Consider the following 288,358-nt stretch of genomic DNA (forward strand, 5'->3'; position numbering starts at 1 on the left):
GAAAATGACAGTGTGGACAGTAATGTGTATTACTAGTAAATATACAGCATGTATTATATAGGGCATTTCATGTCAGGTCTCTTCTTTTATGGTGACTCTTCATCTGTCTCTTATATAGTGCCTTTCATATCTCTTTTTCTTATTAGATAGTGCCTTATAAATCGATTGTATAGTTCTTTTCAAATCTATCTTGTTTATAGTGTCTTGTATCATTAACTCTACTTTTTGATGACTTATCTATTTTATATACTGTCACTCCGGTTTATCTATGTATTATATAGTGTCTTTCATATTCATTTTTTGGTCTACTGGATAATGCCTTTTAAATCTATTATAGTTCTTTTCAAATCTATTTGTTGTATATAGCGTCTTTCATATATCGTTTCTATACTTTTATGGTGACTCTTCTTATGGGTGTCAAACTCCAAGCCTGGCGGGCCACAGTGGCTACAGGTTTTCATTCTCACCCTTTTCCTAATCAGTGACCACTTTGCACTGCTAATTCACTTTTTCTCATTTTAATAACCCCGTTAGTACGATTCAGTCCTTCATTAAATCGTAGCAAAACAGAAATGAGCTGTGAAACGAGCCGACAGATGACCAGCTAAACTGGGCCTTCAAACTCCAACCAGTCTCTTAATGAGAAGCTGATTCTTGCTGTTAATTAAACCCGTTATTTAATTCCATGGCTTGTTGCTGCTCTCATTCTGCCACAGCAGACGTTTCTAAAACTGTTGATTTTCTGTTGTGTTTTTTTTTTTTTTTTCCGTCAAAATGTTTTGGTGACCTGAGAGATCCGCCTTACTGAGAACATCACCTTTCTTTATATTCAGATATTGTGTGATGGGCACAGGCGAGCTGGTCATGTGGCAGCTTGTTTTGTGTCTCATTATTGTTTGGCTGCTAATTAAGGAAAAACAAACAACTAAAGGGCCGGAGTCAAGTTAATTAGAAGAAGAAATTAGCAGCAAAAACGGGTCACTAATGAAGAAGATGGTAAGAATGAAAACCTGCAGCCACTGCGGCCCTCTGGAACTGGAGTTCGACACCCCTGATCTGTTCCCCTCTATTATATAGAGTCATTTTTATATACTGTAACTATGTTTGTATAAGAGTGTCTTATAAGTCTATTGTATAGTTCTTTTCAAATCGGTCTGTTGTATATAGTGTCTTTCACAATTTCTCTATACTTTTTATGGTGACTTTTCATCTATTTCTCTTAGATATGAAAGGCACTACATATTAAACAGGAAAGACTGTTTTTGTCTATTTGGTATAGTGCCTTATAAATAGTTTTTTTTTTTTTTTTCTTTTCCTCAAATGTATCTGTCTAAGGTGCTTTTCATGTTGTATTATAGTAGCTTTCCACTCTGTTATACTGAGATATATCTGTCTGTTGTACCTGTATAGCACCTTTCATGTAAATCTCGTGGCACATATTCACGAGTCATCCTGATGAGGTTCACTGCTATTCTCCATGCATGTATTGTTGTATTAATGCATTTTCTAAATCCTGTATTTTTCTGTCCTCTCCCACAGCTAATTACTGAACTCCGATCCACGGCTGTTACCCCCGGGTTAAATGCACAGACAACTCCGCCGAGGTGATGAATGCCCACTCCTTGAGATGTGCTAATGAAGACCGGGTGCGGTGTTCTTACCGCTCGCTCTCTCTCTCACACACACACACACTGCACAGAGAAGGCATTCCTCGGCGAAGGTGGAACATGTGTAGCTGGAGGGCGCGTGTTCTCATCCGCCGGCCGCGCTGTTCAGACCTGCCTGAAGACACAGCTTTCTGAGGTGCGTGCGTCACGCTGGCATGACTCGTGTCTGAGCGGCGGTTGACGGGCCGCGTGTTTGGGGGACGCCTGGACGTATCTCCCCGAGTCCCCGTTGCTCTTTAACCGGCGGTGCTCGCACCTCAGCCCACACGGCTTGGAGGGTCCCACACTAAACGCTGCGCTCAGAATGAGTGCTTCCAAACGCGCTTGTTCAGTTTTTGTTATTTATTCGTTTTTTTAAAAGAACCTGCGAAATCTCAGAGATAAGAGAGAGAGAAAAAAAAAGATGTCAACGTGATTCATTGCGGGTGTTGGATTCCCCGTCAAGAAACAGATGTTTAATAAAAAGAGCGCCGCGCTCGAAGTGCTGGAGTGCGTTAGCTGCGCTGCCTCGGCTGATTCTACGATGGCGACAGTGCGGCGGCAATGAATTCTGGTGTGGATGAAAACCTTAAAGAAACGTAGTAGTTAAAGCCATGGAGAGCTCACCGAGCAGGAGACAGAGTAAATACGGGGGGCGGGGTGGGGGTGTCCTGTTTTGGTAACAAAACAAACATACTGTACATACAGTAGGTATCAGAAACATCATGAGCCCTTATGCCCCCGGCCAGCGCCCATACGTTAAGATGGCCCTGTGGGTGCCCGGATGTCGTGTCTTCGGACTTTGTCTGTTCTCCCCGTCCGTATGTCTGAAGGGGTTTTCCTCCCCACATCGCCAAGATTTACACCAACTGGCGACACTAATGTGGCCCTGTGAGGTGTGTGTGTGTGTCTGTCTGTACGTCACTGTGGTCTCTGCCATCCCACCCAGCGTAGTTCCTGCCTTTCTCCAAATGTAGCAGAGATGGGCTGCACCCTCCATGTCCCTGAACTCCATTAAGTGACTTTGAGAATGTTGTCGTCATTTGTTTTTCACTAATTAAACACTTCATATTTGACTTTGGTGGCAAATTTATAATAATGCTTTCTAAAAACCCATCAGCACTGGTACCAATTTAGATTCGGTGTCCCTAATGAAGAAGGGGAGAGCATGCAAACTACCCTGGCAAAATGAGCTTTACGCTACCACTGTGCTAATCACCAGTTTTTACAACTGATTCATTTTACATTCTGAAGCTCCATTTGAGAAATCTAAAGTTTATGACGAAACAAATCCACAAAGACAAAGCTGGGAACTGTACCCTGGCATCGTGTGGCCATAATGCCAACCATTGGTATGATATGTCTTTTTATTTTCAACCCTGCTTAATCTGGTATTTGGCAATAAAGTCCATTACAACAACAATGGACTCGAGGATGGAGTCAGCCCTGAAGAGGAGACCATTTCATGCCCCTATCCACCGTTGCCAAAATGGTGCCCCTCGAAGCGGGCGATAGTGAGAGAAAGGTCTTGGGGAGGGGGCCACATCTGGGACATTTAGCAAGGATGACAAAACATACAGTGGACTGACAAAGTATTCAGACTCTCGGCACGCTTTACTGTGTTGTGGATTTCATTTGAAATTTGGGCGTTTGTGATTTTTGCCCACCAGTCTACAACTACACTCCGTAACTCTTCATGACAAAGTGAGTATGTGCTTTTGGAAAGGTTTAAAGATTTATTCAAAATAAAAACTTGAATTTCTCTTTCCCCTAACTACTCGGCCCCTGTGCGGTGTCCCTCCCTCCAAATTGTGCTCAGGTGCCTCCCGTTTGCTTTCTTTCTCCTAGAGATGTTTCTAGGACTTCATTAGAGTGCACCTGTGGCAAACTGAATGGCTTGGGCATCATTTAGAAAGGCGCACGTGTAGCAGTGTATGGATTCACACCGCCTGTCGGGGCAAAAACCAAATTGTGAAGTCCAGGAAGCTCTCTGAGCAACATGATCACAATCTGGTGAGCAAAGAGCAGGGCAAGGAGATCAAAGTAGTTGTAAAAGCTAGGAGTGTTCCTACCAGCCCAGTGGCCTCAGGAATTGTGAAATGGAAGAAGCACAGGACCATCCGGACTCTTCCTAGCATTGGTCATCTGGTTAAACTGAGTAAGTGGGCAAGGAAGACCCCGATCAGGGAGGTGGCCCACAAACCAATGACCACTCGAACAGAGCTTCAGAATCCCTCTGCTGGGATGGGAACCGGTGGAAAGATGGCCATCGCAGCAGAAGTCCCATCAGTCAGGAGTTTAAGGCAGACTGGCTGGACAGAAACCACTTGTGAACTAAAAGGCGGGCAAAGGACTTTGAGGGTAGAAAAAAAAAAGATGGTCGAGATGAGACAAAAAATTGGAACTCTTTGGACAGAACTCCAAGCATCATGTCGGGTGAAGGTGAGGCACTGCCTGATACCATCCCCACAATGAAACATGGTGGTGTCAGCAGCATCATCACACTATGGGGACAAGGAGACTGGCCAGAACTGAGAAGGATGAATTCAGCCAAATACAGAAAGGCCCTTGAATAAAACGTGTAGGCCACTTCAGACAGGGAGGGCAGCTCAGCAGGACAACAACCCGACGCATACAGCCAAGGTAATAGTGGAGTGGCTTTGGGACAAGGCTCTCGGTGTCCTTGTGTAGCCCAATCAAAGCCACAGAAAACACACGGTGAGAGACCTGAAGAGGGCGCTTCCCAAGAAACCTAATGGAGCTGGAGAGGATCTGCCAGGAAGAATGGGATTAACTGCCCCATTCCAGGTGTGCAAAGCTTGTAGAGACTTAGCCAAGTATACTGCTCAAAAGAATTAAAGGAACACTTTTTAATGAGAATATAGCATAAAGTCAATGAAACTTATGGGATATTAATCTGGTCAGTTAAGTAGCAGAGGGGGTTGTTAATCAGTTTCAGCTGCTGTGGTGTTAATGAAATTAACAACAGATGCACTAGAGGGGCAACAATGAGATGACCCCAAAACAGGAATGGTTTAACAGGTGGAGGCCACTGACATTTTGCCCTCCTCATCTTTTCTGACTGTTTCTTCATTAGTTTCACATTTGGCTACAGTCAGTGTCACTACTGGTAGCATGAGGTGATACCTGGACCCTACAGAGCTGGCACAGGTAGTCCAACTTCTCCAGGATGGCACATCAATACGTGTCATTGCCAGAAGGTTTGCTGTGTCTCCTAAGACAGTCTCAAGGGCATGGAGGAGATTCTAGGAGACAAGCAGTTACTCTAGGAGAGCTGGAGAGGGCCATAGGAGGTCCATAACCCATCAGCAGGACCAGTATCTGCTCCTTTGGGCAAGGAGGAACAGGATGAGCACTGCCAGAGCCCTACAAAATGACCTCCAACAGGCCACTGGTGTGAATGTCTCTGACCAAACAACCAGAAAGACTTCATGAGGGTGACCCAAGGGCCCCATGTCCTCTAATGGGCCCTGAGCTCACTGCCCAGCAGCATGCAGCTCGATTGGCATTCGCCATAGAATACCAGAATTGGCAGATGCACCACTGGTGCCCTGTGCTTTTACAGATGAGAGCAGGTTCACCCTGAGCACGTGACAGAAGTGAAAGGGTCTGGAGAAGCCATGGAGAACATTATGCTGCCTGTAACATCATTCAGCATGAGCAGTTTGGTGGTGGGTTAATGATTGTCTGGGGAGGCATATCCATGGAGGGTCACACAGACCGCTACAGGCTTGACAAAGGCACCTTGGCTGCCATTAGGTATCAGGATGAAATCCTTGGACCCATTGTCAGACCCTATGCTGGTACAGTGGCTCCTGGTGCACGACAATTCCTGGCCTCATGTGGTGAGAGTATGCAGGCAGTTCCTGGAGGATGAAGGAATTGATACCATTGACTGGCCACCACACTTTCCTGACCTAAATCCAATAGAACACCTCTGGGACATTATGTTTTGGTCCATCCAGTGCCACCAGGTTGCACCTCAGACTGTCCAGGAGCTCAGTGATGCCCTGGTCCAGATCTGTCATCTCATTAAAAGCATGCACCGATGTTGTCAGGCATGTATACAAGAACACAGGGGCCATACAAAGTGCTGCGTACAATTTTGAGTTGCTGCAATTCAATTTGGGCAAAATGGACTAGCCTGCCACATCATTTTTTCACTCTGATTTTTGGGCGTCTTTGAATTCAGGGCTCTGTAGGTTGATCATTTTCATTTCCATCAAACGATGTGGCATCCTTTCGTTCCTAACACGTTACCCAGTCTATATCAGTATAGATATCCAGGAGGATTTCTTTTTCCCATTGAGATCTGATGTGTTTTCAAAGTGTTCCTTTAATTTTTATGAGCAGTTTTGAATCAATACTGGAATTTCTGCAAAAGTGGCTTTTACAAATGTACTGAATTAAAGGTCTGAACTCCGGTATCAAGGAGAGACTTCAGGTTATGATTCGTAATAAGTTTGAAAAGCTTTCTGAAAAAATGTGTGCACTTTGTCATTATCCATTGATGGGCAAGAGTGGGAAATGTATCCATTTAAAATGAAGTTTACAACGCAGATGAGGTGTGCAGAGAGTGAAGGAGTCCTGAAGGGTTTCTAAGTCCACTTCTCGGGCTTTATGTAGCTTACCCGCAAACGCGCTGCTGCTGCTGCTCGAGAGAGGTAAGGACACATTGGATGTGCTCAGTTCATCTAAGAGACATATTTGGGGACATGGGAGGAAAAGCTGGCACTTATAGATATTTATTTATTAAAATTTTCTTCATCTATATCTATCTATCTATATCTCTATCTCTATATATATATATCTCTATCTCTATATATATATATATATATATCTCTATCTCTATATATATATATATATATCTATCTCTATATATATATATATATATATATATATATATATATATATAGGCCTATGAAATAGGGAGAACGTGAACCTCCAGCAGGGGTCTAAAACAGCCGCGCAAGCCACTGCGCCACCATGCGGCCGCCTAGTCGTCATGCGCTTCAGTGCAGTTCGCCTCCTGCACTCATCGTTGCGTGGTGAGTGATGTTGGGGTCTTGAGTGGAGGTACCCCGTGCTGGAGAGACGCCCCTTCCGGAGGTCTACTCTCTCGACCATAAACCGAGGCCAAAATGCCTTTGTCGGGCTCGTCTTGTCGCTCGAGACATTTGGACGGGAATTCGTTTACGCCAAGCGAAACATAATTGGCAGTTCCTTCTCACTTAAGGGCACATTTGAGAAATTAAATAACTGTGTTTACTTGGCCGGTGAGGACGAGCAGGGTGGGGCCGCCTTCCTTCATCTCAAATTATGGTGCCGGAGCTGCACTGTCCACGGCCTGGCAGGCTTCAGAAAGTCACGGAAAAAAATGTGCGGGGTCGGCGTTCACTCGAGGGATTAAAAAACAAGAAATCCACTCATTTCTTCAACCCGCTTAAGCCTGTGAAGGCCCACGGGCAGACGGTAGCGACTCTAAGAACACAAATCAACAGCAAAAAACGACTGAAGTGCATGAAGTTAAAACTCCGCAAAAGGAAAAAAAAAAAATGTGTGCAGGAGAACTGGGATCACACCAGCGGACACAGCTGTGAGCACAAATCACCAATTCATCCTCACACCTCTTTCGGACAAAATTAAAGAACTTTGACTAATAGACACACCCTACTGTAAAAAAAAAAAAAAAGATTCTCCTTTTTTTATGCGGGGAGCGCTGAACACACAGCTGCTGCAACAAAACAAATCACTACCAACAGCAAAATTCAAATGAAACCTTCGGCTTTTGCATTGATACGTGAGCGCATATACCAGGCGACATCAGTTAATGGTGGCTATCAAACTCGACACACAACTTCAGCAGAACATTGCCATTACCAAAATTGAAATAAAGTTTAAATGCCAAAGGATTGTCATTAAAAGTCGAGTTTTAGATGCGTCGCCGCAGAGCATCCTGGCAAGCAAAGCCTTTCGTCGCTACTGAAACGTGACAAAAATAAACAACATGAAACTTGTGTATGAATTATTAAAAGTGCCGTGAAATATTATTGCTGTTTACTTCTTTCATATTTCTAAAAGGCGAACCGCCCCGCAACCCCTTTTCCCCGCCCCTCTCATAAGTGACATCCAATAAGCGTGTAGCACTGATGCGGTATTAAGCGTGTAGATAATACAGATTAATGGCCAGGGTTCTGGAATGGGATGTCCGACAAGCTCATATAGGTGTGATGGTTAGGTGTCCATTAGCTTCTGGCCAAATGGATAGAAATTCATTTGTCATCAGTGAGAAAATTGATCATTTTACATAGTGCATTTATTATGTAGAATTGCATTTATGTATTTTTTTTTTACTAATACAGTGCCTTTCTCGCTATTCCTTTTGAATGCTGTACGTTCTAAAGTGACTTTTACATTTGTTTGTTTTATGGAGTGTCCTACAAATCTAGATCGTAATATTTTACACGTTTCGGCTTGATCTTGTGCCTTTCCTACAGTGCAGCTGTTGTACTTTTAATAAACTGCGGCCACCAGTGTAGCCTAATGGATGGACTGGCTCTGTGAACACTGACACGGGGCTTGGGGGGGGATCACTAAGGTAACACTGCGAGTCGGTGGTGGGACATCTTGATACACAGATTCGTTACAGGCTGCGGTGGATTGGCGCCCTGCCCTGCCTTGCACCCTGTGTTGGCTGGGATTGGCTCCAGTTCGGATTCAACGGGTTGGAAAATGGATGGATTCGTTAAAGGTAAAAGAAAGTTTATATTATTGTATGTTTTATATATATAAAGTGACGGATGAGAAATGAAATGGACTGTAGACAGTAAAATGTACAAGGGAAAGAACGTGACACACGGAGAGACTAAAATTAACTGTACAATACCTCCACAGAAGAGAGAGAGAGAGATGAAAGCAGAGCTACTCAATCGGGTTGGGGGGAATGGGCAAACTCCGGTCGCCGAACTCTAATGCGACTGAGCCAAGTGGGCGCGCTCCCCGTAAAGTCCTCGTGGTGTATACAAAAGGACGAGCGACCCGGACACTGGTGGGGGACAAACAGGTCATCAAGGTCTAATAATGACGATTATCTACTTTGAACAAGGAGGGTCGACGTAAGTTGTCCCCGCTCACTGATCCAAATGGGCTTCGATTGGCACCAAGTCATCGTATTGTGAAAAGAATAATACTTAAAATTGAAATGTTACATTGTATTTATAGATTAATCATTATAGACAAATGACTTAACATCAGGGGCGGCACGGTTGTCAATTCACCTATCCATGCTAATACTGTGGAAATATGGATGGCATCGTACTGTGCGTGGAAAAGCACCGTATAAAATTTGAAAGGCCCGGGTCTTTAATCTGTGGCTGCCTGACTCGGAGCTGGATCGTGCGGGTTTGTGAACGTTATGTCATGAACGGGGTGGCCCAGACGTCCTGCATTTCAGACCAAAACTAAACTTCGTCATGTTGTTTTAGACGTGCCTCATTCAGTTACGCTGACTTTTTACACATCCGTACTGTTGCATGCAGCTTCTTGTTGGATGTACAGTACATAGTTCTACATCTAATAACCAAGTACAGTACATAGTTCTACATCTAATAACCAATCACATCAGCTTGCTTCTAAAGCGGACACCGAACTTGACCAATCAGATGATTCATGTGTGACGCTCACGCCTCTGTCAACGCACGCGCTGGTGAGAAGACGCTTCACTTCTGCGAAGTGCGGTTGGAGGCGGGGACTCCTGAAGGAGGGACCGAGGGACAGAACGAGCAGTCCAACCTGGTCGCTTGAAAATCCAGATTCTGGGGCTTGTAGTGCAGCTGCGCGCCATCTTTCCCACTGCTCCTGATGGTGAAGAGTGTGCGGAGAATTTGATGACGCAATCACAGGCGTGAATCGATCAGTGTCAAGCCACCTCTCCGCACGCCCACCCTAGTTCCTTAATTAGTTCTGAGATCATCTGGTCAAGTTGGAAAGGTGCTGCTTACGAAAGGCGCTATACAAGGATGTGGATTCGGTCTCCTAACTTTGAGATTTTGAACGAGTCATCATACTGCCATTGTACTCAATACCTTTAAAGCAAGATGGATGGTGTTCATTGCGGAGAGGCGCTATATTTAAAAAAAAAAAAAATGTGGAATCAAACTCCACCACTTTAGGACCCCGTAACCAAGGAAGATGCAACTGGAAATTAAAAAAAAAAAAAAAGAATTTACTTATAAATTGTGCCGTGGTTTTGACAGTATAAAAGTCACAATATACAAGGCTTAATTTCCGGCACTCCGGCTATCCATCTGCCATGTCGCGCATGTTGGGGATATGGAAGTAATTCCAGTGCACGTGGAAGGCGTGTTGTATATCGAATAACATGGGTGACGGTTGAGTCCCTGCTGTGCGTGTCACTTCACTTCTCACAATATGTCATAGAAATACATTAGCCCGTCTTTATAATGTGGAGGAGCTGCCGCGTGAAAGGTGCGCTCTAAACACGGCAAATGAGGGACTGTAAGCGTGTCAGTTCACCACTCCGGTTTTGTATTTTAGAACAAAAAGATATTTTGTACCTGGGGAAATGTTTCACTCTGGCAAGGCGCGATATGAAATTATTGGCAGGCTGTGAACTCCAACCCCCAAGGTAGTGGGTTCAAATCCCGCTACTGCCACCACTGTGTGACCCCCGAGTCAAGTCACTTCACCTGTCTGCCAATACAAAAGAAGAAACGGAACCACATCTGTCGCAAGTGTTGTTAAGTCGGCTTGGACAAAGGCGGCAGCCATGTAACAATCTTTATATGTAATACGCTACCGTGGCCGTCCGTTTGTCTGTCCAGAATTTTAAAAATCACATGTAGCTTTCAAACCGTTCGACCTAAAATTTGGTACGCATATACTACGTGACGTCTACTATCCGCTTTCGGGGTGGTGATGGACTTCCAAGGTTATTCCTCTTTTTATTTTATTTTATCGTAGAATCAACTCTCGGCAGAGGCCAGCAGAGCGGCGCATGCGTACGGGCGCTGTTCTCATTTCCTACCACCTTCGCCATCTCTTCCCCGACGTCTTTGTATCTTAAATCATTCTTGAGGCAGATTGAACACTTAAGTGAAAAATTAAGGAAAAAAGTACAAAATATTTGCAACACAAACACTGACTTAGTTTTAACGTGAAAAGATGCCGAGAAGAAGCGGGCCGCTAGTTTGGATAAAAGAAGAGCTGCTCAAGAAGCAGCAAGCGCATGAAAATCTGAGCAAACGAATGCTAAACGAACAAAGAAAGAGTCTGCAAACTGTGAATGCTCAAGTCAAGTGTATGGACTGCACGATCGTTACCGGTACAATTAATAATAAGTAAACGAACAGGCTGCCGATTTCTCACAGTCCTCGACTCGCTTCACTCGCACTGCGACTGTACCTGTAAAACTTTGACGGCTGAAAGGCGCTATATGAATAGTAAGCGTGCAGGTTCGCTGGCTATCGCGAGCTCCCTTTGTGACGGGTCACACTGTAGAAATACAAAAATAAAAAGTTTAAACTCTTCAAGTGAAGTGACTTATGATGATGTTGGCCATATAAAGTAACAAATCTGGACGTCTAATCCCGACTGTTGACCAAATGGCTCAGTGTAAGGGGAGGCCAGCTCACCTGTCGGTGGCCACTCTGGGATATGGGGATTAATGCAGCGTAGCTGTTAAAAGGTGAGCACTGTGTAAAAGACGCTAAATAAAATGAAAAGGCTGCGAACCCGTAATGACCCTCGACTCACTTGGCCAGTCTGCGTTTGAATCACCAGTGAAAAATGGGAACAAGTGGCTTAGAAACACGTCCACGCAAGAAAGGCGCTATAAAACGAGACGCGAATGTCTGCTCCTCAGGACCGCCTCCGTGTGCGACCCTTCATGAGACACTTGGCCCACCGAGGCTCATATGCTAGAAATGTGCAGCTCATTGTGCTGGTCCAGTGAAGTGATTTCACTTTCACAATTTCAAAGGCGCTATATAACAGTATATCAGTACCAACCCGGTGACCTTTAACGAGGTGGGGATAGGAAAGTCATCTTAAAATGCTCCAGTGAAGCATATTTAACATAACAGATATGGACGTTTCGTCATCGGTCCCAACTCTCTCGTTCTCTCCGATCCTGGGCGAGCCAACATTCACAGGATTATAAATATGAAAGTCATTTAACGGTTTCAAGTGACGGGCTTTGGTCATCCATTGCACAACAGAAAGGCGCTATATAACGTAAGAAATGTGGAGATTTCTTCCTCAGCAATAGTTCAGTGTTACCCCACCCATTGTTGCTGCTCACATTGGGGAAATATGAAAACAAAGTGCAGCTATAAGGGGACTTGTGATCATATGGAGTATGGAAAGGCGCTATAAAACGGTAAAATGGCGGGGCCTGATGCCTTTACCTGACTCTGAACCCTTGGTTGGCAGATTAAGAGATGTGGACAAACAAAGTGGAGACCTGGAGTTTCAGTTCGGAGGGTCGTCTCCCTCCCCCCAGTAGTGGTCTGCACCTTCATGTCAGTCATCCCCCCCCGTATCAGCCAGCCGCTTTTTAAAAGAGGGGCTTTCTGACAAGTGGAGCACAGGGCAGTTTTATCGCATGGGCACGCTGGGCAGATGCCCGAGAGTCCCATGCTAATCGATGTATGTTGTGGCTTTGAATGGTTGTGTTTGGGGGGGTTTAAGGGGGCTTCAATGCTCTTGGGGGAGCAGCGCACACGAAGGACGTCCAGACTGACCACACGAGGATGAGCAGCCCTCTCCACTCTTTCTTCTCTCGTATTTTATGAGCACTTTTTATCTGGATGACAAGTTTTAAAAGTGTGTTGCCACACCCGCCCCCAGAACAATGGGCCACTGTTAGGATGAGTGCGGCTATTGTGGCTCAGGGGGCAGCGTGCAGGAATTCAGCGCTTTCGGCAGGACTCGGGCGCTGCTGAGCTTCTCTCCGCTCCCACCGACCTCTCGTCTCGTTTTTGGTTTCGATGGCTGCCCGGGTCTACGAGTTTCCTTCCCCAGCCCAGACGTTACCAGGCTCGTGTGGAGGGAACACAACAAACAGGCAGACACGAACGGCGTGAACATCAGCCCTTCCTTTAAAACGCGTTCACTTGTCACAAAATGTCAGCCAGTTCAAGGCGGGAGAGAGTCGCGATCCAAGGGCCGCTTTAACCGACAGGAGGCGGCTGTGGGGTGCGCGGCAGGAAGTGACGTGGGGCGGACACACCCACCTTGGACACTTTAGAATCTTGCGCTCGCGTGGACTTCCTCTTGATCAAATGGAGTACAACAATAAAAGGTGACAAATGCCAATAGCAGGGGTTGGTACGGTGGGCCAGTTCTCAGTGCTGCACAACTCGCACAAAATGGACTTGCAAGATGAGGGCTGGAGGGAAGTCACACATTCTACTGGCGCGCTGCCTTTTTACCCAACTTCTAATGAACTCATTTCTGAAAATCCGTTTTCAATTCAAAACCCACATAAGAGTTAAAAGAGGCAGTGAGGGCTTCCAGAGCAGAGGAGCGGAAAAATGTCTAAAAACTAAAAAATCTACGCGGCTGGCGTCACGCGTTTAAAAAAAAAAAAAAAAGATCACAAAGAGGGCGTTTGCTCTGATTGGCCTCGCAGGTCCAGCATCCCAGCGCTGGTCCTCCGTTTAAATGTCCGAGTGCATTCATCACCCAGTATCTTCCTAACGCGTTTTATTCAGGGAGAAGGAGCTGAGCCATCTCTCTCTCTCTCACACACACACACACACACAGGTGAGGCAAATCAAACCCTGTGGGCCTGGGCCATCTCCTGCCTAGTGCCCAGTGCTGCTGGGGTAGGCCCCACAACCCTAAAATGAATTAAGCAAATTATATTAGCAGTAACAGGAATGGTGGATGAGAAGTGAAGAAGAAGAAGAGTGCAAGCAGGGCAGAGAAGAGCGTCAGGAGTGATTTGTGACAGACGGGTATCAGCAAGAGTGAAAGGGAAGGTCTACAGGACGGTACTGAGACCAGCTATTGTATACAGTATGGGCAGGAGACGGTGGCACAGGAGACAGAGCTGGAGGTGGCAGAGTTAAAAATGTTAAGATTTGCATCGGGTGTGATGAGGACGGACAGGATTAGAAATGAGGACATTAGAGGGTCAGCTCAGGTGGGACAGTTGAGAGACAAAGTCAGAGAGGAGAGATGGCGTTGGTTTGGACACGTGCATTGGAGAGATGCTAAGGATAGAGCAGCCAGGCAAGAGGAAGGCCCAAGGATGTGGTGCAAGAGGACATGCAGGAGGTGATGGGGGTGACAGAGGAAAATGACGAGGACAGGAAGATATGGAAGAAGATGATCTGCTGTGGTGACCCCTAATGGGAGCATCTGAAAGAAATAGAAATTGGCAGCCTTGTTATTAAGCCCAAGTTACCTGAGGCTCTGAGGTGTTACCCTGTAATAACACCTGCCTGCCCACCATACGTACTTCTTTGGGGGCTTTGAGTGGGTTCTGTTTGGGAGAGAAAAAGTAAACAAAAACACAAACAAAAAACCCTGCAATTTGAAGCCAAGGAAATTTAGTAAGCAGTGAAAACCGCGACCCGGGATAGCGACTGATGCTTCAGTTTTTAAATTACACAGCGCAGTTGTGGCTTTGTTTTTGATTTTATGGACTTCACATTCTGTAGACTTATTTATAAATTAGATGTAATTTAAAAAGGGACACACTCACTGAAAAATGTCACCCGCTTCCTTCATGGTTTGAGCTCTTGGTCATAAAGAACGTGTAAGTGAAGATGACGACGACGACGAGCCGGAGCTCCACGCAGGGTCAGCCACCCAGAAGTTAGCGTTACTGGCGTTTCAGTTTTCATGATCAGCAGACCACAACTCCTACACGACTCCAGCCGAGCTCTTTATTAAAACTTTTATTGCCCACTAAAGATCACCAAATGGACAGGAGCACTAAAGGCTTTGAATGATCATCCCATCCTGCACTTCATTTCTAATAAATCAAGTCCACCTTAGGAGTTCAGGAGTTTCAAAGTGTAAAAATAAGCAAAGCACGTTTGGCGTTTCCTGTAAGGAAAACCAAGCGAGGGTCTGTGTGGGCCGAGTTCAGCTCTACAGTGGTGGGCAAAAGTCTGGAGGACGACCCAAGTGTTGGTTTGCTGCTTCAGTGTTTTTAGATCTTTGTGTCTGTCAGATGTTTCTCTGGTCCACTGAAGTAGAATGACGAGCAGCTCAGAAGTTTCAAATCCTTTCATTGACAGCGACATGACGTTTTTGTGCAGAGTCCATAGTTGCAGTGTTGGTCCTTCTTTCTTTTTCATGACCTCTGCAATTCACCCTGGGCGAAATCCTGACTGATGGCAGCTGCCCATTCTTGCAGAATCAGAATTGGTGGGTTTTTGGTTATTGAGGACGGACCACAAGTTCTCAATGAGATTAAAGGTCTGGGGAGTTTCCTGGCCATGGACCCCAACATTTCAATGTTTTGGTCCCCGAGTCACTCAGCTGTCACTTTGGCCTTATGGCCCGGTGCTCCATCACGTTGGACACCAGACTGTTGTTGCTCTCAGAGGATGTTTTGGTCCCATGGCTGTGTTCTGAGCCCAGCGCTGCCTTGGCTGACATGAATGGTCTCAGGACGCTTTAATGTTGGCGTGGCACAGAACTGATGGCAGCGCCGCTCACCTTTACTTTCTCAGGATGCCCCAAACATCAGAAAGGAGATTCATCAGACAATGACTTGACCCCAGCCGTCCAATCCCAGAATATCAGTCTGTCCCTGATGTTTCTTCTCGGCTTCTCTGCTGCCCTTCTTGACAGCCACCACCAGGCCATCCTCCAAAAGTCTTTGCCTCACTCACACCTGCCTGCTGCCATTCCCGGTGGTGCCCGCAACTGGATTAACTTTAGGAGACGTGCCTGGCACTTGCTGGACTGTCATGGCTGACCTGAAGCCTTCTTCATAACAACTGAACCCTCCTCCCCTCCTTGAAGTTCTCGATGACCTGATAAATGGCCGACTCGGGTGCAGTGCAGTCTTACTAGCAGTGATATCCTGGCGGGTGAAGTCCTTTCTGTGCACTGCACGCGTTTCCTTGGAGGTAATGGTGGTAACCACAGAGGAAGAACAAGGACTTGAAGCACCAGCCTCCATCTAAAGCGCCCAGCCCAGTCTGCTATTCTAACTCCATCAGCGTGACCGAGGGACCTCCAGCCTTCTCCTCATCCCACCCGTGCGAATGTGAGGGTCACTGAAATGGCGTCCGCGGCTCCTTCTGTGGCAGGGCTGACATGCAGTTGGGGTGTTTTTGGGGATGAAGTTCATTTTCACTTTGCGATTCACCCGATCGTTCTCTTCAGAACATTCTGAAGCCGATGCCAATTGGCATCACGAAAACGGAGGCAGCAAACTTTGTGAAAATTCATATTTTTGTGTCCTTCTCAAAACCTTTTGGCCACGGCTGTAGAACCTTTCCTAATCTATTTCAGGGTTGTGGGGGTCCATCACAGGGACCACTCACACACACACACACAATGATGATTTGCAGGCCGCCTATTAGCACAACCTAAATTAAATAAAACCCCTTCTGCGATTCCTTGTGCGCTTGAGCCGTAGTGACGGTCATCAAATGGGACTTGCAGAGATGTTCAGTGGTGACAAATGTCAGGGGATAACAGAAGTACGAGGGCCGCTGTGGATATCAGGTGGACGAGGCCCTCTGATAATCGGCTCCCCCTGTAATGTCCCAAACCAAGGAGCCTCTCCACAGGCTACACAACCCGACATCCCCTTAATGCTGTAAGAAGAGAGCTGGCGGACTGAGCCCAGTGTGACAAACACTTTAATTTTGTTGTAAGAATAACGCATCTGCAATATTTTCGATACAAAACGTTGAGCTTGAAAACGCTTACCTTTAAAATAGCAATCTACTTCACCTCCCAAAGTCCTAAAGGGACGGTGTGGTGCGATGGCCTCCACTGACCTGCTGCGCTGTTCCTGCGTTGTATAAATTAAATTAAACGATGTCACCGATAACGGGCATGTCATGTCCTAAGGTCAAAAATCTGTTTCTGATCGTCAGCTACAAACACCAAATAAAGTCTCTGTAGGCCAGCCACAAAAGTTCGATGTCACCCTTGTCACTGCTTCGCCTTCTTCACTATTGTCCCAACAGCTGATATGACGGTTGTCTTGGTGCCGCTGGCAGTCGTCGTCACAGAAACAACACCAGGCAGTGTGGCGGTGGTGGTGAGGATGGTTGGCTGAGGGACTGTGACTGGCACGGCCGAGTCCCACTTGCTTTTCCGCTTCTGTGCGTCTGGAGGCACAAAAACTTAAAATTAGTGAAGTACAAGAAATACAACAAACTCAGGTGGGGGGGGGTTTGGATGTTCATTAAAAACTGGCATTTGAGGGGCAATCAAATAACTGAGGCGCGGTTAGGGTTAGGGTTAGAAACAACATGCTGTCTGCTACAGACGTCTCTGCTCATAAATTCACGGAGGGCAACCCCGTCCTCTCGGCTCATTGCCAGATCGAGACGGCAGCAGTGGGCATGGCACTCGGGGCCTGGGCGGCTGTGGGCAGACCTTCTTAACCAGCTGATATAAAGAACTCCTTTAAGGAGAAGGGCTTCTCACTTTGGGGGCATCGCTTACACTGCAGCATTCACTTTTTCTCAGTCTGTCACCCCATCGCCCGATTTAACCAACAGCCGAGAAGGGGGGCATCACCCTCAGTTAATTCCTGAGCAGAGACCCACACATCTGCAAAAAAATAAAAAACTACAACGCAAAGCGTGTTTTTTGGAAGCTGGATTATAGAATTTTGTGTTTCTGTGTCTAAATGGGGTGAGAATTGAGTTGATGGGGGGTCTGAGTGTCTGGGCTGGTGAGGGTCCTGATAAAAACCAAAGAGCCAGGCCTTTAATGACCTGTTGGGCACATCAGCAATGTGTCCGTCTGCGTTGCGAGTGTCGACCGCGTCGAGAGGCTCACTTACACATTCTGGTGACTCTCCCTATGAAGTCAGTAGACGGACTGGGAGAACATGGGTGGTCATGAGGTCGCTGGAAAGGAGCGTGTGGTGCCCCCGATATCTGCAAGAGAGTCCTGGGGCTCCCTGTTTGAGAGACATGGACGCCATCAGTGACCGGAGATGAGGACTGGACTCCTTCATGTGTGTCTGTGTGGGTCCTGCTGGTCTGACTTTGTGTTGCTCATGGAGTCCCGAATGAGGCACATGACCTGCACTGCGAGGAGCGTCAGTTACAGCACTATGACCAGGGTGACAGGACCAGGCCAAGGGGTCTGCTACGTTGAACACCTGGCTGCGGCAGATAGAGGGTCATTTCTGGACCGCGTGCGTGTCTGCCTGGGGGTGGGGGTTGCCAACCAGGATCCTGGGCTGTTTTGTCGTGTGGTGGGTGCGGCAACGTGCTGTACCAGTGCATGCCCCCCAACCAGACCTGACCTGTGTCTTAACAATTAAAATGGAGTCGTGCTAAAGAGTTACAGTTAAAATAAGAATTCACACTCCTGTGACTGAATTGTAAAAAAAATGACCAACAATACGTCCTTAAAACACAACATGACAAGTGCGGATACGTTTACTGCGCACCACAACCTCAGTCGGCACCCTCAAGGTACAATCACACACACACACACACCCGGCTCGCCTGCTCTCACAGCCATCGGCTCAACGTGTACCTGCCACTGTAGTGCTGGCCGTGTTGGTCGTGGTGGTCGCCGTACTGGTGGTCGTCCCCTTTTTAGTACCCGTGACAAACTCGATCTACGAGGAAACAAGAGAGATGAATTCGGGTCACTTTCAGTCAATAAACTGCAAACAATCTGAACATAAAGGACCGAACTAAGACATGCTTGCTGTTAAACAATTTTAGAAACAAGACAGTGTGTTAGTTTTTGTCTTATAGTTTTCAGCAATTTAGAAGAATCCCCCTCATATATTAAAAAAAACAAAATGAGACCAGATAGACAAGTAGAATGTCACTTCAGGATAGAAAACACCTCTGGTCAGCGTCACTAAAATGGTAGATGATTCAAACTTGTATCATCTTTTAATAGCCGTTTTAAGTGTAGTTTATTTGATCTTATTTATGGTCACAATAAAAGGTGGTGATATGGACTGCCACAGTGACTGCCAACCACGAAACGTCGAGGTTTGGGCGTAAGGTACCACAGTAAACCGATATGGAAAAGTACAGAAAAAAAACCCTACATTTTAAATCAGTATGGTGCCAGAAGAAAACATCAGCTTCCCTGTCAATCCTCTGCCACCCCAACTCTCGCTACTGCAGTTCTGGAAAAATGCGAGTTTCATAAACGTCGTGAAACTAGCGGTCCCCCTCGGCTCCGCCCACATAGTAGTGAAACAGGACAGCAAGGAGGCTCCCGCCTGGCGAAATGTTACTTAGTGCAATGAGAGAAGTCGCAAAATCAACTGGAATGTTCAAGCAAATTATATATATATATATATAAAAAAAGAAGAGGGGAGAGAGAGAGAGAGAGATACTTTATTAATCCCAAGGGGAAATTCCCATACTCCAGCAGCAGCATACTGATAAAGAACAATATCAAATTATAGAGCGATAACAACGGAAGTACAACAGACGATAACTTTGTATGATGTTAACGTTTACCCCCCCGAGTCGCATAGTGTGGGGTCTCCTCAGTCTGTCAGTGGAGCAGGACGGTGACAGCAGTCTGTCAGTGAAGCTGCTCCGCTGTCTGGAGATGATCCTGTTCAGTGGATTCTCCATAATTGACAGGGGCCTACTCAGCGCCCGTCGCTGTGCCAAAGATGTCAAACTGTTCAGCTCCGTGCCTACAATAGAGCTTCCTCACCAGTTGGTCCAGGCGTGAGGCGTCCTTCTTCCTTATGCTGCCTCCCCAGCTCACCACCGTGTAGAAGAGGGCGCTCGCCATAACCGTCTGGTAGAACATCTGTGGCATCTTATTGCAGATGTTGAAGGACTTAGGTCTTCTAAGAAGTATAGTCGGCTCTGTCCTTTCACACACACACACAGGCTTTTACGCTCAGTCGAACAGATTTCGGCATCATTCAGTAAGACATACAGCTGATTTGATTAAACTAAACTACGTACCTTTGGGTTTATATGTGACATTCATTCCAAAATTATAAAACCAAAGAGGGAGAAGCAACAGCTGCTACTGGAAAATGATCTGAAATCTCCAAATGTTACAAATGTGGATGAAGAGCACCAAGCCAAAACCGTTCACACCGTTGCTCCCACACAGATTTGATACAAGGGACCAAGAAATCAGTTACAAAATGAAAAAGTTAGGTTGATGTACTGCAATTCCACCGGCATTGAACACGCAGCTTCCAAGGCGCAGTCAGCATTAATAATCCTACACCACATCTGCACGTTTGGGTCAGAATTGGTGTCTCTTGAAATGTATTCCCTCTGTGCACACGTATCTAAGACCCCCCCTTCCAAAATGATCGGGGATGTGACCGCTGTGTTAGTACGTTTATGATTTAATCCACCAAAAGGCTTTCATTTAATTCCGCTTTAAATCTAAAAGACAAAAAAAATATTGTAGAATGTTTTGGGGAAAGCGTACCACACATCCACCTCCAAAGTTACACCCAGAAAATAAGGTTAGCTTAATATTTTAATTTTTAGACAGACATCTATCTGCTTTAAGTGAGAAGTCACCTTGAGTGGCAAAGTGCCAACTGTCAACGGTGAAGTCCAAGTAATCGGTGTCATGAGGTCAGAGCAAGCAGCAGGTCTGGTTAGGCCAAAGGTTTCTGACAGACCACCAAATGAAGTCCGCATCGCCCCACACACACACATTGTGTATTTATTCTTTGCATTACTTACATTTCCTACTATTAGTTTTGATGCAAATTAATATTTTTAAGTGAAATCTTAAAGCAGGGCGGCACAGTGGGTAGCGCTGCTGCCTCGCAGTTAGGAGACCCGGGTTTGCGTAGGGTTCCTTCAGCAGTCCAAAGATACGCAGGTTAGGTGCATTGGCGATTCTAAATTGTCCCTGGTGTGTGTGTGTGGGCTAGTGCCCTGCCTGGGGTTTGTTTCCTGCCTTGTGCCCTGTGTTGGCTGGGATTGGCTCCAGCAGACCCCTCCCGTGACCCTGTAGTTGGGGATATAGCGGGTAGGATAATGAATGGATGGATCTTAGAGCAGTGCCTCTATCCGATTGTTACTAGTGAGCCGAGTAGCTAGACTGCCCATTCCTGGTCGAGCAGCAGTCCATTAAGGGCACAAGATGGATGCTCTTTTGAAGCCCTGTATTGGTTTAACTGGGCTGAAGTAGAGACCACCCCAAAACATGCCGTTGCGGACCCTAGGGATGAGTATGCAGGGTACAATGCAGACAGTGAGACTTAACGTCTGGTTTTGCCAGCTCTTCGTATCTCCCATTAAGAAAAAGAAGCAAGAGAGTTTAACTGGTAGCTTTTGTGTTAGGCGCATGTCACAGGTCACCTGATAACGCGATAAATGACAATAAAACACTTTAGCTCAGGACCCAGAATAACCAGCTCCAAGTTAGTACTGGATGAGATTTACCATAAAGGTCATTCTGAGAAGTAGCAATAATCTTGAACTGTCGTCTGTTTGACCACTTTGTCTATTAGAGTGTCTGTAGGACATGTGCTGGCCTGCCAACCTACACCTGGGCATTAAGCCGACTTGGGCACCTGTGTCTGGATGGTTCATGAATAGAACAACAAAGCTGTAGAGGATGACGACGACACGACAGCCGATGACCGCTGCGTAAAGACAGGACCACGCGGAGACCCAGAATGACGTGGTCATCAAGGGCCAAAACCGGCAACGTGACCCCAGCAAAAGCGGTCGGAATTTTCTTAAACACAAAGCGAAGGTGGCAGCGCAGACTGAAGTGGTTAGAAAAGAGGAAAACATTTAAAAATGAGAAAGATAAAAATGACTAGTGACAAGTAAAGCAGATTCACAAATGAACCTCAAGCTCAAACTTGGCCACCACAGCCTCGTGAAGTTACCAGCAGAAGCGTTATCGCCATCTGATGGTGCACTGGTGGCACGGCTTTGGGTGTGGTGTGGTGCGAGGCAGAACACCACTGTTGAGATTTGATATTTTTGTCACAGACTGAAAAAAAAAAACCAAAAGACTGTAAATGGAGGAATGAGGGAGTGGCCAGGGTGGGTGAAGTATGTGGTTAGCGACCAGCATCGCACTCGCAGTTCTGCCCACAAGAAGCCAGTGCTGCCAAGAAGCAGTGCCAGCAGTCAGGCTGGCATCAAACCGCCCCTTGTTTTATGACTACCACTGTGCACTAACAAGTGGTGTTGTCACGGCAGGCTGTGATTTGGCATTCGCTGTGATCAGGATGCAGTGTGGCACACTCTCACGGATGCCCTCTGAAGCGACTAACGGGCCTACGGTGTTCAAAGACAAAAACGGGGCTGCACTTTACGTGAACACCGCTATATTGGAGTAAAAGAAGATTAAAAAATCACTGGTGACAGTTTAGAATCTCAATTCTAAACCAAACAAAACCTTGGCGTGTCTTTTGAAAGGATTGCTTTTAAATTTTTCTTTAACTCGCCACCAGGAAGTTAATGAGTGGCTACACGCTTGCCACTCGCCTCTTCACCACCTTACCGATTTACTAAGTTCATACGCAGCACTAAAAAACTACCACTGAACTCCGGTATTTCACACGCCCTATAAATAAATTAGAAAGGCCGATAAGACTAGTGACTTATTTGTGTAAATGAGATTTTTAAATACGTATGCCTTGCTGCTATTAATACTTCATGCCTTTTAAGTAAAACTGCAGTAACTTCCTCAGATTTCAAACCTACTCAACACACCGTAAAATAAAATTACTACCAGCAATCTACAAATCCAGAATGGCAAAGACAAAGAATGAGAAATAGAGCAGGAAACGTTTCGCACTGCGGTGGACTCGCACCACGAGATCTGCACTGCCGGTGGTCTGTCGCGAGGATGGAGTTGGGAGCATTGGGTCACCTTGGCACCCTAACACGACAAAACAGCATTTTAAAAACATCCATCCATTATCCAACCCACTATATCCTAACTACAGGGTCACGAGGGGTCTGCTGGAACCAATCCCAGCCAATACTGGGCACAAGGCAGGAAACAAACCCCGGGCAGGGCGCCAGCCCACTGCAGGGCGCGCACACACCAGGGACAATTTAGGATCGCCAATGCACCTAACCTGCATGTCTTTGGACTGTGGGAGGAAACCCACGCAGACACGGGGAGAACATGCAAACTCCACGCAAGGAGGACCCGAGAAGCGAACCCCAGGTCACCTTAATGCGAGGCTGTGCCACCCATAAAGGGGAAAAACAAAAATCAGCATTGCACCTACAAGCCTTAAGAAAATGGCCAACATGGGTACTGAAGAGAATGTCTGATCTCTTACAGGTGAGATGTTACTTCCTCCTTGGACATTTCTGCCCACTACACCTCCTCCATTGCCACTGGGTCAGCTCCAGGGTCATCAGATGGGGACCACCGTTCACCGATGTTCTGTTCCCTACTCTGGTGCAACTCCTGGTGGTGGGGCAGGGGGTGTCAATCCTCCATTTCAAGCGCGTCAAGGCTCCCTGGGATGCTGCCATGATTTGAAAACGTCCTTACTACCATTAAGAGCCCGTGTCACTGGTGTCTGCAGCAAGATTAATAATGGGTGGCACAAGCACTCTTCTCTGGGCTCTCTAAACATATTCTAGTCTGCATATTAAATTAGCACATCATCAGATAAAGCCTTCTGTCTGGCCTTAAAACGGAGGAGGCACACATGTGAAGATGCTACCCGTGGCCTAAAAGGCAGCTTTGGACAGAAGAGTTCCAGTTTAGTCAAGAAGCTGAAACGTGGAGAATTCAGTTGGGCACAACCTCTTACAGGGAATTACCAACTCAAAAAGGTGGGCACTGAAAGACTTGGAACACTCGGGCCTTTCAAGGCTGCTTACAGTCAAACGCTGTGACCACCTCAAAAGAAAACGAACTGATGCCACCAAAAGTAACGGGGCTGGTTGACATCAAAGAGAATGAGGGGCTGAGCGACATCATCAGCGAGACTACAAGCGGGAAGCGAGGAACTTCACTTCCACAACCTGAAGTCAGCTGGGCAAAAAAAAAAAAAATATCACAAGATGGACTTCTGGAAATAAAAGGGAGAAAGTGAGACACACACACGGACTTTAAAGTAACCGCTGCCACTCTCCATTGTTAATCCACATGTGGGTTACAACTAAAATAGTGAAGCCACACGCAGACACAGGAGTGTCTCCAATATTTAGGGTTACAGAGGACAAAATAGTGGACGGCCTTTTACATTTTTTTTTATCTCTGCACTATAGAGAACGTCCTTTCTGGGTTGGTCGAGTAGACGTATTGAGACGTGACGCAACGTAAAGACAGCTGCCTTGGATGTTCCTAATTCACTTAGAATACAATTTACTTTTGTCAAGCCCAAAATCAAAATTGGAATCCGTTATATCATCACAGAAGGACTTGGACAGCAGACGGACTTGGGCAGACTTCTGGCAGATGAAATTTAATGTCAGTAAATGTAAAGAATTACACATAGAAGTAAAAATGTGAGGTCTGAATACACAATGGGCGGGCGGAAAATCGAGAGTATTGCCTTATGAGAAGGATTTAGGAGGCAAGTGGACTCTAAGCAATCGACTTCCTGACAGTGTTCAGAAGCCATTAAGGCGGCTAACAGGTTATATAGCGCCTTGATATGTGGAGTACAAGTCACAGGAGGTTCTGCTCAAGCTTTATAACACACTGGTGAGGCCTCATCTGGAGTCCTGGGTGCAGTTTGGGTCTCCAGAAAGACAGAGCAGCACAAGAGAAGGTCAGAGAAGAGCGGCGAGGCTGATTCAGGGCTACAGGGGATGAGTTATGAGGAAAGATTAAAGAGCTGAGCCTTTACAGTTCAAGAAAAAGAAGATAAAGAGGAGACGTGAGTGAAGTGTTTAAGATTATGAAGGGAATCAGTCCAGTGGATTGAGACTGTTATTTTAAAAGGAGTTCATCACGAACACGGGGACACAGATGGAAACTTGTGAAGGGTAAATTTCACACAAACATTAGGAAGATTTTCCACAAAGAACGATAGACACTTGGAATAAGCAACCAAGTAGTGTGGTAGACAGTAAGACTTTAGGGACTTTCAGAACTCGATGAATTTTTAGAAAAATTTCGTGGATAGGACTGGTGAGCTTTGGTGGACTGAATGGCCCGTTCTTGTCCAGAGTGTTCTGATGTTCTAATCACACAAGGAGCGTCGCAATGGGCTTTGACAGCCCACATTCGCCTATAAGACGAAAAGGAAAATCTCCCAAAAAAAAAAAAAAATTTATCGAGGAAACCTCAGGAAAGGCATTTCAAAAGAGAGAGACCCCTTTCCAGGTAGGTTTGGTGGGCAGTGGGTGTCATAACAACAACACAATCCACAGAACAGAACGTCAAGTCATCCTTAATAGTGCAAATGAAATATTTCAAGTACAGAGCAGAATTCAACTTTGGGGGTTTGGTGGAATTTCACAAAAGAGCGAGTCCAGTCCGGGTCAGAATCGCTCGGCATGTTACTTGAATTTGTTTCAGTGTGGAAAATTCATTGGCAGGTCACACGTTCAGCGTCCACCTAAGTTTCTGATGTAACGACATCATTAGCAGTCTTCAAAGCAACCTTGCTTATTATTTTTTCTATTGTTCAGAAAACCTAAAACTACAGAAAAGGAACAAAGTTTTATGTAAATATTTTGCAAAAAGCTTTTGATGTGCGACAACTGAATAAAAAAAACAAAAAAAAAAGAAGAAGATGGTGAGCTGCAAGGATAGGAAAGCAAGGCCTGAAAACGTTCCGACACTAATGCTAGTTCGGGTAAAGCTTAAAAGCGTTTTTATAAATAAATTTGTGCCTATTCGTTTGAAAAATTGAACAAGTTGATTAAAATGGTAACCAAAAAAAGATAAACGTTCAGATTAAGAGAAGAGCTGCAAAAATGTAAAATGAAAACAGATGGCTAGGAGCCTAACCGTTACCAGCCAGACGGCTCACTTGTAATGAAGCCAACAGGCATGTATCAAACAGACTTTCACGCATTTCTGCTTGGTCTTGTCCAAACCCTGTTCCAAAAAAGTTGTGCACGGAGCGAGCCAAATATTCTTGCGCACGCAATTTTGTGTATGTGTTACTGCGGATGAATGCACGGTAATGCGCAATGGAACTAGACGAACTGAAAGACATTTTAAAAGGTGAAGAATGTGGCGTAAAGCACACACCCTACTTACTCTAAAGGCCGCCACATAGACGTACACAACATCTGACTCCTCGCAGCACGAGGCTCTTCAAACCGAGATTGTCGTCTTCAGCCACAGAACGTCATTCTGGCCTAAGAGTGTGCAGCTGTCAAGGAAGAAAACCAAACCCGAGACTATACAAGCATAATTAGATGGGTGATTTTTGTTCTCCCTCTTCTCCAGTGAAGACGTGGAGGTGGTGAGGAAATTGAAGTACCTCAGAGTACAGAGGGCATCCGTACACAACGAGGGTCAGACTGAATAGGAAGAGATGTCATTTGGTACATACCAGTCTGTCGTGCACTCCAGTGTGTTTTTCTATAAGTTAGTGTGGAGTGGAGAGGAATGAAGATCAGTAGGACCACCATGACAGAATACATGTGCGTGAATGAGAGGGAAGTCAGTGGAATGGTGAGGATGCAAAGAGTAGAGTTGGCGAAGGTGGATGAGTTTAAATACTTGGGATCAACAGTACAGAGTAACGGGGATTGTGGAAGAGAAGTGAAGAAGAAAGTGCAGGCAGGGTGGAGAAGAGTGTCAGGAGTGATTTGTGATAGACGGGTATCAGCAAGAGTGACAGGGAAGGTCTACAGGACGGTACTGAGACCAGCTATACTATATGGGCAGGAGACGGTGGCACAGGAGACAGAGCTGGAGGTGGCAGAGTTAAAGATGTTAAGATTTGCAGTGGGTGTGACAAGGATGGACAGGATTAGAAATGAGGACATTGGAGGGTCAGCTGAGGTGGGACAGTTGGGAGACAAAGTCAGAGAAGCGAGATTGTGTTGGTTTGGACATATGCAGAGGAGAGATGCTGGGTATATTGGGGAAAGGGATAGAGCTGGCAGGCAAGAGGAGAAGAGGAAGGATTAAGAGAAGGTTTATGGATGTGGTGAGAGAGGACATGCAGGTGATGGGTGTGACAGAACAAGAAGATGAGGACAGGAAGAGATGGAAGAGGATGATCCGCTGCGGCAACCCCTAACGGGAGCAGCCACAAGAAGAAGTGTGCTGGGTAAATGTCATTAGTGCAGGCGATGCCAACAGACTAAACAAACTCATCAATCTCAGGAGTTGGGTTTCACTTATTAAATGAAGTGGTAGAACAGATGGTACGGTCACTCAGGAAGCCGTTTACTATCCTGGACAATGACGGACACCCCCCTGTGTGAGGTGCTGGCTAAACAGAGGGGCACATGCAGGAACAAACTGAAACAGCTGCATTGCACCAAGGAACGCCACGCAACATCATTTCTACCCTCCGACATCAGGGGTAGTAATGTGTTACCCCTCAGCTGAGGTATTGTTCCTTGTATGCTGAATTGTACCGAACTGAACTATCAGATATCTTACAGTAAAAGACAGTGACGCTGTGTGTGATATGCTGTGCCAATGACCAACATCCTGCACTGTGAAAATACAACTGTGTGCACTTCTAATCACTTTACACTTCGAGATCATTCTTGTTGTATGGATATTTATGCCCCTTTTTTTGGTCTGCAGCTGTGACCCTGCAATTTCCTTTGCGATTAATGAAGTCTGTATCTCAAAGGGTCTTAAACTACGGGTCATATTAATTTGGGATGCACAGAGTTATGAATTCAAATAGTACTCGCTGGAAGAGGGTTAGTCTGAGGAGTGTCTTGCAATGGGTCACCGCGGGCACGTGAAGCAAACGCCATTGTTCGGCTGTGATCACCACAATCGGGATGACAATTGGTGCTGCTTCTTCAATGGGGACCAGGGATGGGTCTCAAAGTCACAAAAAAAGGCAAAAACTGGGTTGCGAAAAAAAAAAATAAAAAAAATTAAGAACCACTCATCTCTCCTATTGGTCAACTTCACTGCCATTTGCTGTAATAAGACTGCAGACTGAAAAAATTTCATATGACATAAAACAAACGTATGACAAAAAATATGATATTTCTATCATTTATAATGTCTAATTGCTGGGAAAAAGAAAAGTTAGCAAATGCTTAAAAAAAAAAAAGATTAATAAGATTAAAATGTTGACTATTAATACCAAGATTAAAAAAATTGGGAAAAAAAAAATGTTTTCTTATTTGAAATACTGATAAGTATTTCTTATATCACCAGATTTCAAGATTACCGTATACACTCACGTACAAGTTGGGTCTTAAAACCTAAAAAAAAAAAAATATCGATCATAAAATCAGACCCCAAACTAATACGCCCGTTCAAAAAATGCGACACTTCAATTTTTTTTACATCTTCTTGCCTCCTTCAATCTCTCTTCAGTTTCTCAGACCCATCAAATTTTGTTGCAGCAGCGCAGTTACCAATTATTTCTTTTGCTACTTCCAATGACGTTTAATGTAAAACCAGCTTCATATTTTCTTCTGACCGAACATTCCATCGTAGACAAGGGATGCTCTTACCATAAAGGAGTATGAAAAACAATACAAACGTCACTTCGGAATTGTTCAGGTGTTACCGTGTGGTCACGAGCACACGCTGATACAGCGCATTGCCGCACCCCGTGTTTTCTCTCTCACGTTAACATATCATAATCTCTTGAACCGATAGTGTGAGTTTTCCACATTTGACTTATACGACCGACATAACATACTAGAGATTATAGGATAAAATTAAGTCCCGACTTATCCGCGATACAGATTCTTTAAATCTGACAAATTGCTCTTTACTATACTAAAGAAATAAAGCAGACCTTTAACTTTAATGTCTTATACTCATTTAAAATTTCATCATAATCAAAATAAATTTTAGGTTAAAAAGGTCCATAATTAACCTCCTCAAACTTTACACATACATACTTTAATAATCTCAGTAAGTACGGCGTATTTTTCATAACACCAACCAGGTAAGTGGCATCAAAAGGAAGAGATTCTTTTTTTACCAGATCACCATACCAGTATGCAGTAAAAAGAAAAATGAAAAAGTAAAAAACGGACACAGCAGACTTCATAATGGCCGTCGAGTACTCTGAAAGCCTCTTAAGATATAAATGTACGTTTTACGTGATCAGAGGAATTGTAAGAAAGAGTAAGGGCAGCAATCTCTTGTAATCTCTCTCTCTGTCGATTTAATAGACATTTTCTACGTTCACACAGGTTGGTTGGTTGGCTGGCTGCCCCCCCTTCAAACGGGACACTGCACTAGACATTTTTATGACCCGATATCCTTCCTGATGCCAGCCTACTTTAGTCGCCCGTTACGACACACAGGAGAGATGGTGCCCTTATATTCTAAACCCTGGTAACGGGGTGCAGCATTTTATTTTGATATATTTTTTTTTAAATTATAAATACAAGTTATACATAGAAAATGTTTCATTTTAATACCGAAGGACACTCACCTTTGTTCTCTCCTTTTTTGCTTTTTCCAATTTGTCCATTTCTATTTTTTGAGCTTTAGCTACGTATGCAAAAACAGAATAAAAAGTTATATAGAAGAATTGGAAAACAAGCAAACACTTTATTAAAACACACATACACACAGGCCTGACCTAGAGCTTCATAGTAGGAATCCTCGGACCACCCGTGGGGATCAAACATGTCCTTGAAAGAAAGAGAAAATAAAATAATTAAATTAGTTCTACTTTTGTTCTCTACTGGTCCATTACTGCTGTTTTTGACACCCATAACCTCTACCTGCTCCCAAAGCCACTCAACACCTACAGTGAGTGAAGGATTGTCCTTAACGGTCCGCTCTGCCTGCCTGGCGTCCTCCTTTAGAGAATTTTCCCATCAGGCCCCTCACCCCCCCTTTTTTTTTTTGACATGTACCATACACCTGACCTCTGTGACATCCCACATGCCAATAACCGTGTCACGGTCCACATCAAACTTCTACCGCCCTCTGTATCCATTTACATCATCTTAGGTCCTGTGCTTTGCTCCTCACAATTTACTGCAAAAACGTTTCTCAGAACAAACAAGAATACAAAGAGTGCCACAGACAACTTGAAAAGGAAGCAAAACCAGTTAAAAACGAACTGGCAGGCGCTCCTGAAATGGAGGAGGTAGGTTTGAGAATGTTATGGTTTTACATATTTTCTAAAATATCTCAAGTATGTTTGTCAGCACAGTATGTGTTTTTGTTGTGCTCCTTTCGTAGAATTCTCAATCAGTCTTACAGGTCCAATAATTTTGTTGCTGCTGTCACATCAATGATCGCAGTAAAGTCAAATTTATTTACTGAAAAATATGAATCCTGAGGTGGGCTGGCACCCTGCCCGGGGTTTCTTCCTGCCTTCCACCCTGTGCGGCCTGGGATTGGCTCCAGCAGACCACCATGACCCTGTGTTAGGATATAGTGGGTTGGATAATGACTGACTATATGAATCAAATGCAGGATCACCCATGGTGGCCCACAAACCCTCTTCAAGTCATGCCCTAAATCACGGGTGTCAAACTCCAGGCCTGGATTGCCCGCAGTGGGTGCAGGTTTTCTCTCTCACCCTTTTCCTAATCAGTGTCCAGTTTTCACTGCTAATTAACTTCTTTTCCCTCTATTTTAATAGCCCTGTTTTTAAGGATTAAATCGATTCTTTTCTTCATTAAATGACAGCCAAACAGAAATGATCAGCTAAATTGGGGCTTCAAACTCCAACCAGTTCCTTAATGAGAAGCTGATTCTTGCTGTTAATTAAACGCGTTACTCAATTCCATGGCTTGTTGCTGCTCTCTTTTTGCCACAGCAGACATTTCCAAAACTGTTGATATTCTGTTTTTTTTCTAAGAACTTTTAAAATGTTTTGGTGACCTGAGGGATCAACCTTACTGAGACCTTCATCTTTATTTTCAGATTTTGTTTGAGGAGTACAGGTGAGCTGGTCATGTCCTGCTTGTTTTATGTCTCATTGCTGTCCGGCTGCTAATTAAGGAAAAAAACAACTAAGGGGCCCGAGTCCAGCTAATTAAAGTGAAGGCTAAAGAAGTTAATTAGCATCAAAAACTGGTCACTAATTAAGAAGATGGTTAGAATGAAAACCTGCAGCCACTGCGGCCCTCCAGGACTGGAGATCGACACCCCTGCCCTAAATGAATCAAATACAGTACAAGCGATGGTTCAATTTTTATTTGGCCCACAAAACCTCTTCAAGTCATGCCCTAAATTGAAACACATGCCAAAACTAACTAGAAATAAGACCCAACAATATATTACCACCAAGAAAAACAAATGTATTCTTAAAAAAAGGACCACTACTAAAATAAATGCAAACTTTATTTCAAAATCATTTGGCGACTGTTCCAATTCCCAGAACTAACAAGGCTGAGCAGTTGGTTTTCAGTTTGCTTGATGGCACAGATCATCACAGTAGTGTACCATTATGTTTAGATGTGGACCTAATGCTAAACTATGGCATCATAAAAGTGGGTTCGTTCAAAGCACATGTCATAAAGTGATTAGGATCTTTATAATCTTTAAAAAAAAACTGCAGTTTTGAAAAGTCTTTGTGCCGTTCAGCGCACATGTGCCAGTCAATTACGTGGGCTTCTGTGTGTTCCAGGTAAGTGCACATTCTCAACATGTGATCTTTTAAAAAATTTAGGGTACAAGTTTCACATGGACTGGCACCCTTGTGCCAGGTTTGTTCCTGCCTTGTGCTCTATGCTTGCTGTGGTTGGCTCCAGCTCCCCCCCACGACCCAGCTCAGGAGAAAACAGGTTTAGAAACGGGACGGATGGATGTTACACATGAAAGGCTCAGATACGAGAGGTGAAAAAAGAAAGGAGCGTTCTGCTAACTGAATGCATTCCTAAAATGTCTGCTGTACTTCTGGGTAAAGCAGGAAACAAAGCCAGGGTGATGTTTTGAGGTGCCTTTAAAAAAAACTCACTTTTTTATTTTGCTCCCAAAAGGTTTAAGGGCAACATCCCTGCTTTATTTAACTAGAACAAGAGAAATGTCCATCATTAATCATTTGGGATTAAGAAGGCTTCTGTGAAGGTTTCGCACAGCTGAAGAAAAATGAAAAGACCTGGATTAAGTGTTGCATCCCACACACAAGTTTTTGTTTCTGTGGTAAAAAGAAAAAAGCTCAAAAATCACTAAGGTTTAAAAATCTTCTTCTCCTAATTCGGCTGCTCCTGTCAGGCGTCGCCACAGCGGATCATCTTCTTCCATCTCTTCCTGTCCTTGTCATCTTGCTCGGTTACCCCCACCACCTGGCATGTCCCCTCTCACCACATCTACAAACCTTCTCTTAGGCCTTCCCTCTTCTCCTCTTGCCTGGCAGCTCTATCCTTAGCACCCTTCTCCCAATATTTATATATATAAAAAAAAAAAAATCACTAAGCTTTAAAATAAAAGGACCAAACACAAAAAAGTGAAAAAAGTTAAAACCGTCAGCTTCTACACCTACAGTACCACAGCTGACTTCGCTACTCCATTTTTGAAATGTCCTCATTCAAAGGACTACCCTATTTAACAGCTAAAAGTGGTCCATCTATAATGAATAATTAAAAAAGGAAATGAACGACTTCAATGTGCACGCTATAGCCTGTAATAAATAGAAGCCAACCAATTATTAAGAATTAAGAAGTGCAGGACCAGCTATGTATCCTTCAGACAGTTAATACTAAAGCATTCAGCAAACGAGCCACAAGTTACAATTTACCTTTGGATAGTTTGTTCCAAGTTCGTCAATCCCACAAAACTGGATAAGTTTCTCATAGATACTAAAAAAAAAGAATGCAAAAAGTCTGAAGAAAGGTATAATGTTACACAAATATCTTAACTAATCCCAGTAGGTCTCTCTATTATAAAAAAAAAAACAAAAATCTTGGACAAGACGTGATCATTGGAAGAGAGACAGAGAGACACTTTCACGTCCCGCGAGACGGTCAGGCCACGTCATACTTACAGCCTTTGAAGGCAAGTCCTGTGGTACACATGCATAGCAGGTTAGAGATCATGGAAGTAGGAAAATTCGAAAGGCTCAAAGAAATGAGAGTAAAGATCGCATTAGCGCAAACAAACGGAAAATATTACTCCGTGAAATAACAGTGAAGAGAGATCGCATAGTGTTTGAGGATAGGTGCTGTACAGACTTTTAAACGTTCGAAGCGCCATGTAAGATGGAGATCACACAGCACGGCAACAGCAGATCAAGCAAAGAGGTTAAAAAAAAGGGTTTGGAGGAGCGGCCACGTCTCCTTTTTTTTTGTTCTTTATTTCGCCTTATACATATTCTCGCATTAGGGATTTGTTAGTTTTCGCATACCCCTTGGGGTCAGAGCGCAGGGTCAGCCATTGTACAGCACAGCACCCCTGAAACAATTGCAGGTTAAGGGTCTTGTGTAAGGGCCTAGCAGAGTAGGATCTCTTCTGGCAGTGACGGGGATTCGAACCGGCAACCTTCAGGATACCAGCGCAGATCCTTAGCCTCAGAGTCACCACTCCGGGGGCGTTCTGTCCCCCTCTTCACAACAGCCCCTACCGCTGGCGGGGTTGGCAAGTGAAGCGAGTATGAGGAATGGAATGGAAGATAGATAGATAGATAGATAGAGAGATAGAGAGATAAAAACGCTCAATGATCTCCTTTTTTCCATAAGAGTAAGACGAGCGATGGCAATACTCTTAGTAAAACACCATAAATACGACTCACGTGAAAGAAATTGAACATTTCATCAGACTGGATATTGTCGCACCAGATACAAAAGCCATTAAAATTTTCTAATAGTATAAACTGAAGTTAAACACATTTGTTTATTTAACGAGTCTCAGAAAATGTACATAACTCCGAAAAAAGAAACAAAAATCAACACACATCAACAAATGAAACAGGGAACATACCTGGGATTACGGAATTCCTTTTTCTTCTGAATGTGGCTGTTGGTGTCAAAGTCGCCATGTAACTTTCTATCATACAGCTTCTGCATCTTCTCCTATAAAGGATACGTCCCATACAGACACAGAAATGATTACGTAAAACTGACATCTAATCCTCAGCATAGAAAAATAACTGCTTCTCAGACCATGATGCTTTATTTTAGTAGGCTACCCCTTACATAAAACCTCTTTGGCATGATCGCCTTCAAACACATTTACAGACTCTATTAGACATTAAAGAGAAAGAAAAAAGGGACAATTAGCTTTTACTGGGGAAACAAAAAGGGATTCGCAACAACTAATCCTCATGTGAGACGTGCAGCACCGCCACCCAAGCTCAGGTTTCACTTTCAGGCTACAATGGACGTTTTCCCCAACAGCACTGGCTGTAAAGCCCTTAATTCTGATCTATAATTGTTGAGTGTGTTCTCTCTGCTAAGTAAAAGGGCGCATTGAGGACGACAGCGGAGTGTTTAATAGTAGCCATTGAGAGCAAAGCCTTTATTGATCAAAAGAAAAGGATTAGTTCAAACTGGTTTCCTGACCTCCAGGACCACATCACAAACCGAAGCACATGATGACTGATGTTATCCAAAGCCTTACTCTTTAATTCAGCACTCACTGAACACAGCGGCGCATAATTTTGCTCTGCATTTGCAGTGAGTGATAGTGAGAGCTAAAATACTAGTTTCAGGTTCAAAGGGTGCACAACATTGAAATCCCTCCCCATCATAATGTGCAAGACTTCAAAAGACATGAGACACAGCATGCAATTGGAAGAAATAAAGACTTGCTGTTAACGTGAAACAGTAAACCGAAACGTTTACTTAAATTTAATTTCTCACACGTGTGTGTTCAACTTTGGACCTGGAGGTCTTCCATTGGTAATTAAGTACTGATGTTCAATAATCAGCCTTTAGGTTTTAAAAAAATAAATAAATAAATAAAATCAGCTGACTAATTTGTGACGGTTAAAAGAACAGAGAGGACAATATTCTTCATGATCTTCAAAAGCTTGACTTGTGTAACTAGAATAATGCACACCACCAAAACAGCGTTCTGGTAAGAACGGGCTAACATCCCAATAGCTCTCATCTGGTTTACATTTTATAAAATGAATTACATGGGTAAACTTGCAAGGTTAAGAACTACTTCTTCAGTGCCCATTGCAATATACATTTTGGCTTAGATGTTAACATAAGAAATTTGACATGAGAGACCACTAATCAGTACCATCAAGCCCGTTTGTTCAGCTAATAGCTAAGCTGTCTTTCTTAAAGGTTGTCAAGCCTTCTTCTTCAACTCCATGTCTTGGTAGTTCAGAGTCCCACAACTCTCTGCGTTTCAGTCTTAAATGCTCTTCCTTTTAATTTCCACTGACATCCTCGAGTGTGTGAGTCGCCCTTAAGCTGAACGTCTCCCCTTTATCAATGCCTTTTGAGGATTTTAAACTGTCTGGATTGGGTCTGCTCTGCTCGAGACTGAAGCGGTGTTAAGTTTTTGGAGTCTGTCAGGTTCACGTGTTCAGCGTACACTTTGGCAAGTCATGTATCACTAACTGCCAGTGCAGATCAAGACCTGCTGTAAAAAGGAGCAAGGAATGAATGACTAGTGGACGAGTTACCTGCAAATGGTTTGAGCAGCGACCTGTAGGCTCAGGTGGTATTCGTATTTCGTCTGGAGACATATTCCGCACCCTTTCTGAAAACTGAGCTACAAAACAATTGCAAAGAAAAGGGAGTTAAAACACGGCAGCAGAAACATGCAAGACGGTTACACTTGTATACAGAAAGGCACCTTAAGGGTACTGTTGATAAGAATGGAGTAGCAAGAGATGAAAGGTTTAGTTAATAACGAAAATGAAATTTATCATTTACATACATTTGCATAATGGCAGTAAGTATTACATCACAAAAATGATATGAAATCCACACCTATGTGTGTCTTTTCTAATGCTGTCATTTCTAGGTCAGGGTTGAGGCCAATCAGAACTGGACAAGGGCTGGTCCACCTCATTAGAACAATTAACCTAACTGGCATAATTTTAGGATGTGGGAGAGAAACCAGAGAATAGTCTGTGCAGGTACTGGGAGGACATGTCAGCTCAACACAAGCGGTGCCTGGGCCTCCACTCAAACGCGGGCCGCTGGATCTGCAAGGCAGCAGTGGTAACAGAACATTCTGAAATATGCAGACAGCAACCGGGCATGCAATCCCCTAACCACTGTGCCAACATACTAGCTGATACGCCAACAGTTTTAAATTTCAAATCAGTCACTCACAGACACAGAAGACAGACAGAAACATTTAAGTGACTTCATAATTCAGATTTATATTTTTAACGACGACTCCAGAGATAGAGAGATTTTGGTATAGTAGGCAGGATTGATTAGATAGATAGAGATAGACAGACAGAGATAGAGGGTAGCGCACACAACCTGATTGTATGGGTGGTTACCTACCAGGTAACGCTTGTGGTTGGTCTGCAAGTCCGCAACCATCCGCCACGGTGCCCTCTTTATTACGAGAACCAGATCATAGAATGGTTGAATAGTTTACTGTCAAATAATGGAAAGAGTACGCGACACGTGTTTCGCCCGAATTCTGGGCTCATCAGGCGTACACACTCACTGCAACCCCTCTCGAGGATCGAACCTCGGATCCTATTAAGATGATCAGCATGGACGGCACTGGGGTGCGGTTGTAGTGCTGCCGCCTCTCAGGGAGGAGACCAGGGCTCACACCCCAGCATGGACTTTGCATGTTCTCCCAGTGACCTCATGGGTTTCCTCCTGCAGTTCGGTGAATTTTCATTTCTAAATTGGCCCGGTTGTAGATGGTATCTCGCTATGAAAAAACAACTTTAAACTGAAGTGATCAAGAGCTGTTTAAGAATCAGCCCAAAACAGTCAGCTTTCGAAGCGCAAATGTGCAAGAGCTTACGTAACATTGTTCTCCTGCTGAGGCCAAAGCACGTCTAAATCTTCAAACCCAACTCACAGTAATGAAGCAAGTCCCACAAAAAAAGCTAGAATTGATTACGGAAAATAAGAAGTAACCATTTTGTAAGTTTGAAATTTTAAGAAATAAAATAATTAGAAAAAAATGAAAAACTTCATTCCCTTAAAGCAGCAACTACTGCGAGCAGAGCCTTGAAAAAATGGAATGAGAGAGGGCGTTAAACTGGACCATCTACTCCGCACTCTGTAGAATGGCAGTTAAAGAAACAGAACTGTGCATCAGTTGCCACACACATGTGTCTTTGTACCGCCCACCTCACTCATCTTGGGTAAACTAATCCCACCCCGGGACGAGAGGGGGCACTGTCACTAACACTATCTCCTCTTTCTGGACCCTCAGCCAGGAGATGCCACCTAGACAGGGCTTCTGGTGCGAGGACTCTAAATCCAAAGTGCTCACAGAAGGTGGCATCTCATTCTGGACCAACACTCAATATAATCAGAGCTGCGAACCAGACCTGAAGGTTCTAACACTCTAATTTGTGTTACGTTCATCATACCATCGTGTGCGATTTCTGCTGAAATGTTACTTTGATATTTTGCCCGGCTGGTGCTCCGATGTTTGAGATCAGTTGTCATACCTCGGCCAACCACACAGCGTACAAATGCACGGAATGGAGAGTTCTCATTCATCCATAATTGAGTTAACAAATGTTACTGGTAATACATGCTACACAATTTCCAAACAACATTTGAAATATCTTCTACTGGGCTAACCACAAGGGACTGTTATAAAGATACAGCTTATACTGAAGTGATTATGAACTTGGTGAAACAAAAATGAAATAGGTGATGGGTGACTTCTGAAAGAAAAAAAAAAAAACAAAAAAAAAACGTAGGCAACAGATGGCAAAGCCTCAAAACTGAGGAAAACAAAATTGAACACTGAGCAGCACATCAGGCCTTCTACCGTTAAGTGCAGACCCAGAGTGCCCAGTAGCAGAGATACAGTGAATAATGCACAAATGAGAATCTCTCCATCTACATCCATCAAATCCAACGTCTGTCTGTCAGCTTTTCATTACTTAACTGATTGAGATCTGTTTTTTTTTGTATAATTTGCTTGAACATTCCACTTGATCTCACTGCGGCAAGTATCATCGTTCGCTTGCGGAACCAATTTATTTGCGCTAATCTGAGAAAGACACAGCGGGCCGAGGGGACGGAAGCGGGGCCTCTGGCCGTGTACCTTACCTCCACTTAGCCAGCGAATGAGAGAACTACTTAATGGATTTAGATCCGTTTTCTTTTTTCTTCCTATAATTTTCTTGAACATTCTGGTTAATTTTGTGACTTCTCTCATCGCGCTAAGAATCAGAGTTCGCCTGCAGGAGTGACAGATTTGTGCTAATCCGAGAGAGAGGCAGCGGGCCGAGGGGAGGGGGAAGAGTGACGTCAGGAGTGGGGAGCTGGGTGGCACTGCTTTGTTACTATCTATTGCTTGTTTCTCAAATTAGTTTTGATTTTTATTTTTCTTTTCTAACATACAGCACCAGTAACAATCGTAGAGTGAATACACCCGACGTATAGTTTTTAGACACTTTCTCTGTGCGTTTAGCATTCGTTTGCTCAGAGATTAATGCGCTTGCTACTTTCTGAGCAGCTCTTCTTTTCTCCGCTCTAGCGACCCGCTTCTTCACTTCTGTCGTCAGCATCTTTTCGCGTTAAAACTGATTAAATCAGTGTTTGTGTTGCAATTACTTAGTAGGTTTGCTTTAATTTTTCACTTAAGTTGGCAGTTAAATCATTCTTGAGGCAGATTGAAGACTTAAGATATGAAGAAGTAAAGGAAGTGACGGCGAAGGTGGTAGGGAAGAGAACGGCGCCCGTACACATGCACCGCCCTGCTGGCTGCTACAGAGAGTTGATTCTACAATAAAATAAAAAGAGGAATAACCTTGGAGATCAATCATCCCCTCGAAAGCGGATAGTAGATGTCACATAGTATTTTCTTCTTCTTTCGGGTGCACTCATTAGTGTTCACCACAGCGGATCATCTTCTTCCATATCGTCCTGTCCTCGTCATCTTGCTCTGTCACACCCGTCACCTGCATGTCCTCTCCGACCACATCCATAAACCTCCTCTTAGGCCTTCCTCTTGCCTGGCAGCTCTATACATAGCATCCTTCTCCCAATATACCCAGCATCTCTCATCCACACAGGTCCAAACCAAAGCAATCTCGCCTCTCTGACTTTGTCTCCCAACCGTCCAACTTGAGCTGACCCTCAAATGTCCTCATTTCTAATCCTGTCCGTCCTCGTCACACTCATCGCAAATCTTAACATCTTTAACTCTGCCACCTCTGGCTCTGTCTCCTTTGTTTTGGTCAGTGCCACCGTCTCCAACCTTAAATCCTTAAACTCCAGAATCTCGAATGTGGAGCGTTTAGGCGGGCAGCGTGGTGTAGCGGTTAAGAATTTGGACTTGCAGGATCAAATCCCACAGCTGACACCCTGTGACCAACAGCAAGTCACTTTATTAGCCTGTGCTTCTACTGGAAAAACACAAAACGTGGGACCAACTGTATCTCAAATGTTGTAATTCACCTCAGGTAAAGGCATCAGACAAGAAATGAGAACTTAAGGAGGCTTACTCAGCGAGGAGGAGTTTTGTGAACATTCAATATTAGACTCCATGATATTTGGGAAGAATGAAGTGGATAGGAATGGTGAGCTTTGTTGGGCTGAATGGCCTTTTCTCACCCAGATTGTCCCAATGTCCTTTATATCTTTACCTGAGCTGACCCTCTAATGTCCTCGTTTCTAATTCTGTCCATCCTCGTCACCCCCAATGCAAATCTTGGCATCTTTAACTCTGCCACCTCCAGCTCCGTCTCATGTTTACCAAATTTCAGGTCAATGGGTCAAACGGTTTGCGAGCTACAGGTGATTTAAAATCCTGGACAGACAAACAGACAGCCAGCCACTATAAGATTTATACTGAAGCCAAACAGTTACTACAGAGATTTTATTTTAGACTGCCGTAAACAAAGAGCTCTCCACCATTCATCGCCCATCGTCTCATTTTCCAGGTGTAGCCTTCAAGGATAAAGCAAGGTGAAAGTAAAAAAAATTAAAAAATGAATGCTTATTTTTAACAATTAAAATACCTAGTTGTCTGTTGCAGCAATCCTTTAAAATCCTGTTATTTGTCTTACATGTGTGCAATAGCATTGGACAGAGGAGAGAGACGAGTTCCAAACAGAAAACTAATGAAAACAGTGATTGAGTAAAGAATGTGAAGGATTCCACACTGGCACCCGCACTGTTTCAACAGCTGCTTTTAACTTCAAACAGAACATACTGGGAAGGTGAACTCACAACATCAGAAAAGGACTTGAAGAACTTTCAAGATGTACGCAAAGGGAAAGCGGACAGCCCAATGTCTCCTTACTTTACTGATTATGAAGGTTCATGCCACTAAATGGCACGCTCACCAGCAGCCCGATCTTTACAGATGGTTCCTGACTGTGTGCTTTTGTGAATTACTTTTTGATGGTCTGGTCGATTGAAGGCGGGGAACATAAAGTAAAACCTGACTGATCAGTAATTGGACTGCACTCAGACTCCCTTCCTCACGTGTGCCGTCGACATTGTGGGTGAGAACTGAAGAAGGGTGCCATGGTTTTGACCGTCATGGCAGTGAACTGGGAACCAAGAGAACACCTTCAAATGTGACCAGGCGCACTTGGATTGTTCAAAACGTTACACACAACTCCAGAAAACCTTTAAACTTTATACAATTAGTGTTACCTTTAAAGGCACAATAGGGGATCTTGAAAACCCAGCGTCCTGTACACGCCTTATCAGTGAAACACAAGGCAGCATAAAGATCTGAACGACCCATCATATTTTTTGGGCAAAATTTGATTTCTCTCCCCGTAGTTTGACTCGGTGACCAATCCCTGTGCCACATTGTAGATCTCCACTGAATGCTGTGACATTTTGCATACAAGTTGATAAATATTTAGTATGTCTTTGTAATATTAGTGTTACATTAGTGAGAAGTATTCATGTGTACAACCACACCCCCCCACCCCGACTAAGTCAGGAAAGTGAATTTTACAACAGTTTTGGGTGGATGAAGTGCCTCAAACCAGTTTGGCAAGCGTTTCTTTGCTAAAGTCTCTCTCAACCCCTGAAGGAAAGCCAGGCTGCCCAAGTGTCAAGCTTTACCTTAACACCTGGTTTGGAGGGCAGGTGTGAAGGTGTTCTACCCCTCCTTTGGTCTGAGGTATGGCTGTTTGGAACTGGCTTGTATCAAAAGCCTTCAAGTACCATGACATCCTATTGGCTCTAGGGGTTGGACAGAACATCTATAAATTTGCTCACTCCCTCACCAAACTGATGCATGAACTGAAAAGGACAACACAATGGAGAGCACAGCTTGGCAGACATATTGAAGCAGGCATCCGACCTGTTCTCAAGACCACAAATGATGACTTAACTAGAGACATTTTAAGTAGCTAACAAGTCTGTGTGCCGCCTCAAACTACACATCACCATTTATCAGGTTGTATGGTTGCCAATATTCCAATGTACTTTGCATATTGTTATTTATGAATATTACCAATAACACATTGTTTAAATTGTAACTTAACTCCTGCTTGTCTTTTACTACACCTAATTGCCTGAGGTTATAGATGTAGAAGGCAAGGTGGGGAGAAGTTATATACTATAATACCTTATAAACCATGGTAAGTCAGAGTGGTGGCTCTGAGGCCAAGGATCTGCGCTGGTATCCCAAAGGTTGCCAGTTCGAATCCCTGTCACTGCCAAAAGAGATCCTTGAGCAAGACCCTTAACCTGTAATTGCTCCAGTGGTGCTGTACAATTGCTGACCCTGCGCTCTCACCCCAAGGGGTATGCGAAAACCTAACAAATTCCTAATACAAGAAATTGTATAATGTGAAATAAAGAACAAAAACAAAAAAAAGAAAGTCTGTGGGATTTGTGGCTTTCTGACAAAGGCTACATAATACAAAAGGGGAAAGTAGAGCAATATTTCTCTACCAAGACAAAACAGCCTCTTAAACCAGTGACAGACCCTCACACCAGTTTGACTTGCCATAGGCACTCCAGGGCTACACCCAGTATCATATATGAAGGCATGATTTACAAATAGCGCTGCCCAGTTCAACTGAACTAGACCGGACTGCACACAGTGGCCTTGAAATTGCACAGTTAAGCACACTTGAATTGTAAAATATCCCTCCTTCAAAGTCAACCTGATAACAAGAGGTCAGTCATTAAGTCAGAGGGTCCCACGTTTTGTTGTTTTTCACTCAAAGCCAATCCTTGCTTGACATTTCACTCTGTTGCTTGTTAACGCTCTGGCTGGGCCACGTCGAATCACTCTAACAAACAGGTTTACCTTTTCTGAAGGCGACGCCCAACTATTTTCTGGACCAAAGCAGCTTACAGTCAATGCCCACCCATAACTGGTATAAATGAAATGAGGAGAACTGATAAGCTGCTGGTTTTACGTTTGTCTTCCACTGTTAATTGAGAGCTGGATAAGAAAACAAAATTAAAAACAGTAACTGTTCCAAGACTTTAAAAAGCCATTTAGAATATTGAAGCCTTAAACAGTTGTACAGGATATGCACGAGGGAAGTGTGATCGTGGTGAGGTCTGCGGTAGGAGTGATGGAGGTGGGATTACATCAGGGATCGGCTCTGAGCCCTTTCTTATTTGCAATGGTGATGGACAGGTTGACAAACGAGATTAGATAGGAGTCCCCGTGGACTGTGACGTTTGCTGATGACATTGTGATCTGAAACGATAGTAGGGTCTCCTCAATCTGCTCCCTAGAGAGGTGGAGATATGAGAGGAGAGGAATGAAGGTCAGTAGGAAGAAGACAGAATACATGTGTGTAAATGAGAGGGAGGTCAGTGGAATAGTGAGGATGAGGGAGTAGAGTTGGTGAAGGTGGAGGAGTTTAAATACTTGGGATCAACAGTACAGAGTAATGGGGATTGTGGAAGAGAGGTGAAGAAGAGAGTGCAGGCAGAGTGGAGAAGAGTGTCAGGAGTGATTTGTGACAGACGGGTATCAGCAAGAGTGACAGGGAAGGTCTACAGGACGGTAGTGAGACCAGCTGTGTTATATGGGCTGGAGATGGTGGCACAGGAGACAGAGCTGGAGATGGCAGAGTTAAAGATGCTAAGATTTGCATTGGGTGTGACGAGGATGGGCAGGATTAGAAATGAGGACATTAGAGGGGCGAGATTGCGTTGGTTTGCACATGTGCAGAGGAGAGAGGCGGAGTCTATTGGGAGAAGGGTACTAAGGATAGAGCTGCCAGGGAAGAGGAAGGACTAAGAGAAGGTTTATGGATGTGGTGAGTGAGGATATGCAGGTGATGGGTGTTAAAGAACAAGATGACGAGGACAGAAGGATATGGAAGACGATGATCCACTGTGGCAACCCCTAACAGGAGCAGCCGAAAGAAGAAGAAACAAAACTCCTTAAAATGTTCTTTTACCTTAGTACCAATAAATCGGATTCAAAATAAACTGACTGGGACAAAAATCAGAACCAAGACTGTGAAATAATAAAAACATTTTTGTTTCAAAGTGATAACTACAGATGTGCCAATATTTTGATTAGGCGTTAATACTGCGAACACAAAACCAAACACAATGAAACGGCACATAATGTTCACTTTATTGCAGCCCAACAGCTGCTTGAGGAAACACTGCAATCGCCTTCAGTGTTGGATGGCGTCTCGCCAAGCGGCTCCTCCCGGTAGGTAAGCACACCCGAACTCTGCTCAGTAAGCACAGCCTTCAGCCATGAAGACAAGCCGATGAGACTTGCCGTGCCCAATCTGATAGGACTCGCCTCCGCTTAGACTGTTCATCGGCTTGGCACCAAAACCCCACTCTAATTTCCTCCTGGGCACACATAACACTGCTATTATTCAGAAGTGCTCTGCACAGGCATGCTGGGTCTTTAAACTCACATTATCATTCACTTCCTGCCGTGTTTCCAAGCATAATAAACAATATTTTTTTTTTTTTTTTAAACTTGCACTTAGGCGTTATTTTTCTGTGTTTCTAGATGTTATAAGTCAAACAGCTAATAAGAGGTATTTCTCAATCCGCTCCAGATATCAGTGCCTACGTCAAAATGAAGAGATGATTTGGGGGTGAAGTCTTAACAGGAATAAACTGTGCACTGGGGGGGCAGAAGACAAACATCCCTTCAATGTATCATTTGTCACGGTATCCAGAAAAACTACAGCCTCTACGCAATGTGGCAGATGGCCGGGATGCCCCTTTGACATGGGATGCACACTACGTTCCCTAGAATGCATGGTGGCAGCCCTCCTGGGTTACATTTGGGCCACGGGCGTGGGACTTCAGGGCTCAGACCGGTTAGGCTCCGTGGCCACCACCCGGAGGAGCAGCATGGCCTAACAAGCCCTCGTGTGGGCAATAAGAGGAGCCTGCAGCCATTACTCAGGGTGCCAGAGATTTTATTATACGTGACTCTGCTGTCTGTCTGTGTCGGGTCGGTGCCAACCAAGTGCTTTTGCCATAGCGTAAAAAGAGGATTTTCACAACTTTCACTTTGAATTAGCACACGCTTTTATTCATGTAACTTGCAACTAACATTTGTGTTAACATAAAGGCAAGAAAACTATGAAAGCTCCCACACAAAAGTACAGAGCTTTAGGTTTTCATAAAGCAGTTAGCAGGTGAAGCCAATTATATGTACCACATGACCCATACGTGTTCTGTTGATACCCAACCCAAGGGAAAGACAAAGTGCCCGAGTCCGACTGGAAGTTTAACACCAGGAAACACCATCATTACAGATGTCCGGCTTCCGATGTTACACTAATGAGTGCTTTTATTGGCTCATTTTAAAATCCAAAAAGCCTGTAATGTAAAAGACTAGCAAAGACATTTTACTCGATTGAGAATTTTGGGTTCTCATGGCTATCACATTTCTTTTCTCACCCCAATAATCTAAACAAGCGTAATGATCAAGCAAGTTTCCTGCCATTGTCAAGGTATGTTACATTAACTTTCCACTTCCATGATTAAGGCTCAGCTGCTGCCGATTTAAAGAAATCTACATTGAAGAGATACGTTTTCGCGTATGCCAACCTGTGGTGCGGTCTTCGGTACCGCTGCCTTACAGAACCCCACACCCTGTCATCGCCAAGGTGGAGTTTACAGGTTTCCTCCTGGCACCCCCAAGGTCATGACAGTTAGGTTCACTGGCATTGCAAACTGGCACACTGCCAAGTGCAAGTTAGCCCGACCATGGAGTGGTGGCCGAGCCAGGCCCGTTTCCTCCCCGAAACCCTGAATTGAATTAAGTGTGCCCCAGACGTGTTTTTTTGTTTGGCGATCCTAAATTGTTCCTAGTGTGTGTGCGTGCCCTGCGGTGGGCTGGCTCCCTGCCCGGGGATTGTTTCCTGCCTTGCGCCCTGTGTTTTCTGGGATTGTTTCCAGCAGATCCCAGTGACCCTGTAGTTAGGATATAGCGGGTTGGATAATGGATGGATGGATGGATGGATGAATGAATACCCCCTTTTTTGGTTGGACAACGCCAATAGTATTCACAAAGTTCATTTGGGTTTATGAAGGAAATGACATTTACTCATTAAGCAAAATACCTGGGGAAAAAAAAAAAAAGATAAAGAACACAGAATGCTAATAGGATGTCCCAAGTATTTATTTTCCTCCAAAACAGGGAAAATGTAAATCGAATGCAGCCTCAAAATTGTTAGTAAAACTGAAAAGGGGGAGGCGTTGGGCATTTTAAAAACAAGCACCCACGGTACCCCTCCAAGAACACTCGTTTACTCCTTCGGCCAATGAGGTGGCATTCAAGCCAACCAGCACAGCAGGTTTGGCATTTAAAGTGGCTGAAAATACGGCAGTCTGAACAATACTGTTCAACAGGAACAATGCATTCGACTAAGTTATGTTTTACATAGATAAAATGAACAAAAAGTCAATTATGAAACGGAGCTGCTTTTACTAACAACAAAAAAAAAAAAAAAGGAAAATTTCCTGTTATTAGCATTTTTCTAAAGAATGAGATTTGAATTTTTCCATTTTAAAATTCTCTGAACACCTAAGTTTTCCTCAGTTAAGACAAGAAACTAAACAATATGGTAGATTTCCATTTTTGGCCCATTTCTTACATTTTTCAGATACAGGATCTAAGGGCGCAGGAGCTTAAATCCTTCATAAACTGCACAGACCATCACAGGGCATATATACACACACACACACACACACACACTGCAGCCCCTTAAAACTGCCATCCTGACTGTATTTGTTTGGACTGAAATGAAATCGAAATCTTAAAAGGAAAGTGGAGGAAACAGAGAAGAACATGGAAACTCCACAAAGACAGCACTAAAGTAGGTCATCTGTAAGGAATCGGCACTACTCATCACTCTCACTTGAGTCGATCGGTTTATTCTCTGGTATGGCATTTTCTGCCAGAATCTGGCATAAACCAGAAGAACTTGAGCTCTTTAGTTGTTTACATTTTTGTTTTCTAAATCTTACTAATGCATTGGGATTCTTACTTTTGCCGGTTCTCACTGTCACAATGACAAAAGCAAAATAAACCGCCACAGTAGATCAATACGACATATAGCAATGTACAAAAACCTGATGTCTAGCACATGACAGTCCCTTCGTAAAGCTGTCATTTTAGCAGAAACATATTGCAGACCAATGTGCACATACAACTTAAAAATCATAATCTGTTTACAGTACAACCTACTGGACTCATTTTGCTCAAAACCAATAGGCTTCTAGAATTTTAAAAGTACACCGTACATACTCATGTGTAAGTCAAAAAAGCGATCATAAAAACCAGACCCCAACTTATACGCCTGTTCAAAAATGCAATACTTAATTTTTTTTTTCATTTTTTAACATCTTCTTGCCTCCTCCAATCTCATATCAGTTTCTCAGACGCATCAAATTTTGTTGCAGCAGCGCAGTTACCAATTTCTTTCCCCACTTCAACGATGTTTAATTTATAACCAGCTTCATATTTTCTTCTGATCGAACGCTCCATCGTAGATAAGGGATGCTCTTATGATAAAGGTGAATAAGGGCATGAGATACAAAAAACACAAATCAGTGCAAAACGTTGCTTCAGAATAGTTTGGGTATTATTGTGTGGTCAAGCAGACAATACATAGAAAACAAAAAGGCGGTGTGCTCCGTGGTTACTCTCTCAGGTGGGTGTTAGCATATCATAATCCCTTGTACCAATAGCGCGAGTTTTCCACATTCGACTTATACGACCGACATTATGAAATACCAGAAATCATACGGCAAAATCCAGCCCCGACTTATCCGTGCTAGAACTTATCTGCGAGTACTTACGGTAAATCTAACTGAGCGATTACTTTTGAGTTACTGTCTCCATAACCACTCACTCATCCATCAATATGACAGTGGTCCCATCGGGTTCTGGGTTACTTAAAACGTATAAATCCACTGAAACCCTAAAATTCAAAACCGAGATGGGACTCTGTATAGAAAAAACTATTGTGACAAACAAGTATAGTATATAAAAGAGAGGAACAAAACGCAGTTTGTACAGTACAGAAATGTTTGGCAGTCCTGGTATTAAAGCGTATGTTGTCCAAATATTCATGGGAAGAACCAATTTAGGTTTAAAAGTCCTCTCTAAACCGGCCAATCGCAGATTTTTGATATTTCTGTGCTAGCTGACCAACCACAGGCTCTCTTATTGAGTTTATCATCAAGATGTTACAGAATATTCAGAATGCACCGGACCACATTACCCCTCAACTCGTTTACACTGGCTTTGAATAATATGAAAAGCTCTGCTAATGACTTCATAAAACGGCACCTCCCAACACTCCAGAATAACCAACACCGTGACAGACTGCTGATGGCTTACACGGTTTTAAAACTGCCTTAAAACAATCACGGGCAGGACTTTTCAGATTTGTGGTTCCCCGTTTCTGGAATTCTCTTTCTATATGTTAGAGTCTGACTGTCAATACACCCATCGTGAAGGGCCATTTGTTTGTTTTTTTTCCCCCAATACTTCCATTTTTTTCATTTACAAACATCATCTGTAATTTTGTATACGCCATATTATATTAAAAAGCACATGGAGAAAGAAACACTACCTAAATAGATTGTGGCCCTTAACTCTTTTTAATAATACAACTGTACTTTATTTGAAGAATGGCTTTTGGCACTTATGAAACATTTATCAGGTATGCATGCAATGTGTCTGAATAAACTCCATTTATAAATTACATTTGAGGTTTTAACTTTATGGTACTGATTAGCAATATATTTCATAACACCTTTCTGAAGATTAAGTGAAGAAAAATGAATTTACAAGCAATAAGTACAGAATTTGGCGAAGACGTAGTCCACTTACCAACCAGCTCGTTTGTATCTCTCCTCTCTCCATCATAGATCTCCTGAAAGAAAAAAAGGAAAAATACAAGAAGTCAGGTGAGGGTTCATTTTGCAATGTTTATGAAGTGTTTCTCTTTCTCACTTGTACAAATGTCTTTTGTTAGAATGTTGCGTGTCCAAATAAAGATAAAAATCTGCAGTAAGCAGTTCTAAATGCCTATCAGTGGGTAGAGCATTTATACTGGTATCATAAAGATTTCCTTTTATAAGTAAAATAATTTGTTCAGTCAATCCCACCAAGGGTCGATTAATCTATATGGAATTTGAAGCTGTTGTAGTGTGGACTTCAACACACAACAAAATACCGCGCAACATACTATGAAAACAGTAAAGTGAGAATATTCTTCACACCACTGTGAGATCAAAGAGAAAACCAACCAGTTACACTTTTCACAATTTCAACTAGTGAAAAAAGGAAACGGCCATTTATTCTATACTAGCTGTTCCCCACAGTTCTATCTGAGTAGTAGTTAAACAAGAAACTTGAAAAATCAAAAATGAAGAATTTATATTGATAGCTTTTGTAACCGAGGTCCTCTTGATATACAATATTTTTGGTTTTGTTATCAGGGACGAGAATGTCGCCGTGATCCGTTTGCCAAAAACGTAAAAAAGCTGCCATGGTATATCTGGCGAAGTGGAAGGCAGATACTTGCCAACGTCAAACATTGGCACTGCTCTGATGGGAGAGCATCTTGTGCGTGGGGAGAAAAACCAAGTGACCGTGATCTCTCTTCCAATGACCAGGTACCCTCTAAAACGCTCATTCTCATATATTAGCACGCCTCAGGTTTTGGGTGGTGGGCTTGGGTTGGGTAAGCGAGTGAAGCGAGGACAGCTGCTGTACAGGCTTTGAAATGATCAACGCACAGTGCGAGAAACAGAACACGCAGCACGGCAGGAGGAGCAGTAAGCAAGCAGGTGATCTGTCCGCATCTCCAAACCGTGCGTTCAGCCACCCCCTTCTCAACGTAAGCGACAGAGATGCAAAGTGGCCGACGTGTGGAGCGCCCTGGGGTGGGATTGCGAAGCAAGCAGTGTGTGTGTGTATAATATACATATATAATAAATATATATTAAAAAAAAAAAAACAACCACACACCACACTATAGTATGAGAGTGGAAGCTCGGCTCTACTCAACAGTGTAAACCAGAGAAGCAAAGTCCAACAGATTCTTAATGGTTCCACTAAAATGGACCAAAAAAACCCCAGATACCGGATGTTAAATGGGATTTGACCAGTCCTTCCCTACATGTGTTTTGTCAGCGTGAAGGCAGCTCAACTTTACAATGTATCTCATGAGAAGTGCGAAGGAAATACAGGATCCTGAGTCAAGGATCAGTGAAGGAAAAAAGTGATCCTCTCATTCTTGGTAATCCTGTTCAAAATGAGCATAAGGGGTGCAATCTCATAAATCTAGCAAGGGTCATATTCCTATATTGATATTTTCATGATGAGTATCAAGATAGCATGAAGATGCAAAGCAGTGGAGTCCAAGGACTGGACCGCTCTTATTAAAAGACAATGCTGCCTTCTGAGCTTCTTCTGCATATCTCTATAGAGTGCTCCGAGGCAGCTGCTCTCCATTATCCATTTATCGGTATAAAATGTGTCTGTCTGCCCCACTAACTACTGGGGGTTAGAATCTCGTTCTTGGTCTTGATTGAAAGCTTATGACCTGATCAAATTATTTGACTTGCCAAAGTTTAGGAAGTAGCAAACTGACACTTGTAGGTTCCTTACAGCTAAGTGACAGGTAAATTAAGTGGGGAGAGACCAGTGGAGTCTACTGAGTGTGAAGCAAAATGCTGATGAAGTGACAAAGAACACTATGATAGGAAGAAGGGCAAGACACAAGATACAGAATGCAAAAACAGTAAAGATGGAGAAGTGCATGAGGCCAGAGGGTCTGCGTGTTACACTAGTGTGATAAAAAGCTCAACAATCTGCAATGACCTCAGAACAGACCCACTGCTTTCCCAGACTGAAAGGAGTCATGAGGAGGAGTGTACACATATACTGAGAAAGCCTAATGACATCTTCAATGGAAGTTACACCAGGTACATCCCACTGAGAGGTGATAAAAGAGCAGTCCAAGGTCACTGTGGGAGGACTGCATTTCAAAGATTGCCTCAGGCTCCCTTGGAATGCCCCAGGAGTCACTGGGCACTTTTGTTTAGAATAATAGATTAGGATGAGATCTAAAAGGCCCAACAAAACAATAACCTCCACAAACAGAAGCACACCGGAACTGACTGAACACAAAACCTCATAAATTAAAGCAAACTCTTATCTTCTCTAAATAAGCTGGGCATAGCCATGTGGGCGGCACAAACACAATCAGTTGAATCAGTCAGACTCTTAAATGTACTGTAGACGTTACAATGCAATTCAGACAATGAAACTGAACCATTTTAATGCAACCATTAAAAGATACAAAAAAAAAAAAGACCTTCCAGTATTATAAAAAACTGTATATTCTCCCAGACACCAGTCGGATTCAAGGGGATGTGCATTAAGGACTGGTGGCCATATCCTGAAATAAACTGGTTAAGAAAATGAATGAATGCATTTAAGATGCCAATGGAGAAGCAGGTCAAATAAAGCATTGTAAGAGTCTGCAACAAACTCCCAGCACCATTATAACTTATTATCATTATTACCATCATTATTCCCAGTAAAGGCTAATGCTGGATATGAAATAAGCTAACAAAATGAGCAAAACCTAAATATCTCACATTTTTAAGGTCTTGTATCATGAACCGCTTATTTCTTACACATATTTGTCAATGGGAACAAACCTGAGAAGACAATCGGATTGTATCCTTCTATATAAAAGCCCGTGAGTGCTACGAGGCGCGGAGTTTCACACACGCCCTGTCCATTTTGCAATGCATGATGGGATTTGTAGTTTCATTTTTCCAGGTAAAAGATGATTTTCTACTCCAGACTGTGCGATATCTTCTTCTTCTTTCTTACTATATAAAAGCGGTCGGGATTGTTCTTCCGTCCCGTGAGTGGAAATCGTAGCGGTATTCTACTTATCACAGACTTACTACTTGCGGTACGAAGCGACATGATGTGAGCAGAGTTCTGGTGCTGTCATCGTTCCCTTGCTTTTGTGCGCGATGCGCTGGAAAAATAGACAAAATTATGTCTCTGGAAATAATTAATGTTGATGGAGTACAAATGCCTCACCATGTAGTAAATATCAGGGGGGTTCAAAAGGGCGACCTCAATATAGAAAAAAAGTTGAAATTTCATCACAAAAATAACAGAAACTAAGAGTATTAAAGTAATACCGCTCAAATGCAATATAACCAAATTAATGAGTTTGTATAAAATATCAAATTAATCTACATATTGAATTGCCTTAAGAAGTGGTCAACTTAAAAGTCGGTCACCTTAAAAGGCGGGTCAGCCTAGTTGATTTATAATTTGTGCCATAGATGGCAAACAAAGCAAAGATTGGCACACATAAGTAAGCAGTACACATAACCACAGATGACCTAAACTACTGAATTCGTCCTTCCAATCGCTGAAAAGGATAGTGCAGAACAGACTGTAGCAACTGTAGGCAAATAACGCACATCTCTATCTATATACATACATACATACATACACACACTAGGGGGCCTCGCTCGCCCACCCCCAGGTTTGATTAACCGGATATACAATTTAAAAAGATTGTTATTTTTATTTCACTCATTTTTTATTTATTGATATTTGCCAGTAATAAAGCTATAATAAAATCTCTCTCTCAAATTCCGTTACAACAAATATCTTTACAACGAAATTTTCATTACAATGAAGTAGTTTTACAGTCTCGACAGTTTCCCCATATGACGTGAGTCTATAGAAATCTCATTATTACAAAGTACATTCAGCTGATACTTTCATTACAACAAAGTGTCTAAAAGACCTTGAAATGCCTGAATGAATCATCCGCAGAGCAGTTAGTTCTGTGGCCGCAGCTCAGTTGTGCACAACGATCCCCAAACAGAAACACTGTTCTTTATTTTTTTTGTTGCCGTGTTTGTTTTCGGTGGTTTTCAGTGATACCTTTTGCTTGTTGCTCATCAACATTTGAAAAAAATCCATTGGAATTTAACTCATTGACACCCTGCGATTGAAATAGCAGACACAAAAAAACGATAACTCATATTAGGGGGAAAAAAAAAAAAAAAACCTTTACATTTTTGCAGCTCTTGATTGCGGCAAAAAGAAAAAAAAAAAAAAAGGACGTTGCCAGTGAATTCGGAATTTCACCAGACGCTGTCAACTGTCTTGAAAAACAGAGCAAAAAAAAAAAAAGAAGAAAATCTCGGGTTGCAAATGTATGCGAACTTCTGCATTTGAAGACGTTGAAAAAGCCGTTTTTTTGGGGGTTCAGTGTTGCTCGTTCAAGAAACATTCCTATTAATGTGGCACTCATTCAAAAAAATGCGAGGTTTCTTAACTTTCTTGTGACCTCCCCCAACTAGACAGCAGGCCGAAGAGCGTCCTGAAGTGCGATCACCGCATCTGTGGAAGACTGTCTGTTACTGGGGCAACATCAGGTTTACAGTGCTGGGGCGGCTCTTCACCAAAGCAAACAGAAAAGATCTCGATGGGTGATGCAGGGCACAGTATTACTTGGCCACTAGCCTGGCCATGACCCTGCCTGACTGCTGTGTCTAAATATAGTAGAGTGGAAGATCCCGCTACAATAAATAACCATGCTGTTCCTGTTTCAAGCTGAATAAAGCTGGTTTTCCTAAAGTACTGAAACAAAGCCTCATGTTTTGTGGTGCAAGACAGGAACTTATAGTGCGCCCGCAATCTTTTAGGATTTGCTTCTGTGGCACCTGACTGCAGTGTTGTGAGCCTGCGGTTTCCCTGCCCTGGCAACGGACAAACAATCTTACACAGACACAGCAATCGCACTTCAGGATGCACTTCAGCGTCACGTGGGGTGGTGGTTGGATCCAAATCCAAAATGTCTGTTTTTCAGGACAGAACTACTTAACGGATTAGATCGGGTTTGTTTCTATAAATTTGCTTGAACATTCTGGTTATCGTTGCGACTTCTCTCATCGTGCTAAGCATCATAGTTCGGTTGTGGCACCGATTTATTTGCACAAATCTGAGAGAGGGACTGTGGGCCAAGGGGAGGGGGAAGCGGGACCTCTGGAGTAGGGAGCAGGATGGGGTCCTCCTCACTCACACGCCAGCCTCCATTCAAGTCACTCTACCTCTCGCCACCTTTTGGAGGGCACCTTGCCTCCGCTTAGCTAGCGATACCCATTTGTTCAAAAAACATCATCATCTACAGATTGTTAAGGAGTAACGCTTGTGGTTTGTGAGAGAGAAAGATCAGAGCGAGAGGGTAGCTGCTCATTGTCAGAGATATCATGACCACGTACACTTCTGCCCACGCGATGGACGCTCTCCTGTCAGAACACTGCCAACGTTCGACGTCGGAGCATACCTGCCTTCCGCTTTCCCAGATAACATGCCAACGTTTTACATTTTTGCCAAAGAGATCACTGCTACATTCTTGCCCCTGATAGTAAAACCAAAAATATTGTATAATCAAGGCCCTCGAATACAAAAGCTATCAAATTATAAATTCTTCTCAATACAAATTATTTTGTTTATTGATTTTTAAAGTTTCTCCTTTTTCACTGCTATGCGGGTGGAGCCGCAAGGGACAGCTAGTAAAGTATATACGTAAAACTACACTCCTGCAGCTTTCTACTGGAATTTATCAAATTATATTCACACTGGGAAGTCTGCACGGAGTCGAGAGTCTAAATGTGACGAGTACCGATTATCAACAATATCAGGAACTTGGGCTTGTGGATGCATATGGAACTCACTACAAATTCTCATATTCGGCACACAAAGGTCAATTCTGAATAAATATGAAAACAGCTACTATGCAGAATCTGTATCCACATTAATTTAGAAAAAGCGGACATGGAATGGGTAAGGAAAAAAAAATGCCTAACACTTAAATGGGAGTTTACATTTATTTCTAAGTTGCAATTATCGAAAATTGCCAGGACCACCGGTGATCACTGCAATGCTGCATCTCACCGAGGGCTGCTTGCAAACAGAAAGATTTACGATCCGTTGGAACAGCAGCCAGAAGTTGAAAACAAATTGCAGGAAAAGTGGCAGGACGTGGAAATCCTAAAGCTGCCATAACCAAGGGGTGCACCGGCAAGATTAGGATGGCAGTGCACAATAATAAAAGTTGAAAACACAGTCCCACCCAAAAATAGAGGAAAAGCGCATTCAAATGGTGTGGCCCACTGATCTCAAATAAACAAACTCAGTGGAATAATAGATTTATAATGAAAAGCACTTACCTACAAAGCAAATAACTACCAATTCACTTTCACTCTCTTATAAATGGATAGTAGTAAACATTCAGTTTTAAAGATGGTAAAACATAAAATAAATAAATAATACATCCAAAAAGGATTTTTTTGTTCAATGCTGCTTAACCCGTATGCTTTGCAGTGAACTCAGGATTCTGTGAAGAGCAGAGATGACAAAGTTTCTGATAAAATGCCACAATGGGTGCCCCCTGCTTTTATAAAACACTGAACAGCAGCAAACAACATTAAAATGTTCAGGAAAAATATGTCAGGTTACTTGCATAGCAAAACCGACCTGTCAATTATCCAGTCGTCTACTCACAACATCCAAAACACTTTTTTTTTTTGGTAAAATACTGTTAATCAAATACAGTACTAGAAAATCCTAGTGTTGCACAAAACTGAAGCGTGCTCAAACATCTAACAGGGGTTCCAAGTTCAGAAATACTAATTAACCTAACGCACACATTTTGGGAAGGTAAATGGAAAACTCTTGGGAAGTGTAGCAGCCACAGTGGTGTGAGGCCTTCAAATTGGCCAGAAAAGCAGGCCGGAATCTCCACCAGTCTGCCTAGAGGGGGTAAACACAAATATCCACCAAAACTGTCTAAAGAAAAGTTAAAAAAAGTTAAAAAAATAAAAAGATATGCCTAAATATCCCAATATCAAAAATGCACAGCTGAAAAAAGGGATAAACTGTAACCCCTCAGGCCTTTTAGTTGTTAGTACGGGTATACCGCGCAACCCTAATAACTCACAAGCATGAACAGCAAACCTTAACCGCAGGTTTATGCCCTGGAAAAGGAAAGCAGACTACCCCAACGCAGTGAACAATTGGGCAATTTAGAAACTCTAGACGGAAAACATCCTACCTAGAATTTCGACATCAGAAGTGCTGTCAGGGGACGCTCTCCTCCCTCAAAAAAAAGGAAACAGACATGTACAAGATAATAGTTGTGTTCATTACTTTCTTGTATACGAATTATAGGGAAAGTATTGTAATCGTCCGAAGATTCGACGTCGAGATTTTGAGGAGTCTCGATGTTTTAGGCCTCCCTGACTTTCATGTATAGGGAAAGTATTGGAATCCTCAAAAAAATTCAATTTCGAGATTTTAACGAATGTCAACGTTTTAGACCTCAGAGTCCAAAAACAGAATTTTTAGAATTAGATGCGTGTGTGTGTGTGTATATAATATATTATTGTGATTTATTTATATAATATTTTATATAAATAAATCACAATAACATCAGTACGCTTTCACTTAAGACAACCAAATTTTAAATACAAGTATTTGGTACAAAACAGATTTCTAGCAACTTTTAGGCTATTTCCACTAACCAGAAGTGGTACTTTACCTTTCATTCATGCAGCTGCACAGTCCAATTTGTTCAACTTTACTTTTATAAATAATTGTTCAACATATTATTACATTTGATTTGTTGTTGATGGTTCTTTAATGTACGTATGTAAAAATCTAATCATTGTCTTGCGGTTTACTCCTCAGACATCCATCCCCATATCCGAGTATACAAGGGGAGACCACTCACGATTTTTTTACATTTGCAACTGTCAATACTTGGACTGTGCCCGTTAAAAAAAACTTAACATTACTTTAACTGGGAACTCCCTATAGAAATTATAAATCTAAAAGTTGACAAATAAGTATCTTTGTGACTTGTCTGCAAGCGTGATGATGATTATCCCAGAAAGCAGCCAAGTCAACATTCCACTGGTCTCACCCTTGGCTGCACACATCTTATGAGTAAGTAGCACTGTTAGCAAATTCATGATGACAAATTCTTCACAGTTTAGCTTCTTTGGTTTGCTATACTATTGTTGGCCTATCCCAGTCTTGAATCACTGTGTACTTCACAAACAATTACCCTTATTGTCTTCCGGTATGCATATCATGGGAGCTGGCATTACTACCACCCATCTGCACGTCAGGGTATACTCACGTCTTTGTGCTATTATTGCGCCACTAAAATTATGAGCTCAACAATTAAAGCGCTTAGGCAGGATGAAACATTTATATGGACTAAGAAATTTGACACCTTAATACATTGTTAAATATACTAAGCCTTTTTCAAAGAAAGAAAAAAAAAAAAAGTAGTGCAACACAAAATTGGTAAAAATTCTGAACAATACAGCAAGTCAGAAACTTAGGTCTGGTTTCCTGCCCCTGTGTCAAGTGTCTATAAATTGAATTACTCGGCTGAAAATAACCCAAGTAGGAACATGGCTACTTTTTTGCTCCACATATTTGCTCAGGACAGTCCTCTGAGAGCGCTTTGAAAATTCCTTCCGCTTTGAAATTGACCTTTTCGCCATGACCTCTTGAGAATGAATCATCCTTTAGATCTCCATTTCCCCACCAAACATTCTTGAAGTGTAAGGTTATTTATTGTAGCTCTGATTTATTTCTGTGTGACCGCTTTTAAAAGGGTCTGGGCATCTTGGCATTAGGTATGTAGGATGGGTCTCCCCTCAACATTCTCGTATACTCAGATATGGGGATGGATATCTGAGGAGTAAACCGCAAGACAATGATTCTATTTTTATATTATGTACATTAGAGAACCATCAACAACAAATCATATCAAATTAATATAATGAACAACTGGGTGGCACAGTGGCACAGTGGTAGCACTGCTGCCTTGCAGCAAGGAGACCTGGGGTTCGTTTCTCAGGTCCTCCCTGCGTGGAGTTTGCATGTTCTCCCCGTGTCTGCGTGGGTTTCTTCCCACAGTCCAAAGACATGCAGGTTAGGTGCATTGGCGATCCTAAATTGTCCCTAGTGTGGGCTTGGTGTGTGTGTCCTGTGGTGGACTGGCACCCTGCCTGGGGTTTGTTTCCTGCCTTGCGCCCTGTGTTGGCTGGAATTGACTCCAGCAGACCCCCTGTTACCCTGTGTTAGGATATAGCGGGTAGGATAATGGATGGATATTGAACAACTATTATAATAGTTGAATAAAATCAGACACTGCAGCTGCATGAATAAAAAAATTTGCCATGATACTTTTATTTTGACGAACACTTCAGGTAAATTACCACTTTCTGTATGCGGAAGTGGGTCAAAAGTTGCAAGAGACTTTAGTAATAATTTAATTTTAAAAATGGAGTTTTCTGACTCAGGGAAGATTAAAACATCGAGATTCATCAAAATCTTGAAATCAAATTTTTGGACGATTCTAATGCTTTCCCTATACGAGAAAGTGTGTACACATATTTATGTATGTACACACAGTATATATAAGGCCAGTACTAAAAGTGCCGGAGAGCTGGCCGAATCTTGGCTATCAAATGAGTACGCCATCAACAGACATTTGGGCATAAGTCAAAACTTTACAACCTATACCAACTCCCCGCAATTAATTTTTTTCTATATATTGCCTTTGATTCTTGAAAGTCTCAGCATTATCCTCTGATGAAGGCCCCTGACAGGGGCTGAAAACTCAGGAATAAAAACTACTTCATGATACGCGATTCATTTTCTCCCTTTGTGGATGTCCAGCTGCTTATCTATATCTATATATATTTTATATATCTATCTATCTCTATCATTTTTATATTCTTCACAACTGCCCATTACTTTATTCTGTTTTACAACACATTAGATTAACAAGAAACAAATGCCATTAAAGAGCTTCAAATGTCCTGTTCTAATTAGATGAGGGGTGTCCAACTCTGGTCCTGGTGGCGCCATATTCTAATCATCTTCTTAATCAATGAGCCATTTTTGTTGCCGATTCACTTGTGTTGCGTTCGTTATGATTGACTTGACTCTGACCCCTTAGTTGTTTCTTTTTCCTTAATGGAGCAACCAAACGATAATGAGAAACGAAGCAAAACAAGACCAGCTAACCTGAAGATAAAGAAAGGTGAAGGTCTCAAACATGTTGGTCTGCTCAGGACAACAAAACATCTGGACGGTGGTCTTGGAAAAGAACAGAAAAGCAACAGTTCTGCTGTGGCAGAGCGAGAGCGGCAACAAGTCCCGATATTCAATAACAGCTTTAATTAACTATAAGAATTGGCTTCTCACTAAGAAACTGGTTGGAGTTTGACATTCTAATTTAGTTGGTCAGCTGTTGGCTCGTTTCACGGCTCATTTCTGTTTGGCTGTCTTAATGAAGGAATCCATTCAGAGGACTGAATTCTTAAAAACAGGGCTATTAAAATGAAGGGAAATGAGTTAATTAGTAGTGAAAACTGCTCGCCGATTAGGAAAAAGGGTTAGTATGAAAACCTGCAGCCACTGCAGTCCACCAGGACTGGAGTTGGACACACCTGAATTAGATATTTGCAAGGATTTCAATATAAACTCAGCAAAAAAAGAAACGTTCCTTTTTCAGGACTGTGTATTTCAACAATAATGCTTTAAAAATCCAAATAACTTTACAGATCTTCATTGTAAAGGGTTTAAACAATGTTTTCCATGCATGTTCAATTAACCATAATCAATGAATTAACATGCACCTGTGGAATGGTCGTTAAGACCTTAACAGCTTACAGAAAGTAGGCATTTAAGGTCACAGTTCTAAAAACGCAGGACACTAAAGAGACTTGTCTACCGACTGTGAAAGATGCCCAGGGTCCCTGCTCATCTGCATGAACGTGCATTAGGCATGCTGCAGGGAGGCATGAGGACTGCTGATGTGGCTAGGGCAATAAATTGCCATGTCCGCACTGTGAGACGCCTAAGACAGCGCTACAGGGAGACAGGAAGGACAGCTGATCATCCTCGCAGTGGAAGACCACGTGTAACACCACCTGCACAGGATCGGTACATCCGAATATCACACCTGCGTGACAGGTACAGGATGGCCACAACAACTGCCCGAGTCACACCAGGAACACACAATCCCTCCATCAGTGCTCAGACTGTCCGCAATAGGCTGAGAGAGGCTGGACTGAGGGCTTGTAGGCCTGTTGTAAGGCAGGTCTTTACCAGACATCACCAACAACAACGCCGCCTATGGGCACAAACCCACCTTCGCTGGACCAGACAGGAGTGGCAAAAAGTGCTCTTCACTGATGAGTCACGGTTTTGTCTCACCAGGGGTGATGGACGGATTCGTGTTTATCGTCAAAGGAATTGAGCACGTCTGGGACCTGTTGGATCGCAGGGTGAGCGCTAGGGCCATTCCCCCCAGAAATGTCCAGGAATTTGCAGGTGCCTTGATGGAAGAGTGGGGTAACATCTCACAGCAAGAACTGACAAATCTGGTCCAGTCCATGAGGAGGAGATGCACTGCAGTACTTCAAGCAGCTGGTGGCCACACCACATACTGACTGGTACTTTTGATTTTGAGCCTCCCTTCTTTCAGGGACACATTGTGAAACATTTTTAGTTTATGTCTTATGGTGTTGACTCTTTTAGTGTTCATACAAATATTTACACATTAAGTTTACTGAAAGTAAAAACAGTTGAAAGTCAGAGGACGTTTCTTTTTTTGCCGAGTTTATTTTTAAGTGGTTTAGACTGCAATACTTTTCCATTTCACAAGATGGCAGCAAAAAACCACAATAAGACAAACCCAAAACCAATAACATCACAACACATTAATGCCATTTAAGTTTTAATCTGCAGCCTTTACCGTTTTACTATAACACTGTGGAATTCGATTTGGAAACTTAAATAAAAAACAATATTAATAGAAACATACAATAAAAATGATTATCCACATTCCCTAACAGCTGAGAAACAACCAAATTAAACAAAGCCCACCTGGACAAATTCACCAGATTATTACAACAGAGTCTTTATGCTCACACATCTGACTGCACGTGAGTTAGTAGAATTACGAAATCTATTAGCCCAGGTTTGGATTGACCCACCCAAGTTGTTTGGAAGAGGAAAGAAGTGAAGAGAGAAAAGATCTGAATCCTTTTACATTTTATAGTCTATAAAAGCAAAGAAAATCCACAGTGAGAAGGTAACAGCCAGTGATTTTAGAAACACTTCACACACGGCATGAGACCACAGCCACACAGTCCATACTGCGCTTCAGGCTTCATGATGCAATACCCCCATGACTTGAAATGTTCATAAAAGAACTGTCCTCATGATTTAGTGGTACTTGTTATAAGACAGTCGTCAATCAAAAAACTGAATAATAAATTTAAATAAAACACAAGTTATAAGGCATTTTGATTATTAACATTAAATATTTTCAGTGTAGTAATATAATACAAGCTGCACATTGATTAGTACATGCAACTGAGAATTTCAGTCTACTCTTCAGATGTTTCAATAATAACACAATAAAACCTAATGAAGTTTAAAACTATCTAAATTTAAATTTATCTTTTTGTATTCCGTTATACTCAATGGCTGTCCGTATGGACAGTGAACGACAGTTCTGCTAAAGTGCAGTCAGTCTGGCGTGTTACACCTTAGTTCTCATTTCCCAATCACATTTGTCAATCCTCTGCTTTTGAGAAAAGAATTTCATTTGTCTTTGTGTTTCAATTCATTAATGAGGTAATATGACACAAATACAAAGCCACACTTCGTATATACAGTATTCTACAAAAGATAAGGATCTGAAGACAGAAATAAGAAACATTTATGTATGACGTAACATACAGGCGTGTTCAGAGACCACCATTTTGAAAGTTGGAGCATTTTGAAATATTCTGGTGACACCATGAAAGAATGATCACAGGACAACAATTTATATATATTCTTATAATTTGATACTATCCATATGTATGGTGTGCACAACAACACCTCGAATCAATACAAGTTAGTACCACACAATGGGACTCTGCCTTTGTAGTTTGAACATAACGTGGCAAACATGGACGCAGTATTGCATGATTGGCTAAGAATGTTTGAATGCTTCAGTGACGCCACTGGACGGCCGAGTATAGTAAGTCGGTGTTGGTTCGAGCAGATAACAGTAAGTTCGGTTGGTTTTTGGAACGTTGGTTTGGTGGATAGTACTTTCCAGGACTAACATCGTCGACGGACTTAAACCATTTGACAGTTCCGGAACCGTAGAACGTATCGCCATTTGCTTGGTTACGTCGAAATCTATTTTTGGACAGTTCGGTTTTGGCATCTGTCCGTCCTGACATCTATTGGCAAACTGAGTAATGACGGCTGGGTATTAACAACAGTCACTGTTTAAATTTTAGCCGATCTCAGATCAAAAATGACCACGCCAACATAATTATTACTCCGACTCTGATTAGAGTCGTAAAATATGGTTTGTTTTGAAAATTTGTTTGCCGGAAAAAAAATGAAATGAGGTGCGCCGAAGAGCCGAGTTGACATCTCGCAGCCCCGTTTAAACGGGAAGCTCTTCATTGCATTGGCCGAAAAGGTCTATTTTAAGCACAAATCAGTGCCATGACAACAAAATCATTTCAAGGACTTAACAAAACAAATAATTCTTTGCAGAGAAAGTATGAATTTCACAAAAGTAGAATTTGTAGCCCAATTCGATCGGGCTCCCAGTAGCTAGTATATGCGTTTCTAGAAGCCCGGGCCTTTTACAGCATGGGCTTACACAGCTAGTAGAAAATTAATTACAGGTGTCACTGGGTTATAAAATGCATTTAACAGCTTTTCACAATATCACGTCGTTGAAAACATAACCCAGATAGGCTTGGGGGAATTCATCTTAAGTAATAATAATTCTTTGCATTTATGTAGCACTTTTCTCACTACTCAAAGCGCTCTGCAATTGCAGGTTATGGGCCGCCTTGCTCAAGGGCCCAACAGAGCAGAGTCCCTTTTGGCATTTACGGGATTCGAACCTGCAACCTTCCGATTGCCAGTGCAGATCCCTAGCCTCAGAGCCACCACTCCGCCTCAAGTGATTTGATTCGAGTTCGATTTGATTGGATTGATGTGCTGTTAGTTGTTGGTTATGAAAAGACTGTAGCTAACTGAAGTTCAAAACTCTTTAACATGACATTTTCAAAAGAAATACCCAATACAGATTAAAAATTTTTGTTGAAGTTTTAAGGTAATATTGTTGGTTGAATCTAATCATGATGGATGGCAGGTCGTTGTGGTGCTCTGCCAATAAATTAGAGAAAGAAATATTGAATCATTCTAATGTGAAAAAATGGTTGTTTATAGTGCAATAGAAATCCTACGTACACATTTATTCACTGCACACATACCACGTGACCAAAACAAAAAGAGCTAGGACACCTGTTCCCTGTATCATTCAGTTCCACATCAGTTACGCTGCCTGCATGCCTTACGTTTACGGTCACCAGCCTCATGTAGCTTACTCATTATGATTTCACGGAGCAGGAGAAGTGAGCTGCTGGGAAAGAGAAACATGCAAGTACAAGGCACCCCAGCCTGACTGACTCTGCCATCATTTTCCTAGTTTGCCATCATCAGCGAATAGCAGGCATGAAAATCTACAAAATGTACAAACTGAAGTGACCACTCCAAAGGTAAACTTTATAAACCGTTCACTAATCCGTAATTAGTTACCCATAATGTTTGGGTTTTACCGGAGTTTGAAAAAGTCACCAAGACTTGATAATGGGGGGATTCTGAAATTTCAAAAACATGTTCTCTATTGTCTATGCTGTAGTGTGCGGAGCTGGTAACATCACTTCAATTTTCAAGGCCCACCCAATTAACAAACCAATTAAAAAGGCAGCCTCAGTTATGGGATGCACTTTCGAGCCACAGGAGATAGTAGTGAAGGAGAGAATGAAAACGAAGTGCTGTTATGAGCAACGCCGCACATCCTCTGTGACTCACCAGCACCAAGGACTTTCAGACAAAGAATTACTCAGCAGAAGCCAGTCAAGAAACATGACTGGAACTCCTTTATACCCAAGGTGCTATGTCTTTATAGGGCCTCAACAGTGGCAACAACTTCTCTTTTTAATTTTTTGCCCAGTCACACTTTTTTTAGCAATTCTTTTGTGTATGTTATAATATTTATGTATTCACTTACCGTATATACTCACGTATAAGTCAGGTCTTGAAACCCGAATAAAACGATTATAAAAATTAGACCCCAACTTATACGTCCATTCAAAAATGCAACAATTTTTTTTTTTTTTTTTTTAAACATTTTCTTGCCTCCTCCAATCTCACATCAGTTTCTCAGACATATCAAGTTTTGTTGCAACAGCACAGTTACCAATTTCTTTCACCACTTCGACGACGTTTAATTTAAAACCAGCTTCATATTTTTGTCTGATCAAACGCTCCATCATAGATAAGGGATGCTTTTACGATAAAGGTGTATGAGGGTGTGAGATACAATAAAAAACACAATACAGTGCAAACGTTGCTTCGGAATAGTTTGGGTACTACAGCGCATTGCCGCACCCACACAGAAAAAAAAAGGCCATGTGCTCCATGGTTACTCTCTCAGGTGGGCTTCAGCATATCGTAATCTCTTGGACCAATAGCGTGAGCTTTCCACATTCGACTTATATGACCGACATTATAAAATACCAGAAATTATACGATAAAATCAAGTCCCAACTTATCTGCAAGTATATACAGTATTTATTCACCATCTGTAAAAGGTCCAATTTACCCTTAGGACATAATAGAGGTTTATCTATGAGATATCTCAACAAAAACTGAAGCATCCAACTGTCCTGGCAAAGTTTCTTAAAGAATTGACGTGGCAGACTTAAGCAAAATCAGTCCACTCCAAGCCAAGCTGCAGACAGGCAGCAGGCATTTTTCCACACTACAGTGAACCCTCATTTATCCCGGTTAATCCGTTCCAGACTCTACCGTGATAAATGAATTTTCGCGAAGTAGGATTCTTTATTTATAAATCGAATATTTTCGCAGTTAGAGTATAGAAAACCTGTTTACGACCTTCTAAACACGTTTAACATTATTAGAGCCCTCTAGACATGAAATAACACCCTTTAGTCACCATTACACTCGTATTACCCAATATATTAGACAAAATAAGAGAAAATAAGACATATTAGATGTTACAAATATCATATTACTAGGCGCACTCGCCTTTTAAGGCGACCGACTTTTATCCTCAATTTTTGTGCGCTCCATGTGTACATCAGGCATGTAAGTGTAGGGAATAAGAACATCAAAGTGCCCATTCATAACATCTCCCGAAAACCTAAGTTTTTTTTTTAACCCCTCAAGTGCCTGTCCAAAGTCATACAACGTCAGCCCGAATCTGTACCGCTAAAGACAGAGTTTCATGCACTAAATAAGCTATAGATGAGAATAAGCAAGCACCATCTCCCCTGATATTTACTACGCGGTGAGGCATTTGTACTCCATCAACATTAATTATTTCCAGAGACATAATTTTGTCTATTTTTCCAGTGCATCACGCACAAAAGCAAGGGAACGATGACAGCACCAGAACTCTGCTCACATCGCGTCGCTTCGTACCTCAAGCCGCAAGTAGTAAGTCTGTAATAAGCGGAATACCGCTACGCTTTGCACTCACGGGACGGAAGGACAATCCCGAACGCATTTATATAGTAGATTATTGTACTGTACATTTAATTGCACACAACCACTAACCTATGAAGGCACGACCTCAGTAGGAGAGTCTTCAGGTGGTGCAGTATCTTCAGCAGGTGCGTTGTTGTCTTCAGTGAAGAAGTACTAGGAGTAGGCAGTGGGTGTCTGGGTGCGCGGCTGAAGAACATCTTGATAGGCAGTGGCTGGCGCTGTCTTTTCATATGCGTGAGGAGGCTTTTGTAGGGTATTGCCATCTTTAATCATATCCAAGAGTTTCACCTTCTCCTGGATAGTAAGCATCTTCCTCCGGAGTTTAGTTTTAATTGTCAGAAGGCTTAGAAAAAGCAGCACGTTTAGGAGCCATCGTAGGGCTTAGATAAAAGTTCTCAGAAAGCGCATGCGTAGTGACTTAAGCGTGTATGAGAAAAAAAAAATCGCGATAGAGTGAAGCCGCGAAAGTCGAAGCGTGATATAGTGAGGGATCACTGTATACGCAAACATAACCGCACACTCAGGTTTTTAGGTACGACGTGTAAACTAAAAAAAGTAAACAGAATCTGAATACAAATACCAAACACATATTTCTAATCCTATGAAATTTTTGGTATGATGGATTAATAGGGATTTTTTTTTTTTTTTTACCCCTTACCAATTGCTTCATAAAACTACAAATCAATGAATTTTTACTACCCACAGAGATGTGTCAAACACTGTGACTGCTTGGCAAATTACAATACCTTTCCATCGCCGGCTTCATTGACTTCAGTTTCTGACTCCTCCTCTTCCTGCAAAGAGAAGACGCAACATGATTACACTGAAACATGCAAGAAATGGAAGGTGACAGGGAAATGGAAATTGAAACAAAATCATTCTCACTTTATCTTTTTTTTTTTAATACTGAAAACTATTATTCAACAACACTAACACCAGTTCGATAGAAACATTCCTGCTTCAAAACCACAAAGAACAAATTATAGTCATAATATATTTAACAGTCCCATTACCTATGTACGAGGTGTGGCAGAAAAGTAATGAGACAGATTTTTTTTTTTTTTTATTTACCAAAGTTTTTACTTTTTTCAAAAATCAATGTTATCCCCTTCAAAGTAGTTCCCTTGGGCAGCTACACACCGATGGAGACGTTGTTCCCACTGTTGGTAGCAGCGCTGGAAGTCTTCAACCGGTATGGTCTTCAGCATGTCCGTTACACTCTTTTGGATGTTTTCTAAAGTCCCAAAATGCCGTCCTTTGAGGACATTTTTCAGTTTAGGAAAAAGGAAAAAGTCACACGGACTGAGGTCAGGTGAATAAGGGGGCTGGGGAACCACAGGAATGCCTTTTGAGGTCAAAAATTCTGTTATGGAGAGGGCAGTTTTTCGGCACCATTTTGGCACAGACCTTTCGCATGTGCAAATGTTCAGTCAAAATTTGAACAGTAAATGTGTTCAAATTTAATTGTTCACTAAACATTCTTAATGTTAAACGGTCTGATCTCACAAGCGTGTTCACACGTTCGATGTTTTCATTGGTTTTCGAAGTTGAAGTCCTCCCTGAACGGTGTTCATCTTCAGCGTGTTTTCTGCCTTCCAAAAATGATTTGTGCCAGCAAAAAACTTGAGCTCGGGATAAAGAATGTTCCCCATAGGCCTGTTTTAACTTTTCAAACGTCACACTTGCCGTTTAATGGCACAACGTTGCTCCAAATTCCGCTGTTCCATTTTACGTGATGCACAACCAAAAACACAACTTCGCTAATAGCAGTCACAAAAATCACGGAGTTAACGGAAGGAGTTGAAACTCGCACTGAGCTATGGGAGGGTACTGATACACGTGCTCTATCAAGGACAACAGCGCAGCGTCGCCAGTCTCATTACTTTTCTGCCACACCTCGTACAATATTAAGATAAATGACAACTTTTTGAAAGCATTTCCTTTTCTGCGTCAGCTTTTTCCTGAACTGAAATCTTACTCCGACACACGTAATCAGACCCTTTGCTATGACACTTGACAGCTGGCTCAGGTACACCCCATTCTATTGTCCATCACTGAATGTTCCTACACCTCGTTTTTGGTTGGAGTCCACCTGTTGATCAATTCAATGGACTGCACTTGAGTAGAAAAGGTGCCCACCGGTCTATAGGAGGTCCCAGAGCTCAGAGCACAAACCAAGCAATGAGGTCAAAGGAACTGCTTGCACAGATCAATTCCTCAAGACGCCACTAGGTTGCTCTGCAGTCTCCGATGAATGGGCACCAAGCTACAGCTCTTTAAAACTCCGATATTCTTTTTGGGACACCTGGTATTATAGACTTATTTTATATAAGTAATTTGGGTGTAAACCAACCAGAGTAAATGTAGGAACTGATTGACACTGTATGTAAATTCAACAGTTTATAAAACGGACCTCTATTCGTTGTTTCTCTGATCATTGTGTCCAGGCTTTAATGGACTGCTTTTGACGAATGCTCCCTCCAAGGCATTTTTGCCGAGGAGTAATTAAGAAGATAACAATGAACAGCTTTTCTCCTGCCCGATTACGGATTTCTCCAGTTCTTCCTTTAGTAAGATGTTAAATATCTACCACGCAGCATAATACCATGGGGTTGATTTTCACCAGCTGGCACTAGAAGACTAGCAGGGTCGATGGAAAGCTGAACGGAGCAAAGTACAGAGATACCCTTCATGACAACCTGGACCTTAGACTGGGCCAAAGGTTCACCTTTCAACAGCACAATGACCCGAAGCATAAACACAACACAGAAGTGACTCAAGGACAACTCTGTGAATGCCCTGGAGGTGAACATTTTTGAAGTGACCTGAAAATTGCTGCCCACTGATGGTCTGACAGAACACGAGAGGGTCTGCAGAGAAGAATGGCAGAAAAATCTACAAATCCAGGTGTGACAAGCTTATTGCGTCACACCCTAGAAGACTGGAGACAATAACCCCGCAGCTAAACGTGCTTCATCCAAGTACCGAGTCAAGGGTCTGAATACTTGTATCCGAGTGACATTTAGTTTAATTAAATTTGCCAAAAAAGGTAATTTTTTTTTCTTTGTCATTCTCATGTACCGAGTGTTTCTTCATGAGGGAAAACATTTATATAAATGAGTTTAAGCAGAAGACTGCAACGATAAAATGTGTAAAAAGGCTATGGAATCTGAACACTTTCTGAAGGCACTGTGAAGACACCTGAGAAGTAAAGAGGTTTAAGTGGGATGAACTGAACCAAAGGGTTTATCTTTAACCAAAATAATACCTCATTACGTGTAAAAGAGCAACACATTTTTCCTCATAGGGATAGGCTTTCAACGTTGATTTCTTTCAAATAAAACAAGTTACCAAAGCAGGACTCCAGTTTTGTCAAAATATCAACTCATGGTGTGCTACTAGTAATTCCCCCTTCGTTATATTTAACTGAATAATGTATTAAATATTTCAGGTTTGCTACAGAAAATGAATCACATACATGACTGTAATCCTTTATCGGGCATTTAGCCTAAAAGATGGCAAAACTGTTAATAGTTTTTAATATGTAGACATGTAGAGGATTAAAAAAAAAGGCCTCACCGAGTTCCTGGAGCTGTCACCACTGTTCAGATCCAAGGAGGCCTTATCGTCTTCTTCAACACGGCTAATGTCATCTTCTCCGTATCCAGCTGACACAAGGCCACCGCGTTCATCTGGGTTAGACAATAAAGAAAGAGTTGAGTGTCAAAATGTAAAAATGAGTATTTACCAAAACATGAGAATTGTTTCTAGAGAGAGAGAAGAAACAATACATGTATTCAAACTGTATCCCGCAAGAGACACTTGAACTTGCTCCCAGCTCTTAAAACAATGACAAGCAAAACACACAGCTCGCAGCAGATGATCTGACCACTTCTCCTTGCGTGCGTTCAGCCACCCTAAGCCAATTAACAACGCAAGCAGCAGAGACACGAAGTGGCAAAAAGGATAGCAGTTGTACAGGCTTTAAAATGATCGATGCTACACCCCTTCACAATGCGAGCAGCGTTATACGTCCTGCGAGAAAGGGATTTAACCACGCCTGGAGCCGAAAATAAAGGACAAGTATTGTTTTACAATGTCACGCGAGACAAGGCAGTAACCCATCACTTAAAACAAGTCCACGGACATCTAACCCAGCAGTTGTTGGATTGCTTTTGGCAGACAAGCATCATGTGCTCCCAGCTCTTAAAACGACAACATGCAACAAGCAGAACAGGCAGCTCGCCAGGAGCAGAAAGACAGCAGATGATCAGACGGCATCTCCTTAGCGTGCGTACAGCCAGCCTCCCTTCACAACACGAGCAGCATTATACATCCTGAGAGAAAGATGTAACCACGGCCGGGGCCGGAAATAAAGGACAAGTATGGTTTATACAAAAGTTTTTAAAAGTAAAAGTGAAAATAATGCATATGTAACAACTCCCATGAAAATAACAATAATCTTTAAATTGTATATCCGGTAAACCAAACACGGGGGTGGGCGAGTGAAGCCCCCTAGTGAATCAAACACTGCAGCTGCATGAATTAAAAAAATAAATAAATAAATAAAATTGAGTGTGTTCAGGTAAAGTACCACTTCCGGTTGATGGATTTGGCCCAAACAGATCTACAATTTTTGTGTAACAACCACATGCCAAATTTCATCCATCTATCTCATTGCGATTTTGAGCTATCCTTCTATGTAAAAGCAATCGGGATTGTCCTTCCGTCCCGCGAGTGCTACGCAGGCGCGGAGTTTCACACGCCCCGCCCGTTTTGCAATGCACGATGGGATTTGTAGTTTCATTTTGCCAGGTAAAAGATGATTTTCTACTCCAGACTGTGTGATATCTTCTTCTTCTCTCTTACTATATAAAAGCGGTCGGGATTGTCCTTCCATCCTGTGAGTGGAAAGTGTAGCGGTATTCCGCTTATCACAGACTTACTACTTGCAGCTTGCGGTACGAAGCGACATGATGTGAGCAGAGTTCTGGTGCTCCCATTGTTCCCTTGCTTTTGTGCGCGATGCGCTGGAAAAATAGACAAAATTATGTCTCTGGAAATAATTAATGTTGATGGAGTACAAATGCCTCACCATGTAGTAAATATCAGGGGGTTCAAAAGGGCGACCTCAATATAGAAAAAAGTTTAAATTTCATCACAAAATAACAGAAAGTACGAGTATTAAAGTAATACCGCTCAAATGCAATATAACCAAATTAATGAGTTTGTATAAAATATCAAATTAATCTACATATTGAATTGCCTTAAGAAGTGGTCAACTTAAAAGTCGGTCGCCTTAAAAGGCGGGTCAGCCTAGTGTTTACACAAAAGCTGTATTTTCGGACTCGGGGAGGTCTAAAACGTCAAGATTCATCAAAACCTCGAGGTTGGATTTTTTTCATGATTACTATACTTTGCATACAAGAAAGTAAAAACCATGCAGCTAGCAGCACTTCTGCAGAATAGAAACGCCTGGTTTATAAGAGATATCAGAGGAGAATGGCTACAGTAACTCACAGGACAACTCTGTGCGACTGTGTTAAACAGAAACGCATCTCAGGATGCACAACACGTCGAACATCGTGGCGCCAGAAGACCAAGACGAGTTGTAATTCTATCAGCCGAGAAGAGGAAGCGGAGGCTGCGGTCATCACAGGCTCACCCAAACTGCAAGGATGAAGGCTGGAAAAATGCAACCTAGTCGGATGAATGTCGATTTCTGCTGAGCAACACAGATGGCAGCGCCAACAGCATGAATCCATACACCTAAGCTGCCTGGTGTCAACAGTCCAAGCTGCTGCTGTTGACGTAATGCTGCAAGGAATGTTTTCTTGGAAAACTTTGGGCCCATTAATATTTATTTTAGTAGTGTTGCTGACCCCACAATTGTAATGGCTACTTCCAGCATGATAACACTTAACTCCTTGTCATGTTTCTGAAGCCAGTTTGCTTTGTGACAGGGCGAGTTTTTTTTTAAAATATGTAGTGGCCTTTCCAGTCTCCGGATTGGGAGTCCAACAGAACACCTCTGGGGGTGTGGAAGAACTGGGCATGAATGTGCAGTGGACAAATCTTCAGAAATTACATGACGACACCATGGACCAGGGGCCTCATGTATAAACGGTGCGTACGCACAGAAATGTTGCGTAAGAACTTTTCCACATTCAAATCGCGATGTATAAAACCTACACTTGGCGTAAAGCCACGCACTTTTCCACGGTACCTCATGTCTTGTCGTACGCAAGTTCTCCGCTCGGTTTTGCAAACTGGCGGCACCCAGCGTCAAAGCAGTGCTACTGTTCTTGTGTGATTACTCATTATTTTCATGACGCGGCTTTATAAATACACAGAAACTAACCGCATATTGTTTATTAGTGTAACGCATCTGATTGTAATTAACTTGTAACAATATAATGGTCCAGGGAACAGCCATAGTATTCCAAATGCCTTAACTGCTTTAGTGTTGTTACTCTCACTTCTTCTTCTTCTTCTTCTTTCAGCTCCTCCCGTTAGGAGTTGCCACAGCGGATCATCTTTTTCCATATTTCTCTCACTGCACCACTCGGAGTATTTATATCACTGTATCTGAGTGTGAATCACAGCAGCAGCTGATCGGAAGAGAATTATCGGTATACGGCATTAAGCATACGCTGTCTCAGCCACTGCAAAACGTTTCAAAGCCTTTCCTGTACGGACCTCGCGGTTCAGAAACAGTTTAATCCCAAGAACTTTAAATGCACTCAATCAATTGCTCCTTGTAGAACTGTCTGTACTTATAAGTACAATCACCCCACTGTAAACTTGCACTACAGTTATAATATCACACAACCTGAGCCACTTTATAAAGCGCGTATTTACATATGATGACGATATCATTTTTAAGGTGAAATGCAGCAAAATATGTTTGTTAAATTATACAGATAAAACTTTAACTTCATTTAAATAATCTATATTCTTCACTGGGAGTGTCTTTAAAGAATAGAATAATTAAACATGTACTACGAAGATATTTCAATGTTCTTTAAACGTTTTGAAGAATCAGCGCTAAGCTTACAGATGGCTTAACGTCTATTACAGAGCTGATTGTGTGGCGATCGGTTACTTGGGGAAAGAAAAGCACTGACTGCAGTGACGGCTACGCCAATATATATTGAATATAAAACAGAAAGAGAAAATAACAACACAGCTAAAAACGCAGCGACAAATTTCGGCAAAAGTTAAATGCTTGTGTCATGAGCACGAGGCGGCTAGTGTCTGAAACATACGTGGCCATCCACCGTGCATAAGATACTTTACTGACATTGGCGGGCGAAGGAGCCACCGATTCTTCCTCTGCCCAGTGCCACCACAAGCTTAGAGCCGCCCTGAGTACTGCTGCAATAAATTATTTCATCGAAGTGAAACATGTTTAATAACGTGCTTTAGCTCCTATCATCATGAAAATGACATCACGTATACATCTCAGTATTTTAGTTATTCAGAGAGCTGTAATATCACAAATGTAATGGACTCTGTGTCCAGTCGGAGGAAGAGAGCCGGTTTAAGAAGCAGGTAGTGATTCACACACAGAGAGCACATAGAAGATCAAATACAAAACAAAGCATTTAACGCGCTACTTTAATTACGACGTGATTTGAGAAACTGGTTAATTAAACGATTTTAAGATGAAGTTTATGATGTTCTACTTTAATGACAAAATAAACTACGTGATTAAAGTGGAAATGTCGAGATTGAAGTGGACATTTCGTGCTTTTTCCCCACCGTGTGCCTTTTTTCTCTGTACCCTAATAAGCTTTCATATGACACTCAGACGGTGGGCTACAACTCGGCTTTTCACGGCGACTTTGATATCTGACAACTTCTTTATTTTCAGCACTGTGTGACTTTGTGAACGTAAGCTTTCAAGTTTCTCCAACGCGCTATGTCACTCGATCAACTTCCTTTTGTTGATTATACCACGGCTTATTTGAACAAATAGTATGTTTTTCCTTTGCCTCCACTTGGTATTCGCTGAAATTCTTATGTTTTCCCCCCATGCTTTTCCCATTGTCTTTTCACAGAAGGCTGCGCTTAAGGGCGATTTATATTGATTTGCATATTCAAATAGGCGTAATTCTGGGAGGATTTGGGCGTTACATAATAATGGCGTGCCGGCGTTACTTTTCATGCTGATCGGGATTTATGTAGCGGAAGAACGTGGAAGTTGGAGTACGCACAGATTCCTGCATCTGGATTTTTCTGTGCGTAAGCACATTTCGGCTTTTGTGCTTACGCCATGTTATAGTGTGAGTTCTACACACGGCGTTATACATGAGGCCCCAGATGTTCAAAGGAAAGTTTCCAACATCAAATGCAATCCAAGTCACAAAGCTGTTTTGAAAGCACCCAGTATTAAAGTTGTCTGAATAATTTGCTCATTGACTGTAGGGGGGACAGCTTTGGAGCTACCAATTGACCCAAACATCATATTTTTTTTAGATGTGGGTGGAAATCCCACACAGACCACCTGGTATACCTGAAAAAATCCAAATCATATTACATGATATCATCTCCTGCTGAATTGTGCTCTGCACTTGTAATACAGTATTTCTATTGCACTATTATATTGTATTGAGGATTACTTGTCTTCTGTTCTGTTTATGGTGTTGTATTTACCCCCTTTTTTTTTGGACACCCACACTATCTGGAAAGGGCCTTTGAACTGCCTTTCTCGAGGTTTCTATCTTTTTTTGTTGGAGTTTTTCCTTGTCTTCTTAAGAGAGTCAAGGCTGGATGGCTGTCAAAAGGCAGGGCCTGTTAAAGCCCATTGTGGCACTTCTTTTGGGCAGTATAAAAATAAATTGCATTGTATCTTATATATAAACGTCTATGCATGGAAGTGTGGGTGTCTGTCTGTCCAGCCGGCCCGGAAGCAAGAGGTGGAGTCAGGGTAAGGGCCTTCACCGAGGATAGACAAGCGAGGCCAGCACATCGGCAAAACGAAACCTCCGAAGAGTCACTTGCTTAGCCGCGAATACAGAATCGAGGCGAGCACGACTGCAAAACGAAACCTCCTAGGAGAGAGATGCCCAGAGTAATTCCTTTTAATGATCCGACATCTCCTCCCTGCGTGGAGTTTGCATGTTCTCCCCGTGTCTGCGTGGGTTTCCTCCCACAGTCCAAAGACATGCAGGTTAGGTGGATTGGTGATTCTAAATTGTCCCTAGAGTGTGCTTGGGGTGTGTGTGTCCTGTGGTGGGTTGGAACCCTGTCCGGGGTTTGTTTCCTGCCTTGCACCCTGTGTTGGCTGGGATTGGCTCCAGCAGACACAGTGACCCTGTAGTTAGGATATAGCAGGTTGAATAATGGATGGATGGACCGACCTGACATCTCTACATTTCAGTATTTCTTCTGAAGATTTCAATAGTTTCTAGGACCCTGGGCTTTTTACTGCACGGGTTTACACAGCTAGTGCTACAATAAGTGTAGTATTTGAACCTAAGATGATAAGACATGTGATGGCTGCGCCACTTGCTAGAATAGAAAATTTGGGTTTAGCGTATTCTTTAGGTGCTCCAGGTTTTCCTTAATGCCTTTGCCATGTTGATTTGCTTCATGTTTTCACCATAAACAAACATCGTTCTTTGCTGACAAACTGGCCATGTCCAATGGGATGGACTTGTGGATTTTGGTTTACAACAGACCTTACGAAAACAACCTGAAAACACTGGTTAGGGCAGAAAACATTTGAAATGAAAACGCCCCTTTCACATTTCTCCATGCTGATGCGCACTAAGCCTAATAAAACAGGTAATAAAACAACTCAGCAACACTGTACTGCAAAACCAGCCAACGGTCTATGCTTTCCAAATGAAACAAAAAAATAATCGGGGTCACTGAAGGCTTGGGGCTGCTCCAAGGGTGAAAGTCTTGATGCAGACCATAAATACCCAGGCCTCTTAAACAAGTGACCAAAAACATAACTCAAAATGTGACCTATGCGAATTCCAATAAGAATCTGAGAAATTAGCCCAGAAAAGAAATCCACTTCGGCTGTCGTATTTAAAAATATATGCGCTCCTACTCCTCAAAACCCTCTCTCTGGGTGTGTTTACGAGCTGCCATACTAGTCTATACAATTTAATTCAGGGTTGAATCCCGAGCTGCTCCGTCTTTTTTTCCCACAATGTTCCTCCGGAGTTGCCGACTCGCTTATCTAAGAGATCCAATTGGAGCCCAGGTAGGTCACGTGTCTTGCTCAGGGTCGCACGGTGGTGTCAGTAGGGGGGGGATTTGAACCCACCACCTCGGGGTTTGCGGTCTAAAGTTTTTTATCAATACACCGCACAGCCACATTGGTTCTCTCTTTTGCGATGGAGTCTCACATTTTGTGCTGCACACTTCATTCCACGTCCCCCCAAATCCGCCAATGTGATGTACACGGTCTGCGTTTATTCTAAATTTGTATACGACTTTCGGTTGTAATTGGTTTTAGGCTATAAAGCACTTCGTATTAACATTACAAAAAACAACAATGGTTAGCACTAAAACTGACATTATATGCAACCTTATTTATGAATGTACTATTCATGCACAAACGGTAAGCAAACTGATGTAATTTAATTCATTTAACAGCTCGAATAATGCATTTACATTTAAAGCTTTACTAACGTGCCTTTCAGACTCGGCAAACAATTGAACGTTTGAGCATTTAATAGAAGATAAGACAATGTCGTGAATTAGAAATCACTACCATCAGCGTTACCTCTCTCAACATTTTCGGCGTCAGAATCCTGTTCTGAATCGTCTCCGTAGGCCGCCAACGATGAGAGAGTTGTGCTCTTCTTCGTACTCGCCATCGCTGCCTCGTGCGTCATCACCCTGCGACTTTCGAATTTCATCAATCTTTATTGTAAAGCCGGCCTCATTCCGCCTGTGCTGAAAAATATAAAACAAAACATTTATATTTAAAATACAGCATGTCTATAAAAATATTTAAATAGGTAAAGACTCCTAACAAAAAAACTCGGTGTAAATGTATGCAAAAAAAAAATAAAGAAAGAAAAATAACGCTTATGTCCAGGCATGTCTGACATCAACGGCGCGCCATACTGGCTCATATATAAGACGTCATCCACAGTTACAGCTAAGACTACAACTCCCAGGAGTCAACTCGCGCTGACAAGCGGCCCTTAATTTATAACATAATGTAGTGACAAACATTATCATTGAGTCATTAAGAATTATTTATGAATGTTAAAAAAATGTTTTTTTATTCAGAGCCTCGAAATAGCATAAAATGACACTCCACACACCTATAGTAACAATCCCCATATTTTAGACATTTTGTGAAAATTGGTCATTTTGACCCTTATAGGTCAGTTGATGTAGCCTGCACAACTTCTATCTGATCACTTTCGTTGTAGATACTTATAGGGTGTAATTTCCTGCACAAAATATGGTCCAAACCTGGCCTGCAAATAAAGGTTTTTGGGTCTAGAAGGACAAAAATAGGTGAGAAGCCCAAATATCTTGACATCTTGTTGACTAGCCATGAAGACGTGTCGAACACTGTATAAGATGTCGGGGGTTTTCTCATACCGATGAGTCAGGAGGTGCTGGACAAAATAAATAAATAATTAAATAAAACCCAGAAGTGATTTAATAATACCTGCGTTGGGTTGGCACCCTGCCCAGGATTGATTCCTGCCTTGTGCCCTGTGTTGGCTGGGATTGGCTCCAGCAGACCCCCGTGACTCTGTGTTCAGATTCAGCAGGTTGGAAAATTGATGGATAGATGGATTTAATAATGCCCCCTTCCCAGTACAAAGACATGACAGTGGGGGTGACTGGTGTGACTAAACTAATTTTAGTGGGTGTGTGTCTGGATGTTCCCCTGCGATGGATTGCTGCCCTGCCCAGATGATCATTCCTGTCTTGCACCACATGCTTGTTGGGTTACAATCCAGCCCCCCAACCAACCCCCCAATCAGGATTAAGCAGGCTTGGAAAATGGTGTGGTACATAACACAAAATAGGACGCAACCATATCCATAAGATATCTATTGGATTATCATTTCCATTCCAGACTAACATTTTTAAAACATACTGGAATGTAGATATCTTGAAGTATAAACTCTAAAATATATTGCATTGAATATCTAGCATTTACATCATATTCAAAAATATATTGTACTAATTTTCCAAGATGTTTCTTATAGTATACTAGCTGTGTGGACCCGTGCTTTAAAAAGCCAGGGCTCCTAGAAACCATGGATTCTGGCACTTCAATCCATCAATCAGTCACATTGGTTGTGCATCACTGGCTAAGCTAAGGTCCTTTTTCCTCTGCGGTTTCGTTCTGCCGACGTGCTCACCTCGCATGTGTATCAGCAGCTAAGCGAGTTTGTCTTTTGTCGGAGGTTTCACTTTGGTGACAGAGTCGATTTCTGATCTTCATGCTGTAGACTCGCACTTCCAGGCCGGACAGACAGACAGACACACTTCCACGTGTAGACGTTTATATATAGCATTTGAAAATGTATTCATTTTGGAAAATATATTGCAATATACTATACAATTTTCATAATTCACATTTTAGTATACTGAATGATACTGTGAAATATTTATCCTTTAAATATTTTAGAACAAGGGCAGCATGGTGGTGCAGTGGGTAGTGCTGCTGCCTCGCAGTTATGAGGTCCGGGTTCACTTCCTGGGTCCTCCCTGCGTGGAGTTTGCATGTTCTCCCGTGTCTGCGTGGGTTTCCTCCCACAGTCAAAGACAAGCAGGTTATGTGCATTGGTGATCCTAAATTGTCCGTGTGTGTGTGCACCCTGCAGCAGGCTGGCACCCTGCCCGGGGTTTGTTTCCTGCCTTGTGCCCTGTGTTGGCTGGGATTGGCTCCATCAGACCTCTATGACCCTGTAGTTAGGATATAGCAGGTTGGATAATGGATGGATGGATATTTTATAACATTTGAAAATATGTTCATTTAGGTCAGGGGTATTCCGCTCCGTTCCTGGAGGACCACCGTGGCTGCAGGTTTTCATTCTAACCCTTTTCTCAATGAGTGACCTGTTTGTGCTGCTAATTAACATCTTGTGAATGCATTTTAATTGACTTCTCCTTAATAATAATTATTTGCATTTATATAGTGCTTTTCTCACTACTCAAAGCACTTAGTAATTGCAGGTTAAGGGCCTTGCTCAAGGGCCCAACAGAACATTTATGGGATTTGAACCAGCAACCTTCCGATTGCCAGTGCAGATCCCTGGCCTCAGAGCCACCACTCTGCCTCTTCTCTTTTAAGATTTGTTCCTCTAAATTTCTTCATCATGCGAAGTGAAGGAGCCAACAGAAGACCACCTGTCAGGGCCTCAATCTCCAACCAGTTGCTTAATGAGACATTGATTCTTGTTGTTAATTAAACTCGTTCTTTAATTCCATGGCTAGTTGCTGCTCTCATTGTGCAATAGCATACATTTCCGACATTGTTGTTTTTCTCTTTTCTAAGAACTCTCTTAAAATGTTTTGTGGACCTGAGCAGATCAACATTCCTGAGCCCTTCATCTTTCTTTATTTTCAGATATTGTATTATAGACACCAGTGGTTTTGGCTCATTTTGTATCTCATTATTGTTTGGCTGCTAATTTAGGGGGAAAAAAAAAACAATTTAGGCAGGGGTCCTCAATCCCAGTCCTGGAGGGCGGCAGTGGCTGCAGGTTTTTGTTCTAACCCAGTTGCTTAATAAGGAAGCAATTCTTGACAATAATTTAATTCCATGGCTTGTGTGTGCTTTAACTCTGCTACGTCAGCTCATTCTCATATCCTTGATTTTCTTCCCCTTTCTAAGGATTGCATCCAGTTGATTTGAAGGCTAAAATGGAGGAGTAATTCTCAGTCCTTCACTTTTTTCTCTTCACTTTCCTTCCAAGTATTTAATTAAACCCAATAGTGCCTGATAAATACACATAGGTTTTAAATGGCAGCAAGCGAAATGGAGAACTGCTGGTTTATTTTGTCATTTGTATGTTATTGCTAATTAGGAGCAATTAAAAAGCAAGAATAAAGCGATTCAAGACTAAAATAAGCAATAAGGATTCAAAAGTATTAAGGGCTTCTTATTAAGCAATTGGGTTGGAGCAAAAACCTGCAGTTACTGCGGCCCTCCAGGACCGTCATTGAGGACCCCTAAATTAAAGGGCCCGAGTCTTCAAGAGAAAGTCAAATAAAATGATTCCAAAAGAAGTTAATTTGGACCAAAAACAGGTCATTAATTAAGAAAAGGGTTAGAATGAAAGCCTGCAGCCACGGTGGTCGTTCAGGACCAAAATTGTCAACCCTCGATTTAGAATCTTTCGTTGGCCATTTCAGTTTTAAACAGCTGCATTAAGGTTTAAATTTTTGTCCATTTTCTTAACCAGCTATTAATTCATAATGAGGTGCAAAGGACAAAGGAGCCAGCAATTCTCCAACTACAGTAGTATGTGCATCATGAGGTTGTGAAATGAATGAGGGACAAGCGAAGGATCACGAGGTGTTGTGGACCACAAAACAGATTTGATTTTTTTTTTTAAACTTATATACTGTATTTTATTAATCCCCACACGGAAATTGCCTTTTGGTAGGACCTTTGGAGATCATATGGGAGATGCCTTCAGAAAATGTAAAAATGTGAAAAAGGTTTGTCTTGGAGGAATGAAAGCACAGACAAGCCATAGAATTAAATACCAATTTTCTAATTGCGAAACTGATTGGAATGAAAACCTGCAGCCGCTGCGAACGTCCAGCACTGGAGCTGAGCATCCCGATATACCGTAGATGGTAATATTTTATATGTTCACTATTTCGTTTTTGTAAATTTATTAACTTGTAATGACCTATCTCATCTGATCAAACATACTTAAATGAAATTGTAACAAATGAACATAAAGAAGCAAAACGTTCCACTCCTTTTCGATGAGTTAACGACCAAAATGCCGCAGAGACAAACGACCCCGAGTTACTTAATTAAAATGAGAAATGATCAGTTTTTTTTGTTGTTTTTTTTTTACTCTTTCTCTCCTTACCTTAAAAATCAACTCAAATGCGTTTATAAGCATTGAAAATTCCCTGCCAATGTTGCAAAAGTGAGACCTCGTCTGAATTTGGCTAACGTCGGCGCTCCGCACTACTCAACACTGACAGCGAGTCGCGCGTCCGGCAGGCGGCTAGTTAAAGAGCCGCGCGTCTTGACGTCATCACAGTGCGACGCGTTGGAGGTTGTCGTGAAAAGTTGTGTGAGGTGACAGATGTGTGGCAGAAATTGAAGCTCTAGTTCTATTTTGCATATTTTTGGACTTGATGGCTTTATGTTTTCCCACAAAGTGTGAAATGTGTTTGCATAACTTTATTTTTATAGCTCATTTAAGTACTTTTGAGAGCGCTCTGGGGGAGGAGTGGATACGTAGTTTTTAGAGACTTTTGTGCAGGGCGCTGACAAACTGCTTGGGCCGGCGGTGTCAGAATGTCTTCCAAGTCCACCGCTGTCTCCGAGCCGCCGTGTCGTCTGCGGCGAGCCCTGAAGAGAGTGTTCGGCTTCGAGTCCTTTCGTAGCCCCGTGCAGGAGGAGGCTGTCAGAGCGGTACTTAGAGGTGAGCCGAGAGACCTGAGTGAGCTGCTGAAGCTCCTCGTTTTGTTTTAATTCTGAACGGAGGACACCAGCCATACAGCTGCCAACGGGAGTTCGCGGTCGGGGGTGTCTGGGGGGTTTGTTGTTTCGGGGTTTGACATGCCTCTGTAAAAATAGTCAATTGTGTTGTGGAGGATCATAAAACTCTGGCATGTGTAATGTACGTAGTTTATTTTATTGGTATAAACGCTGTATATTTATTGGTGAAGTGGCAAGAAAATATGAGGCCTGCTGAGTGAGTGGAGGCTGTCAGTCCTGTGATGATTCGCTGTTCCCTTCAAACTCTTCGTCTGCATTCTTAGGGTGTGTGGGCTTCCCTTGTTTGAATTGCAGGCTTCTTTCTATTTCGGCTTGAATTTTCTCCTTGGCTTGACTCTGGTGTTTAGACTTTACCATGTAACCAATAAGCTGAAGACCGTGAATAGAGTTTACTTCAGGAACATTACGTAAACTGCAGAAATAGTGCCTCGCTGGGACTGCCAAGTCAGAATTCCGCCTCTCTCAGTTGTATAGTGCCTTTCATATCTATCTATCTATATAATCCTGCCAACTATGCTAAAATATCTATCTATCTAATCCTACCTACTATACCACATTTTCTTTCTTTCTATCTATCTAATCCTGCCTACCATACCACATTTTCTTTCTTTCTATCTAATCCTGCCTACTATACCACATTTTCTTTCTTTCTATCTATCTAATCCTGCCTACCATACCACATTTTCTTTCTTTCTATCTATCTATTCCTACCTACTATACCACATTTTCTTTCTATCTATCTATCTAATCCTGCCTACTATACCACATTTTCTTTCTTTCTATCTATATAATCCTGCCTACTATACCACATTCTTTATATTTATCTAGATAGATATTTAAATAGCTTCTGTAAAAAGGCAAACTTCCAACTGGGGACAAATAAAAGTCTGTCTATTAAAAGAATCGGTGTCCTACATTTCCAAATATCCATTTGTCTAGCTGGGCACAAGGCTTGAGTTAGCTTTGCAAGTGTTGCCAGTCCTTCTCCGTGTGCAGCTGTTCACGTGTGATTTCGAGCTGACACTTCTGTACCCCATTTATCTTCAGAGTGTGGCAGGAAGATGCCTATGTTTACAGAGACTCCCCAGTTTTCCATTTCATTCTTTGGTAGTTTGGCAGTGGCCCGTTGTACCATTTCTTTGCTTTGAGCAGTACTTGGCTTCTGTCTTTTTACTTTCCTGTATACGAAGTATAGGGAAAGTATTGTAATCATCCGAAAATTTGATGTTGAGCTTTTGATGAATCTTGACGTTTTAGACCTCCCTGAGACTGAAAATGCCATTTTAGGGATTATGTCTGTGTGCCTGTAAACACAATAACTTGAGTTCGGCTTCACTTCAACTTCAGGTCAAGCAAATTTTGCATACAAGTATTAGGTATAAAAAAAAGAATTTTTATCAACTTTTGGGCTAGTTTCGCTAACTGAAAGTTGTACTTTACCTGAACACACCTTTTTTTTTTTTTTTGCAGCTGCAGAGTCCGGTTTATTCAACTTTACTTTTAAAATAATTGTTCAATATATTATTAATTTGATTTGATTTGTTGTTGATGGTTCTTTAATGCACACAATGTAAAAAAATCTAATTATTGTCATGTGGTTTACTCCTCAAATATCCATCTACATATCTGAGTATACGAGAAAGTCGAGGGGAGAGCACTCACGATTTTTCTTTTTATTTTTTCATTTTTTTACTTTGTTTTTCTTATCATGATGCAACTCTTCTTTTTTTATTTTTTTTTAACTGTCTTAACATTTGCAAATTTAAAGTATTTCTATGCCCAACTGTCAAGCCATCGGTTACCCGTAACATCATGCGATATGACGCAGTAGATCCTTGAGCATAGGAAAGACGCTATATAAATAAAATGTATTGTTATCTGCACTGTTGTGTTTAACCTAAAAATGCACTTATTTTTTTTTTTTTCTTCCAAAACTTTAAATGTTTATTTTTGTGGTTGGCTTTGTGAAATGTCTGAGGGGAGCTCTCTAAATCTGGAGGCCCCCTTGTGGGGGTATCCACTACTGCATTGGTTAAGAATAAACTGAATAAATAATATACTGAACGTAATAGAGTAGGTGAGGGTTAATCCATTTGCACTTGCATGACACAAATATTTAGATTTCTTCTAATGTCGTCAAGTGGGAAGTTGCTTGATTCAGTCAGCACGATGGAAGAGCACATTAATACATTTTAAGACATGCAACAAAATAGAAATTATTAGCATATTTATACACCTAAAATATGCAGAATTCTAGAATAGTAAATTCTCAAAATAATTGAATTTAGTAATTATTAATTTACTTATTTTAAATAATTGACTAATAATTTTAAAACTGTAGCCACTGATGATCTGCTTCAGCGTTTTTAACATGTTGGCAGCAAGTATCATCATTTGACCTTCTCGTGGCTCTCCTCTTTAGAGATTTAGAATATGATATTCTATATAAGTGCTCTACTTTTCTACTAATTTTATTTTGGCTGAATTTCCGAGCACTAGCAAAGCTTGGCAAAATTTAATGGACTCATTCTTTATTACTTACTTTCCAGGAAAGCAGGATGTCTTTGTTTGCATGCCAACTGGCGCGGGGAAATCTCTCTGCTATCAACTGCCAGCCGTCATGGCCAAGGGGATCACGATTGTTATCTCTCCGCTTATTGCACTAATTCAGGTAATTTTTTTTTTGCTTTGCTTTAGATACAGTATCTCTGATTGCCATGCCTGCCAACGCAGTTCCTTTGTGTATCTCCCCAATTACTGTGTATGTGGTTACATATGCTTACAAATGCAAAAATTAAACTGCAAAATTCATTGAATTCCCCCAATTCACCAGGCTGTTGTGCTTCTGTTTAAACTTGCATTAAAGGAATTTGCACACTTGGTACTGAAAAACTGTTCAGTGTCATCCTCCAACCCGCTATATCCTAACGCAGGGTCACCGGGGTCTGCTGAAACCAATCTCAGCCAACACAGGGCACAAGGCAGGAACAACAACATTTATTTCTATAGCACATTTTATACAAATAATGTAACTCAAAGTGCTTTACATGATAAAGAAAAAGAAAAAAGACAAAGTAAGAATTAAAATCAGAGAACAGTAATTAACATAGAAAATAAGTAAGGTCTGATGGCCAGGGAGGACAGAAAAAACTCCAGACGGCTGGAGAAAAAATAAAATCTGCAGGGGTTCCAGGCCATGAGACCATCCAGCCCCCTCTAGGCATTCTACCTAACATAAATGATCAGTCCTCAGAACAAAGCGTGAGCAGGGCACAAACACACACATTAGGGCCAAAATAGTGTCACCAATTCACCTAACTTCATGTCTTTGGACTGTAGGAAACCCACGCGGACATGGGGAGAACATGCAAACCCAGGTCTCCTTCCCTTTTTTTTTTTTTTTTATGCATTTTATTGATTTTATTAAAATCAAATAACATTCCATACAAATAAGTCCAGTTTACAAAACTAGGTTAAAAACAAATCAACCCTCACCCATGAGAAAGAGAACTAGGCCAGCAAAGTAAAACTTTTTAAACTTGTAGCAATAAGTAAATAGATAAACTAATAAATTAATAAAAAATAAATCTATTATAAAATAAAATCTTGGAGACAAGATGTGATTTTCTCGGAGACACTTTAAAGTCCCGTGAGACAAAAGGGTAGCTGCTGTACAGGCTTTTAAATGATCAAAGTGTCGCACGAACAGCAGCTGATTGAGCAAAGAGGAGGTAAAAAAAACTCTTTGTTTTCCCATTGTATCACTATTTAAGAGGGGGCTTGGAGGAGCAACCGCATCTCCTTGGGGTGCGTTTAGCCCCAACTCTTCACAACACTAGCAGCAGAGACGCGAGATGGCTGGCTTATAGCGCACCCCGGGGAGGGGGAATAACTCATTCACTACAGCTTTATTACTGGCAAATATCTAGCAATAAAATACAGTGGTGTGAAAAACTATTTGCCCCCTTCCTGATTTCTTATTCTTTTGCATGTTTGTCACACAGAATATTTCTGATCATCAAACACATTTAGCCATTAGTCAAATATAACACAAGTAAACACAAAATGCAGTTTTTAAATGATGGTTTTTATTATTTAGGGACAAAGAAAATCCAAACCTACATGGCCCTGTGTGAAAAAGTAATTGCCCCCTGAACCTAATAACTGGTTGGGCCACCCTTAGCAGCAATAACTGCAATCAAGCGTTTGCGATTACTTGCAATGAGTCTTTTACAGCGCTCTGGAGGAATTGTGGCCCACTCATCTTTGCAGAATTGTTGTAATTCAGCTTTATTTGAGGGTTTTCTAGCATGAACCGCCTTTTTAAGGTCATGCCATAGCATCTCAATTGGATTCCGGTCAGGACTTTGACTAGGCCACTCCAAAGTCTTTATTTTGTTTTTCTTCAGCCATTCAGAGGTGGATTTGCTGGTGTGTTTTGGGTCATTGTCCTGTTGCAGCACCCAAGATCGCTTCAGCTTGAGTTGACGAACAGATGGACGGACATTCTCCTTCAGGATTTTTTGGTAGACAGTAGAATTCATGGTTCCATCTATCACAGCAAGCCTTCCAGGTCCTGAAGCAGCAAAACTTCCCCAGACCATCACACTACCACCACCATATTTTACTGTTGGTATGATGTTCTTTTTCTGAAATGCTGTGTTCCTTTTACGCCAGATGTAACGGCACATTTGCCTTCCAAAAAGTTCAACTTTTGTCTCATCAGTCCACAAGGTATTTTCCCAAAAGTCTTGGCAATCATTGAGATGTTTCTTAGCAAAATTGAGACGAGCCCTAATGTTCTTTTTGCTTAACAGTGGTTTGTGTCTTGGAAATCTGCCATGCAGGCCATTTTTGCACAGTCTCTTTCTTATAGTGGAGTCGTGAACACTGACCTTAAATGAGGCAAGTGAGGCCAGCAGTTCTTTAGACGTTGTCCTGTTGTCTTTTGTGACCTCTCGGATGAGTCGTCTCTGCGCTCTTGGGGTAATTTTGGTCGGCCGGCCACTCCTGGGAAGGTTCACCGCTGTTCCATGTTTTTGCCATTTGTGGATAATGGCTCTCACTGTGGTTCGCTGGAGTCCCAAAGCTTTAGAAATGGCTTTATAACCTTTACCAGACTGATAGATCTCAATTACTTCTGTTCTCATTTGTTCCTGAATTTCTTTGGATCTTGGCATGATGTCTAGCTTTTGAGGTGCTTTTGGTCTACTTCTCTGTGTCAGGCAGCTCCTATTGAAGTGATGTCTTGATTGAAAAGGTGTGGCAGTAATCAGGAAATTGAACTCAGGTGTGATACACCACAGTTAGGTGATTTTTTAACAAGGGGGCAATTACTTTTTCACACAGGGCCATGTAGGTTTGGATTTTTTCTCCCTAAATAATAAAACCATCATTTAAAAACTGCATTTTGTGTTTACTTGTGTTATATTTGACTAATGGTTAAATGTGTTTGATGATCAGAAACATTTTGTGTGACAAACATGCAAAAGAAGAAGAAATCAGGAAGGGGGCAAATAGTTTTTCACACCACTGTATATACCTCCTCTCGACCTACTAGACAACTGAGTCAAGTTCTCATGTTTCTCCTCCATCCCCCCCAGTCACCACATTCTGATTCAATACACTTTGACTACTTCTATTCCTAACTATAGGAAAATTTTATATATATATATATATATATACACAGTACAGGCCAAAAGTTTGGACACACCTCCTCATTCAATGTGTTTTCTTTATTTTCATGGTAGATTCTCCATGAAGGCACCAAAACTCTGAATGAACACGTGGAGTTATGTACTTAACAAAAAAAGGTGAAATAACTGAAAACATGTTTTATATTCTAGTTTCTTCAAAATAGCCACCCTTTGCTGTGATTACTGCTTTGCACACTCTTGGCATTCTCTTGATGAGCTTCAACAGGTAGTCACCTGAAATGGTTATTTTGGAAAAAAAAATATATATATATAATATATACACACACACTTTTTAAAAAGCACACTTTAAATTGAGTGAAAAAGTGTGTACTAAAAAGTAAATGAATCTCTCTCATACATCACTTGTAAAACCAGTAAAAGGTGGGCGCTTTTGCTAAGATTTTAAGAAGTGTTTTTTGAATGTTGATTGATGAAAAGCGCCCACGCTTTTATTTTACAAGTGATGTATGAGAGACTTATTTTTTAGTACACTTTTTTAACTTAATATAAGCATAGTTTTAAAAAAGAAATTAATGGTTTTTAAAAAGAAAACTACTATTTTCAACTTTTTAGTCTTGGGTTTGCTTTAGTATAATTTTTGTAATCCAATATTTTAACAATTCCTTTAATATTTCTATCTGTTACCAGCCCCATCTATTGGTGAAATCTTGAACTATTCTCATATGAAAATTTCATTTCTTAATTAACATGGATTAATTGATCAGTTAGTGAAACTGATTATTGATTCATGTATTGTCATCGGAAGTAAATGTGCAAAATTTGAAGTCATTTGGACAATAGAAAGTGGGTTAAATATCGATTACAAGATTTGTACCAAAAAACAAACCGGCGAAGTTAATATAAACGGTGGTAATAATAAAATAAAAAAAATGGATGAAATGAAAACAACAATCTCTTTAAATTGTATATCCAGTTAACCAAACCCGAGGGTGAGCAAGCAAAGCCGCCTAGTAGAATGAAAAAGAAAAAAAGGGGAGAGAATCCTTTTTTCCATTAAGATGCTTATTCTAAAATGTCATTGATCAGATCCTGCCAAGTTTTGAAAAAGTTTTGTACAGATCCTCTAAGTGAGAATTTTTGATTTTTTTTTTCCAGTTTCAAAAAGTATTTAACATCGGTTATGCCCTGACTTAAAATTAGAGAGTTAGGATTCTTCCAGTTGAGCAAGTCTCCGTGTCAATAGTGTAGTAAAGGCCATTACAGTTTGTTTGTCCTTCTCCACTTTGGGAAAACCAGTTTTTAAATTGATGTGAATTTCTCAAACATGCTTATCCAGTTCATAAAGTTCATGTTCAGTTTGGGGTGGGCAGCATCGGGCACAAGCTGTCCATTTTCGGACCCACTTGCACATATATACAAGGTCAACTTAGACTCACTAATTAGCCTGACGGTTGTGTCTTTGAGAGGTGACGAAGTGCGTGAATCAAACCCGTGCAGTCGGGGGCGGGGGGAATATAAAGTCCACCCAGACAGCAAATGGACCCAGGATTCATAACTTGGAGCACCGTGTCCATGAGGATTCAGTAGTAACCTCTGTGCCACCCTCGCTTAGAGTCTATTACTACTTTTTTGTAGCAACATGCAGATGTAGTTAGCAATATTGTCACCTCACAGGACAAAGACTTCACATTTATGTTTTGGCCGTCGCGTTTGTCTGATCTCTCTGTATTCATGTAGTTTCATCCATCCATTATCTAATCCACTTTATCCTAATTACAGGGTCATGGGGGTCTGCTGGTGCCAATCCCATACAACACATGCGTAAGGCAGGAACAAACCCCGGGCAGGACGCCAGCCCACCGCAGGGCACACACTAGGGACAATTTAGGATCGCCAATGCACCTAACCTGCATGTGTTTGGACTGTGGGAGGAAACCGGAGCATGAAGTTTCCTTCCACATTTATTCTAAAAACATTTTGACATGTTGGTTGGTGACTGTAAATGTCTGCTCTGTGAGTGCAAGTAAGTGTGCCATGGGTCAGAATTGCGTTTTGTCCAGAGTTGGAACCTGACTTCTTGCAGTGGAACCCAGCTGCCTTCAATTTTCAATTTGGGGGGGCGACATGTTCGAGAAATGGTTGAATTGACAGATTTTTTTTTCTTTTTTCCTTCTAAATATTGCAGAATAGGATCTTATGTCTTTATTTTATTTTCTGCAGGATCAAGTGGACCATCTTTTAGCACTAAAAGTAAATGCCTGCTCTTTGAATTCCAAACTGACCGCTCAGGAAAGAGGGAAGATCCTAACGCACCTGGAATCTGAGAGTCCTCCCATTAAGCTGCTCTACATCACCCCTGAAATGGCTGCATCGGACTCCTTTCAGCCTTGCCTGTCCTCACTCCTGTCCCGTGGACTTCTGTCTTACCTTGTCGTCGACGAGGCTCACTGCGTCTCCCAGTGGGGACACGATTTCCGGCCAGATTACCTGAAACTGGGCGGTCTGCGGGACCGTTTGCCAGGTGCGCCGTGTATAGCGCTGACGGCCACGGCCTCTAAAAAGGTTCAGGATGACATCGCCGCGGCCCTGCATCTGCAGAAGCCCCTGGCTATTTTCAAGACCCCTTGTTTCCGGAAGAATCTCTTCTACGATGTTGTATACTGTGACCTGACATGTGACTTGTTTGCCAACCTGAAAGAGTTCTGCGTCCAGTCTTTGGGAGTCAAGAATACAGAAGGGGTAGCTATTTTCAGCCTAGTTTTAAGGAGAAATAAAAATGTACAGTATGTATAAATATAATAATACAGCTGGTTTGCTTATCTACATAAAATAGAATCATTATTTCTATAAACTTGTGTGTGTTTTAAAAATAAATGATCATTGACCAGTTTGACTGTGCATTGTTTTGATCAAATCATACCTTTTGTGTTGTGCAGAAGTACCCTGGATGTGGAATTATTTACTGTCGCACCAGAGATGGCTGTGATGAGCTGGCATCTCAACTTTCTCAGAGAGGAGTTTTGTCCAAGGCCTACCATGCAGGTACCATTCATCCATTCTTGCATCCTTTTAAAGTGGTTCAGAGCCATCAATGGCAATGGGCACCATGGTTATGTCCAACTCTGGTCCTGGTAGGGAGCAGTGGCTGCAGATTTTCATTCTAACCCTTTTCCTAATCGGCCATCAGTTTTCGCTGCTAATTAACTCCTGTTCCCTTCATTTTAATAGCCCTGTTTTTAAGGATTCGGTCCTCCTGAGTTTGATTTGTTTCTTCATTAAATGGCAGCCAAACAGAAATGAGCCAGCAGATGAACGTCAAACTCCAACCAGTTTCTTAATGAGAAGCCAATTCTTGCTGTTAATTAAAACCCGATATTGAATATCACGTCTTGTTGCCGCTCTCGTTCTGTCACAACAGACTGTTGATTTTTCTGTTTTTTCTAAGACCACTGTCAAGATGTTTTGTTGACCTGAGCAGACCGACATGACCGAGACCTTCACCTTTCTTTATTTTCAGGTTAGCTGGTCTTGTATTGTATCTCATTATTGTTTGGGTGCTCATTAAGGAAAAAGAAACAACTAAGGGGTCTGAGTCACGTCAATTCAAACTAAGGGGAAACGAGTTATCGGGCAGCGAAAACGGCTCACTAATTAATGGTTAGACTGAAAATCTGCAGCCACTGCGGCCTACCTGGAACCCTGTTATAATGAAACAAAGTCTGGTAGATATTTAACTTATTTACTGTACATGAATGATAAGTTCAACGTGTAACGTGGAAGCTAAGACCCTTGACCTAAAACCACCATAATGGCAGTTCAGGTCATACTGTATTTACTACTTGCTGTGCTACACTGAGCAAGTCACTTCACTTTTTCTCTTGTCGCGCACGACTTTACGTACATCAAGTTGCTACTTCATCAGTAAAATATTGGCTATGTGAAATAAAATAAATAAATCGTCTTGTTAAAGAAATGTGTGTTCTCCTTACACAGTTGTGCTGTAGTGGGGTTCAAACGAGAGCACAAATGTTAAATCTGTAGAGTAAAGCCTACTGGAGGGATTTTACAATTAATAGGCCTCCTAGAATCTTAAAGTAATAATAACAATAAGGGCGCCAAATTTGCAATTGTAATTTGGATTGAGTAATTTGTTTTTTGCGTTGTCTGGAGTACAAGTGGACATGACATGTTTCACCGAAAGTAGAAAAACTGCATTCAGGGATGCTTAAAATGTCTGTTTCAGTTTTGATTCGGTCACAGTGTCTTCCCTAGGTGTGTGTGCGTATACAACTTCTGTCTGTTTGTCCGCTTTTCACGAGAGAACTACTTGATGGATTTAGATCAGATATTTTTTTTTTTTTTTTTTTGGTATCTTGCTTGAACATTCTGATTTGATTTTTGCGACTTCTCTTATTGTAGTTTGCTTGCGGTGCCGATTTATTTGTGCGAATCCGAGAGAGACGCAGCAGGCCAAGGCTGTGGGGGCGGGGCCCTCCTCACTCACGCATTAGCTTCGGGGCGTATCTTGCATCCTCTTAGCTAGTGAACGAGAGAACTAAACGAATTTAGATCTTTTTTTTTTTTTTTCTTCTTCTTCTATAATCTCTTCTCTATATATATATATATATATATATATATATATATATATATTTCTCTTCTGGTTCGTCCTGCTTCCTCCTATATTAAGTACCATCGCCCTCTACTGGAGAGTCCCTGCAGTTTCACAGATTGAGTTCATTTTCAAATCGGCGCTCATACACATTACGCAGCAGTGCTCACTAATGGCCTTTTACGGTTACTGCATTGGTAGAACTAATAACCAGTTTCTGCTGGCTTTATTACAAATCCTATCTCTTATATAGATTTCTCTTCTGGTTCATCCTGCTTTCTCTTCAAAACCAGTCCCCGCCACACGCAGCCCACATGGCATTTCTCGATTGCTATTCCTCTTCTTCCAAACCCTTCCCCCAAGCTGCCTGTGGCCTCCCATACACCCCCACGCCGCTTTTCTCAATTCCTATTCCTCCTTCAGACTACCGCGATCCCCGCTCCTCTCTCATGGCCCCACTGGTGTCATGTTGCCACCCTATATCTAGCCTGACCGCGTGACCTTTCACTTCGGCAATGTGTGCGCCTGGGAGTCTTTTCCGTGGCCTGCTACAGGAAGGTACTCTCTCGACCATTGGCATTGGTTTCGCTCCTTGCTGTTTTCGTTATACTGCGACGGTTGTTTCCTAAGCCTTTGTTATAAAATGAAAGACAGTATCTTCTCTGTCGATGGGTTTTTGTACAACGTCATCTGTATTCCGGGATCCGGCAAGTGCCTGTTCCTATCAGTGGCTTATTTCTTGACACAAATCGTCTCCAGCAAAACACCTGTTCACAACTGCGTCTTTCAAGAAGTATTTCTTTCTTCTTGATTTTCTGAATTCCTTTCTCGCCGTGTTCCGTTCCTATTCTTACACCGCCGTATGCTACGGTGGGCGTCGTCTAGTTTACTTGAACATTTCAGTTGATTTCTCTCATTGCGCTAAGAATCATAGTTCGCTTGCAAGAGTGATTTATTCGCGCTAATCCGAGACCGAGGCTGCGGGCCGAGGGTAGGGGGGTAGTGTGACATCAGCTGTAGGGAGCCATGCAGGGCCTTCCTCGCTCACATGCCAACCTCTGTTCAAGTCGCTCTGTCTCTCGCCACATTTTGGAGCGGACCTTGCCTCCGCTTAGCTAGCGATACCTGTTTGTTTTATTGACTTTTAAGATTTGATTTGTTTTTTTTACACTGTAGTTTCATATACTGTTTAAGAGATTTGTCCTTGGGTGTTTAGAAAGTTGCCTACAAATAAATAAAATGTATTATTGTTGTTATTTCCTTGCCTGTAAATGTGAGTCGTTTACATGTCTTTCCGGCCTTAACTTATTTCCACATGTGCCAATTAATACAACATTATACCATTTAAACAATTTCAGGTTTAAAAGCTCCAAACAGAACAGAGATACAGAATGAATGGATGGAAGGGAAGGTTCCTGTCATTGTCGCCACCATCAGCTTTGGAATGGGAGTGGACAAATCAAATGTCAGGTCAGTGTGTGAGTTAAACTTGGCCTGTTCGGAGCGAACACTAGTGTAAATGGTCTGAAGGCCTGCAGTTTATTTCACCAGCAGTAACGGGTCCATCTCTGGAAAATGAATTGCTTGTTTAGTTTTCTTCTTTTACACTTTACTCATCGATTTGAAGTAATGTTGTGAATTTCACCTGCTGATGATGATGTCAAGTTACCATCATTGCCACACTCCAGCCACACAAAATTATGACCTATCGTGCAAGAAACAGAATAAATATTACAAGAAAAGTGCACAGCGAAACATTTCTACTATTCCAATTGCAACAATTGCATGTACTGAAAACTCTATATGTACAGCTGTGGACACTAATCATACATTTCCTACTATATTTATATTGTACTGGTATTAACATTTTTCTGTTGTACAATAACATGTTTTGGTGGGGGGGGGGTTAATTTGAATGTTTTTTGTGGGGTAAGCATAACGTTAAGGAGATTAATTGTTAAAGCACCTCTTCCTGATTCAGGTAATAAGAGCACGGTTAGCCATTTTGATTTCAAGGTTAGGTGGGCAGATATTTGGCAACCAGGTGTTGGTTTAGCAGAGTCTACTGTCAGTCTTTCCTAGGAAATTTTGAAATAAAATGTAACATGAACAAGCAATTCAGCCCAACAAAGCACGCCAGTCCTATCCAATTTGTAGTTTGTGATACGGGCACAATTTAACTTTTCAGTTTAAATTATGTCCACAGTATCTTTGTAGATTATGAAAATAGATTTGGAAGTGCAGTGTGTGTGTGAGAGAGAAAGAGAAGTTACAGTATAAGCCTTTTTTAATGTAAGCTTCTCACTTTTATATGTTGATAGATTTGTAGCCCACTGGAATTTGGCTAAGTCACTGGCCGGGTACTATCAGGAAACGGGCCGTGCTGGAAGAGATGGCGCCCCCTCTAACTGCAGACTTTACTATTCCCGGACAGACCGGGAACAAGTCAGGTTCTTACTGCAGAAAGAAGTTTCAAAGAAACAGGTATGTCAGAATATATTGTAGCATTCAGAGTTTGAAATCAACAAGAAATCTTAATGGTTCTGATAGAAATGTACACCTTTTTTATCATCTTACCTTTCGATTGATTTAGCCACAACATTACTAGTGCTGCAAATTACTGTTACTGTTAAAAAATTCAGTACTTTTCTATTATCGTGACACAAATAACATTACTGTCACGGTTTTAAAAATTCAGTACTTTTCTATTATTGTGACACAAATAACATTACTGGTGCTGCAAATTACTGTTGCTGTTAAAAAAATTTGGTACTTTTCTATTATTGTGATTCAAAAACATTACTAGAGCTGCAAATTACTGTTACTGTTAAAAAATGTGTTACTTTTCCGTTATCGTGACACAAATCAGTGGGGCCACCGTTTTCTGTCTTTAATGCGATTTAAAACTTCGATATTTAAAATGGATTTAAAATTCGATAATAGGATTTGTTTCACGATAATCGAAAAGTACGCTGTCACTAAACACTGTCTTCGGTCAGTGTCCGCTAGTAGTTTACAGCCAGATGGCGCTCAAGGTACCCCAAAACCCAGATAAAGTACAAAGTCTCTTGAAAGTAAAGTCACTAATGTTTATTGCAAAAAAAAATGATAAGCCATTATTAGTGGGAGAGATAAAGGACAAAATCCACATCAACAAAAATTAAAAAAAAATATATATACTAGGGGGCTCTGCTCGCTTTACTCGCCAACCCCTGGGTTTGGTTAACCAGATATACAATTTAAAGAGTTTATTTTCATTTCTTGATATTGCCAGTAATAAAGCTGTAGTAAATGAGATATCCCCAAACCCCACGGGGAGTTGCTAGTGGTGTGCTGCATGATCTGCATGTCACGTTGTGCGACAATCATTTAAAGGCCTAGTAGAGCAGCTGTCCGTTTTGTCTTATGGGACGTTAGTTTCTCCGAGAATTTGTTTGTAAGTAGGGCGTTTTGTGCAAATAGTCTGTCGTGGGACTTCAGAGTGTCTCTCCAAAAAGATCATGTCTTGTCTCCCTCCCAAGATTTTTTTTTTTTTTATAATAGATTTATATAACAATCCAGCAGGACAAAAATAATCATTTCCAACAAACGGGACAAATTCAATAAATTACTGAAAAATTTGTGTAGAGTGCTTATAGGCAAAGGCTCATAAAATGTTCATAGTCCAAAGCTGCCAATAAAATAAAACTGTAGAAAGGTAAAGGTCGAGTAACTGTTCCAATGGCTCTGTAGCAGCCAAAACCTATCTCTCTCCAAGTGCTAACATTCTCCACAAAATCTAAGAGACTAGCTGGCCTAAAAAGGTTGGAAAAATACCTTTAAGACAACCTTGAGCATATGGGGGGGGAATGAACCTTTGTAATACACAGAACAGCGACACCTATCCTCACCACGCACCCCTTACTAATGACACTGAGCCTTTTAAGTATTTCCTACTCAGTTGCTTAAAGGCAGTGGGCTTCTACCATTAAGATAGAGGGGGAGGAACACGGCCTTATCCATATTTTATTCCTACTGGTATATACCATCTTACATACATCTCCCACATCGCCAGGGATTACATCTAAATTCTTAAACGACTTTAAGACATAATATGCATGAACGAACGAAGTAAAACTATTGCTATACCCGTATTGCGAATGCTTTCCCCCTTTCCTGTTTCGTGCTTCCCGAATGTTGAGAAATCGGCTGCTTGCCGGCTTTTATCAGCATAAAGGGAGTACGCAGCCACGCACGTGTAGAATGAAAACTGCCTGTCAACTGACCACTAATGCGGCTAGTCCGCTTAAAAAGAGGACTCCACCAAGCCGGTAAGTGAAGGCATTATCTAACGTAAACAAATCTGATATTTAATCGGAATGATGTGCCAACATTAAGTATTTTAGGGGTGATCTTCACTGTATGAACCTTTCAGCACTGCACCTGTCAACTCTTTACCATACTTTATTTTGTTAAATATCAGCTGCTGCTGGTTCTTCCGGCTCCCCTCACCGACAAAAGACTCGGTGACGGTTCTACTACCATCACATACACTGTTTTGCATCTTTAATACGATTTAAAAGTCCATTTAATATTGATTTAAAATTCGATAATGTTATTTGCGTTTTCACGACTAAAGGGTACTTTTCTATTATCGTGACACAAATTAAGGTGCCATGTGCCTGCAGCCTTAGAATTTTGGAGACAAAGTTTAATATTAGGGTTCGGTTCCGGAGGGTTAATTTATTAAGATTAGTGGCCCAGGTTACTGTTGCTGTCCGGTTTGTGAGGTTAAGTTTAGGACTTAGGTAGGGATCGATTGTCTGATTTTAAATCTTGCGTCACGATAATAGAAAAGTACCAAACATTCTGTTTTTATTTTTATTTATTAGTTACATATGACTTCAAAGCCCAATGTTTATAAGTGTCCTAATGATGATAAACTCTCTTGGCTCATCCTTTAGTTAATTGTGTTGAAATACTAATTGGATTTGCAAAAGAAAAGTTAAAATGGGCCAAAGTACCCAGACATTGGACAGTGGACTTCTGGGCAATTCCAGACTTTTTGGCTACTTCTGTACATAATTTAAATACCTATATATTTTTTACTGATTTGCCTATTAGTCATGGCCCCCAGTCCTTATAGTTAAACGTGTCTTATTGTGTCAATGCTTACTTTTTTGTTATTCTCCGTAGAATACAAAATGGCCAATCGAAGAAGTATTTATTGTATGAAGAATTTTTATTATTACTTGATTATTTCTCTGAGGAAAAGGAATACCATTAAAATCCTGTGAGATTCTGATGCATTGGCAGCACAGTGATATCCCTTTGCGTTACCTCTACAGGCAAAACACGGCACCGTTAAGGACGTCGATAAAGGAACCATTGCTGGCTTTGAGGCTTTGGTGTCATTCTGTGAGAAGGAAGGGTATGTACCTGTAGTTCATTCTTTTGATATCCTGAAGTCGTTTTTAGGTATTGTTGCTAACAATTTGTTCTGAGATGTTCATGTCCTTATTCTTGTAATACACTGCAGATATTTAGGAAGGGAGCTCACTTGTGTATCGCAGTCTGTTACCTTCTTATGGCCGTTGTACCCCTGGATGGGGTATCTGAGCTGAATTTGTGTATTTCCTCAGTGTTTGGATTGTGAGTAGAAGCTGGAGTTTACAAAGGAAACCAACAACATTTATTTATATAGCACATTTTCATACAAATGGTGTAGCTCAACGTGCTTTATAGCAGGGGTCGCCAAGTCCGGTCGTGGAGGACCAACGTGGCTGCAGGTTTTCATTCTAACCCTTTCATTTGTAAATGCGTGCCCTGTTTGTGCTGCTGAGTAACTTCTTGTGAATTCATTTTAATTGAATTGCTTTTTTAAGATTTGTTCCCCTGAATTTCTCCATCGTTCCTCTGAATTGCTTCATTTCTTTCCTTAAATGGCACCCAAACAGAAATGAAATGTGAAGTGAGGGAGCCAACAGAAGACCACTTAAGTCAGGGCCTAAACCAATTTCACTCCAACCAGGCACCGATTCTTGTCGTTAATTAAACCTGTTCTTTAATTCTGTGGCTTGTTGCTGTTCTTGTGGTGTATTAGCAGACATTTCCGAAATTGTTGATTTTATTTTCTCTTCTCTAAGAGTTCTGGTTATGTTTTTTGGACCTGAGCAGGTCAACGTTCTTTCTTTATTTTCAGATATTGTGTGATGGACACCAGTTGTTTTGGCTCATTTTGTATCATTATTGTTTGGCTGCTAATTAAGGAAAAAGAGACAATCAAGGGGTCTGAGTCTTCAAGAGCAAATCAGTTAAGTTTAGCTCAACAGAAGTAAATTAGCAGCAAAAACGGGTCACTCATTAAGAAAAGGGTTAGAATGAAAACCTGCAGCCACTGTGGTCCTCCAGGACTGGAGTTGGCGACCCCTGCTTTACAGGATGAAGAAAGAGAGGAAAAAAAAGACAAAATATATAAGAAATAAAATTAGGCAATACTAATTAACATAGAATAAAAGTAAGGTCCGATGGCCAGAGAGGACAGAGGAAAAAAAAAAAAAACAGATGGCTGGAGAAAAAAAGTAAAATCTGCAGGAGTTCCGAGGCCACGAGACCACCCAGCCTCCTCTAGGCATTCTACCTAACGTAAATGACCTCAGTCAGTCCTCATTGTATTCAGGGTTCACATGAAGAACTTGATGATGACGGTCATGTGGACTTCTGGCATTTTAATCCAACAGTCGAAAGGTTGTGTCCTAGAGACAAGTGACAGTCTTGCAGTGACAACCGGAGAAAATGAATGCAAACTCAAGTAGAGTAAGCAACATTATACAACCTTCAACAGTATAGGCAAGAACGTGATGTTCAGCAGTTGTCAGTCTTGAGCGTCTGTTGTGTAGCCTTACGATTGGAGGGTAAGAACTGTCCTTGGATTTATTGGTGTGATTGAGTGCTGATGACCTGGTACCGTTTTCTGGAAAAGAGGGAATGGCGAGAGGTTAAGCAAAATGACCTCTTTATGGTGTACGAACAATATGGAGCAACGGCACTTAACAGATGGCCACAGAGTAATGTAAGTGTGCTGCACCTAGTAGCGAAATTCGCAACGAAGTCTAAATTGCGCTCCAGGTACAGATTCTTGTAATTTTTGGGTACCCCCCTCGTATATTTTCCACAGGACAGACAATTTCTTAGTGTCCTCTAGTCCAAGATGACAAGATATTCTGATGGACTAGTAATTTTAGTCGGTCAGTCATTTTCCAACCCGCCATATCCTAACACAGGGTCACAGTTGGGTCTGCTGGAGCCAATCCCAGCCAGCACAGGGCGCAAGGCAGGAACAAAACCCAGGCATGGCACCAGCCCACCGCAGGTCACACTCACACCAAGCACACAGGGACAATTTGGGATCGCCAACACACCTAACCTACATGTCTTTGGACTATGGGAGGAAACCCGTGCAGACAAGGGGAGAACATGCAAACTCCACGCAGGGAGGACCCGGGAAGCAAACCCCAGGTCTCCTTACTGAGAGGCAGCAGCGCTACCACTGTGCCACCGTGCCACCCACTAGTAATTTTAACACTTCTGATATTCCAATAGAATACTAAGAATTTTGAATACTGACAAGATTCTGTGAAAATCCCAGCACTGTTACTAGTGTAGACCCTTTATGGGACCTTCCTTTTGAGGGACAGATCAAGTGGATAGATGGCACAATGAAAGCTGTGGAGCAGTGAGGGAAGTTTAGGATTACACATGCCGGTGTACTAAACTGTGAGACATGACTTTGATGGAAAATCTGCTTCAGCAGCTGCTTGTAACACTTCAGCTGTTGGTAGCCATCAGATCTCAGTCTTTCTTTTTACCCCTTAACTGCTCATCTTCCATGAATCTGTTCTTTTAAACTTGAGTCTCCTCTCTCTCTCTCTCTCTCTCTCTCTCTCTCTCTCTGTCTCTCTCTCTCTCTCTCTCTCTCTCTCTCTCTCTCTCTCTCTCTCTCTCTCTCTCTCTCTCCCTCTCTCTCTCTCTCTCTCTCTCTCTCTCTCTCTCTCTCTCTCTCTCTCTGTCTCTCTGTCTTAGATACAATCTATACTAATAACAGGCAAAGCCCTCACTCACTGACTCATCACTAATTCTCCAACTTCCCGTGTGGGTGGAAGGCTGAAATTTGGCAGGTTCATTCCTTACAGCTTCCTTACAAAAGTTGGGCAGGTTTTATATCGAAATTCTACGCGTAATGGTCATAACTGGAAGCAGTTTTCTCCATTTACTGTAATGGAGATGAGCTTCAACGCCGGGGCGGAGTTTCGTGTGACATCATCACGCCTCCCACGTAATCACGCAGTACATAGAAAACCAGGAAGACCTTAAGAAAAGCGCTGAAGAAAACATGCATTATATAATTGAGAAGGCAGCGAAACAATAAGAAGCGGCGAGTGACATATACAACCATATTCATGAGTTCTGCTACTTGAAACAAAGCACGATGTAAACCTACACTTTAAATTAAGTTCATAGACAGGCTTCCGCTGGCGTTTGTAATTTAGTGCCTGCCCATATAAGGCCGTCCGTCAGCGGCAATCCAATAGCAAACTCCACTAAATATTCACGGGTTAAGGACTGTGCTTATGCAGAGGAAGATGAGATGGTCAGGGTGGTGTTTGACACAAACTCAGCGAAACTGCGAGAGAAAGTTTTAAGTGCCAGGACTAAGGTAACATTAAATACAGCCATGGACATAGCACGAGATGGCACCAGCACAGCTGGGAAACTTCGATGCATGTACACCGCGGCTCACGTGAACTGGCGCAGTGCACAGATAAAAGCAACAGTTCCAAAGAGCTGAACAAAACCGAATTACACAATTGAAAAGGCAGCAAAAATATGAAGCGTCTGATACATACAAGCATATTCATAAATCCAAAACAAAGCACACGTTGGAAAAAGTCAATGTCCGCTAAAGGAAGACAGTGTAAAAAACCGTGCATGCAGTGTGTCAGGTCTCAGATAAAGAAGAAGACGAGCTGTTTATTGATGCAGTAAGAAACGAATCGATGAATGAAACCTGTCATCTTTACAGCGATTGACAAACACGGAATGTAACTTGAACACAACACATCCTACAAATACGAACCTGATTGAAAGAAATAATGATAATCAAATCCTTGATGACAGCAACACTCAGTAACACTCACAAAACAAATACTGTATATTGACAGTCATGTTACGTTATTTTTAAAATGTTCCCTTTTCTTTTCTAGCTTTTTAACACACTACTTCTCGCTGCGATACGCGGGTATATATATATATGTATATATATATACCCCGATCTACATACTCGAATAATGGATACTTTATTAGCCATCAATGATTGTTTTGGTAAAGCCATACTCAGTGTATTCATTAGATGAGCGGTAAAAAGTAAGAGCGAGGGAGGATGACTTATTGAGGCATGCAGGCTGTAGTGCGTCAACTCTATCTGAATTGCGCGATCACATTTGAAAAATATATCTTTTCAAGTTCTATTTAGTCCATATGTGTCAAACTCAAGGGCAGCGGGCCACATCCGCCCGGCGTGTAATTATATCCGCCCCGAGATCATTTTATATACTGTATTATTGTTATTAAAGCCGGGTATATGAAGCGCTGGTAACACAATAAACTACAGATCCCATAATGCAGCGCTTCAGCTGCCTTGCCAACACTTACCGAGTTAATCAAGTTATTGCGAAGCTAGCTCACACGATGCTGAAGAGAAAAGTTGATTCTGAAAATAGAGCCTTTAAAAACCGATGGGAGGCTGAGTATATGTTTACTGAACCCGTGTGTCTCATTTGTGGAGCTAATGTGGCTGTAATTACAGAATTTAATCTAAGGCGGCACTATGAGACAAAACATCAGGTTAACCTGAATGCAATGCAGAAGATACAGAAAGCAGCATAATTAAATAAGAATCTGACACTTCAGCGGACGTTTTAACCCGTGCACAATCACAAAGTGATTTCAAGTGAAGCTGCTTTTATGGGAGACACAAATGCACCAGTGCACTTGCCCCACTTTCCCTGTTGCCAAGTAATGTTAAACCAAGTCGTCACTACGGTGTTCCCAAATCGCACTTTGCTGATAAACTGAGCGCACTGAGTTTGCACGGCGCTTTGGTGACTTTGAAGAACAAAAAGTCCGTCTACATGCGGCTCGAACCTTGTGCATGTTTGGTAGCACATATCTGTGTGAGAAGCTCTTCTCAGTGATAAAGACTAACAAAACAGCACACAGGAGTCGCCTCACTGATGAGCACCTGCAATCCATCCTGAGAATCTCCACAACACAGAACCTCACACCAAACAGAAACGAACCTGTGGCCAAAAAAGATGCCAGGCGTCCAGCTCTAAAATGACATATGAGCAAAGACAACTGAATGATTTGATTTGTTATTGCTGAAAGGAACACATTTTATTTATATTTCTAGGTTTTGTTATGCAGCATGTTCATATTTGAATTTGTATAATTTTGACAGGATATATTTTTATGGAGAGCAAAATCTTTTGGGATATTTAAAATCTAAGTTTATTTTTATATAAAATTACATAAGAGTAAAGAAATTTGAATGTTTGTTCTTTTAACGTTTACTTTATTTCTAACTTGTATAATTTAGACAGGATATATTTTTATGGAGAGCAAAATATTATAAGTTGTTTAAGGTTTGAGTTGATTTATTCACGAATAATATTCCTGTCTGTTTTACCATTCCTACCAAAGATATTTCTGTCGACTAAATAAAAATTCCTTCTATTTAAAATTTAAATAGAACTTGAACAAATCGATAGTTCATAATATCCACGCAGACTTGCACGTAAGAGCGGGAGTTATCCGTTTTAACAAGCAGCGTATTGCACTGATACTGAAATAGCTGTGTGTGTATATATGTAGATATGTATGTATATGTATATATATGTTTATATATGTGTGTGTGTATGTATATATATATATGTATTTGTGTGTATATATGTGTGTGTATGTGTGTATGTATTTATGTGTGTGTGTATATGTATGTGTATATATGTAGATATATATATGTATATATATATGTGTATATGTATAGATATGTATATATATATATGTATGTGTGTGTGTGTAAATATATATATATGACAACAACACTCATCACTCACAACAGTGACAAAACAATTACATTGACAATCATGTTACGTTATTTTCAAAATGTTTCCTTTTCTTTTCATTGCTTCTTTAACACACTACTTCTCCGCGGCTGGTATTTTGCTAATAATTAATAGACCTATCCTGGCTAAGCCTAATTAACCATTTCGGCCCTGGATTTTCTGTTTGTATGGGAAAAAATATTTTGTGAGATATTCTAACTTTGGGGTGTCTAGGAAGCTCAAAAATGAAAAAAAAAAAAACAAACAACAAAAAGATCACTATTATTATACAACTAGGCTGACCCGCCTTGTAAGGCGACCAACTTTTAAGTTGACCACTTCTTAAGGCATTTCAATATGTACATCAATTTGATATTTTATACAAACTCATTAATTTGGTTATATTGCATTTGAGCGGTATTACTTTAATACTGTAGTTTGTTATTTTTGTGATGAAATTTAAACTTTTTTCTATATTGAGGTCACCCTTTTGAACCCCTGATATTTACTACGCGGTGAGGCATTTGTACTCCATCAACATTAATTATTTCCAGAGACATAATTTTGTCTATTTTTCCAGCGCATCGCGCACAAAAGCAAGGGAACGATGGGAGCACCAGAACTCTGCTCACATCACGCCGCTGCCGCAAGCTGCAAGTAGTAAGTCTATGATAAGCGGAATACGCTATGCTCTCCACTCACGGGACGGAAGGACAATCCCGATCGCTTTTATATAGTAAGAAAGAAGAAGAAGATATCACACAGTCTGGAGTAGAAAATCATCTTTTACCTGAAAAACGAAACTACAAATCCCACGTGCATTGCAAAATGGAGGCGCGTGTGTGAAACTCCCGCCCATGTAGCACTCACGGGACAGACGGACAATCCCGACTGCTTTTTATATAGTAAGATAGCTACTAAATACTTTAATACTACTCTATCCAGCAGGGGGCACTAGCTCCCTGGTTGGAATAAGTTCTTTGTAATTGTTATGTCTTATGTAGGCAAATCATGCCATCCCAAACAAGGCAAAGAGAAGATCCAATGTCATGCTGTCTCTATCTTATCCTGTGCTTGGCCTAGCAGCTCTAAATGCTGAGCCCCTTTGTACTAAATCTGGCTCAGCTGTGCATGTAGAAATAAAAGAAAAACAGATTTAAAATATTTGTCTAGAGCACAGCGACATTAAACTTTTATATTCTGATTACAACTACTTGTTTCACTTCGTGTTTTGCCAGTCTCTCCAGTCTGAGTTAATAGCACACCCAGTTCCAACGGCGCAAACGTACCTGAGCTTTACAAAAACAGCTGCATATATACAGTGGTGTGAAAAACTATTTGCCCCCTTCCTGATTTCTTATTCTTTTGCATGTTTGTCACACAAAATGTTTCTGATCATCAGACACATTTAGCCATTAGTCAAATATAACACAAGTAAACACAAAATGCAGTTTTTAAATGATGGTTTTATTATTTAGGGAGAAAAAAAATCCAAATCTACATGGCCCTGTGTGAAAAAGTAATTGCCCCCTTGTTAAAAAATAACCCAACTGTGGTGTATCACACCTGAGTTCAATTTCCGTAGCCAGAGAAGTGGACCAAAAGCACCTCAAAAGCTAGACATCATGCCAAGATCCAAAGAAATTCAGGAACAAATGAGAACAGAAGTAATTGAGATCTATCAGTCTGGTAAAGGTTATAAAGCCATTTCTAAAGCTTTGGGACTCCAGCGAATCACAGTGAGAGCCATTATCCACATATGGCAAAAACATGGAACAGTGGTGAACCTTCCCAGGAGTGGCCGGCCGACCAAAATTACCCCAAGAGCGCAGAGACGACTCATCTGAGAGGTCACAAAAGACCCCAGGACAACGTCTAAAGAACTGCAGGCCTCACTTGCCTCAATTAAGGTCAGTGTTCTCGACTCCACCATAAGAAAGAGACTGGGCAAAAACGGCCTGCATGGCAGATTTCCAAGACGCAAACCACTGTTAAGCAAAAAGAACATGAGGGCTCGTCTCAATTTTGCTAAGAAACATCTCAATGATTGCCAAGACTTTTGGGAAAATACCTTGTGGACTGATGAGACAAAAGTTGAACTTTTGGAAGGCAAATGTCCCGTTACATCTGGCGTAAAAGGAACACAGCATTTCAGAAAAAGAACATCATACCAACTGTAAAATGTGGTGGTGGTAGTGTGATGGTCTTGGGTTGTTTTGCTGCTTCAGGACCTGGAAGGCTTGCTGTGATAGATGGAACCATGAATTCTACTGTCTACCAAAAAATCCTGAAGGAGAATGTCCGGCCATCTGTTCGTCAACTCAAGCTGAAGCGATCTTGGGTGCTGCAACAGGACAATGACCCAAAACACACCAGCAAATCCACCTCTGAATGGCTGAAGAAAAACAAAATGAAGACTTTGGAGTGGCCTAGTCAAAGTCCTGACCTGAATCCAATTGAGATGCTATGGCATGACCTTAAAAAGGCGGTTCATGCTAGAAAACCCTCAAATAAAGCTGAATTACAACAATTCTGCAAAGATGAGTGGGCCAAAATTCCTCCAGAGTGCTGTAAAAGACTCATCTGCTAAGGGTGGCCCAACCAGTTATTAGGTTCAGGGGACAATTACTTTTCACACAGGGCCATGTAGGTTTGGATTTTTTTCTCCCTAAATAATAAAACCATCATTTAAAAACTGCATTTTGTGTTTACTTGTGTTATATTTGACTAATGGTTAAATGTGTTTGATGATCAGAAACATTTTGTGTGACAAACATGCAAAAGAATAAGAAATCAGGAAGGGGGCAAATAGTTTTTCACACCACTGTATATGTACTAGTAGTAGGATGTCGGGGCCGAAAGGGTTCACTTTAAGCCTTTTCGATATTTTTTTTTTTTACACATCTAAGATGTCTTACCTAAAGGTTTTCCAATGCTGTTTCTGTCTTGGTGTCTATATAAGCACAGAGAACTCCAGTTTCTGTATTACCTGAAGAAGAGGCCTGAGTTGCCTTGAAAGCTTGCATATTGTAATCTTTTTAGTTTTGCTTAACTTCTCACTACATCCACAATGGCTAACATGGTACAACACCCTAGTACTGTAGCTGTGTAACCTAATTTTTATGATCTTCACTTTCTTTCCCTTTATAATTGCACCCTAACATTTCTTTGAGGAGCAGTTGTTGAGTCAGTATAAATGTATACCGTGAGTAGTTATCAGAGCTGTCCCCATGGTGGGGATGGATCTTTACTTCAGCTTGGCCTTCTGCTTCACCTAAAGAGTATTTCTTCTCAGTTAGATGCTGGGCCATCTTATCCAAATATATTTACCGTAAGTGTTGTTCTTGAATTTTTTTTTTTTTAATTTCGATGTAAGAATAGTAGTCGTCCGTCTCCATATGGAAGTTGCAGCCAAGTTTTGTTTGGTCTCCAGTGGGGCAGCAAACAGGGATGGCAACTTTTATGAGATAAGAAAAAAAGAGTGGTTCTGTGAGCATTCAAAAAAAAAAAAGGGTCTCTGGAGCATACTTTTTGTATGTTTAATGAAAAAACATAATTTATAGCATACATGAAACATTTTATAATATCATAAGTAAAGCTTACAATACACCTTGCACCTTGAAATAAGGACAATGTCTTTTGGATTAAGGACAAAAGGCAGTATAATAGACATCACAATATTGCTACACAATTTACAGTCATATTCTACTTACTAATATTTAATAAGAAATATATCTATTACTTTATTAACATTTATTTCCATTTATATGTCATTGTCTTGACATCCAGTTAGAGTAAACCTGGTTTCCACACAATGCTCTTTCTCCTTCTTGCCATCGTACGCGATGTCCTGAATATCCGCAGTCGCTAAACTTCATGCAGCTTGTGAAAGTGAGGTTGATTGTAAAGACCTACCACCCACAAGCTGTAAGCTGCAGAACTCATGTATTTCTGCATTGTGTTAAGTCCTTTTTATTTTTTGGCAGATTTTCTTCATGTCCAAAATAAGACCAACTCGTCTTAATACCGATCATTTCAAAATGAGGCCGGCATTGGACCAGGCCTGTTTACTGAGCACGAGCAGTCATTTGCTGAAGTGTTCTTAGTGACTTCAGGGATGGTGGAGTGGCTTAACCTTGGTCGTCATCCTCCTCTGGGAATTCGAGCAGCAGCAATATGTACAGGCCAAGATGAAAAGCACAAGGACTGTCGCTGTTTATCAAAAGAAGAGCAGAAAAAAATTGAATGGAGGGGCCATATTTAGCATCACAAAGTTGAATTGTACAATTTGAAAAGCCACTCGCTCAGTCTGTCTTTATTCTCGGTGAGTGATTTTACACAGCATATAACGTTCAGCAACACATCATAATGACGCTTTGTAAAATTGTGCACTCTGAATGGGAGAGTGTGTTTTAAAAAATCTCATTTCTTAAGCAGGAATAAAACCACATCCTGAGTCCTTGGCAGATGTAGTGTTAGGGCTCGTTTATACTTCACGCTCAGAACGCGAACGCATCATGGCTGCCACGCATTCATTTGACGTGTTCTCTGAGCAGGTCCTCAGAAATGAACGCGACGTGTGCATGAGTTGCAGTACCGGCAAGAAATGGGGGGTGGGGGAGTGGGTTTCTGGGGCAGTGTGATAAGTCGGAATGTGACGTCCGAGTCTCTGTTTACTATCTATAGGTGACGGAAAGCCACTATGCGGATCCTACGGGATCGATGTGTGCGCTTCGATGTTTGATGGATGGTTCGATGTGGTGAAGCAAATTAACAACATACAGATGCATTCCTGGTGCTTTTATATTCAGGCGTCGCATATTGCCAATCATGGTGACGTAATGCGATACATTTTAATGGTCTCACATGCCATCTTTTGTGCCGTCTTTTTTTTTTTTTTTTTTTGAAATTTCACAACCGCAACATAATGTACAGCACTGTATTTGAGCCACAGAGAAAAAAAAATTAAGGACATGGTGAACTCGTGTATTTTGTGATTGAAGTGGAAATTTCCACTTTAACCTTGTAGCTTACTTTATCATTTAAGCAGACCGTCATAAACGTCATCCCAGTTTTTAATCACTATGAGCTTCTTGGACTCTGTTCTTTATTTTGCCTTATACAATTTCTCATATTAGGAATTTGTTAGTTTTTGCCTACCCCTTGGGGGTCAGAGCGCAGGGTCAGCCATTGTGCAGTACCCCTGAAGGCCTTGCTCAAGGGCCCAGCAGAGTAGGATCTCTTTTGGCAGTGACGGGGATTCGAACTGGCAACCTTCGGGATACCAGCGCAGATCCTTAGCCTCAGAGCCACCACTCCGCACCTTCCTGACCTGACAGCAGCGTCAAGCAGCAATAGATCACCACACCGAACACATTAAATGTATGATATTCCAACTCTCAGCAAATTTAGAATCTTTAGATTTATACTTGATATCACTTTCATGGTGACATGCACTACAGTATGTATGTTACATTTTACAGATAAATCGTTCATTTCGTTTAAATAATGAACACTGTTAATAATAACACACATGACGGGGGTGACACTGTGGCGGAGCGTTAGCACTGCTGTCTCGCAGGGAGTCACGTTGCTGGTATTCCCTGCCTGGAGTTTGCATGTTTTCCTGCTGGGTTTCCACAGTGGGCTCCAGTTTCCTTCCAAAGAGATGCAGATTTGGTGACACTAAAATGACGCCAGTGTATGCGAGTGCTTGTATTCACCTTGCGATGAGCTGATGCTCCGTCTAAGGATTGTTTCTGCCTCGTGCCCAAAGCTAGCTGGAATGGGCTTATCCCTGGATTGATGGATTTTTATCATTAAACATCCTTTTCAGGGATAATGCAGCAAGGTGTCATTGGAATTTAATGGCTGTTCTAGGCAATTCACAACACAGATTAGCCGAACCTGGGTCTCGCCGTGATGATATCTCGCACTGCCACCTGGTGGATTCCTCCAGATTTACGTAAAGTACATGCGCGAATATAAACGGTAAAACCCTTGCATAGCAGGAGCGTCCGCTGCAGCACGTGTCTCGTCGCGTGAAGTATAAACCCAGCCTGAAAGTTGGCCTGCTGTCTCCGATTTGTTTGTATGGCCTGGCTACAATGGCTACGCCGTCATGTTTAGCAGCTCAGAAACACTTTGGTTTTGGGCAGTGATTAGCTCTGTAATGACTTGGGTTTAGCCTTCACATATATAATATACTGTTAAGTTAAAATGTTAACCTCGGAAGTCTTGAATTTTGAGTGGTCCCACCCTGAGACCTGTCTTCTCTGTAAGATAGTTTTACATCTCTTTAAAATTTTTTTGTACATTTCCGTCACATTATATCGCTAGGAGTTGTATACAGCAGCAGCCTGAGCTGCAATGTGTTGAGCCTTTGATATAGTCAACCTGATATGGGACATGCAGTGTACATGCATACCCTAAGAGAGAAGAGGAAGGCAGGAATAGTTCAATCAATTAGATTTTTACTCAGTCACACATGGCTTCTACGTTGCAAGGCAGAAGAGCAAAGTTTAATTTTTCGATTGGCTTTTTATAATTTCTTCTCCCCCCTACCCCCTTACCCTTTTTTATCAAAAAAACAATTTTATTTTATTATGCTAATGGGCCATCTGTTCGTTTTTTTTTTTTTTTTACTTGTCAGATAGACCCTAAAGAAGGAAAGGTCATCTCTCCTGTGTCAAATAGATGCCTTCCTAAAGAAACTGGAAATTGTCCTCGGTCAGCTGTCTTATGACAGACGCCTGTATGAATAACCTGCCGTTAGTCAGCTATTAACGCCAAGAAGCTTGCAAGCAGTTAATTTTTCTTTCACAAGACTTAGCATGAGGTTTGGCGATACCTGTAACACGTCACCCTGCTGTTGCGTCATGTTTATAATAGCTTGGTGACAAGTCACGTTTGTAATGGATCTGATGTTGTCAGACCTTAGGTGACATCACTTCTGCCTCTGCTCAAGTATTGCCATGGGTTGAGGTTTTCTTCCAACAAGTTCAGTATTTTTGTAAAGCGAAGGTACGTGCCCCTCTTATAATGTCTCACTTTTAGATCTCAAGCCAGTAAATCCCTTTTTATTTTCTCTGTAGGATTAGTTTTTGTTTTTTTTTTTTTTTTTATAATCCTGAAGTTTTCTTCAGCAACATTACTTACATGGCCGCTATGCAGTGAAACAGGCTTACCAATGAAAGTGAGGAGAATTAGAAAGGCTGCTATCTCCAAGGGATCACTTTGGGGCAGACTCTGAAGCTTCTGTAGTACTTGTTGTCCCATCTTCTTAAATCCTTCTTCCCAAGACATCTTTAGCAAAAAAAAAAAAAACTGCAAGAATGAAAGAAAGGGATTCGTCATAAATGTGTTCGTCACTATAAATATTAGCTTGCCTGCGAGTTGAGTCTTTTTGTTACCACACGCACTGTGGAAGGGTGGCATTTCTGAACCCCCCAGTGTCCGAGAGCCCTTTTCTTCATTAGAGACCATCTCTTGTCTGAGAGAATTTGTGTTGGGTATTTTAGCTTCTGTCGTTTTCTGTTGAGATTATTAGTATTTTATTATTTACTTTCTTGATTGTTTCTCTTCTATTACTTTCATGTAATTCCTGCTCATAGTTACTGTGAACACGAGAAAGGCGCTATATGAATAATATTTATTGCTGTATCTAATAATCCTTAGTACGGGGTGCCCGACTCCGATCCTAGAGAGAGCCACAGCGTCTACAGGTTTTCATTCTGACCCTTTTCTTAATTAGTGTCCAGTTTTTGCTGCCGATTAACTTCATGGAGTGATTTGCTCTTTAAGACTCCGGCCTTTTCAATCAGGCCTGAGCAGTGCCTGTCCTGGAGGGCCTCTGTGGCTCTAGGTTTTTGCTCCAACTCCGTTGCTTCATGAGACATTAATTATTGGTGATTAAACACTTATTGTAGTTGTCCTGCTTGGTAAGATTTTGAACCCTTAATTGCTTATTTTAATCTTAAACTGCTGCATTCACTGTTTTTAATTGTGTTTTTTTAGTAATACGATGCAGATGACAAAGGAACCAGCGATTCTCCATGTAGCTTGTTTGCCTTTACACTGCCCCACATCTTGTTAGTTGAGACTGTTACTTGTTGAACTGTGCTCCCCCTTCATCTTGTCATTTATTAACACACCTGTCATTCACGTCCCACACTCGCAGTGGTACTATAAAAGTCTATGAAACTCGCGTAGGTCCCATAATAAACATTTGAATACACTACACCCCACGTGTCTCACGTAGGCACCCCTTTATCTCCTGTTTCAGTCACGTCCAAAACATATCCTTAGGGTATATAAACTCCTGTGTCTGGTTAGTTGTGGTACACAGCAATTTGAACCTCTGTCTACGCGCTTCTCTTTGTCTTGATCCAACCGTGGAAATCACTCGCCTTTTTACAGCGAAGTACGTCCAGTAAAAGCCTTCAAGATAGCTCGCTCACCCCTTGTCGTTTTTTATGTGGATGTGCCGAGTTGTTTAAGCTCTCTGCGGCTGCATTGCACAAGACCGCGCAGAGTGAGGCAGAAAAGTAAAAAGGCGAATCCACGTCGAGGGACAGACTGCAAGAGAATCGTTAAGACGGCTTAGTTAAGGAACGTTCTGGCCACGCGGATCAAAGAAGGATCCTACGGTGTGTATTTATCATGACCTGTTTGGTCTGTAAGGATTAGGGAGGTTTTGAGTAAATGCTTACTGTTTGGAGTTTAGAACATTTGGACTTTGGTGCAAAGATAACCATCTGCAATTTAACATCAGCCAAAGAGAGGAACTGGTTATTGACTTTTACTGTACCTAAGAGCCTCCATGCTTGGTCATAATTCAGGGAGTAGATGTGGAGGTTGTGCACTGCTACAGGTACTTGAGGGTCCGCATAAGTAACCAGGTGGAAGGGTCTCGTAACACAAAAGATCAATGAAAGAAAGAGCGAAGTATTTTTTCCTTCGAGGCCTGTGTTCCTTTAACATGGATTGTGACATCCTTTACACGTTCTATAACTCTGTGATCGCCATTGTGTGGTGTGCTGGACTGGTACAGTCACTTCATGAGAGGCCCATGAAATCAACAAGCTGATTTTAAAAATGCAGGCTCAGTTATGGGATGCATTCTGGACTCAGTGAAGGTAGCAGTGGAGTACTGAAAGAAGTCCAAACTGGGGGCCCTTATGAACAATGCTGCACATCCGCTCTCTGGCCACACTAGCACTCTCTTAGCCAACAAAATATTCAACAGAAGTGTGTCAAGAAATACTTCTTGGGTACCTCCATATCTACAGATAGCAATAAACTTTTACAGTGCCTCGCTGCGACTGCTCCTTTATCATTGGCCAAGTCAGACTCTGTTTTTTTTTTTTTTTGCTTTCATTTTTTATTATTATTATTATTACCATGCTTCTTTTAACTTCACCTGTTTGTCTCGGACAAATCTTGTAATCCATATTTAACCCACTTCCTATTGTCCAAGCAACTTGAAATTTTGCACACTTACTCACTTTAGATGATGATACATGAATCAGTAATCCGTTTCACTAATTGATCAATTAATCCATGTTAATTAAGAAATGAACCTTTCATATGAAGATGGAGCTAGTAACGGAGAGAAATATTAAAGGAAATGTTAAAATATTGATTACAAAATTATATTAAAACAAACCCAAGACTAAAAAGTTGAAAATAAATACTTTTTAAAAACCATGCTTCTATTAAGTTAAAGTGTTTTAAAAAGTAAAAAACAAGTCTCTCATACATCACTCATAAAATAAAAGCATGGGTGCTTTTCATCAATCAACATTCAAACAACACTTCTTAAAATCTTAGCAAAAGCACCCACCTTTTATTTTACGAGTGATGTATGAGAGGCTTGTTTTTTATTTTAGTACACTTTTTAACATAATATAAGCGTGGATTTTTAATATATATTATTGTGTGTGGCTTTGTCGAGGGTTGTTGTTTAGTTTGTTGTAATTTCTTCAGCTTCTCTAAAAAGCTGAAATTCTCCCCTTGGGATAAAAAAAGAATAATTTACTCCATTCTTTTACATACACTATTTATACCAACGTTTGTTTTATTATCCCCAGTTAATACACTTGAATGGGAGTGTTGTTCATAATATGTCCGATCAATCAATAAGTTGGCCACATGCAGACTACAGTGGTAATTTCTGACCATAAGGGTAACTGGTGGATACACTAGTTAAACCCAGGGTGATCAACCTCGGTGGTACTGGAGGGCCACAGAGTTTTGTGCCAACCCAGTTGCTTAATTAGAAAACGATCCTTGCCTATAACATCCATCCATCCATTATCTAACTTGCTATATCCCAACTACAGGGCCACAGGGGTCCGCCGGAGCCAATCCCAGCCAACACAGGGCGCAAGGCAGGAAACAAACCCTGGGCAGGGCGCCAGCCCACCGCAGGGCACACACTAGGGACAATTTAAGATCGCCAGTCCACCTAACCTGCATGTCTTTGGACGGTGGGCGGAAAACCATGCAGACACGGGGAGAACATGCAAACTCCCACGCAGGGAGGACCCGGGAAGCAAACCTGGGTGTCCCAACTGCGAGGCAGCAGCTCTACCCACTGCGCCACCGTGCCGCCTGCCTATAACATTTTTTTTTTTTTTAATATCATGGCTTGTTAATTTGTAACTCTGTAATGTCCAATCATTCTAAAAACACAGATTCCTCCCCAACAATGATATTCAAATGATCTTAAGCTGAAAATGGATGACTACATGTCCTTCAGAGTTTCTTATGTTTAAATTTGAGGTAAAACATTCTATAGCTCATCTTTTGTACTGTTTTCAATTATAATTGGGTAAAGGAGCATTTATTAATTACTGCTTTCTGCTTTTATTTGTACTTTTACATACTATATTAACATTATTGGAAATGGGATTGTAGATAAGTATTGTGGAGTTTTAAAATATTCATATCACACTTTATTAGCTATCTGACAGGAAACCTGTGTATACGATAATATAACTAAAGTGTCCTATGGTCGCAACAATTTGTTCTGGTCAAGAGTCTTACAGTAGCACAGTAAGCTTGTTCTGTCCATTTGATGTTTAGCCCAGCAACAAAACTGAAGAGAAAACCAAGAAGTGATAACAAATATTGCCGAGAACTTAAGCATGCAACCTAAAGTCCCTGGCGAGCTCTCAAAGACAGTAAAGTTTTAGTTAAGACAGGAATGTGGGGATTCGAGTACAGCTTTCAAACTGTTCACAAAGAAAAATGGCATAATAGTTTAGAATCCAAGTTTAACGACGAGGTGTCGGGCTGACGATGATTCAGCGAGAAGTACGTTCGCTTTGTGTGTTTCTAGATGGAGGAATTTTGTTGACATCCAGGCACTGAGGTCATCAAGGCAGTCGGTTCACCTTTCTGTGACAGATGCACGTGCAGGAGATATTTTCAGCTAGAGTTGGGTGTCATGAGATCATACTGGCATCAAATATCCCACTGGCATGTGTTTAAAAAAAAAAAAAAATTGAACAAAGTAGTGAATCTTGACAGGCTCGTCACAGGAGTGCATATTTTAGACACGTTCTTGCAGTATGTAAGCGGAGTGCTGGCTCTGAGGCTAAGGATCTGTGCCAGCAATTGGAAGTTTGCTGGTTTGAATCTCATAAGTGCCAGAAGTGATTCCACTCTGTTGGACCCTTGAGTAAGACCCTTAATCTGCAATTGCTCCGTCCTGGGTATGACGTTAACCTGCATCATCCAAACTAGTGTGGTGCTGAGGTATCACCCATAGCATGGCTACACTCGGATCCTAATCTGGCATCCTGACGTGGTTCATCGTGTGGTGGGTGCAGCAATGCGTTGTATCAGTGCCCCTCTCTTTCTGTCCTTGTGTTTCTCTCTTAGTGTCTTATGTCATAATTTATTATTCTTGAAATAAATGCTGTAAACCTTTTGGCCAGCACGCTGCACTTCCGACACACAAAGACCCTTTTACGGACTGAATGGTCTCCTCTTGTTTGCTTGTTTGTCAAATTTCTTCTGTTTCTTAGGCTTTAACATCAAAAAGTGTCTTTCTTCCTGTTTGTTAATCTTTCACATCTGCTTTTTTTTTTTTCACCCACTCCTGGAAGTTTGTGTCAAGCTAGTCTGCATACTTGTTGTTCTAGGCCAGAGGTGGGCAATGTCGGTCCTGGAGAGCCGCAGTGGCTGCATGTTTTCATTCCAACCCAGTTGCTTAATTAGAAACCAATCCTTGCCAATCTCAGACCTTATTTCATTTTATAGCTTGTTTAGTCTGCATAATGTAAGGTTCTTATATCCTAGATTTTTTTTTTTTTCCCTTCCAAGGATATTATCCAAACGATTTGAAGCCTAAAATGGACAATTTTCAGTCTGTCACATTTCCTATTATGTGTTTTATTAAATCAAACCATGCCTGATGAACACACACAGCTGTAAATGGATAAAAGCTAGATGGAGAACTGCTGGCTGCTTTGTCATTTACATCTTACTGCCAATAAGGAGCCATTAAAAAGGGGGAATGCAGCTGTTTAAGATTGAAATAAGCAATTAAGGGTGGGGAACCTTACCAAGTGAGACCACTAAAATGAAGCATCAAAATGTCACTTGAGCAATAAGCGCTTCATCGGCAATGATTGACTTCGCATTAAGAAATAACAACCTGCAGCCACTGCGGCCCTCCAGGACCGACGCTGCCCACCCTGTGCTAGGCCATAAAATGATTTTTGTATGTTATGCCAACATGTGAACTTTGAGTGCTAGAATCTTTTTGGATGTTAGCTGTTCCTAATCCATTTTAACCTCTCTCCACTTTTGTTGTCATATTTCTTAAAAGATGAATTTTTTTTTTTTTTAAACCAGTAACGACGCACTGCACGACTTGACTCATCATACCTTCGTGACTTGACTCATCATACCTTCGTGGTGTAATAGAAAGGACCTCTGGGAATCTTTTCTGCTACTTTATAACGTTTTCTCCTGATGTCCCATCCTGCACTCCGGCCACAAACCATGGAAAAAAATAGCACAAACCTTCGCTTACTTGTTATTTTTTTAAGCATAATACTTATTGTATTAAATGGTTACCAGTAATTGCGCACTGCACGATAACGTGCAGTGAATACACTTGACTTGAATATTCCTAGTTTTCAGGCTCTCTTTCTGTACGTTTAGCATTCGTTTGCTCAGATGTTGATGTGCTTGTTGCTTCCTGAACAGCTCTTTTCTCCACTCTAGCGGCCCGCTTCTCTTTTTTTCGTCAGGCATCTTTTCGCATTAAAACTGATTAAGTCAGTGTTTGTGTTGCAAGTACGCAGTACGTTTTCCTTAATTTTTCACTTAAGTTGGCACTTATCTGCCTCAAGAATGATTTAAGATGTGAAGAGGTAGGGGAAGTGACGGCGAAGGTGGTAGGGAATGAGAACGGCGTCCGTACGTATGCGCTGTATGGCCGCCCTGCTGCGTGCTGCCAAGAGTTGATTCTACAATAAAATAAAAAGAGTAATAAAAATCACCACCCCAAAAGCGGATAGTAGACATCACGTAGTATATGTGTACCAAATTTCAGGTCAATAGTTGAAACAGTTTGCAAGCCACAGGTGATTCAGCGACCTGCTTCTTCTCTTCTTTCGTCGGGCATCTTTTCGCGTTAAAACTGATTAAGTCAGTGTTTGTGTTGCAATTACGTAGTACGTTTTTTTTCTTCATTTTTCACTTAAGTTGGCACTTATCTGCCTCAAGAATGATTTAAGATATGAAGAGGTAGGGGAAGTGACGGCGAAGGTGGTAAGGAATGAGAATGGCGCCCATACCCATGCGCCACACAGCCACCCTGCTGGCCACTGCCGAGAGTTGATTCTACAATAAAATATAAATAGAAACAAGAATAACTTTGGAGGTCAGTCACCACTCCGAAAGTGGACAGTAGACGTCACGTAGTGTATGTGTACCACAGTACAGGTCGATAGGTCAAATGGTTTGCGAGCTACAGGTGATTTTAAAATTCTGGACAGACAAACGAACAACCACAGTAGCGTATTACATATAAAGATTAAGTTTGCACAAATTTTTTAAATCCTGTTTTCATTTTGTCATTCTGAGGTTTTAAGCGTTGCTTGTTGTGTCTGTTTGGATGAATTTAAATGATTTTAGCAGAAGGCTGCAACATAACAAAATCAGAAAAAAGTGAAGGCGTCCCAATACTTTCTGAATCCACTGTAAATGTCGTTAATGAAGCGTTTAAAACCTTTTGTGTTGTGCTCTTGGGAAAGCGAGCAAAAATTTGAATTGGAGTTGTGGTGCGGAGGTGCTGTAACTCGCAGTAAACTGTGGCTGGACATTCCTTTCTGTGGGCAGGGCTGCTGCTCTCAATGTCTTCTGAGAAAACACAAACGTGTGATATAAAGTGGAAACAGAAATAACCGAGGGCTGTAATGCTGCAGTGCAAGGCTGACCAAACCGAGTGAATACCCAATAATGCTTGAGAGAAGCAGCCAAATACAAATCAGTAAGGCTGTTAAAGAAACTTTTAGAAAACCCAATGCAGTTTGAGAGGTGAAAAAATCTCCAGATGTTTGTCTCCAGTTTACTAGGAGTTTGCGGTTAGTGTGCAGCCATTCTCTTAACCCTTTAACGCACAAAAGACTCGCGAGATTAGAAAATGGACGATATTTGGCATGGCACATGAGTTAGGCTGAAGAAGGAAGAATCTATTTTTTTGTTTTTTAAATTTTCATCTCTAAATATTTTTTTTATTATAAACTTTCAAAAAATAGTTTTTGGAATCACAATTTATGCTTTATAGCTTTATTCGGCGCAATGGACTTTTTGTCGTTGGAAAACTGGCAATGTGAAAATGAATTATTCAGTTCTAAAAGTATTGCAGATATCATCCTGTATTTTATTTTATTAATGTTTTTTTACAAATTTTTCATATTTTTGCATTTTTATGTGTTGCGGGTGGCGAGACCTTCAGGGGATGCCTGAAATTTATTCTTTTTGTTTGAGGATACATTTTCTATTTATTAGATCACAAAAAAATATTTTCATGGATTTATTTTCTTCCTTTGTATCAGATACATTTATGTAATGAATTTACAAATATGTCTACAGTAAAACACCACACAGAATATAGTTCACTTTCATTTCATGAAAAAATGATAAAAGACAATTGGTAAAACAGCAAAGAAAAAGAAATATGTATGCAGTTTAGCAAAATTAGATGGAAAAAAATTTGAAAAACTATCCTATATATATATATATATATATATATATATATATATATATATATATATATATATATATATATATATATATATATATATATATATATATATATATATATATATATAAAATAGTTAAAAAGGGATAAAATTTCATTTAAGTGCATATTTCTGCTTGAAGAGCACCTAAGAAGAAATAAAATAGAAGTCGGAAATTATTTTCCCAACGTGTGTTCAGGGGAGAGGGGGGTGGGAAATTATCTTACTGTCCTATAAGGGGTTAAGTGTGGTACATCCATTATCCAACCCACTATATCCTAACTACAGCGTCACAGGGGTCTGCTGAGGCCAATCCCAGCCAACACAGGGCGCAAGGCAGGAAACAAACCCCAAGCAGGGTGCCAGCCCACCGCTGGGCGCACACACACACCAGGCACACACTAGGGACAACTTAGAATCGCCAATGCACCTGACCTGCATGTCTTTGGACTGTGGGAGGAAACCCACGCAGACACGGGGAGAACATGCAAACTCCACGCAGGGAGGACCCGGGAAGCAAACCCAGGTCTCCTAACTGCGAGGCAACAGCACTACCCACTGCGCCACCGTGCCGCCCCAAGTGTGATACAGAATTGGAAATTATTCTGTAATTGGGTACAAATGCGCCTGTTACCCCCTAGAATTTACATTGGTATTTATGTTCATGACTCCCTTTGTGGAGTTCTTGATCGTTAATGTAGGTAAAAACGTCTTGATCACAGAGGACTTCAAATTGGCGTAGTGCAGATGTGCTGTCTGCTAAAAAGCAACAAATTATTGAGGAAAAATGAAGTACTAAGTTTTTATGTACATTTTTGTCTTTTTCATTTCAGTATTGTAATAGCAGGTGGATGCATCACGCTCTGATGTAACATTAGATTACATTCATCCATCCATCCATTTTCTAACCCGCTGAATCCGAATACAGGGTCACGGGGGGTCTGCCGATTAGATTACATATATACTTTATTAATCACTATGGGAAAATTCAAATGGATACTGCAGCAAGAACAAAAACATTTAAGTCAGCTTTTGTGTATTTTAAAAATCAATTTGAGACAACAGAATCTTTCTATATAATACACTACCGTGGCTGTCCGTTTTGTCTGTCCAGGATTTTAAATCATCTGTAGCTCTCAAACCGTTTCAACTATTCACCTGAAATTTGGTACACACATTATATGACGTCTACTATCAGCTTTCGGGGTGATGATTTTTATTACTCTTTTTTTTTCCCATTTTTATTTTATTGTAGAATCGACTCTTGGCAGTGGCCAGGAGGGCAGCTGTGTGGCGCATGCGTTTTGGTGCCGTTTCCACTCCCTACCACCTTCATCGTCGCTTCCCCTTCCTCTTCATATCTTAAATCATTCTTGTGGTTGATTAAAGACTTGAGTGCCAACTTAGGTGAAAAAATTGAGGAAAACATACAGAGTAATTGCAACACAAACACTGACTTAATCAGTTTTAACATGAAAATATGCCGACGACAGAAGAGAAGAAGCGGGCCGCTAGGGTGGAGAAAAGAAGAGCTGCTCAGGAAGCAGCAAGCACATCAACCTCTAAGCAAACGAATGCTAAATATACAGAGAAACAGTCTGAAAACTAGGAATGCTCAAGTCCAGTGTATAACGTGCAGTGCGCCATTACTGGTAACCATTTTAATACAATAAGTATTATGCATAAAAAATAACAAGCGAAGGTTTTTGCTATTTTTTCTATGGTTTGTGGCCGGAGTGCAGGATGGGACATCAGGAGAAAGTGTTAAAGTAGCAGAAAAGATTCCCAGAGGTGCTTCCTATTACACCACGAAGGTATGATGAGCCTCTGGCAAAAAGTACTCCCAAGAAAGCTCTCCCTGCAGTTGTGCTTGTGCAGTTTTAGCACGTTTACAACTAGCAATCCCGTCATCCAGTGTGAGTAGTCGCTTGCCCGGCATTACATCGTTTTGACCAAAATGGCCTCGATTGAAGTTTGAAGCAGTGAAGTTAAAATGGCAGTTAATTCTTGGAATGAGAAAACAAAGAAAATGTAGACTTGTACCAAAATGTTAAAGTATATAAGGTCAGGAATTCGGTTTGTGACGTTTTATATTGTATTGCCTCCTTTTGATGTTTTCCTTTTAAAATCTGAACTCCTTGATTATACAACAGAAAGCATTTTTGAGTCTGCTGCCATAAACAGTACTTACAGAGAGTTATATGTTTGGTAAAGTCATTTCAGATTCACCTAATAGATTTGTGTCATTTATGCAACAAATCTGCAAAACTTTCACAAGGAAGGCCTTTAAGGTGCAGACAACCGAGAAAACGATCCCAAACTTGGCTTCTTCAGGTAAGGGGTTAGCAGATAGATTTGACCTGGGGTGCCACACAAACCAGTACGAGATTGTCTATAGCAATCCCAGTGGCCTAGAGGTGTGATAACTGTCATTTAATTCGACCAAAGCTCTGCAGAATGAAGCCATTTTGTGCTACTGGTGTTCCTCTGTGAATTCCTCTCTGTTCCTGTATGTTGCTACTTTGCATTTCATGGTCTTTGGAGTGTCTATCGATGTATAAAACTGCTGTCTACAATTACAAGTTTTTAAAGTGGTAGGCCCCGCCAGCCCACAGCTCTTCTATTTTGGGCACTTGGACTGGGTGTGCCCGCCACTCTGGCGTGTGTCCTCAGATTAGTACTTTTAAATTAGATGCTTCATATGACAACTGTTGAAATCTGTTGGTTTTGAACTTAATTAGAGGTGTGCGTGTTTTACTGCATGTGTGGATTTGTATAATCTGACGGTCTCCTGTTTAACTGTAGGAAGCATTTGTTTGACTCTTCATCTCCTCGTTTAATTTATAGTGGATTGTTTTTTCCAGTATAATTTAATACCTGTCCATCTCCTCATCTATCCATGTATTCACATTTTGAAAATGTATCCCTTTTTTTTTCCCAAAGGGTTGCTGAATGTTTAGCACACATTTTAGTAATCTCCCCAAAAGCCCCATTATTGGCTAGAGATTCGCAAGATGTCCGGCTTCTCTAGTTCTGTATTCAGAATGTTCCTGTGTAGATTGTACTTTGCGTTTGGAATTGGCAATGTGTTGATTAGCATGTGCAACTGAGAATTCCTCTGTACATGTGACCAGGGCTGCGGAGTCGGGGAGTTGGAGATAATTTTGGGTATCTGGAGTCGGCAAAAATGTACCGACTCCGACTCCTAATAAATTTAAATTGTAATGGAAATTATTCCAGTTCAAGTTCAAATGTCACATTTCACAAACAACAGTCATAATTAAGTACTTCTCTGATGTAAGAGTAAAGCGGAGTGCATAGTTGTGTTCCTGCTAGTGTGACGTTCAGCTGAGCTGTAATACAACCTGACATTCACATCTGGATTATGGTACATTACAAAAAGTGTTTTAATTTTATTTCAGATATAATGTGTTTAACAAGTTCACGTGAGTGTAAACAAGTGTAATGGTGTAGGTGGAGGTGTGTGCTGTGACCTCCTGATGTGTGTTCAGGGGTTCTTGTCTTTAAACTGGCCAATATGGTAGAGAGTCGGCTTCCTAGCAAATGACGTGTACGTTGCCTTCCTCCAAACAACATGGAAAATACATTGGCATATTAAACACCGAGGAGTCGGAAGTACCGGAAACTAAAGAGTTGGAGTCGAAGGATTAATCTACCGACTTCACAGCCCTACATGTGACAGTACTGACCCCCGTAAAGCTGTATTAGAAATATAACTAAGGTGCAAGTTGCTTTTTAAAAGCTTTGTTCTCCAGGCAGTTTGTTTTTGCTCGGCATTGGCAGATGATTTTGTCTTTTGATGTGTGTGGTATCCCCTTTCCAGCAAACTAGCCTGTTTTAATCGGGGAATATTCTAGATTTACTCAGGCTGGCCTGCTACTTCCAAACTCTATTTCACCAGCCTCTCTGTTTTGAGCATCCATAAATGCTTATTCTCCAAAACGTCAATTGTGTCTTCTGTGGCCTCTCTCTGACAATTTTCACAACTCTGATAGCTGAACTCATTCAGGGATTGGCAACCTTTCAGTGGTGTTATGCCGAATCTATGTTACAATGTTATTCCGCATGCCAACATCCATCCATCCATCCATCCATTATCCAACCCGCTATATCCTAACTACAGGGTCACGGGGGGTCTGCTGGAGCCACTCCCAGCCAACACAGGGTGCAAGGCAGGAAACAAACCCCAGGCAGGGTGGCATGCTGACATAATTCTACCAATTTTATTATATATACACATGGTAGTATAAAATTTGGTCCGGTTATAATGGGCTTCAAAAGTATGTTATTATACTAGCCAACCCGCCGCATAATCAGGCCGTTTTTTTAAGCACAGGGAGAAAATTAACATTTGAAAAATGGGTAATGTAATAAATCTGCAAGAAAAAGCAATATTGTAACAATGCACAGAACGAACGCACAAAGGGTAGGGACGCAACCAGTAGGAGCGTATGATTCGCACTTAGTGGGAATTCCACGGTTTGCAGCCCGAATGGGGTCCAACGGCTTACCCACATCTCTCTGCGCCAGGTAGACACACGCTCAATCTCAGGCATAATTATTTACTGAATGGTAAACACTTCTGGAAAGACACGGTTGTCTAAAACGGGTTGGTGTGAGAATACAACAGTAAGTGAATGAAAAGATGGAACTCTGGAGAGAGCAAAATACAACACAACAGTGAACCTGCGGCATATCAAACGCTGCATAATTATTTATTGATGGTTGAACACTTCTGGAAAGACACAGTTGTCTAAAAAGGGAGGGTTTGAGGATACAACAGAAAGTGAATGAAAAGATGGAACTCTGGAGAGAGCAACATATAATTGTCCGTGAGTGAAGAAGGCGCATGTTTGTCGCGGATGCGAATTGCTGTATGTAGAGTGTAAAACAGTTTGCTGTGGTGCACGCGGTCGTGCGTCGTAACCGAAAACTTGGTTTTTAAAGACTGCTTACTTCATTGTGTTTTAACCTCAGTTGTAAAGGATTGTTTTAAGGATCCCATGGGATACCCCTCACAAACCGTTTTACACGCTGCATATGGCGAATCGCCTCCGCGAGAAACATGCCTCTATGAACAGTCAGCATGGGTCGGAGGTACATGACATTAACCTGACCTGCACTGCATGTGGCCTCTACGACAGATGAATATAAATGACGCCGTTCTTTCTGTGTCGTCGTGTCCGAGTTGGTGGGCGTGGCTCTGCGAGTTGGCGTCGTATCCAATGATCGTGGAGTTGGTGGGTGTGGCTCCTCCCTGCGTGCGCCATAGGTGTCTTACTTGTCGGCGGCTTAGTGAATCCACGCCCCTTCCGGTGTGCCTTCTATGGGTGTCTTGCCCTTCCATGGGTGTCTTGCCTTAGTGAATAATATATATAGATACTTTTGAAGTCCATTATAACCAGATCTTATATTATTGGTCATTCAATATTTTAAAATGCATCGGATCATACGTGAAAAGAATGTGTTTTGGGTTTTTTTTTTTTTATAACTTCATTCGGTGGCTTTATTTTTGATTCCTGTTATTTTACTAAATAACTGACTTAAAGCCAGAAACAGCCCTTTTTATAGCTTCATTTTTCTCATCGGAGTTTTTAAACGTGAACTGATAATGTCTTTGTACACTTGACGTACGACACACGACACTTTCATAGCATAACGCACAAATTTTAACGTACCACGGCCTGCACAGAACACATGGTTTCCATTTACATGTGAGTCGCATACGCAAAACGTAAATGAGGGTGCGAACATGTGCGCTGTAATTAAAATCTATTTTTTAAAATTTTTTACTATATTTCAATTCAGTCAGAGTGCCATTGAAAATCGTTCTGTGTGCCGTAGGTTGCCGACCCCTGGGATAACTGAGTGGTCTCCCCTCAACTTTCTCGTATACTCAGATATGGGGATGGATATTTGAGGAGTAAACCGCAGGACAATGATTATATTTTTATATTATGTACATTAAAGAACCATCAACAACAAATCAAATGAATAATATATTGAACAATTGTTATAAAAGTAAGGTTGAATAAATCAGACTCTGCAGCTGCATGAATAAAGTTAACGGAAATGGCCCAAAAGTTGATAGAAATCTTCGTTTTTTTGTATCCAATACTTGTGTGCAAAATTTGGTTGAGCGAACTGAAGTTATCTTGTTTATATACACACACACACACTGAAAATGGTATTTTCAGACTCGGTCAGGTCTAATTTACCCAAATTTAGTTTACCCCCCACACTATACGACTCTTCAATTCCACCCGGTGGGGTAAACGTTAACATTATTCAAAGTTATTGTCTGTTATACCTGCATTTGTATTACTCTTTAATATTGTTTTCTATCAGTATGCTGCTGCTGGAGTATGTGAATTTCCCTTTGGGATGAATAAAGTATCTATCTATCTATCTAATACATTGAGAGTTATGAAAATCTCGAATTGGAATTTTTTGGAAATTCCAGTACTTTCCCTGTACTTTGTATATGAGAAAGTCAGGGAGTTCTAAAACGTTGAGATTCATCAAAATCTCGACATCGAATCTTTGAACGATTTGCAATACTTTCCCTATACTTCGTATACGAGAAAATAAAAAGAAAACTGGCATAATTTTCAATGTAGCTATCTAACAAAAAAAACGTGACAAGACCACTTTAGTCCACCAGAGGTCACTCCAATACATGGTGTAAAAGTTGAACGAACACAATTCTTTATGTTGCTGCCAAAAACCCTTCGCTGATTAGCTTGGGGTGCCTGCATGGTGCATCCGGCCGAGTATCGTCTCCACACTCCAGAGACGCACTGAGCTGCTCTGGCAAGAGTGTTTGCATGGGGTGTGCATTGATTTTTGTGTCCACATTCTAGTATTTATATTGGGTAAAAAATTAGCTTGTTACACAGATGGATTACGAAATACTCTGCATGCTTAGATTAACTTGTGCTCATCGAGCTTCCCTCCTGATAAACATTACACAACAAGACAGTGCTGGAAAGGGACCGTCAAGAAATAATGTGAGCTGATGCAGCGTAGACATTTTGATTAAGAAAAAAAAAACTATTCTGCAAACCTTAAAAAATCTGCCAATCCTGATAGTGTTTTGTTGTTTTTTTTTTAAAGGTGCCATCACCATGCTGCTACTTTGTTTTCTCATTTAAAGATCCTTATCCTTTAAAAGTTACAGTGACCAGCTTCAGTTTTATCTACCAGCTTGAAACTGTTGTGCAGAAGCATTTGCTGTCTTGCGAGATCGCAGTCATAAGAGAGTTCAACATACAGCTATCTCTGCTACGTTCTGCTTTGAAGTGACACCACACAGAGCACTGCTCTAAATGTCGTCTGTTTCTCGCTCTCTACCTTCGTGACAATTCACAAGAGAAGATGTTCTTGTCAAATTTAGGTTTTTGCCATCTTACCTGGCTGGGTGACAGGGGGCTTTGTTGTCCCTGCTCGCTTTCCTTCTTTCTTCCAAAGTCACATTTGCTCCCCTTCTCTAGCCCCCTTCTTCTGTCGGCCAGCTGCTCCCTTCTTTGGCTGCTTTTGCTTCTGGTCGCTGTGGAGACTCTAAAGTTTCCTTGTAAAGAAAAGGGGGAGGGAGAACTGGTCTGCTGCCAGATGACTGAGAAAACGGCTTCATTCTCCTAAGTGGCCTATCACGGCCGTGCGTCTCCACCGCTAGTAAGCTATTTATCAGCTTTTGTGTGTAAAATGCTTTGAATCTACTGAGGGAAAATAAAAAAAATAAAAATAAAAAAAAACAAAACACAACTTTCCTCTTTCATTTCCCGTCTGTTAGAATTTCAGCACTTCTGTCAAGCTTTGCAAAGAATTTTTATACATTGGAGAAGTGAGTTTTAAAATAAGTTGACAGCTTAAGCAGCAGACATTGAAGCAGCCAATTAAGATACCGTCTTGAAGCAGTTTGAGGTTTTCAGCTACGGATGTTTGTTTTTTTTTTTTGTTTTTAATTCCTAATGTAATCCCACCACCCCCCCCCCCATCCCATATAATCAGTTATTTCATAAGATAGGTTTATGATAAAGACCGCAGAGAGTCAAAATAGTTAATACTCTGGCCTGCTGCTGCAAGAACCCGCAGTCACTTCCCGACCTGATCGCTGTTGGCCCCATTTTGTGCTACACTATGTATGCGAACGTTCAACCACTTCTTTACAAATCCCAAAGACATACGTGTTGGATGAATCAGCTACTATACGTTAGTTTGGTATCAATGCACGTGGGTGTGTGCGGACATGAGCGTTCCTGCTTTGAGCCCTCCTGCTCCCCAGGACACCACAATGGAAAATTGTAATGGATATGTGAGACTATCCATCCATCCATTATCCAACCCGCTATACCCTAACTACAGGGTCACTTGGATATGCTGGAGCCAAACCCTATCCAACACAGGGCGCAAGGCAGGAAACAAACCTTGGGCAGGACACACACACACACACACACACACACACACTAGGGACAATTTAGAATCGTCAATGCACCTAACCTGCATGTCTTTGGACTGTGGGAGGAAACCCACGCAGACACGGGGAGAACATGCAAACTTCATGCAGGGAGGACCCGGGAAGTGAACCCAGGTCTCCTAACTGCGAGGCAGCAGCGCTACCACTGCACCACCGTGATATGTGAGACCATCCATCCATTATCCAACCCACTATATCCTAATACAGGGTCACATAGGGTCTGCTGGGACTAATCCCAGCCAACACAGGGTGCAAGGCAGGAATAAACCCCAGGACGGGCGCCAGCTCACCGCAGTATGTGAGACTAGTGGTTGTCAATAAAGGCTGTGTCACAAACTTGACCACAAGCCATAGCAAGGTTTGGGGCAGCCACCCGTATATTTGGTATCCTGGCTGCAAAATTGTAAAAATGTTACACAGCACTGATGTGCAGAAAACCGAGTCCAAAACAGAACTGAGGGAATAGGGAAAAGGGGGAGGCTTTTAAAGGGGAAGACAGGAAGTGAGGTCAAAGGGGTCGGGCTCATAAGGGTCTTCAGCAATAGGCTCGAGCCCGGACGTGACATCGCCGGAGCCAACAAGGTGGTCTTCCATAGGCTCGGACCCGGAAGTGACGTCAAGAGGGCCAGGTGGAATCTCCTGTGAATGGTCTGCAGGAAAGGGAGAAAAAGAGTCCGTGCACTCTGCCACATCCCGGTCTGATTTGGAATTGCCCCTACTCAAGCCCATTAGCTGCCTCCCATGCGCACGTGTGTGACCGCTGATAAACATTACTTTAAAATATTTCAGTTTAATATCTCAAATAGCCCATTGTAAGCACATTTCTTGTGTGCGTGTGTTTTGCTTTCACTTCAGTCGAAACCTACTTGCAAGCATTTTTGTTAAGTAACATTCTATAGTTGACACCTTCATGTGAGAAGATGGCAAGCATTATCTCGTTATTCTGTATTCCGTTTCCTTTTATTACATAACTCGGTGTGTTTTTTTCTACACTGTGGTGTGCTGGGCCAGTAACATCACTTCAAGAGAGACCACCGAATCAACAAGGCTAGCTTAGCTATGGGTTGCACTGTTGCCCCACTGGTAATAGTAGAGGAGATAATGAAGACAAAGCTGATGGCCATTATAATAACAATAATTAATAATACTCTTTATATAGTAACCCTATGAACAGTTCTGTACATCCCCTCTCTGACACACTAGCATGAGGACTTTTCACCAACGAGGTATTCAGCAGAACTTTGTCAAGAAATACAACTGAATCTCCTTTATATCAGTGACAGTATGTCTTTATAATGCTTCACTGGGACTGCTTGCTTATCATTCGCCAAGTCCAAAGTTTCCTTCTTTTTGTAATTTTTGTATTTGATGGAGTGTGGCAGTTGTTCGTTATATTTCTATATTTCTTGAGTCTGTGAAAGATGAATTACCCCTAAGGACAATTTTTATATTTCTTAACAGTACTTATTTCTATCTGTCTATCACGCTGTCTCTCAAACAGGTGATTTGTTGAATACAAATAACTATAGGACAGTGATGGAAAAGAAATATTTAGGAAAAGCCTGAGCCTCCCATCTTAAGAACAGGTATATTAGTGAGTAGTCAGCATGGTATCAAATGGGGAAAGCCATATTTAGCAGGTCTTTTAATGCTTGAAACCTAGGAGTTGGCAACAAAAGGATACAATTAGGGAAAATATCTATATTTATATATACTAGGGGGCTTCGCCCATGCTCACTATGCTTGCCAACCCCCCGGCCTGTGCTACGCACCCACCACTTCGCGTCTGTGGATTTCACTTTTTGTTCTACTTTGACTTCTACTCTTTGTCTTTCATTTCCGACTCTGCTTGGAGCTGAGAGCGCAGGGATTGTGTCTGACAATAGCATTCACATGAATGAGAAGTGAGTGGACCATGGGCGCACCAGCCACTTCACGTCTCTGCCGCTCGCGTATGTGGATTTCACTTTCACCAAATAACAAATCTTTTAATTCTCGCGGATACGCCTCTTCATTGGGAAGAAACACTACTGTTGCCATCAGGGAAAAAGAATTAGACAATCTACAGGTCCCCTAATTTAAAGTTTAAAGCCGAACAAAATCTACATACTTCTGTCATATCGCCCATGTCCATGTGTTCAATCTCTTTTCACTGTTCCGTTATTACACCAAGTAATAATTTCCATTTGTTAGAGCTAATGCGATCTTTACTATCAGTTTATTGAGACTTTTGAATTTTAGTACTGTCACAATCTCTAACCTGCTCTGCATGTGTATCGCACCAACGTTTTTGAACCTCTTTACGACGTTCTGCTTTGTCTTCTACTCTTTGTCTTTTATTTCCGACCCCGGTTGAAGCTGAGAGCGCAGGAACTGTCTCCGACAATAGCATTCACACAAATGAGAAGTGAGTGGACCGTGGGCGTGGCTGTCAATGTCTGAGAGGAGGGCGGGACTTGTCAAAATTTCTTGGCAAAATGTCTTGTCTCGCGGGATCTGAAATAATCTCCGAGAAAGTCTTGTCCCAGGATTTCCTTTTATAATAGAGATATAACTAACTGAAATACCCACCCGGTGTTGCCCGAGAAGAAAATAAAGTGTTTTTTTTTTGTTTGTTTTTTTTTTTTAATTGTTTGAGAAAAATATAATTAAAAACAAACACAACTTTAAACAATACAATAAAGACTCACTTATGTGCTTGTCTTACGGTCTTGTATGTATGTTATCATTCAGTTGACGCTCGGAACTAGCCAACTCTATTTAATTTCGAAACCAACAGGCGGGCGGTGGCGCTCAGACATAAAGAATGCCGACAGTCCCCTCCTGTTCACCCTCTGGTGGTCGTTCTGAGTGTCAACTTGATTTCAATGGGGTTGACGTCTTGGAGACTGAGATGGCCATGGAAGGAGCTTGATTTTGTATTTGCTGAGCCATTTTTGTGTAGATTTTGCCCTGTGTTTAGGGTCATCATCCTGCTGGAAGACCCAATGACGACCCATCTTCAGCTTTCTGATAGAGGCCACCAGATTTTGATTTAAAGTGTCCTGGTATTTCAAGGAGTTCATGATGCCATACACCCTAACAGGGTTCCCGGGGCCATTGGAAGAGAAACAGCCCCACAGCACCACATATCCTCCACCATCATTTACAGTGGGCATGAGGTGCTTTTCTGCAGGGTGTAGTGTGAAGATGCCCACAAAATTAGCTAAAATGTAGGAAGCAGAGGGTTATGGTAAGAAAAACCTTAAATAGAATTAGCGGATGTTAAATATGGTGACCCTTAGATGTCAGTGCTAGGTAGAATGGCAGATAATTGAAAATCAGTTGAATCATCGCAGAGGGACTTGGCAGAATATGGCTTGGCAAGATTTATGGCAGATGAAATTTAATGTAAGTAAATGAAGGAAGTAAAAATGTTAGATTTCAATACACTGTGGTTGAGCAATAACTTGGAAATAAATCTTATTAGACGGACCTGGGAGTTGGAGTGGGCCCATCACTTTCTATATCCAGAAAGTGTACAGAATAATTTAGAAGGTTAACAGAATGTGCAAATCAAAGCAAGTTTTACTTAACCTTTATAACAACACACTAATCAAGCCTCCTAGTGGTGCCAGAGCCTGTCCTGTCAGAATCGACTCTGGTCAGAGCACCACTCCATCAGATCTCTTGCCTTCGCGAAAAGAGCAGAGCACTGAGGTAAACCAGGGAGCTAAATTAAAACTTAATGTCCATAACCTACAGCGTCTCGCCTCTTTGTTGCTGCAACTGTGCACCTTGGAAACCTATTAATTATTCAATTAGGTGTCGGGAAGGAATGGGCCAGCATTGTTAAAAGAACCTGTGCGTGTTGTACCTGTGATTCCTATTCATTACCTCTGTTCACAATGGCTTACTTATTTTTCTGTGACGGTAACCCTGTGGAGTCCCAAGTGAAGTGGGCATCAGATATTAAAAGTTCTTCATGCTTGGAAATCCATGGTGGGTCATTATCAATGATGGTCAACTTTGATGTTGGGCAGTAGGTAGTGCAGAAACACACAGAGAGGCATCCCACCTAAAGGTGTCCCCAATGAAACAGACAACCAGTGCAGGTTTTGTTTAATATGTAGTAGATTAATATCTGTGTGCATTAGTGTTGCTTGGTATACATGTACTGGTACCCCAATACCTAATTTTTAAATGGATACTATCCCAGCATTATGGTAATCTTGGAACTAGAAGTAAATACTTGTGTAGCAAGCTGAAAACTCAGAGGGCAGCCTTGCCCTCCTTTTAGAATGGCTGCTGAAAATGGGGCTTTGCAGTCCTATGGGGAATAATAAATTAAAAATCGGTCATGTCCGAGTAGTATTTGCTGTTTGACTGGCACTGTAGATCGAGGACTATCTACCTACCTTTTTATTTTTCCCCAAGAGGAAATGCTGCTTTTTACAGAAGAACTATTCTAACAAACCATAACCACCCCCTCAAACATACTGTGCATGAAGAATTACAAAAAAGAAGAGAGCTTCTGAGTTGGTTAATAAGAGAGCAGTCACCCTGAGAATTTATCAAAGTGTATTGTCGTAGATGTACAGGAGCCCCAGTTAGTGTAGTGACCAGAATAGCACAAAGTACTCCAGATGTGGTCTCACGAGTGTATCATGTAGTCTGAGCCCACCCCTACAAAATAAATAGGACAAAATCAAATAGGCCAGTCACAGTTTGGTCTGGGGATGTCAAGCTATATGAATGGTGGCGGCCACAGGAGCTCGCTGTGACAGCTACCAACTCGCCACATTTAAATGAAGTAAATGAAGGCTACAACTGAAAAGTCATGCAGTGTGATGGAGGTGAACCCCAGGGTTTTGAAACTCACGTGGCTTATAATAAGTCAACAAAGAATGGAAGGTTCCAGGAACTTTTGAACCACAACAATATATTTCTTGTACAGCCAAAAATCACACAAGGAATGCCTCAATGGGCTTTAACTGGCCCTATTTTTTTGACAGACCCCCAGCTTTCACCCTCTAAGAAGACAAGAAAAAACTCTGGGATGTGGGAACAGAAGAACATCCTAGAATAGAATGGAAAATTGTAAATCTGGCGGACTGTCCCACTGCAGGTTAATCGAAATGACCTAATGGGTTTAGGCGTGCAATTGGCAAATTCTGGTCGAGGAAGGTCTGGCCTAAAAGACTTCAGGAAAAGCTGAGGCTGCACGTCCCGGTGCCACCTTTACTCATTGACATCAGAGGGATGGGTGGGTGGTCGAGGAGAGGATAACTGTAGAGGTGAGAGGCAGCTTATCACGTCTGACAGACAGGGACATCTGTAGCTAAAGTTAGACCAGCTTGGCCCAAACGAGTGGTGTGTTTATTTTAAATTTGTAACCGCTCCACTGTTTTCACGACTTGCGTGGGTGTGGGCATCCACTCCCCATTCGCTTCAAAAGAAAGACAACTGACCCCTCGCTTTAAGCGGTTTGTGTCATTTATGTGGCTGTCAGGATCTGCTGTAAAACCTGCAATATGATTTTTGTCTCTGGATTACCATCGAGTGTCCGTTAAGTGTGTTGTACAGCAGAGGATTTCTTGGTGTTTTGCCGACAGCAAGAGTGGCCTCTGTGGAGGCTTTCTGTTGTGATAACCCTCAATCTGGGACATTATCCTGTGCGGAGAGAGCGTTTTGAAACGACTGCACTAGTAGGAAAATGGAAACTTCCTGTACCAGGCTCGCTGCTAAGGGTGAAGCCTTTTTGTGGTTTAAAATAAATAAATAAATAAAAAAAAAGGAAACCAGCAAATGTTAGCCTAATTTTAAGATAACATGTAAAAGTAAATCTAACAGAAAATTCAGTACTTTGTGACCTGAATTTGTGATCCAATACTGGCTGTTTTTCTTGAACATAAACAACCAAGAGTGGCTGACATTTTTAATGTTGTTGATTTTTTTCTGTAGCATTTTTTTTTTTTTTATCTGTTACGGGAGCAGCCGAAAGAAGAAGATCCGTTACTAGCTGAAATACCCGGCGTTGCCCGGGAGGAAAATAATGTGTGTTTTTTTTTGTTTTTTTTTTCTTTCCAATTATTATTTGAGAAAAATATAACTTCCAAAAATAAATTAACAAATAATGAAGACTCACTAATGTGCTTGTCTTGCGATCTTGTAGGTATGTATGTATGTTTATCATCCAGTTGACGCTCTGAACCAGCCGACTCTATTTAATTTCAAAAGCAACAGGCAGGCGGTGGGACTCGAACATAAGGAATGCTGCCAGTCACCTCCAGTTCGCCCTCTGGTGATCATTTTGAGTGTCAACTGGATGATAAAGTGCATTCAAGACCGCAAGATCACAATGACCAGAAGGGGGTGGATTAGGGCTGATCTCACCCAACAGTATTTTTAGTCGACCAATGAGAAACGTGTATCAAGTTTCATGAAATTCGCTCTGGCTGTTTGGAAGTGTTGCTGGAACATACATATATATATATATATACACTCACACACATTGACTTTTATCCATCCATCCATTATCTAACCCCGCTATATCCTAACTACAGGGTCATGGGGGGTCTGCTGGAGCCAATTGCAGCCAACACAGGGCGCAAGGCAGGAAACAAATGCTGGGCACGACGGCAGCCCACCGCAGGGCACACACACCAGGGACAATTTAGAATCGCCAATGCACCTAACCTGCATGTCTTTGGACTGTGGGAAGAAACCCACGCAGACACAGGGAGAACATTACATTGACTTTTATATACCGTATATTCTCACGTTTAAGTTCTCCCGCAGGTAAGTCGGGGCTTGATTTTTTTACTGTATAATTTATGGTATTTTATAATGTCGGTCGTGTAAGTCGAATGAGTAAAACTTACGCTATTGGTCCAGAAGATTATGACATGATAGTGCCCACCTGAGAGAGGAAACATGGAGCACACGCCCTTTTCTTTCTATGTATTGTGCCTACGTGACCATACGGTAATACCCGAACTATTCCGAAGCGACATTTGCACTGTTTTGTGTTTTTTTTTTTTTTTCTCACACTCTCCTACTGCTTTATCGTAAGAGCATCCATTATCTAAAATGGAGCGTTTAATCAGAAGAAAATATGAAGCTGGCTTTAAAAGAAAAGTCGTTGAAGTGGCGAAAGAAATTGGTAACTGAGCTGCTGCAAAAAAATTTGATGTGTCTGAGAAACTGATGTGAGATTGGAGGAGGCAAAAAGAAAAATAATTATCGTATTTTTGTATGAACATATAAGTCGGGGTCTGATTTTTATGATCAATTTTTTTCGGGTTTCAAGACCTGACTTGTACGCGAGGTATATATGGTATATAGATTATGTATTTGCACCCTCCTCTTTGCTTATGTGTGATTTATTTTCATGTTCTCTTATGTTCTTTTTATCTGGGGAAACCGCTTCAAGCTAAAAACACACAGCCAGTTAGGTTGACCCCAGACAGAGTTAATGCCGCCACTTTACCATCTGCCAAGAAGATGTGGCTCTGGGTACCATGTGCATACCACTTTCTAAGTGGAGTTAAATGCTTTAAAGCATTCCTTTAAGAAGTTCCTGACTGGAACAAGACTTTTTTTTTTTTTAAATAGGTGTGTGTTCATATATAATATGAAATGCCCCTATTGCAATCTTCTTGTTTGTCAGTCCACATGAAACAGCCTGGCTCACAGTGGACTGATTTATTTATTTATTTTTTTTATTTTTGTTCAAATTTGGCACACTTGTTCTTTAAGGACATTTGTCCGGACAACTCAATTTCTGTTGAGATATCTCAAATACTGTGCGGCATACGCATTTCAAAGTCTCCCGTTTCAGAACACTGCAAGAGAGAAAAGAATGGGAAGTCAGCCTCATGCTAAAATTGAATACATTACAACATGGTTTGAATAGAGACAAGAGTTTTATTTTATGGCCAGGTATGAGGATTGTTTGCATCTCTCAGACTGACACAGACAACCTGACTACAGATCCACATTATATTGAAAATCTCATTAGAAACTTGCAAAGACTTTGTTGGACAGTTGTCTTATCCAAAGATCTTGACCATACATTGTTCTCCATCCATCATCCACCGCTTATCCGAGGTCGGGTCGCGGGGGCAGCAGCCTAAGCAGGGAAGCCCAGACCTCTCTCTTCCCAGCCACCTCCTCCAGCTCCTCTGGGAGGACCCCAAAGCGTTCCCAGGCCAGGCGGGAGATCTGATCCCTCCAGCATGTCCTGGGTCTGCCCCGTGGCCTTCTCCCAGTGGGACATGCCCGGAACACCCCCAGGGAGGAGTCGAGGGGGCATCCTGACCAGATGCCCGAACCACCTCAACTGACTCCTCTTAATGCAGAGGAGCAGCGACTCTACTCCGAGTCTCTCCTGGATAACTGAACTCCTCACCCTGTCTGTAAGGGAAGGTCCAGCCACCCTGCGGAGAAAACTCATTTCGGCCACTTGTATCCGCGATCTTGCTCTTTTCGGTCACAACCCAAAGCTCATGGCCATAGGTGAGGGTAGGAACGTAGATTGACTGGTAAATTGACAGCCTTGCCTTTTGGCTTGGCTCTCTCTTTTCCATGATGGTACGTCGCAGAGCCCGCATTACATTACCGATTCGTCTGTCAACCTCCCACTCCATTCTTCCCTCACTCATGAACAAGACCCCAAGATACTTGAACTCCTCCACTCGAGGCAGGAATGTGTTCCCAACCCGGAGAGAGCATTCCACAGTTTTCCGGCTCAGAACCATGGCCTCGGGTTTAGAGGTGCTGACTCTCATCCCCGGCTGCGGACCGCTCCAGTGAGAGCTGGAGGTCACTGTCCGATGAAGGCAACTAAACCACGTCAACCGCAAATAGCAGAGACGAGATTCTGAGGTCACCAAACCAGACCCCCTCCGCTCCTTGGCTGCGACTAGAAATTCTGTCCATAAAACTTATGAACGGAATCAGTGACAAAGGGCAGCCCTGGCGGAGTCCAACCTCAACAGGAAACGAGTCCGACTTATTACCGGCATTGCGGACCAAGCTCCTGCTTCTCCTCTCTTGCTAAATCAATCTTGGCCTGAAGAGGTCTATTAATTTTTTACATTTAAGATGTCTCACTAAAAGATTTACCAATGTTGTTTCTTGTCCTAGTGTGTATATAAACACAGGGATCTCCAATTTCTGTATTACATCTTGACTGAAGAAGTAAAGAAGGGGCCTGAGTTGCCCTTGCATATTGTCATCTTTTTAGTTAGATAAAAAGAGCAGTTACAGTCAGAGTGAGGCATAGGGGTATAAATGAGCCCCAGCAGTGTTTGACGACACACTTTGTTGGCTGAACGCTGTCCGTGTGTCACAGAGAGGACGTGCAGCATTGTTTGTAATGGCACTCGTGGGGAAAGGTGCTGTATAAATAAAATGTAGTATTATTATTATCCATCCATCCTTTATCCAACCCACTATATCCTAACTACAGGGTCACGGGCGTCTGTTGGAGCCAATCCCAGTGAACACAGGGCACAAGGCAGGAAGCAAACACTGGGCAGGGCTCCAGCCCACCGCAGATGATGATTATTATTATTATCACTACTCGGTTTTGTTTCATTCTGTCCTTCACTGCTACCTCCAGCGGGTCCAAAGGGTGTCCCTTAACTGCGCCTGGGGCAGTTTAACTGACATTTAAGCTAACCATCACAACTTTAGGGTATGGGAAAGAGAAAGCCATGGGAAGAACATGCAGGTCGTACACCGACATTGTCCAGCTTCAATCTCGGAAGTAAGGCAGCTGTGCTAAGCATGGAGCTGTTGACCTGCACAAGCAGTGGCTTGGCTTTATCAAGAATGAGCTTGCATGCTGGCCAGTGGTAGTCCTGTGGTTAGAGTGAAACCGTGTCTAAAAAACCTTCTGCTGTGATTATCCAGTTCACAAAGGGTTGTTGTTTGCTGCCAATGATCAGGTTGATGAAAAATGAAAGTCCTGCCACATCCTTCTCTTCCGGTTTTATGTATACAGTCCCACAAGCCCCTCCACATCCATGCAGATCTGTTTAAAAGTACAAACCCCATATTTATAAACCAGGTTCATGTATACTGTAGCATAGCTATGTATAAGTTGTCACATACGTGTGAATGGGGGACAGCCAAAGGGGCTCGATAGGGCACAAAAGAACGGAAGATAGCGGGTTGAAATAGAGAGCTGATGTCTTTCTTTCCTTCTCATCAATAGAAAGCTGGAAGATCAAAAACCTCCTGAAACAATGTTCACGTCTCCACCGCCTGGGCACTCGCGACAGAAGACTTCTCTTCCGTCTCCACCGAATTAGCTCACTTCCGGTCTCGCCATGGTTATTTCAGTTCCTTCCCCCTTTCTGACGTCATCCCCGGCTTCCACAATCAACGTCACCTCCGTTTAGCTCATTTCCTCCCCACCAATTGTACTTCCAGAAAACCCTCCATAAAAGTGTCAAGAAACCATTCTGTAACTGTCAGATGTTCATTTCGGTATACTTTCTCTGCTTTGAAACACTGGAACCTTCATCCAGTATGCAGGGAGGCTCGCCAACCCTTGATCTGCTGTCTCTGTGCTCTTATTTTATTACATTAATGTTATTCAGTGCCTTAAATCTGTTTGTCTAGCAATGAAAACGAGGAGCAAAAGTTGTTTCAGGAGTTTAGCACCCTCTTCCAAGTTTTAGTAGTGAAAGCTGGAAAACAAAGTTGCTTGGTAAAAATAGCGCTAGGGTTGGTGTTCTTTTTCAAGACATATTTACAGTGGGTATAGAAAAGAACCCCCTTCGAAATATTCCCATTTTTTTGTTTTACAGCCTTAAATGTAAACACACAAACCAATGTTTTTTCCAGCGTTACTTACTCAATGCAATCTCTAACATCCAAGTGAAAGATATCACAGCTACAGTTCAGAAGAATTTAAAAAAATAAAAAACAAGAAATACTGAGATGAATAAAGGATCCCCCCAAACCAATCGGGTGTCAGTGCCCACCATCTCCATTGCGGTTACTGGCTTCCTTCCACCTGTGCTCAACTGTAATCCATGTGATTAGTGAAGCTGTTCCTGGTCCATTCATTCCCTTGCTTAGTAGTACAACTGACAGCAAACAGCTGACTATGGAGGCAAGTCACTTTCAAAAGATCTCCGGAATAGAGTTGTGGACAGACAGAAGGCAGGAGATGGAGACACAAACATCTCAATGGCTTTATCAGTCCCAAGCAGCTCTGTAAAGTCCATCATAAAGAAGTGTTTAGTACTACTAGGACCCTCCCTGGATCCGGCCGTTCCTCCAAACTGGATGGAAGAGCAAAGAGGAAACTGGTAAGAGAGGCTACCAAGAGCCAATGGCCACTTTGAAGGAGTTACAGGATTTTATGGCAAAGAGTGGTCATTGTGTGCATGTGACAAGAATTTCACAAGCGCTCCATGATTATGGCTTGTTCGGGAGGGTCACAAGAAAAAAGCCACTTCTCAAGAAAGGCCCCATTAAGGCTCATTTTGAGCTTTTCCCAGAATGCACCTTGAAGATTCTGATGCCAAGTGGAAAAAGTTCTTATGGTCAGATGAGACCAAAATCAAACTATTTGGCCTCAATGCCAAACGCTACACCAATGCAGCTCACCGCCCACGACACACCATACCTACAGTAAAGCATGGAGGGGGCAGCATCCTGTTGTGGGGGGCCTGGGCCTCTCGTTAGGGTAGAAGGAAAAATGGATGGGGCAACATACCATCAAATTCTGGAGGAAAACCTGCTACCCTCTGCCAGAAAGTTGAAGATGTTGTCGTGTTCACCTTTCAACATAACGACCCAAAGCACACAGCAAAATTGACCACACAGTGGCTGATGGAGAAAAAAGTGAATGTCCTGGTGTGGCCAGTCAGAGCCCAGACCTAAATCTGTGGAAAGATCTGAAGATAGCAGAGCACCAACACTCACCATCCAATTTGACCAAACAATTAAACTGTAAAGAGTGGGGCGGCAAATATTACACAATCTAGGTGTGCAAAGCTGATAGAGAAGAATCCCAACAGACTCAAGGTTGTCATAAAAAAAAAAAATGGGGGTCAACAAAAAGACAGGTCTTGTGTTTTTTTTAAATTCTTCTCAACTGTAGCTGTGATATCTTAAACTTGGATGTTATCGGTTGCATTGAGTAAGTAAAGCTGGGAAGAAATGTTTTGTGTGTGTTTTTATTAAAGGTTGTAAAGCAGAAAGAAATGGGAATTTTCAAAGGGGGGGGATTCTTTTCTATACCTACTGTATTTATGTGCAACAGCTTTGCTAAAGCCCCGCTGACAATAAATGTGTTTCACTTTGTGAGTAATGAGACCTCATGGCTTAAGGCACTGGCCTGTTAACCACCACATGCCATTTGAGTCTTCAGTGTTAACTTACTTTGCAGTTCTGAGCAGGTCATTAAATCTGAAATATTGTCCTGTATGTAAATCGTAGTACTGTAATGAGCGTATAAAACAACATGGAATGGGGCTCAGTATTCATATTGACTGGTTATCCCTTTTTCTCTCTCAATTTTGGAATTGTCTGTTTGTTCTTAGGTGCCGCCATGCTGCCATCGCTCAGTATTTTGGAGACGAGAAACCCCTCTGTGGAAAATCCTGTGATTACTGCAAGACTCCAGCTGCAGTGAGGCAACACATAGAGAATGTCAAACAGCTAGAAGCATCTTGGGGGAAGACCTGCATAAGACCAGCTGCCAAGGCGTCCGGGCCGTTTGGCTTTCATGGGGACCTATACGAAGGGGCGCGGTATGGCTACGGCTTTGAAAGGTGCGCCGTTTCATTTCGTGAGTTTTACATGAAGTGAAAATGATTAACCTTGGAACGTTTGCGAAGTGTTTGTCTTTTTTTTTTGCATTGAACCTAATTCTTTTTAAAGTGTTGGGTGCCAGTCAGCCTCACTATGCTTGGTCTTTGGGTTGATGTCATTGCAGTATTTTTTTTTTTTGCTTGTTCTGCCATGATTTATCTTAACCTGCATATATTTAGTTTATTTACTACAGACAAAAATCGAAGCTTCTTTCAACGTGTGTGTTGTCTGCTTAGATTGGTCGAGCATCACTTTTTCTGACAGATGAGGTTTTGCTTCACCGTGACATCAAAAGAGTTTAAAGTGCAAATCTCTCTCAATTTAATTCTTCGAGTTACTCTTCACAATTCGTCTCCGTTCTAACTTTGTGTCAATATTATATTACTCTGCTGTGCTTGTGGTTTCATACATACAGTCATATGAAAAAGTTTGGGAACCCCTCTTAATTCTTTGGATTTTTGTTTCTCATTGGCTGAGCTTTCAAAGTAGCAACTTCCTTTTAATATATGACATGCCCTATAGAAAGAGTAGGATTTCAGCAGTGACATTAAGTTTATTGGATTAACAAAAAATATGCAATATGCATCATAACAAAATTAGACAGGTGTATACATTTGGGCACCCCAACAGAGATATGACATCAGTACTTAGTTGAGCCTCCTTTTGCTCCTTTGAGCCTCTCGACGCTGTCCTCCTATAGCCTTTGATGAGAGTCTGGATTCTGGATGGAGGTATTTCTGACCATTCCTCATACAAAATCTCTCCAGTTCAGTTCAATTTGATGACTGCCCAGCATGGACAGCCTGCTTCAAATCATCCCATAGATTTTCGATGATGTTCAAGTCGGAGGACTGTGACGGCCATTCCAGAACATTGTACTTCTCCCTCTGCATGAATGCCTTTGTAGATTTCCAGCTGTGTTTTGGGTCATTGTCTTGTGGGAATATCCAACCCCTGCTTAAGTAACTTCAACTTTGTGACTGATGCTTGAACATTATCCTGAAGAATTTGTTGATATTGGGTTGAATTCATCCGACCCTCGACTTTAACAAGGGCCCCAGTCCCTGAACTGGCCACACAGCCCCACAGCATGATGGAACCTCCACCAAATTTGACAGTAGGTAGCAGGTGTTTTTCTTGGAATGCGGTGTTCTTCTTCCGCCATGCAAAGCGCTTTTTGTTATGACCAGATAACTCCATTTTTGTCTCATCAGTCCAAAGCACTTTGTTCCAAAATGAATCTGGCTTGTCTAAATGAGCATTGGCAAACAACAAGTGACTCTGTTTGTGGCGTGAGTGCAGAAAGGGCTTCTTTCTCCTCACCCTGCCATACAGATGTGCTGAATTGTAGAACGATGTACAGATACACCATCTGCAGTGAGATGTTCTTGGAGGTGATCTGTGGGTTGTCTGTAACCATTCTCACAATCCTGCTCATATGCCGCTCTTGTATTTTTCTTGGCCTACCAGACCTGCTGTGTTGGTTTAACAGCAACTGTGCCTGTGGCCTTCCATTTCCTGATTCCATTCCTTACAGTTGAAACTGACAGTTTACACCTCTAAGAGAGCTTTGTGTAGCCTTCCCATAAACAATGAGACTCGATAATCTTTGTTTTCAGATCTTTGGAGAGTTGCTTTGAGGATCCCATGTTGTCTGTCACTCTTCAGAGGAGAGTCAAAGGGAAGGAAGCACAACTTGCAGTTGACCACCTTAAATACCTTTTACCACTCATGATTGGACACTCCTGTCTATGAAGTTCAAGGCTTAATGAGCTCATCCAACCAAGTTATCAGCATTGACCAGTGACATGCAGTCAAATCAGCACAATGACAAGGGGACCCACATTTCTGCACAGCCAGTTTTTTACATTTGTTTTAATTTCATACAACTGACTACTGCTTCACTAACAATCTTTGTTGGGAAAACACTGCAGTGCTCAGTTGTTCCTAGCAAATGAAAGACATACCACTGTTATCTTTTTTTTGTTGAAAGGAGAGTCAATTATGCAGGCTGAGAGGGGTTCCCAAACTTTTTCATATGACTGTATTGCTAGTTTGGTTTCCAGGTTCTGACCCAAATGGAAGTATGTGGACAAGCAAAGTGAACACCAACTGCAGACACGGAAACCTTTACATGCCAGCTGAAAATTTGCATTACAGCTAGTGAAGGATGAGGTGCAAGTTCATACACAGCCAGGGCAGAACAGAAACTTGAAATAAGAATTTATAAAAAAAAAAAAAAAAAGTACAGAATGAGAACAGCGATAACACAATCTACATCAAACAGAAACGGAAAGGGAAGTCTGAAAATAAGAATTTGGAAACAGAAGAGGAGGTTTTAAAAATGGAGCAGATTGCCACAAAAGAATATGTCCAAGTTGTGTAGAAGTGGAGCATTGCCTTTTGTGCTGGGTGGGTTATATCAGAAGAAGGGCAGAGTTTCCATAGAAACCCAAGTCTGTGCAGTGCACCAAGGGTAAGGGGGGGTGGCTTACCATCAGAACTGGGAGGAGTTTGCATTTTTTGAGAATGTAACGGGCTACAAAAGTATTAGGAACATTTCTTTGTGCGTGGAAGGAGCAAATCTTTGTAAAATGACAAACTGTAATGTTATGGAACCTTACAGGTAGATTTGAATGTGTGTAGCTTTCTTTATTTATGAAGTCGGAATCATTTTTCTTGCCACATGACACAGTTAATATGATGACAGATTAAAGGTCTAAGCCTGCATGTTTAACTTCCCCTAAAAACAGAATTATTGCAGCAGTCTTACATTTATGCTAACTGTAATTGTTAAGATTCAAGTGCAAGAACTTAAATGAGAGGTGTGAGTTACCACAAGGCTATAATAAACAGCACTTTACAAGGCCATTCTTACCGTATTTTCTGAAACAAGAAATTGATATTAACATGAAAAGTTTATCAAGATTAGATTGTTCCATGCATAGTTTTGTTAATTGATTTGTTTTATTTCCTCTTTCGGTTGACATGAGATTGTCTGGCATAACAGGTGAAATGTTCAGCGAAATGTTTTCTTGGCAATGCATCAGTGTCTTTGTTTTTCGAGCAAAACTTGCACTTAACTACAGTTTAGTACTTTTGGCAGAAGGTTTGCTCATTACGCAGTTTTAGGAAATGCATGCTATTGATGGTCGCCATATCTCAGTGTGGAGTGGCACAACAAGTCCATTTTAATATGAAACTAGTAAAAAAAAAAAATGGATTTGTTAATATTGTAAATGATTTATCTGACTGATTTTATTAGTTTTATTATGTGACCTTTTAATTCGGTGATTTCAAAACTGGACGTATTAAGTACTTAGTATTTATACTATATAATAAAACACTGTGTGTGTCCAGAAATCTGATTGGTCAGTTTGCCTTTGGTGGTGTGATGAAAGAGGAAGAGCAAGTGGATGAGGGAGAGTAAAAGCACACGTTGAAAGAGTCGTCTTCAAAGATGGAAAGACTGAAATCAGACTGTAGGCGAGAAAGGAGCCTTGAAAATGATGATTGAAGCAGGCTTTACAAGAACACACTCGACAGAGGAGACGGTCAATAAAGAGAGGTTCAGATACACAGAAATATGGAGAAAAGACACTTAAAGTACAAGTAGGGCGAAAGATAGCAAATATTTTTAAACGATTCTGTCCCTCGTCTTTGACAGGTCTATTCTCTAATAGACTTGTAATACACGAGCATATAAACAGTAACCTCCATACAATAGTAACACTTAGAATTGTATTACATACAGTTAAATATTTTCATTTGTCATTTCATAAGACTGTAATTCAGTTATTGAAAAACAGAAACGATTGATTAGAGGTGTCACCGGGTTTGATGTCTTCCTCTCTTTTATTTATAGATGTGATGAGGATTCAGAAGCTGATAAGGATGACTCTGATCATCGAAAGAAAGAATGGAGCAGTTTTTACCAAAAACAAATGGGTTTGCGACGGGTATGTAGCTTTTTATAGCATGCGTTTCTATAAATTTGCATCTGTTTACTGCAGTGAAAGGCAACCTTTTTCGAGTTGCGGCGCACGAAGTCCAAAACGTTTCTTTCGCGGCACACCTGAGGGACTGCCCACAAATAAAGTTGTGACGACACAATCTCTGGACAATCGCTAATAAAAACAGTTAATTTTTACAAGTTTGAAAGACATTTTATTAATAAAGGAATCAAAGGATAAATCTTTAAATTCAAGTAATGTGAATTTTGAGATTGTTTTTCAGCACATATGAGATTGATGCGAGGATCAATTTTCGAAAGACAGACGCGCATTTCCTTGTCGATCATTTAAAGTCTCTCGCGTTTCTTACACTTCATTTCCGTAAGTGTTCTGTTATCTGTTTTTCCAACATAAAATATTTTTTTTTAATCAACCAAAAGTTCAAAAACACTAGCAATTTTAAATATTTTACAAAAGTTTTCGCGGCGCCCCTAGAAAATTCAACAGCGCACCGTTTGCACAACAATGATTTACTGTATATAGAAGTTTCCAAAATGTGTCACTCATCAGTCGTACAGTTTTTATTTTTTTTTGTCATACATCTGTTGTGTGAAGTGTCCTGTCTATCTATCTGTACATTTTTTTTAGTTTGTTGCAGATATCCATTCGTGTTTCAGTACGTTAAATGGCCATCTAGCACTGCTGTATGTGCATTTGATATGTGGGCCTGCCAGTCCGTTTTGGAGAAGTGGTGAACAAGTGGTGGCTCTCCTGTGTGGCCATTTATCAAATGAAATGCCTTAGAAGATTAATGTTTTGAACTATATGATGTAAATACTAACAATATCAAATGTGTTTACTTTGTACAGGCTAATGATGCTGCAAAGAAATCTCTAATTTAAATGATCTACTCAGTTGTATACTTTTGTAAATGTAATAGTAGTAATGATGCTTCTAAGATGCTTTGTAATAGCATATACATGAATAGTAGTATATAAAACAATGAACAGTTCCCTCCTGATGATTAATCTGAAAGACACTATGAATACATTTTTTCAGGGAATTCCCTCCTGTGAAATTAAACATTTTATGCTATTGCATGTTCACTTATGAATATCGTGCGCCATGGTTGTGACCATTCCGAGCATTTGTGTCTGACATGCTAAATTTTGGAGGATGATGTTACCTAAAGTAATGACTGTGTAGAAGACTGAGCTGCTGTCTTGCTGTTGTACATAAACAATCATCCCTTTCTTTCTCTCTTTTCCTTCAAAAACAGTAGAATGAATCCATTGAGCAGTATGGCCGTGAGTCAATGTCCAGCTTTTTCCATGCCCTCAGGAAGTGTGAATGTGTGTGTATGTGTGCAGACCCCGCCTGAATGCTTATCTGTTTCACTGTCTGCCAAAGAATCTGTGCCAGCCAAACGTGCTTCCCTCAGATCTGCCTTTCCGCAGTCTTTGCAATACATTTCAGTTTCCAGGCCTTATTCTTTAATCCATAGGTGCTTTTACCCAAAAATATAAAATCATTTAACATATACAAGACATTTGAGTGTGTACAAACCAAGTTAACAAGTGATAGCATCAGAAAGTTAGGGGTGCATTTAGTCCTCAGTCCTAGATCGGGGTAGGCTGCAGGTTTTTGTTCCAACCCAGTTTCTTAATGAGATCTCAGTTATTGCTGATGAAGCCCTTATTGCTAAAGTGACAGTTTTGAGGTTTCATTTTAGTGGTCTCGCTTGGTATGGTTCGCCACTCTTAATTGCTTATTTCAATCTTCAACAGCTGAATTCGCTGTTTTAATAGATAGATAGATACTTTATTAATCTCAAGGGGAACTTCACATAATCCAGCAGCAGCATACTGATACAAAAAACAATATTAAATTAAAGAGTAATAAAAATGCAGGTAAAAACAGACAGTAACTTTGAATAATTTTATTGTTTACCCCCATGTGTGTAGAATTGAAGAGTCACATAGTGTGGGGTCTCCTCAGTCTGTCACTGAAGCTGCTCCTCTGTCTGGAGATGATCCTGTTCAGTGGATTCTCAATGATTGGCAGGAGCCTGCTCAGTGCCCGGATGTCAAACTGTCCAGCTTCTTTCCTAAATAGAGCCTGCCTTCCTCACCAGTTTGTCCAGGCATGAGGCGTCCTTCTTCTTTATGCTGCCTCCCAATCAAGACTGCCTGATAGAACATCAGCAGCATCTTATTGTAGTGCAGATGTTGAAGGACGCCAGTCTTCTAATGAAGTAGTGCTGGGCGATATGGAAAAATCATATATCACGATATGGATTATTTTATATCACAATAACGATATATATCACGATATACCACCCACAGTTTCCAGTTATTCTCTGAAAAGTTTGACAAAAATATCATTGCATACTTTTTTTTGCAACTTTATTTTGAAGTGACATTTAACTGAACTGTCACAAAACCACAAGATGGAGCAAAAGTTCATTTTATTCTTGATTATCACTTATATAAAGGGTAGAGTATGCATTGCATAGCGACAAGACATTATCATTCATTTGTCATAGCCTATTTAATGCAATATTTTCTTTAGTAATTGATAAAATTAGGTTAGAAACGATAGAAGAGAAATAGGACGATAGACACTTTTCTATCGTCCCCACGATATATATCGTCATATCGCCCAGCACCATAATGAAGTATAGTCGGCTCTCTCCTCTCTTGCACAGAGCATCAGTATTGGCAGTCCAGTCCAGTTTATCATCCAGCTGCATTCCCAGGTATTTATAGGTCTGTACCCTCTGCACACAGTCGCCTAAGATGATCACGGGGCGCTTTATTAACAATAAAATGTAAATGACAAAACAGCCAGCAGTTCTCCGTTTAGCTTGTTTCCATTTACATCTGTGTGTGTTCATCATACGCAGTTTGATTTAATAAAACACTTGACAGACTGAAAATTATCCTTTTTAGGGTTCAAATAATTTGGATGATATCCTACAATAGAAGACCTTACATTGCAGAGCAACAAGCCATAAAATTAAATAAGGTCTGAGATTGACAAGGATTGGTTTCTAATTAAGCAACTGGGTTGGAATGAAAACCTGTAGCCACTGTGGCTCTTCAGGTCCGACATTGTCCACCCCGGTCTAGATAACTGAGTAGCAGCATAACACAAGTTCACTTTGTAGGCGGTTGGCAGGGTCCAACTGCAGGCACACATGAGGGTGCAGGGGGTTAGAAAACCTGAGTCCCCCTAAGATGTCAGTTTGTGAGGCCGCGCGTCTTCAAGAATATCCGGAGACTGAAAGCAGTTCGGGTGATCTGCCCTTTTCCACTGCCTGTGAGCAAGAAACGCCTGACGTTTGTAGCTCACCTGGTGAGATTAGACGGAGTTGGAAAGCTTTTGTCTGTAAGGCTGGCACGGGGATTAGCTGTTGACACTGGGATTTGTGTTGGACCTCCTTTATCCCACGTGCTGCGTCTTCCTTCTGGATTTAGACATTCTGTTTGAGATGGTTGAACAGCTCAACTTGATTGCTGTCTTCCATTGCTTGTACAATCGGGCTGTTTTATGCTGCAGTATTGTAATATCTTGGTTGCTTTTGCATTTCAGTTCACGTCAAAGTGGTTAAATAAAGGGAAATGGTTGTTGAAGATGAAGAAGGGGTGGCTGTGGTGCTATACTTCTTCTGTGGTGTGCATCTGCGAGAGAAGCTTGTGAGTTCTCGCAGACCTGCTGTGTTTCCCCAGCTGCTTTTGTTCACATTTCATTTTCATCACTGGTTGATAGATAGATAGATAGATACTTTATTAATCCCAATGGGAAATTCACAACTCTGTATTCTGTATTTCAGAAGCAGAAAAGGCAGGTAAAGGAGGTTTTTGTAATTCACTTTGCCACCAGAACTTTCTAGTATTTTAAGAAACGTTCATCTGAAGCAGTCTGTGGGCTGCTCAAACCTAAGAGTTCTGGGTTCCATCAGACAGACTGGAGCAGAAGTTGGAGACTTGAGGAGAGAGCTGGTGCGTTTTTCATTTTAGGAAGCTCTCCCAAGAAGCAAAAAGTACTGTACGCCCTTAATGGCGTCTAGTCGTTATTTGGAGTATTTATAATCCACCATCTTTGACACGGTGTACGTCATCCTAGATCAGGCACTGTCTCAGTGTTTAATGTTTTTTTTTAATACAGTTGTGGCCAAAAGTGTTGGTTTTCACCAAGTTTGCTACTTCACTGTTTTTAGATCTTTTTGTCAGATGTTTCTCTGGTAGACTGATGTAGAATTACAAGCATTTCATAACTTTCAAAGGCGTTTATTGACAGTTCTATTAAGTTTATGTGCAGAGTCCATATTTGCAGTGTGTTGGCCCTTCTTTCTTTCTCAAGACCTCTGCAATTTGCCCTGGAAGGCTGTATGTCAATCAACTTCTGGGCCAAATCCTGACTGATGGCAGCCCTATTCTTGCCCAATCAATGCTTGGGGGTTTGTCAGAATTGGTGACTTTTTGGTTGTCCACCCACCCCTTGAGGATTGACCACAAGTTCTCAATGGGTTTAAAAGGTCTGGGGAGTTTCCTGACCATGGACCTCCAATTTTGATGTTTTGATCCCCGAGCCACTTTGTTCTCACTTTGACCTTATGGCCCGGTGCTCCATCATGTTGGTCACCAAACTGTTCTTGGATGGTTGGGAGAAGTTGTTCTCGCAGGATGTTTTGGTCCCATTCTTTATTCATGGCCGTGTTCTTAGGCAGAATTGTGAGCGAGCCCACTGCCTTGGCTGACATGAATGGTCTCAGGATGCTTTACTGTTGGCGTGACACAGGACTTTTTTTTTTTCTGGATGCCCCAAACAATCGGAAAGGGGACTCATCTGGGAAAATGACTTTTCCCACAGCAGTCCAATCCCTGTACCTTTTGCAGAATATCAGTCTGTCCCTGATGGCTTTTTCTTGGCATCTTTGCTGCCCTTCTTGACAGCCACCAGGCCATCCTGCAAACTTCTTCACCTCACTCACACCTGCATGCTGCCATTCCTGAGCAAGCTCTGCACTGGCGGTGCCTGCAGCCGAATCAACTTTAGGATTCTGGCGCTTGCTGGACTTGCTTGGGCACCCTGAAGCCTTCTTCACCTCTCTATTCTAACTCAGTCAGCATGGCAGGGTGATCTCCAGCCTTCTCCTCATCTCACCCGTGTTAATGAGATGATCACTGAAATGACGTCACAAGAACCTTCTGTGGCAGGGCTGACATGCAGTGGAAATGGTTTTTTGGGTTAAAGTTAATTTTCATGGCACAGAGGGACTTTGCAATTTAATTGCAGTTCATCTGATCCCTCTTCAGAACATTCTGGAGGAGATGTGATTTGCCATCATAAAAACAGAGGCAGCAGACTTTGTGAAAATTCATATTTGTGTCCTTCTCAAAACTTTTGACCATGACTGTAGAAACTTTAGAAATGAGAGCATTGCTCAACAAGTAGGTGACATCTGGCGAACATCTGCTGTACTGAATCATCAAACTGAAGTCACGCGATTTGCTTGTAAAAGTGTTTGGGGATGTTTTGCATTTGCTGGATCCAATGTTTAAGTCGGATTCTGTAGTTTAGTTGCTAAATTCACTTTGTGTTGCTTCTTTTCTTTCAGGATAAGGAAAAACCAAGAGAGGAGTTTGTTCCTCCAGGTCAGTACTAGCAGAAGGATTTCTGTCCCAATCCTGCATGATGGTCACTGCATTGGGTTCCTTTGCTGAATTTGTTGTTTTAAGTCCAGGAATGTACTTTTATACTGGTACGGTAAGAGTGACACCAGTACTTGTATGGTCCAGTAAACACTGCATCTTTAGAAATGTCACCCTGCCATTTTAATCCGATGAATCGCGGATTTCCTGCAGAGTTGCTGCTTAATGACTTGCACCGTAATGTCTTGATTCCTGTCCTAATTGTGGTCTCGAGCACCCCTGGTGTTAGCCATAATGGCAGGAGAGAAAGCGGTCTGTGTGAACAGAGGGTAATAAACACAACAACCACCACAGTTACTTCTGTAGCACATTTTCATACCAACTGTGTAGTTCAAAGTGCTTTACAAGATGTCAATGAAGTAATTCATACAAACACTCGGGCCCAGTCTGCCCATTGGAACACACCAAGTGTAACTGTCTTAAGCAGCCCCCCCTCTTTTCTGTCTTCGCTCCCCTCCAACCTGTATGGTATAAGATTACCCAATAGAACAGGGATGGGCAAAGTCAGTCCTGGAGGGCCACAGTGGCTGCAGGTGTTTGATCCAACCCAGTTGCTTAATTAGAAAACAATCCTTGCCAATAATTAAATTTCATGGCTTGTTAGTTGCTTTAACTCTGTCATGTCCGCTCATTCTCATATAGTAGGTTTTTTTTTTCCTTTCTAAGGATATCATCCAAACAATATGAAGCCTAAAATAGAGGAGTAATTCTCGGTCCTTCACTTTTTTCTCTTCACTTTCCTTCCAAGTATTTAATTAAACCAAATAGTGCACACAGGTGTCAGTGGAAACAAAACTAAATGGAGAAATGCTGTTTTCTTTTGTCATTTGCATCTTATTGTTAATAAGGATCAATTAAAAAATGAGAATACAACTGTTTTAAGACTAAAATAAGCGATAAGGGTTCAAAAATCTTAAGGAGCGAGACCACTAAAATGACGCAGAAGTGTTACTTGAGCAAGCAGTACGTCTTATTAGGCCATTAGTTTGCAACAAAAACGTCAGCCACTGCGGCCCTGCAGGAACGACTTTGCCCACCTCTGTTATAGGAGATATGAAAAGTGTCGGCGTCTTGGCGAAAATGCTTTCGGGGGTTGATTTGGGAGATGCTCTATCAGTGACACCAACCCATCTTCCAGGGTGCTGGTCTGCTAACTGATATCTGCTTATTGTTTCTGCAGTCTTTTACAGCCCAGTGCATCATCTTCTTGGGGTGCAAGCAATATTAGGGATTCTTTTCAGGGCCAAATTTCCCCCTGGTGACCAATTTTAAAGCTTGTCCTATCCATCCATCTACTGGGTTTCATTTTTGGAACAGAAGTGAGAAACTGGTCATATCCTTTCCATTTCTCGTCAGGCCTACGTATTTGACAACGCTTAAATTAAATGACTGCCTTACCATGTTGTTTTTCACTTGCAGTTTGATATGAGGTGTGAAGCCCTGCTGCACTGACCCCCACAAAGCCCCCGTTTGTGCTTCATCTTCAAATATATTAAACTAGAAGCATACTACATACCAGACCTTCTCTAACCTCCTTTTTTCGTTCTTCTATTCATCCATTCCACACACCCTCTTCCTTTTTGGACTGAAGCAGTTCACTTTTATTCATCAACTCCTCCATTGCCAGTAAACTAAACTTGAAACACCAAGCCAGAAACCTTGCAACATCCTACGTCTTTTCCTTCTGGAAGCACCCAGAGACCCGAGTATCTTTTTGTCGCTGGCTGAGTCCCTTGGTTTCAGTCCCTCATCTAACCCTCATAGTGTTGAACCATAAAATGAGATTATTCATAAGCGGAGGCCATACATTAATTGCAGGTCCCAACTGATTTTCTAAATGCAATCTGACGTTTTTACATTCAATCAGTGCATTGACAACGTGTTGCCTTAAATCACCAAATCAATAACGTGGGATGATCTGTTTGTAAATTGCATCGCATTCCAGTTTCACTGCTGTATGTTTTGCTGTATTTTGTTTCTAACAATTGGATAATTGTTCCTATGTCCTTTGCTATCTTGGATTGTGGAAGAGGTTTGCAGCAGCTGATTCTTAGAAAATGTACATTTACGGAAAACCTGACATTACAATGACATCAGCTGAGCATTAACCTGCGTAATGCTTTAGCAGCAGCACACTGTTAGGCTCATCTTTTAGGGTTCTTTTCGCTTGTTACAGTTACACAGCCTTCCTCACAGTGTATTATTATAAAAGAGTCTGCACCTCTACGTAAGATGTACTCGGCAGAAAACCAATACAGACCTAGCTGAAGAAACTGAAATGTTACCAGCCGTGAATAGAACTCCTGCCAATGTTTCAGTTTCGGTCACTGCTCAGGACTAAGTGCCGTTTCGATTAGTTCAGGTGTATTCATTAATTTTTTTTTCTGTCATTCCCCCTGAACGGGATGTTCAGTTACATGATGCTATTCCAGGTTCAGTTTAAGAACAGTTTAGAGATGCATGGTGCACGTCACATCTTTGTCTCAGCGGCCAGCCTCACAGACATGATGTGATTACACAGCGATCGTTCCGTCTTTCCTTTCACGCAGCCTTTTATAAAGAGCTAGCCGTGTAAGCCTGTGCTGTAAAAAGCCTGGGGGCCTAGAAACTATTGAAATTGTCAGGAAAAAAAAGTGAAATGTAGAGATGTCAGGTAATTGAATCAAACAACTCTGGGTGTCTCTCTCCTAGGAGGTTTAGTTTAGCCAACGTGCTCACCTCGCTTGTGTATTGTCGGCAGGAGGAAAAGTAAAAGGGGATACCGTTTTGCTGATATGGTCGCCTCACTCCTGTATTAGCGGCTATGCAACTTCGTCTTTCTTCAGAGGTTTCGTTTTGCCGACGTGCTCACCTCCATTGTCTGTCAGCTGGTGTTTCCTTGAAGTTGGAGCCCTTACCTCCAACTCCACCTCTCTCTTCCGGGCCAGACAGACAAACGCACTTCCACGCATAGACGTTTATATATAAGACCAGTAACGGCGCACTGCATGATAACGTGCAGTGAATACTCTTGACTTATAGTTTTCAGACTCTTTCTCTGTACGTTTATCATTCGTTTGCTCAGAGGTTGATGTGCTTCTTACTTCCTGAGCAGCTTTTCTTTTCTCCACCCTAGCGGCCCGCTTCTTCTCTTCTTTCGTTGGAAATCTTTTGGCATTAAAAGTGATTCAGTGTTTGTGTTGCAATTACTTTGTACATTTTCCTTAACTTTTCACTTAAGCTGGCACTTAAGTCTTCAATCTGCCTCAAGAATGATTTAAGATGTGGTAGAAGTGGTAGGGGAAGTGACGGTAAAGGTGGTAGGGAATGAGAACGGCACCCGTACACATGCAGCGCACGGCCACCCTGCTGTGTGCTGTTGAGAGTTGATTCTACAATAAAATAAAAAGAGAAATAAAAATCATCACCCCGAAAGTGGATAGTAGACGTCACGTAGTATACGTGTACCAAATTTCAGGTCAATAGTTCAAGCAGTTTGCGAGCCACAGGTGATTTAGCAGCCCGTTTCTTCTCTTCTTTCGTCGGGCATCTTTTCGCGTTAAAACTGATTAAGTCAGTGTTTGTGCTGCAGTTACGTAGTACGTTTTTCTTAATTTTTCACTTAAGTTGGCACTTATCTGCCTCAAAAATGATTTAAGATCTGAAGAGGTAGGAGAAGTGACAGCGAAGGTGGTAGGGAATGAGAACGGCGCCCGTACGCATGCACCGCACGGCCGCCCTGCTGTGTGCTCCCGAGAGTTGATTCTACAATAAAAATAAAAAGAGTAATAAAAATCATCGCCCTGTAAGCGGATAGTAGATGTCATGTGGTATATGTGTACCAAATTTCAGGTCAATAGTTCAAACGGTTTGCGAGCTACAGGTGATTTAAAATCCTAGACAGACAAACGGATAGCCACAGTAGAAGAAGATATGCAGTAATCATGGGCCCAAAACGTATTTGCAAATTTTCACATTTGTGGAGGTCCCACACCCCTAAACCCGGCGAACCACAAGGGATTAGTGTATATCACTTTTTTGTTTATTTGATTTTAACTTCAGGTGGCACAGTGGCCTGTGATCCTGCCGCAGTTTGAATTTCTGCTTGGTTCTATGTTATAATATTGGCTCCTGTCTTGTCCCTAACTGGGTGAGTTTCAAAACACGAATAGATGGATGGATGATAACTTTTAAAAACAATTGGTTCTTTCTCTCCATTTTATTAAAGAGCGTGTTTTCTAAGAGAGAAGCATTTGTCAGTACCTGTATTTCCTTTTCTGATTAGAAGGAACAATGTTGTACTTAAGGTGTTCCAACATCTCGGTTATGAATATAGAGGAGTTATTCAGTTTTTAAAAAAAAAATGTGAAAGATGGCCACATCACTTTGATAATCGAGCTACAGTAAAAAACGACCACTGTCAGCCAATAGTCAGCTGGAACAGCAGTGCCCCCTGCTGGCCAGTCACTGACATGGTAGGGATTTAGAAATCCTGCACCATCCTCTTTGTTTCCCTTTGTTAGATTTGTGACGAGTGTTATGATACTTGCTTATAGTAACAAACTTGTTTTGACATGGCTCACGTGAACTTGTGTAATGGGATTGCCTGATTTTCTACACTTTTTTTATTTCCCTATTTAAAACAAATGGTTCATAAAAAAGCATTGTGCAAATTACATTTTTTATTGTTAGGAACACAATCCAAATGATTAAAACTTTAGCTTGTATCAAATGAGGTTCCTTATCAGTAGAAAAAGTTTAAATACGTCTGTGAGCATTAAGACAGAAAACGGATCGGGGACAAGTGAGCTCTTGGAGTTGGCCATAGTCCTGAGTAGGTGGGCCGCACTGGAAGGTCTCATCTTGACAAGCATTTGAATGTCAACACAGTCACGGGGTTTCTTGCTGATGGTGGCTGATTGTGAAGTAATTCTAATTGGAATTAAATGACAATAATTTAATTGAGTAGCCCACCTTCCATATATCAAGTTTACAGAATATCCAAATCGTTTCACTAGCATTTTAAATGGATCACAGTGATCTTGGAAAGTAACAGCTAACTGAGGCGCTCACTTGTGTTCTTCACTGTCTGGTGTGTCTTTCAGACCCGGATTGCCGTCTTCTGGAGGCTGCCAGCCAGAAAATTCCAAAGCTTACAGTAAAGGTATGTTGGGATAAGCGAGAAGTGAGTTGTATTATCTGTAAAACGCTGGAGATCCAGGTGGTGCCATTCTACTTTCTTGTAATGCTATGTCTTCAGCTTTGGAGCAGTAGATTATATTACAGTTCAGGTGTTTAATGGTGTGAAAGGGCAGTTTTGTTCTTTTTTTTGGTTTTTCTTGTTAGTGCTTGCACATACTGTATGTATCAATGTACAGGTAAGTAAACAGTGTGACGTAATTTTATCTGTGGTAGAAATGCCCAATAAATCAAAAATCATATTGGCAGATAAATGGAGTGAAGAAAATGATCAGATTTGATGTCCAGATTATTTCTGATTTGCTAGCCCAATATACAGTAATTATAAGCCACAACAGGAAAACTGCTTAAACCGCTTGCTGAGCAGCACCAGTTCTGCTGGGTATCTCATCAGCTGTGTCTTTATTTCTCTGTGAATGCCAATGTTGACAAATAAACAGTATTGTAGTACTTGTTCTGCAAATGCTGTGTGTTATATTATTAGCATAAAATGTATAATGCAGTAATCAAATTCAAAATTTAAATCAAAAAGGATACCCACGTCTCCCGGTGCAGTGCCAGTTTCAAGACCAAAGAGGTAAAACCACTTGTTGTCTTGTTGGCACAACCTGTTGCTCCTTTGCCAGCCTATTTTTTTTTTCTTGAGAAAGTTGTGACATCCTGTTCAAACCAAACAAAAAGTAACATTCATTATCCTGATATTCAGGACTACAGTATGCCAGGGCTCTGCAAGTTTACAAAGGCCACAGTGGCGGCGGGTTTTTGTGCCACCCCAATTTCTTAATTAGGAGCTAATCATGGCCGATATCAGAAATTGTACTTTAATTCTACTATTGAAACACGCAGACCTAACACCCCATAATGACAGCGTGAATAAAGTTTACTTGAGGTTTTTGCAAATGTATTAAAAATAAAAAAATTGAGAAATCCCATGTCCATAAGTATTCACAGCCTTTGCTCAATACTTTGTCGATGCACCTTTGGCAGCAATTCCAGCCTCAAGTCTTTTTGAATGTGATGCCACAAGCTTGGCACACTTATCCTTGGCCAGTTTCGCCCATTCCTCTTTGCAGAACCTCTCAAGCTCCATCAGGCTGGATGGGAAGTGTCGGTGCACAGCCATTTTAAGATCTCTCCAGAGATGTTCAATCAGATTCAAGTCTGGGCTCTGGCTGGGCCACTGAAGGACATTCACAGAGTTGTCCTGAAGCCACTCCTTTGATATCTTGGCTGTGTGCTTAGGGTCGTTGTCCTACTGAAAGATGAACCGTCGCCTCAGTCTGAGGTCAAGAGCGCTCTGGAGCAGGTTTTCATCCAGGATGTCTCTGTACATTGCTGCAGTCATCTTTCCCTTTATCCTGACTAGTCTCCCATTCCTGATGCTGCCACCACCAGGCTTCACTGTAGAGATGGTGTTGGCCTGGTGATGACTGGTGACTGGTTTCCTCCAAACGTGACGCCTGGCATTCACACCAAAGAATTCAATCTTTGTCTCATCAGACCAGAGAATTTTGTCTCTCATGGTCTGAGAGTCCTTCAGGTGCCTTTTGGCAAACTCCAGGCAGGCTGCCATGTGCCTTTTACTAAGGAGTGGCTTCCGTCTGGCCACTCTACCATACAGTCCTGATTGGTGGATTGCTGCAGAGATGGTTGTCCTTCTGGAAGGTTCTCCTCTCTCCACAGAGGACCTCTGGAGCTCTGACAGAGTGACCATCGGGTTCTTGTTCACCTCCCTGACCAAGGCCCTTCTCCCCCGATCGCTCAGTTTAGATGGCCGGCCAGCTCTAGGAAGAGTCCTGGTGGTTTCGAACTTCTTCCACTTACAGATGATGGAGGCCACTGTGCTCATTGGGACTTTCAAAGCAGCAGATATTTTTCTTTCCCCAGATTTGTGCCTCGAGACAATCCTGTCTCGGAGGTCTACAGACAATTCCTTTGACTTCATGCTTGGTTTGTGCTCTGACATGGGACCTTCTATAGACAGGTGTGTGCCTTTCCAAATCATGTTCATTCAACTGAATTGACCACAGGTGGACTCCAATTAAACATCTCAAGGATGATCAAGGGAAACAGGAGGCACCTGAGCTCAATTAGGAGCTTCATGGCAAAGGCTGTGAATACTTATCGTGTGCTTTCTCAATTTTTTTATTTTTAATAAATTTGCAAAAATCTCAAGTAAACTTTTTTCTCGTTGTCATCATGGGGTGTTGTGTGTAGAATTCTGAGGAAAAAAATGAATTTAATCCATTTTGGAATAAGGCTGTAAGATAACAAAATGTGGAAAAAGTGATGCGCTGTGAATACTTTCCGGATGCACTGTAGAGGGAGCAGAACTTTCCATGCTGGCAACACAATCTTTTGTTTTCACCACTTAAATGTACAGCTTCACAGTCCGCATTCAGGTGGTCTGACTTTCCCAAGTTGTGCCCTTCAAACCGACAAACAAAGATCTAAGGATGTAAAAGCAATGCCTACTGGGATTGCACTAATAAATCTCCATTCCAGAGGAACTTCAGGCTGGCACTACCGCTTGACTCCACCCGCATACAAAAATAACCGCAGGCCAGTGTTGAAGGAGAGACGGAGAGCAGGTGTGGTACATGGGAGCTGGAGAAGCTGAACACCTAACTCTAGTCTAAGCCTTCCTAGAGGGGGGCTTGTGATTGTCATCTGTGGCCATGAGGTCTTCCTGTCGTTATCCAGTCTTCCGATATTACAATTTTAAATAGAGTATTTTTGATATTGTTGTTGCTACTCCACATTTGAAGAGCCCCCCACAGTGCTCATCTGTGTTTCTGTACTGAATGTCCTTGTAGTTAAGATTTTAATTTTTGCTAAATGACGTAAGCCTTGTTTTGATGTTTTCAGGCCCGGGAGTATTGTCTTCAAATGCTGGAGGAAGCTCTGAATTTTCAGAAAGACAGGTAAATCGCCGACAGCAGGTCTCGCCACCTCCTGGTTCCAGTTTACAGCGTGTCCAGCTAGCTGCATGCGCACGGCATTTGGTTTCTTTTGATGATCGGCAGCGATTCTCCAAGGTGAAGACTCTGACTAGCATCATGAATATCGGAGGGCAAAATGAGTTCATTTGGGGGAGTTGTGGAGCTCCTCTAGATGGTTAATGAACGTTGTGCTCAGAGGGGGCTCAGTACAGCAGCGACACATCAGCTCCCGTGATGCAAAGTGAAGTGCAGCGGCGGTGAAGAAACGAGGCCAAAATGTGGTTAACCTCACAGGGTCATTGAGCCAGTTTCATAATAATTTTTATCTGTGGGAACGCGGAAGCCACACAATCTCCTCCAATGGAGTTCTTTTCCAGTATTTTTAATTTATTTGGGACTGATGTCGCTCTTAAAGATGCAGTGAGTAGCGCCAGGATATCAAACTGAAATTAGATGACCAAAATGTACACGCGCCTCCTTCAAAGCAGGTTAGCTGTGCAAAGTCACGTAGTGTTGTCAAAAAGCAGGTAATGGAAGCACGGGTGGGGGGGTTGGGGGTGTGATGGTTTTATTAGACCACCAGAGCTGAGTTTTTTAAATAAACATTTTATGTCCTGTCAGACACACGTGCGCATGGGAGGCAGCTACAGGGCTTGAATGAGAGTAATTAAGAGCCAGACCGAGATGTGGCAGAGCTTCTGGGCTCTTGTGATCCTGCAGACTATGCCACTGTCACAAACTCGACAAAGAGCCATAGCAAGGCGTTCTTTCTTCTTCACGATATTCCAGACTGTTGATTTCGGTCATCCTAAAGTTTTACTGATGTCTGTCTCCGATGGTTTGATTCTCATTTTTTCAGCCTCATGATGGCTTCTTTGATTTTCACTGGCAGAGCTCTTGTCCTCCTGTTCAACAATGGCAGCTACAGACTCCAAAGGGCAGAAGCAGGCCGAGATGTCTTATGAAGCCTGGAAACCCACCTGAGATGCCAGTTGTCCCAAAAATTATGGTGCCCTGTAATTGGGGGGACTCTGTAGAGTGTTGCGTGACCGAAATGGGTACAAATCCTCATAAATGAACATCTGTGGTGTGCACTTTAATCACAAGCCTGAAGTGTGTGTTTGATTTGTAATTTTAAACTGTGGAGCAGAGGGGGACATCGAGAACAAACTGTGTCTTTGTGCCAAGCCTTACGGAGGACACTGTGCAGAGTCCCACAGCAAGCTGCAGCGCAAAGCAATTTACGGTATAAATGACACAAACCAAACGTTCTGTTTAATGACCTCACTGAAATGTGTCCCTTTGTGTTTTACAGCAGCGTCGCAGCAAATCGAGCAGCAGAAATGGAGTACGAGGCCTTTAAAGCGTGCAAGTCGTCCAATTTGTACAAGGCATCCATACTGAAGAAGGTAGTCCTCTCGTTTGGTCGTGCGCTTGGTAGTTTTGGTCATTTTGTTTTGCGTGTCACATATTCCTTTCTACAAAGTGTGGAAAATAAACAGTATAAAGAAATAAGAATTTACGTGCCGCGTGTTTTAGGCAACCTGTCTGTAGGAGCGTCCTATTCAGGGTGCTGCACCGGACATACAGTGCTGTGAAAAGTATTTGCCCCCTTTCTTATTTATTTCTTTTTTGCATGTTTGTCACACTTAAATGTTTCAGATCATCAAACACATTTAAATATTAGACAAAGATAACCCAAGTAAACACAAAATCCATCCATCCATTTTCCAACCCGTTGAATCCGAACACAGGGTCACGGGGGGGGAGGGTCTGCTGGAGCCAATCCCAGCCAACACAGGGCGCAAGGCAGGAAGGAAACCCCGGGCAGAGCACCAGCCCACCGCAGTAAAATAAAATGCGCTTTTTAATTAATGGTATTTCTTTATTAAGGAAAAAAAAAAAAAGCTATCTAAGCCTACATGGCCCTGCGTGAAAAAGTAATTGCCCCCTAAACCTAAATAACCAGTTGTGCCACCCTTAGCAGTAACAACTGTAATCAGGCGTTAGCGATTTTGTGTTTACTTGGGTTGTCTTTGTACAATATTTCAATTTTGTTTGATGATCTGAAACATTTCAGTGTGACAAACATGAAAAAAAAATAAAAAATCAGGAAAGGGGCAAATATTTTTTCACAGCACCGTTCGCCTGTTGTGTCATAGGGGACACAAACATTAGAAAGTCATTGAAACATAATAATAATAATAATGAACAAGATACAAATATTATTCTGGGTGCACCTTAGTTCAGGTCGTCAAAACATGGCATCTGTTACTCATTTACTGTTACATAGCACGACCTTAACATCCACTTCTTTGGGTCTTCTTAACACTTCCAAAGCATCAGTGAAGCGTTTATTCATCTCTGCAATGTGACCGACTAACAGAATGTCACTTTGGAGTGGTCTGAGGTGGCCTAACTGAGACACATTTCTCTTGATGTTACATATTTAGAATAAGACCTGTGAATCCTTCATATTAACAAGACCTTTTACCATCACGTCAATATGCCACACAGCACAGAGATGAAGACCCCGTCAACTGATGAAGTGTTACGGAGATCAAAAGAAGCCTTTAAGGTCTTGTTACATAGGAGGAAATAAGGAACGGAGCCATTTTTGCAGTACGGTGACATGTGGCACGGTGGGTATGGTGTGTGCCCTGTGGTCACAGGTTCTAATTGTGTGAACCTGAACAAGTCAGTTCACCTGCCTGCACTCCAATTGGAAAACGAAAGAAGTGGACACAAGTGTGCTGCAGATTAAGGTGACGCCCCCAGTAATAATAATAATGATGATGATGATGGTGACAAGAGTGTCTGAGGTGCTGCCTGTTTCTTAATGCGTGAAGTAGATGGAGACTTGCAAGCTCCTGAAGGTCACCAATAATACAATTGTTACATGTATTAATTCTAAAGTTGTATTTGTTTGTCGTTCAGGTTTCAGAAATAAAAAAGTCTTTGACCGACGGGCGGCCGTTCCCAGACAGGACTGAAGGAGCTGACGCTGAGGGACAAAACAACAAATCGGGAAATGCCGAGCCTGGAGTGCCCTCCGAAGGCTTTGTGCCCGCCTCTCAGCTTTATTCAGTAAGTAAGCTGGCATATTGTGTGGCAATTCAGGAAAAGAGAATACACATACAATGAGTGCAAAGTTGAGTTTATGATTACATCTGAAGTGATCACAGAATTTAAAGTTACTCTGTAGTGTGTTATGTTAAAATGAAAACTGTATGCTGGTTCTTCATGAAGTGGACGCAATTCTGTAAAGTTTGATTAAAATGTAATCATTACTGGGCCTGCGTTTCAAAGTGCTCAATTTTTTTGTTACTTTAATAATATAGAATGTGCAATAAATAGAGACCCCTGGATCATCTTAGAAAGCATCGCAGCTTTTCTTGATTTTGCTTTTGCCCCAGCGTTTTTATGATACTAAGAACTCTGTGTTGCAATTACTCTGAAATGCACCAAACTGTACGCGTGACCATAAAAACCTTATCAACCAAGTGGTGTGGTGTCCACCATAACTGAGTGACACTGTGCAAGTCACTGCCATCGATCAGCCACTTTGGATGAAGGCGTAACCCTGATATGTGCAAAGTTAATAATAATGCATTGTGAGAATAAGAGCACCATGAAATGTTTAATTATTGTGCTGATTCAGTTGTTCAAAGTATTTGCAAATAACAAAACTATTAATTTCCGTCCTTTACAACGTAAGCACTGGGAGTTTATGAAACTCGCTTGGAATGAAACGTGGGTAGTATATTTGGGCATACTGTATAGTGAAAGAGCAGCCTTATGATTGTAGTAGTGTGTCTTGGCCACTAGAGGGCAGTGCTGTCCTTTCAAAAACTACAAGGTGGCCTTTTCTACTCGTTATGCCCTCTGTCTGTGCCCCACGTTTTGTCTTCTCTCTTTTTATAAATATTTTGAAATCTGACTTGAAACCCGCTTCCTGATCAGTGAGTACTTGACCTCATATTGGAATCATTGCAAACAAACTGAACACTAAACAAAGTGTAATGTTAGAAACCTTAATTATCTCAACATTTGCATGAGTCTTAAATTTCTTTGTCCCTTTTTTGACTTTGGCTATTTGTGCACTTTTTAAAATTTATTTTTTTTATTTGTCTTTTGCCAATTGTTTGTATGTAAAGATATGGTGCGCGTGTGCATGCGTGTGTGTGTTGGTGATTGGGTTCACACCCTAAGATGGACTGGCGCCTTGTCCAGATGGTGTTCCTGCCTTTGTGACTGATGCTTGCTGGGTTTGGCTCCAGGTTCCCAGAAACCCTGCTCTGGATAAACTGGTGAAAAGATGGGTGGATGAATTCTAACCAACTCTTTTTTTGTGAAGGTCACTTTATACAAGGAACTTATCACTGAATATTTTATTACTGCTAATAAATATCTCTTTATCTGTCATTATATAGTGCCTTTCATACCTATGTCTGTCTCTCTATTATATAGTGCCTTTCATGTTTATCTAATCTAGTGATTTTCCTGTCGGTCTACCTATTATATAATGGTTTCATTAGTTTATTATATAGTGCCTTTCTAATCTGTCTGCCTGTCTATCATATTGTGCTTTTCTATATTATATAGTGCCTTTCATATGTATCTATCTAATAGTTAGGAAAGGGACTATATACTATCTTCCTATTATATATTGGTTTCATATCTATTAGGAAAGGCACTATAATATTAGATAGACTATCGGTCTATTATATAATAGTTTTATATCTCTTAGTTTATTATATAGTGCCTTTCATATCTATGTCTCTCTCTATTATATAGTGCTTTTTTATATTATATAGTGCCTTTCATGTGTGTGTATATGTGTGTGTGTATGTATATATATATATATAGATAGATAGATAGAGATATATATATATATATATATATATATAATATAGTACCTTTCCTATCGGTCTATTATTTAATGGTTTCATATCTATTAGTTTATTATATAGTGCCTTTCGTGTCTATCTATCTGTCTGTCTCTTATGATGGTATTTTTCTTTCCGTCTTTGATTGCTGACCCAACTTTCCTTTGCTTTGCTTTCTTGCAGTTTAAACCCAAGCGTATCGGGGCCGGACTCCGAGGCTCATCCATTGTTTTTCAATGCGCCTCTGCACTCGTGTCCGCCGGGAATGCTGACAGCGAAGAGTCCGACGCCGGCACTCCAAATGAGAAAGAACAACCTGAGCAAATATGTGGGACGTCTAAAAAGCGCTTTTCATGGGACTGTCCCCAGAACAATAAAAAGTTGTCCAAGAAGCAGACTAAGCTGGCTGAATCAGCCAAGAAGGATTCCCAAAATATTTCAAAATTCTTCGTTCGGAAAAAGGAGACTGACGACGTGGGGACGGCTGAGGTGCCGTCTTTAAGTGAATCCGAGGAAAGCACAGGAGCTAAAAGTGAGCCGCCGGTAGCCCCCTGTGACAAAGACCTTCCTGTGGAGACGGCAGCCCCTGAAGTGGGCAGTGACGGCCGTGCAGATCAGATGGCGTCGTCGGTGTTGGGGGACAACCAGAATGGCACTTGTCTTGAGCACTTGGGAGAAGGGCAGAGAAGGTACGATGCTGTCTGCTGGTTTAAAGTTGGCCTGTTTAGTTAGTGGTGTTCTCTTCAGAAAAATGTTATTCAGAAATGAAATACAAAAAAATATCAAGTGACCGCAACTTACTGATGTTTCCCTTTTGTGTTCTGCAGCTCAGCATTTGAGATGGAGACGACTGGAATTGGAGACGCAATTTCAAGACTTGAGAAAAGGTCGCTGACCCAAGAGGTACGAGGACTGATTGTAGGACAGGGCTGTTGGGTCCGAGGGCTCAATCTCCGTTTTTTTCTTTTCAGAATAAATTTCTATAAATATCCATACAGCAAACCTCAAGTAACAGAGACGCCAGGATTTACACTTCATCCTGCCGAGTGCATCCGATTTCCTCCTTCAACGCGTCAGTGTCTGCGCTCAGAGGACCCCTTTATTAAACTTTCATCAGCGTGTAATCAGTTAACTTCTTCTTCTCCTTTCGGCTGCTCCCGTTAGTGGTCGCCACAGCAGATCATCCTGTTCCGTATTGTCCTGTCCTGTGCATCTTGTTCTGTCACACCCGTCACCTGCATGTCCTCTCTCACCTCCTCTTAGGCCTTCCTCTTCTCCTCTTGCCTGGCAGCTCTATCCTTAGCACCCTTCTCTCATTATACCCCTCATCTCTCCCCTGCACGTGTCCAAACCAACACAATCTCGCCTCTCTGACTTTGTCTCTCAACCGTCCCACCGGAGCTAATCCTGTTCATCCTCGTCACACCCAATGCAAATCTTAGCATTTTTTAACTCTGCCACCTCCAGCTCTGCCTCCTGTGTCATCGTCTCCACCTCATATAACACAGCTGGTCTCACTACCGTCCTGTAGACCACCTCTGTCACACTTGCTGGTACCCGTCTGTCACAAATCACTCCTGACACTCATCTTCACCCTGCCTGCACTCTCTTCTTCACTTCTCTTCCACAATCCCCGTTACTCTGAAGCGTGTAATCAGTCAACAAAGAACAATAAAATTCCTGGCATTGAGGGGGGTGCGAGTTGATGGCCACACTGTTGCTGGGTTGTGCGGACCACACCTGAGGTTGTTACGCCCCAAAACAGACAGACGGTACCCCAGTTGTCCCAGTGAAGCCTTTTAAAGAAGGCAAGGGTGCGTACAGACAGGCAGGACACAAGTCTGCCACACAGCACATGGTTTATTTAAGTGGGGGGGGGCGCGCAGCAGTTTTTCTTCGCTCCCCACTCCCAGAGCACAGCACACAAGGGTCCAGCCCAGAAGCCTTACCTTCCTCTCGTCGTCCTCCAGGTAAGCTTCATCCATTGACTCCACCTTCCTGAATGGAGTGATGCGGCTCCTTTTCTTGGGGGGTCCCGGGACCAAGTGTGGGTGTTTTTGTCCTGGTAGAGCTCTCTCTCTCTCTCTCTCTCTCTCTCTCTCTCTCTCTCCCCCCTCTCTCTCTCTCTCTCTCTCTCTCTCTCTCTCTCTCTCTCTCTCTCTCTCTCTCTCCCCCTCTCTCTCTCTCTCTCTCTCTCTCTCTCTCCCTCTCTCTCTCCCCCTCTCTTTCTCTCTCTCTCTCTCTGTCTCCCCCTTCTCTCTTTCTCTCCCTCTTTCCCCCTTTTGTATTGTTAATGTGTAGCCTTTTGTCAGAAGGCCTCAAATCTCGCTGACACCCCGCTGTATCTCAGGTATTGGACTTTTTAACGTCTCCCCTCCTTCCCTTCTGCATTTATATCCTCAGGCCGTTGGGTGTAGTAAAAGACAAGCAGGAGTTAAGTTACACTTTAAATAACGTACAATTGATAAGCGTCATAAATAATAACAATAAGCAAAGTACAGATGAACATTGGCAACCATACAACCTGGTAAGTGCTGATGTGGAGTTTCAGGTGGCACACGGTTACTTTAAATGTCTCAAGTTAACTCTTTCAGGGCAGATGTCAACTTTTGTCAAAACTCGGGGGTAGAGGACGGTGATCGGCTATAAACTGCAACACAACCCACCGTCGCGTTTTAGTTTGACTCTCTTTGCTAGATGGAAGTTGCGTAGGTTTGTTGATTTGACCTCGACTCCCTCCGCAGCATTAGTAGCGAACATCGACATCTGGCGAGAGACCAAAGCGAATGTGCAAAGCAGGGACGTTTTTTACGGAATTTCATTGAATTGGACTCTGACTTGTTGTGGAAGTGATCTGGAGATGAATACTGAAAACAAAAGTGAGGTACCAGCATCATCTGATCGTGGTGCTGAACACACAGCTGCCCCACAGCAGCGTTCGCCTGGGAGGACCACCACTTATGGTGACAGGAGGTACCCACCATATCACGTCACACTGCCACCACCACCCACCTGCTGTGCAAAGACAGCCAGTTAAGGCCTCATGTGTGGTCCGCTTTGTTCTGGACAGGACAGACGCAGGTCTGCCTTAATATGGCTGCCGAGTTGTGCCCATCGATTTCAGTTCATGGTGGTGGGGGGGGGTAAAGCACCTGATTTTATGCATTCTTTGTCCAAACCCTAACAGCCAATAGGGCGTCATGCTACAGAATTGGCCTCTAATGCAACAGACCAATGGGGACACACAGCACCTTTCACACTGGTAGGCTGGGGCGGCGGGGGTCCCTGCAGAAAATCGCTTGCCAGACTGGTTTCAGGCACAACAAAGAGACTCAATCCTAAAGGGGGGGTTAGTCGTAACCATTAAAACATTGCTGTGTTATTAGTGCTATGATATTTATCAACTTCTAAGCAGAATGTCCCACCATAACACACGCCGACTGTAGGGCTCTGCAGCCTCAACTCATGGAAACCAAAAGGGCTGCACCAAACTCCAGTTCCCAGCATGCCCTGTGGGAGTCCGTGGTGCCACAGCCGCCCAAGAGGGCTGCCCTCTAGTGTCCCATGGGAGGTAATGCCTCGCCGATGCTCTCTCAATCCCAGTCCGTCCATTCTGTTCGTGTCCTGGCGAAGTAACAACATATTAGAAGAACAGCCACCTCCCTCAAACACACACAATGAAGCAAACTTCTAACTTGGCTAAAGGGCAGAGAGCAGCCACGGTGAGGCGTCCTGCCACACTACACAGCGGCCCCCCATAGTGTTGCTTGACACGCTTCTATTGGAGAACTCGTCGTGCACCCTTGTTCACGGTGGCCCTCACTGTTGTTTTCATGCTCTTCTCCACCGCGACCACCAGCAGTTCCAGAGTGTGTGCCCCATAACTGGGCCTGACCACTCAATCAGCTTGGTGGGCCTTTCTTGAAGTGACGTCACCAGACTGGCCAGCGTGAAAAGGATGTCAACACCCCACAATAAATGAGTGAGGTCTGCTCTGCCCCTTCTTCTACAATTGTTCCTCCTCCTCCTCTTCCTCAACTGCGTTACGGGACCAGTGCAGCCCGCCCTTGATGCGGACCCCCAGGTACCCCACCTCCACACATAGAGGCTCTTTGGCCCAAACAGTTTCTTGGTTCCGCCGATGTCGAGTTGCAGATGATACTCAAAGTTCTCCACCGGACTCCTCTCCTCTGTGCCTTCCTCCTCCTCTTCCTCGAAAGACCCCATAAGTGCAGCATCTTGTGAGAATCTCCCCCAGTGACCTGACCTGCTGTTTTATGTTTAGTCGGAGGAGTGAAGGTGACAGGCCTGTTCATTATTGGTGCCCCAGCGTTACTCACCCAGTCCTTGAGCCTCAGAAGCCCACCTTCTGCACCAACCCCCCCCAGGTCGGCCATCACGCCGGACTCCTGTGCGTCTCTGAGCTGACCCCTTAACCGGGATGGCTGGATTGTTAGGACCCCACTGGAGAAACTGAAAAACCGCATCTGCCCAGGGGAAAAAAAACAATAATAATGTGCCCACTCGCCATGTGTCACCACCCGTGCCCTCTGAAATGTGCAGAATTGGTCATCTGTAAGTATGAGGGTCTAGGCACGTCACTGACAAGTGGTTTTAGTTCCTCGTGTTTTTCTGGTATGGCTTTGTGCGTTTTGATTGAGTTCCACGTGTGATGGCCGCTGCTGTTGATTTTGCAGTTGACTCTTTCTCATTTCAGGACGACAAAAGTCCCGATGTGCCCAGCGTGAAGAGGCCACGCACTGGCGCCGTTTCGTCAATACTCTGTCAGCCCGAAGGGAAGGAGACCACCACCATGAAAAAGAAGGTGACCTTTGAAGAAACCACAGCTGACGACGCCACCACTGCTGTGCCTCCGTGTGACCAGGAGACCACCACGCGACAGCCGGTGTCTCTGAAGGAAGCCGCAGAGATCGTCGTCAAATACCTGACTCCCTTCTATAAGGGGGGCCGCTTCGCATCCAAGGTCAGTCTGGAGCAGCAGCTGCTGCTGATGCCGCCACGCGTTAGTCGTAGTGCCAGCCTGAGGAGTAATAACCGCTCCACCCACCCACCCACAGTGTTCTCTCGTGTCCCCAACACAGGAACTCTTCAAGACGTTTGCCAGATTCCTGTCTCACCTCCTAGTGGAAGGAAAGACGGTCTACCGGAAAAACGGTGAGGACGAGTGCGGAGCCGCCACTATGTGAATTATGGGTGCCGGTAACTGTAAAGGACTTCGGCCATTCTTTGTCACCTGACCTCATTTAGTTTGTGTTCTTCAGCGTTGGTAGACATGGCCAGCTGTCCCATACGATGCAGGGCATGGCTTCTGTCTGCCTGTAGCCCCCATATACAGTAGTGTGGGGCTCCTGGTGGGCCGCATTGACTGCAGGTTTTCATTCGGACCCTTTTGTTAATTACTGGCCAGTTTTTGTTGCTAATTCGCTTCTTTTCCATTCATTTTACTTTAATTGACTTGCTGATTAAAACCCAGACCCCTCAGTTTTCTTTCCCCAATCCCCCCAATAATTTGCAGTCTTAACAATACTGAGGGTGGCACTGTGGTGCAGTAGGTAGTGCTGCTGCCTGGCAGTAAGGAGACCAGGGTTTGCATTGTCCGGTCTTCTCTGGGTGGTGTGTGTGAGGTCTCCCACAGTCCAGAGACGTGCAGGTCAGGTGGATTGGCGATCCTAAGCTGGCCTGTGGGTGTTTACCCTGCCATGGACTGGCACCCTACCCGGGGTTTGTTCCTCCCTTATGCCCTTTATGGCTGACTGACTGTAATGATACAAAATGAGCCAACACACCCCCAGCTTACGCGCGCCCACCATACGATATCTGAACGTGGAGGAGGAGGAGGGCGAAGGTCTCAGTAATGCTGATCTGCTCAGATCACAAAAACATTTTGACAGAGGGGGGTGCTGCCATCTACTGTACCAGGGGGGATTACCACAGCTGTGCCCCATTGTCTCCCAATGTACTGGCCTCCCAGCCGGTTAGCAGTCTCTACTCCATGCCCACTGGGATGCCAACACACTATTCATCTTCTGCCAACCTCTTGAGGAGAACATCTGGGTTTCCTTTCCATTCCTTTTGGCCACACATCCTGCCAGGGTGCCGTCCATCACAGGGTATATTTTGGGCGTGCTGTTTTCCCCGTTTATGCCACTTGTGTTTTTTATTTGTTGTTGAGTCCACGCTCTTGTAGTTTTTGCGCCCCAGTGGCTGACCCGCTAGGCCACCTTGCCCAGGTCTGGACTTTGCAGACCACTGTTCTGTTGACGTCTGTTTAGGCCCCACCCCCTGACGGTTGATTGGTCTGAGCGCTCCGCTGACTTCACTTCTCGTCTTTCTTTTTGTTTTTTGGGGGGTTCACCAGTCAAGGAGTCGGCCCTGAAGATTATCAAGAGCTTCTTCAGGACTCACCAGAAGTGCGACAGCGAGGATGACTGGAGTTACCTGCAGGGCAAAGACTGACGCTGTGGTACGGCGGAGGGGCTGGGAATGTTCTGGAAGGTACCGAGTCCTCCATCGCAACACCTGCTGCCCCTTTTTAATCCTCGGTGGAAGCTGCTTTTAGGGTTGAGAACGTCGTGGAGGAGAGGAGTGAATTGGACCTGGTGGGACGATCGCCTGCCCAGTGGGCACAACTCAACTCTATCCCTTCAAAATTATTATTTTTTTTTTCGTGGCCAGTATGGATGCTGGCGCAAGTGACAGAGACGGAGAGAGGAGTGTGCACTTTGTGTCCAGAACGGGGGGACGTTTAAAACAATAAACAGAAACACTTCGCCGAATGCATGGCTGGAGAGCGCGCCACTTGGCTGTAAAATGTAGGATGACAGTTTTATTCGAAAGCCCACCTCGGGTCGGTGGCACCCCACTAAATGTAGGTGCACGTGTCTTTGTGATCAGGCTGACGCTGTCGAAACACTCCTGGCTGAAGATCTACGGGCCGACGTACGGTTTAGGGTTCAGGGTTCGTTTTCTCCGCTCGAATAGGTGCAAAGTAAATTCATAGACAGCCCACTTTTGCGTTTTAGCGGATTGCCGGAGTTGCGAATGCGAGTTCATAACTCTTTGTGGGTCATCGTAAAGAATGGGTAACGCCGTTCCTGTCTGAAGACCCTCAGCTTGGTACAAATCGATAAACCGTTTCAAGTCTCCTACTCTTTGCCGTCAGTTGTTTTTCCCCAAAAGCCCACTTTAGTATTCATCAGCTGTGGTGCACCGCCAAGCGAGAGTACGGGACTCGGTGGGACCCTCGTAATGGATGTCGAAAGAGTCTCATCGTGGAGTCGTTCCCGGCCTACAGGACCCCCTTCGTGGCGTCAAGAGTTCGTTTTCATCGAAAGCCCACTTATGTGTTTGGTGGACTGCCGTGTCTGATCATCGTAATGGACGTTCTGGAGACGCGGGGACCGAAATCGTTGAGTTGTTGCTGGCCGAAGATCTTCAGGACTCGTTTCCGTGTAGTTTTTTCCGTTTTATTGGCTGTCCTTCAGAAGGATGCGAGTTTTTCCAACACCGTGTTTGTATTCAGCAGATTGCTGTTGCACGATTGAATGTTGAATGCGTCAACGTGTTTCGTTTTTGTCCCGTGTTTGAACATTTGGTGTCTGGCTGTGGATCTGCAGGCCACATTTGATTTAAGGATATCAAACTACTAACGAGGCTCCATTTTATGACACTTTATAATTATTCCAATTTATGTTTCGGCATTGATGTTCGTTTGGGAAAACTGGTGTCGCAGTTGGCCATCTTGTAGGCGGCAGCCGCAGCAAAGGAGACGTTCTACATGCCAGGGTGAGATGACGTTCAGGCCAATAACGTGTACAAATATCCCATTTAATGTGAATTGTTGGAATCTCGATGCATGGCGCCAAAAAAAAAAGATGAGTTGTTTACCTTCGACTCCCAATTTTCTGCTTCTTCTCGATGGACGTTTGCCTCATCCCGAGTGACGCTGACATTTCACGTTTTGTGTGAGCTCAACTGGCCGACTCGGACACATGATGTCACGCGGGCCTCCTCGTCTGTGGTACTGGGACATGCTGGGCGCAGCTGGTGGTCTTCGGTCCGCCTGCGGTGGGCCGCATCGACAAAACTTAAGGTCTACTGGTAAAGAGAAGAACTTGAATTGTTAGCTGATTGAGTAGTCGTTGCAGCTCATCTGAGAAGATCGGTTAGGAGCGAAATCCCTGCATGATTAGGCACTTTCAGAACACTTGATTGTGTTTATTTATTTTTCCCCCCCAATTGTTTTCTTGGTTATGAGAAGTGACATTTGTGACCTCCTGGCATTGGACCACCGCCTTAGCCGAGTCTGCGTATCTCGAGTTTGTATTCCGCAGTGACTTGACTGGACTCTTATGGATTTTCTTGTTTGTATTTTTCACAAACGTTGCAATTTAAGAACAGCAAGTTGAGAGTGAAAGTTAAGTCCATCAGCGCTGTCGTCACCTTGGTGGTCCGCACTACAACTCACTTAAGGTGAGAAACCTCTACACTGTGACCGGAGATGCCTTATCGGCCATATTGGCAGAATTCTCTGCAAACGCTAATGTAACAGAAAGAAGCAATAAAAAGCTATTGATGAACCCCAGTTATGTGTGTTGTGCTTATTGAGGTCGAGAAGAGCCTGGGGCGGCCCCCTGCCTTCGAGTTTGTACTTGAAATGCTGCCAGCTCACCGCGTCCAGCGTTCGTAACACAGGTGTGCGTGCAGGAGACAGAAGCTTCATATATAGCGCCTTTCATATCGGTGTGAATATTACAAAAGGCGTCGTTCTTGTATTTAGGCCTAGGATCTCCTAACTATTATATAGCGCCTTTTCTATCTGGGTATCGCTAGTGCTTTTCATTTCTAATATGGCGACTTTCCTGTCTGGCACTCAGAGCCATGAACAGCCATCTTATGTTGTGGTATTTTGATCTGTGGACGTCACATTTAGTGGCTGTCTGTGATACAGCACTCTTGTCTGGTAACTGTCCTATCTTTGTCCTCTTTACATATTTATATGTCTGCGTGTTTATATTGTGACTTTTTTAGAAATTATTTTTTTTGTGGTTTCTTTTCCATCCATCTCTCTCTAGTGCTTCTCCTAACTATTTATTATACAGCACCATTAATATCTAATCTGTACTGTGCCAGTGGGTGGGCCGAGGACCTGGCAGCTTGTCACTCAGCTTCTCTTTTCTCCTTTTTGGGTGTCCCCTCTCTGAGAGTCTTTGTCATTAAAGTCGCACGTTTTTGTACCTTTTGCCTTCCGTGTGGTTGTGCAGGTAGAAGGGGCCGCCTTGAAGGCCCCATCAGGCTGTCTAATGTAGTATCCTCTTATATAGTGCCTTTCATATCTATCTGCCTGCCTATCATCATATTGTACCTTTTGTCATCTATCTAATGTACTGTATGTATGTAAAGCTGCAGTGTCATTCTTCATGTTGTCTGATTTCATGTCTTACCTGTTATTTAGTACACTAATATTCAGACTTTTCTTTTCCTATCTGACAGAGTGCTGTTTAGAACTGTCTAATGTAATGTCTTCTCTCATATCGCCCTTTGTATTATTCAGTGCCTCTACTCATACAGCCTAATACGTTGTGCCTTTCACATTTCTTGCAGCACCTTATCAAATACGGTATATGGTGCCTTTTGTCACATTTTCTAATCTGTTTATCTATTTATTATGTGGTGCCCTTAATATCGGGGGTCTCTCTCTCTCAGTGATATGTGGTGCCCAGGTAATATATTGCTTTATTATATAGTGCCTTTCATATCTGTCCTGTCATTACCCCCCACTACCTGTATATAATATAGTGCCTTCCATATATGACTGTTTTGGAAAGCCCCAATTACTCCCACCTTTTAAGGGGGTCCATCCCCACTTCACCTTGTGCCCATGTCCTGATGTGTCCATTCTCTAAGGTGACTTTCTCCTGTCCTCATTCAGTCCATTGTGTCTGCGGCTTACTGATATCCTCGGTGGTCCGCCTGTTCTTTTGGAAGGAACACCGGCCAGTCATAGGGCGTGAAGTTTAATTATTGTATACAGAAAATTGAAATATTCCATGGCATGAATTCTGTCCTTTGTTCTTAAAGTAAGACTAAAAGTACATAAAGAAATAAAAACAAAAAAACGAGAGCCACTTGTAGTGCCAGCAGTGTGGCAGATATCTGTGCCCCTTCTAATGGCTACCTGGCCTGTTCTGGTCCCACCAAGCTGGTTGCTGTCAGTTCCTTCTTCCACCTTCTCCACAGTTGTGTAATGTAATTTGTCTCAGTCACTCGACCAGCGTCAACCTTGTACCCAACGCTGCTGAGGTAGGTTACAATCTGGTCACGTTACTGACTAAAAATTTGTATTTTATTTTATTATTTTTTTAAAGCAAACTCGACTTCTAAAGTGCGCCGCTTACAGCAGCAGTAAGTGTTTTAAATGTCTGTTTCACTTCCAAAAAACAAAACGTGATCTTCTGTATCTTTTTTGCTGTTTAACTTCATGCTGACGGGTGGAAGGACAAGGCAGGTCTTTTATTTTCAGTTAGAAACTAAATATCTGACTGGCACAGCTGCGTGTGCCCACTGCCCACTAGTACTTTCTGGAGCCAAGCGTGTTGGAGTCCGAATGATGGCTGGAGAAAGGCGGCGTCACTTGGGTATGGATGTGGAGGTACTGGGGTATCAAGTTCAACAGGAGATAAGCTGAGACTCACATAGGAGCTTGAAAAGCAGCACTTCATGTCAGACTTGCCTCTCTGGACTCGGACATCTTGAGCAGGGTGGTCTCTCTCTCTCTCTCTCTCTCTCTCTCTCTCTCTCTCTCTCTCTCTCTCTCTCTCTCTCTCTCTCCCAGCAGAAGCCAGAGGCTGGAGTTGATAGCACTGGACAAGAGAGCCAACCTAATGCAAGTTACAGAGGAAAAAAAGACCATCTTCTACATGAATCTGCACTGAACACGTCACAATACTGGACTTGGCAATTGGAAGAGTGCCCTCTACTGGGAGACTTGAGTACTTGTGGGAAATGATGAAGAGCTCAGGCTAAGCTTGATGCCCACTCCAAATCCAATCAATGAATTGTCTCTCGTCATTTGTGGTAGCCATGGTTGGTCCACAACAAACACCACATTCAAGCACATGGCTTCTTACAAGTGTAGATGGCACCAGAGGACAGTGATGGACTTTCTAGCTGTTTTAGCCTCGATGTTCAACACTCTGGAAATGAGAGGGGCTGAGCTGGCTCAAAACAGAGGTGTTGCCCAACAAAAGTTTGTTGCCACACTCGGAGAGGACATGGACAATGAGTCTGAATGTACAGCATTCAAGTTGGTAGTCTGTACCCGTCATAACGGCAACCCTGTGAAGGGATTCCAGGCAGTGCTAGCAGGAGGGTGTCCAGATTTGACAGAGCAGGACCAGCATGCCAAAATGAAGCCCTTTTTGGGGGGGGGTTTGTCGTTTGGTGAGGACATCACCCAGGCTGATCTTGGGTTTGGGGTGTTGTAGGGCAGCCAGCCACTGACCTCAAGTGAGGATATTCTTGAGAAGTAAGAAGTGTCACTTTGAGGAGCTCCTAAACCTGCTAATGTGACCTTTTTAAGTGGCGCTTCGCAGGGGGACCGGTTGGCATTGTGTCCACTTCTTTGGCTGAGATGTAAGGCCGCAGGTATGTCTGGGTGAGATGAGCTGAACCTCGGATCTGTGAACACCAGCAGCTACTGCAGCCCCTCGGAGCCTGGGCAGGTGGCCCCGGTAGGTCCAGACTTTGTTTCTTTTTGTTCCTTCAGTGCAGTCCTGGTTTTCTAAAGACTGTTGAGCAGCAATGCGGCCACAGGCGGTGGGTTTAGTTTTAGAAAACAATTCAATTGTTGCAGATTTCTAGGATCACTTGCTTTACCCATGGCTTTCACTTTTGGACTGAGTGTGGTTTACATTTATTTCCTTACTGAACTAATCTTGTGAAAAGAACATCATGCAGCAGCAGTGCTTTAAAAAACATTAGTAATGATTTACATTTTATATTATTATGTAGTAAAATACAGTTTTGGTTTAATATATAATATACATTCTTTTACCCGTTTCAGGTTTAGAAAAGGAATAAAATAATTTAGTGTTCATCTTAAGCATAATTAACATCAATTCAGTATCAGCAGTTTACTTATTTGTATGATAAGATTTTATAACGAGGGTCTTTAGGAATCTTTACTGAATAAGTTGATGGAGAAAGAGCTGAATACAGCAGGAGTGTTTGAAAAGTTAACAACACGAGCCGAGTGTGGCCAGAGAATCCTCACTGTCACTGAACAAGTTAAACGTCTGGGGGTCTCATTGTGAGAGGAGGATTAAGGCAGCTGTGGTCTGTCTGAATACTTTTTAAACACTCCTGCTCGATTTCAGCAAGTGATTCTTTAATACATTGAGAACATGGCTGCTGACTCCTGGGCACCTGGTAGGTTATGCGCAGTAGGAGATGGCATGGGCTTCATGTAGGGGAGCCCCCTGGGCACGTTTCTCGCACTGCTTACAGTGGGTGCTCTGCTCTCTCTTGATGGCGGCATTCCCATCTCAGAGCCGGAAAGACTACTGGAAGTGCTGACAGCGTTCTCCATAATGAGTGCAATCACATGGCACAGCTCTTTTGCCTACAAGATTAAAAAAAAAAAAAGTATTATGCAAACCGAATGTTGAATTTTAGACCCTTAACACTAAAAGTAATTTACTAAACACGTCATAAAAATGAATTTAAGGAGTCCCTCCACTAAAGAAATTTGTCAAGAGGCTTTATTATCATACCAACCATGCAGAGTATTGCAGCTACATGTTTATTATAAGATGTTACTAGGGGGCTTTGCCCACTGCCAGCGGCTGCCTCTCTGAAGCCCCTCTTAAACGGTGATACACTGAGAAACAAATGCATTTTTTTTTTTTTTTTAAACTCCTCTTTGCTCGAGCAGTTGCTGCCCTCATGCATTTTCTGCAATTTGCTCGCCTACCCTTCCAAAGCCAGCGGTAGACACCGTTGTAAACAGGGGGCTAAGTGCACCCCATGGAGACACAGTCGCTCCTCCAAAACCCCCCTTAAATGGTGACACATTGGGAAACAAGTAACAGGTGTTTTTTTTCTTTTCTTTTCTTTCACCTCCTCTTTGCTCGAGAAGCTGTTGGCCTTCTGCTGCGGCCGCCGTGCCGCGTGATCTTCCTCTCGTGTGGAGCTGCAAACGTTTAAAAGCCTGAATATTCGATCTCTTTTCGCTCTTCTGTTATTTAGTAATTTCAGACAGTTTGCGCTAATGCAATCTATACTGTCATTTTTTAGAGACTTTCGAATTTTCCTACTTCCCTTATCTGTAACCTGCTCTGCATGTGCATCACGGGATTGCATGTGACGGTGGTAAGTATGACGTGACTTGTCCATCACGTGGGACGTGACTGTCTCTTTGTCTCTCTTCAAAAGATCACATCGTGTGGCAAGTTTGTTTTGTATAACAGAGAGATTGTTTCTCTATATACTGTAGGCACCTTCAGTCCTTATTCCATTTCAGAGCCAGTGCAGCACACAACCCTTACCTGGGGTGATTCAGACTCGTTTTGTAAATTAGTTTGCTCGCTCAACCTGCTGTCGGATGAAGTTGTTCCATTAAGCAAGGTTTTTAAAAAAAAAATAAAAAAATTCTTTGACTTTCTTTTTATCATATAAGCTGTCAATTTCCTAATCTTCCTCCTCTCGTCACTGCTTTATAACATTCAGCTTCTAGTTTGGTACAACAGATCCACACTTAACTCTCTCTACTGTTATTTCCTAAACACTTTCGTTTGAATAGAAAGTCGTGGTTTTGACATATTAAGAATATTTGTTGAAAGAGACCGTTGATAAAATAATCCATCAACAATATGATGAAAAGATCATGTGTGTGCATCCTGTTCCTCCTCCGTGCAATCCGATTAGTCAGTTTGGCTTTGGTGACGCACACGAGGAGGAGTAACGGTAGAGGAGGCTGGCTGACCGTCGTCTTCAAAGACAAATTGAAAGGCAGCTCGAGAATAATGACAGGGACTGAGAAGTAACACGCTCAAGAGAGGGAGCAACCAGTCGAGAGACATTCAGTTGTGCAAAGATATACTGTAGAGGAAAAGCGCTGAAGGTACATGTGAGGAAAAAGACAGCAAATGTTTTTAAATGTATTCTGTTACAGGAAGTTTGGCTGGTACTGTATGATCATGAACTCTGTCCTCTTGAGTGATAGTCTGAACCTTTAAAGTCGGCTCCAGTTCAGTCACTTTTCTGACAAAACAAAATTCGTTTTTCACACTTGGAGAAGACTCCGTCGGCTATCAGCTTGCTCTTTCAAATGTAGAGTTGTGGCCAAACGTTTTGAGAATGACAAGTATTGGTTTTCACAAAGTTTGCTGCTTCAGTGTCTTTAGAACTTTTTGGTACTAAAACATCCGCAGAGAGCAACTTCTCCCATCCATCTAAGAACAGTTTGGTGGCCATAAGGCAAAAGTGAGAACAAAGTGGCTCAGGGAACAAAACATCAAAATTTGTGGTCCATGGCCAGGAAACTCCCCATTGAGAACTTGTGGTCAATCCTCAAGAGGTTGGTGGACAAACAAAAACCCACCAATTCTGACAAACTCCAAGCATTGATTTTGCAAGAATGGGCTGCCATCAGTCAGAATTTGGCCCAGAAATTGAGTGACAGCCTGTCGGGCCAAATTGCAGAGGTCTTGAAAAACAAAGAAGGGCCAACACTTCAAATATGGACTCTGCACATAAACTGAATATCATAGTCAATAAAAGCCTTTGAAAGTTATGAAATGCTTGTAATTCTACTTCAGTCTACCAGAGAAACATCTGACAAAAAGATCTAAAAACACTGAAGCAGTAAACTTTGTGAAAACCAACACTTGAGTCATTCTCCAAACTTTTGGCCATGAGTGTAGTTCAAACACCTGAACTACAGTCAGGTGCTAACTACTGCACGGCTCTCTGGGTTGCAGTTATTTATAATCTAATACACTTGCTGGAGGACATGTCCAAATTTTATCAAACAGACTACTGATGGAGCGTGGGCAGTGATTGTGTGTGACGGCTGTAGACATACCTGCTTGACACTGAAGACGATCAGTTCAGGAGCACTAGGCGTCCCATATGTGACCTTCACTTCATGAAGCTTGTCTCCCTTCTTTGCTTTCTCGGACCTTATTGAAAGCACATTCTGCAGTGGTATTCTAAGCAGTGCTTCCTATGGACACAAAAGTAGGACAGTGCAAGAGTGCAGGTTGTTTAGAGGGGTAGAGCAGTTATTCAGGTTTAATGCTTTGCATAGCAAAATAGTAAAAGGTTTTGTCAAGAACGGCCATTCAACCCAGAGGTTTATCAATTCATATACACTAAACACTTGTAAAATATGAAGTCTAAGATTAGTCTACCATATTACATGCAAATTTATTGCACATATGTATGGACACCCTAAGAAGAATTCTAATGCTTAATCCGCTGCCCTCTGTGCCCTTGTGCTGTAGTTCAAGCTGGCATCTCACCTTAACAGCTGCCTTCACAGCTGAAAACATTCTTTCCTATTGTAGCCATTCTCAGGAACGTCTCTATTGCCAAATTATCCAGATGTGGACTCCCAAGTGTGCTTTAGCTTCCAGCTTAAAAGCTTCTATTTACATTGCAGCACTAAAATGTAATTCATGATTTATTTTTTCTCTTTCATGCTGTTGCCTGTTTTTTTTCTTACTCGATATTTTACTTTAAGAAAGCAGAACTACAGATGGACCAGCATGTGCCAAAGAATGACATCGGACAGCCAAAAAACAAAAGGTAATGATCTCTTTTAAGAAAGGAAATAATTTTGCCCTTAATCCTTTACATTTTTGTATAAAATTAGATATGATGGCGTGCCACCTTTTTTGGCCCTGTCAGTAGCAGTTTCTTCAAGTATCATTTTATTTGTATCACATTTCATCTGGTTTTAACTTTCTCAGATGTGAAATTAAGGACCTGCATTATCAGTCACAGTTTATCCATTGTTCCTTTTTTTGGCATAAACTGATAATGTCATCCAGCTGTAAAATAAACCCTTTCAGTCTCAAAAATCCGTTGTACACATTTTTCAATACGTTAAATTCCCTCCACAAAATTCAGCAACTGCTCCATCAGAATGTGTGCAATAACATCACCTAAGATAACGTAATGTTCTCAACTAATTCAGGTTGGTGGGGCACCACAGCATTTCCAGGCAGGTGAACAGGGTGCCAGTCCATCACACGATCTGCCCATATGCTGGCACACACTCACACAGGACCAAAACCTGAGCACATGGCGGAAAGCCTACACAGACATGTGGAGAACACTCGCCTCACAGGTAACAACACTGGGTCAAGGAGCTGGCAGGGCTACACACGGCTTTGCTGTGCTACATATCACCTAACTTGCAGATTTAAACAAAAAAACGTTTTGGTGCAGTGAGTGATGAGGATGCTTACTTATGAAGATAGGATTACCTGTGTCTGTCCGTCTACTACAAAGAGATTGACTTGATTGACAGCAACGAGGCAGGGAACGTCAATTTTCTGAGGGCTCACTTTGTGCACCCGGAACACGTTACACCCAAAGAGTGGCAATGAGCTGACTTTGGCTAGGAGAGCAAAGAAATAGTTTGTTAGAGTGGCACACAATGATAAATATTTAAACTATTAATATGATTATTCATACGAACAAAGTATATGCAGTAATTAGCAGCTACTGCCAGGCACCTTGTCACTAAAACGTACAGCAGCACTGAAGGAAGCAAAAATTTGGACAGAATAGATTAAAAAAAGAGACAGTAACTGTGGTATCTAACATGCTTTTTATGAGGCAACCACTTAGACACGGCTTTTTTTTTTTTTCTTTCATCCTGGTTCTAGTTCTTCCAGCATTTATCATTTTGAAAATCAGTCATCAACAATAAAGTCTGTGTACCCTAATTATGATTTTTGAAATGACAAAATCTGTCACAAAAAAAGATTACTATATATACTTTGTTTTTAAAATATTCTTGCCACTGGAAGCAACTTTTACATTTATTTAGCTTCATATCTCAGGACAGCAATTGGATTATTTCTCATACTGCAGCTCTTGAGCATCACATGACTCGCTCAAGGATATACAGTAAGTGACTCAGAATGGGAAATGAACTTGTGGCTTTGTTTTATGTTGGATGCACTTCTATGTGACCTCACCCTAATACACGCTAGTCCCGGAAGAAAGAAAAAAAAATCCAGATTATATAATCTTCTCCAAATGTTTATTGTTGCTTATCTGACATTATTTAAAATGGTAAAGCATACATTTATAAACAGTGATTACTTTTTAACAAATGTCTCTAACACTCCAGATGGCTGCTCCCTTAAATCTGCCTGTAAGTGTGTGCTTTGTCAACATCTATGAGAGCTGCTCAAGATGAAGAGCCACTGACATGTTTGAATATTAACGTAAGGCAAGCTGTTACATCAGATCTGTAAGTCTGTCTTTTTTTTTCCTGCTCCAACACTTCTGTAATATTAACTTGCTTTATTAAACCTTGAACATCACATTTTGTATATCATAATGATCATGTCATTGGCTGTTGTAACAACCCACTTTTATTTAAGGACTTTCACAGGAAATGGTAGTTTCAGCTGGTTTAAAAGTACTGTACAGTCTACAGCACTTGTTTCCCCGATTTTAAAAATGTGAACCTTTACTGGCTAAATGGCTTGCTCAAGGTCAAAAAAAGCAAGTTGCTGGTCAGCAGCCATGTGACATTTTGAGGGGTGAGTTTGCGCCATTTTTTTGAGACTCTGTAATTTGATACAATTCAAAATCATTAAGGGGTAAGTACACCAGGAAAATTGGCATGCTTTTTTTAAAGACTGCCTTCAGTATGGAAACCTGGGGGTTGGTAGCAGAATTGGCACTCCAACCACCATAAAAATCCTCCCACCCCACTGTTCCATTCCATCTGAACTAGAGTGATGATGAGGTGTCTGTCACCCGTTGTATAGCTGCACTCGGGTCCTAATCTGGGATCCTCAGGTGGTTTGTCATGTGGTGGGTGCAGCAATGCGCTGTGTCAGTGCCTGCTCCTAACCTCTCCTCTCTCTGCAGTATGTGGCTGTCTGTGACAAGAGTTGGCATTGCAAATGTGTGCCCCCACTTTAGGAAATCTCCAGTAGTTCCTTTGACACCAGCTATCCTTGGTCTGCCAGAGGATGTCTATTGAGAAGTTTTTTGCCCATGGGTTATAAAAGCAAAAGGATATCCAAGTCCAATTTGAAATTCCCTGACTGGCATGTGCTGTAGAATTCAAAACAGCAGACATTTTGAGTAGGATTTCAAAAATGCAAACATAAATCTTCATGATTTCCCAGTAATTAATTCCTGAATTACTTCTGCCCTGGATAAAATAATCTATCTATTATCTATGAAATATGGTGTAGGCTCTTGGCAACAGGGCAGGTTAATTTAAGGTTGTTATAATTGCTTTTGATCATACTGTATTCATCAACACCCGAAAATGACGATCTGGCTAGTAATTTGATAATAAAAATATCAAGTTTAGATGGACTTGCTTTTCTGATTATCACTTACAGTGCCAGAAAAAATGCAAAGACTTGAATTTATTTTTCTGACCATTGTTTTCTCCAGTAATTTCTGTATTTTAAGTATCTGGTCATTTTAAGTATTAATTTTATTTTATTTTTTAAACTCGGACCACAAAATTTGTGCAGCTTGCTTTTATTAGGAAAATAAAAGGAGTCACTTCCACATAGCAGTGAGTGTCACCTAGAAATGAGATTAGATAAATGATATCATGTTAAAAATCATAGGTTTAATATACAGTACTTACTCAGAAAATGTATTTTGGCATCCGTGAAACTGAGACTGCGCATGGAACTGAGCTGTTTGCGCACAGAACTCAATACATGTTGTATGTTGATGCTTCCAATCAGGGAAGGAGGAATGTACTTCTTTATCTCCTGCCTATAAAGAAAGAAAACAAACAAGTATTTGAGAAGGTTAACAACTTCTAATAAATACACAGTAGTAGACTTTTTCACGCTCTACAGTAATTCATGCTGTATTTTCATTGTTTTCCCTATACACTATTGTATAATAATCCAATAAGCAATTTAAGTTTTTTGGGGGGCGAGGGGGGCTGTGCTTTTTTGGTGTAATGGCTCGAAAGGATAGAAACACACCATTAATGTGGCAGCTGTCCAATATGGCAAATGTATATGTAGCCACCAAAGGCAGATTCCAGATCCTATTGCATCTTTGGACTATGACCAAAAACTGGAATCGTATTGGTAACTCATGGAGAGATTGTTGAAGGTCCATATGAAAAGGGACCCCAGTCCAGAATCACACTAGTACACATGCACTATATTAGAACATTAAAAATGTCTGGGCCATTCATCCCAACGTATATCCTGTACCTGCACACCAGGATGGCAGCACAGTGTATGGACAAACCTGTATGTCTATGCATTTATACAAATATGATTTCTCTTTTTCTGGGGAGGACTTCTGTGATGATCCAGTGAAGATCCACAATCTAGCCTACCGCCCCAGAGTTATCCTTCACCAGGGGGGCAGATTATTCCTAATTTTCAGCAAGCAACCCACACAACCTACCAGTGTTACGGAAACCACTTTAATGTGAAGCAGTGATCTCATCACAGTAAATCCCCAAAGATAAACTTGAAAATGAATGAACAAATAACATTTCCTTTTATCGTAGGTCTTAAAAATAACCTTGGCTGATATTTAGGTAGCTATAGATTTATAAAATCCTTATCAGTAGTAACTTAAATTCCCTTTTTTGCTTTCACAGCACAATACTAAAATAATTAACCATAGTTTTGCAATTTTCTTGCTTATGTGTGGGTATTTGCAATGTTTCTGTACTCTCACAATGTATTAACTATTGAATGTGTCTCACTCTTACCCAAAATGTGTCTGAAATATTTTTCAACCATTTAGCTTTAGACTGAATCAAACAGTGCTATATATTTGGTAGAACTGTCTATACCGTTTCTTTTTTTCTCCATTTATAAACTTACGTTGAGGGTTCTGAATTGGAGCCATTGGCGCAATGCTGTAGGGCTGCCAGTATTGCAGCTTCTTGCTCATATGAGTCACTGGTGTTCAAAAGTAGCTTTCCTTCCAGGTAGTCACTCAGGACCTAAAGCAATTAAAACCAACAACACTACAGGTAATTGTTACACCTAGAATAATACATGATCAGCCATAGGTTTTTAAAGGATTATTTCTATGGGCATCTCATAAAATATTTGTCACTGAAACAGGAATTTTAAAATTTTGTTCTAGATGCTTATTTATAAAATGACAAAACAACTGAATGCTAAATCTAATTAAAAAAAATATACACGTCATCTAACTTTTAGTGTCTGCTAATTCTGAATATTTACATTAATTAATTATTGTTTACAATCTTAATACGTTAACCTCTATGGAACTGCGCTAACAACTTCAAGTAAGCACCAATTCCAGACAGGACTGAAGACCATCACAGACTACACTCACTGTTAACAATCACACACACACACACTCTGAGGCCGTTTCTAATTAACCAAACAAGTACATTTTGGTAATCTGTGAAGAGGTCCACGTCTTCCATGTAACTTCACCTATACAAGACTCAAACTGAACCCAGGTTGGTCAGAGTCTCCTCGGATTAAAACCGTGTAAATTGTTTTTGCAAATGCAAATTACTGTTTGTGACTACGTTTTTATCAGAGTATAAACTGCTTGGGTGTTTAAAATAAAGTGAAATATATAACTATTTTTAAATCAGAAATAGTTTATTGATGTTTTTAGTTGCCATAAGTCTTTCAGCAGTGTAATTAACATTATGCCTGAATTGAATTTATATTACTTTAAGTAATCTCTTTGGTGTCCTAATGCATTTTTACAAGATTAATTTGACTGAGGATCTTCAAAATGTTTCTGATGTCCCTATTAACAGTTGTGTAGAGAATTCTAGCACATTATAGAGTACAAAGATGTTATGTTTGTAAAGATATATAGTATACTGTACCTGTCTATAATGAACTTCCAAGTAAAGATCATTGTCAAAGTGTAGAGGTTCTTTCCAGATGACACGCTGAAACCATAATGTGACTGCACTGTCATCTACTATGAAATCCATTAGATATTCATCTGGTCTAATGGGTCGCACAATCTGTCCTGTTGGAGAGTATAATATTAGGTAGATAAATTAGTTTGTTTTTTTTACCCATTAAGTTGCCTTAAAGGGCAAGCATAATCTTCTTTGTATGTTGGTTATGAAATGTTTTGCTTGTCCATGACTGGGATGACTTTTTTTTTTTTTCCACCCCTCTCTTTAAAAAGTGCGATTTAGTTGCAGCTGTAAATTTTCTGTCTTGTTTTTTTTGGTAGCTCAGTACTATTTGAAGTTGACAATATCTGGGCTTAGTGAGGGTGACAAAGGCCAAAACAGATATGCAATGAAGGTAAGGCATTGGGATATGGTGTTGTGCTATGAAGCTATTATAAGAAAGCATGCTAGGAAAATGTGACACAGTGTGAAGGTGCATAGATGCTGATATATTTAGACTTGGACTCTGGTGAGAAATGACACACACTTGTAAGTGTCAGTCATTTGGGGAATGCAAAAAAAAAAAACAAACATACTGTAGCTAGATACATAAAATTAAACAGAGGTACTCTTGTATTCATAACCAACAGGATGCTGGTTTTACTGTTTGAATTGACCCTCCCCAAAAGCACAATCATTGGGAGGGGTATGAGTAATTTATTACAAAAAAATAAAACATTCATGTCTTCACAATCTGCATCCATCCCCACAAAGCAGGTCCTCCAACTTGCAGGGAAAACTTGGGTGTTGGTGGCAGGATTGGCACTCCAGCCACGGTAAAAAATAACCTCAGACTGTTCCAGTGTGCTGCTGAGGTGTTGCCCACTGCACTTGGGTCCCAATTCAGGTACTTCATCATGTGGTGGGTGTAGCAGTGCGTTATCACCACATGCTCCCAATCATCAGTGTTCGTTTTCATACCACATTTTTGTAATACATCTTTGTTCCTTCATAGCAAATCATCATGTAAAGTACATATTCATTTTGGTCCTAATCAAAATGTGTTTACATAGATTGTTGTAGACACAAAACACAAATGAAATGCATGTGTTCCAGATAACGATGTAGTATTTATAAAAGGGGTCATTTTTGCTTGGCTTCTCACTCTATCCAACTCTAAGCAACTGACACGCAGGTAAACAGACTTGAGCTGAGAAAACTGTGCGGCATTGGGGGGGGCTGGGGTTATGATAGCAGGCTGTTTGCTGCTTATCGACAAATTTACAAGACAAAAGACGCTGATGGAGAGGTGCAAAGGGATTTAAAGTGGGACCTATTTACGAGGCTTTTTTTGCAGGCTTTGGTAATTTTAGTGTTAAGCAACCTGAATGCCCTACCATGGACAAAGCAACTCATTCTTACCATTACTAATTATGTTTAGTATTTTTTCTTTTTCTAAAAAGGCATTTCCACTTTGCAGATGTGGACACCAAAGATGACTGGCCAAAATAACGAACATATACTAACTACTGTTACGATTAATATTCATTATTTGCCAATAGTCACCAAGTGGCTCATCCTTTTAGAAGCACCAAATGACCCACTTTATATAAAATATCTGAAAAAATATCTGAATACTTGCCTTGTTTATAGTTGGCACAGATGCAAAATTCTTTAATCTCAGAGGGCTGAATCACTCCCATCTGTCTACAGAGTTCTGTCAACATCTCATTTGCAACCTACACATAAGAAAACAAAGATAGCAATTTCAAGAAGCTACATTATTCATTTTCTGTTGTTGGTAGTTTAACTGTTCAACATACAGTAGCCAAAGCAGCATAGAAGGGCAGGGTACAACATTGTGTTCTAACGTCACTTGGCCTGAATGCTTGCCCTTACTGCCCAAAAGAAACAGCTTGTGAAGTACTTACGCTGAACATGCGAGTCTTGTGGGTATGCTCTACTTTGCCAGGAAGATAAATAGTGATACCTCTTGAAGTTTCCCCATTCTGCGAAGGAAGAAAAAAGTAGCTTCCAAGTAAATAGCTCTAACACATTTTATTGGCTTTTCTTTTTTATATTTTGATTATCTGACCTTTACATTCATTCTAACCCAAACATTCTGTGATGTTATCGCTCATTACACTTTCCTGAGAGGCTAAATTTTGTAGTTGGTCTAGAAAAATGCATTAGAATTACCTTCAGAAACACAGCTTTTTTAAGTTAAATCAAAAGGTACAGAAGAATTTGTATTACTTTCTTAGGTGCCAAATATACGTTTCACACACACTTTCCTGCAACTTAAGGGCCACTTACCAAAAAAGCTTCAATTTCTAGCGGAGTGGGCAGATGTCTCCGTCCACCATAAATCTGTGATTGTTGTAGGTTGTCTTCACACATGGAGGCAATTGCTAAACAAATGGTAACAATCGAATATTATTGTTGGTTTTTGACTTGGCTGTGCTTGAGAAAATAAAAGTGGATAACATTTTCAATATACAGTAGAGTCTCGCTTATCCGACATAAACGGGCCAGCCGAACGTCGGATAAGTGAAAATGTTGGATAATGGCAGGTGTTACGGAAAAACCTATTAAACGTCAAACTATGTTATAATTTTACACATTACGAACCAAATAATCATGTTTTACAACAAAATACATTAACTGAAAAAATGAACTTAGTTACAGAATTGTCTGACATTAAATACAGTATGTACTGTACTTTAAATCATCACAGGACTGAACTTTTTAAGACATTTTTGATCGAAGTCTGCTTTCCTGACGAGTGCCGTTTCTTTGCTGTGAAGACTTGCCATCTTTTTAGCATCATTATGTCGATTCCTGTAGCAGCTTCTTGTTGCTTAATGTAATTAATTGCAGTTTCTAGCCTTAACTCCGTGACTAATATAGTCAACATCCGTACGAGCGTATACGGTTTACTACAGCATTGTGACTGCGTGTGTCTGTGTTTGTGCTGTGACATGCGAGTCCCCGTCTGGCACCCGAAAACTCGAAGCTGAGTCTCAGTACTTTTAGCAACACCAGCTTTATTAAGCTTGAAACAGACACAGCAGTCAGGCAGGGTCGGGGGGAAAGTAATACTGAGCCCTGCGCATTTATAATGTCCCTTGTTCCTTGTATCACCCATCAACGGCAGGCGCTTATAGCATGTCCGCGATCTTTTCGGATTGGCTTTTACATCGAACTGCTACAGCGCTGGGAGACTGCGATTGCTTTGGGACGCTCTTCCGCGTGTCGTCCAGTTGGGTGTAATCCCACAAGAGTTTAGAAACTCGCTCACACCAGCCATGATTATTTTCAAAGGTAAAGTGCAGGTTAATTTGCTTTATGTATTTTTACTTTACAATTTGTATTAATCATTTTTATATGAATAGTTTTGGCTTGTGGAACGAATCATCTGAGTTTCCATTATTTCTTATGGGGAAATTCGCATTGATATACTGTACAAGTGCTTTGGACTGCAAGCACATTTCCAGAACGAATTATGCTCGCAAACCGAGGTTCCACTGTAATTAGCTGTGGCAGAGTCGGGAGCAACAAAAAATAGACTACACTCACGCTCGCAACTTGCAGTTCTTGTTGCCGATTGATGCGTATTTTTTTTTTTTTTTTTGCGGTGGGACGTTAGATAATACAAAAGGTTGTATAAGCGAGACTCTACTGTACTTAATAAGTGTAGAGAAAACTGAATTTAACCGGGATGTCATTAAATACAGATACAGGTTCAAGTTTAAAAAGCCACCAAAGTAAAATATGTCACTTGTTACTTTTACTATGGAGGATTTTCTGGCAGGTATTGACATCCTGTGTAATAATATAATTTGGGAGAGCCAGAGATTTGTTTTGCTCCAATAAATGGTATGATATGAGGAAGTGGGCAATGTGCTTAATTTTGTCCTTGATGGTACTTAAATTAGCTAAGCAGCAGTCTTAAACCAAAAGCTGAAGAACAGTAAAAGTGGAAATAGAGTGTGTACCACCTTCAGTCTCGGCTTCAGGTATGGAGTCCAGGTATCCCTGTTCCAGGTAAGGTTTTGTTTTTCATGTGAGACATTATGAGCGCTAGTGATTTGTTTAATGTTTAAAAGCTGGCTACAAAAACAAACTGAAGCCAAGTAAGGCTAAATGAGCTGGTTATTTACTCTGTGTTTCATATCGGACTTTTTAAGGCTAGCCCTTTTGAAGGGTGTTCTCCATGTAGAATGTTCACCTTTTGAAAATCTTAGTTATTGCTAGATTGTGAGGAGCAGGTTTTATATGTGGAACTGAAGGTGGGGTTGAAAGGCTGATCAGTGAGTTCATTAAACTTTACTACTTGGACACAAATCCAGATCCATTTTCATGTTATTTTGACAGGTCTTACCAAGTTAAAACGTTTCATATGTGATCAACAGTAATATGCATAATTGCCATGGCTGCTCTGTAAATGTAACATTTTGACTTTAATATACCCTGTAACTGCATTGATGATTTCTGTGTCATTTAACCATTTGTAGTGTGCACTGAGCTAACATCTAAATAAATAGTAACATTTCTATGTTACTTAATGTGGGAAACTTAAGTGCTCTTAGGCTTACCTTGCAAACCCTGATCATGTGAAACATCCCGTAGATACTGGGTAACATATGGCCACAAATTTTCTGAACATGCAAAAATTCCTGTAATGAAATACAGGAGTCTCCAACCTTGGCTGCAGCTCTGTCTGGCAATAAACATACAAGTGCAAGGTAGAATTAGATCGGTGTTTTGGAAGTTCACTCATTAATTATTTTAATAGGTTATACACTTGCCTTACTGAACATCACCTTGCCTGAACTGGACTGTTAGATTTTTTTTTGCCAGATATTACATTAATCATTTATTAAATTAATGTAACAAAATGGTTATCACAGACATTAGTTATCTCCAGTCAGCCTTTTAAAGCAGTCTTTGGTAGCATCTGCAGCACTAGACAAATACTGACATTCCATTCTTTGCAATGTAACCTTTTTTCAGACCATACGTAAGCTTCCTTTTTGGGTAAATAATCTGAAGAGTAAATGAATGTGTGTATTTTTTAATAGTGCCCATCTATTTGACCCAAGCTGTCTACAAACCAGAGGGCTATTTGTTACCTTTTCAGTAAATACATTTGCTATAGCTGCTAACACTTTTGTTTTCCCAGTTCTGGTTCTTTCAAATGTGTGAGACTGTTCCAAATAATTTGTGCAGTTTATGTTCTGCACATATGGCACATGATAGGGAACTACATGTATAATAGCTCTGAAGCGCTTTCCATCATTATTTCCCCTTACAATTTTAATTGTAATGGTATCATCATACTTTGAATACTGCAAAACATGAAAATGATGTTGTATTGAGAAAGAGCATCCAAAAGCCACAAAATAGACACCGTAATGTTCTAAAAATTAAAAACATTTTTATTTTCTGCCTCTAAAAGCTTTAAATGCTACAGCATACGTATTACTGTATAAAGTTAGTCCACTGTCTATATATTACATTAATGCTTACTGCTGCGGGTTTGATGTCACTTGCTTGATCAGCTGGCAGTAGATTTCATCCCTGAGGCTCTCTTTCTCTTTGCCAAGCTATGAGATAAAAAGTGATAACATCACTTAATGGAAAACTAACAAAAACAATTTGACTAGGATATGAAGGTGCCAGACCTCAATGTGTGAAACATTCTTAAACTTTGACGTATTTAATACCCAGAGTGCATTTTATCAGCCCATCATAAGACAAAAAGATGTAAAAGATACATAAAAGCAGGGAAATAATGTACATTTTGTATGAAATATTTGACATTTTTAACAAAACTTAAGCAAGGACCTGCAGGACACACTGGGTTTCATCTTAAAGGGGAATGGCAGCAGGGCAGTACCCTGGACTAACTGTAACTTGCTGCCATGTAAGCCAGTGGCAGTAATATGGGTAACCTATGCAACCATGGTAAAGGGGAGGAAAGCACCTGGCCACAGTCTGCTGAAGAAGTAACATCACCACAGCCCATGACACACAACAAGACCAAACTCCTCCAGCCCGCCATCCATGAGGGATCCCAAATCGGCCACAAAGACTGGTTACTGTTGGACATCTGTTTGGCACAGGCTGTACCCCATATCTATCTATCTTATGGAAAAATGCATTAACATATTAAAATATTAAATACATAAAAATATGAATATATTTAAAATATTCATATTACAAATTGTTTTACATCTAATTTATAGCTAAAGCACTATTACCATAGCCTCTTGGATTAGCCTCTCTACCATTGAGAAGCCAACCCTGAAAACACATCTAAAAAAAAAAAACAACACTATCCCTCAGATGTGACCAGTGGGTCCTTTCAGAGGAGAACCTGCTGCTTTTATTTCCCTTGGTGATGGAACTGCAAGGCACTGACACTGGCCAGCAGCACCATTTTTGATCACCAGATATTTGACACTGTCTCTATATTTTAATGCATGCATGAAACTAACCTGAAGAATGCTATACACACAGTCCATCATTGTCTGATGCTTCACTGTTGGTTGGTCACCCATGAAACGCATCACATCTGTGGAGTAGGCAATAGTAATTGCAGAGACTTGACAATATATTTTAGGTGTTGCATTGCTGCTGCTTTGATCATTATTTTATATAGTTCTTTTACAGTAAGTTAATTAGCTTTTCTCAATTGCTTAAACACAATCCATCTGTATTCTCAAAATACCACTAACTCATAGTCTCTGGTTGCTTACATACCAGATGCAATTGTAAACCATATTTGTGCAAACCTGTAAAGAGAAATATCATATTGTTTATGTAAATGATGTTCCAGGAATTGTGTTTAAGGTGAGGTGAGAAAAACTGTAATTACCCCAAAGTCCTTTATGTGTACAACCGAGTAAAACTTAACTGAGATTTACCCACTCCCATGTGTTTTTACTGAGAATGATTTGCTCGTGATATATGAATAATTACTGGGCCCCTTTATTGTGAATATTATCCAAAAGGATTTTACATGCAAGGACCAATTCATACAGTTTAGAATGCTGGCCATTTGAGTGACCTGGTAATGACTGATTATTCTGTATTTTCTGTACTATATTCTATTATGAACATTTTTCCAGAATCCTCTTGTTGTTTAGAAAAGAAAATCATTAAGTTGCCTCTTACTCTCAGAATCTATTTTATACAAAGCATCTTTCACTGTGAACACCAACCCAAACAAGCACTTCACACTCCAAGAGACATTCATTTAAGCTGGAGTGCAGAGGACCTCACTGGCATACTCATGGTCTCGTAGCACACATTATCCTGCAGTACTCATATTTTACACCATGGTTAGCCCATTACCCACTACTGCTAGTTTGAATCTGCATTTACAACACACTTTATATAGCTCAAGGAAAAAATATTGTACCACCTCTAATACTCACTCATGAAATTTTGAGCAGCAAGCTCATTCAGTTCTCCATCCAAGTACAAAATAAGTGACTCTTGAATAGGAACCTACAGCAAAGACATGACAGCTAAGTTGGGACAATGAGTGTAGCAAAATTACTTTTTTTTTCTTCTTCTAACAAATGGTCATAAAAATTGGTTAGGGAAAGTGGGAAGTTAGGAAAGAATGTATGATAAGTAGCAGGGCAAGGGACGATTCAAAAGGAACTAAAGAAATGACTTACCATACGCAGTAAACAGTCTGCTGCGCAGTTTAAACTCCTTCCAGTGTGAAGAGTAAAAGGAGGGGTCAACCTAGACTAATGCACTGTAGTCTGCCTTTTTTTATAAACTCTACCTTTATATTTTTATAATATTTATATTTTTGTGAACTAATACTTCATCTAACTAACAACTTCTTCTAAAAGGTTTTGCTACTTTCAAGTGGGTTTCTGTATTAGACCAGCCTCCTCCCATGCTAAATAAATATAGAATATATAGGGACATCCAGGTAGACTCTATTATGATGGAGTGTGGGGTGATGACCTTATTCCCCAACAATGTCTGCTACACGTTAATGATTTGATATAAATATTCCTTTAAATTCATATTGTCAAATAATGCACTGAACACACTATTTAAAAAGATAGTTTTATAAAGATAGTTTAACAAACAATCACAGTGAGGCATTTCATACAAGTCACACAAAATGATAATTTTGAAATTGTAAATAAAGAGGACAGTGAAGCTTCTGTTCTTGGGCCATTACACCTACCTTACTATGCTGGACCATTTCAGCCGAGCTGTGGCCCTCTGCACTCATACCTTTCCATCCTAACCTAAATTTAAAAAAGGTAAATATGAAGATGAAAAATGGTTAGCTTATTTATTGTTACTCACAAATGAGCCAACTGCGTACTTTTTTTCTGATGTGTAAAAATAACAATAAATAACGTTTGGAAGATAGCACACCTTGGAACTTGGCCTTTGATGCAAATATTCTGCCTTTTAACATTAATAACTGATTTTTGTTAGGATATTAAAATATCAAATATTGGAAATGGTATGCATGGAAAGATACCTGTGAAACTATTCTTAATCTAGTGAACTAAGCAAGAGCTTGCGTTATTGAAAGTTGTTACTAAGAGATGAACACAGAGTATAAATCAAAAGAAATAGTTTTAATACATATTCTAGCCATTGTTTTATTTTTTATGAATCAATTATTTGTTTTAAATCTACTAAATCTGTTTAAATTTGGTGATTCAATCATATTATGCAGAAACCGTTTTTCAGCTTTATATAATACAAAGATGTTTTTAAATCTTCTGAGCTTTTAGTAATATATGGAGGATTTGAATGGCCTGTTAATGGAAGTGTCAGATTTTTGTGTTTTTTTTATTAATTTTATTGTTCAATTTGTTGTGTGTCCTTGTTATACATAACCTAAAATTTACTGTTTAGACTGTGTAGTATTATTTACATGGGTGAAGACCAAACGTTGTAAGAAAGCTAGGTACATACTTGGTTGCTACTTCTCTGAAGTATTTCATTGCAAACTCAGTCATGCTAAACACACTGGTCTCAGTTACAGATTCGTCTGGGTTTTTGAATGCCGTATCCTCCCCTACATCCTGAAACAACAAATATAATTTGTCACTTCCTTAAATATTGCTTTTTCATTAGTTATGTTTAAGCAACAAAATGATCTTCAGCAATATTACCTTTGTAATTCATCACTGCAAGATGGAAACTCTGATTTATGAGTATTCAGATATACAAGGACTATATCAGCATTTTCAGTAACATGTTTAGACACTATTTTGACCAGCTTTATACACATTATATTGGATTTAAGATCCTGAACCAGTAACAGATCCAGCTTTCTTTGTACTTTATCAATATTATGAAATGTAAGCATTTTTCATGTTGTTGCTATCAGAGGTCTTACCAATACAACATAAAAAGTCAATAAATAAGCATGTGTGTATATGTAGTTTCCCCAGAATGTACTGTAGATGGCACTTTTTACTCATTGTTACGATGTAACAGAGAGAGAGAAAGAAGCTGTACTTTTCATTGGTTCAGGCCAGAGAGGTGCTATCAAATTAACTTAAGTGTCGTCAAGTGTTTTAATAGATAAGAAACGTGTGTGCGTCTAATTAACTATTAATGTGTTTGTTATAAAAAAAGGTTTCTGTTAAAACAGATACATTATACCTCCGATTACACCTCTAGAAGACCCCTAATTGCCACACTAACATCTACAGGACTTTCCAGCTGCCAGTGTGGTTCTCTGTCTCTCCATCCTAGGAGTGTCCTGTGGGGCTTATGCTTGCCATGCACTATACACTGGTCTCATACCAGTCAAGCACTCCCTCACAATGAATTTTAGCAGCAAGAAGTAACATGTATCAAACATTTGCAACATTGATTTAATAATGCCTCCTGCAAATGACTGAAGAAGAAACTGCGCAGTGACAGAACAATGGCTAATAAAAAATAAATGTTATGTAGTATAATGTTAAAGTCTGTAACAAATGCATTTGTAATATCATTTGCTTGTACAATCTCTATAATAATCTGTACATCTCATTCACATATTATTGTTTAAATGGTGCTGTTGGCTAAGTTACCTGAAGTTTATCCATAGCAAGAGAGCATTCAGACTATTATGATCATCAATATTGTAAGATGGAAAAAAATCACAACTTTACAACACATGAAAAAATTAAGAATAATAAATTAACCTTATTTTGTATAGAATATAGTGATGATAGAAATCAATTAAAATATATGTTTGCAATGGAGAGACTGTCTGATTGTGTTTATTTAGAGACCTTTTGATAGAAGACAGCAATTTAATGTTTATATTTTAAAAAGAACTGTCCAGACCAATTTGAAACTGCTGTACAAACCTTTGTTTGTTCAGGCTCTCTCTCTTGCTCTTTAATATATTCTGATCTTCTGCTTCTCCGGAGTTCTTCACGGCGATCAAGATGCATACCATAATAATCAGGTGGTGCTGTAGGTTGGGTTAATCCTGAAGGAAATAGCCCTGAGCGGCCACCAATAGAACCAAAGTGCCAACCTGTTAATAAATGAAACACATCATGAATATTCTTACTAGATGAGAGGCCAAAAAGAGTTGTTTCCTTATTTTTACAGAACATAGAGCTGACTAGGGCCTTAGGTGAAAATGTTACCTTATTAAATTAATTTATTCTAAAGAAACTCTTGCTATATTCCCAGTGCCACATTAGTCTGATGAGATTAACATTAACCTAAAATATGCAGTGTTATGCTGGCATAAAACAGGTCATCTTGAGAACACCATCCTTATTGTAGAAATGATGATGGAGTGTTTAAAGATTTAAAGGCATCTGAAGATAGAAGGCAAAATGAATACAGCAAACTAAAGAGAACTCCTGACAAAGATACCTACCAGTCACCGAGTGCTCTAGGACTCTGTATATTCACTTTCCAGTTTTACAATGACCCAAAACACATGGCAAAAGGCAGATATAAGTGCAAAAAAGGGCATTCTGAACTTGGACTTCTAAATAAATGTTGCTTGCAAACAAAATCTGAAATGATCATCAAATTTTGTGGACTCTATGTGCACCACAGCCTGCTTTTATGATTAAACAAATCACCCCAGAAATCATTTAAATTACATGTTTATAAATAAACATAGAAACCTTACCTGGCTGCAGGCCATTAATGTGCAGCATCCTGATGATATCTCCCTTTCGGAATGACAGTAAGCTCTTGTCATCAGTGACAAAGCTCTTCAAGGCTATGACATGATCAGAATCCTAGCAGTAAGAGAGATGTAGAAATGGTTTACCAATGTGCTGAGTAATGGTTCTAGTAATTTTTGTGCATATGTTGGTGAACAACCCATCTTAAATTACACATTGTAATTGGCACCCATAAAGTACAGTAGTATAAAAACTGCACCCTTAACAGTAATGTTATTTAGTTAAAATTTACATATTACTGTGCAGAAGCGGTGCCAAGTGCTCAGTTGGGCCTAATTTAATCTGGAACATAAATGTTTACAATGTTGTATTTATTTACAGTTATGTGTAAGCTCAACTACAAAAAAACATCATGTATTACTATAGCTTCACAGATAACACCAATCCAGTTTGTGCATTTATAGCCAGTGGTTGGGTAGATTTGGCCTTTTTAGACAATATGCATGTTTTTTTTTATTATACAGAAATTCACTCAGTAAATAAAATGTTGGATTTATTTATTTATTTTTTACACAAAATGAGCATGTATAATAGCAAGGGAACATCAATTCCAGTTTAAAGGTTAACAAGTTGTACATCCCAACTCATGTCTTTATTTATGAGTCCTAGCTACCCTTAGGATGAGACCCATTCCTTTTCATGTTACTATCACCACCTACATCCATGTCTTCTACACTTTCCCATTTCATTTTGATACATTTGTCAGACAACTACAGCATATCAAAACAATTTACAATATTAGCATCCATTACGCTTGTTTACTTTTTTTTAATTTGAGAAGTGTTATGCTTGTATGTGCAGTATGTGAACTATGTTTACTATATTTTTTACATCTAACATGGTTTATTAATGAATGCTTAACCTGTGACCATTTTCTTTTAGCTTGGAAAGTCAAGAATAACTCTAACAGTGAAATCAATATAAATGTATTCGAATTAATGATTAGAAATTTCATCTAAACATCTTTTAACCTGATTAGTCAACTCTTCTGGAATAGGATGGAAAAAGCACAAAATATTGTCTAAGCATGCTGCCCATTTAGAAAAATTATCCCTCTTATTAAAAAAAATTAAAACTGACACGTCTCTTCCTACCTTACGAAGTTCAGACAAAAAGAGTTCAACCATTTCTTTGATTTTCCAAGCCTGTGTGGAGTCTACCTGAAGCTGGTCACTTTTAAAGGTGAATTCCAAAGTGCATTTATCACACAGTTCTACTGACAGGATATCAGCAAAACTAGAGAAACAAAACATAAATGGAAAAGGCCATTAATTTAAAAGACCGTGTACAACAGACTACAGACAAGTATATACAAATACAGACAGAGTTTGACCGGCCATCCGTTTCTGTCCAGGTCAGAAACACTGAGAAATACACTGAGGAGACCAGATACTAGCAAGACTTTACTGTGTCCAAGAGGGACAGCTTTTCCCAGGGACACATGGACATCCATTAAGGTTTACGCCAGATACATGAAATATTTATATATACAGTATATTATATATATATTATTTATTTTATATATATATATATATAACCCAGAAGAGGTACAGGCAGTTAACTTCCTGCCTGAAAAGTGGAAGACGCTCCTGCACCTTTCACTTATCCAGGTGTCAATACCCACATCCTACCTGTGCCGAGCGTACCTTTTGCATTTGCCTGCCATTAGACAAAAAGTAAAATACTGAGACAAGCTTGTTTAATCTCTTAAAAAGAAGTACTTAGGGGCTATAATAAACCAAACAGATAGTAATTTATTAGGAACACTAGAAAATTTCATATTACAAACACAGAATGGCTTTGGCACAAAAGCTTTTCCCAATAGCCAATTCATCTAAATTAGCATACTATTTCCAAGGAAAGGCAAAAATGTAAACTACGGAATTTTGAATGGTGAAATTTGTTGGACTCAAACACTGTGGTTTAATATAGTGTTGAGCCACATCAATGTTTAATTATTACAATGTTTCAAAACAGCTATTTCATCTCAATTAAAAAATGTATGTACTTTTATGTACACATCAGTGGAAGTAGAAATACAGCTGATACAGAAAATTGGTTGATGGATGAGTGATTCAAAACTATTTAATAATAAGAAATCTATACAAGATGTATAGTATTATTCTTTTGAATAACAAGGGAATTAAAGTGAAATATAATCCAAACCTTTAATTTGGTTTGACCAGGAAGGAGGCTGGAGAGATGTGGAAATGTTTCTAGTTTACAGGAGTAAATTTTAAATAAGTAATTAGCAAAGACTTTAATAATTGCATAGTCAATAAAGTAACTGTTAAGGTTTTTAGTAATAATGTAGAGAAAAAAATACCATGGTGTTACCCTAAAAACAAAAGTATCACAAAAATATATTAGTAGCGATTCAATCTATGCAAAAATATTAAAATCCTTACTGTACCTATAACTGCGTAAAATTTTTAAGTGTTTGGTGTTCATGCCACTCGCCTCTGTCACTCTCAGTAGCCGAATTCCTCGATGGGAGACTCCCAGTACTTGTTGGTCTGTCCCATTTGCTACCTGAAATAGCAAACAATCATCTTAACCTATCATTTCCAAGACTTTTTTCCCCTCCCACAGGTTTTACACTGCATATAAATACACATGCACACATATACATTTTAGATTATATTTTTATTAAACAAAGCAGTAACTGCTCCCAGAGTACCTAACCACTGCAGCTCGTGCCTCACTGTGAAGCTATTGCTAGCACAATTCAATAGTTAAGAAAAAAAAATACTAGTTTTAAATTGGTAAATAAACAGTTAGTACAGATGAGACTCTTCAGCTGTTTAAATTTAAAGTCTGATGCAAAAAATAAACCCTTGATTTGCTCTTTTCTCATTGATGATTCACAGGATATACTGCCTGTCTTATGTGATCGTTCCTTTCATTATTGAGTCAGTTGTTTAATGTTTTCTGAGAGTTATTATGTGAAGGATTTACATTAAACAAAAAATTAGGTTATGTTAGTTGCTGACAGAAAGACATTTTTCTATCTTAAAATTAAACACTTGCATTTTAGTTGCATTTCAAATTGCAGCCCAGAAAGAGAACGGAAAAGAGAATACATCCAGACTTTGTATACATTTGGAACAGATGTTCTTACAATTACAGGGAACAGGCGGGTGAAGTAGTTGGCCCAGTTATCCCGTGCTGCCAGGACAATCCTCCTCTTAATACTCTCATCTGGGACAGTCTTCATACTGGTCCCCACATGAAACTGAGCTACATATGAAAGTGTGTTTGAAAGAAATAACACTTAGTAAAAAGTCAACAAGAATAAGTTATAGTACACCACAAATCAGTTTTAGAAAAATTATAACTGGCTTATAAATTGAATGGAAAAAAATAAATAAAATGAAAGCTACACTCAAGGAAGAAGCAGCTACCTTAAGCCCCAACTTCAAAAAATAATGTGATGTTGCCTCTTTTAGTCATGCGAGTACAGCAAGACCATTCTTTTGAAACTAGTTAGGTTTAGCGTGCTCTTACCCAGCAGATCTCTCATCTTGCGACGTTCTTCTCGAGTAATGCGAAAGCAGGCATCAGAATAGGTGTCTCTCATGACCTAATGAAAACAGAGAAATGGCATTGTTTAAATGTTTATTGATGTCAACCCCACAGATGTGGTCATGTCATTTTATAGCATAAAAAATAATTGTACTACTGATTGCCAAAGTACTGCAAAGCACACAATGATATCTATATCTCATCATTCATCTAAATAACCAACAATAAATTATCTGCTAAATGTGTTCCCAAATGTAAGAATCGAGGTTGTCACACTGGGCATCAAAAGTGAGGGTACTGTTAGAAAAGAAAATTTATAGGAAATAGCACCTACCTGCTCACACAGAAGGGACAGGATATAGGGGTAATTAAACTTCTCCCTGGGGTAAAATACCTGATAAAATACATTTTAATGTTTATTTATATATAGCTGAACATTATGAAATAACCAACATTTATTGTAAAATGCATTCACAGGATACCTTTTATTTTGAGACCCCCTTTTTTTGATAGTATGTCAGCTCAGATTGTTCTCATTAGGAAATCCACTTTTACAATTTTATAAAAAAAAAATATCTGTCATTTTCAAGATGGCAGAAAACAATGAAGAAAAAATATAAATTCAACTATACATTCTCTAGTTTCCACTTGTTCCAATTCAGGGTGTGTCACCAGATAAACTGAAGCGTATCCTAGCTAACCGTCCATTACCTGGTGCTCTCATGCATGCTGGCCCTCCTCAGTCACCTATCAACTGGTTTTTCAAGAATTTTGGATGAAGATGACTGATACTGTATATATGGTAAGGCAGGAGGAAAACTTAGTACCCAATGAAAACTCATACGCTTAAGTGTCAACAAAATAAAACAAAAAAGTGATTTGCAATGTAACTGAATAATTATGTTTCAAATGGGTTTTCTCTCTGCCTCTGCTATTCAGACAATTCAAGGATGTTGGTACCAACCTGCACATAATGGACTAGATTTAATCTGGATGCACATTTTGACGGGGTTTCAGTTAAGCAAGAGGTTGCCAAGCAGGAATGGATCATACAGGACCATAACAGAACGCAAGTAGTTAAAAAAGGGAGAATCATGGGACCCTCCTAAGAGAGAGGGAGTCATCCTAGAGATGTTTAGAAGAAAGAGAGAATATCCCCTTGGCAGAGGGCAACTCATGTCCCTGGGCAGGAGAAGTGGGGTCAGTTTCTCCTTAATCAAGAGCAATCCCTGAACTGGATGAGTGAGGCCATCACAAGATTAAGACACCAGGCCCGCTAAATGCTAAGAAAGCTCTGGTGTGCAATGGCCTCAAAGGTCACAACATAACACTGTGATGTGGTGACTCTGTGACACTGTAGACTCATCCATGATCCTGGAAGTGATTTTGGTCATAGCTGAAACGGACTCCAGGAGGAGTTTTAACACCAAAGACCCACTGGCAAGAGAAAGGACGACAAGTAAAAAGGAGTGTAATAGAAAAACAAGGAGAGAGATTGGAGGTGAATTTTCTTTGGTGATACTTTGAGGTTGGGACTGAGTTAGTCAAATTTGTTTGTATTTATAATAAAAACAATATTATTGTATGCACATTTTGATATTTCTAGCCATTTATTCTGGGTTTAGGGGGCTGCCATGAGGGTTAATGCCTCCCATACTACAAATGCTTTTTATGGACTTCCTTTCACTATTTTAGGTTGCTAAAATGTCTTACGATTTTAACCTAATTTTAATCGTTTTGTTTTTGAGCTTTCGGTCTCTTTTCCACTTAATAAAAGTATCATAGCCATAAAATTGAAAAACAGTATATGTTTCTGACTACTGCACAATTTCTGTATATCCAATATACCCATACATTAATATAATGGCTTACCTCTTTGCGAAGAAATAACCTGGAGGGCTTATTATTGTAGGAGAAGTAGACACTGGATGACAACTTGTGTAGCTGTGTTTTTATATTGCAGTCATCAACTGGAGCACAGTCTGAGGATCATAAATATTGATATTATATATATTAGTTGAATCAAGGTCGGCAGGCTTTGCCTATCAAAAGGCCCTGTGACTGCACATGCGCCGTAGGGAACAGTTGTTGTGTCATTCATAATATTAATTTCTTTCATTTGTAAGTTCTATACATTAAATGTTGTTTATTTCTCAGAAACTTGCAAGCTGATATTAACAGTTACCAAAAATTGGCCGATTTTGATTTTACGTTTGGTCTGATTGAGACAGCTGAAGACCAACAGTAAAGCCTTAATTATACATACAGTGCCGTGAAAAAGTATTTACCCCTTTCCGATTTTCTGTTTTATTGTAAATATTTTACACAATTATTTTGTTCTCCCAGTGCCAGCTACAATTGAATAACTTAATTCTATGAGTGATAATAGGAGTTGAAAATGTTATTTCTTCACTCAGATGCTATTCACTTAATAGCTCATTTTCTTTGATTGAAGACTTGAAAACACTCAAATTTGCAATAATACAGACAATAGAGAAGGGGCAAATACTTTTTCCACTGTTTCTCTAAAAAGGGACACAAAATATAAAATGTTGCTACTTTGCACAAAACAGGGTGAATTACAACCATAAGCGTATTATGCTCGTATTATCAACTACTTCCAAAATTTTGACATTTGCAAACACTTATGTGGTAATTAGAAGACATGAGGAAATCAAGGCACAAAGGCAAATGTACTGCTAAAAGACAACAGATAAACACTTGACTTCATCAAGCAATCATACAAGACTGTAGCTTTACACATAATGAATATCAACTGTTCATGTACAGTGCAGTCCGTTTTATAAAGGAATTTGGTATCACCATATTTCTTTGAAACAATCTGTGAAAAGTGGGGTTGTTCTAGGTATCTAGTAAATAAAGGTGATCGCTTACTTTCAACAGCAGCTGTTTTGGATGGTGGAGGAGGAAACAAAGGTTGAGGAGATGATTTTGGAGGAGCAGGTGGTAGAGGAGCAGGAGGATTTGCTACAGAGGGTTGTTTCCGTATAGAAGATGGATGTGCCACAGGAGTCTGATTGAAAAGATCAGCTAGAGAGCGTTGTTTCTGTTGCATGCTGCTAGAAATGGATCTGGGGCCCCTACCAGCAGACTTCAGGGGTGGGGGTGGAGGTGGTGGGACAACCGGATTTGGTAGACGGACTGGCTTGTGCTTCTTTTCCTCTACTTTAGGCATAGTAGGAGGCATTGACATTACCTTCTGAAAAAAAATGAAGCAGGCAATTGATACATTGTGAACTAGCTCAAATTAATTCATTGCCTTATGATCGACATTTTTCAGTTTCATGTGGTCAAGTGCCAATGTTCAAGTTGCTCTGATCTCAATGGTAAAACTGCCAGGTAACTGCATAGAAGAGAAACACTATAGTATATAATGGAGAATTCAGTTATCAAGAAAACATAGAATACAACCACCAGGAAAAGCAATTAAGAAAATTAGATTATTTTAATTTCAGAACCCAACAATTTGGTGAACTTGAACCAATTATAATTAAGCTACTGAAAAAATCAGCTCTAATTAAAGCACTTTTGACATACTTAAGAGTTAAGGTGGTCTTAGTTGGTAAATGGCCAAGTAAATAACCAATAATAAAAGACCTGAAAGAATAGTGTCATGTAATTTAGTGCTAACACCAGGGAACAATTATTAAAACAAATCCTTACAATTGCAGTAGCACAATAATATGATCACTTATGACCTATTACAAATAGTTATATACTGAGTGGCCAGTTTATTAGACACCGCTCTCTGTTCAATCACTGACCTCTTTCATAAAAAGTAAACAATGTTTTTTTTTTCCATGTTCATGCAGTTCAGTGAGTGGATACACTAAAGATTTATGTGGCTTTTAGTGTAGCAGTTTATCAGGAACAGAAGCCTCCTATTGACCAAAGCATTACACATCTATCAGGAGTAGGTAACCATCTAAAGAAAAATGTAGGCATCTGTGAATGCTAACCAACGGTATATATGAAGTGAACTAACCGCTGAATTCAAAGCACAACTGAAAACGAATATTAGTACCTATTAAAGTGGCTATTCAGACCATGTGCTATTGTATGATGTACTCTAACAACAGTGAATTGGACACCAGATTTGCACTCAGAACAGCCTAAATTTGCCTAGACATAGGCTCAGGATGGCAGCCCATGTTGACACCAATTTGTCTCAAACGTCTTGCAGATTATCAAGGGGGAAGGCTTCTGTCTTACTCCTTTCGTCACCATAATTTAGCAGACACCAACATCAACTCAGTCCATTTTTTTGTAAACTATACCATGAATTGTGTGGTGGGTGCCGCAATGCACTGTATCAGTGCAAGCTCTCAACCTTAATCATAAATAAAATGAAATTTGGTAAAATAGTAAAATAAGTGCTTTAAGCCATTTGATTAAGAAGTGCTCTACATAAGCAATTATAGACACTGCTGTCTCACGGCTTCAGGACCTGGGTTTTATTCCTTGCCTGGTCACTTGAAAATGAATGGATTTTGTGGCTTTCAATATACTGAATGACAAATGAATATGACTGAAAGCTTGGTGAACACATTTTTGTGATTGCAAAGGAGTTAAAAAATGAATTGTTGCAAATTTTATTTTTAAATCAACATTAAAAGAGAATTTTTAATTACTTCAGTGCTTCAAAAATACATCATTAGTCTGCATTTTTTTTTTGTTATTTTAATCAATACAGCTGTACTTCTACACTTAAGAATTTGCACAATTTTGTCTCAGTGCCACCTTCCTTACTTTCTGGCTTACCTCTGGGGGCATAGCTGGGCCTTGTATGCTTAAAATTGCCAGGGCTTCCTCTTTTGGGTCATTTTTCTTTATAAACACTTTGGCAGGAATCCTTTGATAGAAATGCAGAAATATTAATACGCAGACATCACACTCCTCTAAATGTGAAAAAAAAACCTAAAAGTCAATGTGCTTTTCCATTTTTTCCTTAGTTCTTTCCAAGTGTCTTGACTAAATGCATTCCATTTTCTGCTATGGAATATTTTACTAAAAATAACTTATTTACACCTGAAATAAGCAAAAAAAATTGGTGTAGGTTATTTATTAAGGTGCTTACCGTACAGGTTTATAAGGTTGTAGGTCAGGGGCCGGTCGACTTTGGTACTGTTTGATGATGTCCCGGATTTCACGAGTTGGTTCACCTTTATTATTATCAACTGGAGAAGTGGACCTGAAAGGTGTGTGAGCATCAGGGCTTTGGTCCCCTTTCTTATTTACAATCTCTTCTTTTTCCTCCTCAGTTTTCTGTCTGGTAGCATTTCCTAAAAGGAAACGAAAAAGTTATCAGTTGTAAATTGAAAAATACATCACATTTCAGTTAAAACACACACGCACAATCAGCCAGTTCTACAGTATATATACTGTAGCATGTTTTTAATCAGATTGATCTTTATAAGAATTAAAATACAATTATTTGTATGCATAGATTTTTTTTTCCCCCATGGGCTCACCACCTATGGGAGGGGCCAAGGAGGTCAGGTGCAGTGTGAGTTGGGTGGTGGCCGAAGGCGGGGACCTTGGTGGTCCGATCCTCGGCTACAGAAGCTGGCTCTTGGGACGTGGAATGTCACCTCTCTGAAGGGGAAGGAGCCTGAGCTAGTGCACAAGGTCGAGTGGTTCCAGCTAGATATAGTCGGGCTCACCTCGACGCACAATTTGGACTCTGGAACCAATCTCCTTGAGATGGGCTGGACTCTCTAACACTCTGGAGTTTCCCCCGGTGAGAGGCGCCGGGCAGGTGTGGGCATACTTATTGCCCCCCAACTTGGAGCCTATACATTGGGGTTTACCTCGGTGGACGAGAGGGTAGCCTCCCTCCGCCTTCAGGTGGGGGGACGGGTGCTAACTGTTTATGCGTATGCGCCGAACTGCAGTTTAGAGTACCCACCCTTTTTGGAGTCCCTGGTGGGGGTGTTAGAGGGCTTACCTTCTGGGGACTCCCTCATTCTGTTGGGAGATTTAAATGCTTACGTGGGCAATGACAGTGAGACCTGGAAGGGCATGATTGGGAGAAATGGCCCCCCTGATCTGAACCCGAACGGTGTTTTGTTATTGGACTTCTGTGTTCGTCACGGTTTGTCCATAACAAACACCATGTTCAAGCATAGGGGTGTTCATATGTGCACTTGGCACCAGGACACCCTAGGCCTCAGTTCAATGATCGACTTTGTCGTTGTGTCGTCGGACTTGCAGCCACATGTCTTAGACACTCGGGGTGAAGAGAGGGGCGGATCTGTCAAGTGATCACCATCTGGTGGTGAGTTGGCTTCGATGGTGGGGGAGGATGCCGGTCAGGCCTGGTAGGCCCAAACGTGTTGTGAGGCTCTGCTGGGAATGGCTGGCAGAGTCCCCTGTCAGAAGTAGCTTCAACTCCCAACTCCGGCAGAACTTCAACCACGTCCCGAGGGAGGTGGGGGACATCGAGTCCGAATTGGCCATGTTCTCGTGCCTCTACTGTTGAGGAGGCTGACCGGAGCTGTGGCTGTAAGGTGGTGGCCTGTCGTGGTGGCAATCCCCGAACCTGTTGGTGGACACAGGCGGTGAGGGATGCTGTCAAGCTGAAGAAGGAGTCCTACAGGACCCTTTTGTCCTGTGGGACTCTGGAGGCAGCTAATAGGTACCGGCAGGCCAAGCGGAATGCGGCTTCGGTGGTTGCTGAGGCAAAACTCAGGCGTGGGAGGAGTTTGGGGAGGCCATGGAGAACGACTTCCAGATGGCTTCGATAACATTCTGGTCAACCATCCGGCGTCTCAGGTGGGGCAAGCAGTGTAGTGTCAACACTGTATATGGTGGGGATGGTGCACTGCTGACCTCGACTTGGGACGTTGTGGGTCGGTGGGGGGAGAACTTCGAAGACCTCCTCATCCCACTAACATGCCTTCCAATAAGGAAGCAGAGCTTGGGGGCTCAGAGTTGGACTCCCCCATCTCTGGGATTATGGTCACCGAGGTGGTCAAAAACCTCCTTGTTGGCAGGGCCCCAGGGGTGGATGAGATACGCCCCGAGTTCCTGAAGGCTCTGGATGTTGTAGAACTGGATGTTGTTGGTTGACACGCCTCTGCAACATCGCATGGACATCAGGGACAGTGCCTCTGGATGGGCAGACTGGGGTGGTGGTCCCCCTCTTTAAGAAGGGGGACTGTAGGGTGTGTTCCAACTACAGAGGGATCACACTCCTCAGCCTCCCTGGAAAAGTCTATTCAGGGGTCCTGGAGAGGAGGGTCCGTCAGACAGTTGAACCTCGGATTCAAGAGGAACATTGTGATTTTCGTCCTGGTCGCGGAACAGTGGACCAGCTCTACACCCTTAGCAGAATCCTGGGGGGTGCATGGGAGTTTGCCCAACCAGTCTACATGTGTTTTGTGGATTTGGAAAAGGCATTTGACCGTGTCCCTCGGGGAATCCTGTGGGGGGTGCTCCGGGAGTATGGGTTACCGGACCCCCTGATAAGGGCTGTTCAGTCCCTGTACAACCGGTGTCAGAGCTTGGTCCGCAATGCTGGCAGTAAGTCAAACCCGTTTCCGGTGAGAGTTGGACTCCACCAAGGCTGCCCTTTGTCACCGATTCTGTTCATAACTTTAACGGACAGAATTTCTAGATGCAGCCAGGGCGTTGAGGGGGTGCGGTTTGGTAGGCTCAGGATTGGGTCACTGCTTTTTGCAGATGATGTTCTCCTGTTTGCTTCATCAGGCTGTAATCTTCAGCTCTCACTGGATCGGTTCGCAGCCGAGTGTGAAGCGGCTGGGATGGGAATCGGCACCTCCAAATCCGAGACCATGGTCCTCAGCCAGAAAAGGGTGGAGTGTCCCCTCAGGTTGGGAGCGAGATCCTGTCCCAAGTGGAGGAGTTCAAGTATCTCGGGGTTTTGTTCACAAGTGAGGGAAGAATGGAGCGCGAGATTGACAGGCGGATCGGTGCGGCATCCACAGTGATGCGGGCTCTGCATCGGCCTGTCGTGGTGAAAAAGGAGCTGAGCCGTAAGGCAAAGCTCTCAATTTACCAGTCGATCTATGTTCCTATGCTTACCTATCGTCATGAGCTATATGTAGTGGGCGAAAGAACAAGATCGCGAATACTAGCAGTTGAAATGAGTTTTCTCCGCAGGGTGTCTGGGCTTTCGCTTAAAGACAGGGCGAGAAGCTCAGTCATCCGGGAGGGGCTCAGAGTAAAGAGGAGTCAGATGAGGCGGCTCGGGCATCTGATCAGGATGCCTCCTGGACGCCTCCCTGGTGAGGTGTTGGCACGTCCAATTGGGAGGAGGCCCCAGGGAAGACCCAGGACACACTGGAGGGACTATGTCTATCGGCTGGCCTGGGAACACCTCGGGATTCCCCTGGAAGAGCTAGAAGAAGTGGCCGGGGAAAGGGAAGTCTGGGCATCTCTGCTTAAGCTGCTACCCCGCGTCCCGATCTCGGATAAGCGGAAGAGGATGGATGGATAGATTATTATTATTATTATTATTATTATGGAAGCCCTTTCGCATTGTTTACTATGGTGACACAGCGAGTCACATGCAGTGAATAATCAGCGACCTTGAGGTAGAAGGTCCACCACACCATCTTAGACACTATTCCACACTGCCTATATACTGTAGTAGTATTTGAACACTTGCCACAGTCATTGAAAATGAGCTATATAACAAGCATAACATTCATTTTAACTGATAGAACTACTGATACATTCTGAGATGGTCAAACATCTTTTTGTAAATGATTCCTCCTCATAGATTCAGTTTCCATGATATGACACCTGGTAATCAGCCCTTACTTTATATAGTGCTATTCTTGATGAACATTCTTCCACAGTACTTTAGAAGAGAATATAGACCGGCAAGACAAATGGTTTTATTCCTCAGTCACCAGATGACATTCTCTGAACCTGTTTTTCCCATTTATGGGGCTGAAAGAATCTTGAGCCAATTCTGTTAAGACCAGAGTTAGGGTACTTGAGCCTAAATGGACCATTACAGTCCATGATGAGATGGTGGTATGTGGAAAGAAACCTACTGTATGTATGCACTTAAATAACATTAGTGACCTAGCTGGAAATCAAGCCCTGCTGCACCAACTATTGAACCATAATGCTGTTGTTTTGCCTATTATCTAAAACAATTTTCCTTTTTTAATAGGACTACCTAAAATCCAATATGTATAAAGGCATTTGGTTAAGTGCTACATTGTCATTACCTGCTGCCTCATCATTTGCTTGTGTCTCTTCTGTGTAATTCAGATGGGATCCCACATCTGTGACAGGATTATCTCCTTTAGGAAGCTGAATTTTAGATGGCGGGTTTAGCTTCTTCACATGAACTTCCTGAGAACCTGGTAATTAAAAAGTACACTTTTTAAATTCATAGCTACTTCAAACTGTGAATTTTTCTTTAAAAGTAGCCAAACATGAAAAAAAAAACATTGTATATTAATGTATGAAAAGACAGAAAAGCACTTGTTAGGTCTACTGTCCTTTGCAAAATCAAAACACATGTATGTGCCAGGAAAGAGGCTTCTTTAAGATCATTTTCGAATCATTTCTGCTTCACAACGTTCCTGTTTGTTTAAAACAGTGTTACTCCAGTGTTTCTCAGACATGACATCTGCACTGGCTTCTTAGCATAAAGAACAGCAGCAAAACACCTCAATCTGACCTTATTTTCACATAGATACTAAAGTCCTAAACTGTCAACTTGCTCCTGTTTTTCAGACTTTTTCATCCCTAACTTCAGCAGGTAAAATTTTCCAAACTAAACTGATGTCTATAATACCTCTTCCAAAAACATGATTAATGCCATAGGACCTGCTGCCCTGATATTTGTCATAATGAAAGTACAGTATTTGTGCATCTGCTGGAGAATAAGGATTAGTGTTCCTCTTATGCTTTATGTTAGTATTGATGTTTCATTTGAATGAGCATCCCCAAGTTAAATTCAATGTATCAGATTTTAATTTTGATTAATTATTTGTACTGAAACTCCAATTGGTAACACCACATGGTCTATTAAGTACATTTTAACTTAGTCTATTTCTGTATAGCGATCTTCACTAAGTAAGGCACAGAGCAACAGTCTGACCCAGAGTGCATCACTAAAAAGTATTAAATCTGTGCCAAACTACATGGCAAAATCTGACACTAAGGTGGTTTTCTTAAGATAAGCAGAACATGTCAGGTTGTCTATCATTTGACATTAGGAGAATTTACACAAATGTGCACATGGTACTAAAGCTATGCCATGTGATTAAGGCAAGGAACATCCTTGATACACACATGTGCTTGGTTACTATAGTCATCACAATTCTGATTGGTTGGTAAGTATATAACTACTATTCACTTAAAACTTAAAAATCTATATATATAATTCACTAAGGCAAGACAACCATGAAAAGGCGTGAATTCACTAAGCCGCCGACAAGTGAGACACCTACGGCGCACACAGGAAGGAGCCACGCCCACCAACTCCAAGACCATTGGATACGACGACAACTCGCAGGGCCGAGCCCACCAACTCGGACGCGACGACACAGAAAAAATGGCGTCATGCAGTGCAGGTCAGGTTAATGCCATGTACCTCCGACCCACGCTGACTGTTCATAGAGGCATGTTTCTCGCGGAGGTGAATCGCCATATGCAGCGTGTGAAACGGTTTGCGAGGGGTATCCCATGGGATCCTTAAAACAATCCTTTACAACTGAGGTTAAAGCACAATGAAGGAATCAGCCTTTAAAAACCAATAAGCCCTGTGCCTCTGTTTCATTACCGTCTCACCTTCTTCACCAATGCAGGCCCTGCAACAGTCGAGACGCTCTGTCAGCAGCTGACCTTCTCTGTGCCTGACCGGTTCACACAGAGGCAGCGCAAGAGAAAGCCGCGCCAGAGACAGACAGAGGCACACACACAGGCAGCTGGTGGGCATCTCTCCGTGAGTTTCTCTTGCGAGCGGACAAATGACCAGGCGGTGTGTATGCTTCGAGAACGAGGCTGGACGCGGCTTGCAACCAGGCACATGAGCAGGCAGTGTGTATGCTTCGAGTGCGAGGGTGGGCGCGACAGGACCATCTAGGAAAAATCATGTCGCGGATGCGATTCGCTGTACGCAGTGTGTAAAACAGTTTGTTTGTCGCAGATGTGAATCGCTGTATGCGGCGTGTAGAACAGTTTGCGAGGGGTGTCCCTGTGTCTTTCCAGAAGTGTTCAACCATCAATAAATAATTATGTGGCATTTGTTATGCCGCAGGTTCACTATTGTGTTGTATTTTGCTCTCTCCAGAGTTCCATCTTTTCATTCACTTACTGTTGTATTCTCACACTAACCTGTTTTAGACAACCGTGTCTTTCCAGAAGTGTTTACCATTCAATAAATAATTATGCATGAGACTGAGCGTGTGTCTAGGCGTGGGTAAGCCGTTGAACCCCATTCGGGCTGCAAACTGTGGAATTGCCACTAAGTGCGCCTCATACGCTCCCACTGTTTTCGTCCCTACCCTTTGTACACACCCCCCTCCCACATGTTGACTGTTCATAGAGTCATGTTTCTCGCGGAGGTGAATCGCCATATCCAGCGTGTAAAACTGTTTGCGAGGGGTATCCCATGGGATCATTAAAACATTCCTTTACAACTGAGGTTAAAACACAATGAAGTGAGCAGTCTTTAAAAAACGAGTTTTCGGTTACGACGCACGACTGCGTGCAGCATAGCAAAGTGTTGTACACGCTACATACAGCAATTCGTATCCGCGACAAACATGCGTCTTCTTAGATGCTCCTGCACTTTGTGCACACCCCCCTCCCACCTCGCTACGCCGCACGGACGATTGTGTGTTGGTTCGTTCCGTGCATTGTTACAATGTTGCTTTTCTTGCTGATTTATTACATTACTGATTTTGCAAATGTAAAATTTTCTCCCTGTGCTTAAAAATTATTAAAAAACCGGGCTGATTATGCGGCGTATGGTACGCCGCGGGTTGGCTAGTACTGTATAATAGCACAGGAGCAGTTGTATCAAATATCTGACAAGTTAATTAAATTAAGAGTTGTAATGATTTAACATTTTACTAATATTTAACAATAAACATTTATGTCATGAAATGTTGATTACTGTAATCTTAATTAAAAAATAAGATTAGTCTGTACTTTTTGTTCTATTTTCAGCAAGAAAACAATGCTAGATAATAGGTAATTTTCTTCATTTTAAAGGTGGAATAATTTTTATATTATCTCAAGAAATTATTCACTGACTAAAATATTGTCTGGCACAAAAAAAAGACCTAGAGTACTAAGCATTGACAGGATAAGTATTAAATTCTTAAATTAATGAATCAATGTTTAAATAAAATATATAACATTTGAAATTTTTAGATTATCTGCAGTATTAAGGTGTTGTACCGTGTTAGCCACAAAATGACACCTTTTATTGGCTAGCTACAAACATTTTTAGTTAGCCAATAAAAGGTGTCATTTTGCTTGACTTCTCACTAGATTATCTGCAGAAAATTAACATTTAATCAGAAAACAAAATGAAGAATCAGAAACTAGCCAAATGAAATTGCTAATTGAAAATACAAACTTTCAGCCTTACCTTCTGATAACTTATTACCCCCCAAATTTTTCATGACATACAATCAGAAAACAAAGGTGCGTCTCATTATGAAGCACTCAGGGATTCACATCAAGACGTGTTCAAGAGGGTTTCACTCTGTGCTTTAAATTAATGTAAATTAAAGCCTGTTGAAGTTACTACTCATACTGCGCAGGTTCATCTCCCCTAGATAGCCCCGTCTGCTTTTTGCCATTACAGGCAAAGTTGTAAACAATTTTGGAAAAGATGGGTTACAGCCTGGATTGGAATATGTTTATGAAAGAATCATAATTTGAAGTGGCTAACTCAAAATGATCCTTACCTTGAACGATGAAAGCTTTAGAAACTATTTATAATTTGGCCTTAAGTACTGAATGGATTTGAATGACATAATTAGAATAAAAAGCACTGATTTTTAGACATTTCAACTGTTCATACTTTCTCATGCGATGCAAGGATGACAGAAACTAACCAATTTTTTGAAAAAACTCCATCTTCTCTTGAAATGATTCCATCGGCTTGCAATCTTGAACTTTTTCCTCACAATTGTCCTGTAAAAAAATAGAAAGCAACTGTTCATTCTCAGGGGGGAAAAAAAAAATCACAGAAATGGATAAATTTTTATAATGTTTTATGTGCACCTCTAGTTGTCAAAAAGCAGTGTTTCAAAGTACTAGTGCAGATACAGTACAACAAAATTGTCTCCTATGTTCCTAAAATATGAACATGAATAGAAGAAAAGCCTCATGGAAGGTCAACCAGAGATTTAGGGATGGAGAATGAACCAATAGCCTTGTTATTTATAGTACAATGGCCTAGACACTAGGGGAACCCCACCCGCTTTAGTTAGAAGCCCGGGTGTTAGAATTTTTACTGTAAGCCTTACAAATACATCATGCCACTGTTGTAAGCTCTGAAGAGGATTTCCAACATTACATTTGATGCATATTAGATAGACATTCTTGCAAATGTTTAAAATCAAACGGTCACCCTGGATAAACTTTGATGGGCATGTAATGTAATGTAATGTACACCACTTGATGTACATTAGATATTCAGTCTTGCAAATTATTATAAACAATCAACCTATCTTTTGTCAGGTGGCTCAGATATATTAAGGCACCCTGCATAAACTTTACACTAAAATGCAGTCATTATATTTTGTGTAAAGAATTCTTTTATAAACAAACTCAGAAGTATTGAGCTACTGCAGAATACTAAATGAGAGTTTCTTTTGCAACATTTGATGAAACTGTGTCTTTTAATTTAGACAGCAATGGATGCCACTTCTTGATACCAAGGTGTGGTGCTTTCTGTGTGGATGTTGTATGTTGGTCCCGTGTTTGTCAGTGCCCGATATCTGTTTAATGGTACACTTTAAACAGCCCCAAAGAATGTGGGTCTTGCAATGGATTAAGAGAGCAACACACAGAAGTCAACTCCAGCTGGGAATTAAACAGGCGTCCAGATTGCAAGTACTGGCAGCTATACCAAATAATGCTTGCATGGACGTTTTTCAGGAATTTAAATGTTTTAAACCTAAAAGAGTTTTCTGTGAAAACAAAGGAAGGAGGTATACATTACCTGAATTGATGGGGTTCTGGGTGGGATTGTTTTGGGCACAGAGTTCTGCATTGAAGCAGGACCGGAAGATGGCTCTTGATGGCTAGGTGGTGTTTTTGGAGAAATGTTTGGTTTGGGAGCCACAGGGGGAGCTTTGTTTTCAATCTGATTTTGCTGCTGCTGTTGAGATAGTGTCAAGGCCTGGAGTGTCATTTGCTGAGCCTGTAAATTTGGGAAAATAATTTCATATTATTAATTCCTCCACTACACTATACCACTACACTATATTCTTCCGCCATTATTCATAACTGTGAATTGTAACCCTCTAGAATCCTTGCTGGCAGTCAGCATACACTTATAAAACACCTGAGATTTTGTAATACTGGCCATCTCACAGTTTCAGATCTACATTATGCAACATTTGGCGAGTATTCTCTTACCCCTTTGACTCATAATCCATCAAACTATTGAAAACAGTTTGTTAGGCTCTCCTACACACATTTGAATGATTCCCCAAACCTTACTCCCTTTCTCTTGCAGTTAGCATATCTTACCCATATTTAGAGTATTTCTTCTGTACCTAATCACACTTTATTTACTTAAATAACGATGACTAAGAAGTTCTATCACCTCTTACTGTCAAATGATTTCTGTATGCCTTCACTTTTCAGCTTCATATCTTGGTTTGACACAAGGAATCTGTATTTCTAGCTTGCTTGCTCACTTTGGTGATAGTCTTCAAAAGAAGCCTACATAACATTAATCAGGAGAAATAAATACCAGAATAGCAGCTTGCTGGTTTATAAAAGCTTGTTGTTGTGCTGCCACCTCCTGGGGACTGAGGGCTGGGACGACAGGATTGGCTGCAGGCATCATCATTGCTGAATTCAAATAGAATAATTAGGTTATATTTCTTCATAACTTACGCATTTATTAAAATTCAGAGAAACAAAGAGATTAATTCAATACAACAGATGTGCACTGGAACACAAAGGAGGTGAATATGCAAAAATATCTCCTTTTATCTGTATTCATTATCATAAGGCATTTCATATAGCAAACAATATTATGTCCAATATACAAACCAATCAATGCAATAAAAATTAACAACAAGTACAGGAACAGAGCCAAGGTGCTTTGTTGTAATATGCAAAAGATCGTAAAAGGAAATCCAGCAAACTACAAATTCTGGCGTGTTTTTCTATAAAGTTTTCACAAACCCTTTTTTGATGTGAAATGTGTAACTTTTTTTCTTCTTTATTTTTGGCACACGTCTAATTAACACAGTTGAATAAAACAGCTCATTATAATCAGGTCAGGTCAGGTTGGAGAGAATGCACTGGTACTGCGTGTTGCCACACCCACCATACGATGAAACAGCTCGAGATCCTGGTCAGCAACCCTCCAGGCAGACACACGGTCCAGTGTCACCCTCTGGGAATGACCCTCTATCTGCTGCAGCCAGGTGTTACGTGAGCATCTCATCTTGGTCTACTAGCCACTCGGGTCCTCAACAATAAGGATCTTATGAGATGGATCATCCTTGAGTAATCACACCACATGGCTGTAGTGCCGTAACTGACGCTCCCTCACAGTGCAGGTAATGTGCCTCATTTGGGACTCCATGAGCAACACAAAGTCAAATCAGTGGTACCCAAGGATTCTCCGAAGAGACACAGTACCAAAGGAGTCCAGTCTTCATCTCAGGTCACTGAATAGCGTCCATGTCTCGCAGCCATTTAGCATATCTCTATTATAATGCTGACAGATAATTATTTTCGTGACAGCATCACTTTTGCATATAGCAACAGCACTATCCCTCTGGTTTAGAAAAGATCTTCAACTCAGCTGAGACTGTCAACTCTGGGGCAAGCAGGTAAGCACAAGTGCCTTGGTTTAATCCATGATGGGATTTTATATTATATATTTATTTTATATAGTTAGACCAGGGGTGCCCACACATTTTCGGCTTGCGAGTTACTTTTAAAATGACCAGGTCGAAATGATCTACCCACATTAAAAATTAGATTATATACATATATATACACACACACACACACATACTGTACATATATATATATATATATATATATATATATATATATATATATATATATATATATATATATATATATATATATATATACACATAGCATTTAAAGTCTGAATCACAATCTGATTAGATGGGTGGTTACCTACCAGGTAATGCGTGTGGTTGTACTGCAAGTCGGCAAACATCCGCCACGGTGCCCTCTTCAGTTGCGAGATGCAGATCATAGAATGTTACGTAGTTTCACTGTCAAATAATGCAAAGAGTACGCGACACGTGCTTCACCCTATTTTGGGCTCATCGGGCATGCACACTCCACTGCACCCCTCATCGGAGATCGAACCTCTGACGTCAGACAAACGCACTTCGATTGTGACATTGTGGCAAAAAAATCCTCTTCCAATTCCACATCCAGCCCGCACCCTCCCCAAACAATTTTTTTGTAATCCCTTCTTTTGTCTATATACAGTAAATTGGAAGGCTAACTAGATCACTTAGATAGCTGGAGTCTTGCAGTAGCTCGTGCGTTTGATCGTGCGCGCGGGATGACCAGTGTGTTAGAAGAAAAGAGATCTCAGACTGGCCGCTCTGTATGTCAATCAATAGGCAAATGCCATAGGGAGGAAATATGATAGACTAACGTTTAAAAAAAAAAAAAATTTTAATGCAACGCGATCTACCGGCACTACCTTTGTAATCTACCGGTCGATCGCGATCGACGCATTGGGCACCCCTGGGTAAGACATTTGCAATATGTTAAGCTGCTCATTCTCTAGTAAACCGTGCTTGAAAGTTTCCAATGTAGTATTTGTTCTGAAATAAGCGCTCCCCTGAGTGATAAAACTGAACAGTCCCTTAAGTCCAGTAGCCTACCTTTGTAACAAATTGATCTAAGACTAGATGCTTTACCACTAATGTTTAAAGAATTAAGAACATGTTAACTTACATGGAATGGTGCCCATTGGTGACATTACTGGCATGTTAGGCATAACTGGCATCATTCCTCCCATTAAAGGCATTGTGGGGTAGGAGGGCATCTGTGCCATACCTGGCATGCCTGTATATTAAAAAAAAAAAGTACAGTACAAAGCAAAAAATATTTGAATTTCACTTACCCTTTTTCATTATTAATTATTTGCTAGAAAAAAATAATTCTTACCCATTGGGTAGCTCTGCATCATTGGAACTCCTGTGCAAAAAAAAAAAAAAGTGTAAAATAAAGTTATTCTATCTCAGACCTACGTTGCCTGGCTTTGACAACATGTATTTTATACAACACATTTAAATGCACAAAGGTTGCCCAAAGTGTTTTATGCACTAATTATAACAACTACTGTACATCAAAAGGGTTACAACAAACAAAGTGAAAAACTAAGGAAGAATTGTTTGTATCTGTTAATTCAAGACTGTTAAAAAGAGACCAGCTTAATAGTCAAATTCTATGGTTAAAATGCCAAAAACATATTACATATTCAAAACTGACTATTAACTTGATCAGCAGGGAAACATGTTATAAAACAAACGATTCTAGGTAATAATACTGCTCTAAGACAGATAACAAAATATATTCTTTATAATTCCTATGGAGATGTATACAGAGCCCTTCAACAGTGAAGGCCATGGCCTATCAATGTCAGAGGTAGAGTTGTTTCCTTAAGCCTAAATCCTGAGGTGACTTGACCAGGGTCACACAGAGAGTCAGCAGTGAAGATTTAATTAACAACCTTGCAAATTCCAGTCCAATGCCAAAGAGACAACGACTTGTTCTTAACACCATATATTATTATTATTATTTATGTATTAATTTTTACCTGTGGCAGAAAATGGGCCTGACTGCATGGGACCCACTCCACCACCTCCTTTCATCCTTCGAGACAGCATACTGACCCTCTCCATCTCCTACAATTAATATTTTTTATAAATGGGACTTGAACATTAAATAATAAAATGCTTCACTTCTAAGAAACATCTGTTTTAACTTTAATGTACTTGGAGTATAATCCTTTTTTTTTTAAATAATGCAAATATAGTCACAGCACCAAATAAAGCAACTTTTTAACCTCCACTGCTTACTGTAGCATCTCTACCCTTAATTCATAAGTAAATAACTTTGAATTTGATTGTCATTATGGATTTATACATTCTTATATGAATAATGAATGAGGGATAACTAAAATGCTAAAGACATTCAAGAAAAAGGAGAACAAAACACATAGATGACTATCACTAATACAGTGAACGTTTATGAGGAGATAAATAATATTTGCTACAGGGCTGCCATTTCTTGATTATGAATCCTAAGGTACGTTGAGTATGACAACAATCGGTTAGTAATCTGTGGAACATGGATATGTTTATCAACTTCCAACTGGAAAAAAAATGTGAAAAAATGAACAAAATAAAAAACTACCAATAACATTCAAAACTGATATTCACAACCTAGTTTTAAAGATTCTTTTTTCCACATCTTGGCAGTCTACTTAACTAACTATTCTGGGATTATTGACTTGTATCATAACAAAGTTGTCATCAACCTGTGGTGCAGAGTTAACACTCAACGAGAAAATTAAAATGCATGTAGGCTGTTATTTTTTAGTATAACAACGTAATAATGAAGTTTACAAAATTGGAGAAGTATTATTTTAATTTAAAACAATTAGTTTTAAACAGAGTAATATGAACTACAAACTGGATTGTAGATTGCATTATTCCTGATTAGTCTTTCCTGATCCAGCTCGGATTTGGGCTGTTACTTCATTCCGTTAAGCTCTATAGTCACGTTTGAGATCTGAAGCAGTTTTGAGTGTTCACACATGCAGCTAAACAGAACACCTAAACGAATTACACATTGATACTTTAAATTACTGAATTATTTCCTGAATCAAATGTGTAAACATCAAGTGAACAATTGTTACAATTTAAAGTGAGTTACTGCATATTTTGAAAATTATAAACTTTAATACATAAACAAAATGATGCTTTTGTAATCAGTATCTTATCAATAAGAGCAGGTATGAGTAGCTTGTGATTACTTCACATAACAAATGCCCATACCCAGTTGAGTTTTCACACTAGTGCAAGACTACATCCCAAGTATAAATGGAAATACACACACAGACACCCCGCATAATTATGTGCAGGTCAAAAAAGCCTGCAAGGTTCAAGTTCACAATAAACCAGTTTTAAGATTATAAAAGCTTGCACAAACCAAGTAATGTTGTAAATCGCTAATAAAAAAGTTTTATATGTCTTTCAGTGACATTCATCAGCATTCCCCATGTCTGTGTTAATGGCTATACTTAACAGAGCTTCCACGGTCCAAGACAGGATCAAAAAGGTTATCTACAAATGAGTCATACTCAGCCGGAGGACATCGTCTAGATGGTGAATCTGCAGAGAAAAATTAACACTGTTTTAGACATGTCTTGCAAAATATTTCTAATCTCTGTGACATAAAGTATGTGAACCTTACAGATACAACTCTATAGATACAGCAAGAACAACTTACAAAATGTGTGCCTGGCATAACATTCTGGTGTGCTCGGGACTGCTTTGAAAGTTGCAGCATTTCAGATTTTTGTTTTTACACTTCAAAGACAAATGTATCCAAGTTTTGTTTACTAAATGCTTTTGTAACAATGAGTCAAATTCAAAATAACAACAGTAGAATGTAATTACATGTATTAGGAGGGGACATCAAGTACAGGTTTCAAAATAGTATTTTACAATATTATATACAGTATTGCAATTAGAAAAACAATCCCAAAAAAGTTTAGTGTACCTCAAATAGCTTTCACAAATACCAGATTTCTCAAGCGAGGTAAAAATTGCATCAATTGATATATCATTTTGAATAGTGGGATGTCATGACACCAACATTTTGTATTCCATACACCACTATTAGTGAAATGTAATGATACTCAATACCTTTCGACGATTGATGTTACAAAATGAGGTTTCATGTTTTTGAAATTTCAAAATGTTTTATTTAAAAAAGCACTCTACTTGAGATACTTCTATTTCCCAGCAAAGCTCTTTGAAGAATGACTGTACCAAATTTCAACAAATCAGTCCACTGGAAGCTGAGTGGTCTCATGTGGACAGACAGATCCAAGGATAACAATAGCTGCTTTCACATTTTATGCAAATACACCTAAAAACTCAGTACCCCTTCATGCAGAATGGAGCTGCAGTTAAGTTGCCCCTTCAGTAACAGCTAGTAGTCAGTATTACCATATGCAGTGCTAATGAACTAAATGTTCTGACGATGAACAATTAGAGACAAATGGGTCTTCAGATTAGCACAAATGTCTGGACCAGTTATAAGGTTTTCCAGCAAGTTAGTAAGAGAGTTATTTCAAGTCAAAACTACACCAACAACAGTACCTTGATCACTTACTAGACTCTAACTTCCAGGACTTAAAGTTTGTAACTTTAGAAAAAGAGAAAATTGCCAGACATTAGTCAGCTGCCTAGATATACAGTACACCACAGCACAGAAGGTTGCTTACCTTTGTGGACAGAATATAAAGGAGTGGCTTCAGGTGAATAATTTTTGGGAAAAGGAAGGCTTGGAGCTTGGATATTTGGAGCAGGTGGGATTAGGCTACCTTGGAAATCACTGACTGACCTGACAGAGAGAAATCATAACATAGTCATACAATTACATAGTTAAATATTCAAGGAAAAGGCCTGACAGGCTCTGACTCACCCTTTTTGAATGATAATTATTTTCTTTGCAATTTCTGTAGTCAGAAGATTCTTTTTCATTTTCCTGTTCTACAAGCTGGCCTTATTATTACATATATAATTAACATTTACTTTTGTTATTTTAAGTATAAGAAGCTTCTGTGTCCATTTTCAAGTACATGTGTTTGGTAAAAGAACAATTCCTTGATGAAATGCTGAGCTTTAAAATGCTGCATAACTTACATGCCATTATCAGAATCGAAAAGGTAATCCTTCTTTGAACCTGACATAAGGTTAAGAGCTTCATTTTTCCCAATGAGATCCAGCACATAGTCACAGCCCACCAGGTCTGTCCACTCTTCCCCAGTGAACATAGACACTGTCCAGCCTCTCTGGGCTTCTGCAAGTCCACTATGGCAATTCAGAGTAGAAACATATAGTTAGTATATAAATGTATTAATAATTGAAATTATTAGAAAGACAATAACAGTTGTTTAAAATTCTGTTTTTTACCTACAGTATGTCTGCCTGGCAATGCCTTTTAAAAATTGTCAGCATTTCGACCCAACAGATCCTCTAGTTCTGTGTACCTAACAACATTCCATGAATCAGGCACTAAGTCACAGTCAAGATTACAAAGTACATGCTAGATGCATAACTGCCAAGAAAATGTTAATGTTACATGTATCTGATATTCCAGAAGTTTCAAACTCAGTCTCAAGACTGAGGCTTTTTTGTTTTAACAAACTCCTATTTTGAAATGTACTTAAAAACCAAAATGCTAAAGTTTCTCATTGTCTACGTGCCTGATGTCAATCCACAAATTCCAAAAAGGTCTATTTACTTTTACAGAAATTTAACAGTTATTATTTTGCCTATTTGTAGAAGTTAATATGTATGATCTACCTTAAAAATTAAGGACTTTGCTCCATTATTTAATTTGCAATTAGTTATTTGAGGTACTGCTTACCAATAAGCATGGAGGTGGAGATCACTTAAGTAGCTGTTGTAATTTATAGCACTTGTCGTGTTTATTTTGCAATTTGTTAAGAAAATGAATTCATGAGTGAACTATAGAATTAAAAACAGTGGGACAATCACTACATAAGATGAATAAATTTTATATATATATATATATATATATATATATATATATATATATATATATATATATATATATATATATATATATATATATATATATATATATACTCAGCAAAAAAAGAAACGTCCCTTTTTCAGGACTGTGTATTTCAACAATAATGTTTTTAAAATCCAAATAACTTTACAGATCTTCATTGTAAATGGTTTAAACAATGTTTTTCATGCATGTTCAATTAACCATAATCAATGAATTAACATGCACCTGTGGAATGGTCGTTAAGACCTTAACAGCTTACAGAAAGTAGGCATTTAAGGTCACAGTTCTAAAAACGCAGGACACTAAAGAGACTTGTCTACCGACTGTGAAAGATGCCCAGGGTCCCTGCTAATCTGTGTGAACGTGCATTAGGCATGCTGCAGGGAGGCATGAGGACTGCTGATGTGGCTAGGGCAATAAATTGCCATGTCCGCACTGTGAGACGCCTAAGACAGCTACAGGGAGACAGGAAGGACAGCTGATCATCCTCGCAGTGGAAGACCACGTGTAACAACACCTGCACAGGATCAGTACATCCGAATATCACACCTGCGTGACAGGTACAGGATGGCCACAACAACTGCCCGAGTCACACCTGGAACACACAATCCCTCCATCAGTGCTCAGACTGTCCGCAATAGGCTGAGAGAGGCTGGACTGAGGGCTTGTAGGCCTGTTGTAAGGCAGGTCCTCACCAGACATCACCAGCAACAACGCCGATGGGCACAAACCCACCTTCGCTGGACCAGACAGGAGTGGCAAAAAGTGCTCTTCACTGATGAGTCACGGTTTTGTCTCACCAGGGGTGATGGACGGATTCGTGTTTATCGTCGAAGGAATGAGCGTTACACCGAGGCCTGTACTCTGGAGCGGGATCGATTTGGATCGATGGCTAGGGCCATTCCCCCCAGAAATGTCCAGAAACTTGCAGGTGCCTTGGTGGAAGAGTGGGGTAACATCTCACAGCAAGAACTGACAAATCTGGTCCAGTCCAAGAGGAGGAGATGCACTGCAGTACTTCAAGCAGCTGATGGCCACACCAGATACTGACTGGTACTTTTGATTTTGAGCCTCCCTTCATTCAGGGACACATTGTGAAACATTTTTAGTTTATGTCTTATGGTGTTGACTCTTAGTGTTCATACAAATATTTACACATTAAGTTTACTGAAAGTAAAAACAGTTGAAAGTCAGAGGACGTTTCTTTTTTGCTGAGTATATATATATATATATATATATATATATATATATATATATATAAATAATAAAAAAAACAGTCTTGTTATAATGACAAAATAATTAAGTGCAATTTTGCTGTGTGGGACACTGTACCTGAAATTAATGATGCAAGCTGCTAATGACTCCCCTGTTGTCCAGGAGTCCACTTCCACAGAAAAGGTCTCATCTGAAAGAAAGTTAGAAACCATATACTAACATATAACAGATAGCATACTACCCAAAATACACTGATAAATGATCCACAGTGAAACATAAAAAAAACCCACTTTGGTTTCTATGGGCTCTGTACCTAAATCATATTTTATTTATTGTTGAAACAAAATAAAAAAAATTGACAAAATGACTCTCTGATGTAGACACTTCTAAAATGTTTTCTACTGAATGGAAAATATTTAAGGGTGAAGTTCAACAAGTCATCCTTTAATAATTATCTTTTAAATTTCTACAAATTATAGCACAGCAAGTTAAACATTAATTCTGTGTCAAAACAGTTCATTTACATTAATCTTGTAAAATGCAAAGGCAGAATTATTTAATAAATACAAATTAGAGATTTTCCATCCTCCCATTTTCTGAGCCAATTTTTCCAGCACAAGGTTCTGGAAGGGCAAGTTCTAATAACAAACAGGCAAAAGGGAAATCCAACACTGAAAGGGACGCTAAGCCACACTCACCAACACCATGGGTGAATTACAGTTGGCAATGACTGGACATCAGGATTTCCTCTTAGAAAGAAACTTGAGTCCTCAGGAAAAAAAAGTTCTAAAAATGTTATTTCTTTTTTAAAAGACCAATAGGCAGTGGGCTGACGAAGAATAAGAGGAAGCCAAATTAGAAAGACAGAAGTCTCGTCCAACAGGAAGGAATATAAGTCCACACTTATAAATGGCAAGCCCCTCTGAGTTATGGTTACTAAAAGGGGGTCTGCCATTTTACAACACAGTGCTTCATGTCTGAGAAATACATTCTTTAGGGATTACAAGGAAATGGGTGTGTGGTGAAGAACTGATGTAACATTAAACTTGTACTTTAAAGACATTAGAAGGTCTGTAGTATACTGGGGTGGGATGCTTAAATTTTACAGCTTACAACAAAGATTTTTTTTTCTTTTTTAAACAATACCTGCCTGACCGATAAAGGGGCGTTCACGGCTTTTCTTTGGCCAATATAGCCTGACAAAAGCAGAGGTTATGAAGTTTATCAGCGAGTCTGGAAATAACTTCCTATTTGTCCGTTAAATGGACACAAGTGTTGTGTAGATAGAGTTAAAACTGAGAAAGGTGTGTTTTATGTTACTTAGATAAATCATACCACAAAGTTAAAAGAGGATAAAATGGATAAACCTGCAAAGTGGCTGTTAAAACAGTGCTGATGATGGTGAAGTCCTGGTGGAGCTACTGAGCTTTGTTTATTATTATTTTATTTTAATTTAGTACTTTGTTTTGTACTTATGTCAGGCAAGGAACATCACAGCACATACCATACAAGGTACAGCCTATTAAGTAACAGAAACTTATGATCATTGGTTGAAACAGTAAATGGGCATCATTTTATTTCTATACAAAATGACTTTCTTAGTCGAAAACCACAAATGCTCAGAAATCATGTATTTCCCAGGATCTGCAAAAGTCCTTTCCTTATATTTTAAACACCCTTATTTTTACTCGGAGTCTCTCACCTGCGTAAGTCTGTACATTCAGGACCATCTTGCCTTTCCTCTGGTTTGCCATCCATTCCATCTGAGTAGATGGGTAGTCTCGTGCTGCCTCAGGTCCTTGTTGCAGGCCATTTAATATCTTGTGTTGGCATATTGCTTTGTAATCACCAAAGCCTTTGTCAGATACATACCTAGAAAAAAAATACACTTAAAATGTTTTATAGCGAGAATATTCATGAAACGATGTTATTTGAACATCATAGAAATTACAGCGAAAAGCTTATAGGAGGCATCAGTCTCATCTACCATAAGGATTTTGAGTGGAATTGTGGTATACTGAAGAAGAGTCTAAATTCCTGGATTCACCTCTCAGTCATGGAAAAGTGGGAGTGGGTACAGATTCTGTTTCAGAAAAAAATATTTTATCTGGACTATGAATTAAACATGCTGTTTAATTAAGTACAAGTATTTATTTAACTTTATGAATTTCATTAATAATACTTAGTTTTCCTAATCTGTTAATGTTGCTTACTCTTTTACTTTCACGGTCTTGATTATTTAAGCTATTGTTTTCTGAAAATTACACCTAAGTAGTTAATATTATTTAGCATTACATTTTGCATATGTATTCAGTAGTCAGCAAACAGTTTAGGCTAGAATAAAAAGCAAACAACTCAGGTGGTATTCAAATGCAAGATATCATGTCGTAAGAATTCTAACCGTCATATCATTGGATCACCTCAACTAGAATAACAGAAAATTGACACTCAGACGTATGCAGTTTAAAATCTCAACTAGTAAAGTCCATTATTCTTTATTATTCATTATTTGTGAATTTCCCCTTGGGATTAATAAAGTATCTATCTATCTATCTATCTATTCCATTTTAAGGTATGCTTGCCATATCCAAGTTCTCAGGTGATGATCCTTGCAGTTCACTACATAGTTAAAGAAAATTGTAACAAGGTGTTTCTAGTCAAGCTTGTTGACAGACAGAAAATGCAACCCTGATTTAACTGTTTCCTGGTTCTTTTATTCATCTCACTACAATAATCGCTTATTCTGTTCAAAATGTAAAAGTGTCATAGACCATTAAAAAATATATATATTGTATAGTGCTATCACACTCTGTTATATATCCTATAATCTTACTTGAGCAATGGTTTTTCAAGATTGGGCGAAGGCATAAAAGATCCCAAGCAGGATGCAAACAGTAGCCATGCTCTTAGGCATCTTTCATCACTCTGTCTGTCCAAGGTTTGGTGGGCAAGCTGACAGAAGATCTCATTTCGAAGGGGTGGCCTGTACAGTCCTCTCTGAATGATGTACTTCAGTAATATTAGTTCCTTCCAGTCTTGAATTTCATAGTCACATATAAATCTCAGAATCTGCACAACAGAGAGAGAGTGAGATACGACAGTAATTCCTCATTTAACAAAGTAAATGCATTCCAGGATGATACTATGTTACTGATCAGAGTTAGATTTACCATAGGAGGAATACTTATTGGACAGTGACTGCCAGTTTGCATTTAAATACTATCATAGTCATAGACAACTAAAACCCAACTAAAGTGATAAAACAGGATAAATATAAAGACATCAGGTTCAATTTTCAATTGCCAAGATGGACCAGGATTTCATTTTTTCAAAAGGAGGAGTAATAAATAAATTAAATGGTTATATTGATTTATCTGGTTAATTAGAAACACAGTGATCTGAAATTACATTGTGTTTAACTCTACATATCTAGACATTGTTTGTATTAAAAACACAGTATTACGGCATTTTTTCAATTCCTGGCTGTATCAAGACAGTAACACTATTATACCCTTGAAGCTTTCTTGTGGAGAAAGTCTTAGAAGTCACTTGGTCACATTAGCCCTAGGTTATGAATCTACGTTATCCATCATAGGTGTGTGTGTGGAGTTGAAGCTTATACTGTCAGGAAACGTAGTGTGTCTTCTGTCTTGGACCACACTCACACGCACTACCAAACACAGAGACAATCAAGAGTCACTAATCAACTAGAGAATCAGTGTAAAGGAAACAACTGTGGATGGAGGAAACCTACGACGTCTTTTGAGAAATTCAATCAAAACTGTTCTTCACACAGCTCTTTTCACAGAAGAAACTATTAGGTCATTTACAAGACAAGAGTACAAAATTCAAACTATCAACATGAATCTGACCCTTTTGTACGGGTTCATTAATAATAACTATGTGGTATGCCAATATGCTTGCTAAAGACAAGTAGCAGCAATAAAGAGTGGTTTGCACTACTTCAGAAACAGTTGTCATCATTTCACAGTGAAGTCAATCAACTCTTGCTGACTGAAATGCAGAGCTATAAAGATTTTATCTGACCAGTTATACCATGAGTGTTTTCTGCTCACATTTCTTCTGTCTGGTAAATTGTTTTGATCGATCAATTTGGCTACCAGTTGTCAGTACAGTACTCACCAAAAATCTCTAAAAAGCATTAATTTAGTATCTTCACCACTAATACAGGCTTAAGCATTTTTGTTAAATTGTACATTTCTGGGTGGTTGGGAACGGTGATTCCAGGCATTCTCATATTTAATGTTTGAACTCAATGAATTCCAAGTAAAATTGCCCAGTTATTTCAAGAAAGTACAATATATTACAGATGAACACACACCAATTTGCAGATATCCAGTGCTGCTTGTGAATCTTCAGCATCCAAATTGGTAATTGGTCTTTGTAATACGGCATCGGTTGGCTGTTTCCAGCTCTCCTGAGGGGGGGACAAGAAAGGGCATTACCATATAATGTAAACTAAACAACATCAGTATTCTAAACTGTTGTAATTCCAGAAAACAACATTACATATACTTTTTTCAAATAAATGTATTCAAAAGAACAGAACTCAGCTTATTATAATCATTGATTTGTTAATACACTTTCACCTGAGTTTTGAACAGCCAGAGACAAACCAGACATCGACATTGCAAAGCACAGTCATCTCTAGACGGGACCTCAGTAACCAGCTCAACAAATTAAGTCTCCAATTTACATACAGTGGTGTGAAAAACTATTTGCCCCCTTCATGATTTCTTATTCTTTTGCATGTTTGTCACACAATATGTTTCTGTTCATCAAACACATTTAAACATTAGTCAAATATAACACAAGTAAACACAAAATGCAGTTTTTAAATGATGGTTTTTATTATTTAGGGAGAAAAAAAACCAAACCTACATGGCCCTGTGTGAAAAAGTAATTGCCCCTGAACCTAATAACTGGTTGGGCCACCCTTAGCAGCAATAACTGCAATGAAGCGTTTGCGATAACTTGCAATGAGTCTTTTACAGCGCTCTGGAGGAATTTTGGCCCACTCCTCTTTGCAGAATTGTTGTAATTCAGCTTTATTTGAGGGTTTTCTAGCATGAACCGCCTTTTTAAGGTCATGCCATAGCATCTCAATTGGATTCAGGTCAGGACTTTGACTAGGCCACTCCAAAGTCTTCATTTTGTTTTTCTTCAGCCATTCAGAGGTGGATTTGCTGGTGTGTTTTGGGTCATTGTCCTGTTGCAGCACCCAAGATCGCTTCAGCTTGAGTTGATGAACAGATGGCCGGACATTCTCCTTCAGGATTTTTTGGTAGACAGTAGAATTCATGGTTCCATCTATCACAGCAAGCCTTCCAGGTCCTGAAGCAGCAAAACAACCCCAGACCATCACACTATCACCACCATATTTTACTGTTGGTATGATGTTCTTTTTCTGAAATGCTGTGTTCCTTTTACGCCAGATGTAACGGGACATTTGCCTTCCAAAAGTTCAACTTTTGTCTCATCAGTCCACAAGGTATTTTCCCAAAAGTCTTGGCAATCATTGAGATGTTTCTTAGCAAAATTGAGACGAGCCCTAATGTTCTTTTTGCTTAACAGTGGTTTGCATCTTGGAAATCTGCCATGCAGGCCGTTTTTGCCCAGTCTCTTTCTTATGGTGGAGTCATGAACACTGACCTTAATTGAGGCAAGTGAGGCCTGCAGTTCTTTAGATGTTGTCCTGGGGTCTTTTGTGACCTCTCGGATGAGTCGTCTCTGCGCTCTTGGGGTAATTTTGGTCGGCCGGCCACTCCTGGGAAGGTTCACCACTGTTCCATGTTTTTGCCATTTGTGGATAATGGCTCTCACTGTGGTTCGCTGGAGTCCCAAAGCTTTAGAAATGGCTTTATAACCTTTACCAGACTGATAGATCTCAATTACTTCTGTTCTCATTTGTTCCTGAATTTCTTTGGATCTTGGCATGATGTCTAGCTTTTGAGGTGCTTTTGGTCTACTTCTCTGTGTCAGGCAGCTCCTATTTAAGGGATTTCTTGATTGAAACAGGTGTGGCAGTAATCAGGCCTGGATGTGGCTACGGAAATTGAACTCAGGTGTGATACACCACAGTTAGGTTATTTTTTTATTAAGGGGGCAATTACTTTTTCACACAGGGCCATGTAGGTTTGGATTTTTTTTCTCCCTAAATAATAAAAACCATCATTTAAAAACTGCATTTTGTGTTTACTTGTGTTATATTTGACTAATGGTTAAATGTGTTAGATGATCAGAATCATTTTGTGTGACAAACATGCAAAAGAATAAGAAATCATGAAGGGGGCAAATAGTTTTTCACACCACTGTATGTTTGAAGTAAAATCCAAAATGATGGCAGCGAAGATAATAATCAAACCAGGAGACCAATCAACGTGACCATATACCATTGTAACACAGTTATTTTGACTATCTTCTCAGCTATCGTCCATGTTTTATATTTGCCAGTAAAAGGAAATGTCAATTAGTCAGCCATCAACTGAGGCTCATTTAACCAGAATTTTCATAACATGTACTCTCTGCTCTGCATTACTTGAGTTTTGCACTTCTTGTAGCTTTGCTGCATTTATGGAATCATTTCTTAAATACATTTTGAGCTGCTTGAAAAGTCAGAAATTTCCTAATTACAGTATGTCTATTAGTTAGTACATTAGAACAAGTACCTGGAGGTGTGTATTAACATATTTGGAAAAAGAATGGTTGTTGATATCAGAAGGCAGAGACACACAGGACCTGTCTTTAACGTTTGGAGGAGCTACTTCAATAACCCTGGATTTGAATTCATGATGCTGGCCTACAGAAAAAAAATACAGAAGAGTGATAATTAAATGGACCACTTCAAAACAGCAGCATTCTACAAAACATTACAAAAATAAAACCTGAATTACAATTGCAAGATAAGGAAAAGAAAGGAGAGAAAATACATGTCTTAAATCATTTGATTTGTCAATGTCAATTTATTTATATAGCACATTTAAAACAACATAGTAATGCTGCGGCCAAAGTGCTTTACAATAATAGAATAAAAGAAAACCAAAAACAATTAAGATAAAACATAAATGGTAATAAAATATATGAACATAAAATAAGTTACATAATAAATAGAAATAATGTTATATGAGGTAAAGTGTTCCATAGGTGAGAGGCAGCAGCTGCAAAGGCCCTGTCCCCCTTGGTTTTACATTCGGTACGAGGGTCAACCAGAGACAACTGACCAGAAGATCTAAGCACTCTGGATGGCTGGTGTAAAACACACAATTCAGACAAATAGGCAGGAGCGAGCCCATGTAAAGATTTAAAAACTAGCAACAAGATTTTAAAATCAATTCAAAAACTGATAGGCAGCAGCCAGTGTAAAGAAGCTAAAATAGGAGAAACAGAGTCATACTTTCTTGCCCCAACCAGAAAGCGAGCGGCAGCATTTGGGACCAGCTGTAACCTGTGCATCAGAGATTGGTTAATCCCAGAATTCAGCGAGTTGCAGTAATCGAGGCGAGAAAAAATAAAAGCATGAGTAGCTCTCTCAAGATCTTTAGAAGATAAAAATGGCTTTATCTTACCTAATAGACAAAGTTGGAAAAAGCAACTCTTAACTACAGAATTTACTTGTTACTATCAAAGGTAACACCGAGATTGAGGTTTGGAAAAGACAGAGAAAATGCTGAGAAGTCCAAGACCAATTTGGGCTTTAGCTGATGGACCCACTATAAGCACCTCCGTTTTATTTTGATTTAGATCAAGAAAATTATTAGCCATCCAGGATCTTAGTTCAGACAGACAGTTGTGGAGTTGATTTGTTGCAAAGTTGCAGACAGGAATATAAACCTGAGTATCATCGGTATAGCAGTGAAAAGAAATGTTAAATTTCCTAAAAATCGCTACAATAGGGTGAAAATATATCTATATTAATAAAAGGCAAAGCCCTCACTGACTGACTGACTGACCGACTCACTCATCACTAATTCTACAACTTCCCGTGTAGATGGAAGGCTGAAATTTGGCAGGCTCATTTCTTACAGCTTACTTACAACAGCTAGGCAGGTTTTATTTCGAAACTCTACGCGTAACAGTCATAACTGGAACCTACTTTCAACCATATATACGGCCATAGAGTACAGCTCAGTCGCCGTGTGAGGTGGAGTTACGTCCCGCATCATCACGCCTCCCACGTAATTGATATATTATTGGTTTTTTTTTTTACAATGAACTTGGCTCTGAAGTTTACAGAAAGTATTTATGTTTTGAAGTGATACAGCCTGTAAAGGTTCTCCTGTATATTCTGTTTTGTTCTAAAAGGAATTTACACTTAAAAATTCATGAACCAGAACATTAACATTTCTGAGACTACATATAAGCTTTATATGTGTAGTCTGACACACAGAAACACTTTTGGACATTCTTCAATCTAAAGTTTTCACTCAGACACTAAAGACTACCTTTCCACTCCAATATTTGCATGCCTTCCATTAAAGTGTATAGAAGGTATATAATTTATCCCAATACTGTCTAAAAGAAAAAAAAAAAAAACACTTGGTGCCAAGTATATTATGGAAAACGTCTGGACTGACTTTGGTTCTAGAGCTAAAACAAACCTTAATGAGATAATGTAATTTCAAAATATTCATGTATACTGTATGTGTGATGGACTTGGCCCTTAATAAGTGAGCTAAGAAAATGGATAATATATATTAAAACTTTGCTCTACTGCACAAAAATATTCACAGTTAAGCAGTAAATAAGTTAAGCAGTAAAACAGCTATGTACTAAATGTAAAATGAAAAAGGAGAAATTCTTAATACTCACCCTCCGCATTACGTATGACAATTGAGAGCTCAGATGGGATGTCTAGGAAGCTCACATCCTAGAGACAAGTTTGAAAGAGAGAGAGAGAGACTGTTTCATAAAGATGACTCCCTTAGGCCAATTAAAGACGGACATTAGCATAATGTTAAGGTATTATTTTATGTGAATAATAGATGTCCTTTTCTTAGGCAATGAGTTGCACATACATATGGTACACACATCCATATGTCACCCTATAAGGGCTTAAGTTTTTACATGATATATTCGATTACTATACTCTTTAGTTTAAAAAAAAAAGAAGACGACTTAAGAGGGCACAAGTACTGTACAATATTTCATATGACTATGCAAACTCAAAAGCTAGAAAAAAAAAAAAAAAAGACATCTGAGCTCACTGTAGTGAAAGACTAAAATGGTTTCTTCTCATGCACATCTTTTAATGTCAAGAGGAACTAGGGAGTTGTATGTCCCCTGGGACACGGACAGGGTGTGTTTTGAAACATAAAACCATTGAACAGTAAGATACAATGGGACTAAAAGGATGAATTTTGTTTTCAATTGATATACTTTGTATATTCCTTGTATTGATCCCTGTATAGTGATATACAGTATTATAGTAAAATTACTTATTTAAATTAAGACAATTTATTTTAATAAATTTAGTTTTGGCATGTTATACCAGTATGTAGGGAATGACCAGAAATTCTTCTTTGATATAAACTTATTTTATTATTAAACTGAACAATTATGCTTCGATTATTATAATACAGTGTCACTTTTTATTTTGCAATTAATACTTTGTCTGTTACAGATGTCCAAAGGGAGATACTAATAACTGCAAAACACTCACCATTCCTGCTAATTCAGGCTGGCCTCTTCTGGCCAAACTATCACTGTGTGTCAATTTATCCTTCTAAGAGAAATAACATAAAATAATTATTCCTTACTTACTTTAAACCTAGTACTGCTAGGCTTCTACTAGGACCTATAAACACCACTTATTATTTACAATGTGATAAATACAAGCCTTTGAAAAGAGTGATGAAGTATATAAAATATAGCATATGTGGTTTATACAAATACACACAACATTGTGCCATTGCACATTACTTATTAACCTCTTTTTACTTGCTTGTGTGACCATTTAAAATATTTCCAGAAACGGACTTCAATGGAACAGACAAATCTTGGACAAGTCTGGCACAATTAAGTTTGAATGTTCCCCACCTAGCCCCCTCAATAAAGACAAATGTCATCTTTAGGATCAAAGTTCACTATTCCGTCTTTATAAGTTAAAAAAAAAAATCCAGGCAGGATGATGACAAAGTAAGTGTTCCTCGTAAAAATATTTGCATTTAGAATATGGCAGCTTTGTACCATGGTGAGGTAGATTATACCTATGATACCGACCAGGAAAATAATGCCATTCTTCTTCATACATTTGTTTATTTCTAAAGATGCCTCACCCTCAAGTAAAAATGAACACATAGGCTTATCTTTAAAAACCTATATTATTTTTTATCCATAATTTCTAATTTTAAGCATAAGTTCATGACACCAAAGAAAGACTCTCATCACATCCTTATATCCTTATATTTGCTTCATATTGTGAAGGAGACAAATTTGTGTTTTCAATAGACAATTAAATGTTTATTAACTGACAATATTAGAGAATTCTGGCTGTGTCCAAAAATGAAATAATTTTATTTATAGTCTGCGCCTTCACTGCATATGTGATAATTGGTCATTCTCTATGTGAAAAGTGGCATGTCCTGCCTCACCATTACTATTTATCATCTCATCAAAATTGTTAGCTAAAGCTTTTCTCTACAACAATAACTTGTAACTCAATGACCTTTTTAGGAATTAAAATCTGCCCCAATTTTCATTTAATATGCAGATGTACTTTTTCCTCAGTATTTTTAAAGATGTGATTCTGATTTGAATTGTTGGTCCTAATTTATTTGTACAGTATGTTGAAGAGATGGATATCTATAAAATAATTTTGTACTATATCCCAGTTCATTTGGTGGTCTTAACTTACTAATTTCCAGTTGTATTACGAGGTATGAGCTTGAAAAAGTGTGATAAGAGAGGCCTCTGTTAAACTGCGTTAGCTCAGTTTGCTGAGAAGTGCTTCTTGTAATCCCAACTTCCTGCCATCTCAGGGAGAACAACAAGAGGAAGGGTTGGAGTTTTGCCCTGAATGATTCCTTGGCCAGTGACACTAGAACATCACATAGGTTCACTAAAATAACTGTTAGTGTAGATTCAACAACAATAGATTTTAAATTGTATTGGCTTTTTAATTGAGTCTATAGAACAACGTAATGTCCAAAATTCTTTGTGTTTCTTTTGGTAGGCACTGCAAATTTTCAGTTTTAAAATTTTGATCCTTTTACTGCACCACAGCACTTTGCACTTGTCTAACTTAAACGTCATTCCTAAGTGTCTACTCAATTGTAAAGACTGTCAATGACTTCACAAATAGTTTTTTCAGCTTCTTCTGCATTTGCTATCCCCCATATTTTGAAGTTATTTGAGGACTGTACGTTTACTCACTAAATCTGAATCTGTGTCATTAATATAAAGCAGAAGGAGAAATGTTCCTAACACATTATTGAATGAATAAGTCAAAATTGCTACTTTTTAATCACCAAGTCTTCCATCCATCCATTCATCCATCCTTTTCCGCTTATCCGGGGTCGGGTCGCTGGGATAGCAGCTTAAGCAGAGAGGCCCAGACTTCCCTTTCCCCGGCCACTTCTTCCAGCTCTTCCAGGAGAATCCCAAGGCGTTCCCAGGCCAGCCGGGAGACATAGTCCCTCCAGCATGTCCGGAGTCTTCCCCGGGGCCTCCTCCCGGTTGGACGTGCCCAGAACACCTCACCAGGTAGGCGTCCAGGAGGCATCCTGATCAGAAGCCCGAGCCACCTCATCGGACTCCTCTCTACTCTGAGTCCCTCCCGGATGACTGAGCTTCTCACCCTATCTTTAAGGGAAAGCCCAGACACCCTGCGGAGGAAACTCATTTCAGCCGCTTGTATTCACAATCTCGTTCTTTCGGTCACTACCCATAGCTCATGACCATAGGTGAGGGTAGGAGCGTAGATCGACTGGTAAATTGAGAGCTTTGCCTTAAGGCTCAGCTCCTTTTTCACTACGACAGACCGATGTAGAGCCCGCATCACTGTGGGTGCCACACCGATCCGCCTGTCGATCTCACGCTCCATTCTTCCCTCACTCATGACCAAGACCCCAAGATACTTGAACTACTCCACTTGGGGCAGGATCTCGCTCCCAACCCTGAGAGGGCACTCCACCCTTTTCCGGCTGAGGACCATGGTCTCGGATTTGGAGGTGCTGATTCTCATCCCAGCCGCTTCACACTCAGCTGCGAACCACTCCAGAGAGAGCTGAAGATCACGGCCTGATGAAACAAACAGGACAACATCATCTGCAAAAAGCAGCGACCCAATCCTGAGTCCACCAAACCGGACCCCTTCAACACCCTGGCTGCGCCTAGAATTTCTGTCCATAAAAGTTATGAACAGAATCGGTGACAAAGGGCAGCCCTGGCGGAGTCCAACTCTCACTGGAAACGGGCTCGACTTACTGCCGGCAATGTGGACCAGGCTCTGACACCGGTTGTACAGGGACTGAACAGCCCTTATCAAGGGTCCGGTACCCCATACTCCCGGAGCACCCCCCATAGGATTCCCCGAGGGACACGGTCGAACACCTTTTCCAAGTCCACAAAAAACACATGTAGGCTGGTTGGGCAAACTCCCATGCACCCCCCAGGACTCTGCTAATGGTGTAGAGCTGGTCCACTGTTCCACGACCAGGATGAAAACCACATTGTTCCTCCTGAATCCGAGGTTCAACTATCCGATGGACCCTCCTCTTCAGAACCCCCGAATAGACTTTTCCAGGGAGGCTGAGGAGTGTGATCCCTCTGTAGTTGGAACACACCCTCCGGTCCCCCTTTTTAAAGAGGGGGACCACCACCCCAGTCTGCCAATCCAGAGGCACTGTCCCCGATGTCCATGCGATGTTGCAGAGACGTGTCAACCAAGACAGTCCTACAACATCCAGAGCCTTAAGGAACTCCGGGCGTATCTCATTCACCCCTGGGGCCCTACCAACAAGGAGTTTTTTGACCACCTCAGTGACTTCAGTCCCAGAGATGGAAGAGCCCACCTCAGAGTCCCCAGGCTCTGCTTCCTCATTGGAAGGCATGTTAGTGGAACTGAGGAGGTCTTCGAAGTACTCCCCCCACCGACCCACAACGTCCCGACCAAGTCTTCCTCCCTTTTGAAACAACTGCTTTAGACACAAAAACCAGAAAATATTTTTTTATTCTCTTCGGCATTTTTTATTTTTTGATGCATTAACAGTACTAGTAATATATCCCAACACAACTTGCCATTTTATGTGATTTTAATGTGCTGGAAACACATCGGACTCTTTCACAATCCTTAAATACAAGTCTTGCTTTAACTAATTTGTTTCTTCTTTTTCACTACTGTTCACTTTCATCTATTGAGTGCATGTCTCTGAGCTATTTTAAACAGTCTGAATTTTTGCTGGCCATTATATACAGTTTATACTTTCTCAAAAAAAAAAAAAAACCTTTCTTTGTGCTGTCAGTTTCCCCATGTTCTTCCAAATTTGTTCTATTTTCTTTGTTTTATCCTTTATATAGAAATATTGTAGAGCACTTTAGAATTGGAAACAACTAGTAAACCTTCTAAAATACATTAAAGGGTAACAGCTGGTTACAGCATTTCCATCATGGCCTGTGAAATCACATAATTCAGAGTCACACAATAAAACAGCAGGATTAATTAATGTTTTAAACTTGTGTTTAAAAATCCAGTACTTTCGCCTAGATTCCTAATTATTAAATTGTTTTCTTTCTTTCTCTATCCCTTTCCCTAAATCACAAACACAGTGCAACTTCTGTCTACCTGACTTTGCCACGGAGTCCTGACCTGCATTTTCCTTCTTGTTTCCCCATGGAAGACGGACAAAAATCCCACATCTCAATTTACATTAGTAACAACTTGCCTTCTGTTGCTGAATATTCCCAGAAATAAAAACAATTAATATTACAGAACAATCTCACTTGCAATGCCACGGAGGAGTCTTACCTGGCTACTTTTGCGGCAAACAACTCACCAGACTGCATAGAAGAGGGAAGGGCACTTTCTCATGGTACAAAGTCCACAAGATGGAACAATAAGACAAGCAACAACTATATAAGCAATGAACCACCTTTATTGCCTGTGAACTTTGTACCGCTTCTGACGTTACTGAAACGGACTTGTATAAACAACTCAAAAGAGTCAAATGAAGTCACATGTGAGTGCACATTAAAAGGCAGAGATTTTAAAAGCTGGTGATACTGTGAATAATCTTCTAAAATCCCTTCTTTTCTGCATTTGCAACTGTCCGATGTTGGCCATTGCCAAGTGCTATAGAATACCTTTTTTGTCTTTCCTGAAGCAGATTTGCAGTTTATAATCTATCTTTGGCACACGACAGTGGTACAGTGATTTTTAGGATACACCACAGCTTCAGAAATCTGGGTTCAGTCTTTCAGCAAGTCGTCATTGTGTGTGTGAAATACTTGCTATCCAGATATGTGTGTGTGTTTTCTCAGGGTACACCACATACCGGTAACCCACAAACCCAAAGAGGTGCTTGTTAAGGCCAGTTCAGAGTTACCAATTTAGATGTGTATGTCCCATCCATTTATTGGTGCTCTTAGTGACTCACATATACATATTTTTCAAACTGCAAAATTGTTTATCAAGAACTAATACTCTATAACAGATACAGAGCAATTTACTTTATTTACAAATGCTTCTAAACATTGAGGCGAATATATTTTGCATAGGTTTATACATTTAAAATATGATCTAAGAAATCAAGTTATTTCATAACCTGCAGCTACTATCATATTCCTTTGTTTATAGCCTTTGTCTATTCAAAAATAGCACTGGTGTCAAAAACAGTAGTAATGGTGCTTGTAAACAACAGCTTGACGATGCCATCACTGAGTAACGATTACAATACAAAAAGAACCAAACAGAGAATTATGGATGTCTGATTACGGTAATACATGCAAAAAATTACAAACCCTCAAATGCTATCAGATTCCAACAAAAACATAAAGCAAAATACAGTATATAGAGAGCGATACAAATTAATACAAGTAAGCACCAACTTAGTAAATTTTGAATGTATCTGTTTAACTTTTTTTATACAGTAAGGGATCATGTACTTAGTTGATATTGGAATATACACTTGCATAAGAAACTAGTGGTTTTCAAGTTACACATATAGATATCCATACATGGACAAATAAAAACTGCCATTCATCCAAACATTATATCTTTGAATTGTGCAAAGATGCCTACACAATAAGGAGAGAATAGTAAACCCTGTGTCTACAGTGAGTGCATTTTCATCAATAAAGAAGCTTAGCATATTCTTTAAAATGACAAATATTTATATTAAAGACATTTTCCTTGACCTTGGGTAACGTGCTTGAGTTTAGATAGTCAAGGATAACGTGATTAAGAGGAGATCATACCTGAAAATACTTTCTTTTGATAGTTGACCTTGTTATCAACATAGTAGCCCAGAACTGAGTAACAGATTTCTTGAGCCTCTTGTATTGCTTCCTGGAAACAAGAAAAAAAGTAAATACTATTAGAAAAAAGAAATCAAGAGCATATTACTGAACATGATTGCAACATATCACCAGTTTCCATTTTGGTGAGTAAAACAACCTTGCCTTCCATACCTAAAAAAACCCTCAGAACAGTTTCACCCTAATGCTAAGTTTCATTCTTGATTCTCACTAGGAATGTGCAACTCAGACATTTAAAAGTTATTTTTGTACATTGTTCTTCACTGAGTACAGGGTCATAGCTCTTGCATAAGTTTACAGCAATGAAGCACTAACAAGAATGGTTAAAGATTTCACATACCTGAATACACAAGTCCATTAACATTATGGTTGAGATATGACCAGTAGACAATGAAGGACAGGAAACAAACTCTACTCAACAAACTTTCTGGACAAAATAAACCACTGTAAAGGGTCAGTGGTCAGTATCAGTGCCTTGATGCATTGTGTGCTAAATATCAGAGACAGTTCTAGAAATTGTGATGTACCAGGCTTCACTGCCTATTTTGACCATCATTGCATAATTTGACTTGAGTGTACAGTATATATTATCCAGGGTGTCAAACATGGTTCCTGGAGAGCCTTTGTTACTGCTGGTTTTTCACTCTAGTTGCTTTTCATATTACAAGCCTATTTCTCATTATGATTTAAATATTTAATCAGTTCGGCTTATAGTTACTTAATATAAGGAATGAGAATCTAAACAGTAGATAAATACTGTTAGTCTTTTTTGATGGAAAAAAAAAAACTTTGCAGTAGCAGTGGTACCTCATGAGAGAGACACTGGCAATTACAGCCATTCAGGGCTCTAAAGTGGTTTGCTCAATATAAACTATAGGAGCCGTCAAATGGTCACTGGGTCAATTGCCACTGAATGTCAAAATTGGTGGACAGTCCTGTTAAAAACCTGGGCACAATGTTAGATAAAAGCTGCAATGATAAAAACAACCAGAAAATATGATGCTGGATGTGTTTAATTCTGTACATTGTTATAGTCTGCATTTGAACCATCAGTCTAACAAGGTAGACTATGGTGATAGTGAAAGCAAAATCAGAAACCTATCAAAGCAGTCCCATTAACCATAAACAAATACATTTAACTTAGATCTCTGAAATAAACTCACTATAATCAAATAATTTTATGCAACCAAAATATAATAATCCTTAAATCTTGACTCATTATTCCTGTTTGCTACAACCACACCAACATATGCAGGGAATGTAGGATTATTCTCCACCCAATACACAGCAGCAGGGAGTTTGTTAAATGAGAAGCTGAACATTGAAAACTTTTTAGTGAGCCTGGAGTGAATATGAGGAGTGACAAGCAGTCAGTTCATAGATAGCAGTAAACAGCCGAGAATGAGGTTTGTTAAGTTTGAACACAAATTTTAATGGAGTCTCCAATGCTACTTTGTGTGGATTATTATTATCATAATAATTATTACTGTTGCTGAGGTTGTTTTGGTTTTCTAACACAGAAACAAATGACATGTCTTGCAGTTATTTCAAATACAACAATATGAATGATCCCTATAAACTAAAAATGAAAAAAGGAAAAACAAACCCTCTGAAGCTGCCTTCAATACCTTTCAACTTCACTACATATGAAAGGCTATGCACTTTAAATGAATCAGAGTTTTAAATTCTTATTCAAATTCATTATTTCAGTCTTTTCCTGCTGAATCTTTCAATACCAATGATCTTAATCAGTAAGTGTTGTTAATAGTAGGCTACTGAAAGCAGCCAAATTAAAATTATTATTTATGTGGTTTGAAATGATACTCACATTTAAAAGGTAATATAAAAAATAACTTTGCTTGACCAAATCGCACAGAGATAGGATAGGAACAGACCTTGCTCGATATCCACGCATGTGTGCCTGAATGATAACGGCTTTTTGCTTGAAGAACCGGAAATTTTTTCGGGTGATGAAGCCTCGAATGTTCCTCTGGATAGTGACAGCAGCCCATGTCTGGGTATCTCTCCAATGGTCTTCCAGTAGCTGGTATAGCGTATCCTTCAGGAACACCTTTTCATGTAGTACAAAATCAGAATTTACCATTCAGTGAATACTTCTTGTCATTTCTACTGGTTGGTGATATTTACTCCAAAATCTCAACGCAAAACACACGTTCATTCATTTTCTGAACCATTAGGGTCTTAGGGAGCAAAAAACTATTCTGGCAGCCCTGGGGATAAGGCAAGAACGAACCACAGATGAGTCCCCAGTTGATTACTAGCCACACTCTTACACAAACTGATATTCACTCATGGGAGAGAAATAACACATGGAAATGATGAAATTGATACACAGCTGTAGGCTTTCTATAGTAAGTGCCATGGCAAGACACTTTACAGGTGCAAAATAATAATTATAATAATAATAATAATGTTATATATTTATTGAGTTTTTTCAATTGAATCTGTTCTCATTATACATCATGGTACAATGAATAATATATGTTGCCCATCTCAACAGTGCTAAAATAGAGGGTGCAAAAATAGTACTTAGTACAATGACACAGCATACACAAACTATTAAATAAGGAATTAAAAATTAAAATAAGATTTTTACAATATGAAACAAGTCAACAGAGTCCATTAGGATCACAGGAGGAGTCAATGGTAGGTAGTGAACCAGAATTGTTCTGATTTAAATCTTAATTCATTAACCACTAGGAGGCCCAAGGCAAAGAAGGGGGACACCATGTTTTGCGATCTTTTGGGCTGCATGGCCACCTACACAAATTCAAATATATATTTTAACTGGTGTAATAACTGGTGCTTTCTCCAAGGTATGTTCCTTCCTTATGCTGTGATGGCTGGGATAGGCTCAAGCAGTGTGGCCCTGTTCCGGAATAAGCGGGTTATAAAATGATTGACTGAACTGGTGTAATGTACATATACAGTTCATTGTAGCCATTACCTTGGACACACCCAGCTGGTAAAGCTCTGGAGCTGGTCCAGCAAATGTTTGTAAAATAGTAGAACACTTCTCTGTATCAGGAAGGTGCAAGTATTCTTTTCCCAGAAAGGCAGAGTACCTGAAAGGAAAAACAAATGTATTTTTTATATTGGTGAAGCCTTCTAATGTTAGTTTTTGCTACTTTTGTGGACAGCTGTGTAACTGTCACTAACAGTGAATAGAATCTAAAGGTACAATATGTCTAATGGTATATGTGAACTTCCCTCACAGGGTGTCTGGGCTCAATCTTAGAGATAGGACGAGGAGCACAAACATTCAGGAGGAGCTCAAAGTAAAGCTGCTGCTCATATGAATCAAAAGGAGCCAATTGAGGAGTTTCAGAAATCTAATAAGGATGTCTCCTATATGCCTCCCTGCGGAAAAAGTTTGGGCATATCCAAATGGGAAATTATACCAAAAATTGCCTAGGAATGCTGCTGTAGCCCCCAGAAGGAGTTTAAAGAGGTGGCAGACGAAAGGAAGGTCTGGGCATCTTTGTTTAAATGGCTGCCCCCACGACCCAGGCCTGAATAATCAATAGAAAATGGACGGTACATAATCCTTCCTCTGTGTGGAGCATTCATAGTTCAGGAGTTCTAGGAGAAATATGGCAGCTGGCTTGCAGTTTCCAGAGCTTCTGCTAGACACATCATAAATCCCATGGAAACATAAGAAGAATATGCAAGCTTCACTCAGAGGCTGGGCTCAAAACGTTTATCTTTACAGTATCGTTCTGCTTGATCACAATAGTAAAACAATTCAAGTAAAACTAGTATAAGGCTTTCATAAAATCAGAGTCAGTAAATGACACCAAATCTCTAATATACATCATAAAAGGGTCTTGTGATTTTAAAATCATACAAATACAGTATATACAGTAGTCATTAGCATCTTTCATCTGCTCTTATTCACATATTTATATAGCACTCTATATTACAATTTTGTTTAAAATAAAATTAGATTTTATCAGTTTTCAGTAAATTAATTCAGACTTTATTACGCAGTACTAAGCACATTTTAAAACCACATAAAAAAGATCAATCACTGGAATATCAACCTACTGTGGAGAGTAAAAAGACAACAACGTGGACAGCTTCTATTTTTACTTTGCATTTTTAAAATAAGCAAACTGGCATTTAAGCATGTGAAAAATATAAGAAAAAATAGTTAACTAAAAAGTAGAAAATACCTTTTAATAAATGATTTGAAAGGAATTCTAATTGGGTATCCCTCTTTCCTAATGTAAATCGTCTCAAGAATCCCAGAATGTCTTAATTGTAAATTCACATAATCAGCATCAAAAATACCAGGCAACTGAGGAAAAAAAGAGTTAAGAAAAAAAATGTTACGTATATGAAATACTGGAACCAATTAGGATTATTCTCTTCAAATATAAACAACAGCGAAGTACAGTACTACAAAAATGTTTAAAGTGACCACAGAATGGTTTGTAAGGTTTAGCATCTGTCAGTGTTCATCCATCTATTTAATTTTCCAGAATTTCTTGACTCACTACACGGCTGCAGGGATCCTGGGCTTATCACAAGAGCACAAAGTTGAAGTATGTAACCCAAAGACCAATCATGTGCATAAGGACGGAAATTTGCAAACACAACAAAGACAGTGAAAAGCCTGTGAAAAGAACCGCAGTACCTGTGACTTAGAAGGCGCAATGCTGCATCACCATACCCCCCCGCCCTACATAGCACAGACAAATGGTAGATTAGTTCAAAAAACTTAGTAATGTTTCACTCATCCATTTAATTTTCCAAATTTTTTTTTTCCTTTTGTGTCATCCTAGCTGGAATTTTTTCTCACATGTGGCCAATTAAATGTTGTTATAAATATATAATACCAATTAAAATTATGAGTAGCACTGTGGAACTGCAGTTAACACACAACTGGTACATGACTCTGGATCCTTGGATTTAAACTTCAGGCCAAGCACTGCCTAAGCTGAATCTGCATTTGTTTCTCCAATGCCCGTGTGGATCTTCACAACGTACTCTGATTTAATTTCACATTTCAAACCTATATAGACAAGGCTGACTAGCACATCTAAACAGACCCTCTGTGAGGTATGTGCAGGAATTTTGCTCTGGGATTAATTGTTGTGAACAGCACAGTGGTAGTGCCGCTGCCTCGCAAAAAGGAGGACAGGGTTCACGTCCCAGGTCGTCCCTGCACGGAGTGTGCATGTTGTCCCCATATCTGGGTGGATTTTCTCCAGGTGCTCCAGTTATCCTCCAACCACCTAATGGTTGGGAGGACTGCTAAAATTGTCCCTAGTTTATGTTGTGTGTGTGTGTGTGTATGCACCCTGCAATGGCCTGCTGCCCTATCCAGAGATTGTTCCTGCTTTGCACCCTATGTTTACTAGTACAGGCTTCAGATTCCCCAGGACTCTACTCAAGATAAAGTGGATTTAGAAAATGGATGGATGTGTTAATGGATCTTTTGCACAGGGTTCTTTCTTGTCTTTTACTTGAAATAAACAATATCGGAAAATAATGGAAATTGGTATTAAAATAATTATATAACCCCAAATTCCAAACCTTATTACAGGACACAGTAGACACGTGTCAAATCAAGCTACAATACAATTAGGTCTACAGCAGGCCACACAATAGTACCACGGCACCCCCATATTTGCTAACGCTGTAACAATTCTAAATAACAAATCAACATAATGCACACGTTTTTGAGATGTCGAGGAATTCAGAGTATATAATGAAAAGACATCCGTAAACTGAGAGCACTTATTGCACATACTGTACTTCTTCTCCACAGACAACTCCCAGGAGCCTTCTTAGCCACTGTGCCAGGCTATGTCGACAGGTAGTTAGGTGTGATGTGAGTGGCACTGGACGCTAATCCACAATATCGCGGGTTCAACTGCTACTTGCGACTCAATGAAGAAGTCATCCATCCATTATCCAACCCACTATATCCTAACTACAGGGTCACGGGGGTCTGCTGGAGCCAATCGCAGCCAACACAGGGCGCAAGGCAGGAAACAAACCCCGGGCGGGGCGCGCACACACACCCACACACACTAGAGACAATTTAGAATCGCCAAAGCACCTAACCTGCATATCTTTGGACTGTGGGAGGAAACCCACGCAGACACGGGGAGAACATGCAAACTCCACGCAGGGAGGACCCGGGAAGTCAACCCAGATCTCCTAACTGCGAGGTAGCATGAAGAAGTCACTCAACTTGAAAATTGTTAAACATCCTTATCTTGCAAATATTCTTGGGTAAAATGAGCCATCTAAAACTGTAACAATACTATGAAAACGTTACATTTGATACAAACCAGTGCTTAAAGTGGAACTGGCACCACTCTAACATGCCAAATGAAGAGCGGGTCCCCCCTAAACCTTCAGGAGCCTTGTTTCCTCTTAACATTAAACCGAATAACTTTGGACTCATAAGAGTAAAACATGAACACAAATTCAAAATGATTTATCAAAAATATAATTTGTATTAAGTTATCTTTGTAAAATAAATAAATAAATAAATGTCCTACTTTAATACTTCTGGATGTCCGATTGCCGAGAGCACAATCAAGCCAGCAAGAGAGGGATGTCCTCTAAATCTTTGTCCATAAAATGTTCAGTGTAAGGTGAGGTGGCGGACGTTTCGGGGACGCCAGGTCTTGGAGAGGTGTCCGACTTTTCCCAACGGGATGCCCACATATTAAGCGTCGGACAGAAACTAACGCCCATAGTCCGACCACGCCAACGAACACACCACACCAGCGTGTGCGGTCAGCCAAATGAGCGGGAAGGTCTACGGGCATCTCACGATGGCTGCGCGGCCAAAGTGACGTCAGAGTTGAAGACCCGCTCCCCAGTGCGCGCGCACGCCTGGCGCGTGCTGCGCACAGAAGGCCTCAATACAGACACGGCGTCTGTGCCAAGTAGCCAAAGCGGTGAACTTGAAGCAGAGGCTGGTTACGTGGGTTCCAGAAGAATAAATATAAGACAACAGACAATAAAAGCGCAAGATAGACATGCAAAAAAAAAATCATCAGTGTTTATCATGCAGGAGTGGAGCACTCTCAAAGCGCCGCCCCAAGCATGGATGAGTTTTGGTAGCTGACCGCGCGCTGGCCATCCATGACCGTGAAGCGGAGCGATCCACGGCTTGCAGAAATACTCAAGAAGCTCACTACAAGTACGGAATGACACTTGGAATATTTTCCATCCGCTACAACCGCTTTGTTGCATTTTCATTTATTTGCTTATTTATCCAAAGCGACTTGCAAATGAGGTGAAAAAAAAAATCGGGAGTGGTCTCCCCTGGACTTTCTCTTATACTCGAGATATGGGGATGGATATTTGAGGAGTAAACCGGAAGACTGATTTTATTTTTATGTCGTGTACATTAAAGAACAATCAACAACAAATCAAATAAGATTAATAATATGTTGAACAATTATTATAAAAGTTGAACAAATCGGACTCTGCAGCTGCCAGAATAAACGGTAAAGTACTACTTCCGGTTAACGGAAATAGCCCAAAGGTGGTAGAAATCTACGTTTTGAACCCAATACTTGTATGCAAATTGTGGCTAACCGAAGTGAAAGCGAACTCAAATTATCGTGTTTACACACACATACTTAATTCCAAAAATGGTATTTTCGGACTCAGGGAGGCCTAAAACGTCGAGATACATGAAAATCTCGACATCGAATTTTTGGACGATCACAATATATACGAGTCGATAGCGTTAATTCAGAATCTTGAGTTCGAATTATGGGCCCAGTCGTTTTTCTATTTCTAGTTTGCACGTTTATCATCGTGTGTGTGTTTTTAAATCTGCGCACTCCAGTTTTCCGCCTACATTTGAAAATGCGTCGAGGTGAAACTGGGACCAAGACACCCCTTTGGTAAATACACCGCCGCGTCACAAAATAAAGAATAGAAAATGCAAATAAAGAAAAAATGACTTTTTGAAAGGTTTGCTGCGAGAACAGACTGTAAAGGCCTTGTGCAGGTACAGAAAACATTTAAACATGGTGCCTCATACCCACTTGAATTACAGCTTTTAATATCCAGCGACAGACATTTGTCTCTATGTGCCTGACTATTCATAGTCCACCATAATTAACAGTTATATACTTGACTCTACAAAGGCAGCGCACCTACCTTTTTGGGGTTTGGTTTTAGGCAGCGTACAAATAATGTTTTACACCTGTTAAAGAAGACAAACAGTAGAGTTAAGCCAGCCATTCATTTTCCAAACTCACTCATCCTGCGCAGGGTCACAGGAAAGCCGAAGCCTATCCTAAGCAAGCATATCTAAATCTGAAAAATTAATTCTTCTTCTTCTTTCGGCTGTACGAAAGTTAATCCACACAACTCAAGACTACTGTATTTTACTTATACCATTCCATTTGGTTTGAATGATACTGACATTGGGTACATCTTACATTTGAATTGCTTAATGTTTTATTTAATTGTTCTTTGCACAAAATCAAATAACAGGGTAACATTTTAACACAAATCAGTAGGTCAACTGTAAGACAAAAGTTTAATAAAAAAAAGCACAAATATATAATTGGTGTATTTTGTACAAGCACGTCTATCATTCAGTTTTTATGTAAAAAGGTGAAAAGCATTTGTCTCTTGGTGGTTTAATTGTGGAAGTTCAAGTATTTCATAGTTGTGCACCACTTAACACGGCATAAATGTATACATTATGTTGTAAATACTAGGCATTTTAAAGTGCTGCTAGTGTTGTTGTTTTCACGAACATCTGTATTGCCACCGAGGGCGGCACGGTGGCGCAGTGGTAGCGCTGCTGCCTCACAGTAAGGAGACCGGAGTTTGCATGTTCTCCCCGTGTCTGCGTGGGTTTCCTCCCACAGTCCAAAGACATGCAGGTTAGGTGCATTGGCGATCCTAAATTGTCCCTAGTGAGTGGGTGTGTGTGTGCCCTGCAGTGGGCTGGCGCCCTGCTTGGGAATTGTTACTGCCTTGCACCCTGTGTTGGCTGGGATTGGCTCCAGCAGACCCCCCCGTGACCCTGTGTTAGGATATAGCGGGTTGGATGATGGATGGATGGATGGATGTATTGTCACCCAGTGGTTAGTGCTGCTCCATCCTTGATCAAGCCTCTTGGGTTTGAATCCCACGCTTAGTCTTTTTTCTATGGTGACTTCCTGCATTTTTCTTTTCACAACCTCAAAGAGGTGCAGATTAGATTAATTAATGACACTAAACTGGCCCTATGTGGGTGTGTATATGGTGTGCAATGAACTAGCACCCTGTTCAAGGTTAGCTTCTGCTTAGAGCCCAAAGCTGCTGGGATAGACTCCAGCCTCAACTGAACCCAAATTCTGAACCTACTGGATACAGGAGGAGGCAGGCAGGCCTGCTCCTGGAGGGCTGAATTCCAACCAGTTTCGTCATTCCTGGCCAATCTCTGATGCTCATTTATGCCCTTGTTCAATTAAACGTCCTTCTCCAGCAGTGGTCAAATCAGTAAGCATTATTTACTTATGGGTTTAAGTGCATAGAATTGAATGAAGTACCTGCCAGAGTTAGTCCGGCAGAGGGAGGTGACTTTTTTTTTTTTTTAATTGCTACTCTCCATTCTCTCTTTGTGATATTTGTGTTGAGGAAATCGTCAATACAGTTTTTTAAGACCAGGCTGAACTATATGCGTTTAGGCACCTCTCTACAAAGTGAGTTAGCTGGCTCACCTGCTTACTGTCTCGAATGCAGTTCCACTAGCACAAACTACAGTTTCTTGCTCACCTGTCCAACTCTCACTACTTTACCCACATTACCTCTCTCTTACTGCCATCCTTTGCCCGATTTTACCTCCCGACTCCAAAGCTTAATGGCTACCTGCTGAGGGATGGCTTTATACCTAACCCTGGAGCTACTGCTTGGGCAATCCTGTAATCACACCTGAGGTCAGAAATGTAACGAGGCTGCCTTGTTAACTTCTTCCTAGACCTCCCTTGGTCTGTCTGGACTCTTCAGCCCACATATATACAGTACTAAAGGGGTAGGTAGTCTTAGAGTCCATAACTTTCTGATAATTTGAATACAGGGCTACACCTGAACCACATGGGCAACTTGTGCTGCCAACTAATGGATTTTGACTAAACCCCCAGGCTCTTGTCTGCTTCCGTACTTCAATTTCTGTGTTAGCCTACTGCCCTCAGAGTTATTAGTTCTGGGGCATTTCATGAACCTGCAAGATGCAATATTCTTGAAAAGTTACTTGCTCATGCTGAGATGTTTTTGGACAGCAGCTGATAAGAAATTTTCCCAAACTTTTGGTTTACTCCAAATGTTGACTCCACATCCTCAAACACATTAGCACCACCTTTCAGCTTATTTCTGTACTCATTTTGTCATGTCAGACATTTCTTGTCAGTTTCATGTTATACTTTCCTAACATATTCATTAAATTGCTGGGTTTAAAATATATAAACAATTAGGAGGTTAAAAGCCCCACAAGTAAGTGAAATAAAGCAAAGAAAAAAAAAAAGAGAGAGAACCTGAATTTGCTGCTGTGTCATTAAACTGTAAGTATACTACTAAAGTTGACAAAGAAATAAAACCTTGATAAAAAACAATTAACAGTGAAGACATTACCAAGAAACTCACTTTTGAAGGCGGGCGAGGAGTTCTGAAAGTGACTGCTGAAACCTGGCTGCTACTGTTGATGCAGACTGACGGCAGCCTTTTTCTCTTGACTCCAGTTTCCTCTGCAGCCTGTAACCTTCTTGAACATTTTCAAACATGTGAGAAACCACCTGAGAACAACATAATGCAGCCTCTTTTAGGTCAGTAAGATTTTTTTAGTGAAGAAATATTTTGCTAATATATTAATTATCTACGTAACTGCAAATAACATAATGACAGCTACCATATTGGAAGTGAAAATACACACTACAGTGTTTCCCCTAAAAATGTTTTATTAGTGTACAGCATTTGTTGCTAGCAGGGGATGGGGGCTTTGGTCTCTCTTGGAGAGGTGGTACCCTACCAATAAATAATAGCAGCAATAATGCCAAATGCAAAGAAAGTCATTTGATATTTTGCAAAGGAATACACACAGATTTTAAATCGAATCAGCATGCAACCACAAAGGCATACAAATCTTTGAATGAGTCATACTTTTTAACTTCTTATAATAAGTATTATGTCAGAAGGTAATGAATTGGCCGTATCTGCCTCCACAACCCCAGTTTATGTATAGTATGAACAAAGTGCTTCCTGTTGGTCACTAAAATCTAGATTAAATCGATGACATCTTGCCTGAAGAAGGGGCCTGGGTTCCCTCGAAAACTTGCATATTGTAATCTTTTTAGTTAGCCAATAAAAAGGGTCATTTTGCTTGACTTCTCATTACAGCCACAATGGCTAACCGGGTACAATACCCTAGTACTTCAGTGAATATTGAAACAATATGAAATATTGCCACACGTTAAGCATATTGACGTATTAGACTTCTTGACCTCTTTCATTTGGGGATTTTTTGGTTACTTTACCTTCAAACGGCTTTGAACAAACATATCAACTACTTCAGGGCGCAGTTGATCATGATTTTTATTTATGAAGTTGTGTACCTATGAAAGGAAACATTCAGTCATCTTATTTTAATAAAAAAAAAATGGCCACAATCTGTTGTGGTTATACATTTTTCAATATTTAAGTAAAATATAGCTAATTTTAAATAACCCAGCAGCAATTCAATAAGTAAAGAATTAGATGAAAGGTTTGGGCTGAAATGAATCTTTCTTACACATACTTTTTTTTTTTTAATAACAAATGCATCAAATATGCTTTCTCCTGGTTAAAATCATAGAAAGTGGTAATCTGTCTTTACTGGGGCTTTAGTTAATTGCAGGACCGGCCCATACAGTATGTTCTGTACATTGAAGTGTATACTAGCATTCACTACATACATTTATATTTAACTTACCTCGTATTTAGTTTTGTTATTTCTATTATCTAAAACATTTTATAACATATACAGTGGTGTGAAAAACTATTTGCCCCCTTCCTGATTTCTTATTCTTTTGCATGTTTGTCACACAAAATGTTTCTGATCATCAAACACATTTAGCCATTAGTCAAATATAACACAAGTAAACACAAAATGCACTTTTTAAATGATGGTTTTTATTATTTAGAGAGAAAAATATCCAAACCTACATGGCCCTGTGTGAAAAAGTAATTGCCCCTTGTTAAAAATAACCTAACTGTGGTGTATCACACCTGAGTTCAATTTCCTGATTACTGCCACACCTGTTTCAATCAAGAAATCACTTCAATAGGAGCTGCCTGACACAGAGAAGTAGACCAAAAGCACCTCAAAAGCTAGACATCATGCCAAGATCCAAAGAAATTCAGCAACAAATGAGAACAGAAGTAATTGAGATCTATCAGTCTGGTAAAGGTTATAAAGCCATTTCTAAAGCTTTGGGACTCCAGCGAACCACAGTGAGAGCCATTATCCACAAATGGCAAAAACATGGAACAGTGGTGAACCTTCCCAGGAGTGGCCGGCCGACCAAAATTACCCCAAGAGCGCAGAGACAACTCATCCGAGAGGTCACAAAAGACCCCAGGACAACATCTAAAGAACTGCAGGCCTCACTTGCCTCAATTAAGGTCAGTGTTCACGACTCCACCATAAGAAAGAGACTGGGCAAAAACGGCCTGCATGGCAGATTTCAAGGCGCAAACCACTGTTAAGCAAAAGAACATTAGGGCTCGTCTCAATTTTGCTAAGAAACATCTCAATGATTGCCAAGACTTTTGGGAAAATACCTTGTGGACTGATGAGACAAAAGTTGAACTTTTTGGAAGGCAAATGTCCCGTTACATCTGGCATAAAAGGAACACAGCATTTCAGAAAAAGAACATCATACCAACAGTAAAATATGGTGGTGGTAGTGTGATGGTCTGGTGTTGTTTTGCTGCTTCAGGACCTGGAAGGCTTGCTGTGATAGATGGAACCATGAATTCTACTGTCTACCAAAAATCCTGAAGGAGAATGTCCGGCCATCTGTTCGTCAACTCAAGCTGAAGCGATCTTGGGTGCTGCAACAGGACAATGACCCAAAACACACCAGCAAATCCACCTCTGAATGGCTGAAGAAAAACAAAATGAAGACTTTGGAGTGGCCTAGTCAAGGTCCTGACCTGAATCCAATTGAGATGATATGGCATGACCTTAAAAAGGTGGTTCATGCTAGAAAACCCTCAAATAAAGCTGAATTACAACAATTCTGCAAAGATGAGTGGGCCAAAATTCCTCCAGAGCGCTGGAAAAGACTCATTGCAAGTTATCAAGCGCTTGATTGCAGTTATTGCTGCTAAGGGTGACCCAACCAGTTATTAGGTTCAGGGGGCAATTACTTTTTCACACAGGGCCATGTAGGTTTGGATTTTTTTTCTCCCTAAATAATAAAAACCATCATTTTAAAAACTGCACTTTGTGTTTACTTGTGTTATATTTGACTAATGGCTAAATGTGTTTGATGATCAGAAACATTTTGTGTGACAAACATGCAAAAGAATAAGAAATCAGGAAGGGGGCAAACAGTTTTTCACACCACTGTATAACTGCAGAATTCTCCTGTTTCAACATTTCTATATTGAGAGCACTGCCCAGTGAACATACTTTCTCAGAATTATACAATAAATCACTCCTGTGGACTGAACCAGCAGCCTTGAGGGTTAAACCCAACAATTTATTTTGTCGTGCATCACACTATTCTGCACTAAATAGCTACACATCTACATTTGACAATCATTTAAACACATTTATTACGCTGCCACTGATATATTCTGTACTCGTAGGCTACGCATCTGCATTTAATTCTTGTTATTTTATCTGGAAGGGTCAGCTGTTAATTGCAAAACCAAATGATGGTTACAACCATTTAGCAAAGTAGTAGGCACCAAACACACTGGAAATTGGCATCATAAAATTAATTATATTGCATTTTGATGTAACTCAATACAGGTAGCTTGAAAAAAAAAATCTGTAATCTGCATTGTTTTTCTTACCTGGTAAGTGACTGATCCAGCATAGTGATGTATAGTGAATACTGGCAGGGGGATTTTGGGTTTGGTGTAGAATGAATTACTACCATGATGATAATGGCACTTCTGTAGAAACGTGTGGTCTGTTGCCTAGCAAAAATGGTTAATAAATAAAGACTGAACTTTGAGAAATAACAGAAGAAATTAATGAATTCTGGAAGTGAACATAATATATAACATCTAAATAACAGGTAATATTAAAACATTGTTCTTTTATGATGTGCTCTTAAAACTGCTTTCTCTTAATTACTTACTCTTTACAGTCAAATAATATCATACTGTAGGCTCACTGTTGTATAAGAGTAAATCAAAAAGTCAAGGTAAACTCATTTTTATGATACCAAGAAAAAAAAAATACAAACCTTTTATTTGTGACCCCAAGATCTAATCCTATACCCAAATCTAGCCGTACTGCCAACCACAGATATTATACACACAGAGTCCAGTCTGTGTTTGACCCACAAAAAGAAATAAATAATAAGGAGAAGTACAGCAGTGGGAAGTAAACTGAGAGATAATCACAGACCTAACCCTAAAGCTAAAGCCAAATAATGTCTGTTGAGTGCTACTACTTACCATATCTTACTCCAACAAAACGAAAAGTGAATTGAGACTGAGCAGGTAAACTATTCAGGACTTGATGAGTAACAGACAGAAACAATAATGTCTTCACAAGAACTAAAGCAAATTGTTGTTAAATCGGTGAGTAACAAAGAAAGCACACAAGAGCAATAGATAAATGGAATATAGACGCAATGTCCATCAAGTGTAAGCACCAAACTCAGCAAAAATAATATATAGCGTTACTTAAACACCAGCAGTGTTAACCAATATTGAAATTGTCTGGAAACTGAATTGTGTTTGAAACAACACATTTTTTCTGCAACTTCTAAACCTTACCACCCATCTGCACACTTTTTTGTGACTAATGCCCCTTTCTTCCTATTTTATAAGGAGTACATTTTGGAACCAAGAAGAACTGGCTCCATTTCAGCACTAAAACCAGATTGTATTATGTTGTTCACTAAAAGAGTATTTGGAAAGCGAAACTAATGTGATGACATGTTAACTTTACAATACAAACCGAATGCTGATATCACAGCTAGACCTTTATTTTGGGTAACTATGAAACACACAAACACCCCTCAACTACTATGAAGTTCGCAAGAGATAAGGATCAACATTTGTCACAAAAAGGTGATGTTACTTTGTGAGAACTTCTCTTTTTATAAATAATTTTTTCTTTCTCCTTCAATTAATGACTATTTATATTTTATATAACAAATAAAATATGACTGACTATTTAAATAAATATTTTCTGCAGGTGACAGAATTTAAATGCATAAAGTCATACTAATGCTGAATTACTAACTCAGAAATGATGTAACTTGCCTAACAGGATGGTAGATAAAACAATCTTGGAAATATGTTATGACATGCTTTATATATTTATTGACAAGTTTCATTTCCTTTTTGATTTACATCGTACATATACATACTGTATATATATATATATATATATATATATATATATATATATATATATATATATATATATATATATATATATTGTCACACACGCATGGGAGGCAGCTAAAGGGCTTGAGTGAAGGCAGTTCGGAGGCATGCCGGGGTGTGGCAGAGTGCACTGACTCTTTTTCTCCCTTGCCTGTAGACCATCCCCGGGCGATTTCACCTGGCTCTCCTGACATCACTTCCGGGACTGAGCCAATGGAAGTCAGCCACACCAGCTCCAGTCCCTCTGATGTCACGTCCGGCTATGAACCAATGGTGGAAGACCACGTGCCGGATCCATATGACCTCACTTCCTTTTCTCCCCCTTTAAAACCTGCCCCTTTTCCTTTGTTTCCTCAGTCTTGTTCTGGACTCGGTTGAATGCACTTCAGTGCTGATTATTTCATAAAAACGACCTTTTGCAGCCAGGATACCACATTATATGGGTGGCTGCCCCAACCCTTTATCTGTCCATGTCTCGTTCTTGTGACAACATATATATAAGGTGCATATTCCTTTTAACTGATTTTGCAGACTAGCACCTACTTGAGGCAGACTGGTCTGATCATCCAAGATTCTAAAAATTCCATGTGGTCTTCCAGAAATCAGTTCCACACAGGACTGGCAGTTGAGGAGGCAAAAGGGAAACCATTGAATCTGTTCGACCAAATATTCTTCCTGTTAAGATGTAGAAGATACTTGATGTGAGTTCTCTCCACTACTTTAGTGAGTTTTGTAGTGGAAAATATACCTACAGAGCTGAAGAGCTTTCAAACAAACAAACAGTGATCCTAGTAGAAATGTCAGCCTTTTTGACACTAGAACCTTTGCACAGTTTGTCTTCACTCACTTTTAGTAAGGTTGAAAGATCGCACAATGGTGCAGCATATCTCATGAAGTATAGGGCTATCCCTGCAATGCTTCAAGCAGTACAATAAACACAATCATTTGGGTCCGATTGGACTCTCATATAGAGGGAAAACATTAGATTGTACAGTGTAAGAGACTTTTGTACGGAACCGAAGGAATTACTTGAAAACAGTAAACCTTAACAATGTCAAAGCTGAAAAAAGAAAAACTAAAGAAAATACTAAATACTGCACATACATCTGTTATAATAAGTATGCTGTATTGATTACTTTTAGTAAAGCAACATTTACCAACTGATAAACTCAATGCAAGAAGACTGGTACAAGAAGTTGGATCAGACGTAATTTTATTTCATAATAGTTTCATTAATTAATCCAAATTATGGCACAGTTTTTTTCAGTTTATATCTTTATTGGACTTAAACTACCGTATTTACGCATGCACCACGTGCACATTTTTTTCCGAAAATTAACATTAGAAAATCAGGTGCGCATCATACATGAGGAAATGTAATTCTGTAATGTTTACTTCTTCTGCTTGGGTTCGCTCTCTCGCTCGCGCTCTCTCTAAACACTTCCTATACAGTAACAACACGCGTCGTACATGGGGCAAAACGATTTTCGCGGTTTTCTTAGGGTGCGCGTCTTACACGAAGGCATGTGGTACACGAGTAAATACGGTACTATTTAAAATTGACTTTACTTATTTTTTTATATGCATAAGTCATTTCTTGTAATATTTCTTATGTTATTTTATTCCCATTAGACCAGCACCTGGAATAGTCTACACATTTTCATTTCAGTGCCTTAAAGTCAGAACCATGCAGCCTACCTGCTCCTGTGCAATTAGTGCCTTGTTGACAAACTGCTGAAGCTGCTCATTAGCATAATTTATACAAAGCTGCTCAAAGCTGTTCACCTCCAGATCCTAAAATACAAGATATAAAGCAATGGCTTCAACGGTTTATTATTTTTTGTCTTTTAATTATTCATTGTACCAAACAGCTGAATGTTGGAATTGTTCATCATACATAAAAGCCCTGGATTACTTAAAAAAACAGACTAAGTGATACACAATCATTTATGAAACATTTCACCTTTGCTTTGACTGTACTTTTTAAAAACATGACTGGATGCTGTTAGTGAATCATATTGTGTAAATGGAGCATATTCGAATGTTCCCTTATCAGGTTCACTCCTACTTGCTTAGTAAATTATCTGTGAACAGAATGTAACAGAGCTGTTGAGTGAAAAAGATTTCACTCTGTGAAAGGATCATCTAGGACTCGGCTGAGTCGAGTTAATTAAAATTCAGGCAAAAGAAGGTAATCTGCAGCAAAAACTGGTCACAAATTAAAAAGATGGTTAGATTGAAAACCTGCAGCCCTCCAGGACTGGAGTTTGACACCCGTGACCTAGGATTTTACCAGACACCTGTATTTTTGTTATGTCCAAAGTGTCAAATGCAGATAGTTTAATAGCTCTCTTGCAGATATTTGTATAATTAAGTGTGGATTTAAAATTTTGTTCTTTTGATTGTTTGATTCATTTTGCAGTGTGCCATATTTTTTACATTGAATCTGGAAGGAATCCACTATAAGAGAATGTAATGTGCCTAGGGAAGCAAGTACTACTAAAGAAACTAGAAATGAAGAGGAAGAGAGATTGCAAGAAAGGAAGATGAAGATGACCAGAATGGTACGGTTTGAATTGTGTTCCTGGGCTACTTAGAAATTGATCATTTTCAATCTACTAAAGAGAGTCTTCACAAATGCCTTGATGATATACTCAGGCAAGTGAGATTTGTCTAAAAATACAGCAAAATGTAAGCAAGTTAATTTTTTGAAAATACTGTTCACACTGTTTTTGGAATGTGTGGAAGAATTCCCAGGAAAATGGCATATCATACCATACCATACCATTTTCTGAGCCTGCTTAATCCTGAGTAGGGTCATGGGTGGCTTGAGCCTATCCTGAGAAACATAGTAGCTTACAAGGTAGGAACAATCCCGGGACAGGGCGCCAGTCCATCACAGTATGAAAACACTCACATACAAACTAGTGCCAGTTTAGTACTGCCAGTCCACATAACCTGCATGTCTTTGGACTCTGGAGCAAACCCACACGGACACAGGGAGAAAACGCAAAAATGAATGAGCGGAGGACTTAGGACGCAAGCCCTTGTCTCCTAATTGTGAGGCACCAGCACCACCACAGTGCCACCTGGAAAATACAAAATAACAAATTAAAGACTTGGTTTTAATAAATTATATATATAATGGATATGAAACAAGAATATATAAATGTATGTATTGCATTGTATGTACTGTATATTCAGAGTTAAAAGAATAGATTTTGAAGTGAGATTCAGGAATTATAATACAGTCTTAAACATCTATCTATATATATAATCCACTAAGGGCATGCAAGACAGAGCCCCGCCCGCCAACTCTAAGAATATGGGATACGCTCAAGAGAGCCCCGTCCGCCAACTCTAACCCTCCTTCTGCGTTATGGGATACGCACGACAGAGCCACGCACGCCAACTGTGACCATCCTCCCAAGTCCAGCGTCGATCTCGAGGCACACAACGACACAGCAAACACAGCCTCAGTTGCTTTCGTCTGTGCAAAAGTCCACATGCACCTCTGAGCCACGTTGACTTTATACCACACGCAAGACAGAGAGCCCCGCCCACCAACTCTAACTAAGGGCAAGCAAGACAGAGAGCCCCGCCCACCAACTCTAACTAAGGGCAAGCAAGACAGAGAGCCCCGCCCACCAACTCTAACTAAGGGCAAGCAAGACAGAGAGCCCCGCCCACCAACTCTAACTAAGGGCAAGCAAGACAGAGAGCCCCGCCCACCAACTCTTAAGACCATGGGATACACACGCATTTAGTGTATAAATGGATATAAATAATTGCATGTAAACGATTCGCCAAAATCTGTTGTATGTAAATGATACTGTTTAAAACGTTATTGTTTTTTCATCATAAAACCCGGTTTCCACGTCTACCTGTATTAGTTTAAATGGCACTTTTACCACTCGCAATATGGCGGACGTGCTGCCGTATCGTGTCAACTGGGCAACACAGTGAATGCGGCGCCTATCTATATATGTCTATGTTTTCCGTAGCCTGCTACAGGAAGGTACTCTCTCGACCTTTGGCATTGGTTTTGCTCGTTGCTATTTTCGTTATACTGCGACGGTGGTTTCCTAAGCCTTTGTTATGCTGAATTCCTCTCTCACCGTTTCCCGCTCCTATTCTTACACTACTGTATGCTACGGCGGGCTTCAGCTGGTAGTTAATATTAAAAGATAGGGGAAGGAATTAAGATAGGGCAGTCTAGGACAATAAAATGGAAATGGATGCTATATTGCCAAAAACAATTCAAATAAAGTAAAGCTGTTCAAGAGCAAGGAAGTACAAAGAATGATGTAAAGGAGATAGTGACTGACAGATATTTAAATAGCTACAACAGCTGACTAAGTTAACAGCCACTTGGAGTAATAAAGATATGGATACAATTTGCAATAAAACTATTTTGGGATGGAAAATCATTGTGAAATTATACAGTGACATAGAGATTTGTGGGAGAATACTGGCTGTGATACTAGCCTGAATTAGCACAAATAGGTAAAAGTAGTAAAGGGAAATTGGCTAAAAGTGCCTCTTTTAGAAAAGGAGAAGTAAAAAAAAAATTGTGTTTCAATCCAAGATTCAGTTGTTTCATTTAAAAAAAGCTACATAACCTATGAAGGAAAGAGGATTGTATATACAGTATAACCACTAGGTAACTAGAAGTTAAAAAAAATATGTCATGGCCCTAAGTAGCATCCGCTTTGGAGAAAACAACAAGTTTTGAGCACATTTGTATTGGCTGTCTTTACCGAGTACATCTTCAGACAGTGCCGACTTTATTTCTTGGGAGAGCTTTGGACACAACATTTGTAGTAGTTTTTAAGTGGTGTGTTTACATCTCTGCGGTGGCCTGGCGCCCTGCCCGGGGTTTGCTTCCTGCCTTGCGCCCTGTGGTGGCTGGGATTGGCTCCAGCAGACCCCCGTGACCCTGTAGTTAGGATATAGCGGGTTGGATGATGGATGGATGGATGGATGTTTAGTTCTTTACCTCAAAGCCATAGATGTCCACTATCCCCACAGTGCTGTCCATCACTTTAGGAGCCAGCCATTCATTAATGCGGTCTATCAACCAGTTAAAGAGCACCGAGTAGAGAGCCTTGGTGATTGCGTCCCTGCCAATATTAACATATAGAGACACAAAATTATGGCACAACCGTTATATTTGCATCTATTTACTTAGGTGACACTTCTTTCAAAAATTTCACTCTTGTAGTATATATACAAATGTTTTATCATCTCAACAATATAAGTCCTGGCCAAAGTTCACATCACGAGTGGCAGGAATTATGCAGTCCAGAGAATTAGTCAAAATTGGGCCAAACAAAGCAATGCGGTATATTTCATATTTGTGGTTTTCCTGCCTTGTGCCCTGTTGGCTGGGATTAGCTCCAGCAGAACCCTGTGAACATGTGTTAGGATTTAGCAGGTTGGGAAATGACTGCCTGACTGACTGTACTCAGGAGGCATGCAAGTAACAATTTCACTGTATTATGAACACATAACAATAAATTTGAATTTGATATTGTATTTTCACATAACAAATCATTTCTGAAATCACTTTACAATTTCCACACTTCTGAAATATAAACACTGTCAGGTTTAAGTGTCTTGCTCAAATTTAGGCAGGGAGTCTGACATGAGAACTTGAATCACCAAACCTAGCGATTTAGTTAACAAACTCCATTTATTTTGTATTGCACCGGTCTGCGGTGAACATCATCCCAAGGCACCTTCAAGTACAAGAGTTATATTACACTTTTGATATCCTATCAATGAAAATGTTATCTTTTTCTTTATAGCAAATAAAACAGTAATAGTTTTTAAACCACTAAAGATACAGTTTTAAAAATATTGAGACTATTTTTGCGAAGACTGTTGGAAGTGCAATGTAGAGATTGAACAGAATGGACATATCTGGAGATTGTCACCTGGATTTTAGCAGATAAGAATTGGTAGCAATTCAACATGGTCTTCAGATTTGTTAGCTAGTACATAACAAGTACACATAGGTCTTTATGAACATATACAGTACATCCTTATGACCGACAGAAAACCTACTAGACAAGTGTATTAGGCTCTCAAGTTAATTTAATTCATTTGATAACATGATAGATGACAAAGATTGTTTAATATGCAATGTATTGTTTGAGCCCCTTATATGTATGAGATACCACTCCATATCAATAAATAAATAAATAAATAAATAAATATATAATATATATTGTGGACTATGGGTGGCAGCTTATCCTGGCCAATACCCCCAAACTGCCGCTATCCCTGCAGAATGGAGATACCCCGAATTCCAGCAGGGCATCATGGACATTGGAGTTTCCCTTCACAGCCCTGCTGGATACAGTGGGGACCACCAGAGGACGCTGCAGGGAGGATCAAGGACGCGTATGTTCGATATAGCCTGGAAGTACTCCGTAGTCATGAGGACGGAAGAAATAAAGTACTTCCGGGCTGAAGAAAAGAAGAGTTTTAATGTGACCAAGAAGTGATAAGAATTACATGGACTGGGGGGGGATCGGAAGCACTTCTGGGTCAGGGAATATAAAGGACTGTGGGAGATCCCAGACAGGCGAGCTGAGTTGGGAGTAAGGGAACAACGCGTTTGGATGTTGAGGATTTGTAGTAATAATAAGTGAATTATTTATTTATGAGTATTGTGGAGTGGAGGGTGCTTTGTGCACATTATTGTACAAATAAATTTAATATTTGGACTTTTATCTGGTGTCTGATCTGAGGGCTCAAGGGGACGACAGCGCCCCCTATCCGTCACTATATATATATATATATATATATATATATATATATATATATATATATATATATATATATATAATCTGCACACCTACCAGGTGTCCAAAACGCTGGGCATTTCTAACACTTCCCAAGTTGTTTCCATGGTGTCGAAACTTTCCCCACACTCCATAGTCTGAATAATCTGGTCAGTCTTGTTGGAAGCACATCCATTGTCCCCATTTTTAATCAGCTTTATATTCTAAATCTAGATAATTGTTACTCATACATTCTTTGGACTTAATCATATGTAACATTTGTTGCTGATTTGTTACATTTGTGATTAAAAAAGTCTAAAGTTACCTGGCATCTATGGCACTTTCAACTGACAGAGGGCAATATATTTTGTCATAAGATGTTTCCTGAAGAGAAAGAGAAAGAAAACCGTTCATAGTCATAATATTCTTGACTTCTTATTGGCAGACTGTTTTTATTTGTATACTTCCAGTCTGCAACTAGGATAATTTACTTTCTCATGCTGTAAAGTATATGTTATGCTATACTTAGACAGTCATTTTACAACATGTATACTGTAGCACAATACATATAGCAGCTAGTGGTTGTCATTGGAGCTTTAAGAAACCTTTTATATAAAGCAATGGCAGTTCACAAATTTTATCAAATCTTCAGAATCCCCTTACTGTCCAACAGAGTTTACTTTCAAGATTACAGAAAGAAATGGTGAGAATTCTTATACCTGAAAGAAAACAAAACGTGGAGAGATGCAGACAGCATGGTTTTATGGGATGTAGCAAAAGGGAATTGCAGGTTCAGTGACAGTCATCCTACTTTTTTTTTTTTTTTTTTAAATAGTAGGCATTGGAATTATTTTTGGTATTGTTTGTAATATTAGTAGCTATACAATCTATCTCTCTATTATAAAAAAAAATCTTGAGGAGACAGACTAGGGAGACGAGATGTGATCTTTTCGGAAGACAATTTGAAGTCCCGCGAGAGACACGTTAACTTGCTCCCAGCTCTGAAAACAACAACAAGCGATAAGCAAAATGCGCAGCTCCCCAGCAGTAGGAAGCCAGCAGATGATCCGACCGCTTCTCCTTGCGTGTGTTCAGCCACCCTAACCCCCTTCTTCACAACGCAAAAGGCAGAGACACAAAGTGGCAAAAAAGGACAGCAGCTGTGCAGACTTTAAAATGATCGAGCAACAGAAAGAGCAGAACAAACGGAATCTCCTTAGCATGCATCTCCACCCCATCCCAAACCCCCCAAAAGCATTATACGTCCTATGAAAAAGAGATTTAACCACACCCGGGGCCAGAAATAATAGACAAGTATTGTTTTTTTAAAACAAGTTCACGGACATCTAACGTAGCAGTTGTTGGATTGCTTTTGGAAGACACACATCATGTGCTCCCAGCTCTTAAAACAACCACAAGCAAAACACGCAGCTCACCAGCAGCAGAAAGCCAGCAGATGATCCGACCGCTTCTCCTTAACGTGCGTTCAGCCACCCTGTCCAGCTTTACAACGCGAGCGGCAGAGACACGAAGTGGCAAAAAGACAGCTGCTGTACAGGCAGCGAGACAAGCAGAAAGACAGCCGCTGATCCGACGGCATCTCCTTAGCATGCGTTCAGCCGCCCCGCCATTCACAACGAGAGCAGCGTTATACGTCCTGCGAGAAAGAGATGTAACCTTACATCTGTGCTGGAAATAAAGGCCAAGTATTGTTTTTACAAAAGTTTTAAAGTAAAAGTGAAAATAATGCATATGTAACAATTCCAATGAAAATAACAATCTCTCGAAATTGTATATCCGGTAAACCAAACACGGGGATGGGCGAGCGAAGCAAGCAGGAGGCGGAGCCCCCTTGTAATATAAAATGACAACTGAACAATTTATAGGGCATTACCTGTATTTAGTAAGGAATAAATATGCTATAAAAAGTCTGAATGAATGATGGTAAGATGTACATTATCAGTGATCTGTGATGATGCGGGTTTGGCTCCACACTCCCATCGCTATTCGGGAGCCCTTCAACCCAACACCGTCGGTAATGTCACCGGTGAGCTGGACAGTGAGACAATAACAACTGAGCAAGGGGATGGTAAAAGGTGCCAAAGTGCTTTAATTCAAAACAATAATCAAATCAAAAACAGTGTTCAAATAAAGTGCAGTGCTTCAAACTTCTTCATTAAATAAATAATCCCATAAAATAAATGTGGAGGTTAAAAAAAACAATAAATAGAAAATATTCTTAAAACAACGAGGTTAAAACTTTCATCAGGAAACAGTATTTAAAATTGATAACAAGCCCGGTGTCTTTTCACTCCAGCGTCTCTCCTGCTTCACCCATCTCAAGTGAGACGCTCTCACTGCTTCTGCTACTACTGCCAGTCGCCTTACTGATCCTTGGCTCCAGTCGGCTCCCCCTGACAGTGACTTGGGAATTCCACTGCGACCAAGGCTCTCACACAGGGAACACCACTTCCCAAGTCCCGACTCCCGCTACCTCCTGCGCCTTCCGGTCACTCCCGCCCTCCGAAACAAACTCTGCGGGAGCGACCACAACCACTTCTCCCAGGTGTTGGCCAGACACCCACGCTCCCTGTAATCTCCGTCATTCTTCCTTTTCTCTCTCGTTCTTTTTAGATCGTCCCTTCTCAACCGACTCGCGTTTCTTTTTATAGAGCGAGGGGCCATAGAAGCTGCAGCACATTAGCCACGGGAACAATCACGGATGTGGGCAGTTCTTCACCTGTGCACTCGGTGAGAAACACCCACACCGCAGATCGCCCCGCGGCTTGCTACAACCACTACACGCCCCCTCACGAAACCACGAGCGCGGCGATTTATTTATTTAAATGGCCTTTACTCAGCGAGCTGTGGACCCATAACACCACAGGATCTTGCGATACTAAATGTAATAAGTATAAAATCCATATTTTATTGTGTAAAGATAAATGCATTTTTAAAAGACTTGGTTTACCTTTATTACTCATTTGAATTTATTTCCATTCTCATTACTCATATAAATGGGTAATGTTTCATTTCTCATCAAAGATATCGACCACCATACTTTGATTTGCTCAGAAGTCATGCAGTGTTATCATAGACTCAGACATCAAACACTTTTATACTCATTCTTACTTAATTATATGATTTTTAGTAAAATACATGTCTGTTTATGAACTCATTGAAGAAAAAATAAATGGATTTTCATTTAAAGGTTCCTTCAGCACATCTACGAGAGAACTCTACCGCTAGTGAAAAACAAAACCGATATGATTTAAACAATTAAATTATTTGGAATTTTCGTCCATAGACTAAAAATCTATTAAGACCTTAAATAAAAAAAAAAATGACCTTTGTGACTTACTAGCCTACTAACCCTAACTGGTAAATTTAAATGAGAGATCTGGATCCACAAATATGGATTCTGGTGTTGATAACAAGAAGCTTTTCATTCAGCAAACATAGGCTAGATTGCTTTTCTAGGCATAGATGCAGATAATCTCACCGTGACACGATACGTAATGACCTTCTTCAGGGTCTCCACCGAGATCTGCAGCAAGCTTCCCACAATCCGTGCTTCCGTATCGCTGAAGATTGTCGCTGCTTCAGAAGACATGCACTGCCGGTGTGAAAGGATTACGTTTAAAAAACACTTTCCCCCAAATCTTTTAAAGACAGACATAAATATCCCAAGTATAAATTTCTGTAAAAATTAACAAATCATTTTTTATTTTACTAAGTTATCAGCATTGTTCACAGATAACTGTACACATGCATAGTCAATATGCGCTAATAAAGTTGTAGCTAAGGGAGTGCAAAGCCTTAACGTATAAAGCAGCTAACAAAATGTCACATGAAAGAACCCGCAGCTAAAAAATATTGCAAGCAAAGCAAGGATAGGTGGGCGGAGACTCCCTAAAAGCTTTACAATCAAAAACACTTCTTGTGATGTTTAAAATCAAACAAATAAATTGGACGTAGATGTAATACCGTGACGCTAACAGGCTAGCTGCATCTTTTTCCAAGTTTATTATTTCTTGTTATGGCATTTTGGTGCAGCCCCTAAACATTGGAAAGTCAGCAGTCTTGTTAGGCAGTCAGTGTACAATGTTGGTGTTTATTGGGGCTTAATAAACAAGTCTGTTATAGCAACAAACATGTGGCAGGGTGACCCATAATAGTTCAACTCCCCGCAGTCAGCAGGAGTGTGTAGCGTCTAATGGGAGAAAGTCTTGATCAGCATGCGCTTTAAAGTTGGTAGTCGACTTTCAGAGGAACAGGGACCAGAGAGGAGCTGCAGACATTTTTTATACTCACACACACAGTGTCTTATGTCACGTGTCACAAAAAGTGGCCCCTCTGCAGGCCACTTGTCAGAAGTACAAAGTGTTATAGCTTTGGGTTGGCAAAGTGCATATCCACATGTGATCTGATTTGTCTATTTAAGGGTGGCATATCCTAAGTTACAGCATTCTCCACGGCTAATTTATGGTATGTTGCACAGTACCCGGACACGATTTCAGTGTATTATTCACTGGGGTCTTTTGCATACTGGTATGAATACATGTTCACCTTCTTCCAGTTTACAGACCAAGATCACATTTGCATCTATGAATATTGTTTCTTTTGTCTATAGGAGGCGCTCTCTACTTGCCAACATGATTTTCATTTTTATCATCTTCGCACTTTTGAACATTTTTTAGATGCTTTTTTTCCATCTCCTTAGAATTTGCTGGGCGTATCTTCCAATTTAGATATAACCTGTACATTTCACACATTTACTCAGTTGTATTTCTGATTCAGTGTTGTTGTTAATATACAGTAAATCATCATCATTATATGCTCTTCCAACAGATGGCGGTGGTGGCGACCCGGCCGGTATGCCCAGGAGGACCATAGGAGGGCTTGTGCCTTCCCCAGACCACGTGGGGGCGACCTCACTGGTACCTTTGGGGGCCATAGGTACAGAGCTTTGAAGCTCCACCCTGTAGGGGCCCGTGGTCACTGCCAGGGGGCGCCCCTATGCCTTTGGAGCCCTGGACCTCAGCACTTCTGCCACACCCGGAAGTGCTGGGGGGGAAGAAGAGCAGGGACACCCGGAGTGCTTCCGGCACTTCCACCACATTGGAGCCTGTCGGTGGAAGATTGCCGGGACACAACTGGAGCACATCTGGGGGACCATAAAAGGGACCTCCTCCCTTCATACAATGGCTGGATTCGGGTGGAAGACGGACAAGGTCTTGGAGGCGGCCTGAAGAGAAAGTGAGGCATTATTGTGTTGGCCAGGACTTTTGGGGTGTGTGTTGCAGTTACAGTATGCCTAATAAATGTGTGTTGGGTGATGTCAACGTGTCCGGGCCGGCTACCACAGCACCTACAACTATTTCTTTTTATATATGCCTTACCTGCCTGTTGCTAGTAGGTATTACATTAATACTCAAACCACTTACACCTTAACACCAGCAAGACCAAGGAGCTGGTGGTGGATTTTAGGAGGCCTAGGCCCCTCATGGACCCTGTGATTATCAGAGGTGACTGTGTGCAGAGGGTGCAGACCTTTAAATATCTGGGAGTGCAGCTGGATGACAAATTGGACTGGACTGCCAATACTGATGCTCTGTGTAAGAGAGGTCAGAGCAGACTATACTTTCTGAGAAGGTTGGCATCCTTCAACATCTGCAGTAAGATGCTGCAGATGTTCTACCAGACGTTGTGGCGAGCGCCCTCTTCTACACGGTGGTGTGCTGGGGTGGCAGCATAAAGATGAAAGACGCCTCACGCCTGGACAAACTTGTTAAGAAGGCAGGCTCCATTGTAGGATTAAAGTTGGACAGTTTAACATCTGTAGCAGAGCGACGGGCACTGAGCAAACTCCTGTCAATCATGAAGAATCCACTGCATCCACTGAACAGTGACATCTCCAGGCAGAGGAGTAGCTTCAGTGACAGATTTTTGTCACTGTCTTGCTCCACTGACAGGCTGAGGAGATCGTTCCTCCCCCACACTATGCGACTCTTCAATTCCACCCGGGGGAGTAAATGCGAACATTAATTTTATTTTAATTTTTTTTTTTTTTTTTTCATTTTTATTACTATTTAATTTAATATTGTTTTTTGTATCAGTATACTGCTGCTGGAGTATGTGAATTTCCCCTTGGGATTAATAAAGTATCTATCTATCTATCTATCTATCTATTACAATGCCATAAAAAAAGCAAGCGTGCAAACTGCAGGGAATAACTGAGACCAACTATAACAGTTTTTAAGAGCAGAGCACAAGCATGTTGTTACACACACACACAGTATAGCACACTCTTAAGCATAATAAATCCTTTTACAGTATTTCATTTACACTGTTTCTACTATTGTTTGTTATCAACAGCAACAAGAAAATAAACATTTTTTGATTTTTTTTTATAACTATGTCAGGTGAGCCAGCAGTATTTTGTAAGTTCAGCTCATAACACTTTTTCATTTAATGGCAGTAGGCGCCCCACACTGCCCATCCATAAATGGGTCCTACCAACTTAAAATAACCAGCTGTTTTTTTTACTGTACCTCAGCAGAACTAAAGCAGATGTTTCCGAGCTGTAGGACTGAAGACAGTACGATCCAGATACTATTCAAGTGATCTTCAGACAAATTGATGATCTCAAAACATTTAAGTAGCACTAGAAAATCTTCTTGATCATTTTTGCCCTCCAATTCACACTCTCCGCCCTACAAGAAAACATTTGTTGGACTCGTAAGCAAAAAGGGAACTTGAGTTTGACCTTTTTTTACCCATTTTGTAAATGAAAGGAGACTCGAGTAGCCAACTGTTGATGGTCATCTTAGTTAGAGAAAGTATTTTAACGTGCATTGTACAGTCCTCTCTCACTTTGGAGAAGAGCCGCCTTCAAGCTGCACTATAAGAGCCTTATATAAACTGGTGGTAATGGTGTTGTCCTCATGAGGAAGTTTTAAATAATAATGCGCAGTCATTATTTAAGGAAATGTGAATTCACGTTTATGTCTGAAAAACCTCCATAGGACTGAGGGTGCTCAGGAAGAGCAACGTCCCTGAGAGACTGCTGGTGTCTTTTTACCGCTTGCACAGTGGAGAGCATCCTGGCCAACTGTCTCTGTGCCTGGTTCTCCAGCTGCACAGAAGAAAGAGCTCCACAGGGTCATTAAGGCCACCCAGCGGATAGTCGGCTGTCCTCTCCCCTCACTAGAAGAACTACAAAGTGCCTCAGGAACGTCAAGAAAATTCTTCAGGACCCATCACACCCAGGACATGCATTGTTTGAACGCCAGGCAGATGTTTCAGATCCATAGAGAGACTGAGAAACAGCTTCTGTCCTTCAGCCATCACCCTGCTGAATGCTGCTAAGTGGTCAGTCTGGCCGAGTGCACCTTCATGTGTACAATACAATACAGCTCTAAGTTAACGTTGGATAAGGGACAAGTGCAATATGACGTACAGTATGTAAGAGTGGAAAACATTGTTCTGCTGTTATGCACCATTTTGGTACTTATTTTATTTTTAACTTGAGTAATTTTATTTTATTTTTTGCACTGGAAAATTGCACCTGAAATTTCGTCGTACAATGTCTCATCGCTACAATGACAATAAAGATTTTGATTTGATAAAGCAAGACAGCGGTACCTAATATAGTGTACAAGCACAGAATGACCAAAAGAAGGCATTCAGTGTTTTAAGATATTTTAAAATGTTTGTCCTATAACTGTGATAGAGCCAATAAACTAAGAGGAAGGCCTACTTTTGATCTGATTAACTTTACAATAAACAAGATGACTTTTTTTGTTGCTGCCTCAATTTCTAGAAAATTGAGAATAGTCAAAGCTCTAAATGGAATTTAGAATTTTAATATTACATTTTAATTTACATAATTTTAAATTTACATTACAGTCGACTATACTTCCTTAGAAGGCTGGTGTCCTTCAACATCTGCAATAAGATGCTGCTGATGTTCTATCAGACGGTTGTGGCGAGCACCCTCTTCTACGCGGTGGTGTGTTGGGGAGGCAGCATAAAGAAGAGGGACGCCTCACGCCTGGACAAACTGGTGAGGAAGGCAGGCTCTATTGTAGGCATGGAGCTGGACAGTTTGACATCCGTGGCAGAGCGGCAGGCTGAGCAGACTCCTGTCAATCATGGAGAATCCACTGCATCCACTGAACAGGATCATCTCCAGACAGAGGAGCAGCTTCACTGACAGACTGCTGTCACCTTCCTGCTCCACTGACAGACTAAAGAGACCCCACACTATGCGATTCGAGGGGGTAAACGTTAACATTATACAAAGTTATTGTCTGTTTTACCCTCCATTGTTATCACTCTTTAATTTAATATTGTTCTTCATCAGTATGCTGCTGCTGGAGTATGGGAACTTCCCCTTGGGATTAATAAAGTATCTATCTTTTTCAATAATGTTTAAACTTTTGAGACAGTTCAGTATTAACTAACTAACAGATCTTGCGACTTGAAAGAAAACCTTTAAAACAAATATGGTAAAGTAGTAAAATGATGAAAGGTATAGTGGGAGATGGAGAGGAAAAGAGAAGGGCCCTAGAAGCTAGAATGCATTGAAAATTTAAGACATGAATCATTTTTTAATGTCAAGATAATCCATTCAACCGTTTAAGAGGAAAACTGCATCCATCTCACAGAATAAACCATAATATACATGCATGTGACTTTAGAAGAATGAGTAGCTTTCCTATTAAATACATTCTGCACTCTTCCTAATCTCCTCCAAAGACTCGTCTCCTTCAAAAGCAGGAAGTAGTTATACCAGGATACAACTTCAGGGTGCATTGGTGACCCTGTCTTAGGATATAACGGGTTGGATAATGGATGAATGGATGGAGAGTGACACACAAGTCAAAGTTCTACATAATATACATGCATGTGACTTTAGAAGAACGAGTAGCTTCCCTATTAAATACATTCTGTACTCTTCCTAATCTCCTCCAAAGATTTGTCTCCTTCAAAAGCAGGAAGTAGTTATACCAGGATACAACTTCAGAGTGCATTGGTGTCCTGAAGCATTGCTGTTGCAAAACTAAAAATGGGAAATAATTAACCAGCTGACAAGACATAGAATAATAAAATCTGAATGTATTTGTAGTGATGCAGAACTTAAGAATTTGTCTAGTGATAACACGTGTGTTACTACCCTTATCAAATGTTCAAAGTTAACAGTTTTAAAATCCCAGTGTTACTAGAGCCGCAGTGTCTGTCGGTAGCATATACTTAAGTCTGTTTGGAGTTAACACCAGACGGTCTTCAAACTACAATCTTACACTCCATGAACACCAGTGAGTTTTTAACACACAACTTGTTACTTGAAACGTTTAAAAAATTCCTCAGTTATGCACATTTGCTCTTATATTTTATTCAAGTAGTTCTGATAAGGGCGGCACGGTGGCGCAGTGGGTAGCGCTGCTGCCTCGCGGTAAAGAGACCTGGGGTTCGCTTCCCGGGTCCTCCCTGCGTGGAGTTTGCATGTTCTCCCCGTGTCTGCGTGGGTTTCCTCCCACAGTCCAAAAACATGCATGTCGGGTGCATTGGCGGTCCTAAATTGTCCCTAGTGTGTGTGTGTGTGTGTGTGTGCGCCCTGTGGTGGGCTGGCACCCTGCCTGGGGATTTGTTTCCTGCCTTGCGGGCTGGGATTGGCTCCAGCAGACCCCTGTGACCCTGTAGTTAGGATATGGCTGGTTGGATAATGGATGGATAGTTCTGATAACTTTAAAGTTGTTAAACACGTGAATAGCTTATCATTCATATAGTGAAGGAATTAAAAACAAAATACAAGATGTACAGGGGCAGAAAAAAAAAGAAAAATATCTGTGTGTTTATTTATGCATGTTGACTTGTAGCCCTTGATGAGATTAAAGTGCAAGTAAGGATGTTGTAGACATTCCTGTATTATCAGACTCCAAGAGAATATCTGATAACATTCAATGACGAAATATACAAAGATTTTGAAAATCACGATTGGGTAAATACAAATCATAATGCATTCTTACCTGGTTAAGGTAGAAATAGGTTTCTGCCTCTTGAAGGTGGAGCTTTTGTTTCTGCTGTTCTTTCAATCCAGTGAGCATTTCATAAAATATGTGGAAGTTTCTCTCCCCCCTTGCCTGTAATGAGGGAGCCGTGGTTATTATTTCTAAAGCATGTGTACTATTAATATTCTGACTGAACTGTAACTAACAAGTGAAAACTGACACCTCAAAGCTATCATGAGGCATGCAGATACAGGGCAATTTGAAGATATGCAGAGCAGTATACATACAGTAGTACGTGTGACTTACAAATATCACAAAAATAGTGAAAAACATTCCTTAGCTTGCACTTACAAGTTTTCCATGAACTAAATAACAAAATTATAGAAAGTGTTTGGATAAAGTAGACTTTATTCAGAAGCCAGAAGGCCTTATTTGATTAATCAACCTAACTTTTAATGTCTGCCGAGGCGGAGGTCAGATTATTTTGTGGCTTAAGTTTTATCAGTCTAGCTTTTTTAATTCATAGTTTTGAATTCTTCTGTATTGTACATTCCTAATTGCGACCCCTTTGTTTGCAAACTATTTTCTTTATGTTTAAGTAGTGATTCTGTGAATTTGTTATTAAGTGGGCTTGTTATTAGAATGGACCTTAATAGTTTTAGTTCAAGTCAACATCAGATTTATTGGTATGTGTACACAGTTGCAAGACATTCTTACCATCCATACGTTAAATACAGCAAGAGACGACAGGCAAAAGCCAAGTATACTTGTGCTGTGCTTTTATTATGTAATATACATACAGTATATATACAGTACATCGGACTTCCAATACAACTCGGAGTCCTGCCACGTGCAAAAGTTCACTGACGACACTGCTATGGTGGGCAGCAGGAGGAGTACAGGAACCTAATCAAGGACTTTGTTAAAAGGTGCGACTCAAACCACCTACACCTGAACACCAGCAACACTAAGGAGCTGGTGGTGGATTTTAGAAGGACCAGGCCCCTCATGGACCCCGTGATCAGAGGTGACTGTGCAGAGGGTACAGACCTATAAATACCTGGGAGTACCGTACTGACCCCTACTCTCTCTGCTGTTTCTTTTTCCGGTTTACTCAAAGCATCATGATGCACCAACATTGATGGACTGAAAGCCAGAAGTTAGGTAGATTGCCCAGAGGTCTCTTGGTCTGGAATCCCCACAGATTTTATTTTTTTTTTTCTCCAGCCTCTGGAGTTTTTTTTTTTGTTTTTTCTGTCCACCCTGGCCAACGGACCTTACTTATTTTATGTTAATTAATGTTTACTTATGTTTATTTTTTATTGTGTCTTCTATTTTTCTATTGTTCATTTTGCAAAGCACTTTGAGCTACATTTTTTTTGTATGAATATGTGCTATATAAATAAATGTTGTTGTTGTTGCTGAGTCCAGCTGGATGATAAATTGGACTGGACTGCCAATACTGATGCTCTGTGTAAGAAAGGACAGAGCTGACTATACTACCTTAGAAGGCTGGCGTCCTTCAACATCTGCAATAAGATGCTACAGATGTTCTACCAGACGGTTGTGGCGAGCGCCCTCTTCTACGCGGTGGTGTGCTGGGAGGCAGCATAAAGAAGAAGGACGCCTCACGCCTGGACAAACTGGTGAGGAAGGCAGGCTCTATTGTGGGCACGGAGCTGAACAGTTTGACATCCGGGCACTGAGCAGGCTCCTGCCAAATCATTGAGAATCCACTGAACCGGATCATCTCCAGACAGAGGAGCAGCTTCAGCGACAGACTGCTGTCACCGTCCTGCTCCACTGACAGACTGAGGAGACCCCACACTATGTGACTCGGGGGGTAAACGTTAACGTCATACAAAGTCAGGACTCTTACAGCTGAGTTTTGAATAAGCTGGAGCTGCGACTTCCCTATGCACTTACCTGGAATACCACCCTGGACTTCTCTAGAAGATACTGTGACAGTGATGATCCCACCAAAACACCACTATAAAGACAAAAACAGAACAATATAGAAACTTAGATCATAGGCTTCCTGAATTAATGGGACGATTTATTAAAAAAAGGGTTTTGAGGAATTCTAGAGGTTATTTTTTATGGGCTGTATAATATTAATTAATTCATCTGATTTCCTGTGGTGCTCTTCACAGAGTGCAGGCTCAAAGGTGGTGCTCAAAATTTAGAGTTAATCCTAGTATGTTTTACATACAACAATATTCAGCCTGTATGAAATACACAATTAAACTGATATTTCAAATTGACTTCCATTAAGAGTCATGATAATATGAAATCCATTAACATCATAATTTTGATGTGGTCACAGAAGGAAGCAAACACTCCAGTGAACAGCATTTCTGGAGAAAATAAAACACAGGCGAGTTTACAGCCAGTTATTTCAGATAAAGTCGCTTTTTAGGACCGAGACGCATTGGTCACCCGCCCCTACACAAGCATTACGGCCTGCAACAGGGAACCAAATCTGTTAACTTCTCAACACCAGGTTCTTGGACCAGAAACCTGGAACTGCAGGGTGGATGTTTCTAACTAGATGTTTCATTCTGGTTTTTTTTTATGTCTTAACAGTTATTTTTGGAAATGGAGAGGCTTTGGTTTCTTGTGACCATCATATGCATTATAGTTTAGGAAAATGTATTTGTAAATGTGGAGAGTCTTGTGGGCTTATTAATGGAACGTGCCAGGTTTCTGTAGTCAACGCCACTCCATTGCACTTTACAGGGACAACGCAATTATGGAATTGATTAATCAAAGGTTACACGGTACAATTATGGTATAAATTAAAACTGGGAAATTGTGAATTTATAAATACCTTTCAGTATAAAACATCACGCCCAGGCATTTTACTTTCTCATTATGGTGCAGCTGGTTACACATTATAATAATAAATATGAGCTGGCAGATGACACGATTTATTCTGAGTCACCAAGTCAGTGGTGGCTTTTACTGGCTAGCCTGTAAATCACTGGGTGCCACACTGCCTGCCAGGTCATCTCTGGCTTTGTTGCCCAAGTTAGGTCTCTTATGTGCATTCTCCATATGTTCATCTGAGCAGAGCCAATGGCTTTATTTTCTGTAAGTATAATAAAATTGCTGTTTACAGCTTCATTACAAATTACAGAATTAAGATGTCATCATCGTCAAGATGGCTGCCCACACTACTTTCAGTATTCATTCCATTTGACCTGTGGGATTCAAATTAAAATGTAGCTTTTTCTTCTTATTTTCCAAATGATACCGGGTGGGCCCAGAGGCGTAGCTGGGGGTTTCAGCGCCCGAGGACAACTGAAGATTTAGCACCCCCTCCTGTTTGCCAAAATACAATGGGGAAGGGAAAGAAAATTTTTTAAAATGTATTTAAAATAATAGTATTTTAAGAAAAAAAAAAATCATAAGTCTCCGAAAATGATAACGCCGCCTCGTGTTCTTTAAAATCTAAATCCGTCGTTAGTTTTTGTAAGAATAAATTCGTTTTCCGCATTTAAAAATGATTTTAAATAAAGTACGTAGCAAATTATAAAGCAAAATAATTATATACACTGCTCACAAAAATTAAAGGAACACTTTTTTTATTGGGCCTGGCATGAAATCAATGAAACCTGTCTGATAATTTTCTGGTTGGTTAAGCAGCTGAGGTCATTGTTAATCACTTTCAGCTGTATTGGTGTTCATGGACTTAACGACAGGTGCACTAAAGTGGCAACAATTAGAAAACCCTCAAAACAGGACTGGTTTTACATGTGGAGGTCATTTCAAGTTTCTCCCTCTTGATCTTTGTTGGCTGGTTTTCCACTCGTGCTAGTTTTGGCTTGAGTAATTATCTCTACTGGCAGTATGAGGCGATTCCTTAACCCTACAGAAGTTGCACAGGTTGTCCAACTTCTCCAGGATGGCACATCCACACGTGCTGCAGCAAGAAGGTTTAATGTGTCTCCCAGCACAATCTCCAGAACATGGAGGAGATTTCAGGAGACTGGCTGTTATTCTCGGAGAGCTGGACAGGGCCGTAGAAGGTCCTCAACCCATCAGCAGGACCGATACCTGCTCCTTTGTGCAAGGCGGAACAGGCTCGTGCCCTACAGAATGACCTCCAGAGGGCCACTGGTGTGAATGTCTCTACCCAAACAATCAGGAACAGACTTCATGAAGATGGCCTGAGGGCCCGGCGTCCTGTAGTGGGCCCTGTGCTCACTGCCCAGCACCGTGGAGCTCGACTGGCATTTGCTCAAGAACACCAGAATTGGCAAGTCCGCCACTGGCGCCCTGTACTTTTTACAGACGAGAGCAGGTTCACCCTGAGCAGCTGTGATAGACGTGAAAGAGTCTGGAGAAGACAAGGAGAACGATATGCTGCCTGCAACGTCGTTCAACATGACAGGTTTGGTGGTGGGTCAGTGATGGTCTGGGGAGGCATATCCATGGAGGGACGCACAGACATCTACTGCGTAGGAAATGGTGCTCTGACTGCCATAAGGTATCGAGATGAAATCCTTGAACCCATTGTCAGACCCTACGCTGGTGCAGTAGGTCCTGGTTTCCTCCTAATGCACGACAATGCCCGGCCTCATGTGGCAAGAGTATGCAGGCAGTACCTGGAGGATGAAGGAATTGAAACAATTGAATGGCCTTCACGATCCCCTGACTTAAACCCAATAGAACATCTGTGGGACATTATGTTTCGGTCCATTAGGCGCCGCCAGGTTGCTCCTCAGACTGTACAATCAGGGATGCCCTCATACAGATCTGGGAGGAATTGCCACAAGACACCATCCGTCGTCTCATTAGGAGCATGCCCCGACGTTGTCAAGCATGCATACAAGCTTGTGGGGGCCACACAAGATACTGAAAAGCATTTTGAGTAGCAGAAATTAAGTTTTTGAAAAATGGACTAGCCTGCCACATCTTCATTTCACTCTGATTTTAGGGTGTCTACACAATTGAGCCCTCTGTAGGCAGAAAACTTTTATTTCCATTAAAAGACTTGGCATCCTTTTGTTCCTAAGACATTGCCCTGTCGTTATTTGTATAGATATCCAACTTCATATTGAGATCTGATGTATCTAATGTGTTTCTTTAAAGTGTTCCTTTAATTTTTGTGAGCAGTGTATTTATAAAAACTGCATTAATTTCAATTTATTCGTACGAAAATATGATGGGGAAACGTCTAAACTTTTGCAGCCATCTCCTAGAATTCTTCACCACAGCCCAATCAATTTTCTATCAAACACATAAACACAAATCACTTGGCACACAGAAATGGTGTTTGCCGCAACTTAGACAGACGAGGATACGCTAATGCCTCATGTCAGTCGCGCGACCTGTTTAATAACGTCAAAAATGTTTCTGGGTGGGAGTCAAGCATGTTAGACTAGTGGAGGGGATAAATTATTGTCTGTTGGGTATATAGAACTAATATGTGCTTCGAAATCAGAAAGAGACAAAAAAAACAGGAACAAGATGGACTGAGGATGCAAATGTTTTTTATTTAGTTCTTAGTGCATTTAAGAATGGAAAACATTTCATTCTAAAATTTCGTAACATCAATTTGGTGCCCCCTGGATGTTGCGCCCGGGGACAAATGTTCCCCCATGACAAAGCTACGCCACTGGGTGGGCCACGGAAAAGTTGCCCACCTCCAATACCGGTGCCACGCTCTTTGGAGAAGGCCATAGCCACTTCTCGACCAGAGAATTGCCGTTTGGTGCGCGTTGTTAGGAACACCAATAGTGGGCCCAATTTTCTTCAAATCAACTGCGAATACCGCGGTTTACCGGGACATCTTTGAACAATTTTATGAGTAGCACACACCAGAAGATAAAATGTGCTGCTTTTTCCAACAAGATGGGGCAACATGCCACATCTCACACGACTCGCTGTCACGGGTCCAGGAACGGTTTACAGAGGAGCAAACTGTGAGCAAGGGGTTATGGCCTCCAAGTTCTCCAGACTTGTCCACATGCGATTTTTATCTGTGGGGAAATTTAATTTAGAAAGTGTACGCCAACAATCCACATACCCTGGATGAACTCCATTAAAACATCACCAACACTCTCCACAGCATCACTGCTGAAGAGCTGCAAGCAGTGAGAGCCAACGTGCTCCGATGTGCCCAAAGGTGTACAGACGTGAACGGGGACCTCTTTCAGCATACAATACAATACAATACAGTTTATTTGTTGTGTAGCCCAAAATCACACAGGAAGTGCCGCAATGGGCTTTAACAGGCCCTGCCTCTTGAAGCCCCCCAGCCTTGACTCTCTGAGAAGACAAGGAAAAACTCCCAAAAAAAAAACCTTGTAGGGAAAAATGGAAGAAACCTCGGGAAAGGCAGTTCAAAGAGAGACACCTTTCCAGGTAGGCTGGGCGTACAGTGGGTGTCAAAAGAAGGGGGCCAATACAATACAATACACAGAACAGAACAAATCCTTAATACAGCATAATAATAAAGATTTTAGAAGTACGGAGCAGAATTTAACAGTAGATGATATCACATAATAAGATTTGGATATTTTTAGAGTCCTGGAGACCTCATCCATCAAGCTGCCTCCCCATTTGGCCATTTCATGGCTGAAACGTTGCTCGGCCAGCCAATCTGATGAAAGGACCCCTTTTTCCCATGATTCCTGTGATCCTCCATCAGGGATGACTTTACCACAGGCATCTGTTGTAACTTATGGGTAAGTGAAGAAAAACAATCCACTTGCTCGCTCATCTTGTCATCCTATTGCCAGAGGCGGGCTACTTTTATGTGGCCCACCCTGTACTTTTACTCTTGGGCAGCCAGTACTACCCCTAGTTACACAGACAATACATGCATATCAACGTGCTTCAGATTACTTACTTCAATATATGAATGTGCAGATATTTCCCAAAGCGGCTAGAATTGTCATTTAGGATTGTTTTGGCATTTCCAAAACTCTCAAGAATGGAAAAAATTTCAGTGGGCTGAAGGAATAAACACAGAATAGGTTAAAAGAGTAAATAAAGTATTGTAGTACATTTATTTAAAAAAAAAAAAAACTTAAGTATGCATGTTAGGCTTACTACATAACTATTTTTAAGTTGGAATTTTGAAAATGTTTATGCATGATAAAATAATAAATGTGTATTTTTGTACCCTCGGTATGACAATATTTCAATATTTCAAAAATTTCAATAATTTGCTAAAAGGCTTTTTTACATTATAGAATGTCATAACAAATATTTACTTCTAACATGGCACTTGGCCATCAGATTCATTCATATTGTTTTTAAAAAGTGTGGATTTTCATTACATATTTATTTTTTATAATGCTACACATCTTAAAAATAGAATTCTTTGAATTATTAAATAAAGTAAATGCAGTTACCACTGCACTGACTGACCTGGTGGATGCCATCTTGCTCTTGGTAGATTTTACTCATATACTGTATAATCATTTTGGCTGCCTCAGTCTTGCCAGAACCACTTTGCCCACTAAAGAAAAATGCAGGCAAAGTTTATTATTTTTACCATCTGAGCAGTGATAGGGAACACATAGGACATCAGGTGGAGTGGTGGCTCTGAGGCCAGGGATCTGCACTGGCAGTCGGAAAGATGGTGGTTTGAATCCTGTAAATGTTCTGTTGGGCCCTTGAGCAAGGCCCTTAACCTGCAAGCACTGAGCACTTTGAGTAGTGAGAAAAGCGCTATATAAATGCAAAGAGTTTTTTATTTTTAAAGGAGCAGTGCACACCACGGCTGGAATTTTCATAAACAGTTTCCCTCGCCGTTACTTTATTATGTTCAGAAAAGTGTAGCTAAGCCAGTCATATTGTACCTTGTGTATTCCTGAGAGATTGGAGACCTCGCAAGTGGACACTGTAGCTTACTGCATTATAGCATTCTAATGTATGCCATAGATAGATAGATAGATAGATAGATAGATAGATAGATAGATAGATAGATAGATAGATAGATAGATAGATAGATAGATAGACTTTAATTTTAGCATAGTAGGGAGGATAGATAGATAGACTTTAATTTTAGCATAGTAGGCAGGATAGATAGATTGATAGATAGATTTTAATTAGATAGATAGATAGACTTTAATTTTAGCATAGTAGGCAGGATAGATAGATAGATAGATAGATAGATAGTAGGCAGGATAGATAGATAGATAGATAGATTTTAATTTTAGCATAGTAGGCAGGATAGATAGATAGATAGATAGATAGATAGATAGATAGATAGATAGATAGATAGATAGATAGATAGATAGATAGATAGATAGATAGGCAGGATAGATAATGATAGATAGATAGATAGATAGATAGATAGATAGATTTTAATTTTAGCATAGTAGGCAGGATAGATAGATAGATAGATAGATATTTTATTAATCCCAAGGGGAAATTCCCATACTCCAGCAGCAGCATACTGATAAAGAACAATATTAAATTAAAGAGTGATAACAATGCAGGTACAATATATTCCAATTATCCAGCTATACTGAATTAAATGTTATACATGTTGCAGTCTTTCCATTTTAGTTGTGTCAGTACAATAAAACACAAAAGCAATATAATATACACAAATGTGCTTATCTTTGCATATAGATGTTAATAATTTCAAGATGCTTTTGCATTTAAAACTTTGCAAATCAAAATGTGATCAGTGATTCATTGTGGCTGCTGTAGTCTACTGAGACTGGCATCATGAGCACAGGATCAAAACTGGCATTTCTTCAGGTAGTAATTTATGCCTCACATTGGCTCTGTAGCAATAGCAGTTCTTTGCAGTTTCCATACATTAGATATTGAGTGAGAGATTTCTTTAAGACAGGGGTCCTTAATGCCAGTCCTGGAGGGCCGCAGTGGCTGCAGGTTTTTGTTCTAACCCGGTTGCTTAATTAGAAAGCAATTCTTGCCACTAATTTAATTTCATGGCTTGTTTGTGCTTTAACTCTGCTATGTCAGCTCATTCTCATATCCTCGATTTTCTTCCGCTTTTTAAGGATCTCATCCAAATGATTTGAAGGCTAAAATGGACGAGTAATTCTCAGTCCTTCACTTTTTTCTCTTCACTTTCCTTCCAAGTATTTCATTAAACCCAATAGTGCCTGATAAACACACACCGGTGTAAATGGTAACCAGCTAAATGGAGAAATGGTGCTCATTTTGTCATTTGTATGTTATTATTAATTAGGAGCAAATAAAAAAACAAGAATACAGCTGTTTAAGACTAAAATAAGCAATAAGGGTTCAAAATCTTAATTAAGCGAGACCACTAAAGTGTCACTTGAGCAATAAGGGCTTCTGATTAAGCAATTGGGTTGGAGCAAAAACCTGCAGCCACTGCAGCCCTCCAGGACCATCACTGAGGACCCCTGCCTTAAGTCACGCATTGGCCATCCATCCTATAAACAGCACGTTGTTGACTTTCTTTCAGCTTTCTCTTGTGATGCACATGACACCTCGCTCTTCAATTGTTCTTTTATCAAACAGCAAGGCTCTGGTCTTACTTAATGACAAAAATGAAATAGGGAAAAGAATTATGCAACACTCTTATGCTTTACTTATTACAGGACAGATGTAAAAAGGCTGAAACATATAGAAATGTTGCATGCAGCAGAAAAATGGCAGGCACTCAATAGAGGTGAAGGTAAAAGGAGCTAAGCCATTGACTCTTCTGGGTGTGTATAACACAGAACTGTAGGGACTGCTTTGTTTGGCTTCTCACGTACAATTGTGAAATAATTCCTAATTTGTACATCTCTTTTCTGATGAATAACCAAAAAAACAGGTTGGTAGCCAAAAGTGAAAAAGACGTCAGACACGCTGGTGAAACACATAAAGAGAAGAACAAACTCTGGATAAGATGCCCGTCCAGTTCAGTCCACACACTCACTCGCTCTCTTTAAGGTAATTCAGAGTCATTCACCAACCTAATGAGCATGTCGTTGGGATGTGGGAGAAAACTGAAATAGTCAGAGAAATCTCAAACACACACTGGGAGTACTATTAAAAGAGACACCCAGTTTATAATTTCAATTAACTTACCTGATTATGATACACATCTGCTGGTCAGAAGTCTGGGACTGACAGTATACTGTATCAGCTATAGCAAAGATATGCCTAAAAAAATATATTAATAGTGTTATTATATTACACAGTATGTGCATACATTCACAAAATAAATATTATATGCATACGTATACACAATAATGTGTAAAAGGTCATGGTAAAAATCTCTGGGATAGAATTTGTAAGGCAGCCGTACCTTTCCTATATTACAGTGAAGCACACAGACCCAAAAATACTCCAGAAACCAAGCTGATGATACCAATCGGTAAGTAAGGGAGTGAAAGAGTTAAAGGGATTTCTTGGCAACTCAGGCATCACAAAACCACAATAAAAGGCTATAATGTTCAAAAACGAAAGACTTGCTCTCCATGTCCATGAGCAAAATGTTACAAAGTAGGTTGGACAACATCGGAAAATACACAGACATACAGTCTCTCAAACTGGACACTGCGCATCGCTCCATAATGCATTAAAAGTCACTGTTCTGTGTTATTTGTTCATTCAGAGTTTATTTTGCTTGACAATCTTATGATATTCACTATGGAAAATAATAAATGCACAGTTGTTAGGACACTAGAGACCTCTAGACGAGAGCAGGCCATTCAGCCCCACAAAGCTCGCCAGTCCTGTCCGCTTATTTCTTCCAAAAAAACATCAAGTCGGGTTCTGAAAGTCCCTAACGTCTTATTGTCTACCACACTACTTGGTCGCTTATTCCAAGTGTCTATCGTTCTTTGTGTAAAGAAAAGCTTCCTAATGTTTGTGTGAAATTTCCCCTTCACAAGTTTCGAACGGTGTCCCCGTGTTCGTGATGAACTCACTTTAAAATAACCGTCTCGATCCACTGGACTGATTCCCATCATCATTTTAAACACTTCAATCAGGTCTCCTCTTAATCTTCTTTATCTTAAACTGTAAAGGCTCAGCTCTTTTAATCGCTCCTCATAATTCAACCACTGTAGCCCTGAATCAGCCTCATCGCTTTTCTCTGGACCTTTTCTTGTGCCGTTATGTCCTTTTTACACCCTGGAGACCCAAACTGCACACAGGACTCCAGATGAGGCCTCACCAGTGTGTTGTAAAGCTTGAGCAGAACCTCCTATGACTTGTCCTCCACACGTCAAGGCGCTATATAACCTGTTAGCCTGACTGGAAGTCGATAGCTTAGAGTCCACTGTGACTCCTAAATCCTTCTCATAAAGGTGGACTCTCGATTTTCCGACCACCCATTGTGTATTCAAAACCTAACAGTTTTACTTCTGTGTGTAATTCTTTACATTTACTGACATTAAATTTCATCGGACACAAATCTGCCCAGTCCTGTCTGCTGTCCAAGTCCTTCTGTAATTATATAACGGATTCCAAATCTGCTAATCCACATATCTTGGCATCATCTCTAATCTTAACCAGCTTGTTACTTATATTCCTATCTAAATCATTTATATATACTAGCCGAAGTATCTTACGGCGGTGTAAGAATAGGACTGGAAAACGGTGAGAAAGGAATTCAGCATAACAAAGGCTTAGGAAACCACCGTCGCAGTATAACGAAAATAGCAAGGAGCGAAACCAATGCCAAAGGTCGAGAGAGTACCTTCCATATATAGACATATATATATAGCATAGACATATATAGATAGACGCCACATTCACTGTGTTGCCCAGTCGACACGATAAGTCAGCGCGTCCGCCATATTGCGAGTGGCAAAAGTGCCATTTAAAATAAAACAGATAGATATGGAAACCGGGTTTAAAACAGTATCGTTTACATACAACAGATTTTGGCGATTCGTCTATATTTATATATTATATCGTTTGTTTATATCCATTTATACACTAAATGCGTGCGTATCCCATGGTCTTAGAGTTGGTGGGCGGGGCTCTCTGTCTTGCGTGCGGTGTAAAGTCAACGTGGCTCAGAGGTGCATGTGGACTTTTGCACAGACGAAAGCGACTCAGGCTGTGTTTGGTGAGTTGTTGCGTGCTTCGAGAGTGACGCTGGACTCGGGAGGACGGTTACAGTTGGCATGCGTGGCTCTGTCGTGCGTATCCCATGACGCGGTAGGAGGGTTACAGTTGGCATGCATGGCTCTGTCGTGCGTATCCCATGACGCGGTAGGAGGGTTAGAGTTGGCGGGCGGGGCTCTGTCTTGCTTGCGCTCACTGTCTTGCATGCCCTTAGTGAATTATATATATATAGATTAAAAATAGCAGCGGCCCCAGCACTGCCCCCTGCTGGTCACCACTCTTAACATCGGCCAGTTCTGATGAGGTTCCTCACACCATCACCCTCTGCCTTCCTGTGTCTGAGCCAATTCTGCACCCACCTAAAAACATCACCCTGAACTCCCACTTCTCTTAGTTTGATGCCCACCCTCTCATGTGGCACTTGGCAACTACTTTTTTTGTGGCATTTTGTATAGCTAGGTTGACCAATTTTATACATATAACCTCTTTTATAGACAACATCGTCCAAAGAATGAAAGATTAATATTACAATTATTTACATCATGTCCTGTAATATGATGGCACTGATGTACTATAGCCGTTTGTGTTTCGGAATGACTGTTCAAGGGCTTGGACTGTGAAAAGATATCAACATACATAACTTTATGAAAATTGTACTGGATATTGTAAAAAACACCTTTTGGATTTTTCCAGCACTTTCTTGGGACATACTTCCCAAAACAAAAGACCAGAACAATAATTCATATTTTGGAAAAAAAAAAAAAAAGTAAACTAAGATTAAAAATAAATTACAATCTAGGGTTATTCATTAAAATAACATGCTTATAAGATTTTGAATTGAAAAAGAAATGTTTAGAATTCTTTAGCTCTTTTTCAAGCATTAAACTAGATTACTGTATAAATTGTAGTGAGAAGTCAAGCAAAATGACACCTTTTATTGGCTCACTAAAAAGATTACGATATGCAAGCTTTCGAGGAAACTCGGGGCTCCTTCTTCAGGCGAGATGTGATGGCTAACACGGTACAACACCCTAGTACTTCATCCATCCATCCATTATCCAACCCGCTATATCCTAAAGTGTCACAGGGGTCTGCTGGAGCCAATTCCAGCCAACATAGGGCGCAAGGCAGGAAACAAACCCTGGGCAGGGCGCCAGCCCACCGCAGGGCACACACACACACACACGCACACACACAGTAGGGACAATTTAGGATCACCAATGCACCTGATATGCACATCTTTGGACTATGGGAGGAAACCGGAGCACCCGGAGGAAGACACGGGGAGAACATGCAAACTCCACGCAGGGAGGACCCAGGAAGCAAACCGACTACCGACTGCGCCACTGAGCCACCCAGTACTACATACAATACAATTTATTTTTGTATAGCCCAAAAACACACAAGAAGTGGCGCAATGGGCTTTAACAGGCCCTACCTCTTGACGGCCACCCAGCCTTGACTCTCTAAGAAGACAAGAAAACACTCCCAAAAAAAAAAAAATGGAAGAAACCTCGGGAAAGGCAGTTCAAAGAGAGACCCCTTTCCAGGTAGGTTGGGCGGGCAGTAGGTGTCAAAAAGAAAAAGGGGGTCAATACAATACAATATACACATACAGTAATAAAAAATGTACAAGTATGTAGTAAAATTTAACAGTAGATGATATCCCATAATATGATTTGGATTTGTTTAGAGTCCTGGAGACCTCAGCCATCAAGCCGCCTCCCCCAATTGTCCATTCCACAGCCGAGTCAGTACTGGGCCAGCCAATCTGATAAAAGGACCCCTCTGCCCCACAATTCCTGCAATCCTCCAATCAGGGATGACTTTACCTTAGACAGGCAAATCAACTTGGCATCCAGCAGACCCCCCGTGACCCTGTAGTTAGGATAAAGCGGGTTAGATAATGGATGGCCTACAATGTATAAATTGTGAAATCCAGGAAATGCAGCTTTCATTTTTAAAGCCTGTCCTGTGCAAACTCTTAAAAAATAAAATGTTATTTTTTGAATTGACTCACTCGAAGAGTTTGCAGTCAAAGGAAGAAAAATACAATCACATACAGAACATAATGTAAATAGGAAAAACAAGAATATACAACACAAGCAAGAAACTCAAGAACATGTATGCTTGAATATTGATGAATAGGATTTAGTAAAATTCTATAAAATATTCACATTATATAATGCTCAGTATTTCAGTCCATGAAAGCATTTCTGTAACACACAGCAGTACTCACGGGGGATTAAGAGAGAGCATCTTTCCATGATAGATTTCTCGGATTTCATCACTGTAAACGCCTAGCTTCTTGAAAGGGTTCACAGAAAGCAGAAGATTCCCAATATAGGTCTAAAAACAAAGGAAATGGATGGGAGTGGACGAATCCAGAGAGATTAAATATATATATCTGTGGATTTTACTCTCTGTACCCCTTTATAGGTGGTATGAATTATGATTACAGTTATATTAAATAACGCACCACGTAACGACCTAACAAATGCTCAGAGAAAACAGCGGCATCGCATACAAACGAGCGCCATTATAGTAGCTTTGGCTTCTGTGCCAGACAGTATTTTAAGATTTTTTTAAATTTGTACACTGCATTTTGGAAGTTGGAAATAGATTCTATCGCTTACGTAAATGCAGTCCCTGTGGAACCTCTTCTTCAAATTGAGAAGCACGGCACTCTCACACACCTCTCTGTAAAGTAATAACAAGTAATCAATATTTGACTTGAGTAGTACTGAAGTATGCTTAACTGAATGTAAAGATCATTTGTTTTCTTCTTAAAAAGGTTTTGAAATGCCAACTGAGCCCGAGCCATTTTGTTCAATTTAGAGAACTTTCTGAGTCACTAGCAAACTCTTTGAGCTCATACCAGAGGGACACACTTAGAGAAGACCAAATGACAGATGCAACTACTTTTTATCATTTTGTCTCAGTGGATTCTTTAGGTTATGGTTTTTAATCCCAATATCAGGGGATCCCTATAGGATGAAACCACTTTGACCCTCGGTCGTGTGTGGCATCATGCCACTAGCCGTTTAATTAGAAGAAAAATCGAATGCTCACTCAAGTAAACAGAGATCTTCCACTTCGTCTACTTCCACAGAAAGTCTCCTGCCATCCACATGGACCTTTAAAGAGAAATTGCAAATACGGGAGTATCTCGCACATAAGATATTTGGTTATTCATCACACAACCAAACTAAAGAACCATAATTGCCCCAACATAAAAACCAAAAAAAAAGGCATTCTCTTATATTTCACTAGCGTTCTACCTGGCTTTGCCCAAAAGAGTGATCAATTATATATTAAATACATGAAATAAATAAAAAGCAGATCTAATACTTATGACCTCCTCATCACAGCAGAAAGACTTGTATTTTTTTAGTATTATTTAACATCTACTGCTTCTGTGCTTATTAAGCCCTTACAAAATTTTACGGTGAAATTAAGTTAGACATTAAGAGAGAGAGAGAGAAGTCATTTTGCAGCAAAGAACAATTTGTAAAACGGCATTAATAATTATCTCAATAGATCAGTAATAATATTGAAATATTAGAGTATGTAGAAAAAGCACCACAGTTGTAATGTACAGCTTGATTGCCGGGAGACAAATGAGCGGCAGGGCCTCTCGTTCCTTATCTTGGTCCTTCTCGTCAGGTATGATCCTACGCTGACCAGCTACGTTTTTTCCCCGTCCATCTTCTCCCACTAATCCTCTCCACATTTAAAATATCCTACGAACCCCTCTCTCATTCAGAGACAGACGCCATACCCACTGTTGCTGTGCTCAGTCGGGACGCCGAGAAGGACCGGGGGAGGCATAGTCCAAGAGGGCAGCCACCCTGGTTTATGTAGGGGCATGGAACCTCAACCCTATAGGGGCCCGTGGCCATCGCCAGGGGGTGCCCAGAAGACTGTGAAGCCCTGGACGTCAGTATTACCAGGGACACCTGGAGTGCTTCCGGGTGCTCATACGGCACTTCCGCCACACCAGGAAGTACCGCAGGAAGCTCATCAGGAGTCACCTGGGGCCGTCTCCCTCCAGTCATCAGCTGGAGTCGGGTGGAAGAGGACGAAGCTCAAAGGAGAGGAGTGGAGGCGGCGAAGAGAGGACTTAGGAAAAGCCCGGACTTGACGGTGTGTGGTGCAGGGACACTGGGTTGTGTGCGGGACTTGGACTTATTTAAATAGTAGTGTAATAAACGTGGGGAACCATTGGTGCCTGCCTGTCTGTGCCAGGGCTGGGCTTCCACACCACCCACATTAGGAATTCGCCCAAGTCTTCAAAATGGATTATCAAACCAGGACAATCCATTCATTCTGTCCAATCTAAATTTAATCCTTCCACTCAACACTTGGATCAGCCCAATTCAGGTAGTTTGGGAGACCAGATCCTATCCTGGGAACATCAAGGCAGAAATGAGACTCTGAGACATCCACACTCAAACAGGGACAATTGTGAATGGTTATTAAACGGATATTCATGTCTTTGGATTTCCCTCCCAACGTACCTACACAGATTGTAAGTACGTAAGGTTTGAATCCAGAATGGGGGGATCCATGATGTGTCAGCTGTAACCACTGCACCATTTTTCTGCCCGCAATGCTATTAGAATCATGATGTACCTGTCGACGTGTGAGATCCAACTCCAAATCTCCCTCCACTGTGTCTTCTGTCTCCCATCGACCTCCAGAGCCTTGATGCTTATGCTGAGGCCAATCGGCTTCTTTGTACATTGTCCACTTGCTCAGCTTTTCGACAGTTGGATGAGGGAGTAGGGTCTCCGATTTCAGCCAGCCCACTGGGTCACAGTGCAAAGAGCGACTCTGTGCCCAGTGCACCTCCATGTTGTTTTCATACATCTGCCCGTCTAAGAATTGTGCCACCTCACGATCTTCTTCCGTTTCATAATAAGGCGACTCCAACAAGTTATCTCTGAACATTGTCCCACTTTCCCGGTCATCGGATGAGAGCCATCGACCACGTGCCCTGTCCTCCAGGTTTGTCCGACTTTTTCCAGTCTCCACTCTGTTTCTGCTTTGCTTATTTCTAGAGTTCACAAATGGAAAGAATCCCGATGATTGAGACGACATGCCTGTGTAAAGTAAACGGTCATCTCCACTTTTGACTCCTTGACCCGCTGAAGAGGAGGAACTCCTCCTTACTGAGCTCTCAAAGGTTTTGGTATTCTTTTTAAGAGAAGGTGATTTCGTTTTCTCCCTTACTTCAGATCGGCCATTAACACGCATGCCGGAAGGCGGCTTTGGGGAGACCCTGGGACTGTGGCTCTCTGAAGATGTTCCCCTCGATTTGACCATCCTGTGCACCCGAGGCAGCACAATTGCATATTTTGCATCAACAGAGCTACGTTTTTCTTCTGGCTCACTAAGGCTGTCCGAGTTCAGCTGCAGGGAAGCGGCTGCGTTCTGCTTATCTGCAGGAGAATCAAACGACTCTCCATCCTCTTGATGTTCTAGCAGCTTGATGGAGTCTTTTGCCAGCATTGCTGTGGCACCCCTCATTTTATTTTTAACGTCTTTAGCCCATCGGTTGGTCTTTTTTTTCAAATCTGGATTTTTCGGCTGCTCATTGGTTTTCTTTTTTACCATTCCAGCGGTGCTGGCCAGCCGGATTGCCATTCTCCGACGCATTTGTTGTTTTTTTCTTTTTTCCAGCTTTTTCGCAATCCAACCAGAAAAGCTAATTGCTTCACCCACCGCTGCCAGCCTGGCTCTCAGATTTAGTGTTTTAGGTATTCTGCGATGGAACCAGGCCGTGACACGCTGTAACCTGGTGACTTTTTTTCGATATTCACTTTTGCCGTTTCCAGAAGATCGTTCAGATAAGTCTTCCTTGGTCATTTTCTCAGCCTTCGTCCTGGTCTGATGCCCAGCTGACTTCATCTTCCCAATAATGAGGTCAAGGTTTTGATTTGATCGTATTTTATTTTCTTCACGTGCCTCTCTTTTGAGGCTTTCATCGGGTTCGGACGAATCGTCTTCCTCATAGGAGGCATTTCCTGCCACTGTCCCCATCCCGTCAGGCTGCTCAGAGTTCGCATTCGATTTTAGTTTAGCTTTGGCCATTTTTTGCTTCGTCTTAAGGGTCATGACAATCCGAGTTTGATTTGCTAGAAAATCATGTTGCTGCCTTTTCTCCCTGGCATTGACAGCCTTTTCTGTGGCACTACCAGTCTTACTGGCGAATTTTGCTAATTTTGTTACATTCATTTTGCTTTTGGCTTTAGGTGTGGATGCGGACAAAGACACCTCATCAGACATCTTTGTCATTCTCTCAGTCCTCGGTTTGACCTTCACCCCTGCTAATATTTTACTCTTTAACTTCATAGCAGCTTCAGATTTTCTCGAGGACAGCTTGTTGTCAGACTGTCTCTCCTGCACTTTGTCACTTCCGCTCTCGCAGTCACTACCTTCATCCTCCGACTCAGATGTCACACTCTTTGTTTTCTTAATTTCTGGCGACTTGAGCAAGTCCTTCTTAGTGCCATTACTTGCACGATCCTGCTCCTCCTCCTCCTCCTCTTCATCACCAGAACTTGAGGTCTCCTCTGTACCTTCTGAATGTGCACCGTTTCCTTCGTTATTTCGACTAATTGCCTGATCTTGGTTTCCCTCACTTTCTTCTTCCCCTGTATTAGATTCCACACTTTCGGAGTCACTGTGCTCAGTTTCACGGCCTTTTTCTTTGGCATCTCCCCTAGCGAGATCACCGTCTTCTCCTGAACTTTCTTCTGTCACATCCTCGTCAGATTGTTCATCCCCTGAATCGGTCATATTTTTTTTATTGCTCATTCCTTTGTTTAGGTTGCTCCGTGTTGCATTGCCTTTCTCAGATTTCTGTGTGCTCCTCGTCCCCTGTGCTTTATCGTTACTCTTTAACTGATGCGATTTGATAGGATTAGCTTCACTGCCACTTTCAGATGGGCTTGACAGAAACCTCTTCCCATCGGGCACCTGTGATAATCTCCTCTTTTGCTTAGACGAACCTAATTTATCCTTTAATTGTCCGGCATCCTCTCTTTTCTTATTGTTACTGGCGATCTTCTTATCATCTTTCCTATTCGAAACCTTTGCTGATCCCTTTATACTGGGTTTACGTGCCGCTTTTCTTTGCTGGTTCTCACCCTTAGATGTAGGACTGCGCGCCATCCCCTGGATGGGCTTTGCCTTCGTTTTGGTTTCCTCCCTCGAGCTGTCCTCTTCACATTCTGTGCTTCGTCCTGCACTCTGAGGTGTTGTCGCTCGCAGTTTGGATTTCACCGCTGGCTGGCCCTTTTTATCCACTTTGGATGAAGAAGCCTTTTCATCTTTTCGCTTTCCTCCTTTTGCAGATCTACTTTTTTCCTTCTTTGATTTGTCCGGCGCCATTTTTGTAATCCTAGAGTTAAAAATCTGGAAGTAAAACCATAAATACTTTCATGTTCACATGAGGCTGTAACAAAATGAATACCAAAATCATGAAACCAGCTTTACTGTAATAGTGCAAAGAATAAAATGTACGGAGACAGAGAGATAGAGAGATAGATAGAAAGAATTTGGTATAGTAGGCAGGATTAGATAGAGAGATAGATAGAAAGAATTTGGCATAGTAGGCAGGATTAGATAGATAGATATAGATAGATAGATAGATAGATAGATAATCCCAAGGGGAAATTCATAATTCATAATTCAAATTCATAATCCAGCAGCAGCATACATAAAGAACAATATTAAATTAAAGAGTGATAACAATGCAGGTAAAAACAGACAATAACTTA

General features: G+C 40.9%; 3 protein-coding genes and 1 long non-coding RNA gene across 9 annotated transcripts; 1 reads left to right on the top strand and 3 right to left on the bottom strand.

Annotated features, from left to right (window-relative positions):
* Nucleotides 1-16,504: 16,504 nt before the first annotated feature.
* Nucleotides 16,505-80,270, bottom strand: LOC120517275 (SAP30 binding protein). Its single transcript, XM_039739483.1, has 12 exons — nt 80,198-80,270; nt 75,892-76,064; nt 68,724-68,836; nt 65,891-65,938; nt 48,288-48,330; nt 35,476-35,564; nt 33,816-33,907; nt 32,638-32,698; nt 29,521-29,572; nt 29,371-29,429; nt 18,390-18,474; nt 16,505-16,999 (listed from the first exon to the last, which is right to left on the bottom strand). Exons 2-12 carry the CDS (start codon nt 76,025-76,027, stop codon nt 16,821-16,823), a joined length of 957 nt encoding a protein of 318 aa, XP_039595417.1. The 5' UTR covers nt 76,028-76,064; nt 80,198-80,270; the 3' UTR covers nt 16,505-16,820.
* On the top strand, nt 79,886-170,111 carry recql5 (RecQ helicase-like 5). Of its 6 annotated transcripts, none has more exons than XM_039739481.1 (19): nt 79,886-79,952; nt 83,388-83,509; nt 88,716-89,234; nt 89,432-89,537; nt 92,463-92,574; nt 93,426-93,588; nt 96,432-96,514; nt 138,557-138,787; nt 142,693-142,786; nt 148,404-148,440; nt 153,582-153,640; nt 156,544-156,599; nt 157,933-158,026; nt 159,555-159,704; nt 161,690-162,195; nt 162,334-162,409; nt 166,224-166,490; nt 166,585-166,681; nt 167,886-170,111. In XM_039739481.1, exons 2-19 carry the CDS (start codon nt 83,411-83,413, stop codon nt 167,981-167,983), a joined length of 2,847 nt encoding a protein of 948 aa, XP_039595415.1. In that variant the 5' UTR covers nt 79,886-79,952; nt 83,388-83,410; the 3' UTR covers nt 167,984-170,111. The 6 variants fall into 6 exon arrangements, with proteins under 6 accessions (XP_039595415.1, XP_039595411.1, XP_039595413.1 ...); XM_039739477.1 differs by lacking the exon at nt 79,886-79,952 and adding an exon at nt 80,386-80,761; XM_039739479.1 differs by lacking the exon at nt 79,886-79,952 and adding an exon at nt 80,386-80,761 and having other exon boundaries at nt 167,891-170,111.
* LOC120517276 lies at nt 98,042-125,245 on the bottom strand. Its single transcript, XR_005631010.1, has 4 exons — nt 124,945-125,245; nt 109,433-109,571; nt 105,576-106,457; nt 98,042-98,056 (listed from the first exon to the last, which is right to left on the bottom strand). It is a non-coding gene; the product is annotated as an uncharacterized LOC120517276 (long non-coding RNA).
* A 3,535-nt stretch (nt 170,112-173,646) lies between the features above and the next one.
* On the bottom strand, nt 173,647-234,800 carry myo15b (myosin XVB). The gene is made up of 44 exons (XM_039740350.1): nt 234,615-234,800; nt 230,310-230,372; nt 229,460-229,517; nt 227,320-227,450; nt 224,973-225,068; nt 223,464-223,699; nt 222,333-222,502; nt 220,748-220,820; nt 218,518-218,685; nt 218,097-218,215; nt 216,890-216,975; nt 215,397-215,484; nt 214,745-214,774; nt 214,532-214,642; nt 212,316-212,416; nt 211,557-211,757; nt 210,445-210,523; nt 206,590-206,724; nt 202,461-202,665; nt 202,145-202,235; nt 200,258-200,582; nt 199,235-199,344; nt 197,697-197,756; nt 197,345-197,420; nt 196,959-197,077; nt 196,251-196,369; nt 194,932-195,073; nt 193,780-193,891; nt 192,992-193,164; nt 191,598-191,707; nt 190,849-190,912; nt 190,070-190,142; nt 189,128-189,204; nt 188,157-188,233; nt 187,223-187,347; nt 184,941-185,035; nt 184,556-184,633; nt 184,267-184,363; nt 182,604-182,752; nt 181,606-181,727; nt 180,390-180,523; nt 178,021-178,154; nt 176,613-176,753; nt 173,647-174,149 (listed from the first exon to the last, which is right to left on the bottom strand). Exons 2-44 carry the CDS (start codon nt 230,310-230,312, stop codon nt 173,916-173,918), a joined length of 5,127 nt encoding a protein of 1,708 aa, XP_039596284.1. The 5' UTR covers nt 230,313-230,372; nt 234,615-234,800; the 3' UTR covers nt 173,647-173,915.
* Nucleotides 234,801-288,358: the final 53,558 nt, after the last annotated feature.

This window comes from Polypterus senegalus, chromosome 17 (assembly GCF_016835505.1).
Source record: "Polypterus senegalus isolate Bchr_013 chromosome 17, ASM1683550v1, whole genome shotgun sequence".
NCBI lineage: Eukaryota > Metazoa > Chordata > Cladistia > Polypteriformes > Polypteridae > Polypterus > Polypterus senegalus.

What these genes read in the sequence shown, in the direction of transcription:
- LOC120517275 (XM_039739483.1), bottom strand. Translation starts at nt 76,027, where the DNA reads ATGAAATTCGAAAGTCGCAGGGTGATGACGCACGAGGCAGCGATGGCG. An exon ending in AGATACAAACGAGCTGGTTG is followed by an intron (nt 35,565 to 48,287) that starts GTAAGTGGACTA and finishes ATTGTTTTGTAG; the next exon opens with CTCAGTTTTCAGAAAGGGTG. An exon ending in TTCCTACTATGAAGCTCTAG is followed by an intron (nt 29,430 to 29,520) that starts GTCAGGCCTGTG and finishes TTGCATACGTAG; the next exon opens with CTAAAGCTCAAAAAATAGAA.
- recql5 (XM_039739477.1), top strand. Translation starts at nt 80,635, where the DNA reads ATGTCTTCCAAGTCCACCGCTGTCTCCGAGCCGCCGTGTCGTCTGCGG. An exon ending in GTGGACAAATCAAATGTCAG is followed by an intron (nt 92,575 to 93,425) that starts GTCAGTGTGTGA and finishes ATATGTTGATAG; the next exon opens with ATTTGTAGCCCACTGGAATT. An exon ending in TATGGCTACGGCTTTGAAAG is followed by an intron (nt 138,788 to 142,692) that starts GTGCGCCGTTTC and finishes TTTTATTTATAG; the next exon opens with ATGTGATGAGGATTCAGAAG.
- myo15b (XM_039740350.1), bottom strand. An exon ending in AGCAAATGATGAGGCAGCAG is followed by an intron (nt 202,666 to 206,589) that starts GTAATGACAATG and finishes GTTTCCTTTTAG; the next exon opens with GAAATGCTACCAGACAGAAA. An exon ending in TCGTCTTCAGTGTCAAGCAG is followed by an intron (nt 174,150 to 176,612) that starts GTATGTCTACAG and finishes TTAATCTTGTAG; the next exon opens with GCAAAAGAGCTGTGCCATGT.